This window comes from Phyllobates terribilis, unplaced genomic scaffold (assembly GCF_046119375.1).
Source record: "Phyllobates terribilis strain yellow unplaced genomic scaffold, ASM4611937v1 Scaffold_9__5_contigs__length_417890890, whole genome shotgun sequence".
Lineage (NCBI taxonomy): Eukaryota > Metazoa > Chordata > Amphibia > Anura > Dendrobatidae > Phyllobates > Phyllobates terribilis.
In genome coordinates this window covers 37,045,980-37,334,337 of record NW_027362769.1, presented here as the reverse complement: position 1 = coordinate 37,334,337, position 288,358 = coordinate 37,045,980, and the positions used below count along the sequence as shown (strand labels likewise).

The 288,358-nt window shown below is 42.9% G+C and overlaps 1 protein-coding gene and 1 long non-coding RNA gene across 3 annotated transcripts; one reads left to right on the top strand and one right to left on the bottom strand.

The window, feature by feature from the left end:
• The first annotated feature begins 111,407 nt into the window (after positions 1-111,407).
• On the top strand, positions 111,408-281,192 carry NRP2 (neuropilin 2). Of its 2 annotated transcripts, XM_073646396.1 has the most exons (17): positions 111,408-111,895; positions 165,793-165,970; positions 186,239-186,420; positions 191,857-192,087; positions 192,982-193,137; positions 194,420-194,589; positions 198,933-199,088; positions 212,214-212,358; positions 212,477-212,820; positions 214,863-215,007; positions 227,213-227,317; positions 228,557-228,697; positions 235,709-235,974; positions 244,357-244,453; positions 246,842-246,880; positions 278,339-278,398; positions 278,506-281,192. In XM_073646396.1, the coding sequence occupies exons 1-17, from the start codon at positions 111,823-111,825 to the stop codon at positions 278,799-278,801; spliced, it is 2,784 nt and encodes a 927-aa protein (XP_073502497.1). In that variant the 5' UTR covers positions 111,408-111,822; the 3' UTR covers positions 278,802-281,192. The 2 variants fall into 2 exon arrangements, with proteins under 2 accessions (XP_073502497.1, XP_073502498.1); XM_073646397.1 differs by lacking the exons at positions 278,339-278,398; positions 278,506-281,192 and adding an exon at positions 271,175-272,016.
• On the bottom strand, positions 276,074-277,205 carry LOC141161513 (uncharacterized). Its single transcript, XR_012250636.1, has 3 exons — positions 277,073-277,205; positions 276,723-276,994; positions 276,074-276,609 (listed from the first exon to the last, which is right to left on the bottom strand). It is a non-coding gene; the product is annotated as an uncharacterized lncRNA (long non-coding RNA).
• Positions 281,193-288,358: the final 7,166 nt, after the last annotated feature.

Here is a 288,358-nt window from a genome sequence, read left to right as displayed (position 1 = left end):
ACATCAGTCATTATGACCAAGATTTTTCACATCTGTCTTGATGAGGGACATCAAAGCAAATGCCTCATAATGAATCAAATGGGGTGCGACTTGGCGTGCACCTGCTTGCCTCAAATTTTACTCCATTCAGGGTCTGGATTAAAATTTATGGCATAAGGTACGCCATCACTCGTCATGAATTTGACAAATGGGGGTCACCACGCCATGTTCTGCCCGTCTGGCCCCAGCTCTCCCCACTTTGTCAGATCTGGCCAAAAAGTTTTCTGACGTAAAAGCTTTGGTGATTCGGGGAATATGCATCTACAGGCTCTTGACATAGATCTGTAGTCGAATTACATATATGTAATTTATATAGTTTTACAGTTAATACATCATTTTGCATGACTCTTTCTTGTGTGAGGTTTGATTTTAAATGAGACACCTGGGGTTTCTTCTGTCAATGTTTTGGAAGATTTTTAAGACAAACTCCCATCTTGGAATAAAAAGAGCCGCCCTGCTTTCAGATTAATCTCTCAGGCATGTAATAAGTTTTATGATTCATTACATTCATTTGTATTCTTTGCTGAGCAAATGCACAGCACTTCAAAATGGTCATTGGATCCTGGTATTTTAGCAAAGATTATGAACTGTGAAAATATCCAATTTACTGACATGAGGCCTGGTGTCCATATAATCTTTGATACTTGTTATTTTTTCAGAATAAGATTATGGAAAGATTTGTGCATTCAATTTAAATACTACCTTCATACATGTACCTACTCTTATTATTTTATTTTTACATCAAAGAAATATCATTGTGAAATTATTTATGAGAAATATATTTTTTAAATCAGGAGTAATGTGCTAAGACAGGACAAATTTTAGTTTAAGCAAAGAAGATAGGTCCACATTACTGATCGAGAATTAGTATACCACCTGCGTGAGTGCCATGAATCTCTCTTCCTTGTTGACCTTTGTATATGTTTAACTGTTTACACTGAGCACCACTAGAATGTGAGATAGGGTAATGGTGACCCCAGTGGTCTCATTGCTCATGTTGATTGACAACCTCAAATATTAGGGGTCACTGTCAGTAATAACAAACTAAAGTGATAATCTAGAACAACTATGTATATAAATAGCAGTCAATAAATCTTTGCTAAAGTGCTTAATTCAACTTTATTCTGCATTTATTGAATGTAACTTTCAGTTTATCATAAATAAATAAAAACTGACCAGCGCCTTTTAACAGCAGTTCTAGCAGAATTAAGCAAAGAAGAACAAGTGCAAACTGCTGTGACTGTAATATATGCAAACTAGAGTGTAGCAGCATACAATATGCACAAAGACATATACAAACTGTCATAAATGGAGATATAGCTATAGAGATCAAAGGCTGGGGGCATTGGATCACTGCCTGCATCCTCCCACTGTGAACAGGTAATTGAAGCAGGTTATCTGATGAAGAGCAGACATGGATTGTGTACACAGAGTGATTTACAAATAGCTCACAGTTGTTGGAAGGGCAAACTTTGACTGTGTACATCCTTACTAAAGAGGTGGTAATCAATGCAAGCTGAAGAATACTGCCCGAAGGCAGACTGCATGGCTCCAGGTCAGAGGCCTTACCTGACAATGGAAGAATAATATTTTCCATGCCATAACTGTAAAATCCAAGTTTAACACAATCAATGGATATATCTATGATCTGGGACCATATTTGCATCTGTGGGTAAAATTGCTAATGTTTTTGTGGCTGGCAACCCTCCAAAACGCAGCATCTCCCTGAATTATGGATATATCATATTCACGTGTGGTGTGTATAGAATGCTGGAAGGTTGATTGGTAAGATGACTGCCATATTGTTTCTCTAGGAGGTTCTTGGGGGGAAAATATGACTGATAGCGTAATTATGGACTGAAACTGGATTAGAATCAAATCTAATCAGCCATCCCTCTTTTACCTCAGCAGACAGAGGAGTGAAGGGTTTGGTAGACCTTATATAAAATCTCTTCTACTGAATATCAGTGTTAAACCCCAGCAGAAGCAATGAGCATTGCAGATCTGTCCATATTTCACGCAGCATTTTCCTCCACCAGCAGCTCTCCTGGATCCAATTCGTAAAACGTATCTGTATTTTATACCTTTATTTTATACTGTTTTTGCCTGTATACAACAAAAAGCACAAAGGATGGAGTAAACAGGAACCACCAGGCAAGAATGTAGGCTAAAAATCACTTTTTATTAGTAATAAATTAAAAATTCAACACCAATACAAATATGTCAATAGGTCTAATTAGGACAACATCACAATCCAAAGCAAAACATATGCCTAATAGCAACAAACACTATATAGGTCAGTCCCAATTGTGAATCATTAAGGATAGACAAAACAATATAGAGTATTATAGATAGTGGAATGACATAAGTCTAAAGTGACATGTGCTATTCAGTATCCAATGTATCACCCATGAATAAGGGAGGATTGGATGAGCCCACGACAACTACTCAACGCGCATTTCACGTAATGCTTTCTCAAGGGAAGGTGTAGGGAAAGTACTGTCCTGTATATATACCCCCTTGATCAGGTGCCAGGTAATGTGGTGCATGAGCTTTGAAGTCCGCGCCATTAGAATCGGCTGCCCCTGCCGTCATGCCGATGCACACGTGCAAGTAACCCAGTGACGTCATATGCACATGTGCATCGCCCTATTGATGGCCGGGCGAGACCGCCAGGCATAAGGAGACAGTGCGCTTGCGCACACCGGCAACCATTTTCGTGGAGTCCTATTGATGCAGCCATGATATAAGTGATAGAGAAGCTATGACAGTGGGTAGGGGAAGACGAGGGAAATAAATAAATAAAAAAAAGTGTCACAGGTCTCTGGTTGAATTCTTGGATATTCTGATTTGCACCTGTGAGGATGGATTAATATAGACTGATCTTTTTCACAAGTATACATCAACCAATTCCTTGCTCCATGCCTCTTCAGCACATATCTATCCTGTCATTAGGGTCATTCCAGTTGGTCAGTTCCTGAGGACTACATGTATTTTTTGCACAAGGGAAAGGTTCAAGCAACAATCCACTATCCTTAGCAAGAGGTTCAGAGGCAGATGCATAAAAAATGGGTATAGAAGGGTTAAGGCATCGAATCACGATGACAGTTTAGTACAAAGCAAGAAAAAAAGAAAGAAAATCTCTTTGATATTAACTTTATATCTACCTCTAATTGTCATTGGGACAATATTCGCAAAATATTTTCAAGACATCAGCTGATGATCAGCTCTAAAAACGGACAACACTTTGGCTGCCCACTTGCCCCAGACCCCACGATTGACACCTAGGAGAAGTCGTAATTTAAAGGATTTCCTCGTGAGTAGACATTATTTGGCAAAGTCAAAAACTCAGATTGGAACTAGAGAACCTAATTCCGGCTTCTTTCCATGTGGAAATTGTTTGGCCTGCGCCGATATGGTGCGGTCTACATCTTTTTCCTCATCTGATGGTTTAAAGGAGTATCAAATCCGACACCACATAACATGTAACGCTACACACATAGTATATTATGCTACGTGTCCATGTGCAAAAATATATGTGGGCATAACATCGGGGGAACTAAAGACACTCACTAGGGAGCAGGTTAGGGATATCACTGCTGCCAAATCAATATCGGACCTGGCCTTATGGAAAACAGTACCAAAACACGTCAAGATCTTTCATGGTGGTGATCCTCGTGGTTTAACCCATGACTTGCCAAATTAGCAATTTTCATTTTTTGTTTTTTGGACCTAATTGGACCTAATTAGAAAATCTTAGTTGCTAGAAGCAAAAAATTAGGCGTCCCAAAAAAAGGACATTGGTAGATAATGGGTAAAGGTACGAGGTATTGATAGGATCAGATGCGGTATCAGGGGAGGTAACGCTAAGCAAATCCTTGCTCAGTGCGAGTATAAATGGATATCCAAATTGGACACTATATCACCAAAAGGATTGAATGAAAAGCTTATCTTTGCCTCCTTCTTACAGTGATATCAACCTTTTGCTCCATAGATATGTATATCTTGCAACTTAGGTTCTCTTACCCTTTCTAATTCTTACTTTGTAATTTTTATTTGTTTTTAATATTTTGTTGTATGTCCTGTTTTTTTAGTGTTCACATTTTTTCACAAGATTCCTTATATGTTTCTGTATATTCCCTCAATAGCACCCATCAAGTCTGAATATGTTCGGTGGCCATCTTTTAAAGACATCCGCTGTAAAGATGACCTATGGGAAAGGGCTTTGCCCATGGGAAATGTTTGTTTAGGGGAAGTGTGGGTTATGTATCAATGTAAGAAATTGTTTTACTACTTTAGCATATAACTTTTGTTTTTGTATTTATTATTCATTATTTTTATTTATTCTTTTTACTTTTATTTATATTTATTTTATATTTTTTTTATTTTTCATTATTATGTATTTATTATACATATTTATATGTATTAATTTGTTCTCATTTTACTTGCACCTCAGCACTTTTTGTGCATTCTTAATCATTGTTTATATTCATGTGTATATGCACCTTAATATTTTCACTGTTTGCATTTTTAATTACTTATCCTTAGGAAAACTCATGAACATCACATTGGTTGGCGTCTGGCACTCAGCACCCACATAATCATCTGTTACCAGCTCTGACAGTGGCCAGATATAAGCAGCGTCTGGAGTGGAACACCACAGTCACTTAAATAGGAGCTGATCTGCATTAACTTGGAGCAGCCTCTAAAAAGTATCCATAGTCGGAATGTTTTACAGTTTACATCTAGGTGCTGCCAGAGCTGTTAACATCTGTTTGAAAGAAATTTGGCGTTTCAGCCTCCGCACTGTAAGCAGGAGACCGGATGCAACACACAGAAGGCACAAGGTGGGAACAATCATTGAATAATTTATTTCCTTCCAATATAGCGGGAATTCACAATAGTCAGGGAACAGTTAATAATATAAAACTATGTAAACAGCAGTAAACCATACAACAATGAATTTTAGACTATAATTTGAATAAAAGAAAAGTGTCTGAGGGATCATACTTGTGTCCTTCCTGCAAGGACGGTACACCCGTTCCTGGGGAGCTACTACGTTAGCTCTTCCTGCAACAATGGCCCTGGCGGGGGTCACCAGGTTTTCCAGCTAGGCTGCAAGTCCTTCTAACAAAGTCTATCAAGGAACGTTGAGCTTTCTGTGTACCAACCGGCCCCCACACCACCTGTTGTGCTAACCCAGGCCAACCCTTGTACCGTACATTATTGCTGGAATTGACGGCCCGGCTCACGTACACCTCTTCATGAATCAAGCGCGCCGGATGAGTGGCGTGCATCTCTGAGTGCACCCCGCCACAAATCCTACTTTATCCCCTTCTGCAGTAAGATTTGTGACATAGCGAATGCCACCGCTTATCATTAATTTGACGAGCGGCGGTCGCCATACTCTCGCTCATTTTGGTGGAGCCTGGAGAAGCTGATGTGAAGACGCCAGAAGTCACTAAGTGTAGGCGCATCTTCGAGTTGCGCCTAAATTTTGATACTTTTCAAAGCTTTTACGTTATAATTCTGACAAGAAAGCTTTGATGCATCTGGCCCAATATATTTTGTTAAAAATGTTACCTTTTCTGCAGGGCATGCAGTATGAGTCAAGGAAAGTACAACTAAAAGACTGCAAAATGCTTTTCGAAATAACGGTACGTGTATGTGTGACACCCCAGGGGTCTGGTTGTCACAGTGATAGAGATATTACGTCTGAGAGCAGGTGGGAGGTCCTTTGGTCAGGGATCCTGTGCATGCCACACCTCCTGCCCAGCCTTGGGAGGGGAAGAACTTCCCCTGTATAAACCCGGGGCTGAGGCAGGGTGGGGGAGTCCAGGAAGAGTAGAGACAAGAGCAGCATAGGAAGCAGCAGAGTCACAAGGAGTCAGGGGCTGGCAGCTAAAGAGCTCGCCCTGACTAAGAAGATTCTTTACCGGACCCGGAGTCCGAGGCTGTGGGGACTAACTTCTACCCAGCAGCAGAATCCGTCAGGCAGGGGATTTCAGGTCCCCTGGCCCAGAAGCCCGAAGGCCCGGTCACACGCGTGGGACCAGCACCGCCATCGTGGAGCGGAAGCCATTAGAAGGCCCCGAGTCACCGGCCATACGGGTGAGCACCACACGGTACACTCAGGGACGTGGGCTACTTACATCAGCTTCTAGCAAGGTAGCCAGAAGAGTACAGTCAGCTTGGGAGGCCTACAACTACGCCTGGCCAGGGGAGATCCCATCTGCTCAAGGACTGACCAGGCCCCGTTCGCTAGCAAGTACTCCGGGAGGGTCTATCGTTGTTACCAGTAAAGACCCTGAACGCTACCATACCGTCTCTGAGTGGTTCCTGCTACCCCCATCATCCACGTCGGCTGCCCTGAGGCCATACCCCTCCCGTTGGGGGTTATACTATCACGCTGCACCATCCTTCCACCGGCCTCAGCGGTCTGCCCTGCAGCAGCAGCCCCCTGGCTGCATTCAACGGGTGGCGTAGTCATCAACCATTTTCTACCGCTAACAGACTGCCGTCCAGTTTGACTCCCTGGGCACGGACCGGGTCACCGCCACGAGACTACAACCCTAAACAGATCCGGCTCCGGGTAAGCTCCCGCGTGCGCAACGCAGCGCGACACAGGCCCAGGGGCGCGTCATATGTGTTTGTTGCAGACATTTCTGAATCAAACATATGTGTCTTGGCAGGAAAAACGCTGCATAAAAAATACATTTTTGCAGAATTAGAATTGGTAAAAATTAAAAACTGAAAGAAATGAAATGCTGTAGATCTGAAACTGCTTCAAATATGCAAGGAAAAAAATAAGCAATGTGTGCATGAGACTTCAGGGATCTCATTAACTTTGCTGGGGCAGTAAAATGCTGCATTTTTCGAGGGAAAAGGAAGGGCAGAAAGAACACGGGAAAAAAGAGAAAAAACACAATGTGTGCATATACCTTAATATTGAGGAGTTACTTGGTAATGGCTAGCTTATGTTATTTTTGCTATAAATGGGACGATAACTTTATGATTATGAATGGTACTTTTCATAGTTACAAGCTGAATAGCAAGTTAATATTGCTTTATTTTCTACACTTACCATACTTTTGCATTTCACTAAGCTTAACTAAGATATAGGTGCCACTGCTGACCACAAATTTTAGTGTACACATCATAGAAATGTGTTATCTGGAGCAAAATTCCCTAAATTTTACCAGAAGAGAGGTGAGCTGCAGAGATATAATAATACTCTGTTTGCTGTATCAAAATAGAGAATAGTCACGTAGAATGCTGTAGAGTAATACTTTTATTGGGAGATTCTTCAAGACATAAACCGGTTTTCGATTCTGGACCGGATCCTTCATCAGGTAGATACTCAGAAGATTCAGCAGGCAGCGCACCAATACATCCCTCAGCTCAGCTCTCCTATTGGTGTAAACTGCTCAGTAGTCCGAATGAGTAGGATTTGGTGCTTCCGTACCACCTATAGGTGAGTGACTCTTACACACCCACCACAGTTTATTCATCCATAATCATAAAGAACCTCCATAAACTTGTTCTACTATATTTTACCATGGTTTACTCATTTCTGTAGATTGATGAAAAATTAGCTATATTTTACTTAACTAAAATGCAAATTAATCACTGTGGTTGGATGAATTAAAGTATGTGCTTCTTTTAATAAAAAGTTAAAATAGAAAAACCAAAACAGTAAAAAAAATAACTTAAGGGGGTTTTCCCATGAGCAAAAGTTAATTTTAATCAATAGAGCTTGGAATAATAATAAGTTCCACAATTGGATGTGTTTAAATAAAATGTTCCTGTGCTGAGATAATCTTATAAATGTGCCCCTGTTGTGTACTGTGTAATGGCTGTGTCTGACCATACAGGGACATGGTCTGATCATACCACATCTCCTGGGCAGGGGAGGAAGCGAAAGAGTATACAGACATTACAGTACGGGATCACAGCAGATTCTTTTTGTGAGATGAAGCATTTCCTTGCTTGTTTTTAAACAAAGTTTTACTTCAAAGAATCATCCGCTGTGATCCCGTACTGTAATGTCTGTATACTCTTTTGCCTCCTCCACTGCCCAAGAGATGTGGTATGATCAGACCATGTTCCTGCACGGTCAGACACAGCCATTACACAGTACACAGCAGGGACACATTTATAAGATTATCTCAGCACAGGAAAATTTTATTTAAGCTCATCCAATTATGGAAGTTATTATTATTCCAAGAACTATTGATTAAAATGAACTTTTGTTCGTGGGAAAACCTCTTTAACCCCTTTACCCCAGAGGGTGGTTTGCACGTTAATGACCAGGCCAATTTTTACAATTCTGACCACAGTAATTTATGAGGTAATTACTCTGGAATTCTTCAACGGATCCCCCTGATTCAGAGTTTTTTTTTTTCGTGACTTATTCTACTTTATGATAGTGGTAAAATTTCTTCGATATCACTTGCGTTTATTTGTGAAAAAATCGGAAATTTGGCAAAATTTTTTAAAATTTTGCAATTTTCAAAATTTTAATTTCTATGCCCTTAAATCAAAGAGATATGTCACACAAAATAGTTAATAAATAACATTTCCCACATGTCTACATTACATCAGCACAATTTTGGAACATTTTTTTTTTTAGTAGGGAGCTATAAGGGTTAAAAGTTGACCAGCGATTTCTCATTTTAACAACAAAATTTACAAAACCATTTTTTTAGAGACCACATCATATTTGACGTGACTTTGAGGGGCCTTTATGACAGAAATACCCAAAAGTGACACCATTCTAAAAACTGCACCCCTCAAGGTGTTCAAAACCACATTCAAGAAGTTTATTAACCCTTCAGGTGCTTCACAGGAATTTTTGGAATGTGGAAGAAAAAAATGAACATTTAACTTTTTTCACAAAAATGTTAATTTAGTCCCAATTTTTTTTATTTTTTCAGTGGTAACAGGAAAAAATGGACCCCAAAAGTTGTCGTGCAATTTCCCCTGAGCACGCAGATACCCCATATGTGAGGAAAAAACACTGTTTGGGCGCACGGCAGGGTTTGGAAGGGAAGGAGCGCCATTTGACTTTTTGAATGTAAAATTGGCTTGAATAATTAGCGGACACCATGTTGCGTTTGGGGAGCCCCTGATGTGCCTAAACATTGGAAACCCCCCACAAGTGACCCCATTTAGGAAACTAGACCCCTTAGGGAACTTATCTAGATGTGTGGTGAGCACCTTGAACCCCAGGTGCTTCACAGAAGTTTATAACATTGAGCCGTAAAAATAAAATTTTCACATTTTTCCAACAAAAATGTTTTTCAGCCCCCAATTTTGCATTTTCATAAGGGTAACAGGAGAAATTGCACCATGCAATTTGTTGTGCAATTTCTCCTGAGTACGCCGATACCCCATATGTGGGGGAAAACCACTGTTTGGGCGCACGGCAGGGTTCGGAAGGGAAGGAGCGCCATTTGACTTTTTGAATGTAAAATTTGCTTGAATAATTAGCGGATGCCATGTTGCGTTTGGGGAGCCCCTGATGTGCCTAAACAGTGGAAACCCCCCACAAGTGACACCATTTTGGAAACTAGACCCCTTAGGGAACTTATCTAGATGCGTGGTGTGTACCTTGAACCCCCAGGTGCTTCACAGAAGTTTATGACATTGAGCCGTAAAAATAACATTTTCACATTTTTCCAACAAAAATGTTTTTCAGCCCCCAATTTTGCATTTTCATAAGGGTAACAGGAGAAATTTCACCATGCAGTTTATTGTGCAATTTCTCCTGAGTAAGCCGATACCCCATATGTGGGGGAAACCACTGTTTGGACGCACGGCAGAGTTCGGAAGGGTTTTTGAATTTGCTTGAATAATTAGCAGATGTGCCCCTGATGTGCCTTAAATGTGGAAACCCCCCACAAGTGACACCATTTTGGAAACTAGACCCCTTAGGGAACTCATCTAGATGTGTGGTGAGCACCCTGAACCCCCAGGTGCTTCACAGAAGTTTATAACATTCAACCGTAAAAATAAAATTTTCACATTTTTTCAATAAAAATGTTTTTCAGCCCCCAATTTTGCATTTTCACAAGGGTAACAGGTTGCGTTTGGGGAGTCCCTGATGTGCCTAAATAGTGGAAACCACCCCACCCTCCCCCCCAGTGACTCCATTTTGGAAGCTACACCCCTCCAGGATTTTATCAAGGGGTAGAGTGAACATTTTGAACTCAGAGGTACGACACAGAATTTGATAACATTAGGTCATCATATTGAATAAGTTGTCATTAGTCTTGAGAACAAGTGCTCGCTATTTGAGTTTGCATCAGGTACTAGGGTATGCACCAAGTATCGCGGGTGCTCAAGTGACATGCTCGTGTCCCTGCCCCGCATGTTTTTTTTATTAGACACCCAAAAAAACATGCGGGTTCGCTCGTGCATGGCAGGCAATCCCCGCAAGGTTTTTTTGGCTGTATAACAGCTGCAAAACATTTGGGGAGGAGACTCGAGCATGTCACTCGAGCACCCGCCATACTCGGTGCATACCCAAGCACCCGATACAAACTCAAGTAGCAAGTACTTGCGCTCACTAGTCGCCATATCGTCGTCATTGTTTTTTTCTTTACTTCTGAAAAAATCCCAACCCCAACCCGAACCTTAGCCCAACCCTAACCCTAGCCTAACTCTAACCTTAGCCTAACCCTAGCCTAACCCTAACCCTAGCCCAACCCTAACCCTAGCCCAACCCTAGCCCAACCCTAACCCCAACCCTAGCCCAACCCTAACCCCAACCCTAACCCCAACCCTAGCCCAACCCTAACCCTAGCCCAACGTTAATCCAACCCCTAGCATAACCCTAGCACAACCCTAACCCTAGCACAACCCTAGCGCAACCCTAACGTTTATTTTTTACGCCGTTCCTCGTGTGGTATAAGTGATTAGACTACGTTATTCTTCGGGTCGGTGCAATTACAGCGATGCCAGATTCCTATCGGGTTTTTATGACGACAGCTGTCACACACTAAAAGCCGCTTTTTTTTTGCAAAGACTAGTTTTTGCATCGCCACATTTTGAGAGCTATAATTTTTCCATATTTCGGCCGACAGAGTCATGTGACGGCTTGTTTTTTTGCGGGACAAGTTGACGTTTTTATCGGTATTATTTTCGGGCAAATGACATTTTTTGATCGCTTTCTATTCCGATTTTTGGGAGGCAGAATAAACAAAAGCCAATAATTCTGGAATTGTTTTTTTTTTTATGCCGTTCTGCGTGTGGTAAAATTGATAAGGCAGCTTTATTCTTTGGGTCAGTACGTTTACAGCGGTACCGCATTTTTTTTTTTATATATATATTTTGGCGCTTTTACACAATAAAACCTATTTTATAGAAAAAAGAATTGTTTTTTCATCGCTTTATTCTGAGAGCTATAACTTTTTTATTTTTCTGTTGTTGGAGCTGTATTGTGGCTTGTTTTTTGCGGGAGAAGATGTCATTTTCAGCGGTACCATTTTTATTTACGTTCGTCTTTTTAATCGCGTTTTATTCCATTTTTTGTTTGGCGGTATGATGATAAAACATCGTTTTATGTTTCGTTTTTTTTTTTTTTTTTTTACCGTGTTAACTAAAGGGGTTAACTAGTGGGACAGTTTTATAGGTCAGGTTGTTCCGGACGCAGCGATACCAAATATGTGTACTTTTATTGGTTTATTTTTTTTTCATAAGATTATTTATTTATGAGTACAATATACTGTATATATTTTTTTATTATTATTATTTTTCTTTTTTTTTTTATATATTTTTACAATTTTTTTTTTTTCACTTTCTGACATTTTTATTTCTTGTTCACATTGTCCCACTATAGGACTTTCACTTTTTGCAGCCTGATCACCTGCATGGCATAGAGAGCAGCAGCTCCCTATGCCATGCAGCTTGTCAGCGCTGCACAGGGAGAAGTTACTTTGGTCGTGCACTGCGCATGACCAAAGCAACTTCCTGCCTCCTGGTGACCCGGATGTTGTCATAATGATGTCGGGGCAACATCCGGGACCGGATTCAGACGCCGATGGACGCCGGCAGAGAAGGTAAGTATCGCGCTTACCTTCTCTTGCCACCGGAATGCTGCGATCGATTTCGATCGCAGTATTTCGGGGGTTAATGTGCCGGGAGCAGTGCGGGATCACTCCCTGCACATAGCACAGGGTGTCAGCTGTGACAATCAGCTGACACCCAGCGGCGATCGCACCGCGCCGCTTGTGTGCGGGCGAAATTGCCAGGGCGTATTAATACGTATCAGGCCCATAAGGCCCAGGGCACAGATACGTACTAATATGCCCTGGGTCAGAAAGGGGTTAAACTAACCTTAACCAACCCTACATAAGACTGTGGTCTATAGAGGAAAGATTTCTACCACATGTAACTCACGGTGCTCAGCACTTTTGCTCCCTGTCAATAGGATCATTACTTATAGGTTTTACAGTGATACTTTAATCTGTAGCCACATATTGACCAGAAATAATTCCATTTACAGTTATTTATTGTGCAGTAATCACATTTCTAGCAATATACTGCACAGATAGATGACTACTGAGTCATACGTGTATGTATAATAGGATAGACCATGATATGCTTCATTTTGTCTACTCAGTACTTCCAATGCCAAGAGCAATGTGCACAAAAATACAACCATGTGCATCAAAAGCACCCAGAAGAAAACTCTTTGTGATTTCTTATATTGCAGAGAATTTGTAACATTTAATCCTCTCTTTAAAGAGTTCTATTTTTTTTAATAATCTACAATGATGGAAACAAGAGTGCATCACTTTAGGCATATGGTATATGACGGTGTCCCAATGGATAATTTAGTTCTTACAGCTTCAATTGTGCCAAGATATTTCACAACACTGTACAGACATTATCACACTTGTCTCTGCTCCCAGTGGTCTCATAGTCTAATTTTCCTGTTTTATTATAACAGTACAGATGTATTGTACATTAAATAATGATATTTGGAAAGTTACTTCTCTGCCATTGGTTTATCTCGGGGAAAAATATTGTACAATTATTGAAGTCTAAGTACATTAGACCACCATCCGATGTGGTGTGATTGTTGGCCATCGCCTTAAAGGAACTCAGCTCAGAATAACTGTTAAAATTAAGTTCTGACGCTCAGTGCTTCACGCCAAGGCCAATAATTTCTATACACCTTCCCACCAGCTTGGTTTCCATCTATCTCCACCCTTCTCTGGCCCTATGAAGCCAGAGCTGTCAATCAAAAAAGAAGGGGGTGTAGATAAAGGGAAAACAAGCATGTAGGAAGGTGTATATAAATTATTGGCCTCGGCGTGAAGCACTGAGCGTCAGAACTTAATTTGAACAGTATCCTGTGCGGAGTCCCTTTAAAGGAGATATTAAGGATAAGAAAAAGGATAGAGTTTTTTGGCCATAAAGAGCGCCACTCTTGTCTATTGGTTTTATTTGGTTTTATTTGGTATTACAGCTTATCTTCATTCAAATTATTAGGGCTGAGATCCAGTACTAGAGTACAAAAGTGGTGTGTGTTCCAGAAAACATAGACCCTTTTTTCAAACCCTGAACCACCTTATTCTTTGTATGAATCTCACAGGTTTAGTCAGAGACTATCTAGGCAATGTCATGTGAATACACGGAAATCATATACAACACTATGAGTCATCTGTCCTTTACGATTACATAGCAAATTATCTGCCTTGATTTCCAAGAATCTGAAGGAAGAAATGTTTCCTCGGAGATATGCCAAGTGTTTAATGCTGTCAGATGCATTCCATAATTGTTTCACCATTTTCTTGTGTTGTGAACCAAATAACATTTCCCTTAAATACATTTTCTGCAGTAGCAAGCTGGAAATATAACCTCATGAATACTATTATATTATGACATTGTATAACTTGAATATGGTAACCAAAAAATTCACTAGAGATCTACTGCACCTGCATATATCTCAGTCCAGTGCCTTTAAAAGTATTCAAATCCCATGAATTTTTCCACATTTTTTCACATTACACTCACAAACTTAAATGTATTTGATTGATATTCTATGTTATAAATTACCAACATAAAGTAGTAAGTACTTGTGAAGTGTAAAAGAAATGATACTTTGTTTTCTAAATATTTTAAAAATATAAATCGAAAAATTGTGATGTGCACTTGTATTCAGCCACCCCTGAGCCAATACTTTGTAGGACCACCTATCGCTGCAATTACTGCTGCAAGTTTTTGGGGGTATGTCTCTACCAGCTTTGTACATCTAGAGATTGACAATGTTACCCATTCCTTTTTATACACTAGCTCTATCTCAGTGAGGTTGGATGGAGAGCATCTGTGATTAGAAATTTTCAAGTCTTGTCACTAGAGATGAGCGTTGTTCTACTCGAACTGTTCGCCAATCTCAAATTCGAGCTGTTTTGGGCGGTGTTCGAGCCGGTCGGCGAACACGAACAATTTGAGAAAAATTCGGCTGTTCGAGGTTATGTTCGATAACTGTTCGTGCACCAAAATCATAACTGGATTTTTTCTCAGTAATGATGAAAATTAATGTTAATACGCAGTTTGAGTGTACAGCGGGGCGGGGGGAGGGGCAGGGGATGGATCTCTGCAGGAACAATGAAGATCTCCATTTTTTTTTCTCTTTCCCGCATTTGCAGTGGGGAGGTGCAATCTGTCAGCCTATCAGCAGCGCACACACGGAGCGAAGTGCTTTTTTTCACACAAGCAAGGGCATGTGTGATTGGCAGTGTATGTCACATGTCCTTGCCCTATAAGACCAAGCCATTTTCCCCGTCGCCACCATTTTCTCACTGCTGCAGCTGCGTGTTAGATGGCACCGCTGTTGCTGTGTGCGCTATACCTTGTTAATTTCAAGCCAATTTTCGCACAAATATACAGATAGCTTGGGAGTAGGGAATAGTTGTGATTGCAGTCCTTTTAAGGACTAGGTTACAGCATTTCCTACGACTTTTATCAGGCAGGTCTGTGCTCTTAAATAGATAGATTGTGGGAGTAAAGACTAATTGTAATTGGAGTCCTTTTCAGGACTAGGTTACATCAGTTCCTATCAGTTTTTGCCAGGCAGGTCTGTGCCAGTGCTGTGCAAGTTTTTTTCACAGCATTTGGCTGAATCTAGCAAAGCTAATCCTTTTTGGCCTATTGCAGAGTGTGTTAGTCAGTGGAGTAGCCTATCTGTGTTGCAAGATATACCACCTGTGTATAGAATACCAATTTTTTTACTGCACCTAGTGAAGTAAAATCTTTTGGGCATAGCATCATTCTATTAGTCCATCTATACTGACCTCCATCAGGTTGCAAACTGAATATAATTTTTTCCTGCATCTAGCTCTGAAAAAATATTTGGGCTTCTAGCAGTGTGTGGGACTTGGTCTATTAGTCCATCTATACTGACCTCCATCAGGTTGCAAATTAAAAATAATTTTTTTCTTCATTTAGCTCTGAAAAAATATTTGGGCTTCTAGCAGTGTGTGGGACTTGTTCTATTAGTCCTTCTATACTGACCTCCAGCAGGTTGCAAATTGAATATAATTTTTTTCTGCATCTAGCTCTGAAAAAATATTTGGGCTTCTAGCGGTGTGTGGGACTTGGTCTATTAGTCCATCTATACTGACCTCCATCAGGTTGCAAATTAAAAATAATTTTTTTCTGCATCTAGCTCTGAAAAAATATTTGGGCTTCTAGCAGTGTGTGGGACTTGGTCTATTAGTCCATCTATACTGACCTCCATCAGGTTGCAAATTAAAAATAATTTTTTTCTTCATTTATCTCTGAAAAAATATTTGGGCTTCTAGCAGCGTGTGGGACTTGTTCTATTAGTCCATCTATACTGACCTCCATCAGGTTGCAAATTAAAAATAATTTTTTTCTGCATCTAGCTCTGAAAAAATATTTGGGCTTCTAGCAGTGTGTGGGACTTGGTATATTAGTCCATCTATACTGACCTCCATCAGGTTGCAAATTAAAAATAATTTTTTTCTGCATCTAGCTCTGAAAAAATATTTGGGCTTCTAGCAGTGTGTGGGACTTGGTCTATTAGTCCATCTATACTGACCTCCATCAGGTTGCAAATTAAAAATAATTTTTTTCTGCATCTAGCTCTGAAAAAATATTTGGGCTTCTAGCAGTGTGTGGGACTTGGTCTATTAGTCCATCTATACTGACCTCCATCAGGTTGCAAATTGAATAAAAAAAATTTCTGCATCTAGCTCTGAAAAAATATTTGGGCTTCTAGCGGTGTGTGGGACTTGGTCTATTAGTCCATCTATACTGACCTCCATCAGGTTGCAAATTAAAAATAATTTTTTTCTGCATCTAACCCAGCCAATAGTTTTGGCCTAATACCACAGTTTGGCCACTCAGCTCTGCTCGCTTACCATCCATTGTTTTTTTGTGCAAACAACTCCAGAGTTGTGAATTAGTTAACCACCAAAATGAGTGGAAAAAGGCCTGCTGCTGGTGGAAAGGGGAATAGGCGTGTTGGGAAGGGGAAAAAAGGTTGTGTCCGTGGGGTAGGTGCAGAAGAAAGACCATCTTCCAGCCAAACTAAAATGTCTACTTCTTTTAGCGGACAATGTGATAAGATCCCTTTCTTACGGCCACGCCAATCGCTACAAATTCCAGATGAGGCACAAAAACAGCAGGTGCTTCAACGGATATCAAGTGCTCCTTTAAGTGGGCTCTCCTCCACATCAACTTCAACATCACAAATACTCCAGTCCTCAAAGGTGTCACCCAAATCGCACTTGCTTCCTCACAGCTCCCAAATCTCCAGCTGCCCGTCTGAGTATGAGGTAGAACAGATGGTTGAGTCTGCAGAGCTGTTTACTCATACTATAGCCTGGGAATCAGAGGTCGACTCCAGCGCTTCTGTGAATCCAGACGAGGAAATGATCTGCACTGATGCCCAGAATCTTTATGAGTCGGATCCAGGACCAGACGCAGAAGGTTCTGACCATAATGTAGACCCTCATTCCCAAACTGTAACTCCTGTTGGTGGAGACAATGAGGAAGACGATGATAAGACTCAAATACCTGATTGGAGCGACAACTTTAGTTTTTTGTCAGGGCAGGAACAGGTTGGCTCTGAGGACGACGGGTGTGATAACGCACAGGGTGATGATGATGAGGTCGGAGATCCCACTTACTGTCAACCCACAGTCAGCCAAGAGATGAGGTCAGCAGAGGAGGTGGAGGAAGATGCTAGTGACGACGAGGTCAGGTTGCGCCTTCCTGGACAGAGACGTAGTACTGGAAGCACGTCAACAACTGCATCCTCAAACACAACTCTGCCTCTCACCACAAGTCGTGGTGGCTCTTCAGGTCGCATGGGTGCTAAGCCTTGCATAGCCTGGGCATTTTTTCAGATCGATAAAGATGACCCAACTCGTGTTATCTGTAACATTTGTCAGCAAAAGCTAAGTAGAGGCCAAAAAATACATAGTTTGAGTACTTCATGTATGAACCGGCACATGGACATGAAGCATAAGTTGCAGTGGGAAGCTCAGTGTGCTACAATGCGGTCTAGCCGGCCGGGCCAACCACCGTCTGCCATATCTTGTGCATCCGCGGCCTCTTCATCCTCTGTGACTGGGGGGACAGCAGTCACACCTGTTTTGGGGCGCAGACCTGCCACCTCTTTACCCGCAACAGCCAGCGTGATTGGCAGGTCATCATTTTCTTTGGAGGTGGTAACACCAGCTGGTCTTGAGCGCTGTCCGACATCGATAGCACCACCTTTGGATCAAGGCAACCTAACATGTCCGACTGCATCTTCCTCACAGACCGGCAGTTTGCCGGGGACACCCTTATCAACCCCGTCTAAGCACAATAGCCAGCCCTCGGTCCCTCAGATGTGGACAAGTAAAAGACCATTTCCTCCTAGCCATGAGAAAGCTAAGAGGTTGAATTTCACCATCTGCAAGCTCTTGGCTACAGAAATGCTGCCTTTCCGCCTGGTGGACACAGAGGATTTTCGAGACCTTATGTCCGTCGCAGTGCCCCAGTACCAGATGCCCAGTCGGCACTACTTCTCAAAGAAAGGTGTGCCTGCGCTCCACCAGCATGTCGCACACAACATCACCGCTTCTTTGAGAAACTCTGTGTGTGACAGGGTGCATTTCACCACAGACACTTGGACGAGTAGGCATGGACAGGGGCGTTACATGTCGCTGACTGGGCACTGGGTAACTATGGTGACAGCAGGACAAGGGGCTGCTGTCCAAGTCTTGCCATCCCCACGAGTTGTGCGTCAATCCTCTTTATGTCATTTTTCCTCCACTGCTTCTGCCTCCTCAACCTCCTCTCGGTCTTCCACCTGCACCCAAAGCCTGTCTGGTCATGCCACAAGCTTTCTAACTGCGCAGAAGGGATCCTGCACACCTCCTTACTATGCTGGCAGTAGGGCTCAACGTCATCAGGCGGTTTTTACATTGAAATGTCTGGGAAATGTGAGTCACACAGCTGAGGAGTTGTGGTCAGCTCTGGAGAACCAATTTCATGAATGGTTGTCTCCACTGGACCTGAAACCAGGGAAGGCCGTGTGCGACAATGCTGCAAACCTGGGTGCGACCCTTCGCCGGGGCAATGTCACACACGTGCCTTGTATGGCTCACGTGTTGAACCTGGTTGTCCAGCAATTTTTAGCCCATTATCCCAGACTAGATGGCCTTCTGCAGAGGGCACGGTCGCTGTGTGCTCACTTCCGCCGTTCGCATCCCGCAGCTCAGCGACTTACATCTCTACAGAAGTCGTTGGGCCTGCCACTTCACCGGCTAAAATGCGATGTGCCTACCCGGTGGAATTCAACTCTGCACATGTTGCAGCGACTGTGGCAGCACCGACAAGCCCTGGTGCAATACGTTCTGACGTATAGCCTGGGCCAACGAGATTCAGAGGTGGGGCAAATCACGCTGGAGGAGTGGTCTCAGATCAGGGACCTATGCACCCTTCTGCACAGTTTTGAAATGGCGACGAAGATGTTTAGTGCTGACGATGCCATTATCAGCATGACTATTCCGGTGATTTACATGCTGGAGCACATGTTAAACAGAATTCGGAGTCAGGTGGTGGCACAAGAGGAGGTGGAGGAAGTAGAGGAGGAGGAGTTGTATGCGGAAGGGCTAACATCTGCAAGGTCCAGACGGTCGGCAGCACCAGGGCGGCAGGCATGTGAGGGTGGGGGAGATGATTTTACCAGGGCGCATGGTAGCAGCCAAACTAGTGAGGAAGGTGCAGGAGCCCAGGAAGAAGTGGAGGACGAACTGATGGAAGACTCATCAGATGAGGGAGACCTTGATCACATTTCTGTTGTGCGAGGTTGGGGGGAGAGGACAGAGGAAGGAAGCATGATTGTTACCTCGCCACCAACACAACAGGGACTTGGTGCTCCTGGATGCGCAACACACATGAGTGCCTTCTTGCTGCACTACCTGCAACATGACCCTCGAATTGTGAGAATTAGAAATAATCCTGACTACTGGGTTGCCACACTGTTAGATCCCCGGTACAAAAGTAAATTTGCAGAAATTATTCCTGCCATAGAAAGGGATGCACGCATGCAGGAGTATCAGCAGAGACTGTTGCAGAATCTTACATGTGCTTTTCCACAAAATACCAGTGGTGCACGTAGTGAATCTCACAGTTCCAACTTGCCAACCGTGGGACCGTCAAGTGTTCAGCACTCAAACCGTAACAGAACCACAGTATCTGCTGGTAACATCAATTTTGCGGAATCATTTCACCACTTTTTTAGCCCATCCTTTGCAAGGCCACAGGAGACAAGAAGTCTGACACATAGTCAACGCCTAGAGACGATGGTACAGGAGTATCTCCAAGTAAACATTGAAGCCACGACTGTGTCACTGGACCCTTGCTCTTTTTGGGCTTCCAATCTGGATAAATGGCCGGAGCTAGCCACTTACGCCTTGGAGATCTTGTCATGCCCCGCAGCCAGCGTTCTGTCTGAACGTGTGTTCAGCGCTGCTGGTGGTGTGCTGACAGATAAGCGCACGCGGCTCTCCACTGATAATGTAGACAGACTCACGTTCATAAAGATGAACAAATCATGGATCCGAAACGACTTTTCTACCCCTGTGTCATCCTGGGGAGAGTAAAAGCTTGATGATTGGTTAAAATCACCCTACCAACCGTTTTAAGCTTTCAAATTACTAATCATGTTTATCTGTATCTTGACTGGAAAATAATTTGGGCTTTGTAGCAGTGTGCAGCACTGATCCTATTAGGCCATCTATAATAAGCTTCACCAGATTTAAAATTAAAAATAATTTTTAGCTGCATCTAGCCCGGAAAATAATTTTGGGGCTCCGAGATGCGCAAGACACATAAGTGCCTTCTTGCTGCACTACCTGCAGCATGACCCTCATATTGTCAGAATTCGAAGTAATCATGACTACTGGGTTGCCACACTCTTAGATCCCCCAAACTTTTCGATCAACCTTTTCATTTTAATAAAGACCAAAAAAATGGTCATTTTTGAAATTATAAGCATTAGCAGGTTGTTAGAAACTGAAATCAAACAGTTTTCAACTCAAAACTTTATTCTAGGTGATGTTACATTTTCACATAGGACCCCTTGTTCGAAAGGAGCTTCTGAACTCTCTCGTCCATTGAATTTGTCAGGTTTTGGATTGTTTCTGCTTCAATTGTTTTGCATGAGGACAGAATACCCTCCCAGAGCTGTTGCTTAGATGTGAACTGCCTCCCGCCATCATAGACACTCCTTTTAATGATGCTCCAAAGGTTCTGAATGGGGTAGAGGTCAGGGGAGCATGGGGGTCACACCATAAGTTTGTCCCCTTTTATGCCCATATCAGCCAGAGATGCAGATGTTTTATGTGCAGCATGAGATGGTGCATTATCATGCAGAAAAATGATCTTGCTGTGAAATACACGGTTCTTCTTCTTGAACCATGGCAGGAAGTGCTGTTTGAGAAAATCCACATACATTATGGAGTTCATCTTTAGCGCCTTCAGGGATCCTAAAGGGGCCGACAATCTCTCTCCCCATGATTCCAGCCCAAAACATTACTCCACCTCCTCCTTGTTGGCGCTGTAGCCGTGTTTGCGTGGGGTGTCCATCAACCAGCCATCCTCCACTCCATTCATCTGGACCATCGAGCGCTGCACGGCACTCATCCGTGAACAAAACAGTTTTGAAATCAGTCTTCATGTAATGTTTGGCCCAATGGAGCCGTTTCTGCTTGTGTGAAGTGGATAGAGGAGGTCGACAGGATGGCGTATGCACAGCTGCAAACCTCTGAAGGACCCTGCATCTTGTTGTTCGGGGGACGTTGGAGGCACAAGCAGCTTCAAAAACTTGTCTGCTGCTATGACAAGGCTTTTTTGCCGCTGCTCTTTCAACCTGACGTAATTGCCTGTAGGAAAGAGTCCTCAATTTGCCCTTATCAGCACGCACACGTGTGTACTGTGAATCAGCTACATACTTCTTGATTGCCAAGACACTTCATCCTGATCATCGCACAATGTTGATTGTAGTCATGCCTTGACCTAAACACTCCACAATTTGTTGCTTCTCAGCAGCCGACACATCCTTTTTCTTTCCCATTTTGGCAGAAAATGTAGGCTGCTTAATAATGTGAGAGAGCCTTCTTAAGTAGTCTTGCCTTTCATTGGACACACCTGCCAAACTAATTAGCACAGGTGTCTGCAATTGCTTACAGTGATATAAAGAGCCCTGACACACATCACCATCAATGAGTTTAACTGACAAACAAACAAATTCTTCCCTTATCACTCCTAAACACTTTTTGCATAATAATTTGGAACGCGGTGTACATGTGCTTTTCCACAAAACACCAGTGGTTCACGTAGTGAATCTTACAGTTCTAACTTGCCAACCGTGGTCTGTATGGAATTGTTCAATAAAGGGCCCAAAATTAAGATAACATAGATGGGAGAGGTCTCTATGAATAGGAATTCCTAAGTATTTGATACCCTGTGAGGGCCAGGCAAAGGGAAAGTTGGACTGGATGGAATCCTATATGGATTTAGGGAGGGAGACATCGAGGGCCTCAGACTTCGCTGCATTGATTTTAAAATTTTACCATGTAACAAAGTGATCTATTTCAGCCATAACAGCAGGGATGGATATATGTGATTGAGTGATATATACTAGGACATCATCAGCAAATAGAGAGCACTTGTACTCGGTGCCTCCCACCTCAATCCACCTAATATTGGGGTTATGGCGAATTGATGAGAGCAGGTGCTCCGTCACTAGGATGTATAAGAGAGGGGACAGAGGACATCCCTGCCTTGTCCCATTGGTGATTGTGAAAGGTGATGAAAATGTTCTGACGCACCCCCTGGGCCTTGGGACACCCGGAGCCGGACCCTTTTTGGTGGATGCTGGTGGTTGTAGTCTTCGTGGCGGCAATCCGGTTCCGTGGCTCAGGGCGGTCAAACCAGTGGCGGAACTATTTATGTGGTTTTGATGTTTAAATGTCCGACTACGCCACCCGTGGATTGCGGTCAGAGTGAACCGCCGCTACAGGGCAGACCGCTAAGGCTGGTGTTGTGGGTGCAGCAGAGCGTAGCATAACTCCCCACGGGAGGAGTATAACCTCAGGGCAGTGTATGCGGAGGATGGGGGTGATGGTGCAGGGCAGCAGCAGTAACGACACGGAGTCAGTGATGCAGTTCAGGGCCTTTACTCACAGTTCTTATTATCCAGACCACGTCTGCAGGTAACGGCTGCCCACGTCGTACTGTGCTCACCAGGTGAGGGGCTCAGACAACTCCCAGATAACTTTGGAGCGCTTCACAGGACCCCCTTTGTGTGTCCTTTGTCTGGCCTTTCTTACCAACACTTCTGTCCGGCTGCCTCGGGCCTCCTCTTGGTAAACTTGGCGCCAGTTTCCCTGACCCTATGTGGTGCCTTCCTAGCGGGTGGAGCAAGGGGCTGCGCCACATAAAATGTCAGAGCCTCCGGTTTCTAGCTGAGGGTCGTTTCCTGCCTCCACTAGTTCGGGGACCGGTCTCCCCCTTTGGCCTGACCCCTCCACGCAGGTGGATTCGGGCGTGCGGTGGCGACTCGCCCGTCCGCACCCCTGGGATCCCTTCATTCCTCGTTCCTGGAGCCTTCTCCGCTCCTCTTCCTTCCTTCTCCCTCTTGCAGGCCTGGGCCTCTGTTACTAGGCCCGCCTCCGGAGCAGAGCTCATGCAGAGCCCCTGCTCCCTGCCACTTCTGCTCAGACTTCTCTGCACTGAACTAAGATGGTGCCCACCTTTTATACTCCCTTCTCAATGCACCCAGGAACTGCTTCCTCCCTGCTCCTGCACTGCAGGGTTCCCCTTCCTCAGTGTTCCCTCCCCCCACTCCAGCCAGGGACAGGGACTGTCGTGCCCATCTCAGGGGCATATTGGTCGCCCTGCCCCACGGCAATGTGGTGTAATGCATGCAGGTGTCGGGTCCTGATCCACACTCCATCCTTATCTGAGAGTGAGATATCACACCTCTGGGTGAGGTGCAATACGTCTGTAGCAACCGAGCCCTCGGTGCTACAGTTCCATTTATCTTCAGCCTAGGTGACGTATTGTGATACAGGGCCGTGATTTTGGCTATAAAAGGGTCCCCTAGACCCCTACCCCAAGCTTTTTAAGAGAATCATATATGGCGTGCCAGGAGACTCTATGGAATGCTTTCTCAGCATCCAACGAGAGTATCTACTTACAAATTTTTAACTGCATCTAGCCCAGGAAATACTTTGTGCCTAGTAGCAATGTCTGCTAGTCAGCGGATTATCCCGGCTGTTAAGCAAGCTACACCACCTGTAGTTTGGACACTTAATTTTTTCAAAGGAAATGCTTCGGGACCACGGGATACTTAGTGAAGAGCATCAGGAGGCACCCCAAGGCATAGGGGCTGGGACTGGCACTAGGATGCCTTGCGGTGGACAGCCGAGCTCGATCCTTATAAAAGCTTTTTAACTGCAGCAGCTTTAGTGGACGCTACTGGAGCTGGAATTACGCGGCTGCTGGCATGAGACTTGCCCTCCAATAGATCCTTGTAAATGGATTTAAAGTGTATTCATTCAAATTAGAGGGACAATTTAAATTAAAAAGCTTAGAGCTGCCTCCACCACAGGGGGGCTCTCTCGACCCACCAGCGGACAGGCACCAGTATTGGGAGAGGGGGGCTGGCCGTCAGGGCTCACCGCGGCTCTGGCACAAACCCGGCGACACGGAGGTGGCACGGGCAGGAGCGGACTGGCCGTCTCGGCTTCTCACTTTTTGGATTTTAGAAGGGCATGACATGCCTATATCTGTGTCTCCCCCTCCTTTTACTCCTCCACCTCTTTTCTTTTCGCATGACTATATGTACTTGTCACTTTTCCATGTGTTAGTTGTTTCTTCTGAGCAGTTTGTCAGCTTTTGGACACCTTTGAAGGTGTTTTCTATGTGTTTCTATGTGTTTTTGTTTGCCTGCCATTGGTTTTAACGGTGTTCGAAGGTGTTCGACAAACAGTTCGACGAACAGTTCGGCGAACACACGGGTGTTCGACGAACCGAACCGAACTCGAACACTACGGGGGTGGCTCAACACTACTTGTCACAGATTCTCAATGGGATTTAGGTCTGGACTGTGACTGGGCCATTGACACAAATGAATATGCATTGATCTAGACCATTCTATTTTAGCTCTGGCAGTATGTTTAGTGTCATTGCGCACTGGAAGGTGAACCTACACTCCAGTCTCAAGTCTTCTGCAGCCTCTAACAGGTTTTCTTCCAGGATTTATTTAGCTCCATCCATCTTCTCATCAACTCTGAACAACTTCCCTATCCCTGCTGAAGAAATGCACCCCCACAGCATGATGCTGCCACCACCATGTTTGACGTTGGGGATGGAGTTTTCAAGGTGATGTGCAGTATTAGTTTTCTGCCACACAGAGTTTTACATTTAGCCCAAAAAGTTCTACTTTGGTGTCATCTGAACAGAGCACCTTCTTCCATATGCTAGCTAGGTCACCTACATGGCTTTTTGCAAACGGCAAATTGGACTTCGTATGACTTGCTTTCAAAAATGACTTTCTTCTTGCCACTCTTTCATAAAGGCCAGATTTAAAGAATATATGACTAATAGTTGTGATGTGGGCAGATTCTACCACTTGATTTGTGGATCTCTGCAGATCCTCCAGAGTGGGCATCTTGACTACTTATCTAATTATGGCTCTCCTTCTTTGAAATGTCAGTTTAGGTGGGCGGCCATGTCTTGGTATGGTTGTAGTTGTGTCATACTCGTTCCATTTATGAATGATGGATTGAACAGTGCTCTGTGAGATGTTCAGAGTGTGGCTATTTTTTTTATAATCTAACCCTGATTTACTCTTCTCCACAAGTGTATCCCTGATCTGTCTAGTGAGTTCCTTGATTTTCACAATGCCGTTTGATCCCTAATGTTCATGTTCTCAAACCTCTGAGGCATTCACAAAACAGCTGTAGTTAGACTGAGAATAAATTACACATAGGTGGATGCAATTTACTAATTATGTGTCTTATGGAGGCAATTGGTCACTCAGGATTTTATTTAGGGGTATCAGATTAAAGGAGGCTGAATACAAATGCACGTCACAGTTTTCATATTTATATTTTTAGAATAGTTAGAAAACCATGTATCATTTCCTTTATATACTTCACAAATACTTGCTATTTTGTGTTGGTATATCTTATAAAATCCCAATAAAATGTATTTAAGTTTGTGGGTGTAACGTATGAATACTTTTTAAAGGCAATGCAGTGTATATGACAAAAATCTGTATAAACACCCATGTGACATCAATCCAGCAGAATTTAGAATTCTGTCAGAACAATAAAGAGAGAAGCGCAACAAAGCAACTTTGGCAATGAAAAATTAAGATTACAATGTATCTTTCAGAAAATAGCAACTAACGATAGTGAATGTGGTGTTAAAAACTTGTCACTTGCCATATTTGTGTAATTTTTTTTAAGCCTAGTGTAAATGCCTCTGTTCTCCTGAATCTAGCATTACTTTTCTTTTGTTCCTACGCTTCTCAGTTCCTGAAATATGGCACTTTCATCCTGGTAGTTAAATCTAGTCTTGTTATTCAAGTGGGTGTAGCCTTCAACTCATCTTTGTGTGTATTCCTAACCAGCTCATGAAGAAAATAGAGGTACATTAGAACTTCAAAAATTTCTAAGGATGCCTCAAAACCCAGAGGTCATATAATGTTCTGCTCCAGTTCACATCACAGTTCAGAACACCCCCCCTGTGAGAGATCTAATGATCCAGACAGAGTAGCATCAGGCATTAACTAGTGCAAGGATGCACAAGCTGTTAAGCTCTGAAGGCCACACTGTCACATGAAATAAATCTCAATGGCCACAAAAAAAAAAAAATTAAAAGGGTTTTACTATCTACAGACGTGGACAATAATGTTGGTTCCCTTCTGTTAAAGTAAAAAAAAACAAAAAAAAACACAGAATGGTCACTGGAATAACATGAAACTGATTAACATAATTTCCAATTACAATTTACTGATTATAAACTAATGCAAATCAGACATTGAAAAATAATCCAAAAGCAATCTTTTCTAGGGGTAGCATGACTTTTGTCCAGGCCATTTTCATTAGTATGTTTTTATATATATATATATATATATATATATATATATATATATATATATATATTTTTTTTTTTTTTTTTGTTGAACTTACATTCAAAAGCAATGTTTGATTTTCATTAATTCATATTCAGTAAATTTAAATTGAAAATTACTATTGTTAGTTTCAAGTTATGTCAGTGACCATTGTGGGTTTTCCTTATTTTAACAGAATGGTACCAATTTTTTTTGTCCACATCTTTGTGACAATTATAACATGGATTTTAGATGTCTGTTTCATTTCTGAGACTCCAACCTATAGAGAAAATGGAGGAACCCTTTCCCAGTTTGCACTTCAGAAAAGAGGAGACCATGCATAAATGGTTCTGTCCATGAGAGTTGTTGAAATAGCTATGTTCACTTCTCCCATAAACTACAATATAGATAGTCACACACATGCATGTATAAGGATATGGACATGCTTCCCACGTTCCCCTCTTGAAGAAACAAAGTATTTTTGTGTTATATAAAGTGTAATTTGTAATGTCATGTGTTATGCATTAATGATGTTTGTATGTGTTGTGCAATGTAAATAGTGTAATTTGATTGCACAAATAGTTAGAGTTAAGAGTTGAGACTAGCCCACAGTGGGAGGGACTAGTGTAGGGGGAAGTGACTGTTTACCTGTTAGGAGGGAAGATAGGTTCTGGAGTGCAGAGTGGCAATGCTGCTTACGAGGGTGACCCTAAATGAGGGGAGACCAAACTGGAGGGATAGCGAGATCCTGAGGATAAGTGACAGAGAGTGGCCTTCCAGAGACTGATCATAGGAGAGGAAACATAGCCTTGAGACCTTGGGCTTATAACGCTGAGAGGTAACGGGCCTAAACAGGACTGAGAGACTAGGACTAGTGAAGGGTCCAGAGCGGAAGTTCCAGGGTGCCAGTAGTTGAAGAAAAAGGACGTGGAACCGCTGAACAAGTAAAGGAGACTTGTTGATCAGGACAGTATCATTAAAGATGGGTAGTTGCGAAGTAGGGAGAAACAGCTGACATAAATAGCCTTGAAGTATACTACTGAGGAAGGATACTGTGTGGAAAATGCCTCATGTTGCAAAGGCAACGTTCAGAACATTTTTTACCCGCTATCCCTTGTATATAATCCTTACCAAATTGCCCTTTAGTAAAGAGTATATTTTTGAATGGTGGTCTCCCTCATTGAACTGTGAACCATATGGTCCTGGCAAACCAGCAACATCAGTTACATGTGGCCTGCATGGGCGAAATCCCTCACAGCACAAGTCCACACACCCATCTACCTCTTATTGGAGTATCATATAGGGTTCAGGAGCTTCCCATCCTGCAGATTCTGTGGCACACAGTGCACCATTGGTACTTACTCTTCACCACTCCGGCCTAGGCATCACTCTTCTTCTCTCTTATTTGGAGGGTGTATGTGATCACCCTACAGACACAGACAAGCATACCTGTGACTTATTGGTTGTGATACTCTCAAAATGGCATCGCAAGTCTCAGGTTGTGCACCCTTGATGTACTGATTGCAGTTTGCTTGCAGATCATTTATTTATGAGTTTCTCTTGGTCTTACCATGCTAGTGACTCGCCCCCTGGGCCGTGGGGCACTCGGATCCAGGCAATAGGGAAACGGTGGGAGTAGTAGTGGCAACCCGGATCCGTGGCTCAGGGTGGTCAGGCCAGTGGTAGTCCGTTATGTGCTGATGTTTATGTCCGACTATGCCACCCGTGGATTGCGGTTATTAGGAACCGCCGCTGCATGCAGACCGCTGGGGCTGATGAGGTGTGCAGCTAGGGTAGTGTGACTCCCCACGGGAAGAGTGCGGCCCCAGGGCAGTATAATGGATGTTGGGAGTGATGGTAGTGAGAGTCCCAGTGCTGGTAGTGCTGGAGGAGCAAGGAGCACACAGACAACAGGTTGCAGTCCAGGGTCTTTACTAAAACAGGTAAATTGACCCACAAACAGTCCCGGCTAGGAGGGGACCTGGATGTCTGAGAGCAACGAGGAAATTGGCCCTGGTCAGGGTGAGGTTGTAGGCCTACCGTGCTTTCTGCGCTCCTTCTGGCTATCTCCTCATTATAGGGTAACAGCCCACGGTTCCAAGCTTTCCGTGTATTCTCGCCTGTATGGCCTGCGACGTGGGTTCCTTTCTGCTCCCAGCCTTGTACGGCTTTACTGTTCCCTTCGGTTGTGGCAGGGCCTCCAGGCTTCTTAGGCCAAGGAATATACAGTCTCTTGCGAACTGGTTCTCTGCTGGAGGGTGTAGAATCCTCCCAGCCTCAGACACCAAAGTCTGGTAAAGTCAGTCTCTTATCTGCCAAGACAGGCTTGCTTCGCCTCTTGTCTCTATCTTGTGGCTCTCCTCCTGCCACACTTCCTCTTAGGTGCAGTGCAACTGTCTGTCCCTGCTCTGCTCTGGGACAAGTCTCAGTGCTGAGACAGGCCATCAAGTTCTCTCTAACCCTGCCCCCAGCACCAGCTTTTATAGGGGCAGCCAGCTCCCCCTACTGGCCTGAGACAGGAGGCATTGCATGCTAATGTTCCCCTGACTAGAGAACCTCCCCCCTGCTCTCAGACACAGCTTTAATTACATTTTGTGGCATCCAGGCCAGGGTGACACACTAGTATCTCCTGAGCCAGCTTAGTGTGAACCATCATTCAGAGATGACATGGAAATAATCTTTTCAGACATGTCTGTGGTTTCTCTCAATTGTGGTATTAATTATCTATTCTAACCTAGTAGTAGCCCATTCCTCTACGAGAGGCAGAACACACATGCCCTGCATATCCCTCTGCAGGTAATCAGAAAAGTTTGAATTAAATCAGGTCACTTTAGTCCTTCACACTCACTTCTTAAGCCTTTGAATAGCAGACTTGTTGACCATGAGCTATGGGGCTCTTGAGTAAATCCATGAGAAACAGATGGACTACGGTACTGAGCATTAATGCAGCTTGTAGAAGAATCAATTATTTGGAAATAATATTTCAAGTATCATTATTTTATTGTATAAATATTATACTGATTTTATTACATTATTTTATGACAGATAAAAAAAAAATAAGCTAACTGATCTGAAACTGTAAAATTATCAATATGTCTGATAAGAATCCAGTGTAGACACATTAGGATGCTGGAATTAACTTTATTACTATTACTTGAACCAATGAACATTTTGGGTGAAATTCCCAAATTATAGATAAAGCTGAGTTGTGGTGAGGGGGCCTCAGCACTTTGGGGAGTACCAGAACCCCTTTAGTTCAGACAGCAGGAAAAAACAACATCCCCAACAGAAATATTAAGTTTAAACTGAAATATTAAAAATGGGGCACTATACCTTGCTGGAGCATTTAAGTTTTTTACTTGAAGCTTAGTGGTGAGGCTATGCCCCAAGATGGCTACCAGCATACATTTGACATACATTTAACTAAAATAAATTAACTGGAGTATGAGTTGATATGCATGCAAAATAAGAGCATGTTCACACTGGCCATTAAACAGACAAAACCTACGACAGAAACAAAATGAATATATACCCTGCTGTAAGTAAATAAATAAAAGCAATAGTGCATATAAATAACATAGGGTCCTTAGAAAACACCGCTTTTCATAAAATAAAGTATAAAAGCAATCCCACCAGTGTCAAAGTGTACCCAAATTGAGTCCTAACCTCTAGTATTAAAACTTCATCATGTGCCAAAGTGTCGTCAAGGTGTATAAGGGCTGAGAAGGACAGGGTCCCAAATATGGATATACAGCAAATGGGAAGCTATATAAAATAAATGTCCAGTTCAAAGAAAGGGAGGTCACACCCTTACCTGCACTGAGTAAACTTGAGAATACCATTTACTATGTGAAGTAGGGTGGGTTAACCATGAAGAAAAAGAGGGGAAAATGCTAAAGTAAGTTAACGGTAAATGTCTTTAGGTCTGCCAAATCTCACAGGGAATGATAATTCTCAAGAGAACACACTGAAACAAAGACTTGTTGAGGGTTGTGACTAAGCTGGGTGAACGCTAGTTGTCTTTACTTATCATGCAGTTATGTATTTTGCTATTTATTCTCATGTAATAAATAACTGCATTTATGCATGAAACACTTATATTCATGAAGTTTATACATTAAATGGACGCTCCAGAACTTGTTGAAGATCATTGTAAATCGCAAGCCTATGTATTTCTTATTTTCATTTGCCATGAAACTGAATCACAAAAACTTCAAAGTTGGAGTTAGGCTGTGTGCCCACGAAGCATTTTCCAAGCGTTTATGCTGCGGAATTTACGCAGCATAAACGCTTGGGAAACGCTTGGTAATCCACCCCCCATGGTCCCCAATGACAAGCCGCAATGTCAATGCCCATGCTGCGGATTTTTCCGCAGCATTTATGCTGCGCTCAAAAATCCGCAGCATGTCCATTAATTTTGCGGACACGCAGCGTAATCGCCGCCATTGACTTGCATTGGACCGCGTGACATCCACATCACTACATGTGGATAAGCGGATATCACACGATTCAATGTGCAGATGGTACCCAGGTCTGGAGGAGAGGAGACTCTCATCCAGACCTGGGTACCATGGTACCTGTAAAAAAAGGAATTTAAAATAAAAAATAAAGATTATACTCACCTTCGGTTGTCCTCCCGGTGTTATCTCCGCCGCGTCCGGTCTGTTTCACTGCTCGCGCTGTTGTGAATGACCTGCCATGACATCATTGAGTCATGTGACCTGACATCACCGCAGGTCCTTCACACCACTGCAAGCAGTGCAAGACACCGGACGCGACGGAGATAACACCGGGAGGACACCGGAAGGTGAGTATAATCTTTTTTTAAAATTTTTTACCATTCTTATTCTTTTTTTTTTAACTAACTTGGTCACACTACTATACACTGTGTTCCAAATTATTATGCAAATAATATTTTCTCAGATTTTCCCAAATTACCTATATGAATTGCAGTCATTGTAATTTTCCAGTCAAATAACTATTAGAGTACAATTGAAAGGTTTTTGTACAAACTGCCTATGATAACAGTATATTTTTAAAAAAATAAAAAACTCAAACTGCACTCAAAATGCATGTTCAAATTATTATGCACAGCAGAGTTTTCAACCTTTTCATTTTAATAAATAACAAAAAAATGGTCATTTTTGAAATTATAAACATTAGCAGGTTATTACAAACTGAAATCAAACAGTTTTCAACTCAAAACTTTATTATAGGTGATGTTACATTTGCACATAGGACCGCTTGTTCGAAAGGAGCTTCTGAACTCTCTCATCCATTGGATTTGTCAGGTTTTGGATGGTTTCTGCTTCAATTGTTTTGCATGAGGACAGAATACCCTCCCAGAGCAGTTGCTTAGATGTGAACTGCCTCCCTCCATCATAGACACTCCTTTTGATGATGCTCCAGAGGTTCTCAATGGGGTTGAGGTCAGGGGAGCATGGGTGCCACACCATAGGTTTGTCCCCTTTTATGCCCATAGCAGCCAGAGATGCAGATGTGTTATGTGCAGCATGAGACGGGGCATTATCATGCATAAAATGATCTCGATGGTCCAGATGGATGGAGTGGAGGATGGCTGGTTGATGGACACCCCATGCAAACACGGCTACGGCGCTAACAAGGAGGAGGTGGAGTAATGTTTTGGCCTGGAATCATGGGGAGAGAGATTGTTGGCCCTTTTAGGATCCCTGAAGGGGTAAAGATGATGTTGAGTTTCTCAAACAGCACTTCCTTCCATGGTTCAAGAAGAAGAACCGTGCATTCCGCAGCAAGATCATTTTCATGCATGATAATGCCCCGTCTCATGCTGCACATAACACATCTGCATCTCTGGCTGCTATGGGCATAAAAGGGGACAAACTTATGGTGTGGCACCCATGCTCCCCTGACCTCAACCCCATTGAGAACCTCTGGAGCATCATCAAAAGGAGTGTCTATGATGGCGGGAGGCAGTTCACATCAAAGCAACAGCTCTGGGAGGGTATTCTGTCCTCATGCAAAACAATTGAAGCAGAAACCATCCAAAACCTGACAAATTCAATGGACGAGAGAGTTCAGAAGCTCCTTTCGAACAAGGGGTCCTATGTGCAAATGTAACATCACCTATAATAAAGTTTTGAGTTGAAAACTGTTTGATTTCAGTTTGTAATAACCTGCTAATGCTTATAATTTCAAAAATGACCATTTTTTTGTTCTTTATTAAAATGAAAAGGTTGAAAGCTCTGCTGTGCATAATAATTTGGAACATGCATTTTGAGTGCAGTTTGAGTTTTTTATTTTTTTAAAAAATATACTGTTATCATAGGCAGTTTGTACAAAAACCTTTCAATTGTACTCTAATAGTTATTTGACTGGAAAATTACAATGACTGCAATTCATATAGGTAATTTGGGAAAATCTGAGAAAATATTATTTGCATAATAATTTGGAACACAGTGTAAATTCTCGCCGGTTGCATGGATTTATATAGTGTGACCAAGTTGACAAGCACTTTTCCAAGTGATGCTAAAATCGCTTGGAAAAGCGCTTGATAACCCACATGCAGAAATGCATGTGAAGAATGCTTGACAAACGCTTCTACCTTGCGGGAAAAACGCATGTAAAATCCGCATGCGTTTTTCCTGCCAAGGAGAAGCGTAAAAAATATCCAGCATTTCTGCATCGTGGGCACATAGCCTTAGAGCTACTCTTAGAACAAGGTGTATTTGGGAGAAGGAGACGTATAAGTAGATATCTAGGCCTAGACAGTCAGCAAAGTGCTGCTGGAGACAGGCTGGCATGAGGTTAAAGGGAACCTGTCATATCATTTGGAGCATGTAAACTGTCCCCAGGTTGTTGTTAGTGATGTAATGTGCATCACTAACACACTTTTTTTAATGAAAATCGGCGCTATAATCATTTGCAAAAACACTTTATATACTTATATCTTACTTGCTCGTTTAGTCATAGGGGTGTTCTTCACTGCATTCAGTCCGGCTTGTTGCCGCCCAATCAATTTGAATTATGCCTCCGGGTTTGCAGCGACATCACATGAATATTCACACTCAAATTCTGTGCTTGCGCACTGTGTAGTGTGAGCCTCGCTTGCGCAGTGTGTATGCCAGTATCCGCGTTTGTGCAATGTGTATTTTGAGGCCATGCTTGTGCATTGTCCATCGGCGATCCGCGCAGGCGCCATGAAGAGCAGCTCCCCACATGTGCGCAATGAAGCTGTGTTTAGTTCCCAGCTTCACTGACTGTGTGCGCACATAGTAACATAGTAACAGAAAAAGTCCCGGACCACCCCTTTAAAATTAGTGTTACTCAATGTACCATTAGAGATCTGTGACTGTGTCAACAGGAGGGTAGACTGTGTTCACAATGGACCGCTCAGTACATCTTGCAAATGTTAAAATTGTGCACACTACAAAACATGTTTTGCCAGAGATCTGCTGGATTTTGGAAATGGGTAGTGGTAATAGCAGCTGCAGACATACCTGGTAGCTCCAGGGCATTGTTACACAAGTGACTGGTTCAGTTCTGTGATTTAGCACCTAGTCGGTATGTGCTGTTCAAGGAGTTGCCGCACTTAGAACCATGGTGGTAAGTACGTGAATGTCAAAGTTGATATAACCTAAGACAGAAACAAAATGAATGTATACCCTGTTATAAGTAAATAAATAAAATCAATAGTCCATATAAATAACATAAGGTGCTTACTAAACACTGTTTCTATAAAAGCATCCCACCAGTGTCAAGGTGTACCCAAATCAGGATAGTTCTAACCTCTAGTATTAAAACCTCATCATGTGTCAAAGTGACGTCAATGTGAATAAGGACCAAACAGGACCGGGTCCCAAATAGATACTCAGCAAATGGGAAGTCGTATAAAAGTAATGTCCAGCTCAAAGAAAGGGGGGCCTTACCCTTACCTGCACTAAGTGCAGAAACCTGTAACTTAACAGAAATATATGAACTGAAGTATGAGTTGGAATGTATGCAAAATAGGAGCATGTTCACACAGGTCATTAAACAGAGAAAACCTAAGAGAAAAACAAAATGAATATATACCCTGCTGTAAGTAAATAGGTAAAAGCAATAGCACATATAAATAAATAAAGCTGGTGAGATGGCTTTTACGCTTTTTTTGATCACACAATGTGTTTTGAGACATTTTGTTAGTATTTTGTAAATCCACTTTTGGCTTTCAACACCTCCTGAATCCTTCTGGGCATGCTCCTGATCAGATTCAAGCATGTCTCAACCGAAATCTGATCCCAGGTCTCTTCTACACGTTCCCAGAGTTGGTGCATACTGGACAACTCACTTAGGTACATCTTTTACTTCAACTCTGCCCACAATCCAACACTTCTTCATTGATATTGAACCATTTCTTCCCCAATCTCGACGTATGCTTCGGGTCATTATCCTGCTGGAACACTATGTCGTCCTTTTCATACCCATAGTACTCAAGTGTAAGAAGTAACTTGTATTGTAGGATACTCACATATAGCTCATCATTAAGATCACCATTGATCCTGGTCAAATATCAAATGCCTTTGGCTGTGAAACAACACCATATCATCAGGTTTCCTTCATTAAACTTGACAGTTCCTTCAATTTCTCAATCCGTTAGCCCCTTTTTTCCTTGTTTTTTCCAGACCCATTTGCACCCATCAGAGCCTAGCCTATTGACTTTCGTCTCATCACTCCAAATCAAACATTTCCAATCTGCTACTGTTCACTTTTTGTACTTTTTTGCAAACTCGAGCCAGCGCTTCTTATGACAATACTGATGTCGAGGCTTCTTCACTTTTTTCAGGCCACTATTCCAGACCACTATCGATGAGCTAGATGATGCTGTTTCTCTTTTCTTGGGAAATCTTCTTCATGGCTGCTCCTCGATTCGAACCAGTGACCTTTCGCTTGGGAATCAACTTAATAACACACTGAGCTATTAGGGAATGTGAGACCAAGTTGCAATTTGTATTATACAGGAAGAAAAAGATTTTTCCACCACCAAGAGCTAAACAGTAGCAATGCAGTGACATGACAAGAATCTGCATAACTATTCATATGCAAAATAGTTATGAGATAGCCAAGGTGATTGTCTATAAAATGATGTTAGTCTCACATTGGAAGCAGTAGTGGATGGTGAGATATGGAGCCTGAAAGTCAAAAGTTCAAAACATTGCTACCCCTTTGCTAGTCAGTGTAACTTTCCAATCATGGGGGTCTGACCGCTGTAGCCTACAACAGTCCAAAATATGAAGTTGGGGTTGATCATGCACACTGCCACTCCATTTATTCTAACGGGAGTGCTAAATATAAGCAAGATAGGTCTGACTCCTGGGATTATAGTCTGGGGTGGCACAATGTATGATAGACATAGCCATCTAGTGTTAAATACAGATACATTAATAGGTCTGTGTTACATTGATTTGGTTGTAAAACCAGTGGTACGACCATTTCTCCAAAGTGTCCAAGGAGCCGTTTTTCAACATGACAATGTCAGGCTGCGTGTTGATTGTGCTACCGTGAGCAGCCTGCATGGTCTAAATGTGCTACCTTGGCCTGTGACATTTCCAGACTTGTCTCCCATCGATCACATCTGGGACATTATTGTTCTGTAATTGAAAAGGGAGCTGCCAGCATATTTGTGTACCTAAGTGCATTTAGCGCTGCAGAACAGTCATCAGACAACCATTAATTACTACATTGATAGCATGCCAAGGCATGTAAGTGCGTGTTTTTTCTGTGTGTGGTTGTTATAACTGCCAAAGTACATTCACATGGGGAACATAAAAACCAGGAAGACAAATACCTGAATCTGACTGGTCACTGTTCAGACTGGGAAAAGCCCTTCTCTGACCCTGGTCTGTCCCTGCCTGACCGCGGAGGTTAGCACCCTAAAATAACTCAATGAGGCCGCCACTCGATGGCGGATTACCCTGAATGTCATTATCAGCTCCTAGGAGTGCTAGAGTAGCAGTTCCCTAAGGAGAAAAGTAATCACACACAAAGCAACTGCAACCAACACAAACTAAAGCACAGTGAATGCATCCAACAAAATCTATCACCATCAGGAAACACCAGTACGGGAAGGTATTTAAAGCTGCACCCGAAAAGTGATAGGACAGACAAACAGGGTAAATGAAAAGCAACTGTTACCCAAAACTGACAGAAACAAAAATAACAACTAAAACACCCAAAGAAAAGGTGAATCAGTTGTGGCTCAGCGGAAAGCAACGCCGACCACAGAACACAGAATCAACAGTTTGAATCCAGAAGCATGACAGGGGTGCTTATACTTATTACAGAATGAATTGAGATGTATCGAAAATGTTGTTTCCATTTTGTTTCCTTTGCATTAACATGTCTATTGATTCTGTGATTTCCATAATTCCTCGACTTTTCAATCTTGGTGTTGCAATTTCAATTGAGTGTTGCAATTGAGGAGTGTGTATACAATAAAGGGTTGTCTTATTCTTTCGCTTGTATTTTCCACTCTATGCGATTGCAGTTGTGATTTGCCTAATACGACAATAAGTGTGCAACACATAAGAACAATACAATCAGTTCAGGAACAGAAAACTAAAAGATATTTTCAACAACAAAACATTTTATTCTGCATTAGCCCACGTATATTTTCTTGTATGTTAGCTAACTAAACACCATGCTATACTGATAACAACTGTGTAAAATTTTAAAGCAGAAAGGCAATCAAAGTCAATCATCATTAGCACCAGAGAAGTTAACTGTCATAAAACTTTCCAATAATTAAATTATGAGGACTAGATCCAATACAAAAGGGCACACTCTGCACTTCATAGATTCAATTCCAAACTGCAAGGTAATTAATTGATCAGTTGCTTTTACACAATCATTACACTTACTCTAGGAATACACTAAGGCTACGTTCCAATGATGAGCTTTTGGTGAGTTTTTGATGTTGCAGAATTTCTGCACCATTTCTGCACCTATTAAGTAAATTAGGTTACTTTAGTTTTTTATTGCGCTTTTCAGTGGATTTTTTTATATGCGTTTTTACACTGCATTTTTTGTTTCTTTTTGGTATGTTTAAAATAAAGCAGTGTTATTTTTGATATTTCCTTGTATTTTCCTTTGACAAAACTTTAGTGATATAGTCATGAGCGGATTACATGCATTTCTGATGCATTCCTGACGCTAAATATGCATGTGCCTGTGCCATGTGTGGATTTTCTGCATCTAATGCAAGTGTATGGGAAAAATCTGCACACCAAACTCTGTGTACTCACAAGAGAAATTGACATATTGCGGATTTGAAACATACACCTCAGGTCAGTTTACAATGAGTAAAAAAAAACACAGTGGCATGAGATTTTTATAAATCCCATCCACTTTGCTGGAACTAAAAGACTCAGCGTTGAAAACTCACCAAAAACTCAGTGTGGGCATACAGCCAAAGGGTTCAGTCAGACAGCTGTATAAATCAGACCAAAATCGGGCTGTAATGCACAGGCTGGACAACGGCAGTCCCGAACAGAGTGTGACAGCTTCATATATTTCTACAATATGCAGCTGTCATGTTTGTGTCGGGAGAGTCGCAGGTCAGTCCGAGCACTGCGGTCTCATCTCGGTTCCATTTATACGGATTCCTATTTATCTTTAATAATATAAAAAAAGGGTAATATGACTTAAGTTGCACAATGGTTGCATCGCCTAGTTGACTGCTACTTGCCTGCACCCAATGTCGACCTGAAATGTTAAAGAGTATGGACAACGTTTTGGGCAATTTTTATTTTTACTTAAATGCATGTATTTTTAGCTGAAAATAATTTTTGTTCTCAGGAGGACTTCATAAACAATTTTATATGGTTTGGCTTGAACAGTTTCTGCAGTACATACCAGACTGCAGAGTTACCACTATATAAAAGTTCCACTTACATATGGTTATAAATAGAGATGACCAAGCACTAAAATGCTCAGACGCCTCAGATGCTTGTTACTCGAACCGAGCAATTTCTAATGCTTGGATGCTTGTTTCGAGTAAAGAGTATAATGGGAGTCAATGGAAAATCCGAGCATATTTCCGGCAGACCCTACAAGGAGGTCTGGGTGGCAGTGAAAATGTTGAAATGGATGGAAAAAGTGCTGAATGGAAGGAGAACAGAATGGGGAAGTCCCCTGGAAGCATCTCTGACTCCCAGATCGCTGCTGAGAACAATGGTGTCACACTTTTACTCCACTTTAAGGATTGACAATAAAGCATTCAAAATTGACGAGAATATTTTCCTGTATAATGACTTGTATATCAGGCAAAATTTAAAAAGGATTTAAAAAAAATTATAATTAAGTAAACCAAAATTACATTTTTTGTTTAAAAATTGGAAATTTCAGTGTAATTTATGAAGGAAGCAAGAAGTGCCAAAAATTAGGAACTCAGAGGGACTCAGATACACCCTGTATTAGACATAAAGGAGGGCCTCTACACATTCTATTCAAATTGTAATGTAGTGGTACTCCTAGACTCATAAAGGGTATGCACTAAGTGCAAATCCTGGCCAAAATTACAAGCAGGGTGATCCATACACCCTTGAAGGCACCAACGGCAGTGCCTCATTCAAATATTGTGAACAAAGTGTAGTTGTGTTACTTCTACACTCATAAAATCTTTGCTCCAAGTGCAAAGCCAAGAAAAAAATTATAAGTAGGGTCATCAAATCATCCATAGACCCTAGAAGGCAACAACTGGCGAGCTTCATTCAAATATTGAACATTAAAAACACTTTATGTGCTGCTGTCACCTGGCAGTGTGGAAAAGTCGGGTCTAATGCAGGCTTTGTTCATTGTTATCAGATTGAGCCTGTCATCACTTTATGTTGACAAGCAATAGCGTCTATCTGTTATGATACCCCCTGTGGCACTAAAAACCCGCTCAGACAAGACGCTAGCGGCAGGGCAGCACAACACTTCCAAGGCATAGAGGGACAGCTCATGCCAGGTGTCCAGCTTTGAGCCCCAATAGCTGAAGGTCGCAGAGGAATTCGGAAGTATGCTGATTTTGTCAGCCAGGTATTGCTTGGCCATCTTTAAAAACGTTTTTCCTCCTTGTCAAAAATACCCTGGACAGTGGGCTAGTGTCATGAAATTGTCCCAGTGTGCCCCTGCCTCTGCTGTGGGTCTCCCTTGCCTCTACTTCTTGGTTGGGCATGGAACCTTGCCCCCTGCCACTAGAGTTGTCTGATGGAAATTTACATCCATACCAGGGGTGAATGGTCCGTCACCAAGCGAAACTGTCGCCCGAGCAAATAATAGTGTAGGGACTCAAAGGCCCATTTAATAGCCAAGCACTCCTTCTCCACTACGTTATAATTTTTCTCTGCCAGGATACGTTTCCTACTCAAGTAAGTGACCAGATGTTCCTCTCCGTTCACCTCTTGCGACAGTACCACTCCTAGGCCTACCTCACAGGCATTCGTTTGCACGATGAAGCCTTTCTTGAGATTGGGGCTGGTGATGACCGGCTGTCCGCGCAATGCCAACTTCATGGACTGGAATGCTTCCTCAGCCTGAGAGTTCCACCGAACCATGACTAACTTCTTCCCCTTTAGGAGATCGGTCAGGGGTGCCGATCTCCCAGCAAAATTAGGTATAAACCGGTGGTAGTACCCAATGATGCCGAGAAACGCTCTCACATGTTTGGTAGTCAAAGGCTCGGGCCAGTTTTGAATGGCCTCAATCTTGTTTACTTGAGGTTTGATAACCCCATGGCCAATCACGTACCCTAAGTATCTGGCTTCCTCGAGTCCTATTGCGCATTTTTTTGAGTTTGCTGTTAACCCCGCGACTCTGAGTGAATCCAGCACCGCTCGTACTGGGACAGGTGGGTATGCCAGTCGGTACTAAAGATGATGATATCATCTAAATATGCAGACGTATACTTCTGATGAGGCTCTACCACTATGTCCATCAACCTCTGGAAGGTGGTCGGGGCCCCATGTAATCCAAAAGACAAGACGATATAGTGATAGAGGCTCTCTGGTGTTACAAAGGCGGTCTTTTCTTTCGCCAATTCTGTCAGTGGCATCTGCCAATAACCCTTGGTAAAATCGAGTGTGGTGAAGTACCAGGCCTGTCCCAGTCTCTCGATCAGCTCGTCTACCCGAGGTATTGGTAAAGGTCAAATTTTGTCACCTCATTCAAATTACGGAAGTCATTGCAAAATCGTAATGCTCCGTCTGGCTTCAGAATCAGCACAATGGGGCTAGCCCACACACTTCTGGATTCCTCGATAACTCTTAACTGGAGCATTTGTTTTACTTCAGCCGCGATGGCATGCCTCCGGGCCTCTGGCACACGGTACTGTTTCATTCGCACCCTCACCCGAGGCTCGGTGACAATGTCATGTTGGATGACAGAGGTGCAGCCGGGTAGTACAGAGAATACGTCCGTATTCTGCTGCACTAATATCCGAGCCTCCTGCCGCTGCTGCTTAGTGAGAGTGTTACTTATCTTTACCTCTCCTGTGGCCTCCTCCCAGGCTGGCGTTGGAGGGTCCACAGACGAGACGTCCGGAGTCGCCTCCATAACCATACACTCCCTGTCTTTCAGGCTTTAAACAGATTTACATGATATAACTGTTTGGGTTTCCTCTTCCAGGGTTGGTACACTTTGTAATTCACCTCCCCAACCTTTTCCCGGACTTTATATGGCCCTTGCCACTTGGCCAAGAGCTTACTCTCTGTAGTGGGTACAAATACCAATACCCGATCCCCTTCTTTAAAGGACCTAACCGTGGCCTTTCTATTATATGCTTGGCTTTGTGCTACATGAGCATCCAGGAGGTGTTCCTTTACTATAGTGATATGATCGCTGCGATCCGATCCTGCATATTCGCCACATGTTCTATTATATTCCTATGTGGGGTACACTCCTGTTCCCACGCCTCCTTGGCTACGTCTAGCAGACCCCTAGGATGCCTGCCGTATAATAGCTCGGGTGAGAAGCCTGTGGCACCTCGCGGACAGCGAACATCAAATAGGGCAGTAACATGTCCCAATCCCTCCTGTCCTTGAAAACCACTTTTTTAGCATAGATTTAAGTGTCTTATTAAATCTCTCCACCAACCCATCAGTCTGTAGGTGGTACACCAATGTGCGCAACTGTTTAATCCGGAGCAGCTTACATAGCTCCTTTGTCACCTTGGACATAAAAGGAGTCCTCTGATCTGTAAGGATTTCCTTTGGTAGCCCAAGGCGACAAAACATTGCAAACAGCTCGCGGGCAATACGTTTTGCCGAAGTGTGGCGAAGTGGTATTGCCTCTGGGTAACGGGTGGCATAACCTACTGCCAGCAAAATATGTTGGTGGCCACAGGTGGATTTTACTATAGGCCCCACCAGATTCATCGCATTCCACTCAAATGGAACCTCTATAGTGGGTAGAGGTACCAATGGACTCCGGAAATTTGCAGTGGGTGTGGTAAGTTGACACTCGGGACATGACTCACAATACCTCTGTACCTCACCGTAAATCCCATGCAAAAAGAACCACTGCAAAATATGTTCTTGTGTTTTCTTTACCCCTAAGTGTCCACCCAGCAAGTGTGTGTGGGCCATCTCTAGCACCGCCCGATGGTACGACTGAAGCACCACTAGTTGTTCCACGACCTCGTTCCAGATTTTGTGAACCCGATAGAGTAACTCTTGGTTGACCGCCATGCATGGAAAGACAGTCTCTGCACCCGGTTGCTGAGCCTCTATTATCCTTTCCCGGGCCCGGGTCATGGTAGGATCCTGCAGCTGAGCTGTCCCAAACGTTCCCCGGGACACTTCCAGCTCTGGGATCGATGGGGTCTCCTCGACCTCTCCTGCCAATACCTCTAGGGGAAACCTATCGGGGTTACACTCTGTCCCTAGGTTGGTGACCCCTACGGCAGGTATCCCTGACTCGGGATCTTCGGGTTCCGCACCCGGAATGACATTTACCCTGGGAGGGTTAATTCTATTCTCCCACAGAGACCAGAACAGGGGCAAGTCTCTTCCCAAAACAGTCCCATAAAGCAGTGTCTTCACCACTCCCACCAAATGTTTCACCTCCCCACACGGAGTGGAAAATGAAAGCTCCGGGGTCGGTTATTCTCTGCAGTCCCCATGTATGCAAACAACCCCAACTTTCTGTCCACTGGGGTTGTCCTCCGCAACCAGTGACCCATGGACCATAGTCACTAGACTCCTTGAGTTCAAGAGAGCCTCCGTCTTGTACCCGTTGATGAGTACATGGCACAGTTGGGCTTCGCTGCATGCAGCATCTGCAGTTGCGGTGCAGACTGTCTGGGCATACATCGAGACTCTGTGCGTAAACCCGCAGTCCATAGGTTCTGCCGTCAGGGGGCAGTTGGCAGCCATATGTCCTGGTCCTTGGCATCGCCAGCACCTGATAATGGAGGCACCGTTAGTCTTTGAGACCGTTTTAGGGGAAACTGGTCTCCTGCTATTCTCACTCCAGGGTACCCCCATAGTATATGCTCGGTGCTGACTGTCCCCAGTAGAGGGACGTGACCCTTTCCCCGGCTCCTGGGATTGCAGGGCCTGGCGTGACAGCTCCAATGGGGCAGAGTCTCATATAAAGTCCTGAATGGCCGTGTACCCCTCGATCAGGATAACCACCTGGTCTAGAGTGCCCAGGTCTCCTTGCCCCACCCAACGCGGTATAGTGGCTGGCAGAGTTCTCACTAGCTGGTCGACCACCACCCTCTCCACCATCTGGACCAGAGTCAAGGGCTCAGGCTGGAGCCACCTTTTAACCAGCTGCAGCAAATCATATGCCTGAGACCTGGCGGGTCCGGCCTCCACAATAAAGACACCCGTTGGGCTCTCACATAGGTGTTAACCCCCAGTCGGGCAAGGATCTCACTTTTCAGCTTCCCATAGTCCTGGGCATCCTCCCGACTGAGGTCAAAGTAGACCTTCTGCGTGTCGCCCATCAGGAATGGAGCCACCACTTCAGCCCACTGGTCAGCTGGCAGGTTCTCCCGCTCCGCTGTGCACTCATAGATGGTAAGGAAGGCTTCCACGTCATCCTCCTCAACACGGAACGGAACTTGTCCCGGGCCTCACGAAGTTCTGGGGTTGGCATTGGTGGCGTCTCTCGCTGAGCCGCAATCTGCTGCAACAACAAGTTATTAGTCTGTTGTTGTTGTTGTTGCTGTGTGAGGACCAGCTGTCTCAGGATTTCCTCCATCTTGTTAGTGGGCCTGGGCTGCAGAGTGTCAGGCCTAATGACAGACATGCAGCTGGCGTTGGGGTATGCCTCAGTTTACATTGCCCACATTCTCCACCATATTGTAGTGCAGTGGTGTTCACACTGTGCAGTAATGAGGCAGTGACCCAAGGAAAGTCCAACTTATTTGTCAAAACTTACAACTCAAAAGCAAAGGCTGTCCTCCGGATCGCAGCCGGGATATCCACACAAACCTGTTGCCGTGGGAGACACCTGTGCCGTGTCAATTAGGGTGCGTCAGATACGTTGCCTTCACAGGCCTGTATTCAGCTTTATACAAGCTTGCAGAGCTTCCTGCTATGCTCCTAGCAGTCCCAACACTGACCCACCCAAACCTTTACTGCAGGTTTTTAAAAGGAATCTGTGGCCATGAGCCACTTGTAAGACCCTGGCTGGAGGGAGTGGACCACCCCACTGCCATCCTGTAGTCCACTCCAAGAATAAAAGCCCATGACGGGTTTTCTTGAATCCAACTTAGACAAATAGCTTGACTAAGTTCAAACTTTACTTTTACCCTGGACTGCAATCACAGCTGTGCTTGTGATAGCAATGTGCTCCAGCGGGTTCAAAATGCTTCTATCCGCATCCTGGGGAATACATACCATCCCTCGTATAAAATCTCTCTCACTGCCTCACACTACCTAATGAGAATCCTCTCTTAGAGTTTAAAGTCTGCATGTGTATGGGAAGGTAAGAACCTGTTATAATTAAAACCGCATGAGGCTCAGGGGTGGAATGCTCAGTCAGAAGGCCTATGTATACAAATATCAAAAGAATGACCGTCACTTCCAAAACAGAAAACTGATGTGTACAGGTGCTTACTAAGAGTAGCCATCTCCATATATAACTAACAAATAAAGTAGTACTCTGCAACACTAAGTATGCAAACATGAAATATGTGAAATATGAATTGTATTACTGCTCTAGAAAATAGAAATAACTGAGAAATCTTAGTGCATAAATTGACCAATTGATGTGTACCCGGCAGCCACGGTAAGGTGGTAAGTCATGGTCATTCTTTTGATATTTGTATACATAAGCCTTCTGACTGAGCACTCCACCCCTAAGCCTCAGGCGATTTTAATTACAGCAGGATCTTACCTTCCCATACACATGCAGACTTTAGTTTCTAAGAGAGGATTCATATTAGGTGGGTTCCTGGAAACGAGAAACACCTTACCGTGGCTGCCAGGTACACATGAATTGGCCAATTTATTTGCTAAGTTTCTCAGTTATTTCTATCTTCTAGAGCAGTAATGCAATTCAAATTTCATATATTTCATGCTTGCATACATAGCGTTGCAGACTGCTACTTTATTTGTTAGTGGTACCATATACAAGCCTTATCCATGTGAAATTCTAATACTGGACAACAACCTCCTCCTTGAAATGGTAAATTTATGAGTGTCTTTTTTTATCAGTATTTTGCACCTGTGTTGCCTCCACCTTTATCATGGGAGGATGCTGCAGCCTGCTAGTGCATTCATTTTGTGACCTGTGTTGGAAAATACAGCTACGTTTTCTCTGCTTTTTGTTTTTTTTTATTTTATGTCCTGTATTTTTTTTATTATGTACTGTATTTTTGAAATTGTTATTCACAGTAAATCTGAGTTTTTGTAAAAATTGTGAATTTCCGCAAAAATTTTAGACAACATTGTGGCAAAAACTGCATTTCCACTGCAATATGGGAATATACATTTAAAAATGGAAATCAGATATGCTAGTCTTTGGCCATTACCTACTGGAAAAAAAAAGAGATAAGGCCAGATTCACACACAGTGTGAGTTATAACGTAGACGTTTTAAAGGGAATATGACACTTTTCACACACATTGGGGCATATTAATCAACACAATTGTTCCAAACCTTTGTGGCATTGCATTGAAAAGAATAGTTCAGACTGAGCTCGATAAAGTACCAAATCCTTTCTTTGAACATTTGCAAAGTTTTGGAAAAAAAGAGTGTGACTTTTTAGTTGCCTGAGCTGTGACCTATTAAAGTGGGAAATTGGCAGCGAGTTAGATAAGCAGCTCAGTAGCTGCACGGATTGTATCCACGGGTTCCAATCTATAGTGCATATGACGCGCCCCTGGGCCTGTGCTGAGTAGCGTTGCGCACGCGGGAGCCTACCCGGAGCCGGATCTGATAGGGGTAGTAGTCTCGTGGCGGTGACCCGGTCCGTGCCCAGGGAGTCAAGCTGAGTGGCAGTATATTAGCAGTAGATGTAGGACGACTACGCCACCCGTTGAATGCAGCTATGGAGCTGCCGCTGCAGGGCAGACCGCTGAGGCCGGTGGAAGGATGGTGCAGCGTGGATGGTATAACCCCCAACGGGAGGGGTATGGCCTCAGGGCAGCCGACGTGGATGATGGGGGTAGTAGGAACCACTCAGAGACGATGCGGTGTAGTTCAGGGTCTTTACTGGTGACAAAGATAGACCCTCCCAGAGTACTGGCTAGCGGTCGGGGCCTGGTCAGTCCTTGAGCAGATGGGATCCCCCTTGGCCAGGCGGAGTTGTAGGCCTCCCCAACTAATTGTACTCTTCTGGCTTCCTTGCTAGAGGCGGGTAAAGGTAGCCCACGTCCCTGAGTGTACCGTGTGGTGCTCACCCGTATGGCCGGTGACTCGGGGCCGTCTAGTGGCTTCCGCTCCACGACGGCGGTGCTGGTCCCACGCGTGTGACCGTGCCTTCGGGTTTCTTGGCCAGAGGACCTGAAATCCCCTGCCGGGCGGTTTCTGCTGCTGGGTCTGGGTTAATCCCCACAGCCTCGGACTCCGGGTCCGGTGGTAACTCTTCAATCAGGGCGAGCTCTTCAGCTGCCAGCCCCTGATTCCTTTTAGCACTGCTCCCACAGAGCTCCTGATCTTTCTTTCCTATGCTGCTCCTCTTCTTCTCTCTACTCTTCTCTACTCTACTCACTAACCCTGCCTCAGCCCCAGTTTTATATAGGGGAAGTTCTTCCCCTCCCAGGACTGGGCAGGAGGTGTGGCATGCATAGGATTCCTGACCAAGAGACCTCCCACCTGCTCTCAGACGTAATATCTCTATTACTGTGGCAACCAGACCCCTGGGGTGTCACATTCCCCCCTAGTAAAATTTAGTACTCCGGGACTAAACATACTTTTGTAAACATAACAAATTACAAACAGAAACAACGCAATAAAGAAAAACATTAGGATGGTCACGGCGTGTCCGCAACCGGGTGCAGTTTTTCAAGAAAACAAGGGTGTCCATTTCACCAACACAGGGAGACGTAACCAGGTAGGGGTCTGTCCTGCCCCGAGTCCTTAACAGTCTTTCAGTCCGTCCTGGGTTACGCTCCAACTATATACACAAAGGATTCCCGGTAAATCCACCAAAGACTCCTATAAATAACTAGAAACACATAATTATACACAAGCAACAATAGACAGGTAAACATTAATAAAATAACTTGAACATTTAGATCCTCCACCGTATGGGCAACTGGCCTCTAGTGACCCTAGTGGACCTACGGAGCTGGCTGACTGGTCCTGAGCTACAGGGTATAGGAGCTGTCAAGGGTAAACTGGGCAGCCGTCTATGGACTCTTTGGCTCACTAGGGGTATGGCAGGCTCACTATAAGCAGAGGGTTGATTTTCCTGGTCTGCTTGTGTGGGGCCTTCTGCCTCCTGGACCGGCTGTTCTTCCAGTTCTACCTGTGTCTCCGTAGGCACTTGGGATGCTGGTTGGAGGAACGTGAGGACGGGTACCACAACAGCACCATTGACTTGAGTCCAAGACCGAGGGAAGTCTCCGAGCACAGTACTAACCATATCTTCCCTTTCCTCTACGGGTCGAGGGTCCTCTTGTCCCTCTTCAGGGTTCCGTAGCTGTTCGGGACACTTCTTTAGGTGATCCCGGGATACAATGGCTGTGGTTTCCCCTCCGTCTTTACTGATTGTACAGATCTTCGGGTTGTCGTGGCTTGAGGGCAGTACGGTGTACGGGTCCTTCTCCCATTGGTCGTCCAACTTGTGGAGCCGTCTTTTCCTCTTCAAGACCTGCTCTCCGGGCACCAGGGGAACAGCGGGAGCATACTGGTTGTAAGTTTTCTCTTGTCTTTCCCTAGCTTGACAGAGACTTCGCTCCACGCTCTCCTGTACTTTCCGGTACTGCTGCTGCCTCTCTGTGTCCCAGTCTGCTTCTGGTGAAGTGTCCTCGGGTGTCAGGACTCCCATCTCCAGATCAACAGGAAGCTTACCAGGTCTTGCCCTCATTAGGTAAGCCGGGGTACAGTTGGTGGAACCTACAGTGATGTGGTTGTATAGGTCCACCAGGTCGGGCAGCTTTTCAGGCCACAGACTACGTTCTTCCAGGGGCAATGTTTTCAGAAGATCAATCACCACCTGGTTCATTTTCTCACAAAGTCCATTAGTTTGCGGGTGATAGGGTGTTGTTCTAATCTTCCGGCAGCCATACAGGGTGCAGAACTCCTGGAAGACTTCCGCTTCAAAGGCAGGCCCCTGGTCCGTCAGCACCTGCTCCGGGTATCCGTGCGGACGGCAGAAGTGCTGCTGGAAGGCTCTAGCTGCTGTTTGAGCCGTTAAGTCCTTGACGGGGACGACAACCAAGAACCGGGAGTAGTGATCCACGATGGTTAACGCGTAGACGTAGCCACTTCTGCTTGGGGTCAGTTTTACATGATCCAAGGCTACCAGTTCCAACGACTGTCTGGTGATGATGGACCGCAGGGGAGTCTTCTGGCTGGCACGGTCCCTCCTTCTTAAGTTGCATGGGCCACAGTCTCTGCACCACCTCTCGATGGTTCCTCTCATGCCTACCCAATGGAACCGCCCGCGCAGCAGAAACTCCAGCTTCTTCCATCCGAAATGCCCAGCTCCATCGTGGTATGCCTCCATCACCATAGCTGCGTCTCTTCTTGGCACCACTACTTGCCAGATTAGTTCATGCGTCCGGGAGTTAACCATTCTGCGGCACAACTTTCCCTTATAAAGGAACAGTCGACTCTTCTCAGCCCACAGTTGCTTGGCTTCCTCCGGAGCGTCTGGGTCAAGGCGTGCATCTGGCCGAGTCAGCATCTCCTTTACCAGACGGACGGCAGGGTCACTGTCTTGCGTCTCCACCCAGTTGTAATGAGGTAAGGGGTTGAACGTAGTGGTTTGCTTACTTCTTACACGGTGGGAATACTGGATAGTCCCATGACGGTGGAACGTGGGGAGCTCAACTTCTTCCAGTTCCTCTGAATCTTCCCCTACGTCCGGTAGGTTTGGCATCCTGGACAGGGCGTCTGCGTTGGTATTGGAGCGTCCTGCCCGGTATTTGATTGTAAACTCATAGTTGGACAAGCGGGCCATCCATCTCTGCTCTAGGTCACCGATTCTTGCAGTGTCCAGGTGTGTCAACGGGTTGTTATCCGTGTACACGGTGAACCGGGAAGAAGCGAGGTAGTGCTTAAAGCGTTTGGTGACTGCCCACACCACTGCCAGGAACTCTAGCTTAAATGAGCTGTAATTCTCAGGGTTTCTTTCGGTGGGTCGCAGTTTTCGGCTGGCGTAAGCAATTACCCGTTCTTTCCCCTGCTGGATCTGGGATAGTACGGCTCCTAGCCCGATGTTACTGGCGTCGGTGTAGAGGATAAAGGGCTGGCTATAATCAGGGTACACCAGGATTTCATCCCCCGTGAGGGCCATCTTCAGCTGGCGGAAGGACTCTTCTTCCAACTTCTCCCATCTGAAGGGCGGCTTCTGGTTCTTGGCCTTCCTGGACTGGCCTATCAGGAGGTCCTGCATAGGAGCTGCCTTTTTGGTGAAACCGGGAATGAACCTTCGGTAGTAGCCTACCAACCCGAGGAACTGCCTCACTTCCTTTACGCTGGAGGGGCTTGGCCATTCCTTAATTGCGGTGATCTTATCAGGGTCGGGAGCCACTCCGTCAGCACTCACCACGTGTCCCAGGTACTGCACCTTTGGCTTCAGGAGGTGACACTTGGAGGGTTTCACCTTTAGGCCGTAACTTGCCAGAGCTTCGAACACTTCCGCCAGGTGTTTCAGGTGGTCCTCGTAGGTCTTGGAATAGACGATGACATCGTCCAGGTATAACAGGACCGTCTCAAAGTTTCGGTGTCCCAGACAGCATTCCATCAATCGCTGGAAGGTTCCTGGTGCGTTGCAGAGTCCGAACGGCATGCAGGTAAACTCGCTAAGTCCCATCGGGGTGGTGAATGCGGTCTTCTCCCGGTCCGCCTCTGCTACAGGAACCTGCCAGTACCCGCTAGTGAGATCCAAGGTGGAGAAGAAGTTAGCAGATTTTAAAGCAGCCAAAGACTCCTCTATTCTTGGTAAGGGGTACGCATCTTTGTGTGTGATACGGTTAATTTTCCGGTAATCTACACACATTCTCATGGTGTTGTCTTTCTTTTTGACCAAGACTAGTGGAGCTGCCCAGGGGCTACAGCTATCCCTGATTACCCCAGCCTCCTTCATGTCTCTAAGCATCCCCTTGGCGTGTTGGTAGTGTGCAGGGGGTACGGGTCGATACCTCTCTTTTATGGGAGGATGGTCTCCCGTGGGGATGTGGTGTTCTACCCCCTTGACTCGCCCGAAGTCTAACGGGTGTTTACTAAACACTCTCTCGTACTCTTGAACCACCCGGTAGACTCCCTGTTTCTGGTGGGAGGGAGTGGAGTCAGTACCCAAATGTAGTTGCTGACACCAATCCTTCATTATTTTCTCAGAGCCGTTACCTTCCTCCGGATGAGATGGAGGCAAGGGTTCCACAGACTGTATAGAATTTTGGTTGATAGTATATAATTTGGCTAGCGTAGCATACCGGGGCAGGTATACTTCCCTTTTCCCAATATTTATTATGCGAACGGGTACCCTCCCATGGCGTACATCAACTACCCCCCGGGCTGTCAAAATGGTGGGCCTACTGTCTGAGTAGACTGGCTCTACCATGGCCTGGTAATCTCTACCTCTCAGACCAATAGCTGCCCGGCACCAAATCATCATTTCACTTTTCGGGGGTATGGCAATAGGGAAAGGGTCACACATTCTTACGCTACCAATCTCACTGCCGGAGAGTTCCACTTGTTGCCGTCGCATCAGTGCCCGAATCTCTTTCTGGAGCACTCGCTGCTGGCCGGAGCTGGCGTTCTTGGCAACCTGCTGTAAAATGAAAATCACCTCTGCAAGACAATTTTCAATCACATTAGTTCCTAGAGCTATCTTTGGGTGACTCTCGCGCTTGTCAATGTCCACAATGATCAGTCCCTGTGCTGCCAGTTCGACTCTACCGATTTTAATGGTCATCTCTTTAAATCCGATCTGCGGCACGGGTTGACCATTGCTGGCAATAATACTCAAGTCGTCGTCAGGGTAGCGGGTTATATCCGAGTCATTCCAGTACTGCTTGAAGAGCACGTACGGGATGGTGGTGACCTGTGACCCGGTGTCCAGTAGGGCACTCATAGGAATGCCATCCAGTACCACAGGCAAGACTGGACGTCCTCCCACATATTTGTCGCGCCAGCTCGATGGGCCTGGTGATCCTTTTCCTGGGGGTTGGCCCTCTACCCCAGGTTGTGCCAGTTTAAAGGACAGTACCTTGCCATATGTCCGGGTTGATTGCAGCGGCGGCAGATGGGTTGTCCGTCCTCGTTGTATCGGTCGCTGGGTCTTCCTCTGGCCGGTGGGGTCCTCCTTGGTCGACGCCACGGGATGTCCTCCGGTCCGGATGCCAGCTGGATCTTCCCTGGAGTGGAAACCTGTAAAGACTGCACAGTTCGGGTTAGCGCAGCAACGCTTTTAGCTAGCTCTTGGACCTGATGGTGCAGGTCTGGAGCCGGGTCATTGTTCAAAGCCTGCGCATCAGCCCCCACAGGCCCTGCCGACAAGGGCGCCGCCTCCTGGTGGTAAGTGATAGCTGGGCGCCTGTGGGTCACAACGCCACCCGGTGCCGGTTCTCGGAGCACCCGGATGGCTATGTCCTTGAACTGTGCAAAGTCCAGATGAGGATCCTGTAAGGCTATGGCCCGCAACTGGGTTCGGTGGACATTGCAATATAGTCCCTCTATAAATTGTTCGGTCAACAGCCTGTCCTCGTTTCCCACGCCGTCAGGGTCGGTCTGCTTAATGGCTCTCAGGGCCTCTTGTAGGTTTAGTGCATAGTCCCTTATACTCTCATGTGCTCGCTGCTTGCACCCATAGAATCTAAGCTTAATCTCGGCTGAGGTGCGGGTATCAAAGGTGTCCCTCAGCCGGGTTAGTATCCCTGCGACAGTCCTCCTCCCAGGTGGCCAGGACTTTACTTCCCTTTGGGCTGCCCCGGTTAGTTGGGCCACCAGGATGCTCACTTTTTGCTCTTCTGTGAGGGGGTACACCTGGAAGAGGCTATCCAGCTTTTCTCTAAAGTCATTCAGGGTATGTGACTCCCCTGAGTATTGGGGTAGCCAGGCTGCTCCCGGGATATAGGGCATGGTAAAAGGCATGACTGCAGCAGCGCTGGCGCTGGCGGGGGTTGAGGCAGTGAAGCTCTCCTCCGTATCCGACATCTTCCTCCCCCCTAGTGGACCGTGGCCTACCTTGCGATGATCCTCTTCCGTAGGCCGCGGCTCCGCAGTGGATCGTCAGGGTTGAGGACCTTCCGTCGCGCTCCTGTGACGTCAGCGTCTGCTGGACTCCTTCCAGGACCTTACGCGACGTCTGGACGTGAGGCGGGGCTTCAGTTCTCGCGCGCTTTTGGAGTCCACGCCCCTCTTCTTCCCGCACGGCGTCTTCAAGATGGCGTCCAACGGCGGGAAAACTCCACGGAAGGCGGGAAGAAGGCTGAAAATGGCGCCGGATGGCGGGAAAACTTCACGGATGGCGGGAAGAAGGCTGAAGATGGCGCCGGATGGCGGGAATCTTCGCGGATGGCGGGAAGAAGGCTGAAGATGGTGCCGGATGGCGGGAATCTTCACCACAGGTTAGTTTAAAAGTCTCTTTTTCAGGCACGCAGTACCCGGCGGTTTCGGGCACGTAATCCTGCCGACTACGCCAAAAGTTGACGCGCCCCTGGGCCTGTGCTGAGTAGCGTTGCGCACGCGGGAGCCTACCCGGAGCCGGATCTGATAGGGGTAGTAGTCTCGTGGCGGTGACCCGGTCCGTGCCCAGGGAGTCAAGCTGAGTGGCAGTATATTAGCAGTAGATGTAGGACGACTACGCCACCCGTTGAATGCAGCTATGGAGCTGCCGCTGCAGGGCAGACCGCTGAGGCCGGTGGAAGGATGGTGCAGCGTGGATGGTATAACCCCCAACGGGAGGGGTATGGCCTCAGGGCAGCCGACGTGGATGATGGGGGTAGTAGGAACCACTCAGAGACGATGCGGTGTAGTTCAGGGTCTTTACTGGTGACAAAGATAGACCCTCCCGGAGTACTGGCTAGCGGTCGGGGCCTGGTCAGTCCTTGAGCAGATGGGATCCCCCTTGGCCAGGCGGAGTTGTAGGCCTCCCCAACTAATTGTACTCTTCTGGCTTCCTTGCTAGAGGCGGGTAAAGGTAGCCCACGTCCCTGAGTGTACCGTGTGGTGCTCACCCGTATGGCCGGTGACTCGGGGCCTTCTAGTGGCTTCCGCTCCACGACGGCGGTGCTGGTCCCACGCGTGTGACCGTGCCTTCGGGTTTCTTGGCCAGAGGACCTGAAATCCCCTGCCGGGCGGTTTCTGCTGCTGGGTCTGGGTTAATCCCCACAGCCTCGGACTCCGGGTCCGGTGGTAACTCTTCAATCAGGGCGAGCTCTTCAGCTGCCAGCCCCTGATTCCTTTTAGCACTGCTCCCACAGAGCTCCTGATCTTTCTTTCCTATGCTGCTCCTCTTCTTCTCTCTACTCTTCTCTACTCTACTCACTAACCCTGCCTCAGCCCCAGTTTTATATAGGGGAAGTTCTTCCCCTCCCAGGACTGGGCAGGAGGTGTGGCATGCATAGGATTCCTGACCAAGAGACCTCCCACCTGCTCTCAGACGTAATATCTCTATTACTGTGGCAACCAGACCCCTGGGGTGTCACACATACTGCTTTCAAATCACATAACGTTGCATGTAAATAAATTTGCTCATTGATTTTTTAACTCCATTTTTTTCCCCGATGGTATTACTTTCTAAATCACAGCATGCCTTGGACCTCAGTTATATAAAAAAAAAGTGTTAATTGCCTGAGTGATCGTAGTTGAAGATTCTTAAGTAGTACTGGTTAGATAGATAGAGAGATCGGGGTTCCTCAAGGGTCAGTCCTAGGCCCCCTCCTCTTCTCCTTATATATTGCCCCTCTTGGACAAACCATCAGTAGATTCAGTTTCCAATACCATCTCTATGCTGATGACACCCAATTATACACACTGTTTCCTGACATCACCCCTGCATTACTACAAAACACCAGTGATTGTCTTTCCACTGTCTCTAACATTATGTCCTCCCTCTATCTAATACTGAATCTGTCAAAAACTGAACTGTTTCCTCCCTGCACTAACCTACCTATGCCCGATATTGCCGTTTTCATGTGTGGTTCTACCATTACTCCCCTGCAACATGCCTGCTGTCTTGAGGTCACATTTGATTCAGATTTTTCATTCACCCCCTACATCCATTTACTCGCTTGCTCATGTTACCTGCACCTAAAAAAATCTCTAGAATTCGACCTTTTCTTAACTTTGACTCTGCAAAACTCTTACTGTAGCTCTTACTCATTCTCATCTGGACTATTGCAACTCTCTACTAATCAGTCTCCCTCTTACTAAACTCTCCCCTCGGAAATCCGTCCTGAATGCAAAAACCAGGATCATATTCCTCGCCAACCGTTACACCGATGCCTCTACCCTGTGCCAGACATTACACTGGTTGCCCATCCGCTACAGAGTCCAATATTAACTTATCACTCTCATCCACAAAGCTCTCCACGGTTCAACACCACCCTACATTTCCACCCTCATCTCTGTCTATTACCCTACCCTTGCCCTCTGTTTTGCTAATGACTAGTGTTGAGCATTCCGATACTGAAATATCGGGTATCGGCCGATATTTACTGTATCGGAATTCCGATACTTAATTCCGATACTTTTATAATATCGAATACCGGAATCGGAAGTTCCCATAATGCCTGCGCTCTGCAGTGTCTCTGAAGGATGACAAGCTGGATGGCAGCGCTCAGCTGCGATCCAGCTTGTCATCAGAATGCCATCCCAGCGTGGGAGAATTCTCCTGATTGTTTAAAAGCCGGCGCGCGGTAAAAAGCCGCCGGCTTTTAAACAATCACGCAGCCCCATACTGCTTCCCCGCAGCCTCCCACCCCGATCCTCCGCTCCCCTCGCCACCTCCCATCCCGATCGTAAATTAGGACCGGGCGGGGAGCGCAGCACCAAGGAGCGAAGGACCCGGGCGGGGAAGCCGGCAGTGAAAAGACTTCACCGCCGGCTTTCCCGTTCTGTGCTGCGCTTTCCCGCCGGTTATTTCAAATGAACAGCTGAGGTATCAGGTGATGCCGATCAGCTGTTCATTTGAAGTAGCCGCGGTGCCCTCAGAGGGTTCATGTGAGTTCATGCTTGACTGCATCAACTCACATCAACTTTCCCACGGCCGCACAGGTCAGCCTCACCTCCCGGACCCGTCATGATTAGTGTGTGTGCGGGGTGTGTGTGTGTGCGGGGTGTGTGTGCGGGTGTGTGTGCGGGGTGTGTGTGTGCGGGTGTGTGTGCGGGTGTGTGTGCGGGGTGTGTGTGTGTGCGGGGTGTGTGTGTGTGCGGGGTGTGTGTGCGGGTGTGTGTGCGGGGTGTGTGTGTGCGGGTGTGTGTGTGCGGGTGTGTGTGCGGGTGTGTGTGCGGGGTGTGTGTGCGGGGTGTGTGTGTGCGGGTGTGTGTGCGGGTGTGTGTGCGGGTGTGTGTGCGGGCAGACATAGGCCGATGTGACACTACTACTCCCATCGGCCTATGTCTGTCCCCCGTCCACTCCTGCCAGCAGGATCAGCTCGATGGGAGCAGTAGTTCCCATCAGCCTGATCCTGCTATTTAAATTGCCCTACTGTGTCCCCAATAAATGTTAAATACATGTCATTGGTGGCCAGTGGTTACCTACAATAAATTAGTTCATACATTACCTGTCCCCGCCGATCGCCACCTAAAATAAAGTAAAAAATAAAAAACTACACCTATACTCACCAAGACACCTAATTCCCCGAAGCCATCGATCTCCTGTAATAAAATATAAAATAATAAACCACAACCTTATCCTTACCCCTCCGTAGTAGTCCACGAGTGTCCCACGAAGATCTCCAGTTCAGAGCAGCCACATAGAATGTGACCGCTCTGAACCGCTGCCGCCGCTAGAATGACGGGGCCGTAAGGGTTCACCGGAGTTCAGGCAGCGCTGCTCCGGTTAGCTCCTTTACGGCACTGCTGTATCGTGAGAAATTCCCACGGTACAGCACTGCCGTAAAGGAGGTCTCCGGAGCTGCGCTGCCTGAATGCACTCCGGTGACCTCAGTCAGTGGCTCCCGCTGCCGGGAGCGGACGTGTTCCCGGCAGTGTGAGCTTACAGCAGCCATGCACAGCTGTCACCATCTCCAGATGTGACAGCTGTGCATGGGAGATCAGCGCAGGAACGTGGACAGGTAACTATTTTTTTTTTAGTAAACTAAGAATTAAATAAAATGGTGTTTTATTTCAAATAAATTATTTTTTTCTGGGTGTAGTGTGTTTTTTCTTTTTAACACTTTGTAGGTTAGTAATGGGGGTGTCATATAGACGGCCATCATTACTAACCTGGGCTTCATGGCAGCTGGCGCTGACATGAACCCCACCACTATTACCCCCTGCCACCGCACCAGGGCAGCGTGGAAGAGCGAGGCTAAGTGCCAGAATTGGCGCATCCTATGGATGCGCCATTTCTGGGGCGGCTGACGGCTGGTGTTTCTAGCCTGGGAGGGGGCCAATATTCATGGCACCCTTCCTGAGCTATTAATATCAGCCCCCAGCTGTCTGCCTAGCCTTTGCTAGCTATTAAAATAGAGGGGACCCCACGTCATTTTTTTTTGGGGGGTCCCCCATTTTAATAGCTAGTAAAGGCTAGGTATTCAGCTGGGGGCTGATATTAGTAGCCTGGGAAGCTCCGTGGGTTTTACCCCCTTCCCAGGCTTCAAACATCTGCCCCAGCCGTCTGCTTAACCTCCGCTAGAGACTAAAATTATGGGGGATCCCACGCCATTTTTTTTTTAAATAAATCCTTTATTTTAACACTAAATGACATTTGAGGACTTAATAAAGATGCAGTCCCTAAATTATTATTTATTTTTTAATAAATTTTTCCCAAAACTTTTGACGTGGGCTTCGCCATATTTTTGTATGCCAGCCAGGTACAGCATCCAGCTTCTATGAACGCGCCATTTTCCGGGGCGGCCGCGGACTGCAATTTTCAGCGGGGGGGGGGAGGGCAAAAAGCTTGGGCCTCCCTGCGCTGCAGATTCCATCCCCCAGCTGCCTAGTTGTACCTGGCTGGACACAAAAATAGGGAGAAGCTCCACGTTTTTTTTTTTTTAATTATTTCATGAAATTCATGGAATAATTAAGAAAAAAAGGGCTTCCCTATATTGTTGTGTCCGGCTAGGTACAAATAGGCAGCTGGTGGTTGGGGGCAGCCCGTTCCTGCCTGCTGTACCTGGCTGGACACAAATATAGTGTGAAGCCCCACGTCAATTTTTTTTTAATTATTTCAGGAAATTCATGAAATAATTAAAAAAAAATTATGTGGGGCTTCGCCCTATAATTGTGTCCAGCCAGGTACAGCAGGCAGGAACGGGCTGCCCCCAACCACCAGCTGCCTATTTGTACCTAGCCGGACACAACAATATAGGGAAGCCCTTTTTTTCTTAATTATTCCATGAATTTCATGAAATAATTAAAAAAAAAAATGTGTGGCGCTTCGCCCTATTTTTGTGTCCAGCCAGGTACAACTAGGCAGCTGGGGGCTGGAATCTGCAGCGCAGGGAGACCCAAGCTTTCTGGGTCCCACCCGCTGCAAATTGCAGTCCGCAGCCGCCCCGGAAAATGGCGCGTTCATAGAAGCGCCATCTTCTGGCGCTGTACCCAACTCATCCAGGGCCCTGGTGCGGTGGCTCACTGGGTAATAAAGGGGTTAAGGCCAGCTTGGCATTATCAGCTGGCCCTAAGCCCGAAATTCATGGGGTCACGCCAATATTAGACATGACCGCCATGAATTTCTAGTAAAGTATTTAAAAAAAACACAAACACCCAGAAAAAAGTCCTTTAATTGAAATAAAGACACAATTCTTTATTGTTCTAAATTAAACCATACTTACCGCCACACCCATTCCAGCTGAAGCCAACGATCTCCTGCAATAAAAGTAAAATAATAAAGCAACCTCATCCTTACCTTTCCATGGTTCCCAGGACAGCTTCAGCTCTGCTACATCGAGATGACAGGCTGGACCGCAGCAGAACGCTGCCATCCAGCCTGTCATCCCGCGGACACTGAGAAGCGCAGGCATGCTTGCGCTCCTCAGTGTCTTTCTGTGACGTCATCCAGATGAGCCGAGGTCATGTCCAATGAACTCAGCTCACCTCATGCACGTCACTGACAGCGTGGGAAAATTCTCCTGCACTCAGCGCTTCAGCGTGAGAATTCTCCCACGCTGTCAGTGACGTGCATGAGGTGCGCCGAGTTCATGGGACATGACCTCACCTCATGCACGTCACTGACAGCGTGGGAAAATTCTCACGCTGAAGCGCTGAGTGCAGGAGAATTCTCCCACGCTGTCAGTGACGTACATGAGGTGAGCCGAGTTCATTGTCGGCTCATCTGGATGCCGTCACAGCCAGACACTGAGGAGTGGAAGTATGCCTGCGCTTCTCAGTGTCTGCGGGATGACAGGCTGGATGGCAGCGTTCTGCTGCGGTCCAGCCTGTCATCTCGATGTAGCAGAGCTGGAGCCGTCGTGGGAGCCATGGAAAGGTAAGGATGAGGTTGCTTTATTATTTTTCTTTTATTGCAGGAGATCGTTGGCTTCAGCTGGAATGGGCGTGATGGTAAGTATGGTTTAATTTAGAACAATAAAGAATTGTGTGTTTATTTCAATTAAAGGACTTTTTTCTGGGTGTTTGTGTTTTTTTTAAATACTTTACTAGAAATTCATGGTGGTCATGTCTAATATTGGCGTGACCCCATGAATTTCGGGCTTAGGGCCAGCTGATAATGCCAAGCTGGCCTTAACCCCTTTATTACCCAGTGAGCCACCGCATCAGGGCCCTGGATGAGTTGGGTACAGCGCCAGAAGATGGCGCTTCTATGAACGCGCCATTTTCCGGGGCGGCTGCGGACTGCAATTTGCAGCGGGTGGGGCCCAGAAAGCTTGGGCCTCCCTGCGCTGCAGATTCCAGCCCCCAGCTGCCTAGTTGTACCTGGCTGGACACAAAAATAGGGCGAAGCTCCACGTTTTTTTTTTTTTAAATTCATGAAATTCATGGAATAATTCAGAAAAAAAGGGCTTCCCTATATTGTTGTGTCCGGCTAGGTACAAATAGGCTGCTGGTGGTTGGGGGCAGCCCGTTCCTGCCTGCTGTACCTGACTGGACACAAATATAGGGCGAAGCCCCACATCAATTTTTTTAAATTATTTCATGAATTTCCTGAAATGATTTAAAAAAAATTGACGTGGGGCTTCGCACTATATTTGTGTCCAGCCAGGTACAGCAGGCAGGAACGGGCTGCCCCCAACCACCAGCTGCCTATTTGTACCTGGTTGGACACAACAATATAGGGAAGCCCTTTTTTTCTTAATTATTTCATGAATTTCATGAAATAATTAAAAAAAAAAAATACGTGAAGCTTCTCCCTATTTTTGTGTCCAGCCAGGTACAACTAGGCAGCTGGGGGATGGAATCTGCAGCGCAGGGAGGCCCAAGCTTTCTGCCCCCCCCCTCCCCCCGCTGAAAATTGCAGTGCGCAGCCACCCCGGAAAATGGCGCGTTCATAGAAGCTGGATGCTGTACCTGGCTGGCATACAAAAATATGGCGAAGCCCATGTCAAAAGTTTTGGGAAAAATTAATTAAAAAATAAATAATAATTTAGGGACTGCATCTTTATTAACTCCTCAAATGTCATTTAGTGTTAAAATAAAGGACTTATTTTAAAAAAAATTGACGTGGGGCTTCGCCCTATATTTGTGTCCAGCCAGGTACAGCAGGCAGGAACAGGCTGCCCCCAACCACCAGCTGCCTATTTGTACCTGGCCGGACACAACAATATAGGGAAGCCCTTTTTTAAAAAAATTATTTCATGAAATAATTAAAAAAAAATTGACGTGGGGCTTCGCACTATATTTGTGTCCAGCCAGGTACAGCAGGCAGGAATGGGCTGCCCCCAACCACCAGCTGCCTATTTGTACCTGGTTGGACACAACAATATAGGGAAGCCCTTTTTTTCTTAATTATTCCATGAATTTCATGAAATAATTTTAAAAAAAAATGCGTGGGGCTTCGCCCTATTTTTGTGCCCAGCCAGATACAACTAGGCAGCTGGGGGCTGGAATCCGCAGCGCAGGGAGACCCAAGCTTTCTGGGCCACCCCCGCTGCAAATTGCAGTCCGCAGCCGCCCCAGAAAATGGCGCGTTCATAGAAGCGCCATCTTCTGGCGCTGTACCCAACTCATTAAGGGCCCTGGTGCGGTGGCTCACTGGGTAATAAAGGGGTTAAGGCCAGCTTGGCATTATCAGCTGGCCCTAAGCCCAAAATTCATGGGGTCACGCCAATATTAGACATGACCACCATGAATTTCTAGTAAAGTATTTAAAAAAACACAACACCCAGAAAAAAGTCCTTTAATTGAAATAAACACACAATTCTTTATTGTTCTAAATTAAACCATACTTACCATCACGCCCATTCCAGCTGAAGCCAACGATCTCCTGCAATAAAAGAAAAATAATAAAGCAACCTCATCCTTACCTTTCGATGGTTCCCAGGACAGCTCCAGCTCTGCTACATCGAGATGACAGGCTGGACCGCAGCAGAAAGCTGCCATCCATCCTGTCATCCCGCAGACACTGAGAAGCGCAGGCATACTTCCACTCCTCAGTGTCTGGCTGTGACGGCATCCAGATGAGCCGAGGTCATGTCCAATGAACTCCGCTCACTTCATGTACGTCACTGACAGCGTGGGAAAATTCTCCTGCACTCAGCACTTCAGCGTGAGAATTTTCCCACGCTGTCAGTGACGTGCATGAGGTGAGCTGAGTTCATTGGACATGACCTCACCTCATGTATGTCACTGACAGCGTGGGAGAATTCTCACGCTGAAGCGCTGAGTGCAGGAGAATTTTCCCACGCTGTCAGTGACGTGCATGAGGTGAGCTGAGTTCATTGGACATGAACTCGGCTCATCTGGATGACGTCACAGAGAGACACTGAGGAGCGCAAGCATGCCTGCGCTTCTCAGTGTCTGCGGGATGACAGGCTGGATGGCAGCTTTCTGCTGCGGTCCAGCCTGTCATCTCGATGTAGCAGAGCTGGAGCTGTCCTGGGAACCATCGAAAGGTAAGGATGAGGTTGCTTTATTATTTTTCTTTTATTGCAGGAGATCGTTGGCTTCAGCTGGAATGGGCGTGATGGTAAGTATGGTTTAATTTAGAACAATAAAGAATTGTGTCTTTATTTCAATTAAAGGACTTTACTCTGGGTGTTTGTGTTTTCTTTTAACTTTGACTATGGGGTTAGTAATGGGGGTGTCTTATAGACGCCTCTCCATTACTAACCTGGGCTTGATGTCAGCTGGCATTATAAGCTGACATCAACCCCAACCCTATTACCCCCTGCCACCGCACCAGGGCAGCGTGGAAGAGCGAGGCTAAGTGCCAGAATTGGCGCATCCTATGGATGCGCCATTTCTGGGGCGGCTGACGGCTGGTGTTTCTAGCCTGGGAGGGGGCCAATATTCATGGCACCCTTCCTGGGCTATTAATATCAGCCCCCAGCTGTCTGCCTAGCCTGTGCTAGCTATTAAATTAGGGGGGACCCCACGTCATTTTTTTGGGGGGGTCCCCCATTTTAATAGCTAGTAAAGGCTAGGTATTCAGCTGGGGGCTGATATTAGTAGCCTGGGAAGCTCCGTGGGTATTACCCCCTTCCCAGGCTTCAAACATTTGCCCCAGCTGTCTGCTTAACCTCCGCTAGAGCCTAAAATTAAGGGGAACCCCACGCCAATTTTTTTTTAAATAAATCCTTTATTTTAACACTAAATGACAAGTACAGTAATCAACACTGTCACTGTACTTCATATATATGTGACTGACATGTTTCTATCTATCTAATCTATGTGTGATTCTCTATTCCTTCTATTCTAAATTGTCGGGTACAGATGCTGAATTGCCGGCCGGCTTTCTTAAAGAGACGGTGCATGAAAACACTATTATTTTTTTAAATAAATCCTTTACACTAAATGACAAGTTCTGTAAGCAACACTGTCACTGTACTTCTTATATATGTGACTGACATGTTTCTATCTATCTAATCTATGTGTGAAGCTCTATTCTGTCTGTTATAAATTGTCGGGTACAGATGCTGAATTGCCGGCCGGCTTTTTTAAAGAGACGGTGCACGAAAACACTAATATTTTTTTTAATAAATCCTTTACACTAAATGACAAGTACAGTAAGCAACACTGTCACTGTACTTCATATATATGTGACTGACATGTTTCTATCTATCTAATCTATGTGTGAAGCTCTATTCTTTCTGTTGTAAATTGTCGGGTACCGGTGAATGCCGCTGATGAATTGCCGGCTTTTCATGTCATTCTACATTATTCTTAGTTGTTTTACTTCATGTAGAATTAACCTACAAGGAAAGAAAGGGTTTATTTTCATTCCGATATTTGTGTCCCATTGACTTGCATTGGTTTCCGGTATCGGAATCGGCGATATCCGATACTTTTTGGGTATCGGCCCGATCCAATCCGATACGATATTTCCTGATATCGGAAGGTATCGCTCAACACTACTAATGACCTAAGACTAACATCCTCAATAATCCGAACCTCACACTAATGTCTCCAAGACTTCTTGCGAGCTGTACCAATACTTTGGAATGCACTACCCAGGACAATTCGATTAATTCCCAAGACCCACAGTTTTAAGCATGGCCTAAAAGGGAGTCCATTTCTTTAAGGGTGGACGCGTGGGAAATTCATTACCCCGCTACTCCACCATTAGGTATGGTGTAACCTTACTCCATTGCATTATTTGTGCTATGGGTGATGCATTGGATTGAGTATGCATCACTCAGTACTGGGCCATGATGTTATATTGCTATATTATTGCTATACATTACTGCTGATCCATCAGTTAGCACATGGCTAGGGTCTAATTGATAATTTTTGAACTATGTGGGGTATTGTTCACCACTATGTAATAGAGTATTCCTTATACTAATTGGCTGTCCCACAGTGTGACGCGCTGTCTGTTTTCCATGTGTATGTCTTTTTCCTACCATCATGTCATTTTTAACTTATTTTTCAAATAAAGCTTTATTTTCATATGACATTTCAAGATATTGGGGATTTTTTGATTGTGTTTGGTTCTTTGTTCATTTAGCCAATTATATGTGAATATTTACATGATATGATGGCACCAGTTGAGGATCTTAATGATTACTTTAGACTGGCCTATCACCTCACCTCATTTATTTAACCATCCCCGTTTTGCCCATGCAAAATTTTCTTCACAATCAGGACCCTCATAGCATAGTATCTGTTCACACACCCTCCATGAACTTAATATCCCTCTGTGTCTGTATACCCTATGTGTATACCCTATTTATTATACTGGTTGCTGGACCATACAATATAATCACTTTTTTTTACCATTCACCTTTTGTATCTCCCCTATTTCCTCATAGATTGTAAGCTTGCGAGCAGGGCCCTCTCTCCTCCTGGTATCTGTTGATTTATGTGATTATTGTTATTCTGTAATGTCCTTATTGTCTGTACAAGTCCCCTCTAAAATGTAAAGTGCTGCGGAATATGTTGGTGCTATAGAAATAAAAATTATTATTATAGATATGAGATGGGATATGAGATGAGCAATAGATAGATACATAGGAAGATAGATGTATGATGGATAGATAATAAAGAATATAAATGGGAAGATATATAGATATTGAAGACATAGCGCCAGTCTCGGCATACTGGAGAATTGACTGTGCATGTCTAGTATTACTTCCGCTGTCATGTTGGGTGGAAATGAACCCTACAACATAAAATTAAGTAGCGCAATAACCCAACAACATCATAACATTATAAGAACCATCTTAACTAAGGGATCCACATACAGGTGCATCTCACTAAATTAGAATATCATCAAAAAGTTAAGATAATGGCTTTTGTGTTTTCATTGGCCGTAAGCCATAATTATCAACATTAACAGAAATAAACACTTGAAATAGATCACTTTGTTTGTAATGACTCTATATAATATATAAGTTTCATTTTTTGTATTGAAGAACTGAAATAAACTAACTTTTTGATGATATTTTAATTTAGTGAGATGCACCTGTACATGTATACCAAATTTAGCTGGCGCATGCACTGTAAATTTCAAGGGCGCCACCTTAGTTAAGAATTCAACAATTTTTTGGGTATTAGGTACAGTATATAAAGATGGAAAACATGATGTTTAGATCTTAACAGGAATCTGTCAGCAGGTTTTTGCTATGTAATCTGAAGACAGTATGAGGTAGGGGTTAAATACAGATTTTAGTGATGCCTCTCTTATCAAGCTCCTTAGTTGTAATGATTGTTTTATCACCAGGAGCTTATCATTGCTGGACTACAGCAGGGAAGGTAGTCCTGTGATAGGCAGCTCACTGTCTATATACATTGTATATACAGAGCCTGGTATGGGCGGGGTTAGCGTTCTCATCTCTGCTGCATTGCTAAATCTACAGATATGATTGTGTCAGAATGGCTGTACCCAGTAAACTAAATGATACATTGTTGAATTCAGCTTCTCTGCCTCCATTATGCTGCTCTCAGATGAGGTAGAAAAAACCTGCTGACAGATTCCCTTTAAAGACAAAATAGATAAGGGAATCTTTAAAAAATAAAACTCAATTAATAGTGTCATACAGGCTCAATGGCTCTTAAATCAACCAGAAAAAGAGGTATCGGAAACAGGATTGCATTGTGCATTATGGTAACCTATACCATTGGTTCTGTGTAATTCTCCCATTTATAGGGACTAACCCCCAGAAACCAAGGGGTCTGTGACATAGATAGATAGATGTCCATTGTAGGCAGTTTCTCTTCTTCAGTATTCTACCGGTATTATGGGTACACAAACTTCCTTTCCCACACCTCTACTTGTAATTTATTATCCAATACCTTGCCTGATGTCAACTGATGGCCCACCTGTTATTTATGCCTGTATCAGTAAGACCTCCTTCACATGTCCAAGTTTACAGTATGTGTGGCGTCCGTTTTCACACGTACCGAAGACACGTACACAGGCATATCCATTATAATCTATGGGGCGGCGCACATGTCCATGTTTTCACACAGACAGTGTGACAGTGTGACCCACATGTAGACATGTCCGCTTTTTTCCGTCAGCACGGATATCAATATGTACTGGACACAGATGACATAAGTATGATATTCGTGTGCCGTCCATGTGACATGTACCGGAATAGAATGGAATGGAAATGACAGATTTTTAAGTGTTAAAGATGTGGAAAGATTGAGATCAATATTTAAATAGATATATAGATAGATAGATAGATATGGAGGTAGATAGATAGATATGAGGTAGATAGAGAGAGAGAGAGAGATTGATAGATATGATGTAGATAGATAGATAGATAGATAGATAGATAGATAGATAGATAGATAGATAGATAGATAGATAGTGTAGGATTTGGTACTCACTTGGCTGCGGCTGAGGTAGGCACAGGAAGCATTTTCATTGAAATCCAGGCTGGTTTATTAAAACAGCATAAACCGCCCAGGAAGCAAAACAAAAAAAACAGCCTTTCCCAGCAAAAAGTGGAAACACAAAGTAAAATGTCCATATAACGTTGCGAGTTTGCCAGCTCGGGTTAGTGTCCAGTCCTTAGGTCCTTAGCACAGACCAACACCCTGGAGATCCACAGATCTCCAGACACAGACCATTAATGAGACACTTGGTTTCCATTTTATTTACCAAACCACGCCCCCGGGGTGGGGATACGTGAGCAGCCCTTCCCACCCATCACTTATGACTGCTCGTAAAACCGTCCCTGTTATGCCCTATTAACCCTCTCAGCGCTATACGTGCTGGAGAATGCTTTCCTGGGTTTACATCACCGAAGCTACCAACCTCGATGATACATATCTACCCTCAAGGTCCTGTCCAGCGGCCATCTTAAATACCCCCTTCTGCCCAAAGCTGGGGGGCTTGGCACCTTCCGCTATCAAACAGTGGACCCTCGACAGTGCGTCAGCATTGCCATACAGTTTCCCGGGCCTATGCCTTACATGGAAGCTAAAATCCTGAAGGGCTAGGAACCATCTGGTCACTGGGCATTGTTCCCCTTCTTCTCCCTCATCCACCTTAGTGGGGCATGGTCTGACACCAACCTGAACTTCCTGTCCAAGAGGTAGTATCTTAGAGTGCCCAACGCCCACTTGATGGCCAAACATTCCTTCTCCACTATGGAGTAATTCTTCTCACAGGATGTCAGCTTCCAACTTAAATACATTATGGGGTGCTGTTCCCCATTCACCTCTTGTGATAGGACAGCACTAAGCCTGACATCTGACGCGTCCGTCTGGACCACAAACTCCTTCAAGAAATCCAGTGCCACCAGCACTGGCTGTTTACACAGATCTAGTTTCAGTTCCTGGAAAGTTGTCTCAACCTCTGGAGACCACTTAGCCATAGTCGACTTTGTCCTTTTAAGGAGGTCTGTCAAAGGGGCAGCTATAATGGCAAAGTTAGGGATAAACCGGCGGTAATAGTCCACAATGCCCAAGAACACTCTGACCTGTTTCTTTGAGAGGGGTTGTGGCCAACTCTGGATCGCGTAGACTTTATTTATTTCGGGCTTTATTTCTCCTCTGTCTATGACATAGCCCAAGTATTTGGCTTCCTCCATGTCCATGGCATATTTCTTCGGGTTTATGGAAAACTCCGCTTTCTGCAGAGCATCAAGTATCGCCTCGACTTTGCTCAAATGGCTGCCCCAATCCTGGCTGTAGATCACGATGTCATCCAGATAGGCCACTGCATACTTCTTGTGGGGAGCTAGCATCCGGTCCATGGCTCTATGGAAGGCAGCCAGGGCACTCTGCAACCCAAATGGCATCCTGCTGTACTGGAAACAACTGCCTGGTGTTGAGAAGGCCGTATTCTCTTTGGCATCTTGGGACATGGGTATTTGCCAATATCCTTTTGTGAAGTCAAGGGTGGTAATTTACCTAGGCGATCCCAACCTTTCAGTTCACCTAACCTGGGCATTGGGTAGGTGTCGAACTTTGAGACCTCGTTGCGCTTCCTATAGTCATTGCAAAACCGCCATTCTTCATCTGGTTTCGGCACTAAGACTATGGGACTGGACCAGCCACTCTTGGACTCCTCAATGACTCCCAGGCTCAGCATCCGCGTCACCTCTTTCGAGATCACTTCTCGGCGGGCTTCAGAAATCCGATATGGCTTCATGTTTACTCGGACATGAGGCTCCGTAAGAACCCCATGCTCTATGATCCGAGTACACACCGGTAATTCTGAGAACAGGTCTCTGTTCCGCTGTAGAAACTCTCGGCACTGTTGCTTCTGAGCACGTGACAGTGACTATGCCACCTTGACTTCCTCCACTTCGGCTTCAGTCTTTGCCACCAAACATGGAGCTTCCACAGGCTCCCTATTTCGCCATGGCTTAATCAGGTTGACGTGGTACACCTGGTAGGGCTTCGTTCTCCCTGGTTGGTGGACTCTATAGTTGACGTTGCCAACCTTTTCAACTACTTTATAGGGGCTCTGCCACTTGGCCAGGAATTTGTCTCCACCGTAGATACCAGCACTAGTACTCGATCCCCAGGGTTGAAGTGTCTCTCCCCCGCTGATCTATTGTACACCCTCGACTGTGCCTCTTGTGCTTTGAGGAGGTGTTCTTTCACAATGGGCATCACCTCAGCAATCCTCTATATTGCATTTGGGCCACATGTTTGATTACAATCCTGTAGGGTGTAGACTCCGCCTCCCAGATCTCCTTTGCTACATCCAGGAGTCCGCGGGGGTGTCGGCCATATAACAGTTCAAAAGGGGAGAATCCAGGAGAGGCCTGTGGGACTTCTCTAATGGAGAACAGAAGGCATGGCAATAGACAGTCCCAGTCCCGGCCATCTTTCTCTACAACCTTCTTCAACATGGCCTTCAAGGTTTTATTAAACCTCTCCACTAAGCCGTCTGTCTGGGGGTGGTAGACTGAGGTCCTGAGTTGTGTGATTTTCAAGGTTTTGCACAACTGCCTCATCACCCTTGACATAAATGGGGGTCCCTTGGTCCGTTAGGATCTCCTTAGGCAACCCCGTTCTAGAAAAGATGTGGACCAGCTCCCAGGCTATGCACTTGGCAGAGGAATTTCATAGTGGTACAGCCTCCGGGTACCGTGTAGCGTAGTCCAGTACCATCAGTACCTATGACGGATTTGACCAGGGGTACAACTAGATCCATGGCGATGCGATCGAATGAGACCTCAATGATAGGTAGTGGCACTAGGGGGTACGGAAGTGAGCCACAGGTGAGGTCAGCTGACAGGTGAGACAGGACCTACAATAATTCATGATCTCTCAGTGACAACTGGGCCAGTATAACCTCTGGAGGATCCTTTCCTGGGTTTTTTCTACCCCCACCTAAGACATGTACATGGGCCATATCTAGCACCCTGTGTCTGTACGCCTTGGCATTAGTAACTGCTCGATTACCTCTCCGCAGAGCTTGGTGTCCCAATATAGTAACTCCCCATTTACAGCAAAGTACGGATATCGGGTGTCAGCCCCCAGCTCTTGAGCAACACCATTAAGAACAGTTATATTATCAAACGCTCCTTTTAGAGTTAAGTCACTGGGTTGGGTGGTTCCAAAGTTTCCCCCGGACACCTCCAACTCAGGGATGTTGGCCTCCAGGGATGCAGCCTCATCCTCATCCCCAACAAGCACACAAAAAGGAAACCCGACGGTTGCGGCCTGCGATGAGGTTTCTTTAGGAGAGACCTGGTTGTTGTCCGGACAACCCAACTTCCTCCCTTTCTCCCATAAATCTCAAAACCAGGCAAAGTCCCGCCCTATTATAACAGGGTGCAACAGGTCCTTGACTACGCCCACTTCATGTGACTAGGTGCCACAGTTTGTGTCTATGACCACTTGGGCCACAGGGAAGTCCTTAGCGTCTCCATGGATACAGCGGATGCCCATCTTTTTTCCCGGAATCAGTCGATGAGGAATTGTGGCCCTCACTAGGGTTACCACACTCCCCGAGTTCAACAGACCAGTCATTTGCACTCCATTCACTGACCCGGGGCATGCCTGCGGTCCCTCACCTGGTTGAGAGACAGCACTGCAGGCAGGATATGCAAAGTATGAGCAGCACCGTCCTGTGCTGCAGTCCATTGGCTCTTTGGTCGTGGGGCAATGGGTGGCTATATGACCCGGGGTGTGACAGCTCCAACAAATTACGCTATTGGATGGAGCCTTTGGCAGCAACTCAGACCCCTCCTGGACTCTAAGATGCTCCCCAGATGTGGCTCTAGTTCCCCTCTTTTGGGTGTCTGCCCCCCTTTGGGAACCTCAGTATGGAGATGCTCCGACCCCTTGCTTCCCCAAAGCACTCTCGACCGCCTGGTACTTTTCCTTCAACCCCACCAAGTCATCAGCATTATGAGGATCTCCCTGGGCAACCCAGGACTGCACCGGCCTCGGAAGGGATTGTATGAATCTGTCCATGACAACCCTCTCCACCATCTGTGCTGTAGAGGAAGATGCAACCACTTTTGAACCAAGTGTAGGAGGTCAAACGTTTGGGACCGGGGAGGTTTGTCATTGCAATAGGCCCAGTGGTGCACCCATTGCGCCCTGACAATCAGAGTCACTCCTAAGCGCGCCAAAATCTCAGTCTTCAACTTGGCGCACGCTTTTGCGTCTTGCAAGGCCAAGTCATAATAGGACTTCTGCGGCTCCCCTGTTAAATATGGCGCCATCACCTCCGCCCACTGCTCTGGAGGCAATTTCTCCCGCTTCGCCACCCTCTCAAAAACCATCAGGAACGCCTTGATGTCATCACCCGGGGACATCTTTTGTAAGACTCTTCTTACCGTCTTCCTGACGTGTGAGTCATCACCTGGACTTGGGAGTGGGGCGGTTGCCCTGCCACAGATTACCTCGGTTAGGAGTTCCATCTGTTGCTTGTGCTGCTGCTGCCACTGCTGCTTCTGCATCTGCTGCTGCTGTTGCCACTGATGCTGCTGTTGATGCTGCTGGAGATAAGCTTGCACCAGTTGCTTTATCAGCTCCTCCATGCTGCCGGACATCCCTTTCTGGCTGGCAGCCTTCACCCAGGACATAAACAGTTTCCTGTAGCAGTCACACTGCCCCTTGGGATTCGTGTCCGTGCTTCCAGCACCAATTGTAGGATTTGGTACTCACTCGGCTGTGGCTCAGGTAGGCACAGGAAGAGTTTTCATTAAAATCCAGGCTGGTTTATTAAAACAGCATAAACCGCTTAGGAAGCAAAACAAAAAAACAGCCTTTCCGGAACAACGTGGAAACACAAAGTAAAATGTCCATACAACTTTGTGGGTTCGCCTGCTCAGGTTAGTGTCCTGTCCTTAGGTCCTTAGCACAGATCAACACCCTGGAGATCCACACATCTCCAGACACAGACCATGAATGAGAAACTTGGTCTCCATTTTATTTACCAAATCACACCCCCGGGGTGGGGATATGTGAGCAGCCATTACCACCCATCTCTTATAACTGCTCGTAATACCGGCCCTCATACGCCTTATTAATGCCCGGTAGGCCCCAGAGACAGAAGAAGGAGAGGAGGAGGAAAAGAAAAAAAATGTTTTTAGGGACACGGGCCCTTTAAAAATGCGGGAGGCAGTGGCGCGGGCACGCACGCACGCACGCACGTAGACCTGACCCGCCGCGATTACCATGGCCAGCGTCACCACCCAGCGCACCCAGGCAAGTGCTGGGGCCCGGGGGAAAGAAACACCGGCACGCTATAGGGCCCATGAGTTGGGGGAGGGAGAGCCTCTTTTCTGGGAGGGAGAGCCTCTTTCCTGGGAGGGAGAGCCCCCACCCCCTTCCTCCTCAAATACACACCTCTCCTCATTCCCCGCATCTCCAGTGACGTCAGTGTCTTCTGACTCTGATGTCTCAGGGCAGAGGGCAAGGTGACGTCACTACCGTGCATCCTCTGCTCTGAGCACTGCAGAGTCAGAAGACACGCTGAGTATAGGAACAGGAGAGGTGAGTATAGGAACAGGAGAGGTGAGTATCTGATTTTTTTTTTCATGTACAGTATGCAGCATCTTATGGGGGCCAATATACTGTATGCAGCATTATTTGGGGGCCAATATACTGTATACAGCATCATATGGGGGCCAATATACTGTATGCAGCATATTATGGGGGCCAATATACTGTATGCAGCATCTTATGGGGCCCATTATATACTGTATGCAGAATTATGTGGGGCCCATTATATACTGTATGCAGCATTATGTGGGGCCCATAATTCTGTATGGAGGACTGTGTGGTGCCCATAATTCTGTATGGAGGACTGTGTGGTGCCCATAATTCTGTATGGAGGACTATGTAGTGCCCATAATTCTGTATGGAGGACTGTGGGGTGCCCATAATTCTGTATGGAGGTCTATGTAGTGACGCGCCCCCTGGTCCGTGGGGTACTCGGCAGCTGGGCCTCTGGTTGCCGGGGGATATCACGGTGGCTGGCCCGGTCCGTGACCCAGGGCGGTCAGTAAAAAGGGGGGAGATTTATAGGGGATTTGGGAAAATGTTCGTGACGCCACCTGTGGATTGCGGCTAAGGGGTGCCGCCGCTGCGGAGCAGTCCTCTGGAGCTGGTGTTGGCGATGGTGTGGCTCTCCACAGGTAGAGCTAGCTCCAGGGCAGCATGGGGTATAATGGATTGGGGTGCAGGGGAGAGATGGCAGGACGGTCCCGGAGGAAAGACGGACACTCACACGAGGGTAAGCTTCAGTACCTTTACTGGTGGTGTAGCAGGCACGGTCCAGGGTACTCCAGGTGAAGGGCACACTTTTGGACTCTCTCCCCAGTGAGCGGGTATAGGGCCTCCTGATCCGTTGCTTTGTTCTCTAAGCTTCTGACCTGCCTGGAGCAAGGCCTAGCTTGGTTACTGTCTCTCTTTGCACCTGCTGACCTGGTGATAGGGCCTTCTCTTTGGAGATCACTCTCCCTGGATGCTGGGACCTCCGTGACTCCTAGCCCTGGTACTGTAGTCAGCGTTTGGTGAACCTGGGACCTGTAGTCCTCCAGGGGTTCCAGTGGTTCCTATTGGGTATAAAGGGTCCCTGTAGGCGCGGACCCGGTGTCCGGTATATATATCGGGGTGAGCCTGGTATGCTCCTCTGCCCCCTCGCTACTTCTTCCTTCTCCTCTCTGCCTTCGGCCCACTCAAGGCCCTCACTAGGCCTTCACACGTGCTGTAGGCCTTGGCTCGCCTAAGCACAGCAGCCAGCTGGCTGCCTCTTCACTGCTCTCTGAGCATCAGCACGCTCTCTGCTCAACTCTGAGCTGTGTTCCTCTCTATCTCTGAACACTAATCTGAGCTGCCGGGCTCCACCCACCCTATATATATCCCTAACGGGCTCCCTCTGCTGGTCTAAGGTGGTAGGGTGGAGGTGTGTGAATGTGTGAGGGCCTCTTGTGGAGAAGTCCATCCATGCACCCTTCTGGGTTCTGTGGCACCAATGCACAGCAAGGCGCCACAGTAGTGCCCATAATTCTGTATGTAGGTCTATGTGGTGCCCATAATTCTGTATGAGGGACTGTGTGGTGCCCATAGTTCTGTATGGAGGTCTATGTGGTGCCCATAATTCTGTATGGAGGACTGTGTGGTGCCCATATTCTGTATGGAGGTCTATGTGGTGCCCATAATTCTGTATTCAGGACTGTGTGGTACCCATAATTCTGTATTCAGGACTGTGTGGTACCCATAATTCTGTATGGAGGTCTATGTGGTGCCCATAATTCTGTATGGAGGACTGTGTGGTGCCCATAATTCTGAATGGAGGTCTATGTGGTGCTCATAATACTGTATGGAGGACTATGTAGTGTCCATTATTCTGTATGGAGGACTATACTGTCTGGTCTAAAATGAAAACTTTTGAATCCCCTCAAGGTACAAACTGTGCGCTGTGAGAATTCACCGGTTTCTGAGCTATTGTAGAATTTACAATAGATATAACTCATGTAATGGAAGAAGTAAGTGAAATCTTTGGCATTGTACTATATCTATATTTCTCTGCGGGATCTGTACATCATGAATCATGGTATGTGTTAAAGGGGCCCACTGAAACCCTTTTGTCTGGTGGAGCCAGCCCTCGTGACGATGCACATCAAGATGAAGGCCGGGTGCAACTGTGACAGGGCGATCTGCTCTGTGACAGGCCGCGGTCTGACGTCACATAGCAGTTACGTTAAATGGCTGCCGGCTGTGTATAATGTGACCGGTGGTTACTGTATTAACTGTATTACTTGTACACTATATACAGAGCTCCTGTGTATAATGTCACCGGTGATCACTGTATTACGTGCACAATATATACAGAGCTCCTGTGTATAATGTTACCGGTGGTCACTGTATTACCTGTACACTATATACAGAGCTCCTGTGTATAATGTCACCGGTGGTCACTGTATTATCTGTATATACCTGTATTATAGCATATACAGGTACTCTATATTACCTGTACACTATATACAGAGTTCCTGTGTTTAATGTCACTGGTGATCACTGTATTACCTGTACACTTAAACTATATACAGAACTCCTGTGTATAATGTCACCAGTGGTAATATCAGTGTTATTAGTATTGTGGTTTTTATTAATGATCGGTATTGTATTTTTAGGTCATTATCAGGTGGTAATATATGATCTGGTCTTGGTGTGGCGGTATTTCTTCCTTGTATTTGGTATTATTCAGTCACTGTGGTGGTAATACCTGGTCTGGTGATGGTGTGACGGTATTTTTCAGTCACTATATGGTGGCAATATGTGGTCTGGTGTGACTGTATTATTCACCTGTATGTGGTATTATTGGTCTTGGTACAGTGAATTGTGTTGTATATGGAGGTCACTTGTTCTCTCTGATATCGATAAGTGGAAGATTCTTGATTTCCAATAGAAATTAAATACTTGGACGTTTAACCCCTCCCTGTCCTGTGACTGTTACACAGTAGCAAATATGCACTTACAGGTTCTACAGTTAAAACAAGTAATTACATATCCTAAGGCCATGTTCACACATTCAGTATGTGGTCAGTATTTCACATCCGTATTTGTAAGTCAAAACCAAGACTGGGTGATAAATACAGAAGGGGTGACGAATTTCTATTCTACTTTTCCTCTGATTATTCCTCTCCTGGTTTTGGCTTACAAATACTGATGTAAAATACTGACCAAATACTGAACGTGTGAACGTGGCCAAAGGATAAGTGATAAGTTATTGATTGGTGGGGGGCGACTGCTGGGACCTGCATCGATCTGCAGAATGTGCAGCTTTTATCCCCATTAGTATGGAGCGGCATGTACGACTCAACCACTGATCCATTCATTCCCTAAGGGGCTGCACTTCGCTTTTTCTGGAAGCCCCAAAGAGAATGAATGGAGCTGCGGTCAGACAACCCACCTGCCATTCCATTTTAAAATGGGGATAAAAGTTCCACATTCTTCTGATTGGTCCAGTTTCCAATGCTCGGATTCCACCAATCAATAAGTTATCACTTATCACCTATCTAACCTGTAGATCCGTGATAACTTGTTTTCATCAAAGGACCCTTTAATGCAAACTGCAGTAATTGTACATCCCAGTTATAGTATGTGCACAGTAGTGCAGGAGCCTCCTGTGTTTTACAGTCAGCACTTCACTATAACAGGGATAACTGTTACAGGTATTTGCATATAGTTGTAGGGTGGGCCTCTAAAGTTCATTCCCCCTGTGGGCCCCAGACACCCCAGTCCGACCCTGGATAGATATGAGGTAGATAGAGAGAAATAGATTGATAGATATGTATGAGGTAGATAAGGCTTGAAAATGACTGCTCACAGCCGAAACGTCGCTACAGCCACACTAGATAGGCTAATAAAGTCCTATTTTTTCATCTACTTTTGGAGTGCTAGCAGCTTTTGTTCTACAACAGATAGATAGATAGATAGATAGATAGATAGATAGATAGATAGATAGATAGATAGATACAAATAAAAAAAGCGCAGCAGCACTCCACTATGGCCAAGATGCACAAAGTCAGTGTGAACATTAAATTTAGACTATATTATTGCTCAAAAAGCTGTACCTACAAAAAGCGAAGGCTCCCAGAGCATAAATTGGCCAACTCATGCGTGCCCATCAATCACGGCAAGGCGACCCCTTGTCCGATGGGTCCCTCCTCCCTTTGACCAGCAGGTGATTTATAATCAGTTTTACCTGCACATTTAAATTGTAGGCGTGTTCGCCAGAAGTGACTTGTGTTGTCCAAAAATGTAGGCTTGTAGCCCAAAAGTGGCATGGTACGTAGAACCGGGACCCATTAGGGGTCACCTTGCCATGGTAATTTGTATTATACAATTCATGCAGCTGGCACCAGTTCACACTTAGGAGGTGCTGGTCAGGCTTTTTTTTACTATTTAGATAGATAGATAGATAGATAGATAGATAGATAGATAGATATGAGTTAGATAGACAGATAGATATGAGGAAGATAGATAGATAGATAGATAGATAGATAGATATGAGGTAGATAGATAGATAGATAGAGTTGAAACCAGAAGTTTACATACACTATATAAAAAGACACATATGCATGTTTTTCTTAATATCTCACATGAAATCAGAATAAACCTTTCCTGTTTTAGGTCAATTAGGATTACCATAATTTTTAATATTTGGCAAATGCTAGAATAATGGTAGAGAGAGAATATTTTAAGACATTTTTATCACTTACTGCAAAGTCAAAAGTTTACATACACTAAGATTACTATGCCTTTAAACAATTCTGGACTGCCTATATGCTGATGTCATGTGTTTGGAAGCTTCTGATGTTTTTGGCAACATATGAGTTAATTAGAGACACACCTGTGGATGTATTTTAATGCACACCTAAAACAGACTGCTTCTTTGTGTAGCATCATAAGAAAGTCTAAAGAAATCAGCCACGATATCAGGAAGAGAATTGTGGACTTGCACAAGTCTGGCTCATCCTTGGGTACAATTTCAAGATACCTGAAGGTGCCTCGTTCATCTGTACAAACAGTAATACGCAAGTAAAAACAAGATGGGAATGTCTAGCCATTACACCTCTCAGGAAGGAGACGGGTTCAGTGTCCCAGAGAGGGAACGTGCGTTGGTCCGACATGTGCATATCAACCCAAGGACAAAAGCAAAAGACCTTGTGAAGATGTTGGCGGAAGCTGGTAAGATTGTGTCAATAACCACAGTGAAACGAGTACTGTATCAACATGGCCTGAAAGGCCACTCTTGAAAAAAGGAAAAGAGGTGTGCTATGAATTCTTGATTATATATAACAGCGTCATCTTACCTGTGCCCTATAGACCCCTGATGAAGCCACGTGTAGTGGCGACACGCGTTGGGCACTGTATGCCCGCCTGCATCATCCCAGCCTAGGATTTTGTACTCAGGGAGGTGATTGATCTTAGCGCTATTATGTGCAGGAGGGATACTTACAGCATGAAAGGGTTTTGTATTTATTTATACCCTGAATAGTACTTTTTGTGGTATGTGAGCATATAGTATTTTTCAGCTCAGATATTCTATATGGGCTTCATTTATGTTTGGGACTTTTTGTATTTTTCAATATATACTCTGCTGTAGTAGGTACATACTTCCCTCTTCATCTTTCTGGACTATAGTACACCTCCTTGAATACTAATGTCAGGTAGTCATAACTAATATGCTTGTGTACGATATTGATCACCAGGGATAATACTGGCACTTGTTGTATTATGGTACTGCTTGTTCTGTTGTAACTAGGGATGTTTTTTGGAGCAGGTGGGCTTCAAATTAGTGGGTAACCCCACTATATTGATTTTACTTGTGTTTTAGCTATTTGGGTTTTTTGGCGTTGTTTGTATGTATTTATATTTGTAATGAATAAAATTTATTGTAACTTATTATAACGTATGATAATTTATTGAAGTATTGTTGGGTGATCACTGCTTCATAGCACACCTCTTTTCCTTTTTTCACGTGTATTTATGTGGTGTGCAGCATGTTGATCCCCTTTTTGATTTGGATGGTGCCCTCCATAGTTTAGTGTTTACTGAAAGGCCACTCTGCCAGGAAGAAGCCATTACTCCAAAAGAAACATAAAAAAGCCAGATTAATGTTTGCAAATGCACACAGGAACAAAGACCTTAATTTTTGGAAACATGTCCTGTGGTCTGATGAAACTAAAATTCAACTCTGGGCATAATGACCATCGTTACGTTTGGATTAAAAAGGGAGAAGCTTGGAAGCCTAAGAACACCATCCCAACTGTGAAACAAGGGGGTGATAGCATCATGTTGTGGGGTTGTTTTGCTGCAGGAGGGACTGGTGCACTTCTCAAAACAGATGCCATCATGAGAAAAGAAGATAATGTGGCAATACTAAAGCAATATCTCAAGACATCAGCCAGGAAGTTAAAGCTTGGGTGGAAATGGGTCTTCCAAATGGACAGATGACCCGAAGCATACTGCCAAAATGGTAAAAAAGTGGCTTAAGGATAACAAAGTCAATGTTTTGGAGTGGCCATTACCAAGCCCTGATCTCAATCCTATTGAAAATTTATGGGCAAAGCTGAAAAGGCAGGTGCGAGCAAGGCGACCTACAAACCTGGATTTACACCAGTTTTGTCAGGAGGAATGGACCCAAATTCCGACCAACTATTGTGAGAAGCTTGTGGAAGGATATCCCAAATGTTTGACCCAAGTCATTCAGTTTAAGGACAATGGTACCAAATACTAATGAAATGTATGTAAACTTTTGACTTTGCAGTAAGTAATAAAAATGCCTTAAAACATTCTCTCTCTCTCTCATTATTCTGGCATTTGGCAAATATTAAACATTATGGTAATCCTAATTGATCTAAAGCAGGAAAGGTTCATTTTTATTTCATGTCAGATATGGAGAAAAACATGTATGTGTCTTTTTATATAGTGTATGGAAACTTCTGGTTTCAACTGTAGATATGAGGTAGATAAATAGAGAGAGATAGATTGATAGATATGAGGTAGAAAGATAGATATGGATAGATAATTATAGATAGATAGATAATAGATTGATAGATAGATAGATAGTGGCTGAGTGGATAAATAGACAGATAAGTGTATGATGGAAAGATACCTAGATAGATATGTACATGAACAGTTAGATGGATAGAATAACAGCTAGATGTGTACAAGAAATCAGACATGTCAGTCCTCTAGGAACCTTCCTCTGACACAGGTCCCTGACTACAATGTAGGTAAATGCTTTGAAAAGAAAGAACAACAATAAAGATTACAGAACCCTGAGATCAAACTGTGTTCTCAACTTTAAAAGTGAGTAAAGACAAGTAGAGGAGGTGGCCCGGCAGTCCTTGTCTGCCATCCATCCCCTATTCTGCCGTTCTCCTGAGAATCCCTACAGACAGAGCGCTGAAGTGAATTGTCAGCACTTGCTGCCTGCTCTGTGCCTTTATTCTGCCAGTCTTCCTTTCCTAGGGCCAGTTACATGAAGAAAAGACGTCATCCAATCATTGTCAGCACTAGGAAACTACCCCTATTTTCTTCACAAAAGCACCCTGCTAATTAACAGCAGAGGACTAGAGAGGCTGCCATCGCCGTTGCCATAGCAATTGTATGGCCCTATTTAACGGCCAGCTGGTCGTCTTTTGTTGCTACTGGCAGCTGAGGACTTCGTTTTATGTGATTCGTGGACCACATATGTTCCCATTAAACAGTCATTTCACCAAAAAAAATATCACACCTAAGGGATCAGCATGAAAAATACAATGTAAAGCAACAAAGACTGTTCACAATAGGCGAGCTGCGTGAAACGCGCAATACTGGAATATTTGTTTTATGAATACAAAATATTTAAAGCATTATAATATATCAAACTATTCTTTGCCGAACACAGATAATGTGCGATTTCACATGAGCCGTGTATTATTCTATTACACCGTAACTGGTTAATGGCGTTCAGCTGTCAGTCTCGGCTGTGGTGTCTGCGCTTTGCACCGTGTCTTACCCCACGTCGGAGTTCTGTACCGTGCTAAGCAGAATTGTAATGCTTTCCTTTAATCAGGTGTTTTTTCTTTTTAATGACAGCATATGCTCTAGGTGTTGTGATTTGTATGCATTTTTTTCTCCTGCAAATCTACATTAAAAAAAAAAAAGGTAAAAAAATCGAACAGCTGTGTTTGCACAGTCCTACTAGTCTATGTACAGAGGACAGGTGTGCGCGTGAGCTCTCGGACAAGAGTCACGTTTTTTGTAAAATTTCTGGCACAGAACTGGCACTGACATTTTGCAGCACCGTATCAGTATTTTATCAAACTTGTAATTTTTGTACAATTTCTGTTGTGAAATTCTGCAATAAAACACTATACAATATTACTGTGTTTAGAAATCCTATTCAACTTTGGCAGAAAACAATTGCATGAGATTCTAGGAATTCTGCATATTTAAAAATCTGTTAGAGAAATGCAGTGAAATCCTTGCAATACAATCCATAAATAATTCTGCCCCAAAATCCACAATGAAATCTGCATGGAAAACATTTGAATACCATTCAGAATGTTGATGCAGGTTTTTAGATGCGTTCCACAGTGTAATATTTTTTTACACCGTGTAAACCAGGTTTTATGGGGATAACAATGGCACTGAAAGTGGACTATGAAAGCCACAAAGCATTTTAACCTATTTTTTTTACTTTGGTTTTGGGACTGCAGTTGTATTTTTTTTGTATTCAAAAACAGTGGAACCCCAGTATAAGTGTAAAGCCCCATTCATGCTTCCATTTTTCACAAACAAGTGCTCTCCATTTTAATAAAAGAATGATAACACATGGGCACATTATATTTTTTGGACCTTTACACATGCCAGCTTTTTTTTTTTTTGACAGACCATTGGCAGGCAGAGACATGTCCAAACCAGATAGCACACGGATGCCATGCGTATTGCTTATATGTACAGCAAATCATGATCTTGCTGCCCAAATTGTTATACTGTTCTGCTACATTGTTGCATGCTCTGTAACTTGCTGTCCGCTGTAGGCAGTTTCTCTTCATCAGCATTCTATCAGTACTATGGGTACAGGAACGTCCTTTCCCACACTTCTACTTGTAATTTATCCAATTGCTTGCCTGACATAAACTGACAGCCCACTGTTTTTTGATGCCTGTATCAGTAACAGACAGAAAAGCAGGGTCAGAAAGACAAAGACCCAACTCTCTGTAATCTATCCTGATCCTTATAAGCAGTGGACAAGTTACACAGAAGTGGCCAGCAGTTTGGAGTATTTTTTGGAGGGTAAGACAAAATATTTTTTAAATAATTTTGCAAGTCGCCTTATAGCATATTATCTTTTAAATGAGATCAAGTCTGAAACATTGCCCATTTGAAAATGACCTGTCATCAGGTCAAAAGTGACAAGTTATTTTTGCATATTTTATTTCTGCTCCCCTGAGTATTCTGTTGTTTTGTTTTTTTTAATCCACCATACATTTCCAGAGATATGGAATTTGTATGGTCTTTTCACAGGATTCTATGGGCTCATCTTTAGGCTTGGTAAAGACCATAAAAATGACTGCTAAATAAAGAGGCCAATATCTCTGGAACAGTATGACGGTTTAAAAAGAAACATGGAATAATCAGAGTAGCAATGGGAATAAAATCAGAGCAAACACTAGTCACGATTGACCTCATGACAGGTCCTCTTTAAAGAACTTACTCTTTTATTCTTTAATTCCACATACACAAGCTACAAGTTTATTTTTTAAGCTTTTTTTTCATTCCCAAAGCAAGCTCCATCGGTGGTTGAACATACTGTGGATTTCACCCATTCCAATCAAAAGTCTGCAGTCAAATTCCACACACAATTCACCTGTCAGGCTCTTCTCATACAGTACCTGCATAACGACAGCTCGGTCATATGAATTTTCAAGCAGATACTGCCAAATCCTACCACCATAGCTTTATCATGGGTTTTCTCTAATTTTAAGGGGTTGCCTTAGCTTAGGCTAAAAGTTGAAGTCACTCTACAAGTGCTTCTCACTAAATTAGAATATCATCAAAAAGTTAATTTATTTCAGTTATTCAATACACAAAGTGAAACTCATATATTATATAGAGTCATTACAAACAGAGTGATCTATTTCAAGTGTTTATTTCTGTTAATGTTGATGATTATGGCTTACATCCAATGAAAGCACAAAAGTCATTATCTCAGTAAATTAGAATACTTTATAACAACAGCTTGAAAGATGTTTTTAAAATCCGAAATGTTGTCCTACTGAAATGTAGGTTCAGTAAATGCACTCAATACTTGGTCGGGGCTCCTTTTGCATCAATTACTGCATCAATGTGGCGTGGTATGGAGGCGATCAGCCTGTGGCACTGCTGAGGTGTTATGGAAGCCAAGGTTGCTTTGATAGCAGCCTTCAGCTTGTCTGCATTGTTGGGTTTGGTGTCTCTCATCTTCCTCTTGACAATACCCATTAGATTTTCTATGGGATTAAGGTCATTCGAGTTTGCTGGCCAATCAAGCACAGTGATACTGTTGTTTTTAAACCAGGTATTGGTACTTTTGGCAGTGTGGACAGGTGCCAAGTCCTGCTGGAGAATGACATTTCCATCTCCATAAAGCTTGTCGGCAGAGGGAAGCATGAAGTGCTCTAAAATTTCCTGGTAGACGGCTGCGCTGACTTTGGTCTTGATAAAACAAAGTGGACCTACACCAGCAGATGACATGGCTCCCCAAACCATCACCGATTGTGGAAACTTCACACTAGACCTCAAGTAGCTTGGATTGTGGCCTCTCCACTCTTCCTCCAGACTCTGAGACCTTGATTTCCAAATGAAATGCAAAATTTACTTTCATCTGAAAACAACACCTTGGACCACTGAGCAACAGTCCAGGTCTTTTTCTCCTTGGCCCAGGTAAGACGCATCTGGCATTGTCTATTGGTCATGAGTGGCTTGATACGAGGAATGCGACACTTGTAGCCCATGTGCTGGATATGTTTGTGTGTGGTGGCTCTTGAAGCAATGACTCCAGCAGCAGTCCACTCCTTGTGAATCTCCCCCAAATTTTTGAATGGCCTTTTCTTAACAATCCTTTCAAGGCTGCGGTTAACCCGGTTGCTTGTGCACCTTTTCCTACAACACTTTTTCCTTCCACTCAACTTTCCATTAATATGCTTGGATACAGCACTGTGTGAACAGCCAGCTTCTTTAGCAATGACCTTTTGTGGCTTACCCTTCTTGTGGAGTGTGTCAATGACTGCCTTCTGGACATCTGTGAAGTCAGCAGTCTTCCCCATGATTGTGGAGCCTACTGAAACAGACTAAAGGACCTTTTTTGAACGCTTAGGAACCCTTTGCAGGTGTTTTGTGTTAATTATTCTAATTTACTGAGATAATGACTTTTGTGTTTTCATTGGCTGTAAGCCATAATCATCAACATTAACGGAAATAAACTCTTGAAATAGATCACTCTGTTTGTAATGACTCTATATAATATATGCGTTTCACTTTTTGCATTGAAGAACTGTAATAAATGAACTTTTTGATGAGATTCTAATTTAGTGAGAAGTTGAGCTCAGTATGTAATTAGGCTTATTCCCAAGCGAAATGTCACTGGTTGGAATCAAGGAGCAGCCATGCAGAAGATTTCCCAAGAAAAGAGAAACAGCATCATCCAGCTCACCGATAGTGGTCTCTCGGCCAAGAAAATTGCCAACCTGCATCATGTGAGTGCCATGACAGTTGGAAGAATACGAAAAGAAATCCACCCATCCATTCAAAAGCCTAGATGTGGACCTCCAGGCAAAATATCAATGATCGCTCATCACAAGGTCTATCAGTTCTGGTGCGAGAAACACAGCAGTGGAGGTGGCTTGTATGCTTCGTAATAGTGAGATCACAGACATCTATGCAAGCACAGTGCGACGCACGTTCCACAAGTCTGGAATGGTGGCTCGAAAAAAGGTGAAGAAGCCTTGACTTCAATATAGTCATAAGAAGCATTGAGTTTGCAGAAAAGTACGAGAAGTGGACTGTAGAAGAATGGAAACAGGTGATTTGGAGGGATGAGATGAAAGTTAATAGACTAGGCTCTGATGGGTGCAAATGGGTATGGAATAAACAAGGGAAAAAGGGGCTAATGGATTGAGAAATTGAAGGAACTGTCAAGTTCGATGATATGGGGTAGTTTCACAGCCAAAGGTGTTGGATACTTGACCAGGATCGATGGTAGTCTTAATGCTGAGCTATATGTGAGTATCCTACAAGATGAGTTACTTTGTACACTAGAGTACTATGGGTATGAAAAGGACGACACAGTGCTCCAGCAGGACAATGACCCAAAGCATACCTCGAGATTGGGGAAGGAATGGTTCAATGACAATGAAGTAGAGGTGCTGGATTGGCCCCAACAATCTCCAGACCTCAACCCAATCGAACACTTGTGGGTAGAGTTGAAGAAAAAGCTCAATACATATCCAAGTGAGTCGGCCAGTATGCACCAACTTCGGGAACGTGTAGAAGAGACCTGGGATCAGATTTCAGTCGAGACATGTTTGAATCTGATCAGGAGCATGCCCAGAAGGATTCAGGAGGTGTTGAAAGCCAAAAGTGGATTGACAAAATACTAACAAAATAATAAAAAGACGGATTTTGGTAAGACCTTACCTGTAAAATCCTTTTTAGCGAAGGAAGGAAGGGAGACACAGATCCATTACTAGTGGGTAGGCGGAGCCCCACAGGATAGTTCACCTCAGATTAGAAAAAGTGACGACCGGCCCCTCCAGCTTAGGCTCCTCCTACTGCCATGTTCTTCAGTTCGTACACAAGCTAAGGAAGAGCAGACAACACCAGCGGAACAACACAACCCCTTCCGAAAATTCAGAAATGCGAGAGAACAGGTTATGCATATATCAGAAAAAACACACAGTCCCAGGCACTACTCACTGGACCTGACAACTGCGATGAGCTGGCAATGCTGGAACAGAGCCCTAGCACGCCGACCCCCGCCCAGATGACCGCCATCAGAGAGGAGTCGCGCCGCATCTAGAAAACAATAATGCACTTCTGCCATGGGAGGGTGCTCCCTTCCTTCCTTCGCTGGAAAGGATTTTACAGGTAAGGTCTTACCAAAATCCGTCTTTCAGCAGCAGAAGGGAAGGAAGAGAGACACAGATCCATTACTAGTGGGACATCCCAAAGCAGTCCAGAACTCAAGGGTGGGAAACAGTGGCAGAACAACACCCCAACAACTTAGTCAAGCGCGCAACAAGCGCCAAAACTAGATAAAGAGATAACCTAAACCACCGCCGCCGGCAGGACCCTGCGTCCCAAGGCCGTATCATAGTTACATAGTTACATACATAGTTTATAAGGCCGAAAAAAGACAAGCGTCCATCCAGTTCAGCCTATTTCTTGTGCACTGCAGCTATTCCGCAGCGTTGATCCAGGGGAAGGCAAAAAAAAACCATGCGGTATAGGCCAATTTACATCATTGAGGAAAAATTCACTTCCCGACTCCAATCTGGCAGTCAGATTAAATCCCTGGATTAATTAACTATCACTAAGCATAAGATGTAATTTTATTGTTCTCAAGAAAGGCGTCCAGGCCTCTCTTGAACTCATTAAGTGAGTTGGACATCACCACTTCCTCTCCCAGAGAGTTCCAGAGTCTCACGGCTCTGACTGTAAAGAATCCCCTTCTATGCTGATGCAGGAACCTCCTTTCCTCCAGACGCATAGTGTGCCCCCTTGTCTTTGTCACCATTCTTGGTATAAACAGGTCATGGGAGAGATCTCTGTACTGCCCCCTGATGTATTTATACATGTTTATGAGGTCTCCCCTAAGCCTTCTCTTTTCCAACGTAAATAGGCCTAATTTTGACAACCTCTCTGGGTATTCTAGTCCCTCCATTCCCTTTATTACCTTAGTCGCCCTCCTTTGTACCCTCTCTAGCTCCAATATGTCTTTCCTGAGCACCGGAGCCCAGAACTGTGCACAATATTTTAAGTGTGGCCTTACCAGCGCTTTATACAGAGGAAGAACAATGTTCTCATCATATGCCCCTATTCCTCTTCTGATGCATGCCATGACTCTATTTGCCTTTGCAGCTGCTGCCTGACACTGGGCACTCCAATTTAATTTGCTGTTAACCAAGACGCCCAGGTCCTTCTCCATGTCAGATTTCCCCAACGGTTTCCCATTTAATGTGTATGGGTGACTGCTGTTTTTCTTTCCCATGTGCATGACCTTACATTTATCGGCATTGAACCTCATTTGCCATTTTTTGGCCCAACTCCGCAATTTATCTAAATCCTCCTGTAGCTGTGCCCTATCCTCATCTGTATTAACTACTTTACAAAGTTTAGTATCATCTGCAAATATTGCTATTTTACTATGCAACCCTTCCACTAGATCATTAATAAATATATTAAATAATATAGGGCCCAAGACAGACCCTTGAGGCACCCCGCTAGTAACCCTGACACACCCTGAGCTTACTCCATTGATAACCACCCTCTGCTTTCTATCACTCAGCCAGATATTTACCCACATTATCCCCCAGACCAAGCATTCTCATTTTATATACCAACCTTTTGTGTGGCACGGTATCAAACGCTTTGGAGAAGTCAAGTTATAGAACATCCACTGACTCTCCCCTGTCCAGCTGCGAGCTCACCTCCTCGTAGAAGGCGATCAGGTTTGTTTGGCAGGAGCGATCTCTCATGAATCCATGTTGATATGGAGTTAGACAGTTATTATCATTAAGATATTCTACAATAGCATCTCTAAGAAATCCTTCAAACAATTTACCCACAACAGACGTTAAGCTTACTGGTCTATAGTTCCCAGGGTCACTTTTAGACCCCTTTTTGAATACTGGTACCACATTTGCTTGGCGCCAGTCCCTGTCCATAAAGAGTGCTTGAATATAAGATACAGCGGTCTGTCTATCACATTACTTAATTCTTTTAGTACCCCGGGGTGTATGCCATCTGGGCCTGGTGACTTGACTATTTTGATATTATTTAGGCGTTTCTGAACTTCCTCCTGGGTTAGGTGGGTGATATTTAGCGGAGGGTTTACTTTATCACTCTGCATTTCCTCCGATAAATTGTTTTCTTTTGTGAAAATAGTGGAGAAGAAGCTATTGAGTAGGTTTGCTTTACCCTCATCGCCCTCTATGATTTTACCCAGGTTATTTTTCAATGGGCCAACTACATCAGTTTTAATCCTTTTACTGTTTATATAGTTAAAGACCAGTTTGGGATTCGTTTTACTTTCCTTGGCAATTAGTCTCTCTGTCTCCTCTTTTGCTATTCTTATTTGTTTCTTACAGATTTTGTTTTTTTCCCTATAAGATATTAGCGCTTCCTCGCTGTCTTCTTGTTTAAGTTTGCCGAAAGCCCTTTTTTTGTTTTTCATTGCCCTCTTGACTTCCTTATTTAGCCACATTGGCTTCCTCCTATTCCTAGGCCTTTTATTCCCATAAGTAATGTACCTTCTACAGTGACTATGTAGGACTGTTTTGAAAATTTCCCATTTTCTATCCGTGCTCCTATTACTAAAGATACTATCCCAGTCTATAAGGTGAAGGGCATCTCTTAGCTGATCAAACTTTGCCCTCCTGAAGTTCAGTGTTTTTGTGACTCCCTTGCTGGGCACCCTACTGAAGCACATGTGGAATTGTACAATGTTGTGGCATCGGCGGAAGCACTCACTTTATAAAATTTAGTAAAAGTGTGAACGGAGCGCCAGGTAGCCGCCCGGCAGAGCTGCGCTGCCGAGGCCCCCTGCTGAAAAGCCCACGACGAACCAACAGCTCTCATGGAATGAGCTCGAACCTTAACCGCACAAGGCTCGCCCTTGAGCCGGTATGCTTCCAGGATAGCCGAAGGTATCCACCGAGCTATAGTGTCCTTGGAGGCCCGCTGACCACGCCGACGACCAGCAGGAATCACAAAAAGAGAGTCCGACTTCCGAAACCCTTGCGTGATTGAAAGATAGAACTTCAAAGCCCGCACCAAATCCAACGAGTGCAAGGCTCGCTCCTTTGGACTTTTCGGATTCGGACAGAGGCAGGGCAACACGATGTCCTGATTGACGTGGAAACGCGACACCACTTTAGGCAGAAAATCGCCACTGGTACGAAGCACCACGCGATCCGAGTGGAACTCCAGAAAAGGGGGCGAGCAAGACAGTGCCGCCAACTCAGAAACCCTTCTCAAAGAGGTGACCGCCACCAGGAAGACCACCTTCCAAGAAAGTAAGTAAAGCGTAGCTGAATGCATAGGCTCAAAGAGCCCATGCTGAAGAGCCTCCAAGACTAGATTGAGCCACCAAGGAGCCACAAACGCCCTCCGAGGCGGAAACTGACGTGCAACCCCGCGAAAAAACGAGCGCACATTCCTGCACGAGGCAATAGCCTTCCGAAAAAGCACAGATAGTGCAGATACCTGACCCCGCAAGGTACAAACCGCCAGACCCTTGGCCAAACCACATTGCAGAAAAGCCAATAAGTTGGGAATGGAAAAAACCCTCGGGTTCCTTGACGATCCAGAACACCATGAATAGAAGGCCTCCCAAGTTCTGTGATAAATCCTAGTCATAGCTGGACCTCTGGCCGCCCGCAAGGTGGCAATGACCTCGGCCGAAAACCCATGACGGGTCAAGATCTCGGTCTCAAGTGCCACGCCGTCAAACGAAGCGACTTCAGGTCCGGATGATGAATGGGCCCTTGGGTTAACAGGTCCGGGCGAAGAGGCAGTGGAAATGGAGGCGTAGCCAGAAGAGACACCAGCGTTGAATAACACGCCCTCCGCGGCCAATCCGGCGCCACCAAAATTGCCGGAATTCGTTCGAGTTTGATCCGCTGGATGACCAGAGGAAGCAAGGATACCGGCGGAAACACGTAGATTAGCTCGAACTGGTCCCAAGGGGCCACTAGAGCATCTACCGCCACAGCCTCCGGGTCCCTGTACCTGGACATGAACGTCGGAACCCTGGCGTTCAGCCTGGATGCCATCAAGTCCACCTGGGGAGTCCCCCAACGGGAGCACAGCAGTGTAAAAACTTCCGGATGAAGACTCCATTCTCCGGGATCCACCTGCTCGCGACTGAGGAAGTCCGAGGTGATATTCAGCATTCCTGGGATGTGAATCGCGGAGATGGCTGGGACCCTGGACTCGGCCCATACTAGGATCCGAGAGACCTCCATCATGAGTCTGGAACTCCTCGTCCCGCCCTGATGGTTGATATACGCGACCGCTGTCGCATTGTCCGTTTGAATCCGGACTGGCAGACCGCTCAAGGGGACCGTCCATTGTCGGAGGCAGAGAAATATCGCTCTCAACTCCAGGATGTTGATCGGCAGAGACGACTCCTCTGACGACCAGACCCCCTAAACCCAGAGATCGTTCCAAACCCCCCCCCAGCCAGTCAGGCTGGCATCGGTGGTAATGACCGACCACAGTGGGAGGAGGAAGGATTTCCCCAGGTATAAAGCCTCCGGACGTAACCACCATCCAAGAGACTCTGGCACCCTGCGGGAGATACCGACACAGCGATCTAGCGAAGCCGGCGATCGGTCCCAACGGGTCAGAATAAGATTTTGGAGACCCCGGGAATGAAATTGTGCAAACGGTACCGCTTCCATTGCTGCCACCATCAGACCCAGAAGGCGCATACACTTCCGAAGGGACATCGCCATCGCCGATCTCATATCCTGGACATGGTGACTAAGGTTCGCTTGTTTGTCCGGAGGCAGGGACACCACTGCTCGAACCGTGTCGAAAAGCATCCCCAAGAACAGGATTGACTGCGACGACTCCAAAGACGACTTCTTCCAATTGACCAGCCACCCGAAGTCTTCCAGGTGCTGAAGGGAGAGATCGCGAGCCGTCACCGCCTCCTCCGCTGTGGATGACACAATTAACAGGTCGTCCAGGTAGGGGAGAATCGTAACTCCTTGCCTTCGAAGGAGCGCCATGAGCGGCGCCAGAATTTTTGTAAAAACCCTGGGCGCCGAGGCCAACCCGAATGGTAGGGCCACAAACTGGTAATGGGCCTGACCTATGGCGAAACGCAGGAAGCGCTGGTGAGCCCTGCCGATAGGGACATGCAAATAGGGGTCGCGGATGTCGATCGACACAAAGAAATCGTACTATGACAGGGCCGCCACGACAGAGCGAAGAGACTCCATACGGAGTTTCCGGGTCCAGACATGAACATTCAATTATTTGAGGTCCAGAATGGGGCGAAACTTGTCCTCCTTTTTGGGGACCACAAAAAGGTTGGAGTAAAACCCCCTTCCCCGGTCCTCCGGTGGAACCGGAACCACCACCCCCTGCTGCAGAAGAGAGTCGACCTCCCGCAGCAGTGCGGCAGCCAGCTTGGGCTCGGACGGGATGCGTGACTGACGAAATCTGTCCGGGGGTCGAGAATGAAACTCTATGAAATAGCCTGCCGACATAACCCGCGTCACCCAGGCGTCCGATATGCTGGACGCCCAAATCGACCCGAATTGAAGCAGACGACCTCCCACCAGAGAGCCCTCGAGGGGGTTCCTGGCGTCAGTCCGCCTTAGCGGGCTTTTTGTCAATCTCCCGTTTGTCCTGACGGAAATGTTGTTTCCAGGGTGTACGGGATTTCTGGGTGGTCTTCTTTCCGGAAGACGAGGAACGACCCGATCTCCAAGAGGGCTGACCGAACCGTCCCCTGGGCCGAAAGGACCGACGACCACTACCGGCACTTGACTTGCCAGACGTAGAAGCTGCCGCTTTCCGCTTCGGAGCCGAATCCTTGGCCTTTCGGTGATTCCGAAGCCTCTGACGCACTGCGCGGAGGAGACAGCGCCACCACAGGCCTGTGGCGCTTCTTGCCTCGTGACGTCGGTTGGGACTTAGCTGATACCCAATGACCCAGGAGGTCAGACAGACTGTCAATGGAGCGAGTGAGCGCTTCCACTTTAACATCACTGAGACCCCCGACCAGTGTCGAACCTGACGCCGTCGAAGACCCGGCGTATCAGATACGCGTGACCGATCCTGAAGCGGACCGGGAGAGAGGTCCGCGCCCCCTGGTCCCTGATCCGACATGCCCCCACACAGTTGCGAGCGTCGTGGATAAGGCGGTAACAACCCCTTACAATGGGTACGGGAACCGAGGATGTGTGATTCTGCTACCACAGCCTGTTCCTACACACAAAACCCCCAAACACTGAAGGGTTAAAGCTCCTTAAAGGGAGAAGTGCTACCCCAGCTGCCTGCAGAGCAAAAGTTAACCTAACAGACTAGGGTCCAGAAAGGGTTAACTGCCCTGGTGAGGCCAGACCCCTCAGAAGGGGTTAATGCTGCTGACCACGCAATACACCTTTGCCTTAGAAGGATAGCGGTGTGCGAGTCCCTCAGCGGGGAAGTAGCAGCGCTGTATATAGCACACCCTGTCTGCCTTAAGAGGCCAGCAGTAAGGAGCTCTGCGCTGCAATAGTGTGAGAAAGGAATCTTCTGCCTTAAAAACAGAAGTGACTCACCAGCTGGCCGGGGTGACTGCTCTTCCTTACACAGTGCTCGGTGTCTGGTGTAGAGAGCGGGGAGCAGGGAGCAGGAGGTAGCACGAGGTAATGGCCGGAAGAAGAAGAGGGGGCTGGGACAGCTCCAGCGCGCGCTTTCCTGGCACTTCCTGTCTAAGCTATGATGACAGGCAGCAGAGATGCGCGAAGCCACGCCCCCCGCCGCCGCTACCAACGGAGCCCGCACTCCTCCGTCCCTGCTCCCCTGCCGATAACACAAACGCCTGCAGCGGAGATATCCTCCTGCAGGGACAAAACAAGCAGTCACCACTTGAAAACAGTAACAGCGGCTGCCACAGCAGCCGCTGAAGCACTCAGACCACAGAGAGCACTTACCCAGCTGAGCGCCACAGGGACCCCCAGGGATGTGTGGCGCCGTGGCCCTTTGCCCCCCCCACGGCGGAGCGCGCAGGGACCCCACAGAAGCGGTGTGCATCTCCGCCAGGGAGCGCCCTGTATCCCCCGGGGCCGGCAGGCTTCTGCGGGGATCTCCTTAGGGGGTACACAGATCTGACAGGGGAGGGTCAGGGGTTCCAGCAGCGCCGAGACCCCCTGAGACCTCTAGACCACGGGGGGTCCAGGTCTCCGGAGTAAAATAAAAAATTCTTCTGAGGAGCAGCAAAGGCAGCGACTATCCTCTGCGACCTCAAATTTTAGACTGAAGAACATGGGAGTAGGAGGAGCCTAAGCTGGAGGGGCCGGTCGTCACTTTTTCTAATCTGAGGTGAACTATCCTGTGGGGCTCCGCCTACCCACTACTAATGGATCTGTGTCTCCCTTCCTTCCCTTCTGCTGCTGAAATTTAAATTTAGATTTTTAGGAGCAAAACAGTAACAATGCAGTGACTTGACAAGAATCTGCATAACTAATCATATGCTAAATAGTTGCAAGTCAAATTTATGTATAAGATAGCCAAGATGATTGTCTATAAAATGATGGTAGTCTCACGTTCAAAGCAGTAGTAGGTGATGAGATATGGAGCCTGAAAGTCAAATTTCAAAACATTGTTACCCTTTTTTCGTCACTGTACATAAGATGCATTTTTCTGTAATGCATTCTTTGTTATTTTTATGCTTCTTGGGGTACAGGAACACAGCCATATTATTACTCGATTTTGCGTAGAGCTGTATGTAGAGATGCAAAAGTCCTCTACTGTTCTTCATAGGTCTATGACTTCATACTGAGCCATATGGATTTTTCATTGGCCAATTTGTATAAAAAAAAATTGTGGCTCTATCAGATGTCATGCTTTATCCTCCCTATAATCATTGCTTCTAGAGAAGATGTATAGTACTTACAACGGAGCCTGTAGTGCGGCTCATGGAGGATGTGTGACCTCTTAGTGGCTATATGCAAATTGCCTCTTCAGAGAGAAAGTGGACTAGAACTCTAGTGCCAATTATCGGAAGTAGCAATGCTAAACGTCAATGTCGACCCTTTAACGAGTCTTGCAATATGACTTAGGATAAAAGCCAAACCAGAATCTCAGTTTGCAGACACTGTGTTTGGGTTTGCTGCCCCGCAAAGCGCAAAGTGTGAGATCTGGTTTGGCTAGGTGAGAGCCGTCTGACCGGGATCCAAGGGGTAAGGTTCCTCCTTGTGGAGAGTGACATGCCAAGCCTGGCATGCCATTGTGATGAGACTTTTAAGCCTTGCAGTGCTCTTTTGAAAAATTAAATATGCAAATTGCCTCTTCAGATAGGAAGAGGACTAGAACTCTAGTGCCACCTATTGGAAGTAGAAATCCTAAACGTCAATATCGACCCTTTAACGAGCTTTGTCATATGACTGGATGAAAGCCAAACCAGAATCTCAATTTGCAGACATGGTGTTTCGGGGTGCTGCCCCTCATCAGTGCAAAGTGTGAGATCTGGTTTGGATGGGTGAGAGGCATCTGAACGGGATGGTCTCCATTCACTAGGATACCAGCCTCGTGGAAATAACTATGTCTTTATGTGCAGGAATCATTCATTACTTAATGTGATCATATATCAAGCTGGTATGCGCAGAATAAAATGTCATTTTAGCAGTATTACTCTCAAGGCCGAATGCTCATATAATTTCATCTGGAAAAGGCTGCAAATGCTGTACATCGAAAGAGGAAGCCGCATCTCAGATCATAAAGGCTTGTTTAATTGTATCTGCTTGTTTGCTGCATTTTTCTCCTCTCGTTAAATACTGAGGTGCTTGTCAGATGATTGTCCAATTAGTAGCTGTAATGACTGCCTGTAATACGATTACCAAATCCCATTCCAAAAAGCTCCATCCTAACTCCATAGCAACTGGAGCTGCGTCTGTGCAAGATAACAGTTTGTGTACCTCCAAAAGAAGTTTAGCTGCACTTAGTGGCCTCACTGAAGGGATCACACATCTATAATATCCTTAATAAGAGATCTGATTTGTAGGATTTAGAAGAAATTGCTGACAGAAGGATACAAAAGAAATAATAATATGAGAAAAGCAATAGTAAAAGGCAGAGAAGTGGTATGAATGAAAGATCACAAGAAGCTTCGAGTGATCAATGTATATTGAATGAAGAAGCTATTCTCAAACTGCCTATAGATATCAGATTATTGTTAGAAATCTTTATCATGTTCAGATGAAGAGTTCTGAGAGTTTTGGGTGGCATTTAAAAGGGAACCTGTCACCTCCAAAAATATTAATTACTTGCAGTTATACTGGAGATTTGCAGGTAAATAGCATTTAATCCCTTAGCGCATATATAAATATATATTCCAGTACTTCTGCGTTGGGGTCTGAAAGTATGGAGAGGGCTCTAGAGCAGTCTCGAAGGCTTGGTCTACACTGTGTCTGTGTACAACAGGGGTGGGGAACGTCCGGCCCGTGGTCATTTACATAAGTGGCCCATGATGCTATTTTTTCCGGCTCCCGGACAGATTCCTAGGGACCACTGTGCTTGGGTCACTGGACCGTGAGTACACGCACATAGCGGTGCTCGCAACGAACGATTATGTCCTGATGCTGGCCAGTGCTGCCAGTTCTTTTGCATGTGATGTATACTGCAGACCTCCCACTGCTTGAGTTCTATAAATGTAAATGAGCAGTAATGAATTTGCCACCAAAAATTTCATTTTTGTCATCAGTAAAGTGGAGCCTTGATCCCTTCATTTCTATTTTATAAATTCTTTGTGTGCCTTGGATAGCGCAAGCCTACACCGTGGCACAGTACAGAGTACTTAGCTCTTGATAGACACATATCTACAATCTTTGACCAGCTTTGGACATTGCTGTGTTCAAGGTCAGTTTCACATGTCTGGCATTCACAGTCTGAGAAAGGACCGCAAGGTCGCGGGTCTCCTGACCCGAACATAACAGCCTCATAGTCATATATGAGCCTTTTGTGTATGGGTCAGGAAACCTGCAGCCAACGTGGACTTTGCGATTTGCACTTAAACCATGAATGACGGACATATGAAACCAGCCTGAGCGACATATCTGTCCGGGCACACATTTCATTCACAATTTTAATAAATAGTATAAGAAAGTGAAGATCTGCAGTATTCTCACTTACATCATTACTCCTGCAAAGATCCAAAACTCTGCTATACAAATACAAGTTGGGTTTATAGCTAATGCACCCAGAGGGACCTGGGAAGCATTAAATCTACAGATAAAGGATTTAATGAAGTTAACCTGCTGAAACGAGCAGCGAGCTTGTAGGAAGTGTAAGCTGTTCAAAGAAATCCATTCTCTTCTTTTATGACCGCTACATTTATATGCTGCTAAATTTAGGCAGCTGGAGACCTGTTATATTCCTGCACAGAGTCTGTGAAGAAAAAAACCATGTACCTTCAAACAGCGAGTGTGCTCCACGGCAGTCTTACTTCCCCTAGTGCAGTGGTAGAGTCTCAGACCTTTTAATATACTGGCAGGACCTCACATCCGTAGACTACACCTACACCACTATGCTAAAATGTGTTCGTTTAATATGCTACATAGAAAAAAAGAATATACTGGCATATTTCTGTATGCTATTTCGTATTGAGACATATAGCTTTTTTTTGTTAGATTCCAGATGAATCCAATAGGAAAAAAAACATCTTGCGGTTTTCCATTAGATGCTGTTTGAATGGAGATACTTTCTAGAAGTATTGCTTCTGTTCTCTACACATTAAACACTCAACTTAGCCTATATGACACTGCACAGAGGCCATAGAGTAGTACTTTGTCCATAACATTACAGGCTCTGTGCTAATGTACAAGAGCCAAGACTCATCATCCATTTGGGCTCCAATCCTGGTTTGGGTTCTAACTGATATTTGGAGAAATATATGAAATTGACATACTAATCAATTACATTCTATTGTACATAGTGTGTGCCACATTGGTAAGTGAAATATAACTGAGAAATGATACCAGGGTGTACCAGATATTGTTCATCACATCTTTTCAGAAAAGTGACATTTGAAATTGTAAATTGGCAACACAGTGCTACATGTACGTTTTGACCTTTGTTTGACACTAGCAATATCAGATGTTGGAAACAGTATTGGGATTCATAAATATGCCATTCAGACTAAGCATTTTTTCAATGCCATTACACCAGAAAGCTGAAGTGATGGCATTGATAGATCTGGTAACACCTCATCCACCAGCCATACCATCAGTTGTTAAAGAGCACCACTGGTCTTAATATAATCTTCATAATAGTATATAGAATTCCAGCTGTAAACAAAATTAATCAACCCCCATTGCAAATTTGATTACCAAAACTTACAAACTCTCTCTCTCACCCTCTCTCCTCCCCGGAACTCCAAACACTGCAATGGACTTCCGGGAGAAGTCCGTGTTCGGCATTTAGCACCGGACACTAACTGTGTGTTTAACTGACTATTACAGTCTCAGAATTATCCAAAGCCTTCTTGGGATGTGTCTTTAGAACTAGGCTGTTATAACCTGCCTATGCAATTCATATCATAAGAGGAGATATCATTGCCTTGCACAAACAAGGAAAATTATATAAAAAGATAGCAAAGGCATTGAATGTTCCTAGAGATGCAGTTGGAAATCTAGTTTGCAAGTGCAAAGTTAAAGCACCACTCCAGCAATTTTTTAGTTCCCTGCCTCCAGTCTCATACTTACCAGCCACCATCTTCATCTTTTATTGGTGCTGCTCCGGTCCGTCTTATGCATTTTGTGACCTGCCACTGTTCCATTGTTTACTGGGTGATCCGGAAGTCACAACTCAATCTAAGTCTAGGAGAGCCAGAACGAGGATCTCATAGACTTACACTGAGAGCTTGTGATGATTACCTCTGACTTCCGGTCAGTCAGAAGTGGTAGTCACAGGATGGCGACATGGGAAGGGAATGAATCCAGGAAGAGTTTAAAACAGGGAATGGTAAGTATAATGCTAGGATTAGGGATCTGTTACGAATCGTGGTTCTGTGCACCCACCTGGGAATGGAGCAGGTACGGTGCTACTCTACTCCAATCGCAAGCAAAGCCATTGTCCTGAACCTGGAGGTGGAGCTACTACGCGGGCAGGAAAATGCCCAATCTTGTAGAGCGTCAAATTAGAGCGGGACGCTGTTGTGTCTTGTACTGAGCAGTGGTGGGATTATGTTCAGTCTGCTGCTGAAGCTAGCAGGGAGTGGTTGTCTGGGGATGATTGGGAGGTAATCAACACCTGATCATTAGGTGGGCTATTTAACCTTGCTCCCTTCTCAGTTCTTTGCTGTTTATTGCAGTTTGCAGTTTCATATGTGCTTGGTGGTGAGTGGTGCTAGCATTAGGTTTTGCTATCTTTTCAGGGGTTTTCTCATTTTCTCTTCTGGTTTCACTTCCTGGGGTTCTTGCAGAGATAGTCACCTGGTCCTCAACTAGGCAAAAGCCGCGTCACCAGACACCAGCTGTCCGGCAACAGTGGTCCTGGGAAGGGCTCTGCCGAAGTCCCCCTTCCATTTACTGGGAGCTGAGTGAGGAGTATTTCCGGCCCTCAAGGGCTCGCCTATGTGGGCAGCTTTTGCCAAGTGCGTCTGTGGCTGCTTCTTTGCTGGTTTGGTGCAGATCTTGCTGGGTCCCCCTGTAAAGCGCATAACAGGATCTTACATTAATGTCACCACTCCAGGGCTAAAATAAAAAAAACCTCTGATTTAAAGGAGCACTGGCTACACTACTTCCAAGTGGCATAAAGTAAAAGCTGCCACTGGCTGTCACCAGTTAACTGAGCAGGAAGGTGATCAACAAGCCACTGGTGACTGCAAAAGACCTACAGCAAGATTTGGCAGGCACTGAGGTTTCATACTGTACAGTTAGGGCGCTGTCAGATGGCTGTTTATATAACTTGGAACAAGATCGGAACACAATGTACAGACTGGCCATCAGTTCTCCCGACCCAAGTGCGACAGCTTCATGTATTTCTATGTAGCTGTCATGCTCGGGTCAGGAGAGCCGCCAGTCAGTCCATGTATAGCGTTACGATCTCAGTCTGATTTATACGGTCGTGTGACTGCTATATAACCCTATAAATAATCATTGGTGGGACTTGAAAAAGACAGTTGCAGCACTGAAACCCAAGTCTATTAGTGAACTGGGGGACACTGCCCTTGAGGAATGGGATAAGAGTCCTCAGGAACGCTGCCAGTAGTTGGTGTCTGCCTGTGCATCACATAAACAGCAACCCGCAACAGCCCAGTATCAGCCAACGGGCTCTTCTAAGAACTAAATAAGGGGTGGAATAATTCTGAAACTGTAGTAGTCACTCAAAGTGGCATTTTGTGTTGAGTTTGGAGAAACTAATTGTTATATTAGTTGTGTTGAGCAACTTTAATTACTTAAATTATTTGTATGTGATTTGTTTAAAACAAACAGCAGAAAGTTTGTGAATTTTGGTAATAAACCTAAGTAGCATGTTGATTGCAGTTATATATAACAGGAAATTCCCTGCATTTGGCCTCACTGTCCATGAGCAGAATATCTGCTATTCTACAGCTTTCTATAGTTTGCATTGCATTGTTGTATAGGTAACTGTCAGAAATGTAAATGCAGCATTGAAAATGAGAAATTGCTCCAATATTTCTCCTCTTTGTAGGTAGGAACCTTGATTTGATTTACAATTTCATCATCTCTAGCATTTCACAAGCTTTATTATGCCACATTTTCTAGTCTAAAAATAATCTTTTTTAAAAATTTAAGATATTTGCATGGTTTTTACTACAATTCAACCTTAATAAAGATCCGCTCATAGCCTTCCATGGTCCTAATGTTTATGCGCTTTCTACATGCAAACGCTAAAATTTCCGGGCCATTTGGTATTTTCATGCCTGAATATCATGATTTCTGGATCTCTGAAGTGCCAGATTACGGTCATTCTGCTGTATAAATATTTATACATGGCTACCGTATGCAAGACAAGATATCCTTTAGATTTTGAGATTTTCAGGATAAATTATTAGGGCTCGTCCACACCAGTGTTTGTATGCAGTTTAGTCAGAAGAGCTGATCATGAATGCAATCTACTATTTATAATTATTTATTGGGACAATCTGTTGCCAAACACCATTAGTTTGGACTAACTAAAAAACATACTGCTGAAAAACGTTGCTAGTGTAGACAATCCTTGCAGTTAAAACCCAGTTACATTATGATGAGCAGAAATATATGTTTAACCCTTTAGAATAACACAGAGCATGTCTAATTTAATACACTGCTTAAGAAGCAGGTTCTTTGAAAATTACTCTAATCTCATGTGCTTTGCAATGTGGTTGTGCAATGTTGATATGTCAGAAGTAGAGATGAGCGCATTTTTTGAAATTCAAGTTCGCCAACTTTGCCAAACTTTTGCAAAAAATGTATTTTGCGGCGAATAAATTCGATGTGAATTTCAATACTGGAAAATACATGTAGGGGGAGGAGAGAGCAATAGAGAGAACCCTGCTGACCATGAAAGCTTGCACTTTACAGGCTAGAGAGAGTGGACGCCACTGACCATAAGAGCTTATACTCTACAGGTGAGAGAGGACCCTGCAAAACCATAAGAGCTTACACTCTACAGAACAGTGAGAGAGGACCCTGCCGACAATAAGAGCTTACACTCTACAGAAGAAGGAGAGAGGACTCCGCAGGCCATAAGAGCTTACACTCTACAGTAGAGAGGACCCCGCAGACCATAAGAGCTTACACTCTACAGAACAGTGAGCGAGGACTCTACAGACCATAAGAGCTTACACTCTACAGTAGAGAGGACCCTGCAGACCATAACAGCTTACAGTTCACAGGAGAGAGACCTGCTGACCATAAGAGCTTACACTCTGAGAGAGAGGACCCTGATTACCATAAGAGCTTACATTTCACAGGAGAGAGAGAGGACCCCGCTGACCATAAGAGCTTTCACTTTGCAAGAGAGAGAGGACCCTGTTTACTATAAGAGCTTACACTTCACAGGAGAGAGAGAGGACCCTGCTGACCATAAGAGCTTATACTCTACAGGAGAGAGAGAGGACCGCGCTGACCATAAGAGCTTACACTCTACAGGAGAGAGAGAGGATCCTGCTGACCATAAGAGCTTACACTCTACAGGAGAGAGAGGACCGCGCTGACCATAAGAGCTTACAGTCTGCAAGAGATAGAGGACCCTACTTACCGTAAGGGCTTACACTTCACAGGAGAGAGGACCACGCTCAGCATAAGAGCTTACATTCTGCAAGAGAGAGAGAACCCTGCTTACTGTTAGGCTATGTGCACAAGAAGCAATTTTAATGCGGCCTATTTTAGTGCAAAAATGCCACGAAAACGCATTAAAATCGCCTGTAATAGGTCTGCCATTTACTGCAATACAAATCTGCATGTGCTGTGCACATCATGCGGAAATTTCCTCTGCGAATTCGCATTGTGGTAAAACCCGCAGCAAGACCAATTCTAGTGCGATTTCGCTGCAAAATCACTGTCATTGACTTGCATTGGATCGCATAAGATCCGCATGACTACATGTAGTCATGCGTATCTTATGCGATTAATGCGCGGATGATACCGGGGTCTGGAGAAGAGGAAACTCTCCTCCAGACCCGGGTACCATAGTACCTGTCAGTAAAAAAAGAATTAAAATAAAAAATAACCTTATACTCACCTTCTGATGGCCCCCGCTCTGCTCCTGGCATCGCTGCTGGCACCGTGGCGGGTACCGGTAATGTAAAAGGACCTTCCATAACATCAGCGGTCATGTGACAGGTCCTTTTACATTACCAGTACCCGCCACGGAGCCAGCAGCGACACGGGAGCAGAGCGGGGGCCAACAGAAGGTGAGTATAAGGTTATTTTTTATTTTTTACATTCTAATTCTTTTTTTTTAACATTATGTTGGTCACACAATATAAATCCATGCCGGTTGCATGGATTTATATTGTGTAACCAACTTTCAAGCACTTTTCCAAGTGATGCTAAAATCGCTTGGAAAAGCGCTTGACAAAAGCATGTGAAATCGCATGCTAAAAACGCTTGACAAACGCTTGTCCCTGGCAGAAAAAATGCATGTAAAATGCGCATGCGTTTTTTCTGCCAGGGAGATGAAGAAACGCTCAGGAAAAATCCAGAGCATTTCTGCATCGTGGGCACATAGCCTAAGAGCTTACACTTCACAGGACAGAGAGATACCCTGCTGACCATAAGAGCTTACACTCTGCAAGAGAGAGAGGTCCCTGCTTACCATAAGAGCTTACACTTCACAGGAGAGAGGACCCCGCTGACTATAAGAGATTACACTCTACAGAAGAGTGAGAGAAGGCTCCGCAGACCATAAGAGCTTACACTCTACAGGAGAGAGAGAGAGGACCTCATTGACCATAAGAGCTGACACTCTACAGAAGTGTGGGGGAGGACTCCGCAGACCATAAGAGCTTACACTCTACAGTAGAGAGAGAACCCCGCTGACCATAAGAGCTTACACTCTACAGGAGAGAGAGAACCCCGCTGACCATAAGAGCTTACACTCTACAGGAGAGAGAGAGGACCCTGCTGACCATAAGAGCTTACACTCTACAGGAGAGAGAGAGAGGACCTCACTGACCCTAAGAGCTTACACTCTACAGGAGAGAGAGAACCCCGCTGACCATAAGAGCTTACACTCTACAGGAGAGAGAGAACCCCGCTGACCATAAGAGCTTACACTCTACAGGAGAGAGAGAGGACCCTGCTGACCATAAGAGCTTAAACTCTACAGGAGAGAGAGAGAGGACCTCACTGACCCGAAGAGATTACACTCTACAGAAGAGAGAGAGGACTCCGCAGTCCATAACAGCTGACACTCTACAGGTCCTGGAGTGGCCTAGTCAGTCTCCAGATCTAAACGCTATAGAAAACCTTTGGAGGGAGTTAAAAGTCCGTGTTGCCCAGCGACAGCCCCAAAACATCACTGCTCTAGAGGAGATCTGCATGGAGTTATGGGCCAACATACCGGCAACAGTGTGTGCCAACCTTGTGATGACTTACAGAAAACGTTTGACCTCTGTCATTGCCAACAAAGGATATATCACAAAGTATTGAGATGAACTTTTGTAACTGACCAAATACTTATTTTTCACCAAAATTTGTTGAAGATTTCTTTCCAAATCAGACAATGTGATTTTCAGGATTTGTTTTCTCATTTTGTCTCTCATAGTTGAGGTCTACCAATGATGTCAATTACAGGCCTCTCTCATCTTTTTAAGTGGGAAAACTTGCACAATTGGTGGCTGACTAAATACTTTTTTTCCCACTGTAAGGCTGTGTGCCCACGATGCGTTTTTCATGCGTTTCCGCTGCGGAATTTCCGCAGCGGAAACGCATCAAAAACACTTGGTAATCCACACCCCATGGTCCCCAATGGCATTCCGCAATGTCAATGCACATGCTGCGGATTTTTCCGCAGCGTTTCTGCAGCGCTCAGAAATCCGCAGCATGTTCATTAATTTTGCAGAAGAGCAGCGGAATTGCCGCCATTGACGTGCATTGAGACGCACATAATCCGTGTCTGTACATTTGTACACGCGGATTATATGTGTTTCAATGTGCGTATGGTACCCAGTTCTGGAGGAGAGGAGACTCTCATCCCGACCTGGGTACCATTGTACCTGTAAAAAAAAGAATAAAATAAAAAATAAAGTTTATATTCACCTGTCCGGCGGCTTCTCTCTGCTTGCCGGCAGCGCTTATCTTCCAGGACCTGAGATGACGTCGCGGTCATGTGACCACAGGCTGTCTCGCGAGAGCCCGGCAACCAGGAAGAAGCCAGGACGAGCGCGACAGCACACGCGGCGGGGCATCGGAGGTAAGTATAGCTTTATTTTTTTATTTTTACGGTCACACTATATAAATCCATTCCGTTTGCATGGATTTATACAGCGTGACCTAGTTGTCAAGCACTTTCCAAGTGATGCTATCGCCTGGAAAGTGCTTGTCAGTCCACATGCGGAAACGCATGCGTTAACGCATGTGAATCCGCATGTGAATCCGCATCTATTCTGCAGGAAAAACGCATGCACAATCTGCATGCGTTTTTTCTGGCAAGGGAGATGCAGAAACGCTGCAGAAATTTTCTGCTTCATTTCTGCATCGTGGGCACATAGCCTAAGAGCTTACACTTTGCAAGAGAGAGAGGACCCTGCTGACCATAAGAGCTTACATGCTACAGGAGAGAGAGGGTTACCCAGTGACTCAGTGTAGAGTCAGTGTACAGCTGTGGGCAATGTTCAGCTGGAAAATCTTGGGTTCTGCCACTGGATGTTACTTTGACAGTATCACCTACTTAACCATTGCTGCAGAGGTAAGTACGGTACACCCCTTCAAGTCAACAGTATTCCCTAAAGGCACTCGTTTCAGTAGGGTTAAAAAAAACAAACTATTTTTGTAGGGTTGTATATTGGACGTGATTCATCATTTAGTTTGTTTCTTTTTAAGTCACTTTACTTTTTTATTTTGGCTTTTGTTGATGCTTTTTGGACCAAAAGCCTTCAAATTTGCGCACGTTGTTCATGAACTTTGCACAAAGTAAAAAATGCTCTTTAGTTTTGTCTTTAACCTTTTTAGCTACTTTTTAGCACAAAAAATGTTGCAAAATTTGCGCAAAACATTCAGGCATACATAAATATTCACAACAGAATGCAGTCTGGAGTACACGTGTGACTTTTAAAAAAGTTGCAATTGATGAATCAGCCAAAAACATCAGGAAAACGCAAACTAGGGCCACAATGATGTACATTTAAACCTATAAACAGGCAAACACATATAAAACAGATGTTAAAAAACACCCAAATTCTGGGAATAATAAGGCAAAATTGAAAAACACTAAAAACTAGAAAAAAAGGCACAAAAGTAATAATAAATCGGTCCCATTGTATATAAAAAGTCAGTACTGGCCTTAGTGTGAGTAGCACCTTGGTTCACATTATGTCAAAATACCATCATATCTTGAATGAATGGCCACGAATACTCCAGAACTGTCCACCACATCCTCTAATTACTGACTTGAACACTAGAGACTAATCAATTTGTTACAAAGAGTCAGGAAACCGTCTACAAATGTGTGAAGTAAACATAAAAAATAGGTACTTTGTTGCTTTTCATCTTAGGGATCCTGAAAGGGATCCTGGTGCCCAAGTTAGAACCTTAATTGATGTTCATTGGGAGTGACCTGTATTTGGCTTGTCGTTCACGGTTGGTCTATGAAGTCTGATGTATCCTGGACAAGTTTAAGCGATTAATCACAGACAATTGGCAGATTTACCTTTCTGAAACCCGTACAGTTTAAAATATTTTTCCCTTGATGGAGCTGCGTGATGGCTTGTTTTTTTGCATAGCCTACTGACATTTTTATTGATACCAAATTGTGGTATATACAACATTTTGATTGCTTGGTATTGCATTTTTCTTTGGGAGGTGTGGCAACCGAAAAACTGGAGTTCTGGCATTTACTTTTTATTTTTCTCTTTACAACGGTTTTTGTACTGGTTAATTCACTTTACATCTTGATAGATCAGACGTTTACAGGTGCAGCGATCCCAAATATTCTTATTTTTACATTTTTTGAGTGGGGGCAATTGTGTTATTTAGGCCACGTTCACATATTCAGTATTTGGTCAGTATTTTCCATCAGTATTTGTAAGACAACCAGGAGTGGAACAATGAGAGAAAAGGTATAATAGAAACATGTCACCACTTCTGTATTTATCACCCACTACTGGTTTTGGCTTACAAATACTGATGGAAAATACTGAGCAAATCCTGAATGTGTGAACGTAGCCTCAAAGCACCACTCCAGTGTTTTTTTTCTTGCAGTGCTGGAGTGGTGCCACTAATGTAAGGTCCCTGCCCCTAATATTATACTCACCACTGTCTTCAGCTCTTCCTGGTCTTGATAACAGCAGATGACGATGGTTAGTAAATATAAGACTAAGTGCAGGGGTCTTACATTAGTAGCACCACTCTGGTGCTGCAATTTTAATAAAAACGCTGGGGTGGTGCTTTAAATGATCAGCGATTAACAGCAGCATTTTAATGGTTAAACATCATTGATCAGAGCAAACTTTGGTCACTGCTGTTGCAGGCAGATGCCGGCTATGTAACACTGCCGGTATGTGCCGGGTTTAACGCATGCATGGGGACAGTAAGGAACGAGTTAAAAATCCACATCCCAGTTTCCCCCCTGCACTATGCTATTTACTGCTAGTCTGTCTGAGTAGAAGACATATAAATAAGGATCTATAAGAATATGTTATTTTAGAAAGTACTTTTAAGCTAAACTAATTCCTGCTCACATTGCCATATTTTGCTCTGTAGCTAAGTGTTATTAATTTCTATAGATTTCAGGCCATGCTGCTAAACATTCAATGAGTAATTGTATGGAGAAGTCCTCCAGCACTGCAAAGTGCGGCGTTCACCGTGAAGGACTTTCTGCTGTTAAGTTCTGTTTTTTTACCTGTTACTGAGACTTTCTCTATCCTGTTGCAATATAATTTTGTGTGGAATTTCATAAGTTTATTCCCTATGCTTTGCTCTTTATTGGTCACATGCTCCCCCTAATGGCAATTTCCATGTATTACATCTAACCACATTGGCAACATTCTCTGCTCTGAAGACAAGGAAGGGCTCTGATCAGATCTCAGGATAACAATGTTTAATAAGGAAAACAAGCAGATCATAATGTGCTCTTTCATAATCCAGGAATAGCTGTAATAATATAATCTAAGAAGAGGAAATACTTACATATTTTACACTACGGCACACAAACTGGATTTGATTTCACATTCTAATTATACTTAATATTTTTGGGATCATAAAATGAATAAATTAGCTTGTATGTAACTTAAATAAGGCCAACACAGCTTATAAAGACTTGTCCTATATAACTGGTGTAATGCGGAGAGAAATATGTTTATGATATTCCACTGCCAGAGCCAAGCTATGTCTTCTTATAAAAGGAAGATGCAACTTTTGGCCGCTGGTAATTTACTACAAAAATAAAGTAATTAGAAATACAGGGCATGTTGCATATGACAACACAATTTTGAAATATTTCTAACATGGGATGATTGATCCACCGCATCCTGATGCCTAAGGATAAAACCATAAAGCAAGTGCAGCATATTATATAACTGAGGAAAGAAGAACACATTCGCTGGGGTATAAATCCCATATATGTAAAAAAAGATTTCCAACTAAAAGATTTTCTTTTCAGCGTGTTGTTAAGTGCAGATAATCTTTTTCACTGGAGCTCCCATGGCGTTTTTCTCTAGACCATCATCTAAGGCAGAAAAATAAATGCCCCTTAAACACACTATGGTGCTTGATTGGCAGCTAAGCAAACGGAGTGGGTGGGAAAATTAGGCAGGTTTGAAAACTAATGAATCCAGTGGGTGTAAAGGCACCAATCCCTCTGGCGTCTTCAATGCTGGCAGGTCAGCAGAGGACAATCTTTTTTCTTGTACTTAATGCTTTTTCTTAATGTCACAGTCAAATTAGTGGCAATAGGCCTCTCACATCTTAGAGCTGTTTTTTTGGTTCCTGTATCATAGTATTGTCTAAAACTTGCACAAAATGGCACCGAAAAATACAGATCTGCACCTGCATATTCCACTGTGTTCATGGGGTATATAGAGAATGTGATGTTTTCTTTCATTTTGATCCTTAATGGGTATTAGCCTCTTATTGTTATTATTATTTAGTCACCATAGATTAATAACATGAAAAATAGACAAACTATTATATTAACCTTTTGTTATTTTTCTTTTAGTTTGTTTTACCTAGGTATCTTGGAAAATGATTATCTATAATAATATCTATATATTGTCCATATAACATAAAGCTTGGTTTTCGGCATGACCTAGTTTGGGTGACCAGGCTCAGACTTCACAAATTTCCAGAAGATGCCATCAGATTTCTTAACACTAAAATACTAATAGTCGGTAAATGGTAGTCCTGATACTGTATCCAGGTCTGGATCGATCACATGAATGACCATACGTCTGGAATCTTACCTTCACATCCACATTCATCTGTCCTCAAACCACAGCATCTAAACATAGGAACACTGATCTATAGGGGTGAAGTATCCCAGCTCCAGGTATTATACGCTCTTGGTGTCTAGAATTTTCCAGGATTTTGTCTTGAAATAGTACATACACATATTTGCCATGTAAAGTTATATCCTGTGCTCTATTTTGGAATATAGAAGACTTACGTGAGTCAACCATATTTAGGTTCTAAGCCTTCGACTTGTTGTAGCCGAAACATGTTGTGTTTTTAAACCTCTTGGGGTTTTTATACTTATTGTTTTTCATAAACAATTGTTGTTGAGCACACTGCTTGCACATTTTTTTATTTTTATATTTTATTTTCTATTATCATTTTTACTTTTTTATTATTTTTTTCTAACTTTCAACAGTTTTTTGGAATTCACCATTCATCTTGCTGGGAGCACCATTTTCTGGGATATCTTTATCGTTGCCTTGTGACGTCGGAACTTTAAGGAAGGATTCATCCACGTTCTACCAGATCGGCGGCAGCCCACAATTTAGACTACCTACTGGATTCACTCAGTTCTAGAGTTGTGCCTCAGTTAGCACAACCCTTCCAGGTGAGCGCACACTTTATTCCTCACCTTTATTATTGACCTAATACTTTGACTACTATGCTTAGATAGCGCTCCTCTTTTCCCCTATCCCTATCTCTCTTTGGCTTACAGTTGTAAAACACTGATTAAATACTGAATGTGTGAACATGGCCAAATACTAGCTCACTATACACTACAGTAAATTTTTATAATGTTTTAACCCCTATATAGAATAACACCATCAAAAACGTTTTACAAAGGTTTTACCAGTAGAATTTTTTTTACAGTCTGTAAAAAGATGAATGCAGTGAGACACATATATGTTGTTGTATTATTTAATTTACCTTTAATGTGTAAAATGAAAAGTTTGAAAAAGCTGCAATCACTACTATGAGGCCACGTTCACACGTTCAGTATCTCGTCAGTAATTTACATTGGTATTTATAAGCCAAAACCAGGAGTGGGTGATAAATACAGAAGTGGTGACGGGTTTCTATTATACTTTTCCTCTGATTGTTCCACTCCTGGTTTTGGCTTACAAATATTGATGTAAAATACTCCCCAAATACTGAACGTGTGAATGTGGCCTTATAGGATCAGGGTTGTGGGGGACGGTGACAATGTTCCTAAGGCTGTGTGCCCACGATGTGTTTTTTGGTGCGGATTTGCAGCACGGAAACACTCCAGAAACGCATTGCATACCTTATCCCATGACTTCCTATGACATTCTGCAAGTTCTGTGCACATGGTCAGGATTTTTTCTGCGCGGATTTTACTCGCAGAAAAAATATGGACATGATCAATTCTTGTGCGTTTCTGCATGCGTATTTGCCTATACAATGCATTGGAAAAACGCATGGCAAACCTGCATGCAAAAACGTGTCAAAAACGCATGTAAGAACCGCATGTGTTTTTCTGCCAAGGAGATGCAGAAATGCTCAGGAAAATTTCTGCTTCATTTCAGCATCGTGGGCACTGAGCCTCAAGCTTGTGTTTCCAGCCCACCTTGTATCTATATTCCAGGATCTCCTATACGGTGGTGGAAGTGTGGCACCATGGCAGGGTTTACATAGCAGAACAATGGCTCATTTTTTACAAAGCTGACATATATGGGAAGAAAAATGTTTTGTAATTAATTTACATTCAGCTCTGCAGTCTACATCAACCACCATTTTAACTATCAAGACTGTCACACCTTTATTCATAGGATGTTAGAATAGTATAGGCGCGCTAACACATTACTGGCGTGTATTCACTACCACATGGAAAGTGGATAAAAGTGAAAAGAATGACTTGACGGCACGGAGCCAAGAAGGGCACAATATCAGAGGGGATTGTACAGTTTAAAATAAACTATTCTCTGTAAGGGAAGCTGCAGTGAGACCTCAACCTCAGAAAAACTATGTGAGGGGTCCAGGGGTCACAAAAGTAAAAATGAGAGATATAAACATTATATCTGACACCAGCTCTGCCATGAACAGCTGCCATCCTTAACTTATGAAACAACTGGATTATTTCACGCCATGAGGAATTTGCTTCATATAATCTCTGGCTTGTGGTAAGCTGAAGCTAATGGGATTCTGATTACTGTTCCTTGTGTTAGTAAAATAAAGCAACCGGACAGTTGATTTGCTAACCCCAGTCTTAAAGGGGACTAAAGCATATAGAGTAATATATACAGCCTAATGTACAAAACAAGATCATAGGGGAGGATTATCAAGCAGAAGTTGAAGATCGGTGAGGTTTATATTAGAATATGCTGGATCTTCATCTTTGTGTATTTCAGTAAGGGTAGATTCACATGAGCGCATAGAAATTGTTCAGCGTTTAATCCAGAAAATTGGGACAACTTTTTTCTCACTTGTCATCCGTATGCAATCTGCTTTTTTACAGCAGCATTTATTAATCATTTACAGGACCATTTACAGTTTCCTATGTTACAGAACTGCAATGTATCCGTAAAACTTGGATGCTTTACTGTGTCTCTGTACGACATCCGATTTTATTTAGACACTCATAGACTTGAATCTTATTCGATTTATGGAAGTAACTAGTGCAAGCTGTTATTTTTTTCATACGCAGATTCGGTCAGTCGAAATTTTTAAAAAAAATTGCTTATCTTTACTGCCCCATTGAACAACACAGTGCTGTCCATTTTTTTCATGGACAGCGCTTGGACCGAGAATACGGTTGTGTGAACCAACCCTAACAGTGATACAGGGACTAGGAAGGGATATATCGCAAACATAAAATGTGCACCAATTCATAGTAATTTTATGACACTGCACCCAATAGCTCCTGGTCTGCACTTCAGTCATTATGGTCCCCTGACAATACACTTCCATCACAGTATAGCAGATCCTGGGGTCTTTTAGGAGCTGACTTATTTCAATTTCATTTAATAAAATTGACACCATCCACCCACAACCCTGATCCATTTTACCCATTACAGGCTGACTGTAAAGAATGAAGTAATATAACACTGGGTCTGATGATTCTGCATGGAATTATGTCCTTTACTATGAATAGCTTATTATCAGGTTCAAGCCAGGCCAGCCATGGCCCACCTAAAAATCCTCTGGAATCCCAAGACATATTGTGATAATGTAAGTCAGCCAAGACTGGGACCATTAGGAAAATTACACCAGATTCTAACAATATGGCACATCACGAGATCTCTGGGGATTCCCACTTTTTGGAATGATTACTGGAATAGGGAATACTTACTTATAATGATCTGATTTCTGTGCCATTATAACAACAATGTTCCAAGATAAGTAATGGAGGACATACGTATGTTATGTACAGCTGGAGGGTAACCCTCAAAATCAGATCCTATAACGGGGCACACTACCCCAGTCATCATTGCTTCTAATAAAGACTGTAAATTCTGATTCTGTCTCTGCAGCCTGGAAAAAATGATTTAACATTTTATTGACCAGATACATGTGAACAAGGGAAACCTATACACAAAAATACAAAGAGTTTCTTGCATTGAATGAAGTAAAATCATAGAATCATCAGCACGGAAAGTGTTAAGGTAATCTTGGGTACAGCGAAAACTAAATTGAACCTCAAAATCCACTTTTCTGGGGAGCCTTAGTGAAGCTAGACAAATAGCAGACATTAAAGGCAGACAATTGCTGCCAGAATGACTGCACAAAGGGCAATATATTGTGCGATAAATGTGTAACAAAGCTATAACTCACAGGATATTTTATTCTCTAAAAGATGGGAATGCTTTCATTGAAGAAAGGCTCTGGAGTTGACTCAGAAATGCCATCAAATGGCCGTCTATTGTGTGCAGAGCTCTCCTGCCTATTTCTCTCAGGATAGTTTGCAGTGGTAAAAAAGGAACCAATTTCAGGTTATTTATTGGGTATTGGATTTTCCAAATCTTTATGTCAATAGCACAAATCCTCTGTGAGTATTGCATTCCCCAGCATCTTACATGAGAGAACATGGGAGATACCCGGCACTTCTGGTCCTGATACATACACTCGGGTCAGATCAGATCACTCATCACAAGGTACAGGATATAGTGATTGTCCCATACATATATATATAGAGAAGTGTAGAGAGAGAGAAAGATACAACTAATTATACACATTATAAGTAAAATAAGTATAAGCATATATATTTATAAACAAGTACCTGTACATACTATATATACACATATATAAGTGTATATACTTAAAGAATGTTAATGTACAGAAAAGAAGTATACAAGTATACATACACATGTTTACACACGCATAATATTCATTTATAAATATATACATACATATATACACACAGATATATATACAGTATATATATATATATATATATATATATATATATAAACACACACATATATTTAAAGGTATACATATACATTAAATATATCTATTTATATAAATATGTCATATGTACATATACAAATATGTATATAGCTTTGTATCCTGATGTATACAGATAAAGTATGTATCAGTAGTTGGAGCTGTGGTCCCCACAGGAGTCAGCTCACTGTATATAGGGTTTTGTACTGCACTAGGTCGCTAGGTGCAGCCACTCTGTGCATGCAGTGCTATGGCTGTAGGTACAGCAGTGCGCAGGGCATTGCCGTCCTGCTTGCCGTCTTCCTCGCCGTCTTCCTCGCCGTCTTCCTCGCCGTCTTCCTCGCTGCTCCTGTATCGGAGCTGCTGAGACCTGTTGCCCGGGAAGCCTCAGTGCAGCAGGTAGATGGGGAGCAGCCCCCTGATCTCCCTCCCGGCTGCTGGCAGATGAATGGGCTGTGATCAGTGACAGGGTGAGGGGCGGGCTGTGTGTAGCATTGTAGCTCTGCCTCTGCTCTGCACATGCTGCTCTCTGTATAAGGCAGCAGAGTAGCTGGAGGGAGCAGACTCCAGGAGCCCGGCTCTGAGCGCACACTCCGCACCATCATAGGCGAGCAGTCCTGACCCAGCCCAAGACCAGCCCGGGACTGCTGCCACAGGACTGGACTGGCCATCCCAGCCTCTAGCCCAGGAGCCCCATCCACTGGCCACTATTCCCCATCCCCTGGGTCTGGGGGCAGGAAACTCTTCTGTCTCCCTGCCAAGTGTGGATGTTACAGCCCCTACCAGGAATATCACCATCATCGCCCAGGACCTTACTGGCATTTTGCACATGCTGAAGACCAGCATTGTCCGAGCTCAATGACTGACTGACAGTGGAGTGCAGACATATTGTGCCCTCGCCATGGATATCCTTGTGCTGCTGTTTGGAGTTATTTCTCTGCACTTTTCAGGATGCTCAGTGTCAGGACAAGAAGGTAAGAGTCCAGAGCTCACCCTGTGTGTGATAGTAGTGCAGGCTCTGACAGCAGCTGGGAAGAAGCCTCTGCTCCTCTCCCATCCTCTGTGCTTATGGAGGAGACAGTCTCTGGCTGCTGCTGGATCATGTCACATCTGGACTAAATCAAAGGTTTAAAAATACTACAAAGCCTTGTGCGGGGCTCTCCATGTTGTGAAGCAGAGGATGTCTCCCCTGAGTTTTACCTAGAGTCCCACCAGAGTCACATGAATCTTTAATAGCAACTTGATAGCAATGCCAATTAAAAGCATTGCAGGGAAGGCAGAGAGAGGGTGGCATGTATGGGGCATGTGCTGGGGATTAGCAGCAGTGCCCTGTGCCTGTGATCTTGGCGCAGGAGTGTGCGCTGCTGGGCAGGTCGTGCGATGGACAGACATCGCAGGAGATAATACAGCGCTGGGCTCAGACGATCAGAGTGCCCGGAGAGGGGGCTGCAACTCTTCATGTGTTGGCAGTTTGCTGGGGAAAGAGACAAGGAAAAGAGAAGGGCTGTAATAGCGCATAAAGTCCATCTGCACCAGGGGAAAGATACTAGAATTCCTGCTTGCGCATAGCATGTCATAGGCAACCAAAAAGCGGTATTATAAGCCCGAGCTCCGTGTAATGTTACCTGGGGAAAGGTAGAAGTATTGTAAACCAGGATCTGACATATTACTATTAGTATATCAATGTAAAGTGATGGATGCATAGTATGAGAATGTAGAAACTTGGAGGAATGGATCTGCACAAGAAAAGAGGTGTTCTAGCTGCACCAGCTGACATTTATTGTCCTGTCCATTAATTCAGAAGCAGCTCATAGACAAGGACAGGCTAAATAAAGTTCCTTCCTTACATCCAAGACGAAGATCAATCCTATAATTCCATGGCTGTATCCTGCAGTGAAGTATTGATTCCCATTATGTAGGGTGTCACACAGTCCAGGATGTCACATCTCCATTCTGTGCATTCATCTGCTGCAATCCACACTGATATCTCCCTTTCCTTCAGCAGAACTTGCAAATAAGATTAGACCCCATTGTATTAGAGTAGACTATATGGCTATCTGGTGTGAGGGTACAATGTAACAATGCACACACAGTCTCTAGGGTACTGTTAAACTGTAATTCACACTCTACAGTCTGATAAAATAAGATTTGCAAACCCATAGTGGACAAAACACATTTACATGTTTCATCAGAGCATTGCATTGTTCATTGCAGGGCACTGTTTAGTTTGCCAGTGACCTGTAGTGTTGGGTACATGACAGTATAGCGCTTAGGACTGCACTGGCCGGAGGGAACATATGGAGCTGGGTCCCACTCTGCATTCAATACTGATGATAGTGGGTGTATGTAGTGTTTTGCAGAGGCTTGTAACACTGGTTGAATACTGGTAGGCGTTGGATGGTTAGAAGCCTAATATCAGATCTTCCCTTCGTGCTCGCCTCCCCCTCACACGCTCTACACATCTTCCTTCCAGCTAGCTTCCAGTGTAACATGGGAGGAATCAAATATTAATAATGGTGGTGAGATAACCCTTTTTATAGGATTCCGTCCTCTCATACATGGCACTAATGTTTTTGAAGATCTAACAAATATGAAGTAATTTCCAGGGAAATTAGCCCAGGCAATGTTACAATAATTGTGATTTTCTTCTTTTTACATTTCTCTGTGTTTTTTTAAGATCTGTGTCAAACAACCATGTATTGACTGGATTTTCCAGCATGTTGGTAAATAATCTCTACAGATTTGGTATGAAGAAGGCAATCAATGATCAGTAAAGTCAAGTCTGTATCCAATCTAGTAAAATTGGTACAGGAAAAATATATCTTTGTACCATGTTAATCAGCAGATAGAAAAATATTAAAATGCCTGATGAAGAGACCTGAGTAGTCTGGAAAGCGGCTATTTGTTACCATCTTTTCAGTTAGCCATTACAAGGTATCAACCACTGACTCACAATTTAACATTTTAGTAAAATTGGTTCATTTATGGCCATTTCTTGGAAGCCCATGAATAATATTCATGTACCAGGTAGAGCACTTTAGAAAGGGGCAATACCCCACTGACCAAAGTGGGACTGCAGCCCACACATCAGAGACTCCAAGTAACTCAGTCATTTAAATGACAACACATAGGGCTCAGCAATGACATGAAACAGCACATTTCAGAACTGGCAGATGAGAAAATGAGCCCTGTGATTTCAGAAAGAGGATTATCCATCTCGGTGTTGGAAAGGGGATTTCACAAGGCAGTGGCATCTTATGATCCCTGGCTAGCTAAGTGGCTTTGGCAATCATCCTTCTCTGACGATCCCCATGTGATTAAAAACTTTAAAGGGTGGAAAACATGCCTGGGGGGTGCCTGAGCCATAAATACCCATCTTGTCTGCTCTCTCCACATCTTTGCACAGGGACAAACAGCCCATTTTCCTTTAGCTGGGTGAATTATGTTGTGGAATAATTGGATCATAAAGCCATGTAAGATTCTTATTTGATCAAAGGCTGGCCACCTTGCTTTCTATAGTGATAGCTTATGCATAAACTGTCCAGATTCCTCCCAGCCCCCTGGTTTCACCTAGAATAACCCACTCAGTTCTGTAGTTATTATTGGGGATAGTAGAGGAATGATCGCGCTTGTCACACAAAAGGTTATTCCCCTTGTGTCTTGATATACTGGATATACCTCTGCATCTGATATATAGGAAAATCATTTCTACTTGAGTGGGCTGCAAGCCTAGAAAGCTCATTTCTGGGCAGCAGATTAAGTGTCTCAGCTGCCCCTATCAATCATTTATACTGTTATCACTTTATTGACCCTCTTTGAATACTTTCCTTGCCTTAAGGTCATACACAGTGCCAGAGTCTCATTACTTATAACCGATAGATAGGCAAAGTTCACCTGTAGAGGATTAGGGTTGATCCACCTCATCTACTGATCTTCAGCCATGTCAGAAAACCTGATAATGGTGAGGGTGTCATGTGCCGCTGAATGGTTTGGCAAACAAACATGATATCTCAGAGATGTTAACGGTGGGATTTGTGTATAAAACCCATGGCTCACCTTGAGAATCCCCTTCTGACATGATAAAAACTCTTTAATGGGCAAACAATATTTTTGGGGAATTGGATCATACCATTGTGCAGTGCGTTTTTTGGTTACATGTTAATTTGTTATACATATGGTTTTGTCCGCTCTGCACTGTTGTACAGTATATTCGCTACTAGATGCATACAGTACAGACGACTTACCATTGTATTACACAGGGGACATCCCTTATGCCATTTACTGATCAGTCCTGTAATGAAGCTCCAGAAATAGAGCTGCTCTATCCATACCATGTGGAGACCCTCCTGACTGTGTCATCCTGCCTAGATTTAGTTTTCACACTTATCTCTTCTCATTAAGCTTGACAGCTGTGTCCTAGTTAACCCATTTATTACCATGGAGTAATAGTCTAGGGGACATCTGGGGTAAACCATTTAAAGCTCCCTTTGGGACATTCATAATAGGTCTCCAACTAGGGAAAGCTTTCTGATCACCAATCATGGGACAGTAAAAAAATTTTGGCCAATATAATAAAACAAATTCCTACCAGGTGGATCCACTATTACAGCCAGCTATAAAAATGCCAATATCATGTACATTACATTCTGCTTAGTAGGTAGTTTGGTGGTCATGATAGCAGAATCCATCTTTTTGATGGGTGTAATCTCCTCCAGTTCTGATCATAAATTTGTAAAGATACCATTATAGTGCGTACAACTCTTGACAACAATACAACTCTGTTGCTGCATGTCTACTCTATATTTGTTTGGAATTTGTAAACATAAGCAATTCTAAGCTATGTATAATAAAAATAGTAATAATAATATATACAATTATTACCATCTTTACAAAATCAGGTACAGATCCACTGAATCAGCCCTGGTTAGGTCATAGTAAGCGTCTTGTGAGGACATGTTTGGGCCTCCCCATGAAATCTACTTTTTTTTCAATAGATCTGGTATAGTTATTGTAGTTACTAACAAAATATTCAATCAGACCTTCCGATACGATAGGTTTACCTCTTAATTAAATATGAAAAAGTGGCTACCCTATAATTGGGTGAACAGACAACGGGTTGAGCACTCGTAAGCTCTTCCGATAATGGGACTGGAATACTTAGTTTAAGTCACAGCGCCACCTAGGCATTAAAATAGGTAGTGTTTGAATGCCCGGGAGGGATGACTAATTATGGCCCATAGGTACAGGATGATTTACCTTTCCTATACATTTATGATTATTAATATATTTTCTTTTTCGACATAAAAAAACAATGTCGAGATCTGTATCTCAACACTGAGGGGACTTCATGGTCAATGGCTAATAAATGACACATAATCGGCTAGCCAAGTATGTGCGTACACCGAATTTCCTAACATTGGAACCTCATTTTTTCATTTCCAGCTCATGACTAATAGGTTCCAAGTTATTAAAATGAAACTTATTTCAGGCGATGAAGAGTGAAGGGAAGCAATGGTTGCCCTAACTAATCAGCAGTATCATTGAGCTAGTTTTCAGCACTGCGGTATCGATATGTAAACTATGTCCCTACTCTCTGACCTTGTTCTTGACGTTCCATGGCAGGTGGTCACTAGAACCACAATGAGCCGCTCTCTCCACCTGGCCTCAGATTATCAGAGGCACAACTCTCCGTGGTGTGCATGCACCCGTCACATCCCATCAATCTCAATGTGTTTTCCATAAGGAAGCGGCATCGTGATGGCAGTGATGTATTCTCCAGATTGAAGCCGTATGTTCACAAGTTGATAGGTGATTCATGCCCTTAGAAGCAGAATACATATGTTACTGGGGGGTTTTTGTTATGAGAGATTTTTTTACGTTTTTAGTAAAATCTTTTGACCTCAACTACCACTTGTATTGTTTAGTTTTCCTCGTATTCATTTTATAATGTGCACACATCGTTCTTATGGCACCAGAACTTGATAGATATCACATAGAAATGTATCCCTCACATTTATGGTAACGCTTATTTAAGGCGGACTTAGGGATATAAACATAATTTTGTCAGTCGCAACGTTATTCACATTTAAGATGCTGATTTGAGCAATCCATTAAAAATTCTGATTGCTTATTCTCCATATGGAAAGAATACAATAGTTGACATTGGTGGATAATAATATTTGGGTCATCTCTTATCAGTGGTGGGCACAGACAAAGTAGGGACCTTTTGCAAGAGCAGTATATGGACCCTTAGCAGTCCAGTATCTCCTCATAATGCACAATTCCTCCTGTTTTGGAGGTGTACATGGGCCCCCTTACCTCTTGGGTCCCTGTGCGGCTGCACAGGTTGCACCTATGGTATGTCCGCCCCTGTCTCTTATTCTTATATTAATAATTAAAGCATATAAATATGTCATTGGTTGGGATGCAATGATTTTATATTGCATTACACTGGAGTCGGGATTGCCATGTTCTGGTTGCATTGTGAGCGAGGTGTAAGGATATCGCCCTGTTCAGTGTCTTCCTGTTTTATCCAAGCAGAGTACAATTGACTCTATAGGAAACCCCCCCTATTAAACTGCTTCCAGGTATAACATGCTGCTGTGTATCTACATTATAGTAGCCAACAATGGCATTTTCTTTGACTATAGTTCTATTAAGTATATGGAATGTATGTCATTAAAAGGATGTCATGACTCAACACTTTACTTCCTCTATGGGCCGCACGGTGGCTTAGTAGTTAGCGCTTGCAGCGCTGGGGTCCTGGGTTCAAATCCCACAAAGGACAACCTCTACAAGGAGTTTGTATATTCTCCCCGTGTTTGCATGGGTTTCCTCCAGGTTCTCCGGTTTCCTCCCACACTCCAAAGACATACTGATAGGGAATGTAGATTGTGAGCCCCAATGGGGACAGCGATGATAATGTCTGTAATGAGTCGTGAAATTAATGGCGCTATATAAGTGAGTAAAATAAATCCTCTTTGAAAGTGAACTCTGCTTGAAACACATACTTTGCTACATGTATCTGCAGTAACTCATCTTATCCTGCAGGTGGCATTGTTTCTATGTGTGCCTATGGTAAAGGGCACATCAATAACTCAGAGTCTGCCATATAGAACAAAACTCCCTGAGACGGTGAATATACCACCAGTCAGTGCAAATCATTTACAGATCATTTATTTAGCTTTATATTTCTTGGTGCATATTTTATTGAAACTACCCAAATACTTTATTCCAGACCCATATTTTGATTTTCTGTGTTTTATATACAGTAGTTGGTATATAAACTTATAGTCTTACCATTTAACCATTTATCTTCAGGTGAAGAAAGAAAATTAATAATAATAATAATAATAATATGCCCACCCGTGCCCTTATAAAAACTGTGACTCACAGGTGCATTGCATCAGAGAGATTTAATTATAATTGTGCCCGGTGGGCTCAACCCATTAAATCACTTAGTGGCTCAGGTGGTGCTATTAAAGATTAACCCAATGTTTGCCAATGTCCACAAAAGCCTTGCAGTGTAGTAACAGCTTGTATTATATGTAAATCATAACTGAAGTCAGCCTTCTACGTTAAATCAATGGCAAGCAGTGCAGATACAGAAGGCGTTGATGGGAATGCCAGTAAGCATGTGGGGAACCTCTGCAGGTGTTTAACATAGTAAATGGCAGCACTCCCCCAATACAGATCCTGGTGGGTGAAAGTTAGCCCTAATTTGAGAAGCTTTAGAGAAGCAGTCTAGTGACAACACTGATACACTTCTATTGCTGACACAAAGAACTTCAGCCTTCTAGCTTAAATAATGAACAGCATCCCGTTTCCTTCCTATGCTTCCTGTTTGGTTTGCAAAAATACAAAATCATTGTCTTACGGGGTACGGAAAAAGAAAGTGAGAGCATCATTTAGATTAGTATTTATTTACTTTAATAGAAGGATCTGAATAAGTCGGCATATTCACATAAGTGTGGTAACACTTTTTTTGTGTAGTGCAGACACCAGTAAACCGGAGGGGCACATTGCAGATGGCTATTACAGTCTGTAATACTTGCGTAGTAGAATACTTTGTATAAACGACAGATTGGAATATGAATTCTGCAAGAATGATTAGTGCTCTTGGTGTGAAAAGTCTCTGTCTAATCAAGACAGCCTCTTTTCAGATTGAAGCAGACCCCGCTGATTGCTGTAGGTCCAACTCCAGAGACCACTAGAGATTAGCTGCTATTTCCGGGGTCAACCATACATTACACGGAAATGTACCATTACGTGCAGCCTATTCAAATGAATGGCTGTCTTTGTTACCAGGCAAGTCCCCTAACTAGACATCATAACTCGATGAAATTATCCTTTTTTCAAATTGTATAAGTCCATCTTAGATTATTTAGATGTGGTCAATACCAATATTTTTAAAACTTGTATTTTTTTTAATTCTGACCTTACTCTACATGCTGCATGTCTGAGCCTTCAACTGATGGAATATCCTTATGCAATCAGTGCATGATTGCTGGTAGTCCAATCCCCGTGACCTTGCTCAAGGGCACAATGAAGGAGCTACCGCACTGGTTAGAGATCCACAATCAATGTTCATTCATCTGAGGTCATCATGGGTACCACCGTTCATCACATTCATTTCTGCCCATTTACTTGAATTGGCTGAGCTACAGTACCAGGTGCTGAGCTACAGTACCAAGTGCTGTGCCTGGATAAACAATGACCTCTCTGTTTTGCTGATCTATAGGGGTTCCAGGGGTCAAACCCCTACTTTTAGACCAAAGTCCTAGACAGCCCCATTAAAAACAACTGACTGCACTGATACCATACATGGCAGGATGACCAACTCCACGATGGATGCATAGATAGACAGAATAACTGGCACAGTTGCCCAGATCCCCCCTGTGCTAATTAGACAGACTGCAGATTGCCATAAACCTGCTGCGGCCTGCTGATGGGACGCCAGGAGAGAGGCAAGGAATTTGGAAATCCCAGTTGTAGCCCTCTGCTATTTTTAAAATCGCTTCTGGAATTCACGCAGCTACAATATATTAGAGAATTGCTGTTCATGTAATTACCCATTATTTCATGTACCCCAAGCACTGCTCTTAGAATGGAAGTGACCGAATATCAAACTATAAAAGCTTACTTGTAATAATAAACACAAAACCCCCTTTGTAAAATACATGGTAATAGCCATAAAATGGTAAAGAACAGAAAACCAAGCCAGCGCTAATGTGAGAATGGAAGGAACAGCTGGCAAGTTGTGAAAATAAAGCACAATTAGATTAAGGAAGAAAACAATGCAATGGAGCTTTATGAGGTTATTATTAGGGTTTGGGATGTGTATATCCAGTTACAGATTATTACAGAGCTGCAGACACTTGATTACAATGTGTCAATCTGAAGAACAGGAGACCTATGTGATGACCCCAGAAACACATTGTTCTTGACTATGACAATGTTGCAAAGCATTATGGTCTTGCACTGTAGAGACCCCCTCACAGAATAAAGCGTTGCTTTCTGGGGGTTTAGGAAACTGTCAAGTACAGATAAGGCTCTTGATGTAATCCCTTGGGGGATACCAGTTTGTATTAAAAAGGAAAAAATTAATTTCTAACTACTGGGATAGCTGCCAAATTATGTGACCTTACAACGGTGCAGCTGCAGTGTAAAAATAAACCTTCGATAAGTGAAATCTGTGAATCCCACCAGAGTCGATAGCAAGAACAGAGCTTGTTTAAGTCTCCTTTTCCTCTGGGGAAGGGTGGGCTGTGCATTGCTGTAAAATATCCTACAGTTTTCTGTTTTCACAATGACACATTGTAACGCAAGATATATAATTATGCATTGTCTACAACACTGGACAGGATTTCAAGAAGAGATAGAAATGTGAACAGTGATATAACCGTCCCAGCACGTATGTATCTATGAGTTCATCATAATTTCTGCAAATATGACACAAAAACAGGTTGAGTAAATCATATCCATATGTCTGCAGGCACCTGTATTCTTCTATACATATACCGGGGTAAGGCAATAGACTCAAGCTCAGAAGTCAACAGGAAATCACCACTTGCTTTCTGATCTCTGGAGAACTGGCAAAATCTTTCCTGATAATTACATGTTAATGTATGGTGTATTTGCTTCTCAGTTTCTGACTCTGTAACTGCTACTTATGACAAAGGGTAAGTGACAGACTGCTAGGGTTTAGGAGTATCCTTCATCAAGTCCTAAGTGTCCTTCTTTAATCATATGAAGTGTCAGAAGGAATGTTGCTGTGATCTGACTCTTCACAATGGCCCCTGAGCAAACACGTCAGTGCAATTTAATTGTCTACCTGTGTGTTCATATTGTTCACCAAACTGTTTTTGTAAGGCATTATCCTAATAAAATAACATTACATTAGTTTGGGTTTTACAAAACAACTAAACAAACATACCCAAATCACACAGCCTTTTACCAGGTATGGGCAAGCCCTTCTAGAAATAACATTTATGGTTGTGTGGTTTAACGGGAAACTGGCACCAGGTTTTCCCAATGTAAAGTATGGCCAATACCTTTAAGGCCGCTTTTTCAGCATTCTAATATGTTGTATGTATGTGCCGAATTCCTTCTACATACCACAAGACCTTCTAATATACCCACAGACAGAGAGATTTGGTCCGATTGGCATCTCTAGTCTTGTTCCGGTGCCTCCTCTCTTCATACAGTCACCGTCCTCCTTCCCTGTGTCCTACGTCATCCACACAGTGTCTCTCAATCATGCTCCTGCACTTCCCTAGGCTGGGCAGAGAGAAGTGCGCCCGCGCAGGAGCGCAATTGGGGAACAATGTGTGGATAATGTAGGACGCATCATCCACACGAAGCAGGGAAAAAGAACATCAATTGTGGGAAGAGAGAAGGCGCCGGATCAAGACCAGAGACACCCATTGTACTGAACCATGCCATCTCAGGATATCATAAAAGGTCTCTTTTGTGCCTTGCAGAGGGTAATGGGGACATACATAAAGCATACTAGAATGCTATAAAAGAGGGCTTAAAGGTGTTGGCCGTACAATATATTGGGAAATCCTTGGGCCAAGTTACCTTTAATTGGCCTCATTTGTGGTTAGGTTGGCCATGATGTGATTGGATTCTACCTGTATCCTTATATTATTGTATTTTTGACAGACTGTTGTGTAATTTAATGGACCTTGTGAGGTTAGATTGGCCTCTGTATAAGTTATATTGGCCCTTTTTAATTACTATTGGTCAATATGTTTTTAGATTGGCCCATGTGTGTTTAGAGGAGTCGTGTAGGTTGGATTGGGTTTTCTATGGTTAGCATACTTCATATTAACGTCTGTTTACACTGGCTGACCTGGTCACTAACCGACCAATAAATCTGCTGCTTGTTTGTAGATCGGCTGTTGTTTAGTAGCCTTGTTTACACAGGCCGACCCGGCTTTAGATACTGTAATAGATCATTCAGGACGATGCGTTACCAAGAATGATGATCTTTTGTGCAGCACAAAAGATCGTTTCAACTGATGAATGAGCATTTTGCTATTTCGTCATGCGATCAGTTAGTTGCCTGTTTAGACTGCAAAATTATGGTGAAACGAGCTCTTCAAAGAAGCTCGAGCTCTCCAAAGAAGGCTCATTCATGAAAATCTTGCTTTGCAAATGAACTTTAGTCATTATCTTTTTAGGATTGTTTGGTTAAATTAATCCATGTGTGATTAGATTGGTCTTTGTATGGGTAGATCTTCCTTTGTCAATACATTGGGCACTATATTGTTAGGAGCTCCATACACAATAGATAGCTGTTGGCCAAATAATGAGTTATCTGACCATTGCGCCAGTAACTATCTCTCCCAACTACTCCATAGACAGGAGCACCCGCTCTGCTGAACCTCCTGTGTTCCCTATGAGAGAGCCGCTGCCAGACTCCTCTGGCAGAAGCTTATCTCATTGAGAAGAAAAGGATTGGCAGTCCAAAGGTGGAAATGCTGGATCCTTACCCTCCTCAACATCATGTGTCGAGGGAGAGTGAGGGGTCCCCATAGACATTAGAATGTTGACCGGGCCCACTTACTGTATATCGATGATTTGTATATAGGCAGATTGGTCTTTGTTTGGGTAAATCTAACATGTAGTTAGATTGATCTTTCCATGGCTTGATTGGTCCTAGTGAGTTTATATTTGGCTTTGTTTGGATTGGTCTTTGTATGGGTTGAGTGATAAATGTGTGGTTTGATTGTTGCTGGTGGGATTAGGTTGATTTATGCATAGTACAATTGGTCTTTGTGTGGTTAGATTGGTGTTTGTAAGTCTCAATCTGGCTTTTTCATTTAATTGGTCAGTATACAGTTGGATAGATTAGATTGGTCCCCGTTTGATTAGATTTTTTGGGACAATTTTTTAAATACATTTCTACACATTTTGCTTAGAGTGTGTCATCTTGTATTTTCAGTGTCATGGTTTTTTATGATCCTGGGGATTTTCGCTGTGAGTCAGGCTGCATATGATGATTTGCAGCATATCAGTAGAGCAGTGTGCAGAATATGTAATATCTACTACAGAGCTAGAAGGAAACAGACACACTGTGCTAGACACCATATCCCCCTGTGTGTCCTGTACTGGAGAGAGCCCGGCTGGTGAACAGAGAGAATGGAGGCTTAACAGTGTTAAGTGTCTCTCTTGAGGGTCAGATCTCCCTAGAAAGGTTTTTCTGGATATCTGATAGAATAAAGAAAAGCATCTCATTGTGGGGAAAATGTGATGTAATGTCTCTGCAGCTTCATCCACCAGGCATGTGATATGGATTTGTACATGCTCCTGCCAGGAAAGTGTGGAGTGGTCACTTAGTTAATCCCAATTAATAAAATATAGATTTTATGATGAATTTGATTCTGTCTTCTCAACTGCTACGTTGCAAAACCTTCTGCATTTTCCTTTCATAGTAGGCTACGGATCCTTACATTTTATGGATGCCAAAGATATGACCATTTAATCACTGTTCTGGCATGCCAGTAAAGCGGGATGACCTTCACTTAGGTCACCATTGTGCAGTATCATGTATACATTAGTATGCATGCAGACACATTTGGCTGTGGCATTGTGCAACTATTCCTTTACATAAGTACCGAATTTAAAGACTTATATTTATGTTAAAATTACATTTTGCTGTATTTTAATTCATCTGAAGCTGTGCCCTTGCAACCATTTTAAGAATATGTAAAGTAGGGCTCCACCTTAGCAGGTAGAAATACAAATAATCTTTGTTAGCCCTGAATTGTTAAGGTACTGTCACACATAGCGACGCTACAGTGATCCCGACAATGATACGACCTGTCAGGGATCGTTGCTGCGTCGCTATGTGGTCGCTGGTGAGATGTCAAACAGTCAGATCTTCCCAACGATGCAGCAATGATACGGCGACCCGTAGCGACCTGTATAACGATGTCGGCGGTCGTTGGGACCCTGTCACATAGCAGCTACTCTGACGATTCAGACCTCGATGAGGGACGACTTCTCAGTTCTGAGTCACCAACGAGGTCGTTGGTAAGGTGTCAAACACACTGATGCATGCTACCCAGCGGGACCTCAACGATCAAAAAATGGTCCAGGCCATTTCGACACGACCAGCGATCTCATAGCTGGGGCCTGGTCGCTGCTACATGTGAAACGTAGCGAGATCGCTGCTGAGGTCGCTGTTGCGTCACAAAACTTGTGACTCGTCAGCTATCTCGCTAGCAATCTCGCTTAGTGTGACGGGGGCTTTAGAACTGGCCATCAGGTGATTATATTGAATCTCCATGCTCTTATGGAGGCCAGTGGGGAGACTCTCTGTGTGGCAGAAATTGGTTATGTGTATTAATGAGCGAGCATGCTCGTTACTCGAGATTTACGAGTATGCTCGGGTGTTTTCTGAGTATCTTCAGCGTGCTCGGGTGTTATGTTTTAGTCCCTCCATGCTCATGATTTGTGACTGTTTGACAACTTTAATACATGTGAGGAATGTCTGTTTCTTAGGCATTCCTCACATGTATTAAAGCTGTCAAACAGTCGCAAATTATGAGCACGGCGTGACTAAAACATAACACCCGAGGACTCTGAAGATACTCGGTGAGCACCCGAGCATGCTCGCTGAAAGGGTTAACAGAACATACTCACTCATCAGTAGTTATGTGTCATCTTCTCTTCTGTAAGGCGTTCATTATTGTACTCCATTTGTGAGAAAAATGAGGGAATGGAGAGTAAGTCAATCTCCCTGCCATAGCTTTGTTATTAAAGGCATGGTGCAAAACTTTTATTTTAATCTTAAATGTCTGTCTTTTTAATATCATAATCTAACCTTTTCTAATACACTGTAATTAAAAAGTCCCTATCGTTCCCTCTCTACTCTCTAAGTGCTTTATATTTTATCTACTTCCTGTTTGATGATGCTTTGTTTGAGAACCCCCAGTGCATGCTGGGATACTCAAACAAGACATCATCAGGGGGCGGGGGCTGTGGCCACTGCTGCAGCCCAAGGCACCTCCCTGAAACCAAGCTTCATCAGTGACCTCCATTTCAGGCCCTGGGCTAGTCCCTACTCTACTGAACATGCATCGGTTGTCATTTCCAACGTATGCTCAGTAGGATTATGTCACTTTGTAATATGCACAGTAATAGTGTGCTCTCTTGCCGGCTCTAATGAGGTGATGTACCGGTAAGAGAGTGCACTGTCAGAGAACATTTTAAGGAGATTACCTGGAGATAAGAGACCAGTACTGCCTCCGTAAGTAATGTCACATGCAAATGTGAGGCTGGTCTCTGCTTTTCCTTCATGCTGCGTAATCTCCTTGCCAGTGGCGTACCTATAGTCTGATGGGCAAGATTTAGACCGCCCCCCCCCCCCCCCCCACCCTGGCATATATATCTCCCATCCTGGTATATGTCCCTTATCCTGAGATATATATATCCCAACCTGGTATATATGTCCCTTATCCTGGGCCCCATCCTGGCATATATATCCCCTATTCTGGTATATATCACCCATCCTGGTATATGTATCCACCGTCCTGGTAATATGTCCATTATCCTGGGCCCCATCCTGGCAATATGCCCCTTATCCTGGGCCCCATCCTGATTTATATACACTGCTCAAAAAAATAAAGGGAACACTCAAATAACACATCCTAGATCTGAATGAATGAAATATTGTCATTGAATACTTTGTTCTGTACAAAGTTAAATGTGCCGACAACAAAATCGCACAAAAATCATCAATGGAAATCAAATTTATTAACCAATGGAGGCCTGGATTTGGAGTCACCCCCAAAATTAAAGTGGAAAAACACACTACAGGCTCATCCAACTTTGATGTAATGTCCTTAAAACAAGTCAAAATGAGGCTCAGTATTGTGTGTGGCCTCCACGTGCCTTTATGACCTCCCTACAACCCCTAGGCATTCTCCTGATGAGGTTGCAGATGGTCTCCTATGGGATCTCCTCCCAGACCTGGACTAAAGCTTCCGCCAACTCCTGGACAGTCTGTGGTGCAACGTGATGTTGGTGAATGGAGCGAGACATGATGTCCCAGATGTGCTCAATCGGATTCAGGTCTGGGGAACGGGCGGGAAAGTCCATAGCTTCAATGCTTCAATGCCTTCATCTTGCAGGAACTGCTGACACACTCCAGCCACATGAAGTCTGGCATTGTCCTGCATTAGGAGGAACACAGGGCCAACCGCACCAGCATATGGTCTCACAAGGGGTCTGAGGGTCTCATCTCGGTAACTAATGGCAGTCAGGCTATCTCTGGTGAGCACATGGAGGGCTGTGCGGCCCTCCAAAGAAATGCCACCCCACACCATTACTGACCCACTGCCAAACCGGTCATGCTGAAGGATGTTGCAGGCAGCAGATTGCTCTCCACGGCGTCTCTAGACTCTGTCACGTCTGTCACATGTGCTCAGTGTGAACCTGCTTTCATCTGTGAAGAGCACAGGGCGTCAGTGGCGACTTTGCCAATCCTGGTGTTCTGTGGCAAATGCCAAGCGTCCTGCAACGGTCCTGCTGCTGGGCTGTTGCCCTCCTATGGCTCCCTCCACATCTCTTGATATCTGCTCCATGCTCTGGACACTGTGCTGACAGACACAGCTACTCTTCTTGCCACAGCTCGCACTGATGTGCCATCCTGGATGAACTGCACTACCTGAGCAACTTCTGTGGGTTGTACTGTAGACACCGCCTGATGCTACTGTACCTCTAGGGGTGAGAGCAATGGCAAAATGAAAAAGTGACCAAAACAACAGCCAAAAAGGATGAGAACAGAGAAATGGTCTGTGGTCACCACCTGCAGAACCACTCCTTTATAGGGAGTATCTTGCTAATTGCCTATCATTTCTACGAGTTGTCTGTTCCATTTGCACAACAGCAGGAGAAATTGATTCACAATCAGGGTTGCTTCATAACTGGACAGGTAGATTTCACAGAAGTGTTATTGACTTGGAGTTACATTGTGTTGTTTAAGCGTTCCCTTTATTTTTTGAGCAGTGTATATATCCCCCATCCTGGTAATATGTCCCTTATCCTGGGCCCCATGCTGGTATATGTCCCCCGTTCTGCCGCTGTTCTTTAATGCATAGAAAAAAAATAAACCATTATACTCACCTTCCTTCCGCTCCCACCGCTGCATGGCTTCCTCTACTAAAGCCGGCAGCTTACTTCAGCGTGCAAGCGAGGTGAGCACATGACATCACTGCCATGCGCCCAACTTCAGATGTTGGCCTCTGATTAGCTAGCAGCTTGTATTGCTACACACGGACCCAACAGGTCTGTGAGTCGCAATACACTTCAACTGAATGTGTGTCTGAGATACACATCAAGTTGCAGTTTCTACTGGTGTTGGCGGACCGCTTATCCGCACGGGCTCCCACCTGCACGTTCGCGATCTTTGGGACCACAATCTTTTTGCTCCTGCTCCTTGACAGTGCGCACTCTTGCCGGCTCATCACTTCTCATCAGGGCTGGCAAGAGTCACTGTACACTAAAAAGAATACTGCAGTGACAAGAGCGTACTGAGCATATGTTGGAATTGACAACCAACGCATGCTCAGTAGAGCAGGAACTAGCACAACCCAAATCCTGGGGCCCCATAGCAGAAGCTCTAATTGGGCCACCCAACAAAAAATAAATAAATATTTGTCTGTGTCACAGAAGAGCAGATCTCACAATTTTCCAGCCTTTACGTAGTAATTTTCCTCTTGCTGAAGTCCTAGATTCCTCTTTCATTGCCCCTATAAAGTAGGATGCCAATAAAAGTGCTCCGCAAACACAGTATGATACCCCCATGGTGCATTCCTCCACATTAGCCTCCACATGCACAGTATAAGGACCCTACTGTGCCCCACCTCAACTCCCAAGGCAAAGTATGGTGACCCCAACACAGTATGATCCCCCAACTGTGACTCCCACACAGCCCTCCATACACTATAATGGGTCTACATACAGTATAATGGACCGCACTAGCCCTCCAAACAGAATAATGGCCCCACACAGCCCTCCAAACAGTATGATGGACCCCACACAAACCTTCACAAAGTATAATTGCTTTCATATGGTATAATGGCCCCCCACATAGCACTCAAAATATTATAATGGCCCCACATAGCCTTCCATATAGTATAATACGCCACCCATAATCCTCCATATAGTATAATGCGCCCCCCATAATCCTCCATATAGTATAATGCGCCCCCCACAATCCTCCATACAGTATAATGAACTTCCCATGGTCCTCCAGAGAATATAATGCACTCTCCATAGTCCTCCGAACAGTATATTACACACCCCATAGGGTAAAATGCCACCCCCATATAGTATAATGCACCCCACAGTCCTGCAGTATTATGGGCACCACGTAATCACTGATTTTAAAATGCTGTATATTTTAAATAAGCCAACCCGAGTATAAGCCAAGGCCCCTAATTTTACCACAAAAAACTGGGAAAACGTATTGACTCGAGTATAAGCCTAGGGTGGGAAATGCAGCAGCTACTGGTAAATTTCCCCATCCTGGTACGCATGGCTCCCTCATCACCAATCCTGGTATGTATGGCACCCCTCATCCCCAATCCTGGTACATATGGCCCCCTCATCCCCCAATCCTGGTATGCTTGGCCTCCTCATCTCCCAATCCTGGTATGTGTGGCCCCCCTCAGTCCCCAATCTTGGTATGCATGGCACCCCTCACCCCCAATCCTGGTATGCATGGCACCCCTCATCCCCAATCCTGGTATGCATGGCCTCCTCATCCCCCAATCCTGGTATGTATGGCACACCTCATCCCCCAATCCTGGTATGTATAGCCAACTCATCCCCCAATCCTGGTATGCATGGCACCCCTCATCCCTCAATCCTGGTATGCATGGCCTCCTCATCCCCAATCCTGGTATGCATGGCACCCCTCATCCCCCAATCTTGGTATGCATGGCACCCCTCATCCCTATTCTGGTATGTATGGTAACCCTCATCCCCAATCCTGGTATGCATGGCACTTCTCATCCTCCAATCCTGGTTTGTGTGGCCTCCTTATCCCCCAATCCTGGTATGCGTGGCCTTCTCATCCCCCAATCCTGGTATGCGTGGCCCCATCATCCCCCAATCCTGGTATGCGTGGCCCCATCATCCCCCAATCCTGCTATGCGTGGCCCCCTCAACTCCCAATCCTGGCATGTGTGCCTCCCTCATCCACCCAATCCTGGTATGTGTGGCCCCCTCATCTCCCAATCCTGGTATGTGTGGCCCTCTCATCCCCCAATCCTGCTATGCATGGCCCAATCACTGCACATATAAAACAAATAAACACTTATACTCACCTTCCTTCCTCACCTCTGCTCCAGCTCTGCGTCCTGTCTGCCGGCAGCTCATGTCAGCATCTGAGCAGCGGGCTCTCTCAGATGCTGCTTTGAGCTGCCGGCATATTCACTCCTCTTCATGCTGGGACTATTTGCGTGGAGAGGAGTGAATATGCATTCTCTTTAGTGGCACTGTCAGCAGGAGCCGCGGCTCAGCGCTCATCCGTGCCCACTGCTAAAGAGAATGAACATTCATTTCCTTTTAGCAGCGGGCACACGTGGTAGCTGCAGCATCGGCTACTGTGTGTGCCCGCTCCTCCGCTGCCGCAACCTCCCCGCCGTAAATACAATACTCGCCTATCCTCGTTCCCCCGCTGCTTCGGGGCCCCAAGGCTCACGGGCCCCATAGCAGTAGCGTGGCCTGTCGCCATTGGCGGTACGCCACTGGCACAACCCCTGAGACTGTGGCAGTGACCACAGCCTCTGTCCCTGATGAGGTTTTGTTTGAGCATGTGTAGCACCCTGAGGACTCGGCTGCTACAGGGGTATTGCACCTCAAGCCAGAGGTGTGGTATTCCACTCCCGGGTAAGGATGGAGTGTGGAACTGAGCTCAGATAGCTGCATGCACTACATACATCCCATTTCCGGGGGACAGATCGACGGTACTCCCACCAATATATGTGCAGGTACGATAGTGTCTGTCCCTGGCTGGAGTGGGAAGGGGGTGGAACATCCCAGTAGTGTAGGGGCAGATAGGAGGAGCAGTCTGGGTAAGGCTAGGAGCTCATTGGGTGCTGGTCACCTGAGCTCACACATAGAGGGAGTATATAAGGTGGGCACCATCTTAGATCAGGGTCAGTCTTTTGTAGAGTGAGTCTGTCAGAGTTCAGTCAGAGGAGCAGAGCAGAGAAGCTCAGCCAGAAGGGCTGACAGAGAGTTGTGGTTCCGGCTGGGCCCAGCTCCAAGGCCAAGTCTGAGAGAGAGAGAGGAGTCAGAAGGACCCAGAGAGAAGAAGAAGGAACCCCAAGACCCCAGAATACAAACAGCAGGGTGAAGGGTTGGCACCCAGGGTACCGGATCCCAAGCTGGTGGAGGCCACTAATCCTCAGCCAGAGACCGGAGGTCGTGGGCAGGATCTGCCACGACCCTCACTAAATTCACTCGGAAGGCATACCAAGTATAGGGTCAGGGAACCCAGAAGAGGTGTACCCACCAAGAGACCAGAGGGAGCCGGACATAAGTGGATCCCTAGTGAGAACGGCCAGAAGAGAGGGAAAGTCAGAAAGGGAGCTCAGGACCACGCTCCAGAATTACTTGGGGGTTGGCCGAGTCCAGGACCTGGTGGACGCAGCACGGCTCGGGTGGTCGCTTCAGGCCAGAGTGACCATAAGAACACCCGTAAGTAAAAACCCCTGAACTGCACAGCCCGGCTCTGAGTCTTCTTGCTGATTCATCCTGCACCTTCACAACCACCATCCTCTACAACTGAGCCCCTGAGGCTATACCCCTCCCGTTGGGGGTTATACTATCACAGCTGCACACACACCACCAGCCTCAGCGGACCCTTCTGCAGCGGCGGCCTTTTGACCGCAAATCAACGGGTGGCGTAGTCGACACTAAAGGACATTTAACAACATCTGTAAAGACTGCCACACACTGAGTTTGACACCCTGGGCACGGACCGGGTCGCCGCCACTCGGAGACTACAACCCCCATCTGATCCGGCTCTGGGTAATCCCCAGAACAGCACTGGCCCAGGGGGCACGTCAACTTTGGCGTAGTCGGCAGGATTTCGTGCCCACAACCACCGGGTACTGCGTGCCTGAAGAGAAGTTCAAATTTACCTTAAGAAGAAGTCTCCCGCCGGTTCCAGAGGGTCCCCGCCATGGGACGCCATCACGGATCGTTTCCCGCCGGTTGCCCGCCATCTGCAGCTTTTTCCCGCCATCCACGGAGTTTCCCGCCACAGGGAGACGATTCCCGCCATTTCCTGAAGATTTCCCGCCTTGGAAGAGCGGACGCCATTATGGGCGTGCCAGAGAGTGGCAAGAGGTCACCTCCCATCGTGGGCCAGGTCAAGGAATGGCGCCAAAAGCGGAAACCGCCCCCACCAACAGAGACTGTGATGCTGGAGATGTCCATCAGCGTGAGAGAACTGCCCCTGGAACTGACAATCACAAAGTTGCCCGGGACCACCTTCAATGTGGGCGGAGACCGAACAAAACGGAGAAGATGGGTGCAGCCTGGAGGAGTCTGGAGAGAGCGCACCCGGAGACAAGAAGTCTGGAGAGGACTCCGGAGAAGTCGTACCCGGAGATGGAAGGAGAGTCAGGCAGCACCGACCCTGTGGTCAGGAGCCTGCTGCAAGCAACAACCCCACTAGGCTTAGTGGAGATCCTGGCACAGCTCCCCCGAGACCGGGAGTGTGCGCAGACCGCGCTGGAGCGCCTCGCATGGAGGATGGCCCAGGTGCAGCGAGAGACGCTGACGGAGTGGAGCCGAGAGATGGCCCTGCAGGCAAGAACCCGCCAGCGAAGCACGCCACCCGAGACGAGGAGACAGACCGCCTCTGAGGATGGTGCAGGAGGAGTGAAGGCCGGAGACGGCGCCGAGAAGGGAGCTGGACAACTGGAGGCAGGTAAAGGGGACGTCACTACCCCGAGCCGAGAAGCCGTGAGCCTGCCCCAGCTCCCCGTCGCAGAGCCCGAAACTCCCCTTGCCGTGCCCGTCGCTGCATCGTCACCGCTCCAGACAAGGCCTCAAGCAGAAGCCGCGGCTGCGACCCCTGTGACGTCACGCGCCTCAACCCTGAGCCCGGCAAAGCAGGAAACACCACCGGCCTGGTCGCAAGGTCTAGTACCCCCGGGCGCCGCAGTACCAACAGCGCCCTCTACCTCTACTGAGCCACCGGCCTGGTCGCTGGGCCAAGTAACCCCGGGCGCCGCCGTCTTCACGGTGCCCTTTACGTTCAGGGTGCCCCAAGCCTGGTCGCAAGGCCTAGTGAACCCGGGCGCCGCTACCACCACCGCGCCCTCAACGTCCACCGTGCCGCACCTGGGTGAAGACTTGTTTGCCCAGCACACGTGCCCGGATGGGCAGCCCTTTGTGTGGCCACCGGAGTTCCACCATCCCCGACTCCGGAAAGAAAGACCCCTAGATGAGCCCCTGATTCCGGTTCCGAAGCCCGTTAAGATCACCCCACTCTCGTTGGAGGAAGCGCAGTTTGCGTGGGACCCCACCGGAGGAGACCTCATGGGATTCACCCAAGAGACTCGGGCAGCCACAGCTGAGCGTGCGGAGTGCTGCCGGCAGCAGTTAGAGGTCTTCGACCGGGAGCGAAGAGAGAGGCGGGTCCGTGAGCAGCGGCTGCAGGAACAAAGCGCAGGGCAGAAGAGCCGGACCAGGAGGAACCCCCGTGCAGCCCACGGTCCCCGTGCCACCGGGACTGTAATTAAATTCCAACTGCAGCACGGTTGGGGTTTCATCAGGGATCATCACACCCCCGGCGACGTCTTTGTCACCCGCAGAGACGTGGAGTCCCATCTGCCGGAGGGACACAGAGGTCGTGACCTATATGTAGGGGACGAGGTCACGTTCACCCGGCACAAGTGTGCCAAAGGACCCTACGCTCTCCATGTACACCGGCTGACGGAGGAGGAGCTACGGTGTGAAGAGGAGCAAGAGGATCCGGACGGGTCTGAAGGAGGAGCAGGAGTACGCCGTCATTAAAGTACGGTAAAGAGACTGTACATAGTTACCCGTCAGGGTATATGCCATGCTGCTAACTTAAAATAAGGTCCCCGTTGGGACAAGTGTGAACTGTTCCAGTGTGTCCCATCTCCCCACAGGCTGAGGACTGTGAGCGGCCATCCCTTTTCCCCACTGGTCGAGGACTGAGAGCGGCCACCTTCCCTTGTATGTAGTTGCGCTTTCTAAGGCGCCCCCTACCGGTTTTATAGGAAACCGTTGTTTTACTACAGGAGACTGTCGCACTTTACCCGGTCACAAGTTGCACAGTGGCCGGAGGAACAAAAATGTTTATATGAAAAAGTTTTATGTTGATAATATATGATGTTTTATATGTTTATGTTTTATGAAGAAAAAAAAATGTATGTTTGTGGATGTTTTTGTTCTCTTACAGCCCGAGGACGTGCTGTGATTTACCAGGGGGGAATGTAGCACCCTGAGGACTCGGCTGCTACAGGGGTATTGCACCTCAAGCCAGAGGTGTGGTATTCCACTCCCGGGTAAGGATGGAGTGTGGAACTGAGCTCAGATAGCTGCATGCACTACATACATCCCATTTCCGGGGGACAGATCGACGGTACTCCCACCAATATATGTGCAGGTACGATAGTGTCTGTCCCTGGCTGGAGTGGGAAGGGGGTGGAACATCCCAGTAGTGTAGGGGCAGATAGGGGGAGCAGTCTGGGTAAGGCTAGGAGCTCATTGGGTGCTGGTCACCTGAGCTCACACATAGAGGGAGTATATAAGGTGGGCACCATCTTAGATCAGGGTCAGTCTTTTGTAGAGTGAGTCTGTCAGAGTTCAGTCAGAGGAGCAGAGCAGAGAAGCTCAGCCAGAAGGGCTGACAGAGAGTTGTGGTTCCGGCTGGGCCCAGCTCCAAGGCCAAGTCTGAGAGAGAGAGAGGAGTCAGAAGGACCCAGAGAGAAGAAGAAGGAACCCCAAGACCCCAGAATACAAACAGCAGGGTGAAGGGTTGGCACCCAGGGTACCGGATCCCAAGCTGGTGGAGGCCACTAATCCTCAGCCAGAGACCGGAGGTCGTGGGCAGGATCTGCCACGACCCTCACTAAATTCACTCGGAAGGCATACCAAGTATAGGGTCAGGGAACCCAGAAGAGGTGTACCCACCAAGAGACCCGAGGGAGCCGGACATAAGTGGATCCCTAGTGAGAACGGCCAGAAGAGAGGGAAAGTCAGAAAGGGAGCTCAGGACCACGCTCCAGAATTACTTGGGGGTTGGCCGAGTCCAGGACCTGGTGGACGCAGCACGGCTCGGGTGGTCGCTTCAGGCCAGAGTGACCATAAGAACACCCGTAAGTAAAAACCCCTGAACTGCACAGCCCGGCTCTGAGTCTTCTTGCTGATTCATCCTGCACCTTCACAACCACCATCCTCTACAACTGAGCCCCTGAGGCTATACCCCTCCCGTTGGGGGTTATACTATCACAGCTGCACACACACCACCAGCCTCAGCGGACCCTTCTGCAGCGGCGGCCTTTTGACCGCAAATCAACGGGTGGCGTAGTCGACACTAAAGGACATTTAACAACATCTGTAAAGACTGCCACACACTGAGTTTGACACCCTGGGCACGGACCGGGTCGCCGCCACTCGGAGACTACAACCCCCATCTGATCCGGCTCCGGGTAATCCCCAGAACAGCACTGGCCCAGGGGGCGCGTCACATGCACTGGAGGTTCTCAAAGCGTCATCAAACTGGAAGTAGGGGGAAAAAAACAATAAAGCAGTTAGATAGTGTAGTGAGGGTGTAGTGAGGGAAGGATAGGGGATGATAGGGAATTTTTAATTAAAGTATATTAGAAAAGAGATTCAATTATGACACGAAATAGACATAGGAGGATTAGGATTAGTTCCAGACAACTCCTTTAAGGCTGCTTTCACACACAGTGGTCACGCTATGACTAAAATCCTCAGCAGCCTTCTTCCGCTGTGCTCTTTCTCAGTGAAAAGACTGCAGCAGTACAGGAACCAGGGGTGGACATATCATTGGTGCAACCTGTGCAGTGTCACAGAGGCCCAAGAGATTAGGGGGCCCATTTCTACCTCTAAAACAGGAGCAATTTAACATTTTTATGAGTTCTTGGGCTGCAAAGGGCCCATATACTGCTCTTGCGCAGTGGCCCTTTTCTGTCTATGTCCGCCAGTGTAAAAGAGCTGTTGCTGTTATCGACCGCAGTGTGACCGTTCCATGTGAACGTAGTCCCAGTCTGAGAAAGCGTAAGGAATTCTGATTGTCCATGACTTTCCTGCAGGTCCATCAGCAGACACATGACCGTGTACGGCCAACCCGGGTTCCATAGTTCCGTAATACCCCTCCCCATCTTACCGACCTCAAGTAGCTTAACAAATAAAAACACTGCACCTGTAATTTCTTTGGATAAATTTGGCCACAGCGGCCATTTTATTAACAAACAACATTAACATATAAACATTATTATTCAAATAAATAAATAAGAAGGGAGGGTTCTTGGAGTTAAAAATTAGATCTGGCATAACTAAACCGAAATCGAACCACCGTATTACCCTCAGCCGTCCATCACCAGCTCGAGGGCACCAAAAGCTCCCAGGGTAAAACCCCGTCCAGAGCCCTAAAAACCAAATGCCAGATCACCCCGCTTAATCAAGCCACTGCCTGTAAATTTCCAATAACTTTCCCACCGACACTTCTGTGCCAACTCCAAGAACCCCACCCCCCGCCAAGCCACTGCGACATACCTTCTTACACAACTTTACATAACACTTTTAATATAACCCATTATAATGCATAACATCAAATGCCCCTTTAATTCTTTCAAGATAAACAACCACCCTTTTACCATTAATCACAAAATATACCAAAGGAAAACAAAAAAGAGAGGGTGGGTGGGTGGGAACTTCTCTCAATGGCTTCTTCCCTGGACTGCCCGTTTTCCCGCACTTTTCCCTATTATACCTCTTCCCCCCTTTACCCCACCCCCATCCAAATGCCAGCCCCTCCAAACCTATACCCAATCCCGACCATTGGGATTTAAAAATTGCACCCTCCTGGCCAATCCCGGTCATGTGGGGCTTCCTTCTAGGTTCCCATGCCTCCAGCCCCCTTCTTGACCGTGTACGGCCAACCCGGGTTCCATAGTTCCGTAATACCCCTCCCCATCTTACCGACCTCAAGTAGCTTAACAAATAAAAACACTGCACCTGTAATTTCTTTGGATAAATTTGGCCACAGCGGCCATTTTATTAACAAACAACATTAACATATAAACATTATTATTCAAATAAATAAATAAGAAGGGAGGGTTCTTGGAGTTAAAAATTAGATCTGGCATAACTAAACCGAAATCGAACCACCGTATTACCCTCAGCCGTCCATCACCAGCTCGAGGGCACCAAAAGCTCCCAGGGTAAAACCCCGTCCAGAGCCCCAAAAACCAAATGCCAGATCACCCCGCTTAATCAAGCCACTGCCTGTAAATTTCCAATAACTTTCCCACCGACACTTCTGTGCCAACTCCAAGAACCCCACCCCCCGCCACAAACGAACAGCACTGACCACCTCAGGCTCGTGAGCGCCCCAACACTGCCAAAGCCCTCTCAATCCCCTCCTGTATAGATAATGCCCATAAATCAATCCCAATATCGTTCAGGTGCACCCCATCCTTTGCCCAAAAATCACCAACCCCTGCCTCAAGATCAAGATGCCGAACACTTACACCCCCATTTCTACCAACAAAAGCTGCTATGGCTCTATTCAACTTTACTCTTGCCCTATTAATGCCCTTCACTGATCTGGCCTCCCTCCAATTTTTTCTCGGCACAATGTCAGACCAAACCGTCAACACCCCAGGAAAAGATGTCCATAACCTTAAAAAATCAATTCGAATATCCCTCATCAATTCCCTAACTGGCTGAACCCCCAAATCATTCCCCCCCATATGCACCACCAAAATGTCCGGCGCCCGGTCCAAACGAGCCGCCTTATGGAATTCAGGAAGCACCCTTCTCCATACCATCCCTCTAAAACCCAGCCACCGGACCACCACTTGCTCTCTGCTAAAACCCAATTGCCTACCGTTTGGCCTCACATCCGCCCGCAGCGCCCCCCAATGAACGAAAGAGTGTCCAAGAATCCAGACTAATAACGGGACGTCACCTGCAATAAGACAACCAAAGAATTGTATTCACTTCTGACCAGATAAAACATAAGCCTGCACACCTAATGCCGTACATAGGACAGATAACGATCTGAACTCCACCTCCCGATGCGTTTTATCACATCCTTTCCTAAACCCAAACCGTCCGCTTCTGACGCCGCACCGATTCTGAAAGAATGCGACCCGTACACCTCAGGACTAAGGCCCAACTCCCGGATCCCTTTTTTAAATACTGCAATAAATTGAAAACGTGACAGAAACTCTCCGTTTTTATGACACAATAATGGGCCCTTACGTCCCGACCAAACCTGCCAGTAAGCCATTAAACATCTCCTAGGACACATAAACGATCCATCAACTTCCCCCAATACCACTAGCTTGCCTCTGCCCAATTGATCCGTCTTCGCCCTCCTAATCCAAAATTCGATGCCCCCTTTCCGACCGTTCACATCCTCGGCAAACAAACCCCCAACCTTATTCCTACTTGGTGCCACCAACTCACCTAATCTTAGTGCGCCAAAGAACGCCAATGAAAAAGCCAACCTAAACAGTGTGGCTTCAAAAACTGAACAACAAATCTTATCCAACGCTAAACCCAACCGCTCTAAAATACTAAAAGTCACCGGTCTTCGTTTATCTAACACCTTACCGCCTCTCCTAAAGCCCCTAAGTGCTTGCTTCACTAAAAACGATTTTGTAACGTCTTTTAACCCCTGCAATTTAAAAGCGAATGCCAATCCTGCTACAAATTTACTAACTTTTGACACAGACCATCCAATCTCTGCTGCCCTTCCCACAAGAAACAGCACCGCCATCTCTCTATCTCCTTCACTTTCCACCACACCCCACTCCAGAATCCAACTTCGCCATACTCGCCACGATGCCTCGTATGATGCCCAGGTCTGCCTCGTAATGGACTCCCTTATTAACCGTCCGGCTCCTCCATAACCAGTTGCCACAAATGCGAAGGGCATTCTTGACCCACGTCCTCGGCCTCTGGTGCTAGCGCCCGAAAACGGTCCCACTGAAAACGAGATAAGGCATCTGCTATAGAATTTTGTACACCTGGAACATGGACCGCTGTAATCCAAGCGTTCAGCTTAAGACAACAAAGTACTAGTTCCCTCAGTAGCCTAATCACAGGCGGGGATGAGGCCGACAAGCTGTTGATGACAGACACCACTCCCATGTTATCGCAATGAAACCGAATTCTCCTGTTGGCAAAACACTCCCCCCAAATAGTAACCGCAACAACAATAGGGAACAATTCCAAAAACGCCAGGTTCCTCGTAAGTCCCCTCTCCGTCCACCCAATCGGCCATGCCCCAACACTCCACCGCCCTTTCCAGTAGGCCCCGTATCCAGCACCTCCCGCAGCATCTGTAAAAATCTCACAATCAAAACTGCTTACAAACTCCTGCTGGATTAATGACCTGCCATTATAGCTTTCCAAAAACAACTTCCAAACCCTCAGATCCTCCTTGTGTTCCTTATTTAGGCGGATAAAATGATGAGCCGCACGCACTCCTGCTGTGGCGCCTGACAACCTGCGACAAAATATTCTGCCCATTGGCATAATCCTGCATGCAAAATTTAAGCGCCCCAACAGCGATTGTAGCTCCCTCAGGGTCACCTTGCGCAATCTCCTGACTCTATCGACCTCCTGCTTGAGCAGACACAATTTATCTTCAGGTAACCGGCACTCCATCCTTTCTGTATCAATTACAATGCCCAAAAAACTTAGGATTGTGCAAGGGCCTTCTGTCTTTTCTTTTGCCAATGGTACACCAAAATGCTCCGCTACCCACACCATAGTACCTAACAAATTCCTACACAATAACGATTGCGGAGGGCCTATAAACAAAAAATCATCCAAATAATGAATGACTGAATTAACTGATGCCAGGTCCATCACCACCCATTCCAAAAAGGTACTAAACGTTTCAAACAAAGAACACGAAATTGCACAACCCATTGGCAAACACCTATCCATGTAATATGCCCCATTCCAAAAACAACCTAACAACGGGATGCTATCCGGGTGAACTGGCAGCAACCGAAAAGCCGACTCGATATCCGTCTTGGCTAGCAACGATCCTGTACCCATCGCACCGCCGCATCAAATGATGTATATTCAACTGAACATAATTCCTGTGCAATGCCATCATTTACCGAGAGCCCCTTCGGGTACGACAAATGCTGAATCAAACGAAACTTATTCAGCTCTTTTTTGGGCACAACCCCCAGTGGCGAGATAATCACCCTGCTGCTAGGTAATACCCGAAACGGTCCCGCCATCCTGCCCAATTCCACCTCCTTAGCCAACTTCACGCTAACCACATCCGGATGAAGGGAAGCCGACGTCAAATTTTTTAGTGAAAAGGGGACCTTGTGCTCAGGAGGAGGGATTCTAAACCCTTCCAAAAACCCATCCGAAATTACCTTAGCCTTCGACTGATCAGGATACCTACTTAGAAAGGGGGCCATCGCGTGAACCCTCACCGGAGTCACCCCTTTGACCGGTACCCACTGTCGGCTTTCCCTTACCCTTCTTAAAGCATTTTGATGCTCCGTGTGAGTTTCCATTACAATGGGAGCACACGTGTTTGAATTTACAGGAGGTCCCGTACTTGCATTGGCCGTCATTAAATTGCCAGCAAGTTCCCACTTCCTTCTTAGTGCTTTGTGCCCCTTGGTTACCTCCCCCTTGTCCTGCTGGTTGGTTACCACTACTGCTGCTCCCGTGAAAGGACTGCCCATACCTCACTGGGGCCATAACCTTCAGCCACAACCCAATGTCCTTTTGATCCCATCTGATCTCAGGGCGGACTGCCTTCCTCTGACGAAATTGCTCGTCATAACGTAACCATGTCTGACCCCCGTAAGTCCTATGAGCCTCCCCAATAGCATCAAGGTAGCAAAACAAACCCGAACAATTATCAGGAGCTTTTTCTCCAATAACGCTAGCCATTATTGCAAAAGCTTGCAACCAATTGACAAACGTCTGTGGAATCAACCTCCACCTACGCTTCTCTTCTTCCTCTTTTTTACTGTCTTCCTTTTTTCCCTTATCCAGGTTAAACTTTTCCAACGGAAGAAGGGAAAAAATTTCGACATACTCGTCCCGCCAAATTTTTTCTTTAACCTCTTTTTTTAAATGCGCCCCCAATGGCCCCTCAAAGCACACGTATACCTCCCCTTTCGCCCTATCATCCAGTTTTATACTATCCGCATTATCCTTTTCTGTCTGCACACACACCGACACCCCAGAAGGTGTCCCAGCTGTACACCCCGCCGACCTGGCCGACTCGCTCCCCACCTGCAACAACGCCGGTTGACTAGGTAGCCAAGCCCCAGCCGGTGACAACCCCCTTTGAATGGCCCCCCCGCCGTCTATTCTCGCCAAAATGCGCGACATGCTAACCAACAAATCCCTAAACCCACTTACATCTGACCCACTACCTCCCTTAACATTTTCCCCGCTGGGCCCAGACACCTGCCTATCGCCTACCCCATCCGCTACAGACCCCGCGGGCGACAAACCATACATAGACGCATACTCACGAAGCTGCGCAGGTGCTGTGTCCCCGCCAGCCGTACTCGCCGAGTCCTGATGAGTCCTTGGTTCGTCTTGTTCTTCTCCATAATCCAGTCCGACCGACCCCTGCTGCTCAAGGCCCGCGCCCCTGGCCTCCTCGTCACCAGGGGGGACCCGAGCCCGTGCCGACCTCCCCGCCGTTCGTCCTCCACTCCTCACCGCCGACCGTGCACATCCGCGATTTTTAGACCCGGACTCACCAGCCCGATCCGTGTTGGTCCGTGGATAACTGCCAGGCAAATCCGTGCTGCTGCCCGCCGCTCCATCCCTCTGCCTGGAGAAACTTGAGCCAGGCAGCAGGTCCTGGAATTGGTGCTGCCTGCCCGTGTAGCTCCACTGCTGTCTGCGCCCTCTGGTCTGTCTGGCAGGCACCCCGACAGGAACGTCGCCAGGTGTGCCTGCCGCGCTGGTGTTCCCTCCGTTCCCCGCTGCAGGATTGCCGCCCTTTTTTCTTTTAAATAACCGGCGTCTTGAATCGCCACTAGATCTTGGAGCGGGGGGCGTGTCACTGCGCCCGCCGCTAATTGGCTGTGCGTCCCTCTCGTCTGTCTCCGGGGCCGGAAGTGACGTAGTCCCCATTTCCGGTGAGGCCCCGCCCCCCGGATGATGCGTCTGCGGCCCGGGCCTTGCTTCCGGCGTGGCCTGGGCTCTAGTACTGCGGCGCGCCGACGGGGGAGGCTGCACCACGACGGACCGGGGAACTTCAGTCGCGGACCGCGACCCGATGCAGGGGGAGCCCGCAGACCGGCTGGGCGGATTCCTGCCGCGGCGGGCACGCCGGCAGGGGATTCCGCCGGCATGCTCCCCGGACACAGGGTCCCCTGAGGGGCTCCGCAGCCTGCGCCTGCTGCCCGTACCAACCATCTCCAGGGAAAGCCTCTCGGGGGGCCGCGTCCTCCTGGCACTTCTTCCCAAACCCGACGGGGATTCTTCCTCCCCGGCATTCCCCAGAAGTCCGGCCAGCTGGGCCTCAAGCCACCCTCCTTGCCTGGATCTGGCAGTCTCCCTCAGCCTGGCGATAAGGGACTCCACAGACTCCATAATAGCGAGAAGAGTGTCCCAGCAATTAAAAGGTAAAATATTTTTTTTTTTTTTTTTTTTTATCAGTGCTCCAGAACTTCTCTCAATGGCTTCTTCCCTGGACTGCCCGTTTTCCCGCACTTTTCCCTATTATACCTCTTCCCCCCTTTACCCCACCCCCATCCAAATGCCAGCCCCTCCAAACCTATACCCAATCCCGACCATTGGGATTTAAAAATTGCACCCTCCTGGCCAATCCCGGTCATGTGGGGCTTCCTTCTAGGTTCCCATGCCTCCAGCCCCCTTCTGGCAGTTTTATGACACACTGTCTTCATCTTCCTAGAAATAGACCAACAAACAGTGGAATATTTTCTACTGATGGAATCTCAGGACAATGGTCCTTCAGTCCAGAAAGTTCTGTACATATACAGGATGCCGTGTGTGTATACATGGCAAAAGTAAATCTATGCTGTAAGATAGCAATTTGTTTTGGTTTATTCTGTAAAAAATTTTCCAATTTCTTTACACTGAACCCTTTTGTCTCTAAACCTCTGCATGTTGCAGAAATTGGCTGAAAAACATGTTGCGATCTAGCTTAAGAAAAAATACATCTAGATTGCTCCATTATGTGGATTATTCGGCTGCTTGAAGTTTAGATTCATTGAATTATGTCAGTAAGGTTGCTGTCAGTTGGACTTCTTGCAGTAGCTCATGATGTCACACAGCGCTTTTTACAGTAATAAGCAGTCACCCAAGGGAGGTCACAATCCCCAACAATGACTTCAAGAAATCTATTCCTGCCTTTTCCTTAGCTTCTCTGAGACTCTCTGGGGGAATAAAACATTCATTGCGAGGAGCACAGTTGAAGGAACAGACGCTTGGATTACTGTGGTCTGAGTTGGCGTGTCTGAGAGAACAGGCCAACAAATGCGCAACTCAGGGAAGGAGAAAATGAGTCTCTTATTTTTGTAATATCATTCACAGAAGTACTATACTATTTTCAATATTAGTTTTCATCAGAAATATAATATGGAGGAATGCTGCAATCTTGCTAATTAGCAATTACTGATGGGGGAAGATGATCTTCTCTTTGGGGAATAAAACCCACCTTGTTCACTTTCAACACCATTCCCTGAAGCCCTAAACCATTAGATTTGCTAGCTAGCATTAATTCATAGTATATTCAGCACCACTTAAGCTGCGAGGAAAACACTCAGCCACTTTTCACCTTCTCTAGCATGTGCTGTATAATTTAGTTGTCGGAGACAATAATCATTTTCAATATATGATTTAAAACTCATTGTTATGCACACGCCCGGGCTAAGCGGCGTGTGCGTGTGATTGTAGTGATTCCACTGGACCGTGCCGGAGAGTGAATGCCTGGAGGGGCATGACTAAGTATTCACCCGATCCGACCAGGGTCGCACGACGGCATACGACGCCAGTGCACCAAGGAGGAACCGAGCAGAGGGACCAGGTGCTACTCCAGGACAGACCCCGGACACGGCTGTTGACCCACACAGGGGAATACAGGAACAGGCTGGTAGGCTGGCACACAGACTGGTGGGTATAGGCAGGCACGACTGGTATGCAGGCAGGCGGGTATGCAGGCAGGGGGGTAAAGGCAAGCACAGCTAGAGTGCAGACAGGGAGGCACTAGCAGGTAGGAACACAGGCGGGATAGGACCCAGTACACACCGGGACTCAGGAACAATACAGGCAGAGGGTTACAGGCAAGCACAGCTAGAGTGCAGACAAGGCTGAGCAGGGAGGACAGGGCTCTGTTCACACGGAACAGACAGGAAGGGAAAGACAGAGCCAGATACTCACACAGTACTTGCAGAGACAACAAGCAGGAGTTAGGTACGAGTTCAGACTCTGCAGAAAAAGGAAGGGAACGGACATAGAGGCAAAACAGGTAAAGGACAGGAGAGAGTTCAGACTGGAACTGAGTGTACGGAGGAGACCGACACTGCAGAGGGATACAGGAGCGGGTCTGGGAATACAGCCCCCAGAGAGGCGGGACGAACAGGCAAGGAGCGTGTTCAGACAGGACAGACCAGACACAGGAGCGGGTCTAGGAAATCGGCCACTAGAAGGCGGAACGAACAGGCAAGGAGCGTGTTCAGACAGGACAGACCAGACACAGGAGCGGGTCTAGGAAATCGGCCACTAAAAGGCGGAACGAACAGGCAAGGAGCGTGTTCAGACAGGACAGACCAGACACAGGAGCGGGTCTAGGAAATCGGCCACTAGAAGGCGAGAGGAACAGGCTAGGAGCGTGTTCAGACAGGACAGACAAGAGAACACAGAAAGGACTCAGTTCAGACACGGGAACTAATACCGCAAAGCAGGAGACATACAGGACTTAGTTCAGACACGGGAACTAATACCGCAAAGCAGGAGACATACAGGACACAGTTCAGACACGGGAGCTGATACCGCAAAACAGGAGACATACAGGACTCAGTTCAGACACGGGAACTGATACAAAAAGCAGGAGACATACAGGACTAGTTCAGACACGGGAACTAATACCGCAAAGCAGGAGAAATACAGGACTTAGTTCAGACACGGGAACTAATACCGCAAAGCAGGAGACATACAGGACTAAGTTCAGACAGGCCTGGAAATACAGCCTCCAGGAAAGGCAGACAAGGAAACAAAGGACGGGACCTGGCACCTTCAGAGTGCAAGCACACACTGAAGGAAAACACTATGCACAGGCAGGGATAGAAGGAAGCTGCCGAGCTATATACCAAGTGACAGACAGCAATAGGCTGAGGACGCACAAGGGGTGTGACCCACAGCAGGTACAAAAGGCAGGAAGTGATCGGGCGCCGCCCTTAAGCAGCAGAAACAGACACAAACAGACAGCATTGAGGGAAGCCAGAGAGACATTCTGGACAGGAGATCAAGTGCGCCCTCTTGCACAGTGGGAGATGGACCACCATGCAAGGACGCCGCCAGGTATGTTACAGTACCTCCCCCCTTACGCCCCCTCTTCTTCAGGCCTGCCAGAATCTTCCGCAGGGAATTCGAGGACCAGTCGTTCACTGGGTTGGAGGGGGACAGAGACTTAAGGGTAATCTCTGCTTCGAGGTACATCTTGTCAAGCTCACAGGAAGAAATAGACGGGTTATCAGGTACATAATGAGGAAAAGTCACTGTCTCTTTGTTATCTGGTGGTATCCCGGAGGATTCAGGAAACAACTGGAGGTCCTCCGCCGGGTCAGAAGAGTGCAGAGGCTCAGAGAAAACAACTGCTTCAGAGTACACTAGGTCGGACTCACTGGAGGAAGCAGGCGAGGTATCGGGTACCGAGTATAGGAAAGTCTCTGTCCATTCACCACCAGGTGGCACCCCGAAGGGTTCTGAACACAACTGGAGGTCCTCCGCCTGGTCGGAGGGGTGTAGAGACTCTGGAGTAACCTCTGCTTCGGAGTACACTAGGTTGGACTCACTGGACGAAGCGAGCGAGGTATCAGGTACAGAGTATAGGAGAGTCTCTGTCCTTTCGCTACCAGGTAGCACCCCGAAGGGTACAGGAGACAACTGGAGATCCTCCGCCTGGTCGGAGGGGTGTAGAGACTCGGAGGTAACTACCACTTTGGGGTACCCATTGTCAGGCTCACAGGACGAAGCGGACAAAGTATTGAGTACCGGGTGTAGAGAAGTCTCTCTCCATTTGTCATCGAGTGGTATCCCGGAGGGTTCAGGAGGCAACAGGGGATCCTCCGCCAGGTAGTAGAGGTGCACAGACTCTGAGGTAACCACAGCTTTGGAGCATCCTTGGACATGCACACCGGTTAAAGAGAAAGAAGCATCTGATGCCGGGTGCAGGAAGTTCTCCTGTGTGGAGTCTGGATGGGCAGAAGTCTCTTCGGCCAGGAGAACTGGTGCACTACCCACGCACATTACCCATTGGGGTTTCTCCGGGATACAGGGAGATGAAGCTTCAGTAGGGACTTCAAGGTTGGGGTCAGGAGGCCTCAGGGAGGACAGACCCTGGCGTGACGGCTTGCCTCTAAGTCTAGCACGTCTGGACTGCCTCTTGAGGTTGAGAGAAGTATTCCGGAAAGCGTAGTCACCCTGTGAGGATTCTGGGTGGGCAGTAGTCTCATTGGGCTGGAGGACTATTGCGCTACCCACACACATTACCCATCGGGGCTGCTCCGGGATATTGGGAGGTGAAGCTTCAGCAGGAGCCTCCGGGTTAGGATCATCGAAGACCATTAGAAAGGCCACCAGGAAGGCCATTAGGTCCCGGAGGATCGGATCCTGTGTTTCATATAGGGGGTTGATCCATTCCAAGGCATCACCCGCCAGGTAAGACATCATAAAGGCCGCTTTAGCCCAATCGGAAGGAAAGTAGAGAGGGTAGGCCTTAAAGTGTAGCATGCATTGCTCCACAAATGCACGACACTGTCTTGGATCCCCATAGTAACGTGGCGGATCCGCAGGAACGAGAGCTGATAGATCCATCTGGACGGTGCGTAATTTCGCCTGGAACTCAGCTAAGAGAAAAAAAATTTATTTATTTATTTTAATGCATATATTCGCTGGAAAACTTCTCAGAGGGCGAAGGCCGTGGGGCTCAACGGGAACCATGGCCTGAGCATGCTGTTATGCACACGCCCGGGCTAAGCGGCGTGTGCGTGTGATTGTAGTGATTCCACTGGACCGTGCCGGAGAGTGAATGCCTGGAGGGGCGTGACTAAGTATTCACCCGATCCGACCAGGGTCGCACGACGGCATACGACGCCAGTGCACCAAGGAGGAACCGAGCAGAGGGACCAGGTGCTACTCCAGGACAGACCCCGGACACGGCTGTTGACCCACACAGGGGAATACAGGAACAGGCTGGTAGGCTGGCACACAGACTGGTGGGTATAGGCAGGCACGACTGGTATGCAGGCAGGCGGGTATGCAGGCAGGGGGGTAAAGGCAAGCACAGCTAGAGTGCAGACAGGGAGGCACTAGCAGGTAGGAACACAGGCGGGATAGGACCCAGTACACACCGGGACTCAGGAACAATACAGGCAGAGGGTTACAGGCAAGCACAGCTAGAGTGCAGACAAGGCTGAGCAGGGAGGACAGGGCTCTGTTCACACGGAACAGACAGGAAGGGAAAGACAGAGCCAGATACTCACACAGTACTTGCAGAGACAACAAGCAGGAGTTAGGTACGAGTTCAGACTCTGCAGAAAAAGGAAGGGAACGGACATAGAGGCAAAACAGGTAAAGGACAGGAGAGAGTTCAGACTGGAACTGAGTGTACGGAGGAGACCGACACTGCAGAGGGATACAGGAGCGGGTCTGGGAATACAGCCCCCAGAGAGGCGGGACGAACAGGCAAGGAGCGTGTTCAGACAGGACAGACCAGACACAGGAGCGGGTCTAGGAAATCGGCCACTAGAAGGCGGAACGAACAGGCACGGAGCGTGTTCAGACAGGACAGACGAGACACAGGAGCGGGTCTAGGAAATCGGCCACTAAAAGGCGGAACGAACAGGCAAGGAGCGTGTTCAGACAGGACAGACCAGACACAGGAGCGGGTCTAGGAAATCGGCCACTAGAAGGCGAGAGGAACAGGCTAGGAGCGTGTTCAGACAGGACAGACAAGAGAACACAGAAAGGACTCAGTTCAGACACGGGAACTAATACCGCAAAGCAGGAGACATACAGGACTTAGTTCAGACACGGGAACTAATACCGCAAAGCAGGAGACATACAGGACACAGTTCAGACACGGGAGCTGATACCGCAAAACAGGAGACATACAGGACTCAGTTCAGACACGGGAACTGATACAAAAAGCAGGAGACATACAGGACTAGTTCAGACACGGGAACTAATACCGCAAAGCAGGAGAAATACAGGACTTAGTTCAGACACGGGAACTAATACCGCAAAGCAGGAGACATACAGGACTAAGTTCAGACAGGCCTGGAAATACAGCCTCCAGGAAAGGCAGACAAGGAAACAAAGGACGGGACCTGGCACCTTCAGAGTGCAAGCACACACTGAAGGAAAACACTATGCACAGGCAGGGATAGAAGGAAGCTGCCGAGCTATATACCAAGTGACAGACAGCAATAGGCTGAGGACGCACAAGGGGTGTGACCCACAGCAGGTACAAAAGGCAGGAAGTGATCGGGCGCCGCCCTTAAGCAGCAGAAACAGACACAAACAGACAGCATGGAGGGAAGCCAGAGAGACATTCTGGACAGGAGATCAAGTGCGCCCTCTTGCACAGTGGGAGATGGACCACCATGCAAGGACGCCGCCAGGTATGTTACACTCATCTGTGATGACATTCAGACACTTCAACCATAATTAATTTTCTGCCCATAAAAGGTTAAAGGGATATTCTCAATTTTGGAAGTTATCACTCATCCTTGGGATTGGGGATAGCTTCTCAATTGCTGGTGGTCAGACTGCTGGGACCCCCATCAATCCTGAAAACCGGAGCTCTGAAGAGTGATCGTCAATCATGCCTATTGCCACTCCATTCATTCTTATGGGACTGCCGATGACCAACCGAGCACATTGCTCGGCTACCTCTGCAGTGCCATTAAGAATGAAATATGCACGATTGATCAACACTCTATTCAAAAATTCTCGGGATAGGGGGGGTCCCAGCGGTCGAACTCCCAGTATAGGGGAAGACTTCCAAATCTTTAAGCCTTAGCTTCCCCATGCAACTCATGTTTTGATGCTTAAAACTGCCTAGCATCTAGCTTAAAAGGACATTTCCAGGGGACTTGCCTGCTTTGGCCCAAACAGCAATACCGAAAACACTATTGTTGATTGAACCAAAACAGCTGGGTGACAGACAACAGCTCACAATGCTCCTCCTCCTCATCCTTTTCAGTTGGATGCTACGAACAGCATTCGATCCCTGAAAACATTGGTTCTGGAGGCTGTATATTGTAAGCTCTTGGCACCCACTTAACTCTTTATTGTTTCAAGCGCCTCTGCTCAGCACATGTCATGCAAGGTGTAGGAAAGACTAAGTGCAACACAAAGGGAAGGAGGGAAGGGATCCCAGACTCTAGGGAAAAGGGGGAGTGTAGACCTCCTAGGCTAATCTGATATCACCCTGTCTCCCCGGGCAGTCCTTATATTGGTTCCTCACCAATCGTCGCACAGGAACCTAGACCCTGTATTTCCCCAGTGCTTGGCCCTGGATAGGGAAGGGGGGATGAGCACTAGTTGATCCCCACTAACATTTAAAGACAACAAGGGAGATAGACACGGGGGAAGTAACTTAGCTTCAGCAGACTACAGAGAGATAACTCCAAATGTCCTCCTAACACCACTGAGGAAGATAGCAGTCTGAGAGCTCCAAGCATTCTCAAGGAAGCATGTGAGTATCACCGGCCCCTCCCTGCTGCAAAGTGAAACTATTTATACACCCAGACCTGGGTGTCAATTACAGCAGGAGGGAAGTAGCCGCTGGGTCCTAGCATGAGACAGATTTAGGAAGGTGTCTGTAATACCAAACAAAGAGATCTTCTGCAACCAACTGCAGGGCGACTATCTGACAGATCTGACACACCCATGACACAACAGCTGCCATTCTGGAGACCAGAGCTTGGTGGCCAAGGCTGTGCACTTTAAAATAAAATAGTTTTCTTAAGGAAGCTACTCGCGTAGAACTGTAATTTGACTAAGCTAACTTTTTTCCAATTACTTGGTACCTAAATGTTATGCACCATACATTGATATAGTTATTTATGCAGATTACCGTTACAGCCAATCAGCCACTGCGTTACTTTGTCAATTTAGATTACATAAATGACTACTAGAATTGGATTGGACACTACACCTCATTTTATATGTGAAGTCATTTTTGTACAGAGCTACCCCCTTCCTCCTCCATTATGTGATCATTTCTGTGCTGACCGCTTGTCTGAGCGAGTCATTTGTCTACTGTGCTGACTGGACTGATATATCTCAACCAATAAATTAATGACTACAAGAGAGGCCCATGGATTGAAATGCCAGACCCATCATTATTGCTGGTACAATTATATTAGCCGTTATGTCCGGAGAAAGCAGGATATAAACATTCCCTAACACCATTATATCATCTACTTTGTCCTAACCAAATTACATTTGTCTGCATTATGAGATTACAAAAACCCTGATTCTCACCAGATGAAATTACGCAAAGAAGAATATTTCATCAAAGCTTTAGTTTAAAAAAATTAAATGAGTGGTTTAGGCCATTTAAACTTACGTTTGCTTCAATAGTTGTGTTTGAAATGTTAAAGAATATCAGCATACTTCATTGAAAAAATACGAAAATGTAATAAAATTAGAGCTATGGATGTGATTAGAACAAGGCATGAGCGGACCTGGAACGTGGAAGTTTGGGTACTAGTACTTGACCTGAACTTTATTCCAAAGTTCTGTTTGCGTACCAGAACTGAACACACACTTGAACCAGAACCCAAACACCATTGAAAAAAATGGGGACCCAAACTTTTGTCTGGAAAATTCTCTCTCTTTCCCCGGAACTCCATGCAACGCACTCGCGGGAGAAGTCCGTGTCCGGCGTTTAAAACCGGACACTAGGTGTCCGGTACGAACCCCAAACTTTTAAGTTCGGGTTCGCTCATCTCTAATGAGGACTTTTGTGAAACAGAAGAGGTTCTGCAGCATACCGTAAAATCTCACCCCTTACTTGATGTTCTTTTATATTGAGTCCAGTTTTCAGGATTTGGGTATTTCTTCTTTCCGGTATTTCTCATTACTATAATTGGGCAGTCTGTAGCCATGTGCCTGCAATAAAATCACTGGAAGTCAGACTGATCCTATTAGAAAGTTAATAGGGTTTACTGGTGTCCATTTGCAACCTTTGGAAAATGGATCAAACATGTTGGCCATGTCTCCATGAAGGCATCACACTAGTGTGAACAATAAGCTATCGATTTTTTTCTTCTTTTATAAATTAAAGCTAAATTGTCACATCTGAAATTCTTCACATTCAACTTGTATAGTTCATACATTTATTAAGCTTCCAATTCAGCAACTTTTAAATCATTTTCTATAATTTCCAGGAATTTGAATATTGTTTGATGAAGTGCTAGGAAATCAGCCGCCACAGTTATCGCATACGGGGGAGGATAAATTATCATGTCACTAAATGAGCGCCTTTTACAGCCTGTCCGATGTCATCTTTTTACATTTTGTTGCTCAGAGTCATGCTGCACACAAGCTGGTGGGGAAGAAAGCTGAAATGAATTAAAAGTGCATCAAGTATAATTATCTTTGTGCTCCAATTATTCAGTTACTATGACATGCAATTAGATACAAAACAATGGAGGCAGAACAAGGTGGCTTTAGGGAAGATGACATCTTTTCAGGCAAAATTCATTCCGAGTCGTAACCTATTAGGGACATTAATTTTTAATATATATTTCTAATGTCATTTTGGGCCAAAGCTGACTGCAATTGAGTTAATGCAAATTCACATCAGAAACGTGCTCCATCTCTCAGCCTTGTCAAGTGACGCATTAACAAATAATTCAAGCATTCACACTTGACCATTATGTGCGCAGAATTCAGTTGTCTTTATCTGTATGAAATGGGTCAATATTTATCCACTTTGTTTGACACGGGAAAAAGCCTCAGATCACATTCATGAGTTTAAATCTCCATATTACCCTTGATTAGCATCTGGCTATGCCAGTTAATCTGATATCGGACATAAATGTGAAGCTCTATGCACACAGCATACAAGCCTACTGTCATAAGGCTCTGACTCTGTGTACACCTGACATATACAGTACAGACCAAAAGTTTGGACACACCTCATTTAAAGATTTTTTTGTATTTTCCTGACTATGAAAATTGTGCATTCACACTGAAGGCATCAAAACTATGAATTAACACATGTGGAATTATATACTTAACAAAAAAGTGTGAAGCAACTGAAAATATGTCTTATATTCTAGGTTCTTCATAGTAGCCACCTTTTGCTTTGATGACTGCTTTGCACACTCTTGGCATTCTCTTGATGAGCTTCAAGAGGTAGTCACCGGAAATGGTTTTCACTTCACAGGTGTGCCCTGTCAGGTTTAATAAGTGGGATTTCTTGCCTTATAAATGGGGTTGGGAATATCAGTTGTGTTGTGCAGAAGTCAGGTGGATACACAGCTGATAGTCCTACTGAATAGACTGTTAGAATGTGTAATATGGAAAGAAAAAAGCAGCTAAGTAAAGAAAAACGAGTGGCCATCATTACTTTAAGAAATGAAGGTCAGTCAGTCCAAAAAATTGGGAAAACTTTGAAAGTGTCCCCAAGTGCAGTTGCAAAAACCATCAAGCGCTACAAAGAAACAGGCTCACATGAGGACCGCCCCAGGAAAGGAAGACCAAGAGTCACCTCTGCTTCTGAGGATAAGTTTATCCGAGTCACCAGCCTCAGAAATCGCAGGTCAACAGCAGCTCAGATTAGAGACAAGGTCAATGCCATACAGAGTTCTAGCAGCAGACACATCTCTACAACAACTGCTAAGAGGAGACTTTGTGCAACAGGCCTTCATGGTAAAAAAGCTGCTAGGAAACCACTGCTAAGGACAGGCAACAAGCAGAAGAGACTTGTTTGGGCTAAAGAACACAAGGAATGGACATTAGACCAGTTGAAATCTGTGCTTGGGTCTGATGAGTCCAAATTTGAGATCTTTGGTTCCAACAACCGTGTCTTTGTGCGATGCAGAAAAGGTGAACGGATGGACTCTACATGCCTGGTTCCCGCCGTGAAGCATGGAGGAGGAGGTGTGATGGTGTGGGCGTGCTTTGCTGGTGACACTGTTGGGGATTTATTCAAAATTGAAGGCATACTGAACCAGCATCTTGCAGCGGCATGCTATTCCATCCAGTTTGTGTTTAGTTGGACCATCATTTATTTTTCAACAGGACAATGACTCCAAACACTCCTCCAGGCTGTATAAGGGCTATTTGACCAAGAAGGAGAGTGATGGGGTGCTACGCCAGATGACCTGGCCTCCACAGTCACCAGACCTGAACCCAATCAAGATGGTTTGGGGTGAGCTGGACCGCAGAGTGAAGGCAAAAGGGCCAACAAGTGCTAAGCATCTCTGGGAACTCCTTCAAGATTGTTGGAAGACCTTTTCTGGTGACATGGATTTGTTTTAGACCAAAAGCTTTCTCCAGTGTATTCACTCAACATAGGGCTCTGGTACAGTGTGAACAGAGCCTGAGATAGTTGCTAACCAAAAACTCCTAAAAGTTATATATCCTCCAGCTCTGCCATCAATGAATGGAATAATGTCCATTAGTAGTAAGAGAAGGATAAACTGCTACTAAACTCTATAGCAGCATTTCTCTAAGGCTACGGTCACAAGAGCGTATTTTTAGGTCTGAGTGCTATCCGTGAAAAAAGATGACAGCACTCCGACCAGTGTCATTCAATTGGGCTGTTCAGATGACCATTTGTTTTTTCATGAGCTGTATGTCTGTGTGGAAAAAAAAAATTGCAGCATTCAATATGTCTCTTTTGTATTTTGGATGGGACTTGCCTATTCAAGTCTATGGGTATGCAAAAAGAAAAATAATTGGACCCATACGGATCACTCGTATATAGGGATGAGTGGTCCCATGGAAGTTCAGGTTCTGGTACCCGATCCAAACTTATTCCAAAGTTCGGTTCAGGTACCAGGACTGGAACTTGAACCAGAACCCAAACCCCATTAAAAACAATGGGGAGCCAAAATTTTCAGCTTTCTCCTCCCGAACTCCGAACATTGCAACGGACTTCCGGGAGAAGTCCGTGTTTGGTGTTTAGCACCGGACACTAACTGTCCTGAACGAACCCCGAACTTTTAAGTTCGGGTTCGCTCATCTCTACCCGTATAGTATCCAAGTTTTACAAACACATTGCACTTCTTTTACATAAGAAACTGATTTTGGTCCTTTAAATTTTAATAACTGCTGATATGCAAAAAACGATGCCATATGGATGACAATGCTGATGAAAAATCATCTATTTTTTTTCTGGATAAAAATTGAACAATTTTTTTATACATTCGTGTGAACTTAGCCTAATAGGAACGTTAACATTTGTGGTTTAATCCTGAGAGCAGCCTAGTTTGTACCTAGTCCTTTATTTACACACAAGGACAAAATTGCTGGTACCCTTATGTAAAGTAAGAAAAACCCACAATGGTCATTGTAACAGCTTGAAACAGACAAAAGTAATTTTCAATTTAAATTTACTGAATATCAACTAATGAAATTCAGACATTGCTTTTGAATTGTGGTTCAAAATACAATTTAAAAAGAAAAAACAAATGAAAATGGCCTGGACAAAAATGGTGGTAGCTCTAGAAAATATTAAAAATAATTTCACCATATGGATATGTTAAACTGTTAAACAAAATGGTGTTCTATAATTAGAATGACAGGTGTCTACAAACTTGTAATCAGTCAGTCTGCCTATTTATAGGGTGAAAAGTAGTTACTGTTCTGTTTAGTATCACAGTGTGTATCACACTGAACATGGACCAAAGGAAGCTAAGGAGAGAGTTGTCACGAGATTAGAAAGAAAATTATAGACAAATATGTTGAAGGTAAAGGCTATTACACCATCCCAAACAGCTTGATGTTCCGGTCACTATGATTGCACATAATATTCAGACGTTTCAGGTCTATGGTACTGAAGTTACAAACACAAAGAAATAGTCGGCACTCCGTAGTCCTCGTTACTAATAGTGGTGCACGTGGAGAGATTACAAGTAGAATGAAGAAATCCCGGCACTCGCGTGTATTCGATCAGTTCATTTATTCCACATGTAGGAAAACTTCAACAAGACGTTTCAGCCCCTCACAGGCTTTTTTCAATTGAAAAAAGCCTGTGAGGGGCTGAAACGTCTTGTTGTAGTTTTCCTACATGTGGAATAAATGAACTGATCAAATACACGTGAGTGCCGGGATTTCTTCATTCTACTTACGGTACTGAAGCTAACCTCCCTGGACGTGGCCGAAAAAGAAAAAATGAGGACTAGTTGAAGAGTCGTTTAATACGAATGGTAACCAAAGAGACCAGAACAACTTCCAAAGAGATTAGAGGTGAACTCCAATGTTAAGGTATGTAAGTGTCAGATTGCATGATCCGTTGCTGTCTTGGACAAAGTATACTTCATGGAAGACGACCAAGGAGGGAACCACTGTTGAAAGCAAATCATAAAGCGAGACTGGAATTTGCCAAAATGCATATTGACAAGCCACATTGGGAGAATGTCCTTTAGACAGATAAGACAAAACTGGAACTTTTTGGCAAGTCATATCAGCTCTATGTTCAGAAACGTAAAAATGAAGCATACAAAGAAATGAACATTGTCCCTACTGTGAAACATGGAGGAAACTCTGCTATGTTTTGGGGCTGCTTTGTTTCATTTGGCAAAGGGTATTTTGAACCTTTGCTCGTGGCTCTTCCAACAAAAAAATTACCCGAAACACAAAGCTTAAACAATCAATAATGGCTTAGAGCAAAATATTGGACTATTCTGAAGTGGTTTTCCATGACCCTGATCAAAATCCTATTGAACATCTTTGGAAGGAGCTGAAACATGCAGTCTGGGGAAGGCACCATTCACACATGAGACAGTTGGAGCAGTTTGCGATTAGGAGTGGGACAAAATACCTGTGGACAGGTACAGAGGTCTCATTGAGAGTTCCAGAAATCATTTGCTTGCAGTGATTGCCTCAAAAGGTTGTGCAACAAAATATTAAGTTTAGGATACCACCATTTTTGTCCAGGCCATTTTAATTAGTTTTTTTTTAAATGTTTCTGTTGAATCAAAATTCAAAAGCATTGTCTGATTTTCATTAGTTGATATTCAGTAAATTTAAATTGAAAATTATTTCAGTGACTATTGTGGGTCTTTCTTACTTTAACAGAAGGGTAATAACAATTTTGTCCATGTGTGTTCATCATATCCTATTCAGAGCCACATTTGGGGCCAATTTGCAGATACTAGGGCTCACTCAGAGTCTTGTAACTAGGCTTTTTTTTACATTGGGCAAAGATTTCATCTACTGCAGTAGTTTTATATCCTCATAACCAAGATAACTTTTTGCTCAGCTGGCACTCATTCAAGGCAGATGCCCCTCCAGTCCTCCTGGCCTCTCCCCTGTGCTCAGCACTTGTATAACCAGACATAACTAGTGGCACCTACTATCTTTTTACTATTGCTATCAGTTCCCCCTAAGATTAAACACCATCACGAGTAGTAATAGTATATTTTCTACTGATGTTATCCATATTCACCACATTCAGTTCTTTTAATGTGCAAGGAAATAGAAGTCTCATTATGATCCTCGCAATGTAAATATTGGTTTAAGAATATCACGAAGGAGCAAGACCCACCACTGTAAAGCGCTGTGAGAACCTCAGCGTTACTCAGCCGTATTTGTATACAGGGCCATATTGGACAGTTTAGACAGCCATCGGAAACTTGTTTAGACTTGTTTCATTTTCTCAGTGAAATCTGAAGCCAAATGAATTTAGAGCAAGAAAATAAAACATGAGAAGAAACATTTGATCTGCATTACATGCAATATAGATTGACTTATGGATGGCTGTCTAGTAATTCAGAGCTGCCCAAGGGTTATTGCAAAAGTTCCTGTCTCACAAATTATTTTATGAAGAATCCCACATAGCATCTTGTCGTTTTCATTTACCTCTAGTCTTAAATGTGGCCTCCCAACACGAGAAACTACAAGAGCATGGTCAAGACTCATTTTCTATCAAATTCTTTACCATGTTGGAGTATGTCGGTGTGAGTCTGCTAGACTTATGGTGATGAAGCTGACTACTTTTCAGCTATTACCAATGCTTAATGTGTTATGCCTAGTAGAGCAAGAATAAAGATCCTTGTAGGATTAGCAAGCCTAGGGAGGCATTTTTTTATGCACTATTTAGCAAATACTGGAGTTTAATTTAAAGGAGGCTGTGAGATTTTAGGAAATTTTCCGGACAGTCGGCAATGTGATAACATAATAAAATAAATGTAACCCACCTTTCAAATCCCTCCTCCATTAGTCCTTGCCGGTACTGAAGTTGGTCACATGCTATACATTATTCTTGTAATCGCTAGAGAGTGTGTATGGTTTCTGAGACTAGTGGTCACATAAATTATGGCCAATGCATGAGCAGCTACCAGCTACAGGAACACTAGCATGGCTTCTCTGAAATGGAGTGAAATTTAAGAAGTGAGTTAAGGTTATTATATTATGTTATCGTATTGGCCTAAGTCATCAACAGAAAAAAAAAATCAAAAATTTGTACATTTTTGCGTTTTTATACAATTCTTGGCCTAGTAACACCCAACTCAAATATATCGTAAATTTACTTTTGTCTTGATATCTTTTCGTCAGAAGTGTACCTCTTTTGCCCTCTAGATTTCACTTTGCTGGGGGCGGTGTGCTCCTGATGTTTGACAGTTCAGACTAGCGTTATGGTCTAAACTGTTCTCTTTACTATGCTGCAAGAAGAGTCCGCTTTGCTTTTGCAGCCTACAAGGGCACTGAGGCTGGTCATCTAAAGTCGAAATCCTGCAAGTGATGTACTACGAAACACGGGTCACCTACGTATCCTGCCTCTCAGAGACCGCCGGGTGGCTAGTAACCTAAGCAATGAGCTGTACACTATAGAATTACAAAATCCCTTCATTCTTCTGAATTGAGAAGATTCTTAATAAGAAGTAGAATGCAAAGATTCTTGTTTTCACAAGCACTTTACAATTTAAACCACAAAAGAACTCGAGACAACCCCTTTAAGTTCAGAATTAATGTTTTCCTTTATAAATAATTATTTTGCACCTAAGCCTATAGGAATCCCAAGAGGCTATGCCTGCTTTGCTCTTAACAGCCACAGAGGAGTTAAAATACTTTGTGGAAATGCAGAACAGCTGGTACATCATGCGCAGAACATCAGACAGACCATTTCAGCATGTTATCAGGGTCTTGGAACAAAACCACATACTGTACACGTCTGGACACAACAACAACACAATTCATCCAGAGAACAGAAAGGTTATGACTGAGGCCACAGGTCCAGATAGTGGTTATCAGAACGGCCATTGTCCAGCTAACAAAACAATGCTATGCTGAGTATGTCTCAGAAGTTCCATGAAATGCCATGATTGGTGAACACGCTTTGTATGAGGTGTGAAAGTCTTTACTCATTGCAAAGTCACAGAATTTCATTGCAGTAAGATTTGTTGCAGCGTGTAAAATGCAATTGGAGGAGATGTGATTAGTATTTCAGTGAAGGATTAGATTTAGGTGAGCAAAGTGTGACTTTGTAAAGACTCCAACCTGTCTACGCACTCAGGTGGGATGTTGTGAAAGAACATTTAATAGATGAAACTCATTGGGTTGCGCTCCGGAAGTTGTTTTGTGCAAAGAGTTTGGTTTGTTAATGTTTAGCAGACTCTGTACTATTTCCCATAGGAACCAGACCAGATGTTTTAAGAACTTCCATTGTGTGTTTTTCTCTTACAGCCCCCTTGTGTAATTTGAGTTCTTCAGCTTATAACTAAGAAAACATCAGAGCCCCCCCACTATTTTATTTTGTGCAAATTTCACATTCTCATTATTATTATTATTATTGTCTTTGTTAATTGTTTCATATAAGAAACATTTTGTTTAAACTTTCAATTGTGGGAAAAAAAATCTATGGGATTCTTCAGTCATTACAAATATTTCATATAGGTACATACAATGTACAGTGCATGAACATACATAAGCAAGCTACAACATACACTTTTCTTCAACTAAGATCATGTAAATAGTTCTGAAAAAACACTTAGCATTGGCAAATTCGGCATTTTCTGTCCTGTATAGAATAAACATGCTACATTTAAACACATGGTCCTATAGTAATTGCAGCCATAAAACATCCTTTTAGACAAATTTCAATGAATCATGTGTTTGTCATTTGGAAAAATTACATTGGAAAGCCAGAATTAGCCCTCACTGTACAAAGGAAGTATGGCAGTGGAAATCAATTGTAAGACTTGGGAGTCATGGCTGTGGTAAACCAGTCATGTGGCACTGAAGAAGTTAATATGGAAAATGAGTGTGTTTCATGAAGAAACAGACTGAAAAAGATTGTGGAAGTAGAGTTACTTGGCTCCAGTATATGGGAACTGAAAGAAAACGCTGTAATGGAATATCCTGTTGATTTTTTATGTTGTTCGCTGGCCTGTGCTGCTCATGTGAATCGGCTAATCTGCTGATCTTCCCGTAGCTTTGTCAGTTCATAAGAAACTTGGATACTGTGATGATTTCATCAAAGTTCTGGTTTCATGTTGAAAGCAGAAAATTTCCCATTAGTTGTACCGGGGGTTTTCCAAACTTTCATATTCATAGGCAATGCAAGCAACAAGTATAAGACCCAATAGTGTTGGGAGGGGGATATCAAAATGAAAACAATGTAAAGGAGTGCTTCAGGATTTGGAAATAGATATACATTAGATAGATAAAGTTCAAGATACAGTTATATAATCAATATGGGTTTAAAGTGCAGACTCTCAGCGGTGAGGGTATCCACATCCTAATTGAAATAAAGGTTTATGAATTACAGCTCTTTAAAGTGTAGCTGCCTCTTTTTAAAGGGACCATAAGTAATTAGACAATTATGTAAAAAACTCTTAATCCAGCATTAATTAAGCCGGTAAAAGGTCTGGAGCTGATTCCAGGTATGACATTTGTATTAGGAAGCTGTTGCTGTGAACGCACAACATGCGGTCAAAAGAGTTCTCAATGAAAGAGAAACAGACCATCATTTGGCTGAAGAGGCAGAAAAAAAAGATGAAATCCATCAGAGAGATAGAAATGTTACAAATGGCCAAATCAACAGTTTGGTACATGCTGAAAAAAAAAAAAAAAAAAAAGATTGCGCTGCCGAGCTTGGGAACTCAAAAAGTCCTGGTAGTCCATAGAAGAAAACAATGGTGGATGATCACAGAATCCTAATCCACAGTGAAGAAAAAAAAACCTTGACAACATACACCCATAGTGGCATGCGGAGCCAAAGTCTCAAACACCCGTTCACTGTCCATATATTTCTGGACTTAACTGTTTCATTAGAATCAAAGCTCAAAGACAACACTGTAACAAAAATCTACACTCAAATAATTCAAGCCTTCATCCTATCCCAAACCCTCTCCAGCCACAAAAGTGCTTCTTGATGCTCTGAAAAAGTCATAAGTAATAAGACTTGACCAGTGGTTTGCCAACATTTTCTTATTATCGCCGACACATTGTATCTTCACTCCTGATCTGAGGTCTATGGCAAGACTATGCAAATATTCAATATTCTTGTACTAATGTGGTTTTCTTGTGGCTGCAGTTAGAGTAACAGGACATTACAGATTGAGCTCTGTTAGATATTTTTGTGGTCCATTTAAATGGATGAATTATGTATTTATTAGTATCCGATTTGGTCATTCACATAGACTTTTCTGTAGCACCACAAGACATTGTCAAATGGAACTGCATCTGTTTAATTTCTACATTCCCAGTGCCCACAGTCCGTACAGATTAGGTGTAGGGTACACAGACACCTGTCATTTCTTGCTTTGAAGACGTCAGTAAATCAGGAAGCAGCAGCCATGTTGTGTCCGTAATCTGACAACGTAATTAGCTCCCATACGGTAACCTGGAAGCTCTGCTGTGCTTCATTTCTTCACATTCAATTGTGTGTCTTCAGGATCTTTGGAAGAAGCAGAACTTGTCAATCAAGGCTATATATAACAAGCATCGACACTCGTTATCGCTTAGTGAAACAGCATTTGACAGCAGATAAGAAGTCCCTGGCTCACCCAGACTGCTCTTTTTAAAGGGAATGTGTGAACAATATTACATTTTACTTATTTCTGAAAGGACTATAGCTTATTGATAGTGAAATCCTAAAATACAGTATACAGTTTGCTTTACCAGAAAAATGTCAGTTTAATGCAGCAAGTCATCCGTGCTACTGCATATTGTGGCTAGCTGAATCTTACCTTCAGTTTACAAGAAATGCTGTGGGCTAGTCTCATCATAACTCCGTATGTAGAAAAATAGATTTCAGAGATGATTTTATCTGTCAGAAGAATGAAACTGGTAGATAATGTGGAAGTCAGATTTGTTTTATAAAATAAATTAAAGGGTTATTCCCAAATCACAAATTATCCACTATACATTGGATATGTGATAATTTGCTTATCACTGTTGATTTAACTGCTGGGCTCCCCAGCAATCCCGAGATCGGGGCTCTGGAATCCTGAGAATGGGCTCGTCTGCCCCATGTTGAAAGTAGTGCAGTGGTGCATGATTGACCTCTGCTTCATTTATTGTTTATGGGACTGCTGGAGAAAGCAGAGTGCTGTACTTTCCCCCTGCTCCATTGACCGTGAGTAGAGCGGAGACCAAGCATGCGCACCTCTGCTCTATATAAGGCAGGTTTCTGCAGAGCCCCAATCTCAGAGTTATAGGACCTTGATCTCTGGGGTTCACAGCAGTTGGACCCCCAGCGATCAACAACTTAACCCTATTCTTTGGATAGTGAATAACTATTGGGAATTACCCTTTATTAGCATCTAAAGGTAAAAGAATTTTTCAGTTGAGAAGAGATATTACTAATTGACCACTGGGACTCCTATCATTAACCGCAGAGAAGGGGCTCCAATCCTTTGTGTGAATGAAACATTGATTGAGCATGTACACTACTGCTTCTGTTCGGTAGGTCCATCAGAGATAGCTGATAGTACCAAGTGGTTGGCCCACAGTCCATGTGAACACTCCAGATGCAATATAAATCCCTAGGGGATACCACATAAGGAAGATTCTTGGATGTTTATTCTAGATATAAAAATACTTAAAAAGTACCAATACCATATTACACAAAACTGAACCGATTTAGGCAGGGGAAAGAAATCAGGCATTCTGAAACTTTCGAGCATTCTATAAATATTCAGACCTAGATGGAATGTGCAGTGTGAAATCTTTGCCTTGGGAACAAACATTTCCTAATCATAATAAAAAAAAGTATAATCCTCTACCAGTTTGATCACTTCTCTTTGTTATAAAGATAGGGCTGCGTTCAGTCTGTAGCCGTTCACATTAGATACATAACCTGACAAGTGCCAAAAGAGTTCTGACCTCTGTGGGATCCCTAAAACTTTGTCATTCCTGTATGGAATAGTACAGTCTGCTGCACTATTCTAGACAAAGGTATTCAGTGAGAAAATAATACCTTTTTATCACTAGAGCCTATTGATGACTGATGCCTCTGTATATCTATTCATTTAAGGTAAACATTGGGAAATTCTGCTCACCTATACCTCTTAACAGATAAGGCAAATGCCAAGTTCACATGTTCAATAATTATCAACACAACTTTTTTTGTCCGCCTGAAAAAAAATTGGATTTCAACGGGATGCATTTTTTAACATTGAAAGCTAAAAAGCCCCAGATCTGTTAAATAGCCATCCGTTTTCCTCCCATTTGAAAAGGTTCTTTTTTTTACTTACTAGATCAGTTTTGAACGGACAATTAATTGAAAGTTCTCAAGTCCAGTAGTACAGTATATGTTAAACATTTATTTTTCTACCTCCAGTAAACAAAAAAAGGATCCTTTTCAAATGGGAGAAAACGAATAGCTATTTTAACAGATCCATTTTCCATAGATTTCAGTGTTAAAAAGAAAACTGATTCAGTTGAAATAATTTTTTTTCAGGCGGACAAAGGCGGTCTGCACAACTTTTTTGTCAACGGATTGCTGCTGGATCTGTTCTAACAGATGATTACTGGACATGTGAACTTAGTCTTAAAGGGCATTTACATTGCAAGATAATTGTGAACTAGCGGTGTTAAAAATGCTCTTTTCTTCATTATTTTACCATGTAAAACGCTTGTTCATTGGGTGAAATTATCTTTTATGCAGCATTGTTTTGTGAAAACAGGACTCGCACTGCCAAGAACTACGGCAGTCTACTGTAGATCGCTCAGTGCACATTATTTAGTTTGGTCTGTCTATGTAAACAGGCATTCAGATTGGTAAAAGTTTACCATTCGACCAATGGTCGGCTTGTGTAAACAGACCCTTATATGGTTAGTGGGTTTAAAAAATGACTAAGACCCTGATTCATCAAAGCAATTTTGCCAGAAATTGCTTTGAAGAGTTGCAAAATTTTTGCGCAACGAAGGAGTTCTGCAAAAAATGTAGCAACATTTGGTGTTTTCACGCCAGTTTCTTTTTTTCTCAGCTCCACTAAAATGGGTGTAGCTGGGGTGGGACACTTGTGTGACACCCCAGCTCCTCTAATACAGGAATGAGCTATGGCGTTCCTAACATCAGTAATCTTACGTTGGTCAGGGACTGGAGTATGATTTCCCGTGTGGCGCACGGAGTCGCAAGCCACTTGTCACGCATTCCAGATTCATTAAGAGGAGTCCATCTCTTAATGAATCAGGAGAGTCTGACTCCTACACGCCCCCTCATTAAGACCAGCAAGAAAAATCGCCAGCCTTGATGGATCAGGCCTCTATGTCCCTATACACATTAGATGAAAGTCAGCCAAAGAGAGCAGCACTCCTGTGTACCAAGGCATCTGGGAAGATAACTGTCGACCAAACAAGCGTCTGACAGCTATCTAATCTGTATTAAATGCATTAAAGTCCATCAAGTTCAACATCTTGTACTTACAAACCCATTTAACATCTATATTTGCATAGTGTAGGGATTACTTATAATCATCGTTCATTCATCACTACAATAAATTAACATTCATGATGATATACTTTGGTAACTTTCACTTTTACACCCTGTGAACTTCAACCAATTAGGCCTAAAAGGCAGCGGCTTCTGAATTATTGTGCACATTTATGGGAACTGAAAATAAAAATAATTAAAATGCTAAATAAATCCCATTACATAAAAACAGAAAAATAGGGTGGAGTGGTTTCAGAGAGTATCTGCTCCTCTTTCAGCATATTTTTTTCTATAGATCTTGGCACTGTCGCTAGAACTATCTGCTCTTCTTGCATGTTTGGCAATGAACTCTAGCTCTGTGATACAGTATGTGCGGAATCCAACAGGAAATGAGTGTGCAGTCCAGCGAAATCTCACTCTCTATGTTCTCTGGTAAACACTAGAAAGGAAGTGTCTTTTATCACAACCAAACAATACAACCTGCAATTTATGCTCCATCTGGAATCACAGGGGAATTTATGTGCTATCTGCTTGTAATACAATTTCGTGGAGAGATCTTGGTTTTATGGAACCCATGTCTGAAATATTTTGAATTGTGGGACAGTACAAATTTCTAAGGGACTGAGGTTATGTAATTTCTGTACTCTTAGTATCCCATCCTTTTTTTAAAATTTAATATCAGGGTATAAAGACAAGTCTCCATACACCAATTTGGCGCTCTCCACATGGAGGGACTTTTCCCCTTGTTCCACTGGTCAGAGGCTAAAACAGATCCAGCACAGATCAGTTATTTGAAAGCAGACTAAAAAGTTGTGTCTGCATAAATTTTTTGCCAACAGATTGCTGCTGGGTCCGTTCTAACTGATCACTACTGGACATGTGAACATAGCCTAATGTGTACGGGGGCGCCAGCCAGCTGATTGTTGGGGATGAGTTCGGCCTGTCTGATTTTAGGCTGCCAATCAGATTGTTCTTCAGGAGATAAGCCGTCAGAGAGATGTCTATCGGCGGCTTTCTCATAGATAACACAGGAGCGATCAGCTGAGCAAGTGCTCCAGTGTATGGGAGAGATGGCCGCTGGGAGGGCTGTCAGCCAAACAGTCAGATGAAGCATCACGTGGTCGACAGCCATCTAAAGTGTATGGCCGGCTTAAGGCATTCAAGAATGTACATACAGAAAATAATTTTAGCTGGTAAAGTGTTACAAAAACAAAAAATAAAAAAAGTGTATGTATTTGGTAGGGACTACTCGGCAGACTGTGGATGTCTTTGTTCCACAAGTAGAAAGCTGCCGCTGTACATGCAATTACAAGTTGGTGTGTTTCAATTTGAAAGTCCCTGGTGGTTTAAATGGAAAAGTGTTTTTTAATTTCAAGTTCCCTGGGGTTTTCAATTGTCACTGTACTGTTTTTAGTTTGTTAATAATGCCACAGTGGGATATTGTAGAATAAGATTTTTCTACAGTAGTTGTTGTGCACACTTCTACAGCAACTGTGTTTATTCAGGTCAAAGCTACTATACTTGGTATAGATCGAGTAGAACATTCACGAAAATGGGAGCTAAGGTATTATTAAAATGTAATAATAATTCTGTCCAACTCTTGGTTGTCTATGGCTGTGAGAGTAACTCTTTCAATTACAGAATAGTAGACAATGGGATTGTATAACCTGTGTAGTGCATAATGGCAGGCTGAGCTTCAAACATGACCCGCACTTCCTAATTCTGTGTTAGAACATTGGTTATATAAGGATGTCTATTGAATTTTTCTTTTCTATCCATCTCTTCCAGTTACTACATGTGGAGGACGTTTAAATGCCAAAGTTGCTGGTTACATCACCTCACCAGGTTATCCGAACGACTATCCTTCTCATCAGAACTGCTTGTGGGTGGTCAGCGCACCAGAGCCAAACCAGAAGATAGTGCTTAACTTCAATCCTCATTTTGAAATAGAAAAACATGATTGCAAGTAAGAATTCGCCCCCCCCCCCCCTACAAAATAAGCATACATACAGTAGATACACCCACATGTGTATATGTGCAAGTAGGGTAGTAATATAAGCATACGCGGAATACACCCCCACATGTGTATTTGCAGGCAGGGTAGTTATATAAGCATAGGTGGAATATACCACACATGTATATTCACATGCAGGGTAGTTTTATAAGCATATGCGGAATACACACGTGTATTTGCAGGCACGGTAGTTATATAAGCATACAGGGAATACACCACACATGTATATTGGCATGCAGGGTAGTATTATAAGCATACACAGAATATACCACATGTGTGTTTGCAGGCAAGGTAGTTATAAAAGCATACGTGGAATACACAAAACATATATTTACATGCAGAGTAGTAATATAAGCATACACGGAATACACCACATATATATATATATATTTGCATGCAGGGTAGTAATATAAGCATACGCGGAATACACCACACATGTATATTTGCATGCAGGGTAGTAATTTAAGCATACGCGGAATACACCCACACGTGTATTTGCAGGCAGGGTACTTATAAAAGCATACGTGGAATACACAACACATATATATATTTGCATGCAGGGTAGTAATATAAGCATACGCGGAATACACCACACATATATATATTTGCATGCAGGGTAGTAATTTAAGCATATGCGGAATACACCACACATGTATATTTGCATGCAGGGTAGTAATTTAAGCATATGCGGAATACCCCACATATGTATATTTGCATGCAGGGTAGCAATTTAAGCATACACGGAATACACCACACATGTATATTTGCATGCAGGGTAGTAATTTAAGCATACGCGGAATACACTCATACGTGTATTTTCAGGCAGGGTAGTTATAAAAGCATACGTGGAATACACAACACATATATATATTTGCATGCAGGGTAGTAATATAAGCATACGTGAAATATACCACACATATATATTTGCATACAGGGTAGTAATATAAGCATACGCAAAATACACAACACATATATATTTGCATGCAGGGTAGTAATTTAAGCATATGCGGAATACACCACACATGTATATTTGCATGCAGGGTAGTAATTTAAGCATACGCGGAATACACCACATATGTATATTTGCATGCAGAGTTGTAAGTCTGCCAGGATCTGTCTAATATTTGGCATAGGCACCATGATGTCATTACTCTATAGATTAGACAAAAGCCTTGGATGACCCCCTGGGCTGAGGATTCTCAGGTCCCTGCACTATGCTATTGATTAGTATTGATCTCTCGTGCACACTGGAGAATTTCTGGCCCAGCATGAGAATGTTTCGATCCCACTACTCATAATACACTATTTAAAGCATGTGCATTTTTCCAATCCCCAATACACAGATGAAGTCATCACATAAGTCCACCGCTTATAAAACTTGCAGATATAAATTGCTTAACCCTTTCATGCCATTAAAGCTGTGGTCTTACTATACCATATATATTTTAGTACACTATATATAAGTTATGCACCTTACAGAATAGCGTCTCTTTACATGCACTCACTATAAACAAAGGAGCATAGCGGCACGGTGAGCATGAGCATTGTGACATGATCAAGCCATGGAAGACGTCATTTTTGGCAGGGAATGGGTAAACTTCGCTGTCATCTGAAAATGAGTTCTCATGTTACAGTACCGTAAGACTTAAATAATTGATGCCCTGACCCATATATGCCAGTTTGCATCTGTATGCTGAAATGCCAAGGCCCATGGTTAGTAAGTAGCAGAAGGTTTTTTATTCAGGAGTGGTGTGCGATACAGTCAAAAACATCACATTGGGAAAGAATATTGATATATTATGCTGGCATACTGTACAATGACAGGATAACGTACTATATGTCTTCACTTACAGTCATATGAAAAAGTTTGGGCACCCCTATTAATCTTAAGCTTAATGTTTTATAAAAATTGGTGTTTTTGCAACAGCTATTTCAGTTTGATATATGTAATAACTGTTGGACACAGTAATGTTTCTGCCTTGAAATGAGGTTTATTGTGCTAACAGAAAATGTGCAATCTGCATTCAAACAAAATTTGACCGGTGCATAAGTATGGGCACCCTTATCATTTTCTTGTTTTAAATACTCCTGCCTACTTTTTACTGACTTACTAAAGCACTTTTTTTGGTTTTGTAACCTCATTGAGCTTTGAACTTTATAGCCAGGTGTATGCAATCATGAGAAAAGCTACTTAAAGTGGCCACTTGCAAGTTGTTCTCCTGTTTGAATCTCCTCTGAAGAGTGGCATCATGGGCTCCTCAAAACAACTGTCAAATGATCTGAAAACAAAGATTATTCAACATAGTTGTTCAGGGGAAGGATACAAAAAGCTGTCTCAGAGATTTAACCTGTCAGTTTCCACTGTGAGGAACATAGTAAGGAAATGGAAGAACATAGGGACAGTTCTTGTTAAGGCCAGAAGTGTCAGGACAAGAAAAACATCAGAAAGGCAGAGAAGAAGAATGGTGAGATCAGTCAAGGACAATCCTCAGACCACCTCCAGAGAGCTGCAGCATCAACTTGCTGCAGATGGTGTCACTGTGCATCGGTCAACTATACAACGCACTTTGCACAAGGAGAAGCTGTATGGGAGAGTGATGCGAAAGAAGCCGTTTCTGCAAGTACGCACAAACAGAGTCGGCTGAGGTATGCAAAAGCACATTTGAAGAAGCCTATTTCTTTTTGGAAGAAGGTCCTGTGGACTGATGAAACCAAGATTGAGTTGTTTGGTCATACAAAAAGGCGTTATGCATGGTGGCAAAAAAACACAGCATTCCAAGAAAAACACTTGCTACCCACAGTAAAATTTGGTGGAGGTTCCATCATGCTTTGGGGCTGTGTGGTCAATGCCGGCACTGGGAATCTTGTTAAAGTTGAGGGACGCATGGATTCCACTCAGTATCAGCAGATTCTTGGCAATAGTGTTCAAGAATCAGTGATAAAGTTGAAGTTACGCAGGGGATGGATCTTTCAGCAAGACAATGATCCAAAACACCGCTCCAAATCTACTCAGGCATTCATGCAGAGGAACAATTACAATGTACTGGAATGGCCATCCCAGTCCCCAGACCTGAATATCATTGAACATCTGTGGGATCATTTGAAGAGGCTGTCCATGCTCGGCGACCATCAAACTTAACTGAACTGGAATTGTTTTGTAAAGAGGAATGGTCAAAAATACCTTCATCCAGGATCCAGGAACTCATTAAAAGCTACAGGAAGCGACTAGAGGCTGTTATTTTTGCAAAAGGAGGATCTACTAAATATTAATGTCACTTTTCTGGTGAGGTGCCCATACTTATGCACCTGTCAAATTTTGTTTGAATGCAGATTGCACATTTTCTGTTAGTACAATAAACCTCATTTCAAGGCAGAAACATTACTGTATCCAACAGTCATTACATATATCAAACTGAAATAGCTGTTGCAAAAACACCAATTTTTATAAAACATTAAGCTTAAGATTAATAGGGGTGCCCAAACTTTTTCATATGACTGTATGTAATCTGCATCTTTAGAAGGAAGTAAAAGGCTGTGAATATAAAGGGTCGTAAAACTGCTTATATATTTTACTGCTTAAATGGTTAAAACCTTCAGGGTATTCTTTTCATCGGTAGCACCTGATTGTGAATTTAAAGGGCTTTTCCAGCCTAAGAAGAAAAGTCTGCAGTCGCTCAATGTGACTGCACACTGCCGAATTATGATTTCCCTGCATTGCTAGTGTGATTGGCCTGTGACGTGACCTCATAGATGCGATTTGTATACTTGTGGTCACGTGCCGTCTAGCTTCTCTCAATGGAAGAAAATTGAGAGAAGCTGAATTATACTAGTTGGCTCATGACTTCAAGTATGTAAACGCTCACTTACACTTACATGGGGCATATAGGTAGTGTCGGACTGGGGTGCCAAGGGCCACCAGTAATCAACTCCAGGGCCCCACTTTTCAGCTACATACAAATGTGACATTATCCTCAATCACAAATGTATATAACAATGAACTGGGTAGATTGTTACATGAATAAGATGCTACCTTGTCTGTACATAGTGATTCAAGTATATAGTGCCAAGTACTGGTCAAATAAGAGGGTGGTGGCCACTCCTGTACAGGGGCCCACCGGAGGATTCTCCTGTTCTCCTGTGGGCCAGTCCAAGCCTGCATACAGGCGAATTGTGACAGTGTGAAATGTGCAAATAGATTGATTGCAGACTTCTCTTCTTAGGCTTAATGCCCACGATGCAGAAATGAAGCAGAAATTTTCCTGAGCATTTCTGCATTTCCTTGGCAGAAAAACACATGCGTTTTTTACATGCGTTTTTGACGCGTATTTGCATGTGTATTTGCCATGCGTTTTTACAATGCATTGTATAGGCAAATACGCATGCAGAAACGCACAAGAATTGGTCATGTCTGTATTTTTTCTGCAAGTAAAATCTGCGCAGAAAAAATACGGACCATGTGCACAGAACTTGCAGAATGTCATAGGAAGTCATGGGATAAGGTATGCAATGCGTTTCTGGAGCATTTACGCGCTGCAAATATGCATCAAAATACGCACCAAAAACGCATCGTGGGCACACAGCCTTAGGCTGGAAAACCCCTTTAACAATTAGGTAGTTGGAATATTTCTCAACTTGTGACACACATATGGTATGGTAGCAACACGTAGCAGCTGCTAGGTGGCCAAAAACGGTGCAAGTTCACTGTGTATTGGCACAGTTTCTAAACTTATGGTTAATGGCAGTGCAATATTGTGGCTAAAACCTACAAAATTGTGCATCCAAGAACAATTTATTTGAAAACTGCAATGATTTTTTTCAGAAAACCTGGATGCCAGAGTGATTTGCAATCATTGGAGGCCTAAATGTGTGGCAGTAACTTTTTGGCTGCCATATTATCCCCAAATGGCTTTATTAACTTTTGCTGGCCCTAAATGCATATGATAATTTAAAAACAGTGTAAAATACATCTAAGGTGTTTAGTAGATGTATGATCCACATCGTTTTTAAATGTGAGGTGCTAAAGCAACCAAGAGAGGCTAAAATCTAGGTGCTAATTGTTATTTTATGCAACACTGATTAAAGGGTGTTAATCTGGTCCCAAAATTAATTAGTGAGAATTGCAGCAGTGAGAGGTGCTAAGAACAAAAATCCATATTGTTAAGATATATCACACTGGATGCATGCACTTACATGGTTAACCCAAGAAATGTTTCATTGCTGCATTCTTGCTAGACTGCTCATAAATAAAACATATACATGCAGAGCAGAAGGATATAAGAGTATCACCTAGAAATTATATGTATTTTTATTCAATCTATGACCGGAGCTCTAAGGAAACCCTCCGGGTGTTTTGCCTAGTTTAAGGCCTAAAGGGGCGGTGCATGACATAGGGATGCTGGCTTTGATCTTTTTTTATTCCTTGTGTTACATAACGCCTTTTCAGGCACTGCCCTGGGCATATCACAGCTCATCAGTTCTGCCTAAATATTCCTTTAATAAAAAATGAAATTATATAATAATTGTATAGTTTCATTTAATACAATTTCATTTTATAATTTTTATTTTACAATATTATATATATATATATGTATACATACATACATACATACATACATACACACACTTTGCATGCAATTCTTAATAACACGAGCACTGGAGTAGGATGCATTCGCCCCCAGTTTTTCAGAGAACGGGGAGCTGAAACCAGAGGAATCTGGCTCTGCATTGCCCTGTCTTGAAAGGAGCAGAAATATGATGCTCAACCTTCTCTCCATTCAATTAGTATGAGACTACCAGAGAAAGTTGAGTCCATTGTTCCCCTATTTCCAGTAGTCTCATAGACGATGAATGGCGCATAGGCCTACAATGTGCATCTCTGCTACATTCATGACAGAGACCCATTCTCAAAGTGGCTGGGAGTCCCAACAGTCAGACCCCCAGTGATCAACAAGTTATTCCCTAGCCTATGAATCGGGGAAACTAGCAATTTTGGACAACCCCCCTATAATGCTATATCTAGGATCATGGTTTTCATACTCTGCATTGGGACGATTTCCTAAATTGGCTGTAACTAGTGTATGCGAGTGATGATTGCGTCTTCAAATCAAAACATTTACATAAGACGTCACTCAAGCTGGTCACGTTTATAAAGATATAACAAAAGAACGACCTCCTTCTCAGGAAGTCGATACTGGGAAGCCCATACGACAATATTTTACATAGATATGTATGATGGCGGGCGTGATATCGTGTGTAGAACATGCTTATCTCCAAAGGCATGTATACAAACCTGTACAAACCTATAAACCCCTATCACACCACAAGCTGTTTGTTCCTACATGTCTCTCATATCGAGTGAAAGTCAAAAATACATTTAAGCAAAATCCACTGGGCTTTGAGTTTGATGGCTGGCTGCCAGGTTGGCGGCACACTGTACACACAGCATTTAGGATTGAATTGACCCTTCCTGTATATTTATGGAATGTCAGTGTATGTCTCTAGGGTTTTGGTAGCTCACATTCTCTAAATTACACTTAGCTTTTAGGGAAATCTGTAGAGATGCGTGTTATCTAAACATCCCTAGCTGATCCGCCTCATGGCAGAGACTCCATAAACTGCATTATCAGAACGCCCATTAATTCTTTATTATGAATGTAGTTAACCCTTCCTCTTCTGGGAGCTGTCACTGCGTCACTTGCACTTTAAGATCTATTGCTTTCATGGCAGTTCAAATCCAGACAAAGGAGATAAAGCCACTCGTGGAAATGAAGGGAAAAAAAAGGCTTCTTTCCATCGGAAATGTTATTGGTCTGTGATTGAATGTCATCATGTCTGTCATGTTACCTCTGATATTTGATCTCAACGGAGGATGCTGGATGAGTGAGTTAATGGCCACTGTTTGCCTGGGAGTAGGTATGGATGCTGACATTTATGCCATTGTCCATGCAGAGCTTATATCAAAAGCTCAAAACCCAGGAGCCTCTCCCTCCCTATCTGTTCACCCTCACTCTTTCACTGAATGCTAGGAGTGTGGACTTCTAATAAAGTATCTCAGGAAGTAATTGATTCCTTTCACTTTGAGAATTCTTCTGCCTTGAGGGTCATTGAGGCTGAACAGAAAGCAATGGAAGGTGAGAATTGCCTCTAAATACACCTGGATTGGATGACAGGTTAAGCAACTAAAGGCAGAGTGGCATTAACTTCAAACTGGAGTGATACTGGTGGACAAACGAAAACCACATTTCATTATCACTCTCTTCCTAGGAACCATTATTTAGAAATATATAGCTCATCATACAGTTTTGGATTGGGACTGGCAATCCTTTCAGTTACTTACTCATTAACACAGAAAACTCCTATTTTGTTAATCTTGGAAAAATACTGTTCAACCAACCATATCATAGTTATATTTGTTGTATGGGAAAGTAGGTAAAACCAGTATAGCCACCATTAAAGCCTCTCAATGTCTGGGATTCATAAATGAAAAACTGCCTCGTTATGGTATGATACATCCTGCACTTTTTTATTATTGCTAGCAAGATTTGTCATTCAGAGGTTTAGGAAAATTCATGGTTGACCACTGGGTAGTCCGTGATGCCAGCTTGTGGAATGCCACCCATCACGTATAGGTGACCTGCGCCACTGGTAGTGTGTCCACAAATAATTCCAATATGAGGTGACAGAGCAGTTTATTCTCTACACAAGTCGAAGTTCTCAGGCTTCTTCTTCAGAAGAGCCACAATTATGGATTGTGGTTTCCTGAAGAAGAAGTCTGAGAACTTCAAAACGCGTTGAGAATAAACCACTCTGTCACCTCATACCACATATTGGAATTATTTGTGGACACACTATCAGTGGCGCAGGTCACCCACATTTCCGATTTCCTGATTACCATGTTGGATCTGCCAACTTGTGGAGCTGCAGGAGCTGGAAAACCTCCTATTTCTGAACTTTATCAGTGTTATGTCTCACAATTACACTAGGTGAGCAACTACCGCTTAATTCTATACACTGTTATGTGGATTAAACCCTATTGTGCTCAAATTGTCCCCATAGTATATCCTTAACCCAACATTTATAGATCTACAAGAACCAGCTAAGAATGTTTAACTTCTTTACAGAATCCAAGGACTAAAAAAAGGCAAAAAAGTTTAATGTATGAGAAATCACCATAATGTTCTTTAGTTTTTCTAAAAGCGCTAGGGAAAGTGGCACTATTTCCACTAATCATCTTTTTGCTGATTTAATGTCCTCTCCTTTGATGCAGAAGGATGTTCTAAAACTGGTGCTCTGGATTAAAAACTGTAATTAAACTCCAGTCTAAGCATATTTATAGAAATGATTTTAGGGACAGAAATAAGCTTTAATTAAAGTGTATAATGTCTGAATGACAGTTTGCGGAAAACCCGAAATTAAACAGAGGCTTCATTTTCTTAGCAGCTGACAGCATTTAAGAAGTCTTCCTTTTGTTGGCCCATACGTTGCAATCATCTCAAACAGTCAGCATGACATAGATATGGAACGTCTTGATTGCAGAACTATACCCTTGGCGCATGCAATGTGCAGATCCGGCTCACAGCGGTCACAGTGTAATAGCTTGCAGTGATGCTCGCCACATAACAGTTAAAAAACGGCGCTCACATGATAGCTGATTATGCTCCGATATCATCATTCCTACATCCAGCCTTGTCATGTGCAATGTGTTTCAGTGAGGAGTTTTCCTCTCTTTATCTCTCTTCCTCCCTGTCTCTGGCACTGGCTGATAAGAAATAATATCACAGGCCTGGTTTTTACAGCTGAAACAGGAAAAATTCAGCCTGTCTCTTCGTGTCCCACTTTCATTGAACTGATATGTATAGAATCAATATGTCTATAGGTTAAATATAGCTATAACTATTACATCTGCTTGCTTGTGATTGGAATGGGGATTTTATCAGCTTTTTGTAAGTGTCGCTTAAAAGAGAACTCACACTTTAAGATTATAAAAGAGCATTTCACATGCTGATATAGCAGCTCAATATCGCATTTGTTCACCAGCCTTGATGTAATGTCAGCTATCAGTTGTAGAAAGCCTCAAAATATCTGTCAGGAACTCTCTGGTCTTAGTAACGACGCCTCCACCTTCCTTCCCTAGTGCTGTCAGTAGTAAACCCACAAGATTGTAACTGCCCTCAACTTCCCTTTGCTATCCAGGGCAATGCGGATGGATGTGATTCATTACTTTAGTATTGCGCATAATAATCACAATTCTGCTAGAGAGACTTGTAGTCACTTTTCAAGGTTAGTTGAAGATAGAAGAGAAATATTGGGTCAAGACGATAGCACTTTAAGGGCTCGCTCACACGAGCGTATAACACGGCTGAGTGGATAGCACTCAGACCAATGGTATACTATGGGGCAGTGCAGATCTCCTATTTTTGTCTCACGCAGATTCAGCATGAGAAAAATAAAAAAAGATCCCAGCATGCTACAAGTGGCTCCGCAAATCAGAGCACGCACGCCCATTAATGTCTATGGGTGGTGTAAAACATCTGATTTGCGCGGACACATAATGGAGAAGATGGAGAAATTAAGTTCTCCGTCTTCTCCGCACCTGTGATATGATTCTTACATGTGAGAGAATCGGATCAGAGTAAGCTGACACTCGTCCTACACTCTGATCAGTGTTTGATCCGAGTGTCATTAGCATAACCTACCCGGTTCTCTCCCAGGAGACACTCAGCGCTCTTATGAGCGAGCCCTCAAGCTGTTTAACAATAAGGTGCTCATAGAAGCATAAGTTGAAATACAAGGTGGCTTCACCAACCATGTGCCTTTTATATTATTGGTGTCTTCTAATCGGATAGAGGGGCTTTTGGACTTCTAACGCCATACTTGACAACTCCCCCCAGAAATAGAGAAGACCACCCAAACTTTGTTGTTAAAGGGAATCTGTCACCCCTCTTTTTCTATCTCATCTGAGAGCAGCATAATGAAGGAAAGGAGACCCTGGTTCCAGCAATGTGTCAGTTAGTTTACTTGGTGCAGCAGTTGTGACACAATCAAAGTTTTTAGATGTAGGGGAGCTCAGAAAGTTGACCCCACTCACACCTCTGATTAGTAGCTTTCTGTGTACATTGTATATTGACAGTAAGCTGCTAATCAATGTTGGGGGCATGATTGGACGAGGAGGAGCATGAGATGGGTTTAGACCCTGATTCCAGTGATATGTCACTTGCCAGTCTGCTTGCTTTCATTTTGATACAATCACTTCTCTCTGCTGCAGATCTAGCAGTGCTCAGAATGCCGAGCTTTGAATAACTTCACCAACACCACTGATTAGCAGCTTTCAGTGAACACTTTGCATTGACAAAAAGCTGTCAGTCAGTGGTGTGGGCATGGTTGGACTAGGAGGCGCAAAGCAGCTAATCCTATAGTGTTATAGTGTTAATCTCCTGCTGATGAAACACTATTGAAACAGCAGCACACAGCCTAATAAATGACATATCCCTGAAATTAGTGTCTCAGCCCCTACCTCATGTGGCCCTCAGAATAAACAGCAAAAACCTGCTCACAGATTCCCCTTAAATCCCCTGGGTACTGCTGAAAACTCCCTAAAATCTCCGATCCTCTAACTGTTTTAGTGCCCTGACAGAGAGCCCTGGCACCTAAAGACACATTGTGGAGGAGGTGAGAATAGGGTTTGGATGAAAGAGGCCAATAAGATAGAGAGCATGGTTATGCAAGCAGAAGTTTGACAGTGTGCGTTACACATCTCAATCCCCCCATCTTTTAAAAGGTTGGCAAGTATACCAACGGCAGCAACTCTGCATGGTCTCAGTAATATGGAATGTAGCCGCTGCTGCCAGATTACAGAGAGTATGGGGCGCCTGACTTTGTAGGGCGGCAGGTGACTCAGAAAGCATCATAGAGTGGGCCCTACATGTACTAATATTCTGATGTGAAAAAAATGATCCCTGTTGCTTCAGTATAGGTTTCAGATGACTCAGCTTCTGCTTCTTAGGACTTTAACCACAATGTTAACATTATACATCAGTGTTTATTATACATCTGTGTTATTATTTATAGGAAGTTCTGCAAGTTTAGATAGTTCTTTATATATAAAACACACATTGCTTATTTATGAAGTGCTTTTTATTTGTGCTGTACCTGGATGGGTTCCTTGGAATGAAGAACTTGCAATCATTATGGATGACCTCTCAGCACTGTGAGCTGACTCTATTCTGCCATCCATATTTACAGGGTCAGATTCTGCAGACGCATTTCAAGTTCAAGTGCTTGCATGCAGTAAAGTCATGCGGGGAAACACTGCTGTCAGTATAGTGGATAATAACCGTGACATATTTCTTATACATTTATGCGCATGTTCACTTGCAGACTGTAAAATAACATTTAAAAGTGCCATGGATGGATACACTGTGGAGCTTAACGTCTTATTTTCATGCCCGAGGCGCACGTATGAGTGGGGAGAGGAAATATTCCCACACTGCTTGAGCTGTCTAGCAGATCACTCATCTTCCAGGAGATTGCTTAGAAGATAGCTGCTGAGTGAGAGGAACTCACAGACACAGGACACAATGAAGCTCTGTCATCTGCAATCCTGCTCCAGTCACATCTCCATTGCCATGCAGAGGAGCAGAGCCTTCCTAGGTGGTGGGCTTCCTTGTGCCCCCCTCCTCACTGAAGATCTGTGCAGTTGTCTTACAAGACAGTGTCACTGTAAACAAACAGTGGGAAGGCCAAGGAGTGATGGAGAAAGACACTTTACAAGGTGTTACTGTGTCACTCCCAGCAGTGATGTAGGGAGTGATGGAGAAAGACACTTTACAAGGTGTTACTGTGTCACTCCCAGCAGTGATGTAGGGAGTGATGTGGACATAGACAGCTGTCAGTACATTTAACCCTTGCTCCTATATCAGGTTAGAAACAGATTGTGCGGTTACCGTCAGTAAAGCAAATCTCAGCCTCTGCCGCACAACGCTTCATGTATTATTCAGTGCTGGACAATGTCTATAGATTATTTTCTTTGTGAGTAGAAAGTAAATATTTAGCAGCACATTTAATATCTAATTAAATCTACAGATTATTGCACATAGAGGTCTACATATATATTATTCATTAAACATTTTTTGGTCTGGAAGTATTCTCTGCATCTGCCAATGTGTCTCATATGAACTATGCAAAGATGTGAAATGTCACCAGAACATATTAATGCTGGAGGAAAATGAATGTATTTGCACTGTGGTGGTCTAGAATACACAGCAGTACATTTATACCATGTAATCTCCTAATCACCATGCCGGCTCCTTTAAAGTCTCCTTGGATTTCTCTGGTTCTAGCAAGCAAAGCAAGAGTTAGTTTATATAGCAAAACAAGGCAAAATGTTCCTAAATGTGGCCCCTACTGATATGTTGGCCGTACCCCATATTGCCTTTTTATCTTGCTGTCATTGCCAATCCTGATGTGACCTCTTCTGCATTCCCCCGACTCAGCAGACAAAGTGTATCCAATATAAGGGGATGTTATTAGTTAGGAGAAACCATTTTCATGAGCGCTGATAAAAGTGGTGACATCCAAAATGGATATCAAAGACAAAAATGCAGCAGTTTGTACAGCACTTTCCTGCACTGGTTCCAACTCGACACTCAATGTAAAACACATGGCTTTGGAAGCATGGAAGTGAAGGCTTCCAATACTTGGAGAAGTTACTAATCTTGTGGAAGTGTAAACAATAAGCAGAGCGACTTCCCAGGGGAATGGCAGGCTGATGACCTATCTACATAAAGCATGTGACAAAGTATGCTTGCTGGAATTAAAGGAAATGGCTCATTAGAAAAAAGGTTTTTATGTTAAATCTGTTTTAAACATGTTGGGTGATGTTTTTTTCTTTATCATATCACAAACTTGCAGTTTTCACACAGTCCACTGAGGCTATCCTTAAGTTATTCTTCCTGTTATTTCAGGAAATGTACTTGTACATTAGCAGCAATAGACTCATGCAGACCGTATATTTTGTATTGAAGCATCTAATGAGCGTGTGAAAATGTCATTGTGAAGAAGGTGAGCAGGGTCAGCTGTGAGATAACACAGGATCCTCCATTCATAATAGGCTATCAGATGTGTAGAGGTGTTACCAGTCATTGTAAACCTGTATCTAATGAAAATGAGACTTTTAAAAACTTCCTGAAAGAACAGTCTGAGATCGTCCTAGTGCTCAGTGTAAGAATTGCAAGATTTCTCATTTTAGTTCAATACAGATTGTGATAATGAAAACTAAAGGGATTGTCCACTGCTGGACAACCCAAGCTTAATCAGTTCAGGACAATGATTAAAATAAAAGCAATCTATACTGTCAGCAGCACTGTTCCTGGAGAGTGACGTGACTTGTGTCACATGCAGGGTCCTGCAATGAGCGGCTGTCAGGCTGCACATCTGCTCCGATGAATGGTAGAGACTGCGTGTGACACAAGTCACATCACCCTTCAGGAACAGCGGCACCAGCTATCACCAGAACAGTGCCACTGCAGGAGGGAGGTATATTTTATTTCAATTAGGGTGCTGTATTGATTGAGCTGGAGCTGTTCAGTAGTGGACTAACTCTTAATTTTCCATATTACAATCTGTAAAAAGAAAAAAAAAATCTCAGTATTTAAAAAAAAAAATACATTTAACATAAATACAACATCTTTAACACAGTAGGACATATATACACGTGCATCATATAGATTGTAACAAATCAGGAATTAGCTCACAAAATCACCATCTTCTTGGCTGGATGGGCACTTCAGGCACAGTTCACACCAGGCCGGGTTGATACAATTGGCCACAACCAGTTATATTGGGTCCGTACAGCAAAACAAATTACAGAAAGGTTACAAAATGAATCCTATGCAGGCCGGCCGCTAACTAAACAGCAAAGTCCTGACTCACTAGAGCTGAGCCTAGTACACAGCTCCTAACCAAACCATTGCTTTATTCACAGCAGCTTCCCAGGAGCAGAGCGAGAGCGAGAGCCAACAGCTTGTGGGCTCTGTGGCCTTTTAGGCCTTTTATGCCTTTTATGCCTTTTATGCCATACCTGAGCATTGCAGATGACTAGCCAAGGTTATCACTAGTGTTGAGCGATACCTTCCGATATCAGGAAATATCGTATCGGATTGGATCGGGCCGATACCCAAAAAGTATCGGATATCGCCGATTCCGATACCGGAAACCAATGCAAGTCAATGGGACACAAATATCGGAATGAAAATAAACCCTTTCTTTCCTTGTAGGTTAAATCTACATGAAGTAAAACAACTAAGAATAATGTAGAATGACATGAAAAGCCGGCAATTCATCAGCGGCATTCACCGGTACCCGACAATTTACAACAGAAAGAATAGAGCATCACACATAGATTAGATAGATAGAAACATGTCAGTCACATATATATGAAGTACTGTGACAGTGCTGCTTACTGTACTTGTCATTTAGTGTAAAGGATTTATTAAAAAAAATATTAGTGTTTTCATGCACCGTCTCTTTAAAAAAGCCGGCCGGCAATTCAGCAGCGGTACCCGACAATTTATAACAGACAGAATAGAGCTTCACACATAGATTAGATAGATAGAAACATGTCAGCCACATATATAAGAAGTACAGTGACAGTGTTGCTTACTGTACTTGTCATTTAGTGTAAAGGATTTATTTAAAAAAATAATAGTGTTTTCATGCACCGTCTCTTTAAGAAAGCCGGCCGGCAATTCAGCATCTGTACCCGACAATTTAGAATAGAAAGAATAGAGAATCACACATAGATTAGATAGATAGAAACACGTCAGTCACATATATATGAAGTACAGTGACAGTGTTGCTTACTGTACTTGTCATTTAGTGTTAAAATAAAGGATTTATTTAAAAAAAAATTGGCGTGGGGTTCCCCTTAATTTTAGGCTCTAGCGGAGGTTAAGCAGACAGCTGGGGCAAATGTTTGAAGCCTGGGAAGGGGGTAATACCCACGGAGCTTCCCAGGCTACTAATATCAGCCCCCAGCTGAATACCTAGCCTTTACTAGCTATTAAAATGGGGGAACCCCCCCAAAAAAATGACGTGGGGTCCCCCCTAATTTAATAGCTAGCAAAGGCTAGGCAGACAGCTGGGGGCTGATATTAATAGCCCAGGAAGGGAGCCATGAATATTGGCCCCCTCCCAGGCTAGAAACACCAGCCGTCAGCCGCCCCAGAAATGGCGCATCCATAGGATGCGCCAATTCTGGCACTTAGCCTCGCTCTTCCACGCTGCCCTGGTGCGGTGGCAGGGGGTAATAGGGTTGGGGTTGATGTCAGCTTATAATGCCAGCTGACATCAAGCCCAGGTTAGTAATGGAGAGGCGTCTATAAGACACCCCCATTACTAACCCCATAGTCAAAGTTAAAAGAAAACACAAACACCCAGAATAAAGTCCTTTAATTGAAATAAAGACACAATTCTTTATTGTTCTAAATTAAACCATACTTACCATCACGCCCATTCCAGCTGAAGCCAACGATCTCCTGCAATAAAAGTAAAATAATAAAGCAACCTCATCCTTACCTTTCCATGGTTCCCACGACAGCTTCAGCTCTGCTACATCGAGATGACAGGCTGGACCGCAGCAGAACGCTGCCATCCAGCCTGTCATCCCGCAGACACTGAGAAGCGCAGGCATGCTTGCGCTCCTCAGTGTCTCTCTGTGACGTCATCCAGATGAGCCGAGTTCATGTCCAATGAACTCAGCTCACCTCATGCACGTCACTGACAGCGTGGGAAAATTCTCACGCTGAAGCGCTGAGTGCAGGAGAATTTTCCCACGCTGTCAGTGACGTGCATGAGGTGAGCTGAGTTCATTGGACATGACCTCGGCTCATCTGGATGACGTCACAGCCAGACACTGAGGAGTGGAAGTATGCCTGCGCTTCTCAGTGTCTGCGGGATGACAGGCTGGATGGCAGCGTTCTGCTGCGGTCCAGCCTGTCATCTCGATGTAGCAGAGCTGAAGCTGTCCTGGGAACCATGGAAAGGTAAGGATGAGGTTGCTTTATTATTTTACTTTTATTGCAGGAGATCGTTGGCTTCAGCTGGAATGGGCGTGACGGTAAGTATGGTTTAATTTAGAACAATAAAGAATTGTGTCTTTATTTCAATTAAAGGACTTTTTTCTGGGTGTTTGTGTTTTTTTTAAATACTTTACTAGAAATTCATGGTGGTCATGTCTAATATTGGCGTGACCCCATGAATTTCGGGCTTAGGGCCAGCTGATAATGCCAAGCTGGCCTTAACCCCTTTATTACCCAGTGAGCCACCGCACCAGGGCCCTGGATGAGTTGGGTACAGCGCCAGAAGATGGCGCTTCTATGAACGCGCCATTTTCCGGGGCGGCTGCGGACTGCAATTTGCAGCGGGTGGGGCCTAGAAAGCTTGGGCCTCCCTGTGCTGCGGATTCCAGCCCCCAGCTGCCTTGTTGTACCTGGCTGGACACAAAAATAGGGCGAAGCCCCACGTATTTTTTTTTTTAATTATTTCATGAAATTCATGGAATAATTAAGAAAAAAAGGGCTTCCCTATATTGTTGTGTCCGGCTAGGTACAAATAGGCAGCTGGTGGTTGGGGGCAGCCCGTTCCTGCCTGCTGTACCTGACTGGACACAAATATAGGGCGAAGCCCCACATAATTTTTTTTTAATTATTTCATGAATTTCCTGAAATAATTTAAAAAAAATTGACGTGGGGCTTTGCACTATATTTGGGTCCAGCCAGGTACAGCAGGCAGGAACGGGCTGCCCCCAACCACCAGCTGCCTATTTGTACCTGGCCGGACACAACAATATAGGGAAGCCCTTTTTTTCTTAATTATTCCATGAATTTCATGAAATAATTAAAAAAAAAAATACTTGGGGCTTCGCCCTATTTTTGTGTCCAGCCAGGTACAACTAGGCAGCTGGGGGATGGAATCTGCAGCGCAGGGAGGCCCAAGCTTTCTGCCCCCCGCTGAAAATTGCAGTCCGCAGTCGCCCCGGAAAATGGCGCGTTCATAGAAGCTGGATGCTGTACCTGGCTGGCATACAAAAATATGGCGAAGCCCACGTCAAAAGTTTTGGGAAAAATTAATTAAAAAATAAATAATAATTTAGGGACTGCATCTTTATTAACTCCTCAAATGTCATTTAGTGTTAAAATAATGGATTTATTTTAAAAAAAAATAGCGTTGGATCCCCCATAATTTTAGTCTCTAGCGGAGGTTAAGCAGACGGCTGGGGCAGATGTTTGAAGCCTGGGAAGGGGGTAAAACCCACGGAGCTTCCCAGGCTACTAATATCAGCCCCCAGCTGAATACCTAGCCTTTACTAGCTATTAAAATGGGGGACCCCCCCCAAAAAAATGACGTGGGTTCCCCCCTATTTTAATAGCTAGCAAAGGCTAGGCAGACAGCTGGGGGCTGATATTAATAGCCCAGGAAGGGTGCCATGAATATTGGCCCCCTCCCAGGCTAGAAACACCAGTCGTCAGCCGCCCCAGAAATGGCGCATCCATAGGATGCGCCAACTCTGGCACTTAGCCTCGCTCTTCCACGCTGCCCTGGTGCGGTGGCAGGGGGTAATAGTGGTGGGGTTCATGTCAGCGCCAGCTGCCATGAAGCCCAGGTTAGTAATGATGGGCGTCTATAAGACACCCCCATTCCTAACCTACAAAGTGTTAAAAAGAAAAAACACACTACACCCAGAAAAAAATAATTTATTTGAAATAAAACACACAATTTTATTTAATTCTTAGTTTACTAAAAATAATAGTTACCTGTCCACGTTCCTGCGCTGATCTCCCATGCACAGCTGTCACATCTGGAGATGGTGACAGCTGTGCATGGCTGCTGTAAGCTCACGCTGCCGGGAACACGTCCGCTCCCGGCAGCGGGAGCCACTGACTGAGGTCACCGGAGTGCATTCAGTCAGCGCAGCTCCGGAGACCTCCTTTACGGCAGTGCTGTACCGTGGGAATTTCTCACGATACAGCAGTGCCGTAAAGGAGCTAACCAGAGCAGAGCTGCCTGAACTCCGGTGAACCCTTACGGCCCCGTCATTCTAGCGGCGGCAGCGGTTCAGAGCGGTCACATTCTATGTGGCTGCTCTGAACTGGAGATCTTCGTGGGACACTCGTGGACTGCTACGGAGGGGTAAGGATAAGGTTGTGGTTTATTATTTTATATTTTATTACAGGAGATCGATGGCTTCGGGGAATTAGGTGTCTAGGTGAGTATAGGTGTAGTTTTTTATTTTTTACTTTATTTTAGGTGGCGATCGGCGGGGACAGGTAATGTATGAACTAATTTCTTTTAGGTAACCACTGGCCACCAATGACATGTATTTAACATTTATTGGGGACACAGTAGGGCAATTTAAATAGCAGGATCAGTCTGATGGGAACTACTGCTCCCATCGAGCTGATCCTGCTGGCAGGAGTGGACGGGGGACAGACATAGGCCGATGGGAGTAGTAGTGTCACATCGGCCTATGTCTGCCTGCACGCACACACACCGCACACACCCGCACACATCGCACAGACACCGCGCACACCCGCACACATCGCACAGACACCGCGCACACACACCCCGCACACACACCCCGCACACACACCCCGCACACACACCCCGCACACACACTAATCATGACGGGTCTGGGAGGTGAGGCTGACCTGTGCGGCCGTGGGAAAGTTGATGTGAGTTCATGCAGTCAAGCATGAACTCACATGAACCCTCTGAGGGCACCGCGGCTACTTCAAATGAACAGCTGATCGGCATCACCTGATACCTCAGCTGTTCATTTGAAATAACCGGCGGGAAAGCGCAGCACAGAACGGGAAAGCCGGCGGTGAAGTCTTTTCACTGCCGGCTTCCCCGCCCGGGTCCTTCGCTCCCCACTGCTTGGAGCTGCGCTCCCCGCCCGGTCCTAACTTACTATCGGGATGGGAGGTGGCGAGGGGAGCGGAGGATCGGGGTGGGAGGCTGCAGGGAAGCAGTATGGGGCTGTGTGATTGTTTAAAAGCCGGCGGCTTTATACCGCGCGCCGGCTTTTAAACAATCAGGAGAATTCTCCCCCGCTGGGATGGCATTCTGATGACAGGCTGGATCGCGCTGCCATCCAACTTGTCATCCTTCACAGACACTGCAGAGCGCAGGCATTATGGGAACTTCCGATTCCGGTATCCGATATTGTAAAAGTATCGGAATTAAGTATCGGAATTCCGATACCGCGAATATCGGCCGATACCCGATATTACAGTATCGGAATGCTCAACACTAGTTATCACCAATTCGTGGAGTGGATTAACTGAGCTGGAAAATACACAGTTCCCTGTTGCCAAAGTGCCTGGCTACTTTATTAATACATTATAATGGCGCAGTCATAATAGGACGGAGATTGGAACGCAATGCTTAGACTGGCCGGCGCCTCTCCCTGCCTAAATGTGCAACTGTATAGAAATACATGAAGCTGTCACGCTCGGGTCAGGAGAGCCGCCTGGCAGTCCGAGCATTGCGTTCTGATTTACATGGCCGTCTGACTGTGCCCTTAAGCTTTATTCACACATCAGTATTTTTGATTAGTATTCCATCAGTATTTGTGTGCCAAAACCAGGAGTGACTCCAAAACACCAACCACGCGTCAGTCTTTCAATTATAGTTTTTCTCTGATTGTTCCACTCCTGGTTTTGGCACACAAACACTGTGGGAACACTGATCAAAAATACTGATGTGTGAATAAGACCTAAAACAGGAACCTGGGGGAAATGTACACACCATCAAACACTTTTCCCTTTTATATATTCGCATACTGCATAAAATCACAAAACTCTTTTATTCCTCCTGTAGAGATAAGAAGACATGCCCTTACAGAGTGTGACACTGTTAGCACTATTTAGTGAGTGTCTTGGTGTTTTGGGCAAGTTTTATTGATAGGGAACAGTAATAGCAAATTATCTATTTATGTATACATTTCCTGGAAGAACAATATAAGAACTTTGCAAAAAAAAAATTAATCCAGAAGTATTTTATGAAGAGTAAGAATATTTACAGGCGAGCCGACAGCTGCTTGGGAGTGTCCATTATCATTCTGCTTGTAGATTGCACTATCTTTGTAATGTCTGACTATTTAGCAGGATGTTCTTTATTTGAAACGAGTCTGCTTCTAATGTTTGGTTCTTGTTCTTACAGATACGACTTCATTGAGATCCGGGATGGAGACAGTGAATCTGCAGAGCTTTTAGGGAAACACTGTGGAAATATTGCACCGTCTACAATCACGTCATCGGGCTCACACATCTACATCCGCTTTATCTCAGATTACGCTCGTCAGGGTGCCGGATTTTCTCTGCGTTATGAGATCTTTAAGACAGGTCAGTTTTGAAAAAACTTAAAACTTTGCTGTAATACTTCAGTAAATCCATTCTGTACCTTCCACCCACAGTATAAAGACATGTAATCTGCAGTAGCACATATATTCAGTCCTCTACATATAGAGCATGACCTCTTAAAGTTTATTAGTAATTGGGATCCTTACAAGTTGCATACAATAATTGCAGCCCTCTTTATCTAGTCATGTGTTTGTGTGACAAAAAGGGTTAAAAACACAAATACCATCGTACCTATTCCAAGTCATTGCGCTTACCTAACCGATGCATCATTTAGTAAAATGTGCATCATCTCCTGTTATCCTGACAGTGTATCACGGTTCCTGAAAGACTACTCTGATTGAAATTGATGCTATGTTTAATCAATACCTGTTTATGACTTCTTATGCCTACTTCTCAGTCAGCTTTAAATAAGTCTGCAGCTGATCAGTCGAGTCTTAGATCAGTGCAAATCATTAGGACATTCCCTTTATTGCTTTTCCAATCAGGTGATGACTCTAGTGAAGCATTGAAGCCAAGGGCAAAATGTTGAAGGTCAATTGAGTTTTACAACCTCTGGACCCACAACCTCATCTCTTTGGTTATAGCCGCTTGTGAATCATTGTAGAATGAAATGTAATTATTTGTATCTCTCCAATGAAATATTGTAAAACTTGTAACAGCATAGGCCAACAGATATGACTGAAGCTATAACTGATAGATAGATAGATAGATAGATAGACAGATAGACAGATAGATAGATAGAGAGATAGGTCCTAGAAAATAGAGGCAGCATTCCAAAAATTCCAGTTCAATATGCTTTTATTGACCCATCATATCAGAGGTGGCAATGTTTCGTCTCTAGTGAGGGACTTTTTCAAGGCTTGAAAAGTCCCTCACTAGGGGCGAAACGATGCCACCTCTGGCATGATGGGTCAATAAAGCATATTGAACTGGAATTTCTGGAGTGCTGCCTCTATTTTTCTAGGACCTAACACAAGGTTTGGTATTGCCTATGAGGCTTTGTACCTGTTTATATCTTTTTGCCATATTGCTAGTGCTGCACCTTTATTTTGCTATTAGATAGATAGATAGATAGATAGATAGATAGATGGATGGATAGATGGATAAAGATAGATAGATAGATAGCTAGATAGATGGATAGATAGCTCACTTGCTCTTGAGACAAAACATTGCCTTCTGTTCACATGGGCGAAGAAAGACATCAGTTTTTTGCATGGAATTTGCTATTGAGTGCTGCCCACTTTTCTTGCTTTTTTATGTACTATAGGTTGGTGGGTTGCAACCTGTTATTCCTGACAGTGTTATCCTCACCTGTACCTGCACGTTTGCTTGTGCAGCTCCATTTTTTTCTAGATATATAGATGATATAGATAGTATTTACTGAAATAGTTGAAATCAGATGTCAATTTAAATAGGAAATTACACAACCTCCGTACATTGTATACACACTAAGTCCTCCTTCACATGTCCATGTTTAATTAGCAGTACTGGTGCCATCAGTGTATCCATTTTTACCATCATTGTGTCATCAGTGTTTTTCTGGTATTGTTGAAGAAAGAATAAAATTCCAAAGCTTCTTCTATACTTTGCAATGTTAAACACGGACAGCACACAGACTGTACACTGATGGTACACTGATGGCATCCGTGTGCTGTACATGTTTTTCATGGATCCATACATTTCTATTGGCCCTTGTCGTCTGTGTTGCTGGAAAAGACAGAGCAGTCTCCTTGTGTTTCGCACGGACACACGGTCAGTGTAAAAACATGTACATGTACATAGCACCATAGACTATCATGGCTATATGTTGTATCCGGGAGAAAAATAAATACCACACTTACTGGAAACATGGATACGTGAAGGAGCCCTAACTCTATAATCTGCTTGTCCATAGCCATCAAAAGACTGAATCATGAATAGAATTTGTAAGGAAGTCATTTTATTATTTCTGGAAGATTTGTTGCCCAACCTCTGGAGATTTTGGCCATGCCTAACGCCAACTCTCCTACAGTAGATTGGTACGCTAGAGCTGGCTTGCAGTAATTTGTGCCGACCACTAATGTATGCAGTTTATAGCAGAACAGTGAATAGACTAGAGTAGACAGACGTGATGTGGCATCTGTATGGTCACATTGACAACATGGAGCCAAAATTTCCCCATCCATGTCATTAATTGGATGCACGTGGATAAAATCCTAAACATGATATTGGCTGATGCTGACACTAGAAGAGTATACCGTTTCCTTAACATATTTCGGTAATGTATTGGGGAAGTTAAAGTGATACATTGTATGTAAACTTACACCCACTCCCCCCACACATATTTGTAAGGGGAATAGGGTTAAGTGGAGATTGTGCGGCTGTCATCAGCCCTTTCTATGCATACACAATTTAAGATCATCAGTGACACTATTCTGTTGGTAAGCCAGAAGGTCAATGTGCCTGTGGGGCTTTACTCTGTAATGGTGACAGCAGAGGGGTCAAGAAGGAAATGACAAAAGCGTTGTCTGCTGGGCTTTAAAGAAGGCTATTCAGTACTTTTTGGGCCAAGAGCATGAAAGAAGTACACTTGGCATATAATAGCTAAGACTAAAGAGTCTCTATCCTTGAATAAAGTAATCAGATTTATGACTTTTTATGCCTTTTCTGATCCTGCACACACCATGAATTTGCAGTGTCCATGTGCTCTGTACATACAAGGAACATCATTTCTCTTCTGCATTTTTAATGCTCGAGTTGGCGGCAGATCTTGAAAATATCAGTAAACTTGGTCTCATTTGTATTGCACAAGAATTGTAGAAATCTACCGTCTCATCAAGATATGGAATAGAAGAAAAAAGAGAACCATTTGTGAAAGACTAGAGATATGCGTGGCGCTTTAGAGGTTTTCGGATATGTGCTGTATCAGTGATCTAGCTTTTGTCTTGGGTCTTAGGTACTGTATAAGCTGGCGTGTGTGAACAGAATCTCAGAGCAGGTTCGGCACCTATCCCGGCTTGCGGCAGTATCAGTGTGTATCAGAGTGAAATATTTATGCACATAATATAGAAGACAAGCAAGATCTTGGGATAATTGAATAGTAAGCTGAAGGTTGAAGGTTACTGCATAAATATATTCAAGAAGGATTTCTGGTAGCTTTCTGACTGAGCAGTAAATGAGGAATGTGGTATTTGGTGTCAAGAAAAGAACTATTACAAATTACATGGGGCTTGAGCCTTTATTTTTTACTCAGGTGCAGATCTTCGTACAGAACTTGTAACAATGGAGAGTAATAAAGTTATACTGACTTGAAAATATGCCTAAAATACATGTAGTATTAATACACATGTGTACATCATGCTTCACCTGTTAGGCTACATTCACACACGAGTGTTACCATCTGAGAGAAGCAGACTGATTATTTTTCTCAGGTGTTATCCTAGTAGCGTTTGTTTTTTCTCTCGTCTGTTATTTTTCCACTGAAGCAGGTACACCAATGGTCCCCAACCTTTTTTTACTTTGAGACACACACGTGAGCCACATCCAGTGCCACCCTCCCCCAGAAATGACACCCCGAGTCCCCCATTACCAGTATGACTGCTAAAGCTTCCCCCACCAAGACCTTCTGCACCATTCCTTTATATGCAGTATGCTTACATCCAGGGGTTCCCACACACCTGCCATACCACTGCAACCAGCCTCAAACACCCCTCTACCTTGCAGTATTAGCCATATCCAGTTTACCATATTTGTCTTCCCTCCGCAGCCAGTATATGCCCACTTATGTCTTCTCTTCTGCTACCATCTCCAGACCTTCTCATCATAGCTATTTTCTAGACTGGGTGCTAATGCACCAAGCTCGCAGACTGCCGTGAACCCCGCACACCACATGTGACTCCTGAGCCATAGGTTGAGAACCCCTGAGGTAGACTGTCTGAACCTTTTATCCATTGACTCTTAACAATGTATTGGTTAAAACAGATGAAACTTGGATGGAACACTGAAGTACAAAGTATGTCATCTGTTTTACATGAATCCCTATAGATTTTAATGGCGAGATTGATCCACAAAACGGATGATATTAGGATGTTCTCTGAGCCTCATGGTCCGTAGACATAAATGCTTTTTAAAAACTGATATGTGTATGGATCAATGAGACTCTACTAGTCAGTGTGCTGTCCGAGAAAATGACGAACAGCATTAAGATGTGTCAGAAGACACCTTCCTAAACTTGTCTTCTTCTACTGTAAAGTTCTCATTACCATCTATGATAAGCTATCAGATTGCAGTAGATATCGCCACTGTTGTATCTGTAATAGGAGAACAAGAGTTCTACAGCAGACCTCTTTGCTGAGCTCCACCACCTCAGTCACCTGTCACCTAAACTGGAATGAATCAGAAGGAAATTACCTCCTTCTTCAAGTTTCTTTGAGGAGCATGCAGAAAATCCTGTAGGCTGCCAGACATACTGGACATACTTTTCTTCAGGTTTCTTTAATCATTTCTTTTCATTTTTAGTGTTCTTTTTCATCTCATCTATTTCATCTCAATGATTTTCTTTTTATTAAAGATTAGATAGCAAATTTCAGTCCCTACAATGAAGATGACGTTGCTGTTCCAGTGAGAATAAAATGGCAGATTTCATACACTTAGGTGTAAGCATGTTAAAGATATATGCTTACATCTCCTTCAGTTATGGAAGTAAACTGATAAACACTAAGAGGAATGTTCCTTTTAAGACTCACATGGAAATTGCACAAAGTGTTTGAACAGATTTCTAATTGTTAATGGCACACTTCTTTGACATTTTAGTTGAACATGCGAAATGGGATTCTTGCCCCCTGTTTCAGTCTCTAAAGCATCGCCTTAAGGCACATCAGAGATATAGGGCACACAGCAGGACTCTCTGCAGATTCAATACAATGGCTACCATTGTTGAAGTCCGTATTAATAGTCTTTGGCCTATTGGCAAGCACAAAGCTTTCTTTAATCCACAGAAACTAAACAGCCATCCCTACTGTCTAGTTCCATCTCTTTCATGTTTGTCACCTTTTGAAAAATATTTAGCATGTGATCCCTGGAGATCTGATTTATTAAATACGAGAAGACATAATTGACAACTGTGCCACGTTGTACATTATGAATATGTGAACATCTCACATGTCGACCATTTGTGGCATACTCAGGTTGAAGTAATTATGGATTAGTCTGAATGAAAAGTTTTGAGTTTTTTTACACTAAACTGTATTATTAATTATTCAATTCACAAAAATAGGAATTTACAAACATGTTAGATCCATCATATTTCTACTGCATTACTTGCAGATTTCGGTTTAAAATATACTACACTCCATCTTTACATCATGCCGTCTCTCGATTTCTTGGGGTTATAGAGGTCATTCAGCATTGTGTCAGCCCTTCCTGTTTGTATTATTGCAGGCTCTGAAGACTGCTCCAGGAATTTCACCAACACTAATGGCACCATTGAGTCTCCTGGCTATCCAGACAAATACCCACACAACCTGGACTGTGTATTTACTATCCTGGCCAAGCCAAAGATGGAGATCATCCTGCATTTTTTGACCTTCGACCTAGAGCATGACCCCCTCCAAGTTGCAGAAGGGGATTGCAAGTATGATTGGCTAGACATCTGGGATGGCATTCCCAATGGTAAGATGTAGGGAATGGCAGGATTATATAGACATATGGTAATGGATTTATATGGATGGATGGATTGGTGGGTGAGTGGATGGATGGATGGGTGGGTTTATGGATGGATGGGTAGGTGAGTGGATGGATGGATGGGTGGGTGGGTGAGTGGATGGATGGATGGGTGGGTTTATGGATGGATGGATGGATGGATGGATGGGTAGGTGAGTGGATGGATGGGTGGGTTTATGGATGGATGGATGGATAGGTGAGTGGATGGATGGATGGGTGGGTGAGTGGATGGATGGATGGGTGGGTTTATGGATGGATGGATGGATGGGTGGGTTTATGGATGGGTAGGTGAGTGGATGGATGGATGGGTGGGTTTATGGATGGATGGATGGGTAGGTGAGTGGATGGATGGATGGGTGGGTTTAAGGATGGATGGATGGATGGGTAGGTGAGTGGATGGATGGGTGGGTTTATGGATGGATTTATCAATGGATAGATAGATTTTTTCTATGTACATTTGATTTTAGTACGCTGCAGAAGAATATAGATAAAGTTGGCATGTACAGTAAGTCATCACTTTGGCACTTCTTTACTCGTGCTTTCAACATCTTTGATTGAATGTTTTTTTTTTTTTCTTCAAGTATATCCATTGAATCAGCTTTTCTACTTCTTTCTCTGTCTCGTCTCCTCAAGATACTAAGCAATCAAATCACTACCTTGTGGACTGCAGCGTATTGTATTAGATTACTGGTATTTTCAGCTGTCTCCTGGATATACCATTACAGCTGGTAGTCTGTACAGGAGATAAGAAAGCACCAGAGTGCTATTAGTAAAACATAGAAGGAAATGACAGCGTCTAATGCCCACAACTGATAACAATGATGCTCTTATTTTTCTCTGTAGTTGGGCCCTTGATTGGCAGGTACTGTGGTACAAAGACCCCCTCCGAGATCCGGTCTTCAACTGGAATCCTCTCCCTCACCTTTCACACTGACATGGCGGTGGCTAAAGATGGGTTTTCTGCTCGCTATTACCTTGCCCCTCAGGAGGTCCCTGAAAGTAAGTAGAATATCTTTTTGCCTGGTTGGCAGGCCTTGACAGTCTTTGTTTTCATCAGTCAGTCCACCTGCCAAGCACCTGTCTTATTTCCGCTTTGCAATACCTGAATTATTCTAGGTTTCGTGTGTCTTTTATATCATTTCTATGTCCTAGGTCCCTTAGTCCAGATTGTGATTACATGTTTTGTATCAGTCAAATGTTGATAAAGCTGTTGGTGTTTTTTCGACAGTACAATAAGCTCACCGTCAGTCATCTCTATCCCCTCAGTGCATAATTGTCTGACGTGTTAGTCTCGCCACGCTCTCTAGCATTATTTTTCTTTTCCATGTCTTCATTAATAAAAGTTTTTTTTTTCCCAGATTGCATGTACCTTATATATTTGTTACTCTTATTTTAGCGAAAGCTAAAATTTGTAGGAGGCGTCCTCATTTGCTGGCCAATTCCCACAATGTCTTGGGAATCATTTTTCCGCAGAGTGGCTTTAATTAAAGAACATCTTTTGGAAGCAAACTGTAATGCTTATAGGTTATGAGATTGAACACAATCATACATTGATGTTGATGTTTTTTTAATTAGCTTGTTCCTGCATTTTCCACTTATTATGCATTCTGCTTATTGTCTCAGTAGCACCTTATTGTCTGCAAAACTTCTCCAGTGTCAAAACGTAGCTCTGCCATATGCGGCTGGAGCAACTGTACGACATTAATAATTATCATTTTTATATCATTAGTGCCAGATATAGTCTCGGAAACTTAATACAGACACCTCTGGGATGGAACCGATCCACAAGCATAGACATCTGGCTATAATATTCAGTGTTGTCTCCTAAGAAAATAATTATATCAGCTAAACGCAAGCACAGTCTAAGACTAATGTTAGGAAGTAGACCCAAATGTGTTCCTCTCTAGAGGCTTGTTTATGGATCAGACCCATAAATACGTATTTCGGCTAATTTGCTAAGGTTTAAATTGTGGGAGATTAGCAGCATTTTCTCTGATAAGCCTGTGTTTTGCCGATGCTAATTTGTTCTGCTATTGCAAATTTTTACAATTAAGGCGCATAAGATAGTGAAGCTTGTCTTTAGCCATTAGAAAGCTCGTGAATGGGATAATTCAAGGAGATTCACAAATTCAAAAGGATGTTCCTCAAATGTGTTTTTAATTTTAGCCACAGTATTAATAGGCTTGAGAAAAAGAGCAGAGTATTACCTGATAATTATTGGTGGGACATCTCTTTAAGCAGCAGGTTTATATACATTTAAACAATCTTGTGTCTTTTGCAGATTTTCAATGTAATTTTCCCCTGGGAATGGAATCTAGGAGAATATCCAGTGAGCAGATCTCCGCGTCTACTACATATGCGGATGGCGGGTGGATGGCCCAACAAGCTAGGCTGAACAGCGATGACAATGCCTGGGCTCCCAATCACGAGACCACTAGGGAATATCTGCAGGTGCGTTCAGTAACCTGTAGCTGTGTCACCCAGAATGAAATGGAACGCAATTGTAGCTGCAGCAAAGCTAGTCACTGGGCTAATGAAAAATAATTACTTTTGCATTTTACATGAACAGCAGTAAATTAAGCTCGTTTACAATCTTGAGTAAAGGTGACCATGCACATTAGATGGGCTCTGTTCACATGTCTAGTTTTTCAATTGTTTGTAACCAATAAAGTGTTAAAAAAAATAGACGGATGCAAAACGTAAACCAAATTTTTCTTTTTAAGCCGATCTGTCAAAATCTGGTTTCAGTTTTATATTCATTTGCAATATTATTTGTTTGATTTTGAACGGATCTGATTATACTTATAGGTGTCTGAACATCTCGAGTGTTGTGGGCATGTGCAGTGATAAAAAATGATTAATTTCCCATAGACATAGACTTTAATGCTAACAAACTGAAATGGTCACTCCGTTCGCTATCTTTTTTTTTTTTTTGAGGACATAAAAAAATGTCCAGTCGAGATTTTTTTCTCTGTCGGGAAAAAGATGGATAGCAGATGGAACGGATGCAAACAAAGGGCATTTTTAGACACTTCAGAAGTCAGAACCCATTCAAATGAATGGATGATGTAACTGAAGGTATTAACTTCATTTAAATGTTTCCTAAATGGATTTAAAAATGGAAATAAAAACTGGGCATGGGAACAGAGAGAAAGCGTTTGGCCGAACACTCGTTTGGCCAACAGCTATCTCACCCAAACCCCCAACCCACATGAACATAAACGTTCAGCTTGGCTGAGTATACTTTCATTGGGGAGAAAGTCACTGTGAGACTTATCTTCATGGAAAACATAAGGATCCGGCATCAAAATTAAGACTCTCCAATATCATTTGTTGGTAGGACTCCATACACATCAAAAGATCAGCTAGCTCCGCCAACCTTAGGTTCTTTTTACATGGACCGACCCGCGTCACAGTTCAACTTCTGATCGGTATAGGTCGACTAATAGTCGAATATGTAAACGTTGAACACTGAGCGTTCTGTAATAGATCTCTCAGGTCGTATGCCATGGATCTTGGTAGAGCAAGTCCTGTTTACACAGGACGATGCACCTCCGAGAGCAATGATCTTTTTCACTGCAGAAAAGATAATTTCAGCCTTTTGCTCATTCATCAGGTGATTGGCAGCCTGTTTACACTGCATGATAATTGGGAAACATTTAAAGGGGATATCCGGGACTTTAAAAAATAAAAGGCATGTAGTTGCTAACAGAAGCAACTACCTGCCTATCATACCTGGCGCCGGTCATTGACTGTTCTTGCCATAGATTCAGCTGCTCCCTGTCAACAGAGCGTCAGTTTCTCTTCCTATTGACATGGTGGGACTACTGGTGTCATGCTTATTGACAGCCGGCTCTCCGCTGCCTAATTGGGGGAAACCGGCTGTCAATCAGAATGACACCAGTAGTCCCACCCTTTCAATAGGAAGAGAAACTGACGCTCTGTTGACAGGGAGCAGCTGAATCTCTGGCAAGAGCCGTCAATGACCTACGCTGGGTATAATAGGCTGGTAATTGCCTCTGTTAGCAACTACATGCCTTTTTTTTTAAAGTCCCGGATCTCCCCTTTAAGATGGTTGGAGACCATCACAACACAGAGAGCAGATGACTATGCTGGATTCCAAACCTTCCATTGAGACTGGCTTGATTTTCCATTCGTCTTCAGAGAAGAGTTAGCACATTTAAAAGCTATGCCACCAACAATACCAACATTTCACAGGGTAAGGCCACGTTCACATGTTCAGTATCTGGTCAGTATTTTACATCAGTACTTGTAAGTCAAAACCAGGAGTGTGTGAACAATACGGAAGTGGTGACGTGTTTCTATTATACTTTTCCTCTTATTGTTCCCCTCCTGATTTTGGCTTACAAATACTGATGTAAAATATTGACCAAATACTGAACATGTGAACGTGGCCTAACATTGCAACTAGACCGACTTGTACTGAGAAACAAGTTGTGATTATATTATTAGAATCATTTTTATTGTGCAGTTTAAACTAGTGAGAATCAGCAGGAGAGACCCTCTCTTCTTCTCAGGAAATTTTTTTAACTTTAGGAGGGAAGAGATTTCATTTGTATTTCTTATGAAAGCAGTGGTCTTATCCCTTTCATCCTACGTTAGCTATTCTATTAAACAACCTAAAATCTGTGTTCTAGGCTGTATTACATACCTGCAATGCTGCTGTAAGAATCATTTGCAAAGTAATGCCAATAGATGAGGGAAGAAGCTTATGCAGCAATGTCTAGTGAACTGGTTTAAATCAGGTGTATTGATGTCTCTCGCTGGCTCCTGTCAAGCGCTCATTTGAATCCCTTACAGCACTGTGGTTTGGAAGCCGTTGCTTTGCATTGGGAAGGCAGCCCTGCTAAGTGGATCTCACTGCACCATGCTCTGGATTAATTGTTAGTCAGGAGGCATAATGCTAAGGCTGGTGGGAGTGTCGTAATGAATTGATCCTCTGCAGAAACAGGCTGCAGCGCTTTAAATCACCCCGTCACCAGTCAGCTCCCTTAGGATGCGAGCCAAGTATAACCGGGATTTAGTGTACAGGAGAAAAGTCTAACTCCTTCTGAGCCCGTCTACATAGCACAGCGTAGGGGGTGAGCTTATTAAACACTGGTTACTCTGCTGAACAGGAGCTCGATGAATACCAGCTCTTGGAAGAGGGTTTCTTATAATATATGTCTTCATATGGAGATGCATCATATCTATGAACACTATATGTGTTACTGCTTCCTACAACAGGATATGAATAATACATGTATATGACTCACCACATGTGAGTGTTACCCGCTCACAGCCTAGCACATCTCTTACCATGGTTCTTAGTAGTTTTTGTACTCGCCAGTGCTGATCACCATACATTAGATACAATGCATCTGATATGGGATGGTGATCACTGAGCTTATTCTCATCCTGACAATATGCTCAGAACTATAGATAGTGCTTTAACCCTGTTAGAGCCTACAGCATAATGCCTGCACCTATCTGCCAAACCTCTCCACCTCCACGCTCTGAAGATCGAGCTATTAATGTTCAGACATTTCATAGACCCACCTATAGTTCCAAGGGGAAGGTCATTGCCTCAGCAGGGTGATGTTCCTCTGCCAAATACTAGGATAATTTATTCCACATTAGTAATCTGGCAGGAAAAAGAAGCCACCAAGCAAAATGCAAAGTGTCTTGGACAGTTACTGCATTAACATTTTTTTTCTAAGAAAATCGTCAGGACTGCGCAGTCTGATTCTCGCCTTCAGTTTCTGCTGCTGAAAGAGCTTTAATCAACTTTAGAAAAGTTAGTTACCAAGCGCTTTCTCCTATAGGGATCACTCCCACCGTAAGGCCACGGCCCCACTATCAGTATTTGGTCAGTATTTTTTCTCAGGAGTGGGAGCCAAAACCAGGTGAGGAACAATCAGAGAAAAGGTATAATAGAAACAAGTCACCAATTCTGCATTTATCACCCACTCCTGGTTTTGGCTCCCACTCCTGAGAAAAAATACTGACCGAATACTGACCAAATACTGATAGTGGGGCCGTGGCCTAAAGGAGAAAGAGGGATGAAACAGTGTTAGCGACTTCTGGCACTGTGTGACTTCGGTTAATTGACTTTAAAAATGGTGGCAATTAAGAGCATGCAAGTAACATATCTTTTGATTCTTCGGATTCTCTGCTATGTGAAACCAGATTGGAACCAGATTGTATTTCTTTAATAATATAACCATATTTTTGCAAGATGGTTTTTTTTTCTTACATAAAGAAATATTGACCCCTTATCATTTTCATGATAGTTTGTATTAATTAAATTACAAAAATAACTGGTTTATCTGTTGGTGTAACGGGTCATTACCCTGTAATAAGTACAAAATGTCCTTAACATCCAGGTACAGCTAGAAACAGTAAATTTGGAGAAGAGCTAAAAATATTTGACTTGTCAGCTTATAATTGTATGTTGCTAACTGAATAGATGCATTTGTTACAAAGTGTGTCTATAATGAATATATATACAGTATATGTACTTTATATATATGTCACAGCTAGATGGTTAAAAAATATCTTAATAATTTAACTTGATTTTGAAATATTGATACACCTTGTGCAAAGCCACTCCAGCAATGCTAGAGAATGTGATTGTATGACATCTTACAATTCTGAACAATAATCAATGAATATAGCTGGAATAAATATGTCTCGTAGCAAGCTGCTCGGATGTGTCTCACCTGGGATGAAAGTGTCACACTACTAGAACTCGAAAACAGCTAAACGAATTGTTATCACTAATGTATCTACAGATTGATCTTCGCTTCTTGACTTTGCTGAAAGCAGTGGCAACCCAAGGTGCTGTATCGAAAAATACAGGAGTTTCCTACTATGTCAAATCATACAAGCTGGAAGTCAGCACCAATGGCGAGGATTGGATGATGTTCCGGAATGGTAAAAACCACAAGGTAAGGCAACCTTTCTCAGCGGCTAATTGTGTGTCATTGTACAGAAAGTCAATGGCAAATCAGAATATTATGGCTGAAACTCCAAGAGGGAGTTAGAGTTGGTATCGGTGGGGCTTGTGACTACATGAGCAGTGTGGAAGTCATAAATAAGGACAGTACGATACCATGCAGAGATGATGACAGACTGACCTCACACCTCAAGTCAGATCTTCCCCAGTGGAAGGATTCGGCAGTACTTGTAGAATGGCATGAAGTGGGAATATCTCACCCACATCTGTTTGTCCACGTGGACATTCAGCTCAACCAATAATGATTTGCTATGTAACATTGACAGTCTAGTCGGCCACCAGATTTCTGGCACTGACTCGTTTATTACAATGTTTCATCACACTTGACTTCTTCGATGAAATGATATTTAGGGCAGCTGTTTCCAATTGACTCAAATGAAACCATTTGCTGTGCTGTGTGTCACAAATCTTTCTGGCAGCAAAAAGACGTATTAATAGACAGGACTACTACATGGATTCCTAGTACTTGTCAGCAAAGCGAAGCAGACCTTGCCTTCTGACCTGATGTACAGTGACGACAGCAAGTCAAGGGGAAAATGTTTTCCCATAGTTGGGTCTCTTCCCCTGGTTGGAATTTGTGGAGAATTTATGCTCCTTCCCTCCACATGCTGTGAAAACAATCACAAAACCACATGAAGTTCCTGTTCAGGAACTAGTGAGGCCTAAAACTAAGAGAGCAAGACTTTCTGCAAACAATTTCACTAACCGGAGCTGAATGTGCACTTAATAGGCATGCCCCTCTTCTAAAAAGAAGATTACGACTAGCAGGCATGTTCCTCTTATAACACAAGGTTGGGGGTAATAAGCATGTAATTGTATACAATGCGCCTGTCCCATATAATCAGCTTGACTTGAACCTATATTTTAACCAGCTATGACCAATAACTTGAATGAAGAAGTGTCGACCATCTTGGACCGTAAAATCCATCAGCTTTATATTTTAGTAAACCACTTACTAATTCCTACCCGCGGTCTGCTATTAATCATTTCCCACTGTGACCACATGTTTAATGTGTGATCAAATGTGATTAAATTGGCCAAAATATTCTCATTCAAGGATCTCCGTAATTGATCCATACCACATCCAAGAAATTTACATGGGCGATCAGTGCGGAGAGAAAGGGATGCAGACTGTCAGGGAAATAGGATCTGTTATAGCAATCATGTTTGGCAGAGATGTATTGAGTCTTCCGTCTGCTACCACCATCTGTAGATTTTGGAAGGAAGTATACTATGTTATGTGTGTGTAGCATGTTCCCGAGGGAGTATTAACCCCTGTTTTTTTTACCAGCAGTAGAACACAAACATTCAAAAGGAATGAGGTAGTGGTTCTGGGTCATGGCACCCCATTTCCCATTAGACATGTGAGAGATGTATCATGCAAAGTATATAATAATGAAAGCCCCCTCCTAAATGTAACATTCATCTTTTTCTTGTTGACCTGCTGTTTACATAGGTGCATACAATGATTCCGCTTTATTCAAGGGCGTAACGCTTGTGGTCACAGAGGATACGACTGTGATAAGGCCCATGTAGGATGGGGGACATTATACAAGGAAGGGGCCCAGGATGGGGGAAAATGTTATGGCATGGGGCACAGGATGGGGGAGATTATTACAAGAAGGGGCCAGGACAGGGGACATTATTACTGGGGGGCGAACATGTATGTCTTAATAGGATCTAGAATGCTCAAGGGCCCATATCTCTGATCATCATGTAGGTAGGGGCCAAGGGCCAAATTTTGCATTGGGGCCCATCAGCCTCTGGTTGCACCCTGGCCATATTGCAGCTCTATAATGGGTATATACTGTACACTATTTCTCTTCCCATATTAATGTGATTTGGCTTTTGCTATCATTCTGAAACGATCTTGCCATTTATAACTGACAGATCTATATTATTATGTAGCATAATGTAGCCAATAGAGTCATATAAAACACCTACAGTGACAGCAGAGAAAAAACGTATAAGCAAAACGTGAAAATGCTGATCAAATACACTTGTAGGAAGAGGAGGATTATTTATGTAAGGGCCCTTTGAGCAGGGCATCATGGCGGATCACTGCAGTATTATGATCTGTGCAGTCATGCCAAGTAGATTTGTCATAACTGCCGCATCTTGACTCCGCGCCACAAAAGAGGCAGGCGTTTAAATAAACGTATACAAGTCTATATGCGTGTCAGGCCATTAAAGGCATCTCTGAATTACTCCCCGCTGCCTGATGGGTGGGCTCCGTGCCAGCTGGAACCAGGAATCAGAGCTTAAATGTACTTTCTTAGCAGAGAGAAACAGAAAAAGTGAAAATATGTCTCCTGTGAGGGGAAAAAATGAATAAGTAATCCTTCCATTGTGCATGACTTCAGGTGCTTTAAGAGTGATGTATTTAATAGTCCTCAATCCTTTAAATTACTACAGATTTTTCAATGTGCTGCTATGCTTTATATTAATATCTTTATAGGTTTAGTTTAAAGCCAGCGTGACAGTAAAGTAGCCATAGGTGCAGCTAATACTGAGGTACAAAAAGACATTTCTAAGAACAAATGCACAAGTGCTTGATATAATGCCCCAAATTGTCAGGTTTTATTAAGAAAAGTGTAGCATGGTGCATAGATTTGTTCTATTATAAAAACCTGCACATAACAGAAACCTGGTGGACCCCAGTGTAGTCAGTAGGGTCCTCTTGCTTGGGTTTGTAATAGATCAGTATTCTACATGAATTCTGTTTATCTATTTTCAGATTTCAAAATCGCAGATGTGAACATGGCTTTAAAGGGAACCTGTCACCAGAAAAAATGCTATTAACCTGCAGATATGGGGTTAATCTGCAGATTAATAGCATTACTAACCTGTCCGGCGCCCGTACGTAGCTGAAAGGGAGTAAGTGAACTTTATTCCCCCCACAGCATCATTTGGGTTTCAGTCACAGGGGCGGCGCTCAGTGATTGTAACCACGCCCCCAGCACTGACTGACACTCTCTCTGCGTTAGGGTCTGCTACCAGTCACTGACAGGGGCCACGGCTACTGAACCCGCTCTGGCACCGCCCCTGTGACTGAAACCAGCTTAAGTGCGGGCGCCAAGCAGATTAATAATGCTATTACCCTGCAGATTAACCCCATATCTGCAGGGTAATAGGTTCCCTTTAACTGCTCTAAGTAATGAAACATGTAAATAAAACAGTGCCACCTAGTGGCTAAAATCTTTAAGCAAGAGTGTTTATAAAAAATCGAAACCATGTTTTAGGGCTAAGGTGTCACTAATGCTTGGACAGTGACATGCTTTTTATATAATAAGGAATGTGAATATGTTCCTGTTGTATCTGACTGCTTGCACCTGTTCATGCTCGTCTTATTCTGTTTGGAGGTTCTGGTCAATTTTTTGATATTTGTAGCATACCCCTGTCTGACTGAGCACTCTTCCCATCAGCCTAAGGTGTTTTTAACCAGAGTTGGATCCTACCTGCCCTTAAATTTGTAGGCTTTCAGGACGAGAGAGGCATATAAGGTTAGGGTCTCATCAAAGGGGTACGCCTTGACGCGCTGATGGGCTCTCATGAATTGGCCAATTTGTGCTCTAAGTACCTTCATTTTTTTGGCATATTTTATATAGCAGTAATGCAGTTCCAATTTCATATATTCATTGTTTATATACTATAGTGTTTCAGAGTGCAGCTGTATTTCCTTGGTTATATTGAATAGTCGTGGCGGCTTTCACTTGTTTAATTTTTGTTGTACATGCAGGCTGATCTGTGGACCCCATGATATGCAGAAGGAGAAGTTGACCAAAATGATATATAGGTTTGTCGGAAACAATTTAGCATAGCTTGTATTTTATTTGTTGAAATCCCTGGTGTTTGTATGCTTATGAGTCCAGAGGGCGGTCCTACTCAGTGATTGACAGCGATCTGCGCATGCACAGTCATACAGGGAATAGGACCGCCCACTGGACTCCTGCACACAAACACTAAGAATTTCAGTGAATAAAATGCAAGCTTCACTGAAACTTTTTCCACAATAATGTAGATCAGTCTGATGAGCTCCTCCTGCTCTGTACCATCCTTCCTGCAGAACAGATACCATGTTCAACATGACAGGTTCCCTTTAAACATATAAACAGTACATTCTGGTAATTGAGAATGGTAAAGCGCTGTGGAATATGATGACGCAATGGAGATAAAATTATTATTTATTAATAGTAATTTCTAGCCTCTGATTTTATTCTCCCAATAGTTTTCTTATCCATTTTGTAAAATGTTACTGTATTATTTTTTTGTATAAAATGTCCCTGACTAGCTACTAGCATTGCATATTGATGAACACTAGCCGAAGCTTACCTCCTATATAATCTCTTTTCCTGACATTCACTAAATATTTTCGTCGTTCTGATTACTCTCCACTACTTCAATTTTCCATGGAATGTCTCAAATTTTATATCCGTAGCTTAGAAAGTGCCAGGCATGTAGGAATGGAAAAGACCTTCTACGGTTCTATTTTTCAGCAAGGGCAGTGAATGTGTGCATTAGTATACCATCCTAAAGGGCTCTAGTGAAATAAACTCCTAATTTACGAGTAATAGCATTAAATAGTCTCACTGATTTGGAGTGTTATTACATTGCAGTTCCCTTGTACTTTTTTTTCCATACAAGTTATAATAATAGAATTGCCTGAAAATCCCTCTCTCCATTTTACTTTACGCACTATGGATGGACAAGTAGTGATTCCTAATACTGAATGCAAAAACCAGAAATGAATTCCCTTCCCGCTGTCAACGGCACTAATACAGCATACTAAATGGAAAAGGATGGAGAGGGGAAGCCTGCTTAATGAGTTCTCATGACTGTACGTGCAGATAGCAAGAGAGAAGCCTCCGAACGGCACCTCTGCTTCTGGGATGTAATTTGGCAGAAAGAAGGACTCTATGTCCATACTTATGTAGAAATCAGGTAAAATACATCACTTCCAATATGCTTCTCAATTACTATGGAAAAGCCAAAACATTTTTTCACACATTGAAACATTCTTTTTCCTTAAGGCAGATGACATAGGCCATGTTTTAATATTTCTGATAATATACAGAACTGTATCTTCGAGTTCCTAAGCGAAGAAAAATTAACAATGAAAAAAACTTTGAATGGGCCCATCACTTATAATGCCACGTATATTGTGTCGTGTGACTACATCATTGCTCAGTTAGCACTTCTGTGCCTCTGCAATACCCACTGTTGTTCTCCCATGTTATGGAGCCTATGGAGGCCCAGCAGCATAAGTGCCTAATTTGTTTTGCTCCCTTTGGTGATATCTAGAATGCTGTTGTGTTTGTGAGCATATATTGCATGGCCAATAGGTTTGCCAAAGCCAACTTGTCACTCTCCACAAGGAGAAACTTTACCCGATGCACTGTGAGAAGCCTCTCAATCAGGCAAACCATCTCCTGCTTTGCACTGATGAGGGGCAAACACCCCGAAACACATAAAACCAAGCAATGTGAACTGAGGTCTAAGATGGTACACATGCAAGAAATAAGAGCATGTTCACACTAGCAAAAAGATACAAAACCTACAAAAGACAAAAAATATATCACATACCCTACCATCATTATATATAAATGTAAAGCAAAGTTGCATATGAAATATAGGGTACTTAGTGAACTATTTTTGATCAAAAAAAGTATACAAGCCGTCCCACCAGCGACAACCCATTAATGTTGTAGGGCCACAAGTCACTGTGTAGTGCTAGCCGGAAAGGAACAATCTAGGAATGACTGATACACTGGTATAGTAAGTGCAATACTTGAAGCTAGTCTTTGAATCTCACACCAAAGTCCTGCACTAGTATATTCACTTTTCCTAGAGTTTTCTCTTAACCTTTTAGTAACCAGGCCCGATTTTCCAAATCTGACATGTGTTACTTTATGTGGCAATACCTCTGGAATGTTTCAACATATCCCAGTAATTAGAGATGGTTGTTTTTCGTGACACATTTTTTGTGTTTATTTATGAAAAGATCAGAAATTTGACAAAGCTTTCAAAAAATTATCAATTTTCAAACTTTGAATGATTATCCCTTTAATACAGATATTCAGACCACACAAAAGAGTTAATAAATACCATTTACCTCATGTCTGCGTTACATCAGCACCATTTGTAAAAAAAAATGTTCCTTTTGTTAGGATGCTAGAATGTTTAAAATGAAGCAGCAATTTTTCATTTTTTTCAAGGAAATTTAAGTGATTTTAGGGGACGAATATATTGGAAAAACCCCAATGTGATACCATTTTAAAAACTGCACCACTCAGCATATTGAAAACTGCTGTCAGGTAGTTTATTAACCCTTCAGGTGATTTTCTGGAATTAATGCAAAGTGGCCTGACAGCAATGAATTTTTTTTATTTTTACCGCCTAAATGTTGCTAATTTCTGAACAGGTCCCTATAGCCGACAGACTGTAAGGCCGTTATTTATCTGTGAATTGCCGTGGCAAGCATCGGAACCACACAATCATGGTCTTAGGGTGCCGATGGGGTTAAAGAGGAAGCCCCCCACACTCTGTTAACCATTTAGATGCTGTAGTCACTATTGACAGCAGCATCCCAGGGGTTGTACGGCTATGGTCGGTACCAACACCAATCGTGGCTGATACAGCAGGGAGTCAGCCATAGTGTACAACTGACAGCTGCAGCATTTTCAACCATCGGGGGACGCTATTCTCTTTTATCTCAGGTCAGAATTGATGGTCACTAAAGGTTAAAAGATAGTTATCATTTATAGTACTTTTTATGTATTATAGGGGATGCTATGTGCTGCTGATTGATCTGGTCTGGGTCCTGAGTGCCCCAACGATCAGTGAAAACATCACAGATACCACATGAGCCACAGAGGTGGATGGGATCAATAGTAAGTCTATGGGTTCATGTACAGTTCTGTGATGATAGTGATAGCCTACAGACTTACCATTGAGCTTATACCGCTCTGTGTGCGGCTCATGCTAGAGTTGCACACTTCACTATATATATATGAAAAAAAATATTCAATCATCAAATTGGCCTATTGTGGCTTCTCATTGATCTCCTATTATAATAGATATTTCTGTCACTTTTCATTTAGAAGGCCGAAAAGTGTATGAACTGAAATTTCCTCCTTTAGTAAGGAAAATATGTGGTCTAATTCTAACATAAAGTGCAGTCCCTAGCAACCAATGAGATTTCAGTTTTTATCTCTGCAGCAAAGGTTTGAAAATGAAAGAAATTATCTGATTGGTTGCTATGTAAAAACACTGGCAGTGTTTGTACAAACTGCATTTTATGCATGAGGACCGAGGTGTTTCCATGGCAATTGCAACATTACTGTATATTTAGTAGGCATGGAATCAAGTGGAAGATGCCTTTAGACAAGGCAATATCAGCTCCTTTGATCATGTCCTCAAACAAATCTCATGTAAAAGGCACAACAGTTCTGTGTGTTTTAGCAGATAGATTTTCCACAAACGATATTTTCCTTTAATCATGTTCACTACACAAAGAGACCCTGAGTTGATATCCTGGATCGAGTCAGTATGTGCACTAAAAGATGTCTTTACGAGCGTCTTACACAACATCTATCTATATTTTATAATGGGATGAAAAGGGATATCTTTCTTCTGACAATCGATGCCTCATAAAATAAGTGAAACCAATAAAAAAAAATCACATAATGCCATTTACTATCACTTACTTGTTTAACGTATGTCCATTAGAGCATGAGCAGTCAGTCTTAAAGGGTTTGTCCAGCTTTGCGGACAGGGGACTCATCGGCAGGTTTTTATATTTCAAACTAATAACTTCTACGTTAATTCACTGTGATTTTGAATAGATCCATACCGTAGTTGTAGCACTCCTTATTCCGTTTCTGAGACGTCCCTTTTTATGGCAGTGAGCAGAAAGTGCTGAGGCTTGAACCTTCACTTGCGGCTCTCTGGCCTATCTTCCTCTTTTCTTGCCCACTGCTGGCCTCCTCTCACTGACTGACAGGTCCCTCTTCTCGCCCCTCTCACCCACCCAAGATCTCGCACAATCGGTGAAATTTCCTTACGCAGTAAGGTCCTGAAGATATTGTGAGACCAGTAATGTGGATTTGCCCATACGCTGCCCCTGGGAATACTTCTGCAATATTCCATCTGGGGGAGCAGATCACTGAGAGAAGAGTCACCTGTCAGTAAGCAACAGGAGGCTGGCAGGGAAAGAGGGAGAGAGGTCAGAGAGCTGTAAGTGAAGGGCCAGCCCTCTGCACTTGTGGCTTTTTAACATAGAAATGGACAAGGGATTTCTCTGAAACAGAAACGACCATCCAATCCATAAATTTATGGATTTATTCAGCATTATAGTGACTTAACATAGATGATATTATTTTGGTATACAAAATCCTGCTGGCAGGTTCCCTTTAAATGCATATTGGGGATAAAAAATCATTTTTGCAATTTGGGCTTCACTTACAGAGTAACCATCTTTTTAATTTTTATTTCATAAATCAATAGTGCACGTGAAAATAAGTAACTTTGTAATATAATAGTTGATCAGTCATTATCAAAATTCTCAATTCTGAGGTAAAATGTGTATTCAGTGATGACTTTCCCATTACTGAGATAGGAGATGGCAGCTGCTACTGATAAGATTCTATATTGGCGGGAGGGAGGAGCTAGAGGAAGATGAGATTCTATCTAGATAGGATGAGGAGGGAGGAGCTCAGCCTCTAGCTCCTCCCCCTCCCGCCAACATAAAATCTTATCAGCTGCAGCTGCCATCTCCTATCTCAGTAATGGGAAAGTCTGTCTTCACTGAATACAGATTATATCTCAGAATTGATAATTGTGATAATGACTGATCAATTCTGGCAGAGAAAGAAGCAGATTTCTCTGAAAAGGTATCTTACAGAGTTGCTTCTTTTCACGTGTACTATTCATTTATAACATAAAAATTAAAACGACATTAAATATTTGCATGGTTTCCCTTCTATAGTCAGTGTCTGTATCGCTGTCTATAGCTGGCTGTAGAATGAGTTAAATGAGAATCCATCAGTTATCCCGCTTTGACTGTCTGACGAGGACTTTGTAACTCTTTTGCCTGTCTTTTTCTGAACTCCTCTCATTTTTGACCACAGACCACATCAAATTTGAATGTGTAAGGAAACAAAAAGCCTGTAAAAGCCAAAAGGTGCAACATTTTTAATGAAACCCAATAGCAAAAATGTTTTTAGCCTCAACTAACTGTATTTAAGGGAAAAAGAAAAAATCCCAAAGGTGGATGTATGACGATATTGTAATTCATTGTAAAGAACACGACATGAGCACACGCACTTTCTGTCTGTTTTGCTTTAATCAGTCAAACATGAAAAATCTCCATTAAGACACCATCTAATGACTCCATGCAGGTGGCACTGCTGTAATAATACCCTACTCGTTTTACTTCATTCCTCCAGCCGAAGTCATTTCTTATCTGAATTTTTTTTCCTACAATCCGTAAATTCCACACGGATGAAGTTTTGAAATCCTAATCCTGTTAGCACACAGACTTCTGAAGCACTTTCTCCCTCACCCCCTTTCGCTGTATATATTTATGGAGGGAGGGGGCAGTTAATCCTACAAAGGGCCTACAGGTGCAGTACAAACACACAGATGGCAGCAAGAGCCACAAGTCAACTATCAGAAATGTCTGCACCATTTAAGCGTGCAGCATAATGATGGCCACAGCATAAAAGAAAGGAGAGGAAGTTCAAAGCCGTAAATTGTGGCTGGATTCAACAGGGTTTTATTGTTATCAGAAATTAATAGGTTTTCTAAACAGCCTGAAATGAATGCAAAATGGAAATTATCTACAACCTATAGGAGAAAAATGTTGAGAAGTACTGAAAATACATTGTCTAGAGTCCCACTAAAAGAATCCTGGCAGCTGAAAATGCCAGAAATCTACACCAAAGCCCATTTATACAGGACTAAATAGCACAAAATGTTGCATTTTTTGATTGTGGGAAAAAAATATCCAGTCAAAATGCTTAATAAAGAAAATATTAAAAATACAGATTAGCTTGTGACTAGGCTATCATTGTTACATAAAAAACACTGTCAATTAGATCCCGAAATGATAGAAATAATGCATTCTGTAGATTTTGCATTTTCATAGAAGTTGCTCAAAGGCTTCTCAAAATGAAAAATGTAGGGGGAAACCAGGAACGGCAATTTGTTAGCACAACATTTGAATAGTACAAGTGTAATTAAGTCTTTAATGTGCAGCTCATCTATCTTATTTGCTTTTCTGTCTTCATCGCTCTGCTGTGCAAAGATTGGACTCTGAGATTTTATATTACCAGAGTGATAGAAACAATGGAGCTTGTGATTTGTGATTAGATCATGCACAACCATCAGTTTTGGTGACAGTAAATTGGTTTATCAATCCTATCACATGCACATGTTCAATGTGAGCATAGCGTGGCTCTATCTTGATGTGCACAGTCTAATTATCTGTAAAGGCTTTCATCTTGGAGATGGAATAAAATACATAAAAAATAGTAAAACAAATTCCTTTTCTACACAAGCAGTTTTACATGTATTGGGAATACTGTACTTATACTTGTGCAGACCCATGTAAAGGGAGATGTGTGCACCTATTAGTAAATGCTTATTCAGCCAGCAACTATTGTTTCAGACATTCCTATACACATGCACGCTCAGTTTGGATGATTGTCCATGTGTTTTCAATTGGAAGAGGGGAGTAAGCTACTACCGAGCTCCTCTGAAAGATACGTACCTTCCCTGAGAACAAAGGCCTCAGTTGTTAACACTCAACATGACTGATCCTGCTTTCTCCCTCAGTAGAGTAAGGAAGCCCTCATACACATAACAAATTCAAGTAGTCCCACCCTAATGGTTTGATTTTCCACTATAGTGCGTGTGCACTAGAAGTCCCTTTGACTCCATACTGTAGCGCAATAGACACTTATTGTGCCCCTGTGTGATGCTATGTTTGGTCCTATATTTTTTATATATTTTCCTCTAGACACAATGCTTCACAGGTAGCATGCATTATTCGATGTCCTATAACTGTCCTATTCTACCTTAGAAGTCTGAGTTGTATGGGAGAATAAGAGGGTCCATAAAATGCTACATTTATGAGTGCTGTATCACAACTTTTTACAACCTATGGAGCATAAGCTTCACATACAAAACGGATAGATGTTGGACCATCTGACAGCTATCTAGTCCCTCATACACAGGAACCCACAGCTTGGCCGAGCGCTCCTGTGTTCTCAGAGCAGGGTTGCCAACTTGACTTTTTATTTCTTCTGGAAAACTCATCACAAAGTTACAGACAGACAATATTTTTTACGGACACATTGGAAAACCGTTATAAATCATTATGATCATAAGTGATTCAGTCAAATTAATCTGTATATGTTTCTTCAGCTTCAAAAAAATCATGGACACCGTCAATTTTTTTACAGACAGGGCAAAAAAGTGCCCTGTTTTTACAGACTGTCCTGGGATTTCTGGACGGTTGGCAATCCTATATGAGAGAACTGCTACCAGATTCCTGGCAGCTTCTTATCTCACAGAGAGAAAAAGGGTCATTTGCCACAAGATAATCGTGAATGAGAGTTGTTAAAAATGCTCATTTCACGATAATCGTTCCATGTAAACAGGCTCCCGATAACCCAATCAATGAGCAAAGTGCTTGCTCCTCTGTTGAAATGATCTCCTACATATAAATACAGCATAAAAGATCATCGTTCTTGGCGGTGCATCATCCTGTGTAAACAGGACTCGCATTGCCAAGAATAGTGACAGCCTAGCACTGACTAAGAGTAGTATAGATGGCTCAGTGCACATCTTTTACTTTGATCTGCCTGTGTAAACAGACATTCGAACGACCAACGATCGATAAACGTTTACTGATCAGTGGCCATATGATGCCACCAGTCGGACCCGTCGACGTACTACATCTTTCTCTTCAACCATATCATCTGTTGGGTGAGAGTCGGGAGGCCCCGTAACACATTAGACTATTGGCCAATTTTGCAGATATTGGCAGGTTTAGACTATAGTGGTCTAATGTGTAGGGGAGCCTTAACTGCCAGCAATGTGTACATATTATCATATCTATATGATGGCTAGCGAGGTACATGAATACATCAATAATGTTATCTGAACAATCAATCCAAATGGTTCCAATATACGATCTGTATCGTATAACATGTATCGTTTTTTTGGATCCATTTTCGTTAAGCCATTGAGCATTAATGTGCTTGTGAACAATTACCTCATAATAGAACACCAACATAGAAGCTTGTATGTTGTCCTACTGCACAGGATGTTTTCCCACTTATACAAAGCTATAGTATTTTCCCTGAATCTCCAAAGGAAGTCTTTTCAACTTATTAACTCTAATTAATGCCAGGAATCCCATACCCCTTTCCTTTGCCTTTCCCATCAAGTGGCTTGTAATTTATTTTGCATCTCATTTGTATGTGGAAGGCATATCTACTCTCTGATCACTCTCCGCTCATGGAAACATTCCATCCTTCATTTGGGAAAGTTTGATGAGATTGTTTACAGTTTTTAGATCTGGAACTAGAGCGCAATAAGCATTAACCACATCAAGAAAATTAGCTCTATTTACTGATCTTCATTAAAGAGATTTCTTATGTCTGCATCTATTAGGGATGAAGCTTGACTAGCATATGTTTAAGTCTCAGTGTGGATGTATCTTGTATTCGGTCTTGCCATTCTTTTTTATATTCTTTAATTTGCTTTATTGGCTTTGGATGCTACAGTAATTCGCCCAATTAAGGGAAATACACTTGCTTTGATGATCATGCAGGGGAAAAGAGTGTTGTCCATAGACCACTATTTATGGCCTTTCTGTCTTTATTTCCAAATTAGTTTGTTTACCATGAGTACAGTGTGCTCAAAAATGATACTTTTGTAAAGATCAAAGGATATAAAATTCAGATGAAACTTTCTTATCATTTGAGGTTTACAAAATATATTTCCAAGTTCAGTTACATCAGTTCATGTTTCTTCTGCTCTTTTTTAGATTTTCCCTGGAAATAATGACACTTCGGAAGTGGTATTGAACAAGTTCCCTCAGCCAGTGTTGACTCGATTTGTCCGTTTCCGCCCTCAGACATGGAATATGGGAATAGCAATGAGAGTGGAGCTTTATGGCTGCCAGATCACAGGTCCACATTACATATTTCATATACTTATTCTGTGAGACAGAATAATCCTGATTTATTATTGAACATATTTGAGTATAACAATAAATATTTTGACTGTCATCTCTCTTTGACTTTTCAGATGGTCCTTGCTCCAACATGCTGGGAATGATGTCTGGTCTTATTTCAGACTCTCAGATTACAGCATCTTCCACCAGAGAGTATCTGTGGCCTCCTGGTGGGGCACGTTTGGTCAGCAGTCGATCAGGCTGGTATTCCCGTATGACTAGTGAGCAAGCAGGAAAAGAATGGTTACAAGTTGATGTTGGAACCCTTAAGACTGTGAAAGGAATTATTATACAGGGCGCTCGAGGGGGAGATACCAGTACTGAAAACAGGGCATTCGTACGGAAATTCAAAGTGGCATACAGTCTAAATGGAAATGATTGGGAGTATATTCAGGACTCTAAAGCAGAACTGGCCAAGGTATGGATAGTATTTTCAATACCTAAGGAGACACTTGTAGTCTTGAACATTAATATGTACATTTGATGGTAAACATTGAAATGTGTTATATATTTGAGAAGCATTTATGAGAAGTTAGAAATCACAGTACATTGAAAGGTTGGCTAAAACTGGATATACACATTAAATTATTGAACGCACTTATTTCAGTGGGATTCGATGACCACTAAACATGTATGGGGTTGTCTCGACTCCAATGGCAGATGATGTAGATCATTCTGTTCTTGTCAGAGATAGGCTTCTGCTAGAGGTGTGTGACAGCAGCTTACCCTACTCTCCATATTCAATAAATGCATATGAGTGGCCAAGAGAGATAGTTGTCTACCAAGCAAGTGTTCAGCAGACAGCAACCTGAAGTGTATGGTCAGCTTAAGAGTGTGCTGGGAATTTTTGCTTTGTAACAGCTGAGATGTCAAACGAAGTGCAATTCTGAGGTTAGATATAGGCTTAATTCTTGCCAACTAACAGTTTCTGATGTATAGTATTTTTTTTTTAATAATTATCAATTATTATTTCAGTTTTAAGGTTCTGACAAAACTTTCATAATTTACACATCCCTCAGCTACTTGATCTCTTGTTTTTATTACATGTTAAATGTAAAGTACCACTTCCGGTGGTGAAATAAAAAAACTGCTGGAGTGGTAGCATTAAGGTATGTCCCTGCTCCTAGTAATATACTTACCAGCCACCATCTTCTCCTGTTCTCTGGCCAGTCCAGTTGTCTTCTGCAAGTAGTAGCTGGATCGCTCCGGTGTTTGCTAGGTGAACCAGAAGTCACTTCTCAGTGTATGTCTGAGAGCCAGAACAAGGCCAGAACGCGGCTCTCATAGACTTACACCGAGAACTTGTGACCGTTACCTCTGACTTCCGGTCAGTCAGGAACTCCTGTCAACAAGGTGGCTGGCGGAGCAGCACCAGGGAGAGCAGAAGTTGGCGACAAGTAAATATCTTACCAGGAGCAGAGAATATGTATTAGTGATCCCACTCGGGCTTTGAAGGCTAACATCATCCAAAAGTAAAAACAAAATCATAGCAAACACCTCTGCTTTGTCCCAATAGAGCTCAAATTTAAGTATAGTAAAACATAGCTTTTAGTAAATAATGTTAAAAATGATATTAACCTCCAATACATCTTCAAAAATAGATGTGAGGGTTATATTCTTATATGACCCTAGTAATACTCTGCCCTAAAGAATATATGGGTATAAAGGATGGAGAGAGGGGAATAGAAATGAAGATAATAAAATCATTCCTGTAACACCACAATTAGTGGCTAATAACAAAGACTACAGGCCATATAAGACACAATAAAAGCAATCTCAAAGGTGTGGAGATACATATGCATATGCACTGCACTATATACTCCTGTCCCAAAATATCTGAAGAGAGTGTGTAGTCAAGTAGATAGCAAGTGCTGAGGGTGGTAGCAGATGCCAAGTAATGATGCTTTCACTAAGATATCATACTGATGAACCTGATGCATTGAGAGGGTAAGTGCGCCTTCACCCCCTATAATATTTACTGTCTTACATCTGATCAGATATTTTGGGACAGCAGGAGATAGTGTAGTGCATATGCTCATGTATCTCCATACGTTTCTGATTGCCTTGATTTAGTCTTATATGGATTTTAATCATTATTTGCCACTAATTGTGGGGTTATATCAATAATTGTATCCCACTATAAACACCTGTCTCTATCCTTTACACTAATCTATCTTTTATAATCCATTAGTATGGTATTAGTAGGGTCATATAGGAATATAACCATCACATCAATTTTTGAAGTTGTAATGGAGGTTAGTATTAATTATAACATTATTTATTAAAACCTATGTTTTACTACACTAATATTTGCGCTTTATTGGCACTGATCAGAGGTGTTTACTGTGATTTATTTTCTTTGTTTCTGTCTGATCATACATCTGAGTGTTCCCTCATTTGAGTTGGATTCTAGTCTATTATCCAACAATAACCTGAATGTCGCGTTTAATCTGTTTTCAGGTGTTTGAGGGAAACATACATTATGATACCCCTGAAGTGCGTAGATTCGACCCTGTTGCTGCACAGTTTGTACGAGTGTATCCAGAAAGGTGGTCTCCAGCTGGCATGGGCATGAGGATGGAGATACTGGGTTGTGATAGAACAGGTGAGATGATCTAGAAAGGAATAAGAATATCAAATTACTTGTACACATTTATCTTCAAAGAATGAAAATTTCATGCACATGATTCATTATTAACATATTTAAGAGAGTCAATCTCTTCCCTAATATGTTCTAATTACTATTTTTGGCAAGTGGCCATATTTGAGCTAATAAAGCTGTTCTAGATTTTTCAACATTGGTAGGTACAATGAAGAATTCATAGATTTATGAACTATTTTCCCTGTCACTTATGATTTTTGTGTGATCATGTCAGAAAGGTTTCACCGCATTAAGGATTTGCAAATTATGTTTCTGCACCGTTATTACTTCTTTATGTAAAGGAAGAAATCTGCAGTGTTCATGTGGTTGATATAATCCATAAAACATTTCGGATCCAATCTGCCCCACCTATTTGTTTGATAACTTTAAAAAAAAACAACTGAAAATCTTTGTAATTGTTGTCTTTCTAAAATTCTCTTTATGACATGTTTACATATAGAGTTAGCCTTCCTTACCATTACCAAATTAGTCAAAGAAGGAAAGAAGGTATTTTTAAACTTGATAAATAGAAAGAAGTAGGAGCATAGACCTTCTTTGAGTATCCATGAACTTGTTTTCAAGCAAGTATTATAGGTTGGGTTATATCAAACTAGATAAAGTCAGAAGACCTTTTCCAGCAGTACAGACTGGCTTCTAAATAAGAGACTCAAAGAAGTTGCTTTGATATTGCATTTTGAAGGAAGCTTGTTACAGGAATTGCTTATGAAACACTGAAAACCTATCTCTGCTCACCAGATGTGCTTCGGTGACAGCCCCTGGAGTTATACTAACCACATCTGGGAAACACATCTCGCTTACTTGTCATTGCAGGAAGTAGAAAAGATTGGTCCTTAATATATTACTTCTCCATCGTCAACCCAAAAACGTAACTCATATCTTTTTTTCGAAGTAATGATGCTGACATTTTCAAAGCCATGAACCTTGTCTCAGGCCCTTTGGCTTGGGTTTCTATACCCAACAGCAATGTTAGGTTTGCGAATTGATTGCTATAGTAAGCGCACAAACTTTTACCATATTGCTAAATAAGTCAGAAACTGTAATGGTAAAACTGATTGACTTTGTAAAAAGAATATATTGACATATTTTTTTTAGTGAAAATGGGATTTTCCAGGATCCAAATGATGAGTGTCTATTTGTGGCTTTGATACAAACACTTCATCATGACCTGTGGAATCTTGGATATGAAATCTGAGTTCTCATTGCTTAATCCTGCCTGTCTTCACCTTATTCTTACTTTCAAAAAAACTTTGAAAACAAATCTCTCCTCTTCAATATTACATTCATGATCTAAGCTATGTGAGTGAGGATGACAGCTGGCACCTCTATGTTCCTTCCTTTTCCGCCTGTCTCAGATACCATAGGACTGGCTGCCCGGGGTTAATAGCTGGCCAGCGCTGGGCTGAGGTTACGGCTTACTAAAGGTTGAACATATCATATGTCTTTGGGTCTCTAAAGGAAGAGGCACTCTGGTCATGGTTTTTTAACTCCCTGGTGAGCTGCCATCTGATTTTCCACCAGAGACTGTAACTTTCACATAACTCTGGTTAGCTAAACACTAATGACTCCAGATGACTTAGCCCTTTATAGACCCATGTAATGCCCAGTGGGGGCTGTCACTTTTCTTGTCAGTATGCTTTGTGATGGATTGTTTTAACATGTAACATGTAATTAGTGTAAAAAGGAACGATTAGATTTAGTTTCAGGGCCGTTATTGAATATCAGAATCATAGATCTAGCAAGAAGTGGAAAAAGGTTAAAGATGTTCTATTTATCCACATGTGGATATATATATATACAATACAGACCAAAAGTTTGGACACACCTTCTCATTTAAAGATTTTTCTGTATTTTCATGACTTTGAAAATTGTACATTCACACTGAAGGTATCAAAACTATGAATTAATACATGTGGAATTATATACTTAACAAAAAAGTGTGAAACAACTGAAAATATGTCTTATATTCTAGGTTATTCAAAGTAGCCACCTTTTGCTTTGATGACTGCTTTGCACACTCTTGGCATTCTCTTGATTAGCTTCAAGAGGTAGTCACTGGAAATGGTTTTCACTTCACAGGTGTGTCCTGTCAGGTTGAATAAGTGGGATTTCTTGCCTTATAAATGGGGTTGGGACCATCAGTTATATTGTGCAGAAGTCTGGTGGATACACAGCTGATAGTCCTACTGAATAGACTGTTAGCTGCTTTTTTCTTGCCATAATACAAATTCTAAGTAAAGAAAAACGAGTGGCCATCATTACTTTAAGAAATGAAGGTCAGTCAGTCCGAAAAATTTGGCAAACTTTGAAAGTGTCCCCAAATGCAGTTGCAAAAACCTTCAAGCGCTACAAAGAAACTGGCTCACATGAGGACCGCCCCAGGAAAGGAAGACCAAGAGTCAACTCTGCTTCTGAGGATAAGTTTATCCGAGTCACCAGCCTCAGAAATCGCAGGTTAACAGCAGCTCAGATTAGAGACCAGGTCAATGCCACACAGAGTTCTAGCAGCAGACACATCTCTACAACAACTGTTAAGAGGAGACTTTGTGCAGCAGGCCTTCATGGTAAAATAGCTGCTAGGAAACCACTGATAAGGACAGGCAACAAGCAGAAGAGACTTGTTTGGGCTAAAGAACACAAGAAATGGACATTAGACCAGTGTAAATCTGTGCTTTGGTCTGATGAGTCCAAATTTGAGATCTTTGGTTCCAACCACCATGTCTTTGTGCGACGCAGAAAAGGTGAACGGATGGACTCTACATGCCTGGTTCCCACCGTGAAGCATGGAGGAGGAGGTGTGATGGTGTGGGGGTGCTTTGCTGGTGACACTGTTGGGGATTTATTCAAAATTGAAGGCATACTGAACCAGCATGGCTACCACAGCATCTTGCAGCGGCATGCTATTCCATCCGGTTTGCGTTTAGTTGGACCATCATTTATTTTTCAACAGGACAATGACCCCAAACAAACCTCGAGGCTGTGTAAGAGCTATTTGACCAAGAAGGAGAGTGATGGGGGGCTACGCCAGATGACCTGGCCTCCACAGTCACCAGACCTCAACCCAATCGAGATGGTTTGGGGTGAACTGGACCGCAGAGTGAAGGCAAAAGGGCCAACAAGTGCTAAGCATCTCTGGGAACTCCTTCAAGATTGTTGGAAGACCATTTCCGGTGACTACCTCTGGAAGCTCATCAAGAGAATGCCAAGAGTGTGCAAAGCAGTCATCAAAGCAAAAGGTGGCTACTTTGAAGAACCTAGAATATAAGACATATTTTCAGTTGTTTCACACTTTTTTGCTAAGTATATAATACCACATGTGTTAATTCATAGTTTTGATGCCTTCAGTGTGAATGTACAATTTTCAAAGTCATGAAAATACAGAAAAATCTTTAAATGAGAAGGTGTGTCCAAACGTTTGGTCTGTACTGTATGTATGTATATATATATATATATATATATATATATTAATATATATAAAATTATGATTACTTTGCAATAATAAATTTTTATATGATATATAATTGTAAAGTAAGACACCAAATGGAACATCTTAACCCTTTTCCACTGCTTGCTAGATCTGTGATACTGAAGTTTAATAAAGGCCCTGAAACTACATCTAATTTTTCCTTTTAACACTAATTTCATGTAATATATATATCTGTATATATAAATTATATTCACATATGTTAAGTGTGGTTTTGCGACTTAAGCCTATTCACTTCAATGGAGCTGACCTGTTATACCAGAGACAACCCATGAACAGGTGTGGCACTTTTCGGAAGAAAGTAGCCGTATTTTTCTAATCCTATACAAACCCTTTAGTTATAACTATTTTAGAATCAGCCTACTACTAAAAGCATGTAGAATGCATGCTTCAAAAAAATATAGCATTATTTTAGTTCAGTGTGAACAGGTCAGATGACAATTATTTGCATATCCCAACATTACTAGCAATGATAATTGTATATATAATTGATACATTTTTATTAGTGATAAATACTTTTAGGGTATATTCACACTTATCTTTGAAATATAGTTGAAAACCTTGTCGAAACCTCATCTGAAAAAAACGTATGTATTTTTAAATGTGATTTGCTGATGTTTTGTGATGCGGTAATTGTTGCATTGTTTTACACATTTATTTTTTGTTTAAAAAAAAAAATATGTGGCCAATTTCCACAACACAAAACAATGTCAAACTGTGAGAAAAAATGCATGTGTTTTATATTCAGATGCGGTTTTCAACCAGAACTCAATTGCTAAGTGTGAATATTTTGCAATACTGAGAAATAATCATAACAATTGCATTTAAATTGTTCACTTTGTAATTACATCCTTTCGGAGTAAATGGGTCTTTGGGCTGAGGCTTTTTTTTGTAAATATCTTTAACCACTTATAAATTTTGGGAAGGGTATTCCAGCTGCTCAAGGAAGAGAGTAAACTGGCGCTAGCCCAAATCCCGAGCACCTGACCACTCCTTCTCGAGGTCCAGCTTCCTTCTGATGTGTTCGGCTGCTCTCAGCCATGCCCTGCATCTGCTATGGATCTTTTTTTTGAAGTTCTGAGCGTCTGCTTTCAATTACTGCACTGCTGGGCGTCTCAATCTGGAATTTCTTACTGCTGCTGGTCTGTGCTCAGAAGGGGGGGCTTTCTCCTATTCACTTTCTATTTCGCGCACCACAGTGTCTGATAGTTTCATTTCCATTATCTCAGAAAAAAAACGTTTGGCTCTGTTGTAGAATAATGAGGTACACAAACAATTGTTACGTCATCTGCCAATTACATGCTTCCATGTCCGTGAGCTGATATTTTTATGACTAGTTGGGGGGCCAGGTATTGAAGACGGAAAAAAAGTGATTTTCCTTTGATGTCATAGGAATATTGAGGAGTTTGGATAGTGGATGTATCAGTAAATATATGCTCAATTTTTTTTACAAATGCCTTTTATTATTAATAAAAGCTATGACACCATAACAAATCTGTTTTCTGATGGATTCTATTAGACACTGATAAAGTCCATAAACTTTAATGGGATCTGTTGAAGTTCTGATATTTTTGGCAGCAAAGACTAGTGCAGACTGTGCTATTCTTGCTGCCTGTAATATCAGAAGAACTGATGGAATCCCTAAAGGAGGACCTCAACTCAAGTACCATCAATTTTGGTGGTCATGTAATTTATTGTATCCGTTTAATTGTTTATTACATTGGAAAATAAGTAGTCCCAGGAAAATATATTTTTTAGCTTTACATTACCTTTGGGTATTGACAGTTGGAGCTATTCTATTTTTTACTAGATTTATTTTGCAATCATTCATATATTAAAGAGCCTTGAGAAGCACGTCCTTGGACCTCCAGTTGTGACTCTCAACAAGACATCCACAAATACACATGGCTCTTAAAATAACATGTCAAAAAATGGGTTTCTCTAGTGGTTTTCCACTGGGTGCTAGTTAAACAGCTGTATGATATTATACAGTTTTATCAAAGGAATTACTTTAGAGTCTTGGTATAAAATTAATGTGTTTACTTATTTTTGGACATGTCCTAATCTAATTTTAATCATCTATGTCATATCAGAATAGCAAAGCTGGAAAGTTGGTTGCTATAATCTAAAGGATTGTGCTAACAATGTAGGGGGCCCAATAAGCACAACTGTAAATCATTATTAAATGTAGTTACGTCTGTAGACTATTCAGTCTAATCAATCTTTTTATGCAATATACGTACTGTATATCCATATAATGGTAAAATAATTAGCTGAGTACATGGATTCCTGCTTGTGAAGGTTTTTAAGCAAAGAAGCATAATTGTCTGTAATAGGGGTATTAGGATGATGTGAGGAAGTTATTAGAGGCATGCCAAATGGTTATTACATAGGATCCAGACTAGACAAAGGAAATACATTTAAAACGCATAAACTTCATATAGGAAAATAGTTTAAGCCTGGGTGCTATAATTGCTGTTCAGAGATGATCAATCAGAAAGTCCTTTTGATTAGAAAGCTATATGATATTAGCAGATTTTGTGCTAACATTAATTTGGACTTTACTTCTGAAGGTTCTCTGTCTTATACATTTTTACATGACAGCCTAGTAATCTAGAATATTTGATCATCCAAACCCTATATGGTCTACTTAAAGCGGTTGTCCAGTACTTTTACATTGATTACCTATCCTATGGATAGGAAATCAGTATCATATTTGTGTGGGTGCAACACTTGACACCTCCACTGATTAGCTATTCCCAATGCCGTCGGTGGCCAGATATGATCAGTTGGGGAGCAGAACAGCACAGCTTTGTCATCTGTATATTCAAATGAATAGGGGTGGATCTGCAGTACCATACTATACAGTTAATGGAGCTGGGCTGCTCCGCTCTACAACTGATCACATCTGGCTGTCACCAGCAATGCTAACGGATGATCGGAGGGAGGGGTCATGCAATGTGCGTCACTAACATGCCTTTTTCATTAAAATCGGTGCTAATATAATGCGTAAAATCCACTTTATATGTTTATATCATACCTGCTCTTTTAGTCGTAGGGGTGTGATTCCTCGCATTCAGTCAGGGTTGGCACCACCCACGCATTTAAATTCTGCTCTCTGCTTGCGCTGATGTAAGTAAGGGGCGCTTGCACAGTATGTCATGTCTAGCAAAGCTGGTAGCGCTGGGAGCTGTGCATGCGCTGTGAGGAGCGGCTCCCCGGGCTTGTGCAGTGAAGCTGTGTGTAGTTCCCAGCTTCACTGTGTGTGGCCGGAGCGGCTCCTCACAGCGCATGCGCGGCTGCCAGATCAACAAGCGCGACTGGCCATGACATACTACGCAAGCACGGCATAGTGACGTCAGCGCAAGCCGGGAGCAGAATTCAAATGGCGTGGGCGGCGCCAACCCTGACTAAATGCGAGGAATCACACCCCTATGACTAAACGAGCAGGTATGATATAAACATATAAAGTGGATTTTACACATTATATTAGCACCGATTTTAATGAAAAAAGCATGTTAGTGATGCTGATTACATCACTAACAACGCAACGGGGGCAGTTTACATAATGCGCAGGACATGACAGGTTCCCTTTAAGTCATGTGTCAAGTCCCTTTAGAGGATCGATATTGACTTTTAGGATTTCTACCTCCACTGGGTAGTACTAAAGTTCTGAAGAGTCATTTTTGCATAGGAGAACCTATAGTTGTATCTTCATGTTGAGCGTAATATTTGTATTTTTCTTTAATATGTAAAAGTCAATTATATTGCATATCTTTACACCATTACATATCACCTCTCCTTCTCATGTAATCCACTTTTTTTACCACTTTGCAGTTACTAGGCCCCTAGGCATGTGGTTGGCAAGTTTCCTTTCACACCAGTTATTTATAAAGTAAGATGGAACTTCTTTGAAAGGAAATGTCTCTCCTCCGTCTTCCGCTTGTTAATTAACAACTATTCCCGTCCACTTCCCATTCACACCAATCACCTCTGACTTTGAACTACACTCTGATTACTCGCCACAGTTACATGCGGTGTATGAAATATTATAACCCATTCCCTACCATCCTACAAAGTAAGGAAGTAAAATACTTGCCAAGATTGAATTCAACTTGTTGACAACCTTGTCACTACATCTTGCCTAGACATCAGAGATTAGATTGAAGCATAACAGTCTCGGGTTTCTCTGTGGACCTAAGAAGTGCAGTTTAAATACATTTCTAGAAAACTTTTCAACTATATTTCACATAACAACTGACAGAGTAAATGGAGGAAAGCAGTTGTACATTGTTCTATTGGTTGGTTTTCATTTTTACAGGTTTTTCTAAAACTTCTTTTGACATATGAATGTGTCCACCATACCATTATCATTGGTCAATTTTAGTTAACAATTCCACATTCTCATGAAACAAATTCAATATATTATCACTAATTGCTAGCAAAACCCTTGACAACCTGCAATCCATATGTTAGCCACTGGATGGCCACGTATAGATACATATAGCATAGATGTCTATTGAGTATCACAAAATCAGGTTTTTTTTTTCAAAGCTGCTCATCTTGTGCCATGTCTATTAGGATATGTGTAGCCAAGGGCAAATGTATGGAAGGACAAAACTATACGTTGGTGACCTTGACTTGGTCATCAGTTCATTGCCTGACTACTTATAATATTCTTCTATATTAGCCAAAGAGGGTTTTATTTTTGAAGTTCAAACACTTTCAAAACTTTATGTAAAGAAACTTATTTGATGCTATGGAACTTTGAGCCTTCTAATAGTCAAAAACAAAAAAATGTAAGTACAAATTTAAGTACAAGATTTTTTAATGCTAGCCACTCTACGTATAGTATGGGATCATTCATGACTTACCGACATGATTTCAATATCAACTTTGAACTTTGTATCTAATTGCTGCAGAAAAAGGTTTAAATATAGGACTAATCAGATGGTACTTGTACTTGTGACTGCCCATTCTACCAATCTTTACGTTTTCTTACCCTTTAAACCTCAACAGTCTATGCAGGTCCCTCGAGGACATTGGGTTCAACTAACCAAAATATTGTATAACATATCTAAAAATGTAGTTGCCTCAAGAGTATGCATTATTCGTATATTAGTTGTCATGCTCAATAATCACAAAGAACTGACTTAGAAGGAAAACAAGTCATAATGATTGGCGTGAAGGCATAAAAGTTCTTTGAACATTTTTTAAATTCCCTAGTTGAAGATATAGGATCCGTTGCAAGGGTGTGTAGCACGGAAGACCCCGTCCTGGAGTTTACAAGAAACAGATTGCACAGCCAGATAGTCTTACTCAAGTTTTCCCATATGAGTAATCTCTGAGTGTCTGGAGATGTATACTCATCTAATATATTATTCTACTGTGCAGCACTTTAAATCCATCTCACCAACGGAACAAAAATTCCTTTTATAAGTGCACAGTCCAACAATTCCTTGGGGCTGTGTTCTCTAGCAGCACAGCAGAATATGGTGCATTTTTAAGTAAATCCTTGTTCAAATGGCAAGTCCCTTTTTATACAATACTGTGCTTTATCAGGGTCATACATGTAAAGAAACTTGGGATTGTAAAGGAGATCTCTTCTGAATCTCACAAGAAACTCCGATGACTGTTGATATTAATAAGATCAGTAAATGCTTAAGACACGGAACAGACATTGTTCGAGTTAAACTTATATAGGCATCTGGTAGAGACATTGCTGCTTTCAAAATCAACAACCTGGCATTAAATCGTGAGCCATCTGCTAATCCCGAGCACACTATAAATACATTACCTTTTATAGTACTGCTTCACTCTTTCAAATTCAGTGCAAACTTCAGACCTGCTAACTAGAACAAAGAATGAGAACTACCGTTGGTTGAAAATGAAGAATCTGACCAAAGAGAAAGCAAAGATCAAAGCGGTTTTCTATTTTTTATTTTTTTTAAACTCAAGAGGGAAATTATCCTCACATCACAGATTTTGGCTGCTTTTTGTTCCATTCACATTCAGCTTTCTCAATGTACAACACATGGGCGTAATCATGCAGTCATCTGTTAACTTTTTCAGTACCGTTTCCAGTCCATCCTGATTTTTATGAAGCAACAACTTAACTTTTCCACAAGTAGCTTTCTGTTTATTAAAAACATTATTCTATATAATTTTTATTATAGCAAACATATCTATATTCTTTCTATTGAAAATGCTAGCAAATATTATTTTTCCTCTCATTTCAAAATGATGTCCCACAATACAGGCATTAAGATTTCTGCAAAATATCAAGCTAGTCATACACATGAGATAATTATCTGCCAATCATAAGTGCTGAGATCTGCTGAGAATCTGATGACTATGTTGTCCATTTTTATACATACGTGCCATTATTAAAATAGAAAACTGTTTTTGGTTTTGGAAATGTTAGAAACTCCAGATCCCTAAAACGGGTGCCATAGGGATTGAATAAAGATGGTCGACTGATGACAGTACAGATGAAAAAATGTTCTTTTCTCCTGGATGATAGTCGGTCGATTTTTTATTTTTTTTTAAAGATGCTAGTGTGAACTTAGCCTAAGAATAACAGCAGATGTTACTAAATAGGCTTGGACCTGGCAACAGTCTGCATGTAAAGGGTTTATTGATTCAGAGAGATAAGTGGACAGGTATAGGTAGGCTTGGACTGGCCCACAGGAGAATCCTCCGGTGGGCCCCTGTGTTGGAGTGGCCACCACCCTCGTATATGAGCAGTGTTTAGCACAATATACTTGAATCACTATGTACAGACAAAGGCAGCATCTTATTCATGTAACAATCTACCCAGTTCATTGTTATATAAATTTGTGATTGAGGATAATGTCACATTTGCATGTAGGTAAAAAGTGGGGACCTCGAGTTGGTTACTGGTGGACATAGGCAGCAGTTACCATGTGAAGAATTCACTTATAAAATGACCCTTATTCACTTATAAAATGACACCCAAGATTTAAGGTGCATTTATTATTGTTTTGTTCAACTTAAATGCTATCTGTCGATCGATCGATCTATCTATCTATCTATCATACACTGCTCAAAAAAATAAAGGGAACACTCAAATAACACATCCTAGATCTGAATGAATGAAATATTCTCATTGAATACTTTGTTCTGTACAAAGTTGAATGTGCTGACAATAAAATCACACAAAAATCATCAATGGAAATCAAATTTATTAATCAATGGAGGCCTGGATTTGTAGTCACCCCCAAAATTAAAGTGGAAAAACACACTACAGGCTGATCCAACTTTGATGTAATGTCCTTAAAACAAGTCAAAATGAGGCTCAGTATTGTGTGTGGCCTCCATGTGCCTGTATGATGACCTCCCTACAATGCCTGGGCATGCTCCTGATGAGGCTCAGTATTGTGTGTGGCCTCCACGTGCCTGTATGACCTCCCTACAATGCCTGGGCATGCTCCTGATGAGGTTGCGGATGGTCTCCTGTGGGATCTCCTCCCAGACCTGGACTAAAGCATCCTCCAACTCCTGGACGGTCTGTGGTGCAACGTGACGTTGGTGGATGGAGCGAGACATGATGTCCCAGATGTGCTCAATCGGATTCTGGTCCTGGGAATGGGCAGGCCAGTCCATAGCTTCAATGCCTTCATCTTGCAGGAACTGCTGACATACTCCAGCCACATGAGTCAGACTACCTCTGGCGAGCACATGGAGGACCGTGCGGCCCTCCAAAGAAATGCCACCCCACACCATTACTGACCCACTGCCAAACCGGTCATGCTGAAGGATTTGCAGGGAGCAGATCACTCTCCACGGCGTCTCCAGACTCTGACACGTCTATCACATGTGCTCAGTGTGAACCTGCTTTCATCTGTGAAGAGCACAGGGTGCCAGTGGCGACTTTGCCAATCCTGGTGTTCTGTGGCAAATGCCAAGCATCCTGCACGGTGTTGGGCTGTGAGCACAACCCTCATCTGTGGACGTTGGGCCCTCATACCACCCTCATGGAGTCGGCTTCTAACTGTTTGTGCAGACACATGCACATTTGTGGCCTGCTGGAGGTCATTTTGCAGGGCTCTGTGAGTGCTCCTCCTGTTCCTCCTTGCACAAAGGCAGAGGTAGCAGTCCTGCTGCAGGGTTGTTGCCCTCCTACAACCCCCTTCACGTCTCCTGGTGTACTGGCCTGTCTCCTAGTAGTGCCTCCAGCCACTGGACACTACGCTGACAGACACAGCAAACTTTCTTGCCACAGCTCACATTGATGTGCCATCCTGGATGAGCTGCACTACCTGAGCAACTTCTGTGGGTTGTAGAGTCCGTCTCATGCTACCACGAGTGTGAAAGCACAACCAACATTCAAAAGTGACCAAAACATCAGCCAGAAAGCATTGGTACTGAGATGTGGTCTGTGGTCCCCACCTGCAGAACCACTCCTTTATTGAGGGTGTCTTGATAATTGCCAATAATTTCCATCTATTGTCTATTCCATTTGCACAACACCATGTGAAATTGATTGTCAATCAGTGTTGCTTCCTAAGTGGACAGTTTGATTTCACAGAAGTTTGATTTACTTGGAGTTATATTCTGTTGTTTAAGTGTTCCCTTTATTTTTTTGAGCAGTGTATATTGGTTTACATTTCCACTTGATGAAACCCATATACCTCTTTTTTACAGAAATGGCACCTACCTCAGAGACTATGAAACCTACTATGAAAATTGAAGAGACGACCACACAAGTAGCTGCTGAAGAGGATACCAGTGACTCCTCAGATACTGAAGGTAGTAATACACCTATGTATTATCAAATATTGTATATGTATAAATCATATACTGAGCAGAGATGACTAGTAGGCAATGCAGGTCCATGGGTATGTCCATTAAAGTCCATGGGAATTACAGAAACAGATTCTTTGGGAACAGGCAAACAATCTGGGAAACCTCAATTGCTTAAAAAAAAATAATAACAGAAAACATTATATATATAGTGCATTGCCTACTAGTCATTTCTGCTCTGTGCAAGTGCTGTCGTCATCCCGGCAAAAGGTTATGAGACCATTACCGGGTTATTCTCTTCTTTATAAATGGGTATTAGTGAATGTAAATTCAATCAATTTTGCAGTTTAGCTCTTATTGAAATTTTCATCTTTGAAATATTAACAATTGTTTCTGTTGTTTACTGCTTATTGCCTTGATGACCGACCACCACTGCCAGGCAACAGAAGAAGCTCAGTGCTTACAAGCTCTTTTTTGTTCAGCTTGTAATCACTGTTTTGAAGCTGGTCAGAATTGCTGAAGTGTGCTGTTAAATCCTAATCCTAGCTTACTTCAGTGCAGTGCTTACAAGCTAGACAGCAATGGTGGTCGGTCTCCTAGTCAATGAGATGTAAACAAAGCAAAAAGTGTTAATATCTTAAAAGTCGCCAAAATTTTTAAGTTTCAAAATTGCTTGCTTGTTTTTATACAAGCAATGTCCAACAATATCCATCTATAATGATAGGAATAACCATTTAGTTGCATATCTTGTGAATATGGGTAACCCCATTATATGGAAAATACAGTCATGATGAAAGCAGTGTGTTGAGATACAGATATTCAGCAAAGCAAAAATGATTCTACTATCCATTATGCAATTTTTTTTTATAAACTCCTATGTATTAGAAAACTAACAGGGATCCAATTATTATGTTGGTGTACAGAAGCACTGTAGGTAACCCCATCTTCTCCAACTCCCAATGCAGCTCTTACAAGGTTCAGTTTTGTATGGTGGATACTGGCAGATCTTTTCTACCCCAGGCTTTTTATCTTGTTTTCTTTGTTTTGTTGGTGGGATTAGATGGGCTTCAGTCTATCAAAACTAACGTCAAATTTAAGACATGTGAGTGCGCTAAAAGGATCCCAGAAGATGAAGGTTTATAGTATACAATGTTCTAGAAATTTAACAATGGAAAAGCGAGGCTTAGCTAAGTGCAGAATAAACTAGACAGACACAAAAACCTATTTTTTCCTCCTTCGTTATAGATTGTGTGGCTCCATTGGGATTCAATTGCAATTTTGACCATTCTGAAGATGTTTGCAGCTGGACACATGATATTAGAGCTAACTTCACATGGTCATTTCATCCCAATAGCACCTGGATGGGACATTTTGGCTCTAATCCTGGTAAGTCTGCTGCATTTCTTGTTTTTTTGACCTACCAAAGTGTTCAGTAAGTGTACAGTGTGGTGTATTGTAACAAGGTACATACAACGGTGGGAAATACGCGCCATAAAAATTTGAAATTTTAGGTAACGTGATCTAGAGACTATCCCTAACTTTGTTTAATGTAACTGATGAGTATACAACATGACGGCAACAATACTTCTAATTGTATATGTATCTAGGATAAAGCGGTCCATTATTTCCTGGCGCCCACTGCGTAAAATACTTATAGAGAATAATGATATAGAGGTTTTCTATATGCCTCCACACTCCAACAGCTCATTCTATTTTACTGGAACTTGATGTATTGTATAATGATGCTGAAAATCGTATTTTCATCCACCTACAAGGTTTTCTTTTACACACATTTTATAGAAAAGGTATCGTTACACCTCACTCCTCAGCATGACCTATTTTAATGACTTTCCTCATTCTCATGTTTTGTTGAGATTTTCCCTTCCCCATATAAAAACAGATACTTTATTGTAATTTCTATTTATTAAAGCTAATGCTCCAAGTGGGAAACTGCAACTTTCAGAGCGGCATCTGCAAAGAACTACATGTCCCACATTTCTTCTTCAGGCTCTAGTCTTCCAGATGTTACCCACTGAGCTGTTGTTTCCCGAAATCTACAACATAGTTATATCTCAGCAATCAATAAATCAGATTCAATAATATAGATTATTATTATTTCCAGGAAAGTTGGGCTTAGAAGTATAACACTATAGTTTACAGGGGCTGGTAATCCGTTTGGACCCCTTAGGCAGAAAATATGTGCTTGCAGCAACAGGAAGAACACTTACCAAAGATCTCCGCAGAAATCACTGCCTGCCCATCTCCATCAGCCTAATAATGTTTAATATAATGAGCCTTTTGCATGAAGGGAAGGACCTATTTTTATAACCTATGCTGGATTTCGCTTTTCATTTCCTCTCCCCTGGGATATTATAATTGCTTCTTATTTTGTTAACCTTTTGTGTAACATAGTAACATAGTAACATAGTTTGTAAAGCCGAATAAAGACTTGCGTCCATCAAGTTCGACCTGTTAGTTCTGTAATTGCTAAAGTTGATCCAGAGGAGGGCAAAAACCCCAAATGATTTAGCCAATCTTCACCTGAGGAAAAATTCCCTCCCGACTCTGAAACCAGCAGTCAGAATAAATCCCTGTATCAACCTACTATTTTATTTTATTTTTAAGTATACGCTGAAATCTGCCTGGTATCTAGAAATGCATCCAGTCCCCGCTTGAACTGGTTTAGTGAATCCGACATTACCGTCTCCTCACTCAGTGAATTCCATATTCTCACTGCTCTTACCGTAAAGAACCCCTTCCTATGCTGGTGCTGAAACCTTTTCTCTTCCAGTCTTAGTGAGTGCCCTCTTGTTACCGTAATATCCCTCCTTTTGAACAAGTCCCGGGCAAGATCTCTATACTGTCCCCTAACATATTTGTACACATTTATTATGTCCCCCCTCAACCTTCTCTTTTCCAGGCTGAATAGTCCTAGTTTTGCCAACCTCTCTGGGTATTGCAGTCCCTCCATTCCCTTTATTAATTTTGTTGCCCTCCTTTGTACCTTTTCAAGCTCATTTATATCCTTTCTATATATTGGGGCCCATAACTGAGCACAGTATTCCAAGTGTGGTCTGACCAGTGCTTTGTACAGTGGAAGAACAATGTTCTCATCCTTTGCAGCTATACCTCTTCTGATACATCCCATTACCCTGTTTGCCCTTACAGCAGCGGCCTGACTTTGGGCACTCCAATTTAGTTTGCTATCAATCAAGATGCCCAAGTCCTTCTCCATCTCTGAATTCCCCAATGATTTCCCATTCAGTGAGTACTGGTGACTTCCATTTTTCCTTCCCATATGCATGACCTTACATTTCTCCTCGTTAAACCTCATTTGCCATTTAATGCTCCACATACCCAGCTTATCCAAATCCCTCTGTAGGTCTGCACTGTCCTCTTTTGTATTAATTGTTTTACATAACTTTGTGTCATCTGCAAATATTGATATTTTACTATTTATCCCGTTGACTATGTCGTTAATAAAGATATTAAATAACATTGGGCCTAGTACAGACCCCTGTGGTACCTCCAGAAAAGCAGCTTTTGGCACCAAATATCAGAGATGAACCTGTTTACTGTGTATACATCCATACTGGATATGGCTTGTTATATTAAGATGTTGTAGAGAAACTGTTAGGATAAACTTGATAAGTGATCGCGTTTTACTAGGGCTCATTAGCATTCTTTGTGATTTTTTCTTCGGACATCCTGTTTACTGTCATCAGCTCTTCATTTTAAGCCCTTCACACCATGGTCTCTTTCCGTTTTTTCATTTTCGTATTTTTCCATCAATTTAGCCTATAAGGGCTTGTTTTTTGCGGGATGAGTTGTACTTTTGAATGACACCAATGATTTTATCATGTAATGTACTGGAAAACGGGAAAAAAATTCCAAGTGCGATGAAATTGCAAAAAAAGTGCAATTCCACAATTGTTTTTTTATTTACTATATTCACTATATGGTAAAACTGACATGGCAATGATTCCCCAGGTACGAGTTCACAGATAGCAAACATGTGTAGTTTATTTTTTATTTAACTGGTGAAACAAAATTCTGAAATTTGTGTGAAAAAACATTTTTGCGTTTGTCGCCATTTAACGAGACCTGTAGCGTTTTTATTATTTGGGATCTATGGCTGGGTGATAGCTTATTTTTTGCACCCTGAGCTGATGTTTTTACTGATACCATTTTGCTGCACATGTGATGTTTTGATCGCCTCTTATTGCATTTTATTGCAATCTTGCGGCGGCAAGAAAAACTTACTTCAATTTTTTTTTTCGTTACACCATTTACAAATCAGATTATTTACTTTATATTTTGATAGATCAGACCTTTCTGAATGCAGCGATACCAAATATGTGTATTTTTCTATTGTTTTGTTTTCAATTTTTTTTTTTTCATATTTTTTAAAACCTTTTTTTTACTTTTACTCTATTTAATGGTCCATTTAGGAGACTTGAAGTTGCGATCGTCTGATCACCTGTACTAGCAAAAATCACGATCTCCTGTGAACGTCAGCCATGAGCTGACGTTCACAGGAGATTCACAATCAAAAGCACAGGTTTCTTTGCAGACCCCCGGCTGTCATGATAACCCATTGCCCCCCTCCCCCTCCACCCCAATCATGTGACAGGGGTGCCGATGGGCGGGATTTGTGACGTGCTTCCAGCTAGCACGTGTTAAATCCCGATGTTAACTGGTTAACAGCCAAGGGTGGATCGGAGATCCATACACAGCTGTTAAAGGCACATGACAGCTGATTAAAGCAGCTGTCATGTGCAGGGAAAGATGCAGGCACAGCGCCCGAGCCCGCATCAAAGTTGGGGACATGGCATATGACTTAAAATAGGTTAATGGATTATTCCCATTTTCAGAAATGGTTACTGTCAGATAGTGCTTGTAAATACAAGGAATTTTGTAATTTGTGACTCGCTAAAATTTTTAGCCTTTCTCGAGGTATTAACGCTTTTTTCTTTTCTTTTGTTTACAGCTAGTGACATTGGACACTGCCCACCGCTGCTAGATAGGTGCAGTGCTTACAAGCTTTTTTTCTATTGCACTTGAAAGCACTATTTTGAAACTGGCCAGGATGGCTGGCACGCGCTGTTGCTTCCGAATCCCGGCCAACTTCACCGCAGTGCTTCCAAACTAGACAGCAGTGGTGGTCTGTTTCCTAGGCAATGAACTGTAAACAAAAGAAAAGTTTTACTATATCAAGAACTTCTATGAATTTAAATAAGCAGCAAATTGTAAAGGTACTTTCCTTAATGAGGATATCCATCTACAATGTATGAAGATAGGGATAACCTTGTAGGAGTAAAACAACAAAACAATTGTGGAAGACCGTTCAAGGAAAGTATTTAAAATGGCCTTAGGCTGTGTGCCCACGATGCGTTTTTCAAGCGTTTACGCTGGGGAATTTCCGCAGCGTAAACGCTTGGGAAACGCTTGGTAAACCTTCCCCCATGGTCTCCAATGCAATTACGCACTTTCAATGCCCATGCTGCGTATTTTTCCGCAGCGTTTATGCTGCGCTAAAAAATACGCAGCATGTCCATTCATTTTGCGAACACGCAGCGTTAAAGTGAATTTTTCAGCAGGATTTTGTACAATACAATCAGTATTTGATCAGCAGGAGATTATCACTGCCTGACTAGGTCTCATGTGCACAGCAGTCAGGCTGATTTTGTGTAACCCCGCCCCTGAATAGCAGCTTGCTGACAATGTACTGTGTACACAGGAAGCCTCTGATCAGTCCTGGGTCAGGGCCTGTGTACAACAAAGCAGTCCAGTAAGTGATGCATCATTGGAATCAGGCTCTCTTGTCCTATATTATGCTGCTCTAAGATTACATGGCAAAAATCTGCTGACAGATTCCCTTTAAAATAGCGAAACCCCACCATCCCCCATTCACCACCAAAAAAAACAACAAAAAAACAGAATCTTTACCTGTAAAGCAGTGAAAAACACAATATAATATTGGGTATAATGACTGTGTATACATGATGGTACTCCTTCATAGTTCATTACTAAAATAACATATTGCCACTTAACTTAAAGCACTAGTTTAAAATTAGAAAAAACATTTGCTTTCTTTCCTAGTGCAGTGTCATCACTATTCATGAACTGTGGGGGGTGCAGTTTATGGTTTTATAGCTTATATATTATTAAATATATGTATAGCTTACTCACATTTGTTTTACTTCACTGCATACAATATACTCAGGTAGAAAAAGCTATGTTATGTTTCTGATGTTACCCGAGTAGAATAATTTATTACAGCCATGTACTCTATTACTGCTTAGTGAGGATCCATGATGCTAAAGTTACTGCTCTGCCAATTCAATATTGTGTTGCTCTTTGTAGTTTCCTTTTTTTCTTTGCAGCCATGTTAAAATGATCGAATATAGGATATCATTGCATAGGAACAGAAGCCTTTAGTGTTCCTGGCTCCTTACTGAAGCTTCTGTCATGCATCAAAACTGTGTCTGTAGAGAAAGATTTGTCACAGGCCTTGTAAGTGCCTTTCATGCTTGAGGACCAAGAATTCCCACAGTGGTCACATCTGACATTGGACAGAGGGGATATCTGTGTGTACAACAAAGCAGGGTGCATACAACACTGATATTGAGAACTTGTGACTTTCGGGTGGCTAGGACACACCTTCTCTTTCGTTCCACAATACTGTTTGAAAGTCTGTAAAAAGAAAGGGACGATAATGTCATTTCTAAAGTATTCTGTTAGCTAGATAGCTTGTGTCGCACATATACAATGTATGATGCATATATGTTCTTAGCACATGCAATTATTGGTATTTCATCATGATTAAGGGGTAACATTTCTCCTTGCGGAGAGTGAAATGTTAAGCATGTCAAGGTGAGGAGACTTTTAAGTTGCAATGCTCCTCTGGGAAATATGAAAATTGTCTCTTCAGAGAGGAAGAGGACCAGAACTCTAGTGCCACCTACAGGAAGTAGCAATCCTAAAAGTCAATAGTGACCCTTTAACAAGCCTTATCACATGACTTAAGATAAAAGCCAGGACCAGAATCTCAATTTGCAGACACTGCATTTCGGGGTAATGCCCCTTGTCAGTGGAAAGTGTGAGTTCTGGTTTGGCTGGGTGGGAGGGGTCATCATGATTAAGAACACGTTGATGATCAGTATCATTATTACCACTCTACAATGGATTTTAAAGAGTAACCATTGTTTTAATTTCTATTGTATCAATCAATAGTACACATGAAAATAAGCAACTTTGTAATATATCTGATCAGAAAAATCTCCTTCTTTCTCTGCCAGGATCGATCATTCATTTTCAAAATTCTCATTTCATGAGTAAAATTTGTATTCAGTGAAGACAGATTGTTACATTACTGAGATAGAAGTTTCTGTGGATAAGTTTCAATGTACATGACAGGAGGGAGGAGAATGGAGGAACTAGCGTTGCCCTACTCCCCGCTGCATAAAATGTTATCAAAAACAACCGTCATCTCCTCTCTCAGCAATGTAAAAATCTGTCTTCACTGAATACAGATTTTACCTGTGAATTGAGAATCTTGAAAATGAATGATCAGTCCTGGTGGAGAAAGAAACAGATTTGTGTGATAAGATATATTACAAAGTTGCTTATCTTTATTTGTACTATTGATTTATGAAATAAAAATTAAACCGATAGTTACTATTTAACGGTTTGGAATAAAGTGTTACTTTTAATCGCTTTGGATCAAGCTGGACAAACCTCTCCTCCATCGTCCACTTCTGTGTTCATATTTATTTATTCATATTCGTCTCCTGATCAGCTTTGTCTTTATTTCTACGATAAGCTGATTTATGATAACAAGTGTTCATCAACACTTACAACATTTGTTCCTTATTGTGCTGACCACAGGTTTTTCTTGTAATACATTTTACTGTTGTAGATACTTTTTACTTTCAACCTTTATTTTTAGGAGCCAGACACAAGAAGAGAGGGTTAGAGATGCTCTCAGTTCAGGGTGGTCTTCCTCTTTGAAGAAAGACAACAGCGGCTTAGAAGGGAGAAACAGCTGCTATAAGTTCTCTAAGCATGAAAAACAGGAGTTTTATCAATGTTTAGACCAGGATTCACTTACAGTTAAATAAATGCATGCTTCTTTATTAGTTTAACTTTGTGACATCCACAATTCTTGAAACCGAAACAGGATACATTGACACAAGAAGACTGGTTACACCGGTACATTAATATCAAAACAGCGTTTACTGAAATAAATCGAAATAGTACAAATATTACTTACATTGGGCTACAGTAGCTGTCTCCAAGTCTTATTCACGTGGCCGTGATGACTGAAGCATAGAAACTATAGAAGCAGAGATGTTGGTTTTGATTATAAATACAATGTTGCTTTTTTTTTTATAGCCAACAGTAAGAATTATCTGAGACTGCCCAGCAGTGGAAGAAGAGAGGGCCAACATGCCCGTTTACTCAGCCCCAGAATGCATCAGCCCAGGTGTGCCTTTTGCTTGGCATTCCGTTATAGAGCTTCGGGAACCAGCGGTGCCACATTGCGAGTGCTCAGAAATTCAACCCAGGAGAACAGTTTGCTGTGGAAAATACGAGAAGAACCGGGAAGTGAATGGAAAGATGGCAGAATCCTCCTGACAAGCTATGAGGGAGATTACCAGGTACAAGAGTAAAATGATTGTTGGAATCTAAACGTTACATCACATCTTAAAAAAAAATCTTTGCAAGGCCTTGTGCACATGACCCATTATATCGCACTTGTACCCATCATATTCTATGGGGCTGTGCACATGTCTGATTTTTTTCTCTGACCAAGTGGTCCAAGGAAAAAAACAGTCATGTTTAATTTTGATCTGAGTGTCAGATCAAAATCGACAATGCAACTCTATGCTGATATCCGAGTGTGGTCCGATTTTCACTGACTTACAGGATGGAGAGGGTGGAGAAATTGTTTATTTGTCTCTCCATTTATGAGGAAAACTTATGCCACTCTGATCAAACTCTGATCAGAATACTAGGAGCGTTTTTCTCGGATGGAGAGAAAACGGTCGTATGCACCTATCGTAACAATGTGCCTGTATACTGTACTCTAAACTACTCATGGCTCTAGAGATGGGAGTATTGGTTGATTCCAAGCAGATATTCTGTATATGGTATAGGATTTGTACTTTTACTAGTCTGCACATATTAGGCATCCAAGAAGCAACAAAATATTTTACTCCGACTTTCCCAGCCTCCAAGATCAGCTTTTAGGGGCTGAGCTAATTCGGAATCTCAGCTTACTGTTATCAGCCATTATACAATAAATCTACATAAGCTTTCCCGAGCTTCTCGCTAAGGAAAAAAAAGAGGTTTAATTTGTTGGTTTGTCCTAACAAACGTTGTGGTTCTTTATACATTTTTTTCCCAGTTGTGCCCCTCATCATCATAGCAATTAGTTCATGTGTCACCTGGAGATATCAAATTGTTCTTCATTACAAAGAGCCCTAAATTTGTTCCCGGCGCCATTAGACAGATTTTGCAAGCCCTGATGCTCTGCAGTGTGCATATATCATGAGGTTAATAAATTGTCAGCGGGCTCTAGGAGACAATCCAACTTCCAGGAGATTTGAATTAAAGGGACAGTTCTGGCAGATATGCAATAAGAGATTTGTATTAAGAGGATTTATAGTGTTTATTTTAATATTACAGGAGAATCTGGATGGCTCCCATCGGAGACTTCAGTTAAGCAGAGTTGTTTTCATTCTGTTTCTCCTGTTGTTATAGCAACTAAATGGTACGCTGCTTGTTATTCAGAAAGCACTGATCTATAGCAGCATTTGGGTCTTTGTGGATGGCATTAGGCTTTTGATGTATTCGGCAGAATGTTAAAGTCTTGTCTTGCTAGGAAAAAAAAAAGTATTCTCCACTCTCCGTAGCTTCGGCATGTAGGTATCAGCTCTCTGTTCCAAGTGTGATTGTAATCTAATAGAGATGACACCTCGGCACAAACAGACAGTGTAAGTAGAATAAAGGCAATCTTTGAAGAGTACATGAATATTATCCAATGTGTTACAAGAGATGATTTTTTATATCATGCTTATGTGTGGCAGGAGCGTTCGAGTATTCTTCTCACTTCTTTTCTGAAAAATGTCTACTGGGTGCCACTCATGTCATGTCGTCAATCAGTGACAAAACTGCTACAATACTTCTGTTACTTCATGTGGATGGGCAAGTGCTGGTTTTATATACAGTGGTGACCAAAAGTTTTGCTTTTTTTTAAAAGTGTGATTCCTCCTTCTGTCTGGTTGATGTGGTGCCATTTCCCTGGTGATGAATTGAAAGTGCATGAAGTTGTCATCATGCAAGACCTATATTTTAGCCAAAATGTTTTTGAATATAGGTATGGTCATTTAATTAAAACTGACTGCCAAAAGTTTTGCATATAGTATTTATTGATCACAACATAGAGAGTAATTCATAGTTTACAATGCCATAACTTAGTATTTTGTAGCATAATCTCTTGCTTTAATTACTGCACCACACCGACGGGGCATTGAAGCCACTAGGGTATTCAAGACATCTTGAGGGATTTTGCTCCATTTCTTTTGCAAATCTGCAAACAATTCATCTTTATTGCTATGGGTATGGGCCCCAACTCGTCGCCCTAACTCATCCCAAAGGTGCCCTATAGGGTTAAAAGTCAGGTGATTAGCCATTGCAACAGGCGAACACTTTTTTTTTCTAACCAATTTTTGATTAAATTGGATGTGTGCTTAGGATCATTGCCTTGCTGGAATTTCCATCCCCAGCCTACTTTAGCTTTACCATGTGGCAGCATTACATTCTCCAGTATATCCTTGTACATGGTAGCATTCATATTTACATCAGTTCTATGCAGAGGGCCAATGGCAGATGCAGAAAAGCAGCCCCAAACCACGACATTGCCACCACCATGTTTCACTGTAGGTGTTTGGTAGCTTACATCATTACGTTTTCAAGTTGGGTGGTATATATAGTGCTTATCTCACTACCAAACAGATTGAACTTGGATTCATCTGACCACAACACCTTAGACCAATCTGTCTCTTTCCACTGACTAAGTTTTTTGGCAAACTCAAGTCGGACCTTCTGGTTCTTTGCAGAGATGAAAGGCTTCTTGACTGGAGCTCGTGCATTCAACCCTACTGCTCTTAGCCATCACACCACAATTTGGTGACTTACTTTAACCCCATATTCTTCGTTCATTTCGTGCAAAATCTGTACAGCACTTTTATGGACATCAGATACTGACTTTTTCTTAATAATGTGATCAACTCTGGAAGTTGTCCACTTCTAGGTTTGTCAGCTGTTCCATAACCTTCTTTTTCTTTCTTTAATATACGTGACACTGGACTCTGAGATCAGGTGAATTCCATAGCTACCTCTTTTTTGGCTTTTGCCTGACTTCACTCCCAGAATAATAAGTTTCCCGTCATCTGGTGACAAATTTAGCTTTGTATTTGTCATGTGTTATTCTAAAAACACACACATAAAAAAAAATAATAATTTTAGGCAAAATTTGACTACCCCTGACAAAATATGCAAAACATTTGGCCCAGCAAATCTTGAATAAAGCAACATCAAACACAATTTTCATCCTTATAGCTGACAACCATTTGCTTCCGGTTTACTAAAATCACCAGGAAAATGGCATCACAACAACCAGACAGAAGTAATCACACTTTTAAAAAATGTAAAACTTTTGGTCGCCAAAGTATGTATGTATGTATATATATATATATATATATATATATATATATATATATATATTCACTGGTGGGACGAGGAGTTATGAAAACTAATGCTTGTGGTACAGTTGCTGTAGGTTAGAGCTACCAGCCAGATATGCCCTTATATTTTGGACAATAGATTACACATATTGCTATATATTTAAATATAATACAAAGTACCCTTCGCACCATAGTTAGAAACAATTGGCCTCATTTATCAAAGCTTTTACAGCAGTATTCAGGCATAAAAAGCTTTGAAAAGTCGCATAAGTTTGGTGCTACTTAAGGCTACGCTAAAATCTTGATACTTTTGGCGTTTCACACCATTTTTTGCAAAGTTGTGACAGAGTAGGTAGAGCTGGGGCTTGTCAAATTCGCGCCAACACATCTCTTCATCAAGACCGGCATGAACAATGCTGGACTTGATTAATTAGGCCCCATGTGTGTATTATGTGCAATATCTGAGGATAATAACAACAATAACTAATTGAATTTCTAAAAAGAAACACTATACAGTCTGTTTATTTTTCCCTCTATCTGAATGTACTTATTTACAAACACACACACTTAAAACACCAGTCCAGCGGGTTTTTTATTTCACGCCTGGAGTGGTGATTAAAATCCAAAATCCAATCAAGCCTCGTTCTGGCTCTCATAGACTAAAGCCCCCATCTCACATAGCGAGATCGCTGCTGTGTCACAGTTTTGGTGATGCAACAGCGACCTCACCAGCGATGTCGCTATGTGTGACACTTTGCAGCGATCAGGCCTCTGCTGTGAGGTCGCTGATCGCTGCAAAGTGTCCTGGACAATTTTTTGGTCGTTGCCCTCCCGCTGGTCAGCACACATCGCTCAGGCTGGTAACCATGATAAACATCGGGTTACTAGGGGCACACGCGCACCTAGTAACCCGTTGTTTATCATGGTTACGAGCCTGCTAAATTGAGCGGTAACCTCCCGCTCACTGTAGCAGAGTGGTAACCATGATAAACAACGGGTTACTAGGTGCGCGTGTGCCCCTAGTAACCCAATGTTTATCATGGTTACCAGCCTGCTAAAGTGAGCGGTAACCTCCCGCTCACTGTAGCAGAGTGGTAACCATGATAAACAGCGGGTTACTAGGTGCACGTGTGCCAGTAGTAACCCGATGTTTACCATGGTTACCAGCCTGCTCCTGCTTCAGCAGGCTGGTAACCAGGAGCAGCACATCGTGGAAAGATTCTCTCCACGATGTCGCTGCTCCCCTGATCGTTGGTTAGCCTGCCTATTTGACAGCTCACCAGCGACCACATAGCGACGCAGCAACGATCCCTGACAGGTCGTATCGTTGTCGGGATCGTTGCAGCGTCGCTAAGTGTGACGGGGCCTTTACATTGAGAGCTTGTGAAGTAGCTTCTGACTTACAAATAGTCACTTCCAGTGAATACAGCATAGGTGCACACTGACTCCCAATACATATAGTACAGGAAAACTCATTGCCGCTAAGGGTAGGTGCACACAACAAATTTTCCAGGCGGATTCTGCCTGGAAGCTAAATTAAAAAAGCACTCAATAAACGTTCAAAATAATGAACATATGCACAGCAATGTCAATGACTTGTTGCGCAAAGGTTCTGTCTTTTTTCACTTCTTTTAACTGCTCATCAAGTTTTGAAAGCCATGAAACAGCTAAAAGAAGTGACCGGACCATTCTTCAGGTGGCTGTTTAATATCCTTAACATGTATACGTGTGTATATATATATATATATATATATATATATATACATATACATAAGTTATTTCAACGCTTAGATAATATTATTGTAAGAAAGACAGTAGTTTGGACACCACACCGGCATACCCGCATAGTATGTATATACGCACACACATACATATGCCATTTATGACTGGTACTATGGATGGATTAAAATAGACCTGTCGCCAAGCCAAAAGTGTTCAATTTTTGCTCTTATTTTATTTCCACTGCTCCCTGAGTATTATTATACGTTATTACGTCATATGGTTCCAGAGATATGAGCCTTTCTATTAAGTGTTAATGTTTATGGTTTGTACTAATGGGCGTGGCACTTTTTTGGGGGCGTGCCTTTTGCTTGCCCTGCATAATTACCTGTGAGCCACACCCCCTTAATAAAAAACTATAAATAGTAGCACTAAACAAAAAGACCCATATCTCTGTAACCATCTGGCAGAGTTGAAAAAAATAAAAACTGGAATACTCAGGGTAGCAGTGAGAATAAGACCAAAGCAAAAGCTGAACACTTTGACCTGGTGACAAGGTTTTCTTTAAAAGGAACCTGTCACCAGAAAAAATGCTATTAACCTGCCCGGTGCCTGCACTTAGGCAAACGCTGCGGGGAGAAAATTAACTTTATTTTCCCCGGCAGCGTTCGGGTCACGGGGGCAGCGCCGGCGCTGGTTCAGTCATTGCTCTTGAGTATACAGAGCAGAGGTTGTAACGGCGCCCCCGGCCCTGACTGGCAGCCGGCCGCAATGCAGAGCTAGTGTCAGTCAGTGCTGGGGGTGCGGTTACAACCTCTGCTCTGTATTCTCAGAGCAGTGACTGAACCAGCGCCAAGCCCGTGACTCACACTATTAACCTGAAGATTAACCCTATATCTGCAGGTTAATAGTGTTTTACTGGTGACAGGTTCCCTTTAAAGGGAATCTGCTGAGACTGCTGACAGCAGTGTGATCAGAGCCTTTTCTGTGAATTTTTTACATGGTTGAATGGAGTTCAGCAAATATAATTGATGCAAATTATGTGGCAGATATGTAGAGGGTGTTACTGCTAATTATTGCACAAATTAACACATCTGTGGATGAAACTTGAAGGGGAAATGATGTGAAGTATGTAAGGTACAATCTGCAAAATTATATATGTCAATGACTTCCTGTGTATGTCCTGATGACAGTCACACGTACATAGCTGAAAATGTTCTCTCTGTGTATAAAAGACGTATGAGTGTTACAAGCAGGTGATAATAAGGTGGGAAGATGATATACTATGTGCCTAGATGTGGCACATGACTGAAGCTATAGGTAGCTGAGCAAATATATTGTGATAATCAGTTAGATATATAGGGTTTGGTGCATGCTTTATAACATCCTCCATCTGGGGAAATCTTTTTTTTTTTTTTTAACAATTTTCTATTAGCGCTAATTTCTTGTTCACATGACAATTTTAAGATATGAATTTTTCATTCATCTGCCAGATTGGTGTGTGTAAATAAAGGAATATGAAATGTCACTATATGCCACTGGAATTGCATTACTTTCAATATTTCATTTTTAATTTAGTCTAATTTGAGCTGCAGGCAGTGTTTTTTTATTTGCTGTAGAAAGAAGGATTCCAGAAAGAAATTCTTAGGTAGCCATCTTTGACATCTAATTAAATAATCATTTCCCTGTTTATGCTAACAACCCTTTAAGAAAAGGGCATAGATCAAAGTTGAAAGCATTTCTTATAATTTCCCATTGAAAGGCTAAGTTGTCATTTTTCCTGTGCTGTTACTTTAAAGACAGGCATGATTGCATTGATTATTGAAGAGGTAAGCAACTGTATTAATCAGCTGAGCGAGGAAGTGCCGTGGTGCTGGAAAGAAATTGCATTTTAAATTCTAATTGTTAAGTCCTCAGTCAGAGGGACCTGCAGCTAATGTGCAGCAGCAGGCTTCCTTGTGCTTTTCTTGGTAGCCACTAGCAACACGGATCTACTGAACACACATACAAAAATGAATCCGGAGTATAAATTATGTACATAGCGCCGTCCCTGTAGAACTATATTTAACAAAACAGTCAGTACATTGACTGCGAGCCAAGTCGTAGCGTGTCGGGAGGGGGAGAGATGTCCGTTCCAATCTGCTTTGTCTACATTAAATGCAAACAGGTAGAGGATATTTGTTGACATTAAGAGCAGGGATTCAATCCGTCCATTCACTATCTGTCCTTTTGTGAAAAGAGATAAATGGACATTATCCTGATGGTTTACTAAAACGTGAAACAGTAGATATAACACTTTGTAATGAATGCCAGAGCGGCACAGGCAGATCATGAAGCCTAAATTGTACTATGTATTGAATTTTAGCTCAAATCAAAATACATGTAATCCATTAAAATTTATATCATTAAAACGGAAACTGTTATCAGATTTCCTAATGCAGACTGCATATATCTTATTATTTTCACAGTAAGTTCATCAGCCTCATCAGTAGATCTAGTTGTATTGTGACATCTGGCAACAGATTTTATTTTAAAGGGATTATCCACTACTCAGACAACCCCTTCTCAATCCTAAAATTTTCCCCCAGTAAAATAATAACACCTATAATCCCTTCCGATGCCGGCGCCATTCCAGTGGTGTCTGCACTGTTTCTGCCGTGCTCGCATGACATTGTTATGTCACGCAATCCCTGTGGCTAATCAGGGCTGGCTTCGCTCTCCTCTCAAATGGACATAATTGACATCCGGAGGAAGTGAGAGGTGCGGCTTCTCTCTAACTTCCTCTGGATTTCTTTATTTCTCTAAAGGGAAGAGTGAAACTAGCGCTGATTGGCCGCAGAGATCTTGTGACATAACAATGTCTTGCAAGCCCTGGGAGAGCCTGTGCCGACACTGCTGGAATGGCGCCGGCATCAGAAGTGAGTATAAATGTTATTATTTTACTGGGGGAAAACACCGAGATTGAGAAGGGGTTTGTCCGAGTAGTGGACAAACACTTTAATCTTGATTGTACACATTAAAGAAGCACTCCCAATAACATTTTTATTGTTTAAATTCATGTGTATGTGGATGTAATGTAGTGTAAGTATATTAACATACTCACCTACCACTGCTCTCCGGTGTCCAGCACCGTTCTTCTACTCTCCTGAATGACGTCACCCCTTTGCAGACTCTCAAGGTCACGCCGTGCTCTACGTGACCTGGAAGTGACTTTTACAATGGAGCGTCAGAATGAGGCTGCATCGGCTTTCTTTGTTACCGTGACTTCCGGCTCACATGTGGAGTGTATAATAAGCCATCAGGTCTCATTTGTGGTGACATCACTGAGAAGAGCAGAAGACCGGCGCTGGATCTCAGAGAGCACGGCGGAAGGGGAGTACATTAACATACTCACACTACATTACATGCATGTACATAAATATTTAAACAATAAAAATGTCAGTGGGACTGCTTCTTTAATTTAGAGGATATTACAGTAGTTCATAATAACAAATGACAGTCGCCACTCCTAACAATACATTGCGTACATGATTAGATATGTATCTTTACAGAATTCCTTTTTTTCTCCTGCAGGTTGTCATAGAAGGAATCGTTGGAAAGGGCCAATCAGGAGAGATTGCTGTGGATGATATTCGGATAGCCAATGACATCCCCCTGGAAAACTGCATGGGTAAGAGGATTGTGATTCCAGGACCCATTGCATGAGCCAGGCTGTTATAATGTGTCACCGGTGTGTCAGAGGTGACAGACAGTCGCCCAGTTGGTTGCAGGAGATCTCTACGTTTGGCATTACAGACATCTTCTTAGAGGCTGGCTATCTCTAGGACCCAGCGGCGACCTCCCTCTGACTAATTAGCTCCATGGCCTGGGTGTATAAATACCTGGTATGTCTTAGAGGGAGGTGCCAGCGATATTCATTACTACTTGTGAGGTTTTATCAAGAGCAGTACTTCGTCCTCTCTGGTGCTTGAGGCCGTGTACGCATTTGTTTGGAGTCGTCTAAAGCTAAGCAATTCCCTCGTGTTTGTCTACCCTTGTTGTCTATAGAGTTTAGTGGAGATCGACTGGTGTTCATCTCCTTCCCTAGCCTTAGCCATACGCAAGGGAAAGTCCGGGCGAGGCACACGTGCGGCGATTCGTGAAGAGCCAATATAGGGACGGTAGATGAGACAGGGTGACACTAGACCAAACTTGGAGGTCTCCTCTTCCCCCTTTCCCTAGTGTCTGGGCTCCCTTTCCCTCTTCCCTCTGTGTTGCACTAAGTCTTTCCCTCACCTTCCGTGACATAATGATATTCTCGCACTGTGGTGTATAGTATAACAGGCTGCTGATTAGAGTGGTCGATGGTGCAGATGAGCACTATGACATTAGAGATGTATCTTTATGGAGCTTTATCAAAAGCCCAATTTGCATCCTTAATGTTTTATGTAAGAATCTTAATGAATTGTTGACTTCTTTATTAGATTTTTTTTACCTGTTTAAAATCTCAATCTCTTCTTTGGTTAAGGAGTTTCTTTTGCTGACCTTGTTTTCAAGTTGCATAGCAATTGGGTCCTTACTTGAGTAAATTGGTTTATAGACAGCCCCCGCTCACTTCAACAAAGTGTTTACCCCAAAAAGCCAGCGGAAAACACTTTGAAAAGTTGCAAAATTCCTGTGTAACACGAAGTGGACCAAAATTGTTGTGACTTTTGGAATTTTCACACCCCATTTTCACTGAAGCCACTGAAAAGATGGGCCCAATTTATTAAGTGATGTGTGCCTCAAAAAAAAAATTGGTGCATCTTATTGCTGCACGCCAGTCATTAAGACTGATGTATTAATTGCCAGTCTTAATAAATTGAGACTTTAGTTTTCTTTCAATGTGTGGTTCCTCATCAACCCTTTATATCATGCAGTATGAGCCAGAGGATATTATGTCTGATATTATGGGTGTGGGCAGGATTTGACTCTCTGGAAAACCTTTCAAGTAATCCACAAAGAATCAGACCTTTGGAAATGTATTCTACATTGAACATAAAATTTTACAGTCCACTTGAGTCTTGTATATTGAAGCAAGCGTTTAAAAGCTTCCACATACCCAGTCCACCAGTGAGGTTTCTATGCCATAACTTTTAGTGCAATATCAGGGTGGATGAGATAATACATCATCAGGCTATGAACAATCAAAAAGATGTAAAATATCCATGTATCGTCATTAAATTGTCAGCCATGTTCACATTACCATCCTCTCCCAAGAGATGCAATTCAGCTGCTGCTCAGCAACTTTACATTTAAGCGTTGATGGGCAATTAAAACTGCTTTTTAACCCTTCTCTTATTATGAGTGATGTAACTTAAAGCATTGGCAACTTTGACTTTAGGTTAACCATTGGCACTTACATAGAGCCTAATGACCAAAAGTGATATTATTTATAAAATCAGAAATACCCTATTAAAAATGTGAAAATTAAGATTCAGGGAAATAATTGTCCTTTCATTCAAGAATGGTTTATCGATCATGGATTTTTACCCTGAGTAGTGCAGATGTTTATATGTTCTATGTCACAAACATCTGATCGCCTCAATTGAACATGTTTTTTTTATTGTAGACAAATATTTATACGACACAGATATAACCCATGGATCACGCTTAGAATCACAGGAATTGTAGTTCTGCAATAACAATAAATATGGTACTATGCATAATTATTGGTAGCCATGAGATCATAATTGTCTTATCCCATTTAAAGATGACACAGCAGTGAGTGTTTGCTGCGTTTCATGGACTGAACGCCTAATCAATACCCATCTCTTGCACACATGCTCTGCATCGACATTGCATATTAAATGACATGTAATGAATCCGGAGGGAGATTTTTGCTTGTATCTGAAATTAACTCACTAATGTGGTTTACGGCAAGGTATCTATGAGGGACGTGTACTAACATGAGCATAAATGCTTGGAATATAGCAGTGTAAAATGAAGTAATACATATGTAATGTTGACAAACACATAACTGTTCAGCTGATTGAATTAATTGCAACTAAAAGGAAACATTTTTTGTTTTCTATTCTAGAGCCAATCTCTGCTTTTCCCAAACCGACTATGTATCCAGGTAAGCATGACCTCATGTATAACGTGCATTTACAACTAATCAATTTAGAAACAGTTCAGTTGCATAAACTAAAAGACCCCCATACACAGAGAAAAGTCAGCCAAACCTGCCAATTTTCACAGGATCACTCAATCATCTAATGTTTATGAGGCTCTCCTGATTTTACTTTGACAGATGATTTGGGGAGAGAGAATTTGAGGCATTTTGAAATTAAATCAAATGTATCACTAGATTCATGTAGTATTATGCAGAGCCTGGCTGCACGATTGCATCCAGGTATGCCTATGGATGACACGCCGCTACGTTTCAGAATTCACAAAGTTTGAAAAGCCGACTGGGGATTATGGAGAGAGAACGGACTAGTCCAGTGTTGCTCCTGGCTGACATGTCCCTGCCTCTCTCCATTGATTGACAGGTCTCTCCCTCTGTACACACATGGGAGAGACCTGTCAATCAGCTAGAGCGGGGCGGGGAGAAGCCAGCAGGAACTACAGGGACAGACCTTGCTAGTCCAGCGTGGCCCCCTGCCGGCTTCTCTCCGTCTTCCTCCAGTTTATTGTCTTTTCAAACTATGTTTTCTCTAAAATGCTGCAGCTCTTTAGTGTGAGATATGAAAAAATTATCAGTTTGATCAATGGGTTTCTTGTTCTTACACATCCACCAATCACTGTAGCAAAGGGGCAGTAGCATCCTGCTCAGCACTGTTCCTCTTAAGCGCTAAATAACTTTTTCAGTGCTTGCTTCTGAGCAATGCACTGCAGAGGCTCAGAGAAATAATATAGCCCACACTTTATAAAGACCACCTCTGCCAGAAGAGCCAGAGTATAATCGTAGATGAAGGGCCACAGCACTCAGTGCTTTGTGTTCAACAGTTGGGGTCTTCACCCCTGGACATCCTTTCATCACTCTGACATGCCAGACATTTTTGGACATGATTTCTACCTTTTCACGATTTTTGCTAACCATGAGGATGTGTTTTAGAGCGTCATCTGCCTGACTAGAAACTCAGTAGTTTCACAGATCCATGTTTCACAGTCCACATATGGATCGTCATGTACAGACTGGCCACGGATATATAGGCATTTATGAGGCTTTTGAGTTCGAGTCAAGAAACCTGCGGTCGGTCTGTACATCGCAGTCTTAAATTATATCGTGAAAAATGGATGTTTGAAATGGCCTACCTTAATTTCTTGGATCCCAGCAAGAATGGGAAGTGGGATTTTAGAGGAAATTGTTAAAGAGTAGCCGTAGTTTACATTTTTCTTTCATTAATCAATAGTACACTTGAATTTAAGAAACTTTGCAATATTTCTTAGTACATAAATTTGCAGCTTTCTGCTCCTCCTGAACTAATTATTCATTCCCAAAATTCACAATTCTTGGATAAAATCTCTCTTCAGTGAATACAGACTTTCTCTTTACTGAGACTGGAGATGGCAGTTGGTGCTCATAACGTTCTACGGAGAACTGTAACTATCGTTTCAGAAGAACTTGCAGCAGAATTTTAAAAGCGTCTACTATAATAAGCTATCTCAGTAATGGGAAAATCTGTCTTCACTGAAAACAGATTTTACAGATGAATTGAGAGTGAAAGATCAATCCATGAGGAGACAGAAAAAAATGTATGTGATAAGAAATATTACAAACTTGCTTGTTTTCATGTGTACTATTGATTTATGAAATACAATTAAAACGACAGTTAATTTTAAAAAGAACTTGTCATTTTCTCAAAACACTGAGTTAAATATCTTGTAAAAATATCTGAGCTCACCTGATTCTGCCGCTATTTTCTGTTTTGCGCTGCATCACTTTATTGTAGAGATAGTCACATTTGTTGCTTTTGGTGCGCAATATGTGAAACCTCTACTTGTAGTGCAACTAGGAGTTTCTTCACAGTCTACTCTGGAGTCGTGCACTTTCACCCCTTCCTCCCAGATGCTGTCAATCACAGCTCAGCAGTCTAGCAATCTGAGATGCTGCCCAGCTAAGATTGTCAGCATCTCAGAGGGCAGGGTGAAAATGCACACCCCCAGAGATTACTCTGAAGAACTTCCAGTTGCACTTCAAGCAGAGATTTCACATGCTGTGTTTCAAAAGCAACAAATGTGAATATCCCTGCAATGAAGCGACACAGCTCAAAACAGAAAAAAACTGCAGAATCAGGGCAGCGCAGAGATTTTTACAAGGTATTTAACTCAATTATTTTGAGCAAGTAGCAGTCCTCTTTAAATGGAACCTGTCACCAGAAATAATGCTGTTAATCTGCAGATATGCAGTTAATCTGCAGGTTAACAGCGTTATTATTCTGCCCAGCGTCTGCACGCTGCCGAATGCAGCAGGGAGAAAATTAACTTTTATTATCCTTGCCAGCATTCGGATTCAGTCATGGGGACGGGGGCTGTACCGGTTCACTTGCCGCTATGAGTATACAGAGTGGCCGCCGTAACCACGCCCCCAGCCCTGACTGATACTGGCTCTACATTGGGGCTGGCTGTCAGTCAGGGCTGTTTTGTATTCTCAGAACAATGACTGAACCTGCTTCACCCCCGCCCCCATGACTGAATCCGAATGCTGGCAGGGAGAATAAAAGTTCATTCTCTCTCTGCTGCATTCGGCTGCGTGCAGGCGCCGGGCAGCGTAATAATGTTATTAACCTGCAGATTAACCGCATATCTGCAGGTCAATAGCGTTATTTCTGGTGACAGGTTCCCTTTAAGTTAGGCTTTAATATTACATTGGTTGATCTCTGTTGCAGGTAAGTGATTAAACATTGATTTAGCTTACCCTTTATAAATAAAAACATAACACATACATAAGTACTGTATAATTTTTATTGAGCATTTACATTTAGCTTATATGATAGATTTATAGATGTTGAGTGGGTGGGTTATGTTGTGGAGGTAGGCAGATATCATCACCAGTCTTATGTGTGTCTGGTGAGTCAGATATGTCTAAGTTTCTTGTGGCAAGTGTTACTTGTTGTGCGTCATTAACCCTTGACATATCATAAATATTAAATAACTGAAAATACTTTTGCATTGCATTTGCATAGAGAGGTTTATTGATCTTCAAGCTGTTGGATATTGGCTTGGATAATTCATAGACATTTTACTAACACATAGGAAACACATAGCCAATAAGTAAAAGAGTCCTATCTTACTAATGGGCAACATGCCTTCCTTGTGTTTTCTGTGAAATATTAGTAGCTATATAGAGACATAGGGGATTTTTTGACCACTGCTGACCTTAAAATTGTGTGTCAGTAAAAATGAATTTATCAATATGCAGTACAGTAATGTAAGAGGTCTATCCTTATCTCAGCACTAATAGAAAAGCAATAGATGACTTCATTGTAAATCTCTCAGTAAAGGTAGAAATAATTTGAAATTGCTGTTGTCGTCTGCAACATCAGACGGTGCCACGCTTCAGACCAATGGTTTTTGATGGAGGCTGTGTCTGGGAAACAGATCTGTGTTTTAGGACTTTAACCATTACGTAATTTTTCGTCTCAATCTCTTAATAACATTTCACTCTTATTAGCTTTGATAATTGTATCTTGATAGTACAGGTTCTCCAGTAATGTTACAAGTGAAGGATTGTGTCTCATCTTAATAAAAATAATTAAAATAATTTAGATTATTTTTATTTATAAAGCGCCAACATATTCCACAGCACTTTACAGTTCAGAGGGTCCAGGTACAAACAATAACCTAGTGCCTGTGCTACCCTATAGTCTGCACTGGGCTGTACATGACACCATAAGTCATCTTCTTTTACATCTCTGCACAAATGATCTATGCTTGTATGGTATGTTTTTTAACTCACCCATTGGGTCCGGTTCATCAAGACGTGTTTTTTATGTCGGTCTTAAAGAACTATGAGTTGCAATAAGATGCAACTTATCCATTGATACACACCTCTTAAAGAAGCTCTCTCATCTATATTCTATTTTTTTTATTAAATGGGTGTCTATTTGCATGTAATGTGTCAGTGTATTAATATACTCACCTACCACCTCTCCAGCGTCCAACACCGTTCTTCTCTTCTCAGTGACGTCACTGCTCTGCAGACCGGCCGGGTCACGCTGTGCTCTGCGTGACCCAGAAGTGGCTTCTACAATGTAAGTCTATGGAGCGTCAGAACGAGTCACCATAGACTTTCACTGTAAAAGAGGCTTCCAACTTACACATAGAGCATAGTGAGTCTGCTAATCGCAATTGCGGTGACGTCACCGAGAAGCAGAGAATAATGGTGCTGGACACAGGAGAAGGTGGCGATAGATGAGTATATTAACGCACTAATATACAAAAGGGAAGAACCCCTTAGATAATAAATCCCTCTCTAACAGGCCATAAAACTCATCTTTCAATATTAAATGATTAAAATGTATATGGGGTAAAAGTGAAATTGTGTCCCTAATCTGCCTGTAATAAAGTAATGCAATTTCCTGGACTGACGGGTGATGGCACCCCAGGGTTTCAGCCCTATTTTGCAGTATTGGACATATATTTAAAGCACAAGTCCCCCCCAACATGTTGCACCACAGATGCGGTGTCATTCATCCTATTATCCCGTCTCCTGATGACGCCGCATCTGCAGTGAAACATGTTGGGGAGACTTGTGCTTTAAATATGTGTCCAATACTGCAAAATAGGGCTGAAACCCTGGGGTGCCATCACCCGTCAGTCCAGGAAATTGCATTACTTTATTACAGGCAGATTAGGGACACAATTCCACTTTTACCCCGTATACGTTGTAATCATTTATTATTGAAAGCTAAGTTTTATGGCCTGTTATTGAGGGATTTTTCTAAGGGGTTCTCCCCGTTTGTATATTAATGTTAATATATCCCTCCCAGGTCATCTCTTCCCCACTGTATTTTCAAAATTATTAACATTCTTAACACTATATTACATGCATATATATATATACACACATTTAATAAAAAATATATAGATGAGAGTGCTTCTTTAAAGAATATGACGCTTCTTTCAACTGCCGCACCACTCCGCCGGAAATGTTACTCCAGCCATGGACTGATATACATCTCTGTCTGAATTTTCACCATTTTAGTGGTTTAAATAATCAGGAATTAATTGGGCATGCTTAGCCCCAACCCATTACCCCCCACCCACCCCTCCTGCTCCACCTAACATTCAGTTTAGTGGGCGAGTCTGTTCCAAAAACTAAATGTATCAGACAAGTGCAACTACACCATTGACTTGGTAAGAGTTCTGTGTGTATACTATCCATGTTGCATACGGACAGCACGCAGATGTATCATTCGCTCACCTTACTACATACGTCTTCCTTGCTTCTTTTCTGAAAAAAATACATGTATAATTATATATGCAGTCCAGGCTCTGTCCATACTATCCCTTCCTCCATAACATTTTTATTGTATGTAAAACCATAGGTTTTGGGAAAAAAGAGCTGGACTTACCCAATATATTGCTGCCAGCTGAAAGATTATTCAGCAAACCGCCATTTTCCTGGTCCCCCAGTGACCTAGATGATGGTCAAGATAAGGAGTTGTAAGTGACCGCACTTATTGTTATGTGAGTGAAAGGATTGTGCGGAGTATCACCACCTGTATGGTGCAGCACAAGACTACATGGAGGAGGCAATGCTGATTGCAGTGATTACACGGAAATATAATACCGCAAGTGGATTTATTCTCTGTATATGTTGGCGCTATATAAATAACGGGAACAGGCATGTCATATAAAGACTGGCACATGTATTTTGTGCCCAAATCAGTTTCAGATTTAAGGGCTTTTAAAGCTAAAAAATTAACTAATAAACATGCAGACTTCTGAAAGAAGTTCTATCGCTCTGATGTCAAAGTTGCAGCTTGAATTAGGCAGCAGCTACTTCTATGCAGATTACCGTAACTTTGCAGCCTTACAAATATGCTAAATTCGCCCACAACTCACCCCCGCCCTCCTCTCCACTTTCCTCTTGTTTTTCTCCTTTAGATGCTTTTATAACCAAACCAGAAAAAAATGCAATGTCTTGCCAAGACCGTTGTTGAATATTTACTCGTGCTCCAGGATTGGAATAATCATGAGTTTTGCAACCGCAGCCTCCCGCCCTTTGTATTGCGTTGTCCGGTCTTTCCACTGGTCATTGTGTTTATCAGCAATATTTGATTTGTCTTCACGGCTGCCGAGGGTCCTCTAGTGTAAAAGCTCAATTATAGACAATTCCTGCTTAGGTTTTTTTTTTTTGCTTTGCTGTCTAGCACCTTATTTAGCTTTTTTAAGTCTGCCTTTTCCCTGATATGTTCCATTTATACATGTCTGAAATATCTTTTTTTGTTTTTCCATATTTATCAGTATAATGCTGAGGTCTAAAGTAGAGCCAGCGAAAACATAGCAACGGTTTGGCTGGATGCTAGAGAATAACTTGTTCTCCCACAGTTATTCTCCCAAATCATGCATTATTCATTATAAGGTTTAGCACAAAAGGTCCATATGTATATCAAAAAAATAATTTGTACTTCTAATTTCAATTATACACAAAAGTGACAGTGCATGAAAAGTAGATATAAGACCCAATTTACATGATATTAATATAATATATAGAGAAGAATGTGAAAAAAACTCTCTCTCTCTCTCTCTCTCTCTCTCTCTATATATATATATAATATAGGATAATATATTGTGCCCATAATAAAATATTACTTGATATAGTCAATACTGAAAAACTTAAAAGGGGGATACAGAAAAAGAACAAAATATATTTCATCCTAAAGAGTCATGAGCCATACTGAATGTACTAGACAAAAATTCTAAACGAATGATCATTAAAATATATTAGCACAGAAAATTCCATCCGATTAATATAAAGTGCTAATACAAAAGTGTAAAAAAGTGACAGTGCTAAACAATGAATATAAGGTCCAATCTACATGATATTAATATAGTATATAGAGATGGATGATGGCCTTACAAATATAAAAATATCTAAAAGTGTCAGTGCATATAGAAAATCATTCATATTACACATTGCCTATAAAAAAAAAAAGGCAATAATATTCAATACACTCAATGCTGATACTGAGCAATGTAATAAACCTTTATTATACCCATGATAAAAACAATTATTATTCTTAAAACAATTTATCATAATTGTCGCTACTGTCATAGGTATTCATAGGGTGATAGTCCAGCACATTTCTTCATTGTAATGAAATTTCTTTAACAGATATTGGTTGTCAGGATAAGGTGTCACGTCTCGATCTCCTCCAACATTCATAGGTCCGTGGTGCGCATAATAGTGTTGAGCGAGCACTAAAATGCTCGGGTGCTCGAAGCTCAGGCTGAGCTCACCGTGATACTCTGGTGCTCGACCCAAGCAACGAGCCCAATGTTAGTCTATGGGAGACCCGAGCATTTTTGCGGCGGCACCCCCGGCAGTCTGTAGAAAGCCTAAAAAGTGTCCAAAATGATAGTGACAGTGCTCAAAAGACCTGGGGGCAGCATGGGGATCGCCCCTGGAAGCATTTCTGACCCCCAGGTCACTGCTGTCAACAACGTGGTCAGAGGTATTAAGCCACTTTTACGGGCTCACAATAAAACGTTCAAAAACGAAACTGAAACGGTTTTCCTGTGAAATATGTTAAGGAATTTCCTTTCCAGGGTAAAGACTTGTGTATAAGGTAAAATAAATAACCAAAAACAAAAATACTCGTCCACACCTTGGGCTATGTTCACAAGTAGGATTTTTCATGCGTTTTTGCACTTTTGTATTGCTTTCAACCGCGACAAATGCATTCACCGGGAAATGTCTTTTTAACATTTTACAACCTTATCTGGCCATGTGCTGTGTGACACATGCATACAGTGCTGAAAAGACATGGGAACAGCATGGGGAAGACCCCTGGAAGCATCTCTTGACACCCAGGTCACTGCCTAAAAGTGTGCCCATCAGAAGTGATCCTTGCCGCATCAGAAGATGCAGACTTGCAACTATCCCCATGCAAGTCCTTGTCCCAGGGCAGTGTTCAATTGTACCTCCCCCATTCCTTGCAATGCAAGCGCAAATATGCAGCCAACCACCCACCCACCCGCAGGCAGCAATACCATACTGCTAGCTTTCACTTGAACTGGGGCCTTTTAGTTTGGAGGAGGCCGAAGCTGGCCACTACCTCATGGCTGCTTCGGCAGCGAGGTATCCATACTCAGTGCCCGGCGGCCGGGTGTCCACGCTCGGTCCCCAGCCGCCAGGGGGCGGCCGGGTGTCCATACTCGGTCCCCAGCCGCCTGGGGGCGGCCGGGTGTTCATAAACGGTCCCCAGCCACCCCTATTTCTCCTGTCACCTTCCCACACACTTTTCTTAGCCTGGCCTGCTTTAGGGCAGCATTGAACGAGCCCACCAGAGAACCAGACTCCTCCGGTGGGCCCTGGCTTCTCCATCAGGGGAGTTGAGAGTGCCTAGGTGAGGAGCATGATGATGATGATAGAAGTTAGCATCTGCTTTGTTTTCTTTTAATGCAAGCGTAAGTGTGCAGCCTGCCGCCCCCCCACCAGGCTGCAATGACATACTGCTAGCTTTCACTTGAAATGAGGCCTTTTAGTTTGGAGTAGGCCGAAGCTGGCCACTACCTCATGGCTGCTTCGGCGGGCTGGTATCCATACTCAGTCCCCAGCCGCCCGGAGGCCGGGTGCCCACACTCGGTCCCCAGCCGCCAGGGGGTGGCCGGGTGTCCATACTCGGTCCCTAGCCGCCCCGCGGTCGGGTGTCCACACACGGTCCCCAGCCGCCTGGGGGCTGCTGGGTGTCCATAAACGGTCCCCAGCCGCCCCTATTTCTCCTGTCACCTTCCCACACACTTTTCTTAGCCTGGCCTGCTTTAGGGCAGCATTGGACGAGCCCACCAGAGAACCAGACTCATCCGGTGGGCCCTGTCTTCTCCATCAGGGGAGTTGAGAGTGCCAAGGTGAGGAGCATGATGATGATGATAGAAGTTAGCATCTGCTTTGTTTTCTTGGAATGCAAGCGCATGTATGTAGTAGCGGCTAGGCCTGAGGTGCTCAGCGTTTTGGCGCATATCCTACCTCCTCCGAGGATTGCTGGATGTTTTCCTGCTACTATCCCAGTTCTATGACTCCCGTTAAAACAAAGCTTCAGGTGATAAATGATGAATGAGGTGGTGGCAAAGGAGAAAGAGCAGGAGGAACAGGGACCATTCACATCAATATCAGGCCAATCAACCACACATGTCTTGTAGGATATGTTTCTGTACCAAAAGGAGCGGTTCGGCTACACAGTTATAGGGTATACAGTGAGTGCAATGCCTACCAAAATTTAGAGGCACTCCAATGCCCCTTGGAAGTGACATGGAGGTCAGAGGGCCTTAACTAAGCAATTTTTTCCATTTATAGCAACTGGGTCTCCTGTGCACTGTTGGCCTAAGCAGTGAATGGAAGGCTTTCCAAAAATTATGAGGAACTGCAATGCCCCTTGAAACAGATGTGGATTACAGCGTACTAAAAACCTTCTAACCATTATTGGGGAGTGGGTCTCCCTTGGTGTTCGCCTATGCATTGAAAAACAAAAGCTGACTGAAATTAGGAGGAAATGCAGTGCCCGTTGGAAGAGTCGTGGAGGTCACAGTAGCTTAACAAGACGGTTTTAATGCCCCTTGGAAAAGTGGTGGAGGTCGCAGTAGCTTAACAAAACGGTTTTAATGCCCCTTACAAGAGCCATGCAGTATAGCATATTACAAACGTTATTCCCATTATTGGGGAGTGGGTCTCCCATAGTCTTTGCTTATGCCTTCAAAGCAAAAGCTGCCAAAAATTAGGACGGAGGAACTTGCAATGCCCCTTACAAGAGCCATGCAGTACAGCATATTACAAACATTATTCCCATTATAGGGGACTGGGTCTCCCATATTCTTTGCTTATGCCTTCCAAGCAAAAGCTGCCAAAAATTAGGACGGAGGAACTTGCAATGCCCCTTACAAGAGCCATGCAGTACAGCATATTACAAACATTATTCCCATTATTGGGGAGTGGGTCTCCCATAGTCTTTGCTTATGCCTTCCAAGCAAAACTTGCCAAAAATTAGGACGGAGGAACTTGCAATGCCCCATACAAGAGCCATGCAGTACAGCATATTACATACATTATTCCCATTATTGGGGAGTGGGTCTCCCATAGTCTTTGCTTATGCCTTCCAAGCAAAAGCTGCCACAAATTAGGAGGAAATGCAATGCCCGTTCGAAGAGTCATGGAGGTTAGAGTTAATTAAAAGCAACATTTCAATGCCCCTTGGAAGAGCTGTGGAGTTCGCAGTAGCTTTACAAAACGGTTTTAATGCCCCTTGGAAAAGTGGTGGAGGTCACAGTAGCTTATCAAGACGGTTTTAATGCCCCTCGGAAGAGACGTGGAGGTTGCAGTAGCTTAACAAGACGGTTTTAATGCCCCTTGGAAGAGACGTGGAGGTCCCAGTAGCTTAACAAGACGCTTTTAATGCCCCGCGGAAGAGACGTGGAGGTCGCAGTAGCTTAACAAGACGGTTTAATGCCCCTTGGAAAAGTGGTGGAGGTCACAGTAGCTTAACAAGACGGTTTTAAGGCCCCTCGGAAGAGACGTGGAGGTCCCAGTAGCTTAACAAGATGCTTTTAATGCCCCGTGGAAGAGACGTGGAGGTCGCAGTAGCTTAACAAGACGGTTTTAATGCCCCTTGGAAAAGTGGTGGAGTCACAGTAGCTTAACGAGACGGTTTAAATGCCCCTGGGAAGAGACGTGGAGGTCGCAGTAGCTTAAAAAGACGGTTTTAATGCCCCTTGGAAGAGACGTGGAGGTCTCAGTAGCTTAAATAGACGATTTTAATGCCCCTCGGAAGAGACGTGGAGGTCGCAGTAGCTTAACAAGACGGTTTCAATGCCCCTTAGAAAAGTGGTGGAGGTCACAGTAGCTTAACAAGACGCTTTTAATGCCCCTCAGAAGAGACGTGGAGGTCGCAGTAGCTTAACAAGATGGTTTTAATACCTCTTGGAAGAGACGTGGAGGTCTCAGTGGCTTAAATAGACGATTTTAATGCCCCTCGGAAGAGACGTGGAGGTCGCAGTAGCTTAACAAGATGGTTTTAATGCCCCTTAGAAGAGACGTGGTGGTCCCAGTAGCTTAACAAGACGCTTTTAATGCCCCTCGGAAGAGACTTGGAGGTCGAAGTAGCTTAACAAGACGGTTTTAATGCGCCTTGAAAAAGTGGTGGAGGTCACAGTAGCTTAACAAGATGGTTTTAATGCCCCTCGGAAGAGACGTGGAGGTTGCAGTAGCTTAACAAGACAGTTTTAATGCCCCTTGGAAGAGCGGTGGAGGTCCCAGTAGCTTAATAAGACTCTTTTAATGCCCCTCGGAAGAGACGTGGAGGTCGCAGTAGCTTAACAAGACGGTTTTAATGCCCCTTGGAAAAGTGGTGGAGGTCACAGTAGCTTAACAAGACGGTTTTAATGCCCCTCGGAAGAGACGTGGAGGTCGCAGTAGCTTAACAAGACACTTTTAATGCCCCTCGGAAGAGACGTGGAGGTCGCAGTAGCTTAACAAGATGGTTTTAATACCTCTTGGAAGAGACGTGGAGGTCTCAGTGGCTTAAATAGACGATTTTAATGCCCCTTGGAAGAGACGTGGAGGTCGCAGTAGCTTAACAAGATGGTTTTAATGCACCTTAGAAGAGACGTGGTGGTCCCAGTAGATTAACAAGACGCTTTTAATGCCCTTCGGAAGAGACTTGGAGGTCGAAGTAGCTTAACAAGAAGGTTTTAATGCCCCTTGAAAAAGTGGTGGAGGTCAAAGTAGCTTAACAAGACGGTTTTAAGGCCCCTCGGAAGAGACGTGGAGGTCCCAGTAGCTTAACAAGACGCTCTTAATGCCCCGCGGAAGAGACGTGGAGGTCGCAGTAGCTTAACAAGACGGTTTTAATGCCCCTTGGAAAAGTGGTGGAGGTCACAGTAGCTTAACGAGACTGTTTTAATGCCCCTCGGAAGAGATGTGGAGGTCGCAGTAGCTTAAAAAGACGGTTTTAATGCCCCTTGGAAGAGACGTGGAGGTCACAGTACCTTAACAAGACGGTTTTAATGCCACTCGGAAGAGACGTGGAGGTCGCAGTAGCTTAACAAGATGGTTTTAATGCCCCTTAGAAGAGACGTGGTGGTCCCAGTAGCTTAACAAGACGCTTTTAATGCCCCTCGGAAGAGACTTGGAGGTCGAAGTAGCTTAACAGGACGGTTTTAATGCGCCTTGAAAAAGTGGTGGAGGACACAGTAGCTTAACAAGATGGTTTTAAAGCCCCTCGGAAGAGACGTGGAGGTTGCAGTAGCTTAACAAGACAGTTTTAATGCCCCTTGGAAGAGCCGTGGAGGTCCCAGTAGCTTAATAAGACTCTTTTAATGCCCCTCGGAAGAGACGTGGAGGTCGCAGTAGCTTAACAAGACGGTTTTAATGCCCCTTGGAAAAGTGGTGGAGGTCACAGTAGCTTAACAAGACGGTTTTAATGCCCCTCAGAAGAGACATGGAGGTCGCAGTAGCTTAACAAGACACTTTTAATGCCCCTCGGAAGAGACGTGAAGGTTGCAGTAGCTTAACATGACGGTTTTAATGCCCCTTGGAAAAGTGGTGGAGGTCACAGTAGCTTAACAAGACGGTTTTAATGCCCCTTGGAAGAGACGTGGAGGTCGCAGTAGCTTAACAAGATGGTTTTAATACCCCTTGGAAGAGACGTGGAGGTCCCAGTAGCTTAACAAGATGCTTTTAATGCCCCTTGGAAGAGACGTGGAGGTCGCAGTAGCTTAACAAGATGGTTTTAATGCCCCTTAGAAGAGACGTGGTGGTCCCAGTAGCTTAACAAGACGCTTTTAATGCCCCTCGGAAGAGACTTGGAGGTCGAAGTAGCTTAACAAGACGGTTTTAATGCCCCTTGAAAAAGTGGTGGAGGTCACAGTAGCTTAACAAGACGGTTTTAATGCCCCTTGGAAGAGACGTGGAGGTCCCAGTAGCTTAACAAGACGCTTTTAATGCCCAGCGGAAGAGACGTGGAGGTCGCAGTAGCTTAACAAGACGGTTTTAATGCCCCTTGGAAAAGTGGTGGAGGTCACAGTAGCTTAACAAGACGGTTTTAAGGCCCCTCGGAAGAGACGTGGAGGTCCCAGTAGATTAACAAGACGCTTTTAATGCCCCTTGGAAGAGACGTGGAGGTCTCAGTAGCTTAAATAGACGATTTTAGTGCTCCTCGGAAGAGACGTGGAGGTCGGAGTAGCTTAACAAGACTGTTTTAATGCCCCTTGAAAAAGTGGTGGAGGTCACAGTAGCTTAACAAGACGGTTTTAATGCCCCTTGGAAGAGCCGTGGAGGTCCCAGTAGCTTAACAAGACGCTTTTAATGCCCCTCGGAAGAGACTTGGAGGTCGCAGTAGCTTAACAAGACGGCTTTAATGCCCCTTATAAAAGTGGTGGAGGTCACAGTAGCTTAACAAGACGGTTTTAATGCCCCTCGGAAGAGACGTGTAGGTCGCAGTAGCTTAACAAGACACTTTTAATGCCCCTCGGAAGAGATGTGAAGGTCGCAGTAGCTTAACAAGACGGTTTTAATGCCCCTTGGAAAAGTGGTGGAGGTCACAGTAGCTTAACAAGACGGTTTTAATGCCCCTCGGAAGAGACGTAGAGGTCGCAGTAGCTTAACAAGATGGTTTTAATACCTCTTGGAAGAGACGTGGAGGTCCCAGTAGCTTAACAAGATGCTTTTAATGCCCCTCGGAAGAGACGTGGAGGTCGCAGTAGCTTAACAAGATGGTTTTAATGCCCCTTGGAAAAGTGGTGGAGGTCACAGTAGCTTAACAAGACGCTTTTAATGCCCCTCGGAAGAGACGTGGAGGTCGCAGTAGCTTAACAAGACAGTTTTAATGCCCCTTGGAAAAGTGGTGGAGGTCGCAGTAGCTTAACAAGACAGTTTTATTGCCCCTTACAAGAGCCATACAGTACAGCATCTTAAAAATATTATTCCCATTATTGGGGAGTGGGTCTCCCACAGTCTTTGCTAATGCCTTCCAAGCAAAAGCTGACAAAAATAAGGATGGAGGAACTTTCAATAATGGCAACACGGACCACAGTCACCCTGGTGGTATAGTGGTGGTGGAGGCTGAGGATAAGGAGAAGAACATAAAACAGCCGAAATGAGGAAGCGTATACCCATGTGTGGGTGTGAAGCAGTGCATGTGAATACAACTCCCGAAATAACACAGTGGATTTGACTTTATGTTACTGTGCTGTAATTTGGTGGTGATGAGAAGTCTGGCCCAATCCAGCCCTTGTTCATTTTGATAAGGGTCAGCTTGTCAGCATTGTTAGTTGACAGGTGAGTTCGCTTATCAGTTATAATTCCCCCAGCGGCACTAAAAACACGCTCCGATAACACGCTAGCGGCAGGGCAGGCCTGGACCTCCAAGGCATAAAGAGCGAGTTCATTCCAAGTGTCCAGCTTGGATACCCAATAATTAAAAGGTACAGAGGAATCACGGAGGACGCTGGTATGGTCGGCAAGGTACTCCCTCACCATCTTTTGAAACTTTTCACTCCTTGTGAGAGTACCCTGCACCTCAGGGTCTGTACGAAGGGAGGGTCTGAGAAAACTGTCCCAGAACGTTGACAGTGTTCCCCTGCCTCTGCTGGATTGGAGTTGCGTCTCTCTCGCATGTACGCCTTGGTTGGGCAACGAACTGTGACCTCTGCCACTAGCGTGTTTAGATGGGAATTTTTTTAACAGTTCTGCAGCAAGGGCCTTCTGGTACTGCCCCATTTTTGTATACCTCTTCACCTCAGGAATAAGAGAGTGAAAGTTCTCCTTGTAGCGGGGGTCTAAAAGTGTCACCAACCAGTAATGAGTGTCACCCAACATTTTGACAACACAAGGGTCACGGTTAAGGCAGCGTAACTTAAAGTCAGCCATGCGTGCCAGACTGGTAACGGGCAAGACTTCATTGTCCTCACCAAGATGACGACTGACCATGCTCTCCTCCTCCTCCTCCCCCCTGTCCTCAGGCCACCCACGCTGAACCGACGGTGTGACAGTTGTACAGGTACTACCGTCTACAGAGCATGATACAAGCTCCTGTTCTTCCTCCTCCTCCTCCTCTACCTCATTGTCCCCCAATGCATGTTGGGATGAGATGAGGCTGGGCTGTGTGTAATCTTGATCCATCTCATCATACTCTGGCTGCAATGCCTCCTCTTAAATTCTCTGCAGTGAGCATTGCAAAAGACAGAAAAGTGGAATGCTGACGCTAATGATGGCGTCATCGCCACTCACCATCTTGGTGGACTCCTCAAAGTTTGTCAAGATGGTACATATGTCAGACATCCAGGTCCACTCCTGAGGTCTTATGTGTGGAGTCTGACCAGAATATCGACGGCCTTGTTGCAGCTGGTACTCCACAACTGCTCTCTTCTGCTCACTAATCCTTTGCAACATGTGGAGGGTAGAGTTCCAACGTGTGGGGACATCACACACCACTCAGTGTGACGGAAGCTGCAAACGCTGCTGCAACACAGCAAGGGCGGCGGAAGCTGTAGCCGACTTGTGAAAATGAGCTGACAGGCGGCGTACTTTGACAAGCAGATCTGGCAACTCGGGGTACGATTTAAGAAACCGCTGAACCACGAGGTTAAGCACATGAGCCAGGCATGGTACGTGTGTGATCTCGCCTCGCCTCAGAGCCGCCACCAGGTTACGGCCATTGTCACACACGACCATGCCTGGATGTAGGTTCAGCAGTCTCAGCCACAGATCTGCCTGCTTTTTCACAGCTGTCCACAACTCACAAGCAGTGTGAGGTTTCTCACCTAAGCTTATGAGTTTCAGCACAGCCTGTTGCCGCTTGGCGGAGGCAGTACTGCAGTGCTTCCAGCTTGTAACTGATGTGGTGATATCTGAGATGGAGGCTGAACATGAGGAGGAGGAGGAGGAGGAGGATGATGTGCAGGAGCTGTACACTGTGGGGGCAACTCTGACTGACGTAGGGCCCGCAATTCTCGGTGTGGGGAGGATGTGTTCCGTCCCAAGGTCCGACTGGGTCCCGGCTTCCACTATGTTTACCCAGTGTGACGTCAGGGAGATGTACCATCCCTGGCCACAAGCACTTGTCCGCGTGTCCGTTGTCAGGTGGACTCTACCAGTAACTGCGTTGTTGAGGGCACGGCAGATGTTTTGGGACACGTGCTTGTGTAGTGGTGGGGATGGAACACCGGGCAAAATAGTGTCGGCTGGGGACCGAGTACCTAGGGACGGCCACCGCCATAAGGTTGCGGAAGGATTCCATCTCCACCAGCCTAAAAGGCAGCATTTCCAACGCAAGCAGTCTTGAAATGTGCGAATTTAGGACTGTGGCCTGTGGGGCGTTGGCTGCGAATTTCCGCTTTCACTCAAAGGTCTGGGATATGGACAATTGAATGCTGCGGTGGGACGTGGACGTGGACGTTGATGCTGTTTCTTGAGAAACTGCCATAACAAGTAAAGACTGAGAGGAGGGAGCCTCTTTGCATGCAGTATGGACAGGGGATTGCCTTGCACACACAACAGGGGGTTCTATTGCACGCACAACAGTGGAAGAAGCAGTGGTGACACCCGCTGACACTGGTCGTGGACCCTGGGGTTCACCCCACAAAGTTGAGTGCTTTGCTGCCATGTACCTGATCACGATGGTGGTGGTCAGGCTTGTAGTTTTGTCACCCCTGCTGATGCTGGCATGGCAGTTGGTACAAATGGCCTTTTTGGGGTTATCAGCAGAGTCTTTAAAAAAATTCCAGACTCTGGAAGACCTACAGGTTGTACTGGCAACGTCCTTCGTGTTGGTGTTACGGGGAACTGTTGCCTGCCTTCTGTGTGCGGCCACCACACTGCTTCTTCCTGCCTGTTAGGGTACTCTGCCTCCCTCACCCTGTGTGCTGCTGGCCTCGCTCTGCATGTCCTCCTGTCACATTGGGTCAGTTACTAGATCATTCACCACCTCCTCCTCTTCCACTTGCGCACCACGATCCTCCTCCTGACTTCCTGGCAATTGTGTCTCGTCATCGTCCACCTCTTGTGACAAATTGCCAGCGTCGACTTCCTGTGGCCGTGGCTGTTCAAATATTTGGACATCGCTACATGGGATCTCCTTTTCCACGACTTCAAGCGGAGCAGGCGAGGGGCACAAATCTGGAAATGGACCAGTGAACAGCTCTTCAGAGTGTCCAAGTGTGGGATCAATTGCTGTCTGATGACACTCGGCATGATGGGAGGAAGGAGCATCAGGGTGAGGAGGAATATGCGGTCAAGACTCACGGCTACTAAGATTTGACCGTGTGGAAGATTGACCGGAGGTGGTGGTGCCCAGGTAACTGGAAGTAGTATCTGCTATCCAATTAATAACCTGTTCACACTGATCAGTTGGCAATACTGGTGTTGTTCTGTGCTTCCCTAGTAATTCGGTCAAGAAGTGGGAGCGAGAAGATGTGGCTGTTGGTTGTGGCACATTTTCACCTTGGCCACGGCCCCGTCCTCTGCACGCACCATCACCAGAACGTCCAGTTCCACGTCCCTTGCCGCGCTCCTTGCCCATTGTAAAGGAAGTAAAATAGCTTACACTCGCACTATCAATGGAAAAAGGGTAATACAAAGTAGATTAGAACCGTGGAAGAGAAAAAATACAGTTCTATTTCTCTGGCCTACACCCGACTCTTTTAAACAATCTGAACAATCAGGGAGAAACTATTACTGTTTTTCTTTACGGAAAAAATACCAAAAGCTGGATAATAGAGATTTTTACCGTGGAACGGCAAAACCACAGTTATAATTTACTGGTGTATACCAGACTTTTTAAAATAGATATATTTGCGGCTGAACAGTGAGCGTCACACTCAAACTGTTTTTTTTTAGGTAAAAATGGCCCAAAAGTGGATAATATAGAGGTTTGAACTGTGGAACTGCAAAACCACACTTCTATTTCTCTGGCCTACACCAGACTATTTTCAACAAATATATTTGTGTCTGAACTGTCACAGACACACTTTTTTTTTTGGGGGGGGGGGGGGGGGGCACCAAAAGGTTAATAAGATGGGTATTTGTACAGTGTGAAGGAGGAAAAAAAAAAAGAGGATTTAGATAAAAAAAAAAGGATTTTTCCTGGCCCCCGAGACCTGGAGCTATGTCCAGCAATTTCAGCAACAGGAGCACACAGGACTGTAATGCAGCGTTTGCTGGTATAACCACTGCGTCTCCTATACAGCCTGCCTGCCTGATATCTGGGATGGATATTAATCCTGAGAAGGACTGTTTGTTTGATCTGGCAGCCTTTACAGACCCTACACTAACTATTTCGCAGTATATATCTCTCCCTAAATCAGCAGCGCTGTCCCTACATTGTCTGATCCCAGCCGTTTGTGTCCAAGATGGCGGCGCCCGGTTTTAAATACTCGAGGTGACGCTGTGCGGTCAGCCAATCAATGTAATGCCCCACAACCAACATGGCTGTGGCATTACAGTGACTGTCTGGCAATGCCTACATGTTCATTGGCTCTGTAAAGAGCGCCAAACATGCAGGGCGGAGACCCGAGCTCCCACCCGAGTAACCCGGAAATGCTCGGTGCTCGCCAAACATCCCGAGTAGCGTGATGCTCGAGCGAGTAACGAGCAGTGTCGAGCATGTTCGCGCAACACTAACACATAACTAAAAATAACTAAAAAAATGAAGTATTAAAATGAATTCTTAAAAACACCAAATTACCCACCAAAGTCATATTTAAAAAAAACGTATATATGTCAAACTATAGAAAGACCCCAAAACCAAAGCTCTCATTCAAGCCTTGGGGAGCTAAGGTACCTAGACGGTAAATCCACCTACTTTCACATCTAGCTAATTTTTTATGAAGATCTCCACCCCTAATACCCATTGTAACTACATCAATGCCTCTAATTTTCAATAAGTGAGGATTGCATTTGTGATATCTCTTGAAATGTTTTGGTATTGTTTTGAGAGTGGATTCATTAGTGTTAATTTTAGCCTTCTCAAGACAATGCTCCCTCGTTCTTACCTTAAGCTCTCTAATTGTAAGTTCCACATAGAATTTATTGCAGGGACATTCCGCTAGATAGATAACAGCTTTAGTCGTACAGGTAATATGATGACGAATTTCAAAGGACTTGGAGCCATCATGGTTCTTAAAATTCTTGGCTTTAATCAAGTTTCCACAGGCTTTACAGAGCCCCCAAGGAAAAAACCCGTATCTATCCTTAGATTCTGCATAGATTTTAGGTTCATTGTGACTGTGAACTAGTATGTCACTTAAATTACTGGATCGTTTGGCCACAATTGATGGATAATTGTCATATTTACAATATTAATAATTATTATATGCTATATCCATCTTATTAAAATACCCATTATCCTATAGATCTCACTCACACTGCTGAGTTACCTCCCTGGAGGCGATAAGGAGGTACAGCAGAATTCCTACATCAATTTTGTTTCCTTTTTTTTTTTTTTCCCACCTAATTCATTATGTCTTTTGCCTCCATTTTTAACACTTTTTTTTAAAGCTGTTTGTCATTTTTGCATTTTTGTTCATCAGTGTGCTTGTTAGACAACAATTCCAACTTTTTTCACCTAATTCATCACTTAACACTTTTTAAAAGTTGCACACTTTTTTTTCCGCAAATGTACCTCACTACATCCTTGGCACTTTTTTTGCAGTTATTTTTTTTCACAGTCCATTCTACACTAATGTGTGACATTTTGTGCAACTTTTAACTAAAAAAGGCACAAAACAAGCAAAAGAGCAAAAATTATGAATTTGGCACAAAGTCCTCCAGGGTAAAAAAGAAAGACATGGTGCCATAGTGTCTCTTTATGGTACCATATTGCCAAAATATTCTCCCCAGAATACAGAATCCAACAGGAAAACCTGGGAAGAAATTGCAGGCATTTGATACAATGTGCAAACACAATTCTTGCAGTATTACTCTCCATACAACCTGGTGTTTCTGTAGACCCGTCATATGCTCAAGTGCAAGAGGCGTCATCATTTGTCTTTTTTCCTGTACTAGTAATGGCACATTTATTGTAGGACTGATGAATATGACTGTGAACAGTGGTTTCACTCATGATTTCTTATACATACATTTTATCTTGACCCCTAAGGTTGGCATGTAGTTAGGAAAGTCTTGGATTCAGGCAATTTAAAAGCCTTGCATTTCATGGTTTTTCATCTATGTGTAGAAAATCCTCTAATATCTGCTTCAGAATTGAAAAGCTCCTTAGAACAGATGGATTTATGTAAAAAATGGTGTCCCGTCCTTTGTTTTGTTTCTTGTCACACAAAATGAAATGTGAACCTTCCCCGTGAAAGTCCTTGGATCTATGTTATTCACATTGCCTCTAAGTGATTGTGCCTTGTTATCCAACTCATTATCTGTACCCAGTACACCCCTTTCAATAGCAGTTAATGTGCAATAGTTTCAGGACAAGAGGTGACAAGGGGAACAGGGTGCTGTTTGTTCCCAGATTTTGATTTTACATTCGGGGACGTTCACAGAGGAAGTTTTACTGCGACATATTCATTGCTACAAATAATGAACAATAGACTGCGAGGCCAGGAAATTGTCATAGCCATGATTCTGCTGCAGGAATGTTCAAGCGCACATCCTCGGCACTTCATTATACCTAGATTCCTTCCTATAATAGTAAAGTTTTGAAAATAGGCAAGCATCACTGTTCTACTGTAGACCAGGCTCTCCTTGAGTAAAGATACTTCAATATAAAATCACATTAAAATCAGTCTGAATCCAGTACTGTGGCTCGGGTTCTAAAACCATGAAAATGTACAACGTCTTAAAGAGAAACTGACATCTGATACCTACTGCCCAATCCGCGGGCAGCAAGTATCAGGCATCGGCTGTTTGATCTCAGCCAGGTATGTTGTACTCTGAAACACTGCAGCATTTTAGAGATTACCATACTTTAATAGCTTCCGGGGACTGAGCCATGCGGCAGACTAGTCAGACAGGTGAGTCCCCGGCAGCTTCTCCCCGCCAGCTGACAGTGACTGACAGGTCTCTGCCTCTACATGCACATAGGCAGAAACCTGTCAAATTAGGGTAGCGTGTGGGGAAGCTACTTCCCTGCATTGTTTCAGAGTAAAACATACCTGGCTGAGATCGTACGTTATAGCCTGATACATGCTGCCCAGAGATTGGGCAGCATGTATCAGATGTATGTCATACATACAGTATTTTTTGCAGTTTTTTATGCAGTATATTTAGCCAAAGTGGAATGGGAAATATGAAAGAGAAGCTGTCACTAGATTAATTTTACCTGATTCACGGACAACATGAATTAGAGCCTGGCTGTACAATTGCCGCCAAGCATATGTCTCTGAACACTGCGGCATTTCAGAAAAAACATAGTCTGAAAAGCGCCAGCTGGAAACCATAGGGAGATATCTGAGAAGTGTGGTGCTGCCTCCAGTCAGTTTCTCTCCACCCTAGTCCAGTTGATTGACAGGTCTGGGAGACACACTGGAGTAATCAGGTCTTTCCCCATGGTCCCTGACTGACTTTTTAAACTATGCATTCTCTGAAACGCCATAGCGTTTCAGAGATAGACATACCTGATTGCATTTGTGTTTTTCGGGAAGCATGAATTTAGTGAAAAGTTGCCTTTAAAAGTAATCTGTCACCAGGTTTTTGTCATATTATCTGAGAGCAGCATTATGTAGAGGCAGAAATCATGTTTCCAGCAGTGTGTCACTTACTGGGCTGCTTGCTGTAGATTTAATAAAATCACAGCTTTATCAGCAGGAGATTATCATTAGAGGACTAGTAAACCTGCGGCCAGGTAGTCCTCCATATTCAGGAGCTCTGTATAACCCTGGCTGCTCCACTAATTGGCAGCTTTCTGTCTGTGCACAGTGCACTGCTAATCAGTGGTGTAGGCGGGGTTATACAGAGCTCAGCATTCAGAGAACTGCTAGACTTGCAGCAGGAAAAACAGTGAATTTTTTTCCAAACTACAGCAAGGAGCCAAGTAAGTGACACATCACTGAAATTGGAGTCTCTGTCCCTACACTATGCTACTCTCAATTGCATAGCAAAAACCTGCTGACAGATTATCTTAAAGGAAGGACTTATATTCCTCTTTTTTTACAGGTTCCACTTCTGTCTAAAAAAAAACTGTAGTGGCATTTTTCCATAAAACACTGTGTAGGAAACCATGATCAAATGAATGCCTTTTCACTGAATATTAATGTGTTAAGGAACAGAAGTGCAAGAGATAATTAGATATTAATGATTCAATGAGAAGCCACAATCAAGTCATAGCGGCTTGTTGCTTGGACACTACACAAATTTTGTAGAATTTTCTTAGATTTCTTTGACTACCCAATTTTTCTGCAGAGGGAAATCCATTAGTATATTTGGAAATGAATTTCAGTATCCAAAAAAAAAAAAATCTGCCGCATAGGAATACACCTCTATGTACAAAAAGTACTAAACAGAGAATAACAAACCTGTCAGCAGCAAATTGTTGTCTACTCCCTCTTAGCAGCGTTGTGTTTTTGTAATCAGGACGGAGTACAAATTGTAAAGAAATATATTAAATAAGGTAATGAAGCTAGTCTGTACAGATTTACTGACTATGTTAATCATAGTTAGTGTCTCAATAAATCTCACCTATGGATATTAAATAATAATTAGGAAATCCTGTGTCTACCACTATTCCATTAAAGACAATGGCGACAGGTATTATTACAGCTGCTTTAATTTTATCCCATTAATTTTGTAGCCACATTATATTTAATTAATATTCAGAACAGTGTTCATATCTTGAAGGAGGTGAAGGCAAGCTCCAATACTGAACATTTTACTTCTTATTCTGCAACACACATCTTCTAAGCCTCTGACATATGAATAGTTACAGAGAGGTTGACTTACCCTTGAGAAGGAAAGAAAAGTGCATTGCCTGCTCAAGTTAAGTTGACAAATTAAGAAAGAGAACAGTATTGCTGAGCAGGCAACATATAGACAAATCTACATGATAAGGGATTTGGCTGACCCTGTGTTATTGGAAACGGTATATTTCCTCAAGGTCCAGCTTACATTCTGTGGTATTTCATACACCTCCAAGAATTTAACTGGATGTCTTTCGCTCAACATAAATTTAGGTGCAGCCAAGGCCAGTCTAGTTCAGAGACAAGCAATTTCCGAAAAGTTAGAGAATTCGTACTTGCTTTAGTCAAGTAGATTTAAAGGCATCCTTTTCTTTTTACGTTTCTCATTGCAAATCATCTTGCACATCAAGTCAACATCTCCCTTCCCGGTTTATGCACTTCATAAAATTCTGGCAGACACTAATAGACCAAATATTTGTAGTCAAAGTTTGTTTGAAATTGTTTTTGAGATGTTCAGCTGCTTGAACTTGTGCAGTCTTGGAACATATTAATGGCTCATGCTTATGAGGTGCTTAAGAGCAGTGGGGATATTTTTTTTATGTGGTCATTAATTTCAAGCAGCTCAGCACATTACTAGATAAAATCTTGATGCTGTTGTCCAGTTTAAAATGAAAAGTTGGCAGTCACTTGTTTTGAGCGAGACGGGTTCTGCCCAGGAGTATGCGTATTGCGTACCACACAGAGTGACTGCCAACTTTTCATTTTAGACCGAACAACCCCTTTAAGTACAAGGCTGCTTTTTTTTTGTTTTGTTTTTAGCTCTAAGTAAAACTAAAAAAGGGACAAACAGTACATCATTGAGTCCTACTGTAATACCACCCATATCATGTGGATGTTAGTTATACTCTTGGCCTATTTAGATCAGATATAGAGATTGTTATAGTATAATGATAGAAGAATCTACGTGTGTTGTTATGACTGATAACCATTCGGCTTTCCTTACCTTAAGAACTAATTCACACAATTCTATAGCGGCTGTATTTTCTTGCCCATATTTCATCTGTTCTGGTTCCGGAACCCAAAGTTGTGTCTAGACTTTTATAATTATTAAATATGTTATTATTGAAAATGCTCTCTTTAGTCATGGAAACATTTCAATAATAGCTGTCATGGCAGTCAGGAATTTTTAAGGTGTAGATGTACTTTATTATAACATAGTTATACATTATAGATTTTTTATTCTGCTAGATTAGTGAGTGTATTTTATCAATACAATTGAAAAAGCATTTAAAAGCATGTGTGATTTTTCTTGATCTTAGTCCTCCTAAATCCTACCTAGCAACACTCTTCTGTGTCTCTCCACCAGGGGGCACCCTTCTACCAGGGAGCGAGCCCACAGTGGATACGGTGTCAGTGCAGCCCATCCCAGTCTACTGGTATTACGTTATGGCAGCAGGAGGCGCTGTTCTGGTGCTGGTCTCCGTCGCACTAGCCTTGGTGCTCCACTACCACCGATTCCGCTATGCGGCCAAGAAGAGTGACCCAGCCATCACCTACAAAACCTCACACTACGCTAATGGGGCACCTCTGGCAGTGGAGCCTACCTTAACTATAAAACTAGAGCAAGATGATCCCGATCACAGTTCACGTTGCTGAGGGCGATATGGACGCTGGATCTAGACTTAAAAGACTCAAGAACTGTTGGCTCAATTTGCACTTTTATTCTCCCTTTCCTTATAAACCCAACAATACTTTGTTCTGCATATTTTTGAACTCATAGACATCTCGACCCCACTTGACTGTCTCTAAAATCTAATGCTGCATCTTGGAATACGTTTGAGATAAAGGGGCAATGCCTTTTAGAACCTGAATGCTCTTTATTTTATTTTCAAAGACAATTATTTTTCCAAGTTTTTCTTTTTTTTTTTTTTAATTTTCCCCCGGATGGAAAACAAATATTGCCTGACAACATGGAGGAAAGTTTGTAAGAGTATGCATACATGCATATCCATATCCTTGTGTGTATGAAGTAGAACGAGAAAAGTGGTGAAAGCCACTAATAGAAGAAATGTATTTCAGTGAGCTCACGAACACTAATGCCATTCAGTACGATCCACAGTAGAGGCCCACATGGAAAACCTTTGGGGACAAATCTATAATGTTTGTGAATATTATTGTACATTTACCATAATGCATACATAATGTTATTTGCTATACTCCTTACACGCTACCATTTCAGGAATTTTCTAAGCACGAGTTATTCTCTTAAATGATTGTGCCAATTTTCCAACTTGTGCTTGGGGAACAGATCTTGAAAACATGGTAGCCACATTAAGAAATACAATGTTACCAAAGGGGTAACAGGAAAAATCTATCTGCCAATACTGTGGAGCTCACTGCAGTACATTTTTAGACAGCTTAGAGTACATATATGCAATTACAAAACAAAGGAAAAATTATTTTTGTTTCTTGAGAACTGTTCTTTTTGTAAACTTTCAGAAATCCATTTTGCTTAAGCAACTATTTTTATGGCCTCACATCATACAAAATAATACTCATTGGGCCTGTTTTCAAGACATGAGTTGTGGACAAATGACAAGAACAAAAAAGGGGTACATCATTAAAATGAATGCAAAATAAAGCAATAGTATCCCATGAGAAAGGTCAAAAGCATCACGACTAATTAATTACTTTGAGGAACACCACTATTTCTTCTCTGCACTGGTCTTTATACATTTCCCCAGGTATAATTCACCTACTCATTTTGGCTCTCGTTGATCATAGCTAGAGGAGGTGCCCTGACGAGTTGGCCATTGGACATGTATTTCAATACTGAACCACTGGAATATCGAATTGTTTCCTTTATAATCTGAGTCACTTATTTCTTACCTCTGAGCCACCTTTTATTTGCCACTATTTGCCCAGTCTATGAATGAAGTAACTTCTGCTTAATGTGTTCAGCGCCTTTATATATCACTACATTATATAATTATTACTGTCTTATCTAGTAACAGTCATTATAGTGACTATATAGTCAGTATTATTAACACAGAGTAACAAAGTCCCCGTGAACATTGCTGTAAAGTGATATCTACAGTAAGGAGTGAAATGACAATAGATATGTTGATTTATCTGGGCTTTTGAAGGCAATCAGCAGCCATTGCTCAATTTGTTTTCCTGCACTGGTGAAGTACCAATGGGGCAAAAATTGCTCAAAACAACACAATGGGTTAAACTACTGTACGTGCACACTAACATTTTATGCTCCTTCGCACCCTCCTGTCTTCTGTGTTAGTTTTTAAAGCTAAATGAGCAAAGATGACAGCTGGTTGGTTGGAGAAAGATAAAAAGTGGCCATGCAGACCCCTGTGATGCCCATCAGATAACAGCACGGCTGATGAAGAGATATGTGCATTCATTGTATGTACTGTAATAGAGAAATAGTGCTTACTACAAATTACATAAACTACTGGTATGTGCCACGTTTTAATTATAACCCATTTCTAATACGATTAGCAGATTTATACGTTAAAGTTCAGAGCTAGAAATATTACATATGGTATTTACATCTGCAGTAAATTTGGCTCCAAGTTTTCCACCTTTGGAATTAGAAATTTCAGGCTCTGATAGCATTTAATGGAATCACTAACAAAAATGTCCAAGGTAATATAAATACTTTTAACATATATGCTTGCATTACAGATTATTACTTATGTTCCAATATGGGACCTTCTTCAAGTAGTACAAGATTAGTAAACAGGATCTTAACTGCAGAAGCGGCCCCAGTGTCGCCTTTTGGGCAGGTGCAGATGGGCGAATTATCGGTCCGAATTCAATCTGACAAAACATCGGATCGCACCCAGACTAATATTAGTCTATGGGGCCGTGCACATGTCTGATTTTTTTCCTTGGACAGAGCCGTTCAAAGGAAAAATTCTCTGCATGTCCCAGTTTGATCCGATATTTGGATCACACTTGTCCATGCAAGTCAATGAGTGCGTGAGAAACATCAGACTGCACTCAGACTCCATCCGAGAACAATCCGATTTCCGCGGACTCACAAGGGAGAAGATGGAAAAATTTTGTTCTTCATCTTTTCCTCATCCTCACAGTGTATCCAATTTGCTCATCCGAGAAAATCAGATCACACTATGCTGACACTCTGATCATTGTAACATTCGTATAATCGTCCCAATTACTCGGATGGGAGATTCTACAGCCGTCTGCACGAGCCCTTAGGCTAAGACCAATATTGCACTTCAACCCTATCAAAGTGACTGCTATTTCTGGTATAAAAAATAATATTAAAAAAATAAAACAAACTAATCTTGTACTATGTCATCTATGTAGGTGCTACTAAAAAATAACTAAAGTATTCCCTTAGGTTACCAGGGAAATTTCACCCATTTTTGCAGTATTTTTTTTTACCATATTTAAAAAGTAAACCAAAAATTGAAATCTTCGTGCTACAACTCTTTAGTTTGGGTCATACATTTCAGGAGAAAAATCTCATCACCTGACCTTTACTTCTGGTCCTGATGAAGACACATCTCTAACTGATGAGACACATGCACTTTTGCCATGTGTTTTTATTTATTTTTTGTAATGTACATAACAATTGTGGCTCACACATTTTGCAGTTCAGTGTTAGTGGAGCTTAAGAACAATAAGTTTTACTTATTTTTTTAGGTAGCAAATGGGTGGCCTTATATGCTAAAGTGACATAGAAATGTATATTTTTTTTGTATCCATGCTGTTCTTTGGGTGTTTGAATGTATTTCTCACAGAAATGCTAGTATACAGTTCACTGCTGTGTATAATGATTTTGAGCCTTTTTGTATTAGATTGGTTTTGTCCATTTGGCATTACTGCTAATTATTTTTCTGTGATGTAATACCGCACATAATTATGTGCCTAGAAGTTGAAATATTTTGTACATTGTAAAGTACCTGTATACCACAAGGCAAAACAGGCAGTGTAGAGTGATAAAACCGAGATAAAATTCAACCAGCTTTAAATTTCCATATTTCATCTACTTCACATGAAACAAAATCTTTTATTTATTTGAAGGCAACCTAATGTTCACTGTTTCTTGTTATTTCCTGTTGTATTTTTTTTTTCAGTAGAAAACTTCCAAAGTCTGTTAGTCCCTGTTGTCCAACTGATGCCGCGTAGATGAGACGAGGTTCTCAATGGCCTTGACTTTGTGGGCCTTCTTGCTTGACATAGCCTACAAACTCTGTAGGTCTCATCACGGGAACACTTGGACAGCATAACAGTGTATGGAAGAAGGTTGTTAAGTCTATGTGTGGTGATTACCAATATTCTTCAGGGATCTATGTTGCAAGAATTAATTCTCATGATCCACTTTGTCTGTTATCATGCCAACTTGCTGCACAATGCATTATAAACCCATTTACCATGAAAGTGGTTCTTACAAAATGGCTTCCTTCCGGAGCTATGTTTTTTCTTCAGAGATTTTTTTTTCATAGAGCCTAATTACAGGAGGAAATTTATTGTGACTGTTTTAAAAAAATACATCAGTCCTAAAGTGTAAGTGAAATTCTGCTGCTAGCCTTCTCATGTCTGTTTAATCTAGCAGCAGTATCTAAGGCTTACCATCTGTTTTACATAATTAGAACAAAGTTCCTTGATTGTAAATAGCATTTACTGTTTGGTTCAATTGAAAATTATATATATACTTATATATAAGTGTGTATATATACACACACACACAATCATACACATACAGTATATACATACAGACAACACAAAGGAGTAACTAGCTGCACAAAGAAAATAACTAAACAAAAGGAACAAGTAAAACAGGGCACCTTTTGGCTCTCGGTTTCCTATTTTTTTGGAAACTGTTCATCATTAATGTGTTTTTCTTCTACATCTTTTCTGCCTTTTTAGATGTTTGTGTTATTGTTGTTGTCTGTTCTAAAATTGGAAACAAGTTCATAAAAAGACAAATATCATGAAATGTATGTTCTCTTTCCCATCTATGTAAAGTCTTCTTCGTTACAATGTTTGTCATCTTGGTGTCTGGTTCTGAAGCGGTTGCTTTAAAACGTTTAACAAACACAATTATCGAGGTCTACAATACAAAACTAATTGGGCTCAGAAGTCAGTCAAACACAATTTCTTTGTAGAAAAGGCATAAACTGTTATAAGAAATAAAATAGTTTCAAAATATGCCTTGTGACAAGGGGGAGATGTTATGGTATTTTATTAAAGGGATAATCACATTAAAGGGAAGCTGAATGCAGAATGCCACTCTTCCGGTTGCCTATACAAAAATACCACCTTTTTGGTTGGTTGGTTGCCCAATACTTATGGATGGTTGCCCAACATTTAAGTCTCATAAGATAGGCAACAACTATTTGAACTAATACTCTTTAATAGGCAAGTAATAATAATAATGGACCTTTATAATCATATTGGTTTATTGGTCAAGTGCTCTTCAATGTCCTGGTCTAGAGGTTATGGCGTTTCTCAGCCATGATTCTGCCCATATTTTAGATACTCCAGAGAAATCTTTAATTTAATGTGATTATCTAAGTGCTTTGATTAAAGGCACAGCCCTTTAAGATAAAATTACCCCATAAATGTTATCCATGTTTCTACATGTTAATTATTTACAAACAATTGGGCATGGAGAATGCTGTTCCTTACCTATATGCTGTAAATTGTTATTTTCTATGAAAACCCTGGTAAAATCACTATTGGAAAAATATGATATCCAATAATTTTCTCCCTCCTCCCTTATAATTGCACATTTCTTGCTTTGTCCTCTGCCTGAGAATGAAAGAAAAAAAATATGGAAATTTGAAACTTATTTGATCATGTGTTGTGTGGAATGTAATTAAAGGATAATATTTTTGTACAAACATCTGTTTCTCTTTACTTACCACTGGAAATGGTTCGGATAAATGATGCTGGCTCTCAAGCACTTAAACAAATTCACAGTTTTTTTTGTTCTCCATCATCTTCTCTGTCTTATGGTATCAGCATTTTGCTTACTGTCTTGAAGTTTCAATCAGCCTGTCACCTGAGACGACAATGATGGTAGTTCCGGGATTTTACTAAAGTTGCTAAGTGCTAAATTGCCCGAATGTGATTATAATGAAGATTGTCCTCTCTCTGGGGTAATCAACAAAATGGGACATCATTTTCCCTTTCCCTAAAGGACAGAAGTAAGCAACACAATCACGTTGGTGCGCATCAGCAGCTTAGTAGAAATTTACCGTGATGATCTCACCAGACTTAGCTTCTCAGCTGATGCAATGTTCATCCAGTATTTTCTGAAAAGTTATACGGTGAAAAAGGAATAGAAGGTGATCTGAGAAAGTATGGGATATACTGCACCTCTCTAAGATTCACATGTGCCCTGTAACCCCTGATTCAGCACATTATCTTTTATGCGATTAGGCAATCTGGTATAACAAGATGAGTCAGTATGCAAACGGATTATAGGATTAAAACCCTTCCTTGGCTTGCCAATATCATATGACTGATTTTCTAATACATTGGTCCCTTAGTTAATTAGTAATTTTAGGCAACAGAAATCTTTGGTACAATACAGCAAATTGTGTCTATACTAGTTCAGTTTGATTGTGATGGATGGAGGCTTTATTTTTATATTCACATAAATGTATTCATAAGAACAGAACAATAAATCTGAAATAAGGTACAAACTTGCATATATGCACTGAAATTTATAGTATTCTCAGAAATATCAAATATCTGGTTTAGAGGGATTGATATGGGTACCAGCTACCATGTTGTACTAACTGATCTGGTATAACGTGAACACTACATGGCATGGCTGATTTTAGCTGCTCTAACCTAATATGTTTTCTGGTGCCATTTTACAAATTCATTATTGACAGTGCTAAAAATTACTATTTTCTAGACAAGTAACTATAGACTTCTAACCAATCTTGAACTAGAAACTTCCCGTTACTGTTTTACTCTCTGGTATTCTTAAAAAATGTAGATATTATTTGCAAAAAGATAGCAAAAGTTTTGATTTGTTCTTTTCTGCACTCTAGCATGGTTAAGTAAAAAAACTGTGATGCGACATTACATCGCACATAGAAAACCTTAATCAGGCAAAGTTATGTGTGGACTGCCCACAGTAACCAGTCACATCATTCCTTTTTTTCCAAACCTACCTAAAAATTTCCAAAATTGGATTTTTGTCCTTAAGCAGAAAAAAATATCTGTTTACATTAGTTCCATAACATGTACATATAATTTTTTAATACTACTAGTATCAATAGTGTCCGTATGGATTGTTATATAGCCATTGCAAAATAATAACACATACCTAAGACACGATAATAACATTTGCAAAATGTAGAGAAAGCTAAAACCTTCAAACTGTTTGGTAATTGAAACTATAAATTATAATGTCCTTTATATAATTTATATAATGTATGCATTTTGTTTCTGAATTTTGTCGAAAAGATTTTAACTTATTTTCTTGTCACGTAAAAAATGTTTTATTTTGTGCTTTTTTTAGTGGATGTTCCAATGATACGACATCATGACCCACAGGGACGTAGCTATGGAGGGAAAATAAGTAAGAGACCCTGTTATTTTCTCTGTTCTTCTATCTTTTCTGATTTATTTTAAATATTCTACTATGTGTTGTTGTTTAATTCCTATTGAATGTTTACTGTATTTTAGGTGACTATGAATCCCACACAACATTCCCCACGAATAATGTGGTAACTCCAAGATCTGATAAAGAGGAAAGTTGGCTTTATACTTTGGATCCAATTTTGGTAACCATTATTGCTATGAGTTCTCTCGGAGTCCTTCTTGGGGCTATTTGTGCTGGTTTACTACTCTACTGCACGTGCTCCTACACAGGCCTTTCCTCTCGTAGCTCTACAACATTGGAGAACTACAATTTTGAGCTTTATGATGGGATAAAACATAAGGTGAAAATGAATCCACAGAAATGTTGTTCTGAGGCATGACGGAATGCTGCAGCTATGTGATTGTGAACACTTGGTGATGCCCTTTCTCCTAGCCATCAGATGTGGTGGCCATAAAATAGCTGTTTCAGCTGCTTTTCTTCATTAGGACACTGAAACTGTGTTTCTACAAAAAAATTGAAGGAAATATTTTAAGAAGAATGAACAATTCTCATCCTCAATCAATGCCTCCCAAAACTACAATGCCTCCTAATGTTGCAGACCTGATGTATAACTTTTCAGACTATCTACATATGACATGTCTCTCCATGGATGAGTGATGTGAATTAAAATCTCGTATCAGTGCTGTTTGTGTTATCACTTGGACCTTTGGGAAACAGCACTTTTAGCAGATCGAGATCAATTTCTCCGAGCCCGAAGTGAAGAGTTGCACGACAGCATCTAGATATGAGTAGAAGAGCCTTAAGATTACTTGTGATTCAGAGCCATTTTCTACAGTCAGGTCTCTAATGGAATTATGACTGTCTTCTTTAGGCGTTCTATTACAGTTTTTTTCTTTTTTCTTTTTTTTTTTCAAAATGCCTAAATCTAAGGACAAATTTTTAAAGGGTTTTATATTCAGAGCTGGCTTTGATTGTACCTTTTATGTATTGTATGTTTGGGTGGGTGGGGATGACTACAATTCATGTATTGTCTTCTGGTGAAGCTTTTTAACCCCTAAACTTTCCAACAGTGTGCCGTAGAAAGATTTATTAAAGTGTACCCTTCTTCAAAAAATATTAGAGACAGCCATTCTATAAGATGATAAACTTCATAAATCTTGGCTTGTTGGTACCAGTAAATTTCTATGTCACATTCCTTAGAGCACTGGTTTAAATTCAAAATGGCTGCCTTTTCTATATGACTAGAGAGAAGCACTTTAATAACCTATCTAGTCCTTTACTTTTCAGGTGGATTAAAGAAAGAGAACAATAGATTTTGGACATTTTGAGAAGATCATTTTCATCAATGAACAGAATATTCACAGTGCCCACTTTTAAATGCCTGTTATTTTAGTTCCCAATCTGCAATTGTACTAGTGCAACATATTTATTGAGCGAGAGAAAACAATGGGATATTCATTCATCTTAGATATCATTACAATGAGAAAGTGAGCAGGCCAGTCATTCTCCTGGCATAATTCAAAACCAGCAGTAGAAAAGTATTAACCTTGGGTTCATACATTTATGTCATGCACACATTATTTAATTTTTTTTTCATAGAGACTTCCATAGGTGACGTGACACATCCTCTCCTTTGATACTGTTCTTGATGGTAGAAATAAGGGCAGTATTTATAGCTCTCAAATACAAGCAAGATGGAATCTTTTTCTATATACATATAGTGTCCATCTGTCCAATTCCCAAAGTTTGTCTGTCCAGTGCATACGCCTAAGTATGAACAGCCTTAAAATATGCATAACCAACTGGGTAGCAAAGCATGCTTGGAGTAAACTAAAAGCCACTTCTTAGCTGTGTCTGCCTTAACTATATGTAGCATAACCCATCAGCCATTTCTTTACATGTAGTGGTCATGTAGCATTAGTTCATATAAAGGTAAATGGCATGTCTTTGGTCTACCCAACCAACATGACACGTTCACACAGTTTTGATGTGGAGCATATAAATCCAATATTAGATCCAAAAAGTGAGAGAAATGTAAGAGTTAGAGTTGCCTTCTCTTCTTCCTTGAGGATCCCATACCAGTTTTGGATCTGCTTCTTTGCGAACGTTGGTTACTTTGTGTCACTAAGAATTTGGCACGACAAAGCAAAGAAAACCCAACATCAGCCCACACCGGTAATGAATAGTCAGATTAGATGAATATATATACATTATATTTTCATAGGTGCTTTCTCTCACATTAAGTAGCACTTAGTTGCAATTGGAGGGGCAATATCTGGCATTTTTGGTACTTTGGTGCCTATTTGTTGACTTTTGTTTGATGGTTTATATTTATGGATTGTAATGCCCAGTTCATTGTACTGTGTATGATTGTTTTTTTTTTGTAAAATAGAAGAATCTAGTGTCTTATACCTACGAGAAGCTGTTTTCTTGTTGTATTTTTGATTAGGAAATAGGGGCTGTTTACATATCAGGAGCAGCTACACTCATCACTTTTCCTTTTAACATAGTCCTGTTTCCTACTTAAGTGCCTTGGATATTCAGATGATGGAACTAATTATTTATTGCCATGATTTCTTGAGGGCCCTTTCAAATGTGAATGTGATCTACATGTTTAGAACTTGGTTTGGAAAAAACTGTTGTAGTAAGTGTGTAGTTCCTGTTGCCAAAGTATGAATAGATATAGCCATTGGATGATTATTCGTACAGGATCTGGGGTCATGGAGTAGGTTCATTTACTCATATTAATGGCGCATACTCTTTATCATTACAGACTAGTCAGATGCTGAACTGCCTTCTGAAATGTCAAGAATGAATCCCCTTAAACCGTTCTTATACTAAGTACTACAGTGGAAGGAAAAGTGATTGTTTTGTTTGCAGTTGCCAACTGTTCAGTGCCTCTTTAGGGTTAAAGTTTATACCTAATGCATAGGATGCAGCAGGGCAGAATTTTATTATTGTAGTGGAAAGTGCAACTTTTTTTGATGTGTAAGGAATAGTTTGCAAAATTTTCTTTAGTTTGTTTGCTTTCGTGTACAAATGTGACCTCTAAACCACCACGGCAATTAATGATGCCCTGATGATCAGTTATAATACATTGCTATCTGAGAATGTATCCAGACCTCCTAGTAGCCCTTCTAGACCGGCTACCATCCCTGAATGTATCCTATATAGTTAAACTGATAAATGCAGAAGGTTGTTCCTCTTGTATGAAGACATAAGTACCTTTGAAACATACAGTGGCAGAATTACCCTTAGGAAAATGGTAATCTACTTCTTTTTTATTATTATTATTATTGAGGACTTATATATTAATTTCTAATACCTCAAAATTTTGGCTACAAGCAATCATATTACAAGTCAACATGTTTGGGGCCCTTTTTTAGCTGAAGAGCCTTCTTCATGGAGAGGTAACTATAAAATGACTTTGTATCAAATGCATATTTTACCCTTTGTCTTCTATATTTCATTTCTGATAGAGTTCCGCAGGAAGTCTCCCTTCTCTGTAGAGGTTTTTGAGCATTTGGAGTATATAAGATTCTTAGTAACAAATACAAAATGCCTAAATTATTAATCAGTCTAATAGTCAATCATTATTATGGTTACTTTTGCAAAAACAAATAAGGAACTGGTGTATTTGCATTTTAGTGGCGTGTGCATATAGATGTGTATAACGAATGGATTAGGATCTAAAGTATAATAAAAAAATAAAAATGGTAGCAATGTCCAGTTTACCAACCAATGCATACTTTGTTATCAATTACCGTACATTGAAAAACATACTGGATTAAAAATCTAGCAATCATTAACTGTACAGATTCAAACAATATGTAATATGTAAGAAAATTATTCATTCTTTGCCACTTATGAGATTGACTCAAGTATTTCTCCATAGAATTAACTAGATTCTACTCATTTAGTGTATCAAATGACTATCTAAATTGGCATAAGTATATAATATCTGATTCAGCTGTATTCTGTATGGGTTTCCTGCATTGCTGTAATATGATTATTCTAAAAAATGAATCAAATTAACACAATATGATCATACAAGGTCTGGATCTTCACAGAGAGTGGAACTTCCAAGCGTCTTGAGATGACGAACACTTTTCTTTTATTACAGTTTTATGTCTGGTGCAAGACTCGTGGGGGCAATGCATAACACATGGATTTTGTGAACACCAAAGAGAAGCCCTCTGTCATGTAGCTCCCCCTTTAGTTTCTGCACTAGTCAATAATTTTTGGGAATTTTACTCCCCTAGGAAAATAGTGAGCTTGATCTCTAGATTGGGACAACATTGCCCCATTAGGGGATAACCAGATCCCTTTAGCTTTACAAAACGTGAATTTTGAAATCAGCAAAGACTCTTCAGATGACACCTGGGCCCAGTCTTACTGATATGAATGAGCCCAGGGTAATTAATTGATCAACAGCAAGAACTTCATATAGGACAGTCAGAATGATTTTGTAGAATCAAAGGGTCTGCTCTTACATCCATAATTTAAATCGTATTTGTTTATTTAATGTGTACTGTTACAGCAGCAATGTATTATACTCAGCAAATTTCATATTTTCTTTTCAGGAAAATCAGTCACTTTGCCACTCTCTATCAGTGTTTGGCATTAAAAGGAATTTGTCACCAGATTTTTGCCACCTAATCTGAGAGCAGCATGATGTAGAGCAGAGACCCTGATTCCAGTGATGGGTCACTTACTGGGCTGCTTGCAGTAGTTTTTATAAAATCACTTGTTTATTATCAGAAGATTATCACTAGAGGACTAGTAAACCTGCTGCGAGGTAGTCCAACCATAACACCACTACTGATTGGCAGCTTTCTGCATACTAATCTGCCAATCAGTGGTGTGGGTGGGGTTACATAGAGCTCGGCACTCAGAGAACTGGTAGCACTGTAGTATATAAAAAACGTTTTTAATCAAAACTGCAGCAAGCAGCCCTGTAAGTGATACATCCCTGGAATCATCATGCTGCTCTCAGATGTGCTAGCACAATCATGCTGACAGATTCCCTTTCAAAGTGATTATAATTTATAGAATGTTTTTGTGAACATAATCAGGCCAAGACATTTTATAATGTGTAAATAATTTATATCAGTACTTACTGTACCTCCCTCTCTATTTATGATGTCCTTTCATTCTTTTAAATCTTTATGTACATTTGAAATTTGCATCGAGTATTTTGTCACCTGCTGCATTTTTAATCCTTTCACAGAGGGGCTGGGAATGGCTTGGTCTTGCATGCTCCTTTGGTAGCATAGGGGTTAAATGACATCATTCCATTTGCTGGCTGAGCCAGAATGAATGGATTTAAGAGCTTTACTGTGATTCTTTATGTAAAGAATTAGAGATACAATGTAAACTGTGTTATGTAATTTGTATAAACATTTTTTTAAAATAACTATTTAATAAAATAAGAAGCCAGAATTTTCTATTGTCAAGTTTCATTTACGTTTACTAGATTATTTTTTGAGAACCATCGGTACTACAATAGCTGAGCTTCACCAGTAGGAATTGGCACCCATTCATCCAGTTTCCGGTGTATCCCAAACAATATTGGCGTAGTGAGCTTCTTTATTTGTTTTTCTACAAACTAATATAATTCTTTGTCTTTGTATTTCATGTGATCAGGAAGTTGCCAATGACTATATTCTAAAAGTAAACGCTGATTTTGCGAAATATACTGCCAATACCATGTGAACCACAAGTTTACATCTAACTGGGTCATGCTGTAATAAATCATTTCTAGAGGTCTCTACAAGAAAATATTGTCACTCTTCTCCATGGACCGTAGTTAGTGTTCACCCTCACTTAATTGAATGAAGGTGAGCTGCGATAGCAGATACTCCCTCTCTTATCCGTTCAGTCGAGTATGACTCTCGGTCATTCTATCAGTCATTGTTCTCCAGACAGTTCTATCCCGCGTTGCTTCTTTCAGTTCACCAATTCCCATGTCGCTCTTGATGGTGTCGATCCAGCGAACAAAGAGTTATTTTCTTTGCTTTTCTTCTGCTACTGACCGATCCAAGCATGATGTCTTTCTCCAACGACTGGCTTCACATAATGTGGCCAAAAATAAGCTATTTTTTGATTGGTGATCTTAGCTTCCAGCAAACGTTTTGGCTTGACTTGGTCAAAGACATCCCTATTGGTGATCCTTGCTGTCCTAGATTCATAGAAGTCTCCTCCAGCACCAAAGTTCAAATGCAATAGCAGATACAGCATATACAAAAGGGGCGTGTTGGTAATGGGATTTAATTAGTTAATTTAATTTTCTTCTTTTAGTAGGACAGTAAGGTCTTCTAAGAGTGTCCAAAAATTCAGCTGCAAGCAGCGCACTCTGCTTTTTTCAATATGAGTAAAAGTAGGAGTCATTTCTGCAGATTTTTACTTCATTTTTGCTGAAGTCAGCTACAGGATAAGGTAGAGATAGCTCAGATAACTTGAGTATCTTACTCAAACTGGAAATTTAGACCCATGTCTGAAGGAAAACTTTCTAATAAATCCCTTAATTTCCTGTAATCCCATGAGCGTTGTCACTGATTCACAGTGTTTTGGAGCATAGCAGGTTGGAGGGGAGAGAGGGGGAGGGGTGGCACAAACTGAATCAAGTGTTATAGGAACTAGCTTGTCGAAATAGTGACCATAACTGAACTGCAACATCACTGTGTGTAACATGGAGGACACTGTACACTGGTCAAGAGAACGAAAGGTTGGAAGGACAAATGGCTTAAGTTTGAAACGGAAAGTATTTACAAAGCAACTGTGAAAAAGGATCAATTTTACCTTTTGAGTTAAAGTCCTTTAACTCAAAAAGGTAAAACTGGTCACATTATTAAATAGGGCTTTAATGTAGAACTCAGTACATTCCTTAACATTGAAATTACAGCGTCAAGAGAGAAAAGTTGAAGAGATATTGAAACCACAGGATGGATAGACATGATTAAGATTATCCACTCACGCGACATAATAACTTGAAAAAGCTCATAGTATGCCTAGAGTACTACATGGATATATAGCGTAGTTCAATACACCAAATATAGAATCATCATATCAAAAAATTGTGTACATCAGAACCAATCCAAAATTTTAAATAAACTAAAAAATTCAAAAAAGGTAGATATAAATAACCAATCTTTATTGACACAATATTAAAACATGTAAGACATTTAAAAAATGGGAAATCCACCAGGTGGCACCATGTTAAAGTTATGCACATGATGAAAAAATGTAAACAAAATTTTCAAAACATCTTGATTTATTCAATATCGAGTATGAGCCCCACACCCAGAAATACATGCATCTACATGCCTTGGTGCTATCAGTGAGGTTACTAATGGCTGTCTGAGGAATATTCTGCCATGCTGAATGCACTTGTACTCGGAAATCATCAAGATCTGCTGCTGGCAGATCCCTTTGCAGTTGCCGCCCAATGACGTCCCACATGTGCTCGATGTAAAACAAGTACAGAGATGTTGCCATCCATGGTAGTGCATATAGGCCACACATGATGCTGATCGTGTTGAAACACAGCTCCTGGGGCACTGTGGAGAAACTGCCATACCACTGATACCACGATTGATCCATTCTGTATTTCAAGTGAAATTAGATGTCACATACCAGGCCTAAGGCATCAAACAGTGTCTACATAAACCATAAAAAGGCAATAGCATGACATGACATTGGGCTACAAGCCAGATATCCAACTACAGGTGTTCCATTGACCTTGTGCCACCACTTTCAAAGGCTATCATGGTGCAGAGCAAGATGGCAATGAAGGCTGGAATGGAGGTCTGTTCCATTCAGCAATGAGTTCCACTTTTTTCTTGGATGCAATGATAGCCATAGATTAGTCTGGAGACCATGTGGGCAAACCGTGAAGAGACCTACATGAGGTAATGTGAAAGTGTCAAAACAGCCATTTTTTCAATACAATGGCAGGCCACATGTTGCTTATACTACTGTGATCAGCCAGCATGGCATAAACATGTTACCATAATGTCCAGCATCTCCGGTCTTGTCTTCCATTGAACACATCTGAAACGTAATTAGTCATCAATTGCAAAGGGAGCTGCCAATAGCAGATCTTGATGATTTGCAGCCCAAGTGCCTTTAGCATGGCAGAACATTCCTCAGACAACCATTAATAATCGAATTTATAGCTTTCCAAAGTATTAAAGTGCATGTATTTCAGTGCATAGCACTCATACGTGAAACTAAATAAATTGATGAATTGAAATCTTTTGAAAATTGTGTTTCTATTTGTTTATCATCTGCATATCAATAACATTAATTCATTATTTACATATCATTAACTTCTTGTTGTAATTTCAGTGTTGAGGAGTGTAAATAAATATATATATTTATACAGTTAGGTCCATATATATTTGGACAGAGACAACATTTTTCTAATTTTGGTTCTAGACATTACCACAATGAATTTTAAACAAAACAATTCAGATGCAGTTGAAGTTCAGACTTTCAGCTTTCATTTGAGGGTATCCACATGAAAATTGGATGAAGGGTTTAGGAGTTTCAGCTCCTTAACATGTGCCACCCTGTTTTTAAAGGGACCAAAAGTAATTGGACAGATTAAATAATTGTAAATAAAATATTCATTTCTAGTACTTTGTTGAAAACCCTTTGTTGGCAATGACTGCCTGAAGTCTTGAACTCATGGACATCACCAGACGCTGTGTTTCCTCCTTTTTGATGCTCTGCCAGGCCTTCAGAACTGGTTTTCAGTTGCTGTTTGTTTGTGGGCTTTTCTGTCTGAAGTTTAGTCTTTAACAAGTGAAATGCATGCTCAACTGGGTTGAGATCAGGTGACTGACTTGGCCAATCAAGAATATTCCACTTCTTTGCTTTAATAAACTCCTGGGTTGCTTTGGCTTTATGTTTTGGGTCATTGTCCATCTGTAGTATGAAACGACGACCAATTAGTTTGGCTGCATTTGGCTGGATCTGAGCACACAGAATGGCTCTGAATACATCAGAATTCATTCGGCTGCTTCTGTCCTGTGTCACATCATCAATAAACACTAGTGACCCAGTGCCACTGGCAGCCATGCATGCCCAAGCCATCACACTGCCTCCGCCGTGTTTTACAGATGATGTGGTATGCTTTGAATCATGAGCTGTACCACGCCTTCGCCATACTTTTCTCTTTCCATCATTCTGGTAGAGGTTGATCTTGGTTTCATCTGTCCAAAGAATGTTCTTCCGGAACTGTGCTGGCTTTTTTAGATGTTTTTAGCAAAGTCCAGTCTAGCCTTTTTATTCTTGATGCTTATGAGTGGCTTGCACTGTGCGGTGAACCCTCTGTATTTACTTTCATGAAGTCTTCTCTTTATGGTAGATTTGGATATTGATGCGCCTACCTCCTGGAGAGTGTTGTTCACTTGGTTGGCTGTTGTGAAGGGGTTTCTCTTCACCATGGAGATTATTCTGCGATCATCCACCACTGTTGTCTGCTGTGGGCGCCCAGGTCTTTTTGCATTGATGAGTTCACCAGTGCTTTCTTTCTTTCTCAGGATGTACCAAACTGTAGATTTTGCCACTCCTAATATTGTAGCAATTTCTCGGATGGGTTTTTTCTGTTTTTTCAGCTTAAGGATGGCTTGTTTCACCCGCATGGAGAACTCCTTTGACTGCATGTTTCCTTCACACCAAAACCTTCCAAATGCAAGCACCACACATCAAATCAACTCCAGGCCTTTTATCGGCTTAATTGAGAATGACATAACGAAGGGATTGCCCACACCTGTCTTGAAATAGCCTTGGAGTCAATTGTCCAATTACTTTGGTCCCTTTAAAAACAGGGTGGCACATGTTAAGGAGCTGAAACTCCTAAACCCTTCATCCAATTTTAATGTGGATACCCTCAAATGAAAGCTGAAAGTCTGAACTTCAACTGCATCT

Bases quoted from the DNA above. Each gene is read 5' to 3' on its own strand.
- NRP2 (XM_073646396.1), top strand. From the start codon at position 111,823: ATGGATATCCTTGTGCTGCTGTTTGGAGTTATTTCTCTGCACTTTTCA. The intron at 192,088-192,981 runs GTAAGATGTAGG...TTTTCTCTGTAG, and splicing joins CTGGGATGGCATTCCCAATG to TTGGGCCCTTGATTGGCAGG. The intron at 194,590-198,932 runs GTGCGTTCAGTA...ATGTATCTACAG, and splicing joins CCACTAGGGAATATCTGCAG to ATTGATCTTCGCTTCTTGAC.